At 42.5% G+C, this 221,997-nt stretch overlaps 2 protein-coding genes, 1 long non-coding RNA gene and 1 pseudogene across 5 annotated transcripts; 1 reads left to right on the top strand and 3 right to left on the bottom strand.

Annotated features, from left to right (window-relative positions):
• Positions 1-5,628: 5,628 nt before the first annotated feature.
• Positions 5,629-21,131, bottom strand: sugp1 (SURP and G patch domain containing 1). 3 transcript variants are annotated; one of them, XM_034183341.1, is made up of 14 exons: positions 20,986-21,131; positions 18,304-18,469; positions 17,998-18,104; positions 16,720-16,959; positions 16,439-16,562; positions 16,247-16,347; positions 14,444-14,567; positions 13,991-14,325; positions 10,748-10,854; positions 10,317-10,494; positions 10,066-10,172; positions 8,920-9,065; positions 6,000-6,129; positions 5,629-5,796 (listed from the first exon to the last, which is right to left on the bottom strand). In XM_034183341.1, the coding sequence occupies exons 1-14, from the start codon at positions 21,002-21,004 to the stop codon at positions 5,770-5,772; spliced, it is 1,911 nt and encodes a 636-aa protein (XP_034039232.1). In that variant the 5' UTR covers positions 21,005-21,131; the 3' UTR covers positions 5,629-5,769. The 3 variants fall into 3 exon arrangements, 2 of the variants coding, with proteins under 2 accessions (XP_034039232.1, XP_034039233.1); XR_004564108.1 differs by lacking the exons at positions 5,629-5,796; positions 10,066-10,172 and having other exon boundaries at positions 6,040-6,129; XM_034183342.1 differs by lacking the exons at positions 5,629-5,796; positions 6,000-6,129; positions 10,066-10,172 and having other exon boundaries at positions 8,916-9,065.
• LOC117521978 lies at positions 15,600-16,240 on the bottom strand. The gene is made up of 2 exons (XR_004564109.1): positions 15,812-16,240; positions 15,600-15,705 (listed from the first exon to the last, which is right to left on the bottom strand). It is a non-coding gene; the product is annotated as an uncharacterized LOC117521978 (long non-coding RNA).
• Positions 19,737-19,854, bottom strand: LOC117522705 (annotated as a pseudogene).
• Positions 21,132-33,034: 11,903 nt separating the features above from the next.
• LOC117521976 (potassium/sodium hyperpolarization-activated cyclic nucleotide-gated channel 2-like) lies at positions 33,035-163,805 on the top strand. The gene is made up of 8 exons (XM_034183339.1): positions 33,035-34,206; positions 41,034-41,457; positions 77,488-77,649; positions 114,732-114,950; positions 150,473-150,619; positions 150,942-151,182; positions 157,216-157,380; positions 161,778-163,805. The coding sequence occupies exons 1-8, from the start codon at positions 33,035-33,037 to the stop codon at positions 162,710-162,712; spliced, it is 3,465 nt and encodes a 1,154-aa protein (XP_034039230.1). The 3' UTR covers positions 162,713-163,805.
• Positions 163,806-221,997: the final 58,192 nt, after the last annotated feature.

Raw genomic sequence — 221,997 nt, 5'->3', positions numbered from 1 at the left:
TTAGTTTTGTGTCATGTCTGTGATCTGCTTTTTTTCATCCTCCGAGGCCGGTGATTCCATAATTATTGCCAGGGGTTGTACTTGTACTCCTGTCTACTCTCTTCAACTATCCCAACTTTTTCACCAATCTCTTTCTCCTTATGCTTTCCTGGAACTTCATTCCACCACCAAGTCTCATTGCCTTCCTTCCACTGTCCAGATGTCACACCCAGTACCTTCCTAGTCTCCCTCACCACAGCTACAGTACTTTTCCAGTTGATCAAAAGTGCTTCCCCTCCATCCAGTGCCTCTCACCTGCTCACTGAATTTCACACGTCTTCCATCAGCTTCCATCTGATCTTTTGTTGAGCTCTCACGCTCCTTCGTCTTTACCTCTGAAGTTATCCTACAAACCACCATCCTAAAAGGTGTCTAGCTACACTCTCTCCTACCACCACCTTACAGTCTCCAATTTCTTTTAGCTTGTATCTCCTATAAAGTGTGTAATCCACCTCTGTGCACCTTTCTCCACTCTTATAGTGTAGTTGCAGAAATCCCCAGCTTTGCCCAAATAAAGAATAGATAAGCCATAATTAGTAATTGACATAAAATATTTCACTGGCTAATTTTGGTGAACGTCTACAAATAAATTACAGCAATCAGAGAGTGATCTTGTTTTCTCTAGCCTTTAACATTGTACTTGAATATATATTTTTAATTTTTTTCTCCTCATATTACTAAAATTGTGGGGTGTTTTTTTTAACTTGGCGGAGGTATGTATTTTGTGTGCTGTAGTTTATTTATAGCCTAATTTGAGCATATAGATGTGCTGATTTGAATGGTGTTTATTGGTGTTATATTTTTTCTTCTTTATTTATTTGTGTGTATACACCCGGTAGTTTCAGCATGATAATTTTTTTCATAGGGGTCTTATGCACTTTGTAAATGCTGTAGTTTCTTGATCACCTAGAACCACAGCATTGATGCACTCATTCCGTTGATGTGCTAGCTTTAAAAATTTTCTGCACCCAGTAGTTCCCAATTTAAAAGCATTCCTGTTGTGAAAGTGTAGGAACACAGACCCACAACAGGGGGCGTAAAAGAACGGGCAATGGATAAGCCAAACAGTAACAATTTAATGTTGTAAATTGTGCACAACGGAATACAGACAACAACAAGTTTGGAACTACAGTCAATTACACGTTGGGTGACGTGTGGGCAGGCTTGAGGATAGGAGACGCCCGTCCAGAACCGAGCCGGACCCCACACGGCCCTCACCGCCAACGGATCTGAAGAACACCGGAGCCGCCAAGTCCTGAGTCCCCAGGTGGTCACCGTCTCCAGCTGTCAGACCTGGCACTGCTGGCAGAGAACAGAAACAGCACAGGTGAGTGTGAGTACGCACACTCAGTAATCCCACAGTCTGTGTTCTTTTGGGAGGGAGCACCTCCACCTCCAGTCACACATTCGTGCAGCTCCTGTCTAACCACTTATCTGGTTGGGGTGTGAAGCGAAGCCGTCGCTGATCACACCAAACGCCAATCCCACAGATAAGGCAACACCACAGGAAAACAGCTGCAAAGAAGTTCAGGCTATTAGTCAGCGTTAAATACAGCAGAGAAATTACCTCCAAGGTAGCTGATTTCTCGGCGGGGAGGTGGAGTTGCAGTCCGGCCTTTAAGGTGGTGGTGATGTGGATGAGTGACAGCTGGTGCTGATGACGAGTGACAGCTGTCACTCCCGGTTGCTATGACGCCCTCTTGTGCTTGAAGCCCGCACTTCAAGCATGTCGCCATCTGGTGGCGGTGGGCCAGCAGTACCTCCTCTTCAGCGGCCCACACAATTCCAGCCAACCAACACTTGCCTTTCATGCAGTGGCCTTTTACTGTGGCCAACCTAAGGCACACTTGTGCATTAATCATGATATCTAATCAGCATCTTGATATAATAATAATAATAATAATGACTTGGATTTCTATAGTGCCTTTCATGATACCTAAGGTCGCTTCACAAGAGTGGGAGGAAGGCAAGAGAGGTGTGTTTTGAGGTGCTTTTGGAACTGTGCCAGAGAAGTGGCAGAACGGATGGGAGGGGACAGGCGATTCCAGAGGGTAGGGGCAATTACACAGAAAGCCCTATCTCCAAAGGATCTCAGTCTGGTGCAGGGAATGGAGAGTAGGTCCTTGTTGGTGGCTTGATATGCCACACCTGTGAGGTGGGATGGATTATCTCGACGAAGGAGAAGTGCTCACTAACACAGATTTAGAAATTTGTGAATATTTGAGAGAAATAGGTCTTTTGTGTATGTGGAAAATGTATTAAATATTTGAGTTCAGCTCATGAAAAATGGGAGCAAAAACAAAGTGTTGAGTTCACACTTTTGTTCATGTATTTATATGTGTGGGTGTATCAACTGTGTTCTACTCTCTCTAAAGGAGATCTACAAGTCTAACTGCCTCAAGAAAACCAACAGTATTACGAAGGACACATCCCACCCTGCACAGCAGCTCATCCAACTGCTACCTCAGGCAGGTGCTATAGGCCAGGGCAACAAAAGCACACAGGTGGCAAAAAAGAAAGAAAAATTATTGGATATTGCCTACCCTCCCTATAAGGCTTATTGCAGTTCAAAGATTTTACTGCTCAAACTTTGGAGTCTTTTAATGTGTTTTTGAAGCTGCAGTTGCTTATTTCTCCTGCACGACTTGGCATCACTGATTTCTGCGGTAAACCAAGTCCCTCTGCCCCATGCCCCTCTCTCAGAGAGAGCAAGTGAGAGAGAGAGAGAACTGCAATCATGACAGACATGCTAGCTATCTTTTCAACTTATGTATTGGGAAATTATAATCATTACCAGGACATGCAAGAGATCCCAATCCCTTTTGTAATGCACACTTATAATAAGCCTTTATTTGTGCTGGTTACGCTATACCTCACCATTAAACTTCTTAATTTTAAGCATGTAACACAAGTTTAATGTGTATCATTTTTCTATAACTCAAGTTGGCTGTGACAGATGGTTTAGCCACCACCAGCTGGGTTTTCAGAGTTATATTTAACCCAAGTGAAGCCCGACAGAATAGCAAACTCAAGGTCTGATTTCACTGATCTGTCATCCTGCTTATGACTGGCTGCTTGAACCATCAGTTCTACAATTTCATGAATATTAAAACAATGCAGATCGGTATCAGCTGCTACAAAATAGATGTGATTGTCAACGTGAATGTACGAACAATTGAAATACATTAAACTGAAAATTTCTTGATCATTTAAAGCACAAAAGAAAAGCTTTGTTTGAACAAAAACCATGTATGATCATTCAGCTAGTTCATTCACTCATTCATCTACTACCGCTTTGTCCAATTAGGGGTCGCGGGGGGGCTGGAGCCTATCCCAGCAGGGCGTGAGGCAGGGTACACCCAGGACAGGACGCCAGTTTGTCGCAGGGCCACAAATAGACAAACAAACACAGACACACCCACACGCACACCTAAGGACAATTTAAAGATCCCAATCCACCTAACCCGTATGTCTTTGGACGTGGGAGGAAACCGGAGCACCCGGAGGAAACCCACGCAAACACGGGGAGAACATGCAAACTCCACACAGAAAGACCATGGGAACTGAACCCACGACCTTCTCGCTGTGAGGCAACAGTGCTAACCACTAAGCCACCGTGCTGCCCCATTCAGCTAGTTGTTTTTTTTAAATTAAAAATATCAGCGCATATAATGAAAGGATGGATCACAGCACAAAACATTAAAGGATCTATCAATGATTCAGTGCCACTAGATGCCCCACTAGGGCACTTTAGTGCAAGAAGTTAGCATAACAAGACCATCCCCCATTCAAGAGCACTAGCGCCCCGTTCTCCAGATACAGCTGCAGCTGAGTCACAAAAAACATCAGGCATAAAATATGTGCCAAATCAATAACGGTGCCAAGCAAAAACAAGAGTGGCCAAAACAAATTAATTACGATGTCACACTAGCCCCCCCCCCCCCCCCCCAAAAAAAAAAATCAAGGAGATGAATATTAGCTCTGAGTCGACCTGGAGCCATACAGCAGCACAAAGATCTCCAGTGAGGGAAAGCCAGACCTATGCCAATTCTACTCTGACCATGATTGAGGGGAGAACAGTTTCTGTAAAGTTGATAGTTGCCTTCTTGTATGCCACTACCTTCAGTCACCTTCTTGAGACTACATCTTTCCGCCTGTAGATGTTATCAGGTGGCATCCAACCTTCATTGGAATTTCAACCCTGAACCACAACGTCCTCAACTCCTCAGTTCAACTCTTCCAGCTCGTTTCAGAGCCAGCAAGAATCTCTCTCTGCTGCCTCCCCAACCTACGAGCTGTAGACTTCCTCTCCCCCCTATTCCCACAACTGTAAGAGTCTTCCACACTGACTGGGCTGGAAAACCCCTGCAACCAAAGTCCACAGGGAATAGCCAGGCCTGCCACCCTTCATCCTTAGACTAGGTTAAGGTACTTTAGTTTCTTCATCTCTGAGGCCTCTTCACATGCATCTTCCCAGGGGGGGAGTGTCAGTTCAGTCAGGGTGATGTTTTCCTCTTCAGATCATATGACTATATCAGGCATCAGGGAAGTTTGGACACCCTGGAGGAAGTGGCACTTTCTTCCCAGGTCCAACCTTATCTCCTATGATCTAGCTGCCTGCAGGAGGCTCATCCTGGTCTTTCTTTTTCTCCCTGATTAACTGAATAGATGGTACTGGTTTTCCTTGGGTCTGGCATCTTTTCCATCACTCCTGCTCCAAGATGTCAGCCAGTGCTCTGAAGGCCTTATCATGACACCATTTGTATCTCCCCTGGCTAAGTGCAACCTCGCACCAAGCCAGTATGTGTGCCATTGTGTCTCTCTTGCCAGATAATTTGCACAAGGTCAACCCTCAATCACCATCTGTACAAATCTGTTGGGTGTTGGAAGAGTGTCATGCACTGATTGGAGCAAGAAATGCGGAAGGGCTCTAGCTTCCACAGATCTGCCCACGAACTTGCGCTTTGGCAGATCCCTCTTCCGTCTTGTGATCCTCTTTCCATGGCTCTGAACTTTCACTCTTCTTCCTCCAGTTGCCCAACCTCAAATTGGATCAGGTGTCTCCTCTGCCTTTGGGTCTGCTTTTCCTCACTGCACCAAGTGAGTGTTTCAAAGTCCTTGTCTCCCTGCGTAGGGGTTCCTCATGATGTCCTTTAACATCAATATACTTTCTGCTTGTGTCACTGCTTGATGCACCACCCACTTCTATCCTGATCTTTTTATGACACTTGCTCATCTTCACTACTATCTCTTTGTAAACTGTGGGAAGGAACAATGGTTTCACACGTTGAGACTCGCATGCACTAAACACGCACACATGGCCAGTCCTGACACGAAAACAAGAGATGGAAAAACTGATTACAAGCAGAGGCTGTGTTTCTTCATTGTCTGGGCAGGATGTCACAGAAAATAGTTTAGGACTTGTATATTAATGTGTAAAGTGTCATTTATAGGACCTTTAAAGCAATAATTATGAACAAGCACTAGCATTTAATCAATATATTTTTCCCCATTGGTAATGCCAAGACTGACAGCGAGCTTAAACAAAACAATCTGTAGAGTGAAATCATAAGGGAGATCAGGGGCTGGAGGTTTCTAAGCCACTTTGTCCACTTTATTTAAAATTCAAAGGAGAATGTAAGGAAGTTTTTGCCACAATATTGTTCCACACACATGTATTTGATATTTTAACCAGTCTTCTGTGCAACACTTTCCATTTTCATTTTCACATCAGTAATATGGCCTCCGGGGATTATTCTGTGAAAAGAAGAGAGGAACATTAAATTATAATTTAAAAAATACAATTGCACTTTATGGCTTCGTTAGAGTTAAATACAGACTTCTTTTAAAAACTATCAAGTTAGTCCTTATTTCTACACACAATCACAAATTGTCACAGAACATTACATAAACATGACACATTTACTGTGCTTTGTTCCATGTTATAAAAGTGACATTACCAGTGGGTTTGGCCTGAATCGGTAAGCAAGCATCATCCTCTTTCGAAAAGCATCATATTCATCATCACTTTTTGCGAGCTCAGCTGGACGGTCAACCCCCAACCCTGCTCCATCCACAGCTGTAGTTCCCCTAAAGTCCAACAAAAACAGTTTTTGTTTTTCATGTCTTGGTATTTGAAATGGAATAAAATACAGTGCTGTGTAAAAGTTTATGGCACATACCCAAAACCTTTAAAGATATATAATGTTCTTATCTGACAAAAGTACATGATTTATTTTAAGTGGCCTCCTACATAGTATTGTACATGAAATTTGCTGTATTCAATCCAATTTTTGGGGCAGGTTATATGAAGCAAACCTACCTAATGGATTAGCAAATTTTGTGAATGCCATAATTCGGCAAAATAACATTTATACAGCCTAGTTTATTCTTCTCTTGCATTGGGGTGGTAATGTAGTCTTGCATAAATTTGATCTTGACCTAAGATGATGGAGACTTGTGGCTGTAAAAACTTTCAGAAAGAACGATAGAACAGCATCGTCTACGGTACCATTGTGCTGAGGAGGTAATTTTGTAGTGTGCTCATGAGTGACATTTGACCTTGACCCAAAGAAGACTTAGTCTCGTGGCCATGAATAAGAGCGAAAATCTAACAAATACAATTTGATTTGTGCAATTTCTTGAACATCGCATAAGGTACCAGGAGTAACAGCAGTACAAAATACTGCATAAACATCTGACAGCAGAGCATAATTTCCATGTTGCTGCCCTGCACAATGTAGCGCCTTTTTAAAATCATTTAAGTGACCCCCAGAAAGTGACTTTATGCTATCATATACTGGGTAGTCTTTGTTTGTACATGAAATGACTGAGACATACCATCCAGACATAACCATCGGTGGAAATAAACACTCAAACACTTTGTTTAAAAGGTGCAATAAACAATTTAAGGCCACTGTATGCCACATTAGCACCAACATGTCAGATCAAAGGCTACTTTGACAACCACTGCCAAATAGGTTGCAACCCCAAATAGAGGCACAGGAAGCCAGTTGACATCCTTTTTCAGCTCGAAGCCCTGCCTATCTGGAAAAAGCAGAGACTTAATCGGGGTTTAATTTAGGGTTTAGTCCCTTTATTTTGGTAAAAAAAAAATTGGAGTGCCCTTGTCACTTGAGAGAGTCTCCATTCAATAAATGAATTTTGATGTTCAAATGCACTGTACAATTGAACGAACCTTTCCTACATGTATGCACAGATCATTATTAAATTATATTACATTAATTTATTTTTGTTGCATTTTTTCCCCTATAGAGGTACGACTTTAAAATCAAACGCTGCACACAGGTTGTTACAGACAGCATGCCCCTGTCAGTCTGAGAGACACTGTTATCATGAATCATGCATATTTCATGGAACTTGCATCGATTCTTTAGTACTTATAATAGATCTTGATGTGACAGCCACTGGCATAAGGGATATTATGGACCAGTGCTTTTTAATTCAGGCTCCCCTGCCACTCCATAAAAACAGAGGTGCCCAAATTCTTACTTTGGGCTAAAAATTAATCTGAATGGATGGCCATAGGCCTGAAATATTTATCTCGTGTGAATTACATAAAAATTCAACTAAATGCACTGTATTTTATAGAACATGTACATTGTGAATCTGAAATGAAGTTTCAACATAACAAAATTGATTTACCAGAACTAAATTACTCAAAATACCAACACCAAGACAAAATGTAATTTATTTCCACTGTGAGTACAAATTACAACAAATTCCTCTTGCTAAATGTTACCAAGAGGAATATTCATTTCCCCCAGTGACAGAACGCAGTGGGGAAAACTGTTTACCTGTGGGTGCTGCAGCACACACAAAACACACACAGCATTGATCTGTGGACCCTCTCTCTTTCTCTCTCTCTGATCAAGCCACCACAAATTGTCAGGTAGGGGTGTAGATTGGACTTAAAGAGGGCAGTACATATTTTAGCAGACTGAGTGATAAGATGAATGACTCTTGGCCAAGTAAGACTTGGTTCACTTTGTTCCTACGGAAGAGCTGTTCAAAAGAATTGGATCCTTCACAAACCACACAGCACTGGACTTGCACAGCTAGAGAAAGAAATAAGGAAGTCGCTCTGCAGCTGTGTGTCCTTGTTTTATGTGTGTTTTACAGCTTAACTGCTGTGAAATTACCATAAAATGTTTTGTTATGTCTGATTCAAAGTTTTGTTGAACTTGAGGATGGTACCATTTTGTTTGCTGGGAGACTCGGCGCACACTCGCTCTGTTCAACAGCAAGCAAGAAAATAAAATGAAGCTGAACCAAGAAGCTCAGTGCAGTGCTTCAGTGACAACAAAGTCTGCACCAAAACAGAATCCATATCGGTGGATTTTACTTACTTTTCATTGCACACAGACTACTTTGCAGAACTCTGATAACCTGCAGTCCCACACATACGTAGGAAGAAATTCTGCATCTCCAAGAAGCTAAGTGTATGTGAAACCTGCATCCTTTTCATATTTGTTGCTTTTTTTTTTTTTTTTTTTAATGGAGAGACATAGTTAAATCGAGCCCTGCTTAGTTGATTATAGCCCAACCACGTTCTTGGTCAGAGAACCTTTTATTCTCTGAACGAGGTTTCTTAAGGGGCTTTGATTACATTTTACTGAGCTAATTCTGCCTCTCAATTTTTCTTTTATCCCGTAAATTTCGTTAACAGAGAAATTTGTCCACAGCCGTTTGTATCAGGTGGCAGAGGTAATAGTAGTTGGTCATTTTTACCCTGGCGGAAATATGAATTTGATGTGAAAAACCATTTGGTTTTTACTTTTTCCTTCACAAAATGTTTAAACTGTGCCATGGAGATTAAAAAAAGAAAAGCGAACTAATATAATCAAGACAAATGCTCACTTATTGACAGGAGCCTTGATGCCTTGACCTTCACTGCCAAGGCCTTCACCTTCCTTCCAGCCCATCTTCATAAGCATTTGGAAGCCAAGATTTTCCACTGTCAATTTAAATTCTTTGTACTCTGAATAGTCTGGATCCCGGCCTTCCTGCAAATCAAAGAGACTGAAGTTACACATGTAGTACAATAGACTGCCATTATACTTTTCTTTCATGCCCAGCTTTTTCATCTTCTTGAAGTCTTTGCTTTACTACACAGTGTTGTTTTTGATCTAATAGAAATGGTTTTTGGTGTATAAATACACACACCCATACAAAAAGGAAGTACAATGACATATCTGGTACTTCAAGGAAGCCTTTGAGTCAGTTGTAAATTTTAATCAAACTTTTGTGCGAATAGATCAAGTAACAGTCTCTGTGAACTAAAATAACATTTTGTACTCACTGACCCCTGTGACTGTATTTATAAGCAAACCAGGTCACTGTTGCTATGGCGATCATTCCCATTACTGGGACTCTCCATGTGCCAAGTGTCATTAGTTTGTATTCAAGGGCCTTGGGGATACAGCGGCAAATTTTTGAATGGATTGCTGTTTTGATTATATGCCCACTGACACTTCTTCAGGTGCTTCAAACTAAGAATCTCTTTCTAGAGAATGATAAACTGTCTGATATTTTATACTGCTAAGAACTTGTTAGTGTATTCTGCCTGTGCAGGGCATGTCTCCAAAAGCTAGGTTTTAAAAGCTCCATGAACTTGTGTCCTTTGATTATTCACATCATGTAGTGTTCTATTTGTTTTATTCATCTTCACTTAATGTCAGAAGTGATATATTGGATAAAGGGGAGGTGACGGTCTAGTGGTTAAAGCGTTGGGCTTGAGACCAGAAGATCCTCGGAATCACTAAGGGCGCTTGGGCAAGGTCTTTAATCCCCTATTGCTCCCGGTGTGTAGTGAGCACCTTGTATGGCAGCACCCTCACATTGGGGTGTATGTCAGGCATTATTTGTAAAGTGCTTTGAGCGTCAGATGCAGACGGATAAGCGCTATATAACTACAGTCCATTTGAAGGAAGTCCCAGCAGCTGTTTTATAGAAAACCCCCTTCTTATAAAGTGAATACACAAGAGAATTAAGAAGAAAACTGACCTTGAGTGCTTTAAATGTCTCCATGAATTTTTCCAACTCCTCTGGAGGGAGGAAGTCCCCAATAAAATGTTTCCCTTTACCCATTTCAGTCAGAGATTCTGCCCACTCTGCAAAAGTAGAATGAAGCCAATTTACAGAAAAGGCCATGCTCCTCACCACATAGAGTAGTCACCAAGTATCGAGCACTGACAGCAAGTGTTTCAAAAACAAATCAAATGAGAACCATTTGCATTATCGATGGCCTGTCATACCCCGTGTCTTTTCCATTTCCATCTTTCGAAGGCGATGCTCCCAGGTGCCGGCCTGTTGGTCCACCTCTTCATCACTGTCATACTCGTGCTTATGATCTTTCATGGCCTTCTCCCACATCACCTGCATTTCTGCTATTGCACGCTTGTGCTTCATGATAATTTCATACATCTCCTGCATCTACAGTTGTAGTGTGTGTGTGTGTGGGGGGGGGGGAGAAACCACCTTAAGACATGGCAGGCAACTCCATGCAAAAACATTTAGTGATAAATGTACTCTTTTCTTATAAAAATCAACAATAAAATCAATTAATTAAAAAAATTAAAGTAACTCTCAGGGTATGAAATTAAATATAATTGTGGGTCAGGAGTGTTTACATGTAATTAAAGACACAATGGTGGAATTTCCATTTAAGAAACTTAGCAATATATACCTCTTGTTGTTCTTTCAGTTGTCTCTTCTGGTCCTCAGACAGCTCTGTGACTCCGACCAGTCCAACAGGTTTCCCTTTCTTATAGCCAAGACCTCTCAACTCCTGAGCTAAAGGAAATTACGATGATCTCACACAATACTAAGTTTTCTTCAGGAAAGTGAATTAAAAAACTATTTGCTGAATAAATAAAAAATTTGGCACGCTTGAATCAACGTGTAATAGCAATGTTATCTTTAAAATAAAAGACAACTATTCCGAATACAGTGTCCAAAAAAAAAAAAATCTTAGGCTTTTATCTTTTTAAACTGCATTATGAAAACTAGAGTTGCATTTGCCAAAAAGTGCACGGGGCATTACCAACAGCTTCATCTACCCCATTCTAACATAAAGCTGTAACTGGTGAAGCAAATGTTCTCTGCACTAAATCTCCAATCACGGCTGCCGAGGGTTCCAACACCTTCAGAGTTGTGTGGGTTTCCTCACTATTCTCTGTCTTGCATGGCTGCTCAGTTTATGTTCTAACCAGATTTCTTACACTGTACATTATACTTGCCATTTATTAGTATTTAACTGAAAACCAAGGGATATAAAGTGGGGAAAGTAAGTATTTGATACACTGTTGATTTTGCAAGTTTTCCAACCTACAAAGAATGGAGAGGTCTATTTTTTTTCATAGGTACACTTCAACTGTGAGAAACAGAATCTAAAAAAAAAAAAAAAAAAAAAAAAAAAAAGAAATCCAGAAAATCACATTGTATTATTTTTAAATAATTAATTTGCATTTTATTGCATGAAATAAGTATTTGATCACCAACCAACTAGCAAGAATTCTGGTTCTCACAGACCTGTTAGTTTTTCTTTAAGAGGCCCTCCTATTTTGCAGCTTTTACCTGTATTAATTGCACCTGTTTAATTACCTGAATAAAAGACACCTGTCCACACAGTCAATCACACTCCAACCTATCAACCATGGTCAAAACCAAAGCGCTGTGTCAGGACACCAGGGACAAAATTGTAGACCTGCACAAGGCTGGAACGGGCTACAGGACAACAGGCAAGCAGCTTGGTGAGAAGGCAACAACTGTTGGTTTAATTATTAGAAAATGGAAGAAACACAAAATGACTGTTAATCTTCCTCAGTCTGGGGCTCCATGCAAGATCTCACCTCATGGGATAAGGATGATTCTGAGAAAGCCCAGAAGTACACGGGAGGACCTGGTCAATGACCTGAAGAGAGCTGGGACCACACTCGCAAAGTTTACATTAGTAACACACTACGCCGTCATGGTTTAATATCCTGCAAAGTCCCCCTGCTCACGCCAGCACATGTCCAGGCCTGTTTGAAATTTGCCCTTGACCATCTGGATGATGCAAAGGAGGCATGGGAGGTCATGTGGTCAGATGAGACCAAAATAGAGCTTTCTGGTATCAACTCCACTTGTGTTTGGAGGAAGAAGGATGAGAACAACCGCAAGAACACTGTCCCAACCGTGACGCATGGGGGTGGAAACAACATACGCTGGGGGTATTTTTCTGCAAAGGGCCCAGGACGACTGTACCATATTGAAGGGAAGATGGGTGGGGTCATGTATTGCGAGATTTTGGGAAACAACCTCCTTCCCTCAGTAGGAGCATTGAAGATGAGTCGTGGCTGGGTCTTCTAGCATGACAATGACCCCAAACACACAGCCAGGGGAGCTAAGGAGGGGCTCCGTAAGAAGCATTCCAAGATCTTGGAGTGGCTTAGCCAGTCTCCAGACCTGAACTCAATAGAAAATCTTTGGATGGAGCTGAAACTCAGTGTTGCCCAGCAACAGTCCCAAAACCTGAAAGATCTGGAGAACATCTATATGGAGGAGTGGACTAAAATCCCTGCTGCAGTGTGTGGAAACTTGTTCAGAACTACAGGAAACATCTGACCTCTGTAATTGCAAACAAAGGTTTCTGTATCAAATATTAAGGATTGTTTTTCTATTGTATCAAATACTTATTTAATGTAATAAAATGCAAATTAATTATTTAAAAATCATACAATGTGATTTTCTGGATTTTTTAGATTCTGTCTCTCACAGTTGAAGTGTACCTACGATAAAAATGATAGACCTCTCCATTCTTTGTAGGTGGGAAAACTTGCAAAATTGACAAATACTTATTTTCCCCCATTTTGCATGTTTTTGCATTTATTTTTTGTTTAAAGCCATTTGGCTATAAAAGTGATTAGGTTCTGTTATATTCAACAGGTGAATAATTTATGTAATCCAAACAGATAGCGGGATGGCTACTGAACACAGGATACCGGGCTGACAGGCTACACACTGCAATATGTGTTTGAAACGGATGTTGGTGCGAGAACAGGCCCACTGACAGCATGAGGACTGCTGGAGGACCCCTGCCTGTGGGACAACCACCTGCACAGACTTCTCATCAAATACATATTCTTTTGTTATTATGTCATGTTGTTTTGAATTCCTGTTTTCTGTTTCTCACCTTCGTAAAAACTGTGTAACTGTTAGAATGGCCTAAGCAGTGGGTCTGGTCTGCTTGAGGTTTCTTCCTCAATATCATCAGAGGGAGTTTTTCCTTACCACCTGTGCGCTTGCTCTAGGGGTTGGTAAGGTTAGACTTTGCTTGTGTGAAGTGCCTTGAGGCAGCTCTGTTGTGATTTGGTGCTGTATAAATTAAAATGAAACTGAATAAATTATATTGTCTTATATATTTTTAATGAATTTTATGTTTGAGAGATTTGTTTTCAATGTAAGATTAAAGATCACAAATTTTATTTCTTCATAAAGAAGTAAGGCCCAAAGGCTCACTGGTGCTGGTGCTCATCTCTGGCTTCTGTAGCGTCAAGAGTCTACGACTTCCCCTAGACCAGAAGCCAGTCTGACGTTGGTTACTTCTTTCGCCAAGGCCTGTACCCATTTATGGCTGGGTGGACTGAGACAATGTAGATTAAATATCTTGTCCAAGGACACAGACAGATAGCATGAGCAGAATTCAAACCCAGGTCTGCTCATTCTCCACTCAGCTACCTGCTCTACTCTTAATAAAGAAGCCAGAATATGTTATGTCATAATAAAAACATTTAAAAGCCAAATGGAGTATTGTTTACAAGTACTGTACATTGTCGTAATTATACCAAAAATGGCTTCTGCAGGTGTAGGTGGGAAAATGTCCCCATTCCAAAACCTATTGCGTATATACAGTATAAATGTTGTGTATGTAAATCATATCTTCTTGTACCGGAGAGAGATGGTGTGTTGGGGTCTTCAACACTCAACTCCTCAGGAACAACAATGGGAGGAATGGGCAAATCGACTTTGTCATCTTCAGACCCCCATCTACTCTTTCTCTTCCTTTTGACAGGAGGGGTCTCAGTCTCCTGAATGTGGGGCACAGTAGCGTTTTTCATCTGTGGAGTTTGTGTCGGGATTCCCGGTGACGGCGGCGCAGCTTGTTGCCAACTCTCTGATTCAACTGCTGCTGATAAAGAGCTCTTGGAGGATGCAGCGGAGCGAAATTCTTCCAATTTCTCTTTGTAAAAGTAGTACGCTGGACTTTGTTGGTCATATAAGAAACTGAAGGAGGTACAATAAATGTTTGACATGACATGAATGACAAAGAGGGAAAAAAGACAGGCTTTTAGGGACATGCAAGCAAAGCATATTTGATTAGGAAACATAAACACTGACTGACCTGAAAGCAGGATTGTCTCTGTTGCGTTCAGCAGCAATGTTTTCCACCTCAGGGCCGCCCTCCGCCACAAACCTGGCCAGCTTCTCAGCCACTTGCTGGGTTTCTGCATCCACTGGGGGGGAGACTTAAAGCAGCCTATCAGTACTGGAGCTCAATTCACACTCAACTACTGTACCGTATTCAACTGGCCCTCACACACCACCAGTCTAGAACCAATATGGGATAAGAAGGGGAAGGAGGGAGGAGGAGCAAGGGGTATTAAGGGGTGTTGAATAGGGAACTGTATGGATGTTATGCTTTAATATAACAAATGTGGAACGTTTCATGCCAAATTGTGGCTGTATTACAAAAGTACAGTTTGTTAGCCATTTGTATTATGCTGCAGAGTGAACCTGTCTGATTAAACAACAACAAAAACATTAAACCATATTTAAAGGCGTAATCCCTTTGGATTTTCATGATTTAAGTAAAAAACAAAAACTAAAAAATTATTTCATTCAGCACCCCAATAATTTATTCCTAAGAATTTTAATAAATTATTCTCAATTGTATATCACACATATGCCCAAAATTCTCCTTGTCCAGGGGGGGGGGGGGGAATATATATATATATATATATATATATATATATATATATATATATATATATATATATATATAAATTTTGCACCAAATGGATAAAAACTGCAGTAACAATATCCCATGAGAAACTGAAATTCAATTTTACAGAATGCCATTCAAGACCCTTTAACTGCAGCTGAATTGCTGAAAAAAAATGTGATAAAATAAAAACAGAAAGCGGTGGGCACAGCAAATACAAACTGGAGTTCTCACTGGGAAGAATCCCAGATAAAATCTGGAGTTGTGCTGCACATTTGTTAGGTAAGACAAAACTGACTGGGGTCTGCCAGGTCAGTTGTCAACATCGTTAGTTACAGCTGCAACATTTTTCCCTGGTTTGCCAAAATGATTCAGTGGAGAGATGACCATGTTATCACAGTAATTAAAGTATTTTTCATACTTATATGTTAAAAATTCTGAGTTGCCAATTTCTGTTCAATGCAGCATGAGCTTTGAACCTTCCATATGCACTTTGTTCTTCATGGTGTCTGGAAAAAAATATCTCATAGCAAATTCACTATATTTGCCATGGAATTCCTCCAAAATAAATACACCACAGAAATAAAGTTAACTTAAAATAAGTAGATTTCAAAATGAAGTAAATTTTAGCAATTTTGCAAAAAAATTCAACGGGACTACACCTTTTGAAATGTTTGACAAGCAATTTTGCAAAAAAATTCAACGGGACTACACCTTTTGAAATGTTTGACAAGCACTTTTGCAAAAAAAAATTCAACGGGACTACACCTTTTGAAATGTTTGACAATAAGGTACAACTTGGCCTTGAGCCGTGTGGACACAATTGTGTTTTTCTTTTTACACATATCAATTGTGGCTTAGGTAATGGAGTGATTCTAAAGGTATGGCTGGTGGTTCAGTACATGGCTGCTCCATTCTGTGTTTAAAAATTCCATGAACAAGAAACTAAATCCAAAATTGTGGTTGATGTACTTTTACTCATAGCATTGCCTATTTAATTTAAAATCTAAATTTCACTCATTATACTGAATGATTATGTCCCTGTGTATAAATGCTGCAGAAATTTTAACTAGAAATGTAAATCATGGCACTGTATAGTCTAGAAATACATTTTACACCCTTTGCGCAACTAGTTCAGCCTTTGTTAAAAATAATGTGAAAAGGTAAAAGGACAAAGAAATGTATGGGAAGAGGTAAGCTTACCATTAATAGATGCATTCTCAGGTTTTAGCAAATCCCTTCTCAATTCTGCAACTTTCTTTCTGTAGTAGAGATGATCTTTGCTGTTCTTGTCGTACAAAAATCTGAAAGGAAATTGCAACAGCTGACAGAAGTCTGAAAATACAGTACAAATAAAATAAAAGGGGTATAAGCTGTTTTTCCGCTCAGACTTACGAGAAGACAGGGTTGTCTTTGTAGTCCTCTTTGGCCTGCCTCTCTAGCTCTGGTCCACCTTGTGCAACAAAATAGGCCATCTTGTCCACAATCATTCTGGTGTCTGAATCCTCTGGGGAAGAGACTTTAAGCAGGCTATGAGTACTTTTACTCAAATAGCATGTGTGACAAACTGCCAGTCAAAAAGAGGCTGTGCAACTGGAGTACACAGTAGAAGCAGTGATATGTCCAAGCCATGGAATTGTCCAGAAAGACACTTAAAAATACAGGTCTTGAATTACCTTTCATTTCCCAGACTCCGATGTCACCATCATCTTCCTCATCATCTTCATCTGGAGAACAAAACACACTTGGCCTGTGGCTGAGAACAGGGTTCTTCTTGGACTGAGAGTAGTTCTTGAACTGATTTAGCATACTACTGATTCCAAGGCCAGGCCGCTTGCCAACAAGAATGCTCTTTTTATTTGCCGTGCTTCCCCCTGGAGTTGAATTTGAAGGAGTTTTGTCATCACCGGTGGAACCTAGGAACAATATATAAACAGCACTTAATAATAACTTCTTTTAGCTTCTCCCTTTGTTCACTTGGGCTCACCACAGCAGATCTAACATGGATATGATTATTGATTTGGTACGAGTTTTACATCTGACAGCCTTCCTGATGCAACTCCACATTACGTGGAGAATAGGTAGGGCTGGTCTTGAACCTGGAACCTTGCCCTATGGAAACAAGCTTGCTAACCGCTTGGCCACCTGGCTGCCTTAAATAAAACTTAATGTCTGCTAATAACAAAGCAATGACACTTAACTGACTATTGTGGGTTATAATTAGGGCTGCACGATTTGATGAAGTCATATTACATTTAAGGTTCAAGGTTTTTTTTATTGTCATTCCAACCATGTGAAATATGAAATAATGGAATTGCATGCTCAGGTCTCAGTGGTCCTAATGATCATTAATAAAACAGAAAATACCTACAGGCAGAATACTAACATAAAGGAACAGCATAATGTCATGACCCTGAGCCTCCGCCAAGAACGTAATAAAATCATCAGCGTTTATTTATTTGTCTGTCTGCCTGTTAGCAGGATTACATCAAAACTACTGCACAAATTTTGACAAAATTTTCACCAAAGAAAGATATTAGGCCATAGAAGAACCCATTAAAATTTGGAGGTGATCCAGATCCGGATTTTTGTTCAAGTTTCACTTTATATAGGCTTTGAAGGATTACGTCAAAACTATTTCATGAATTCTCACCAAATTTGCACCACAGATAGATATTAGGCCATGTAAGACTCCACTGAATTCTGGAGGTGATCTGGATCTGCATCCAGATTCTGGATCAAAATTTCTCTTTGTATAGTCTTGGAAGAGTACTTCAAAACTACTTCCCAGATTCTCATCAAATTTGCACCACAGATAGACATTAGCGCAGATGCTGTGCTCACAGCCAGAGTGGCATAATTTTTGATCAACCTCTTTTACTGTCTGCCACTTACAGCTAGCATGAAGGGAGCATAAACGTTTCCTCCGAACTGTGGGTGAGTAAATTACTTACCAGAAACAGAGCTGGATTTCTCATTCTGCATCTTCATGAACTGCTGTAAGAAGCTTCCATCATTTGCAAACTTGTTTGATGAGGAGGCTCCATGGAGAACAGGTGAACTGTCAGGTTAAGAATAAATTAAGTGCTGCTTTAATAGTCATTTTGCTGACTGTGAAACAGCACACGTCTATCATGCTTATAAATGATGGCTGACAGTACCTCAAGAAGTTCATACATTTCCATTATCAGAATTAAAAGAGCAAAAAAAAAAAGTTTACATGTCTGGGTCATATTGACAGGGAAACAGTGTGTTATTACCTTGAAGTCAAGGGCTTGCTTGGAGTTTGCATGTTTTTTGCTTGCTCTGCCATTTTAGCCTCAATCTCTTTTTTCTTTTGAGCGATAAGCTTCTCTTGGCGGAGAATGTTCAAGTTCATTTTATTTTTCTGAGTCTGAACAGGCTTGGACCTCCACCCTCCTCGTCCTAGAGAGACAGACAGAAATAAGGATAAATGCATGCTTTAAACAGAAGAAACGAGGCAATATTGTAAGCAACAATCCCCACCATAGGATTGTTTTCCATAAATTAGGAATAACAGAGTGAATTAATTGAGATACTGTGCATCATTTTAATTCTATAATGTTTCAGATATATATTTTATGAAATTTATTGAGTTGTTTGTGCTGTATCCTGTCCTATTGCTGTTGGATTATGCCAAAGACCATGAGATTTATATTTTATAGATTCAATACAACTAAATTACTTTCCTATAAAACATATTATAGTGTGTTTACACATAATGACGACAAGTCACGAATGCCATGAAGTATTCTTGGCCACTGATCACGAATGTGATGATTTGAGGCAATGGCGTCAGGTGTCCTCACGAACTGCTGCAACCTGTTACCACGCGTTACGATTAATGGCACGTGTTGGTGGCAAATTATCAGGAACCATTACTCACAGTCAAGAATAATGTTCTGCACTGTTGCGTTCTGTCACGCTGTGAATGAAGCAAATTGTCTCCACACACACACACACACACACACACACACACACACACACACACACACACACACACACACACACACACACACACACACACACACACACACACACACCCATATTCATCCTACCATCAGCTGCTGAACAATTCAGATCGCTCTAGTTTGAGCCTCAAAATCTACATTAATCCACAGTGGATGAACTTTGTGACTGCATGCTTAGTTGGGCTCTGTGCAATGGAGTGGCGCAGAGAGGAGGCGGAGATGGAAAGAGCCAGATGTGTGGCTCCACGTGGCTCTCATCTTGCTCGTTTTCACAAACATCAGGCACATGCAGCAGCAGGTGGAACACCTGCAGGAGTGTGCTGATGAGCACTAGAAGGAGACGTTTAGCCGACTTGGTGTCATGTCCTTCTTCAGGATACTGCAGCAATTAAACTGAATGTGGTGCAGCAGGGTTTCATTGTGCGCACGTCAAAGAAGAACGCTGTCATGCTCGATTAAGGATCATCACTAATCAAGACAGATCAACATGCTCAGTTGTGACCTCCACGACATGAGACAAAATGAGGGTGGTGCGTGATATTCATGGAAGATTTTTTGACAGCCAAAAACATGCTCCATGAAAGTCACGCACTATTAAGAAATCTGTTCAGATGCGTTAAGTCATGTTAAGAATGTCAGGAATGTGCCAAGAATTATGCAAATATGACATCCGTAACATGTCCTGCCTATGTGTAAACACAGAATTACTGCACTGGAGTTCCAAAGAGGTCTCCCATCCAAGTACTAACCAGGCCCTGCACTGCTTAGCTTCTGAGATCTGACGGGATCAGGCTTACACAGAGCAGATTGGCTGTAGTATGTATGTATATACAATAAAGGCTAAATTATTATTGCTATTATTATTATAAATTAAAATAACCAAGCCAATAATCTATAACATTGCAATGTCAAATAAAATGGGAAGATAGTGTTCATTTTGCTATTTTATATCAGTAAATTTGATTTCTTTGTAATTTATATTGTAGGTCTGACAAAATATCTATAGAGATTGTATAACATTAAATGAGCATTTGTCATTGTCTAATTTTCTGGGCTAAATGATTACTCAAAAGAGTTTACACATTGACAAATAGAATTAGTACTCCCAGCATTAATTTCAATGTCTACACCAATGAATATTCCCTTGATGCTTGTAAATTTACACATATTTAAGAGTATACAGTGCCAATAAATCTAGACCCACACAGGCTCTCATCCATAACATTTACAGTTTGTGTGTGCCCTTGTATTTTAAATCTAGTTACATGCACAAAGACTGGGATTAAGCTAAGGGTCGGGAGTTAGGATAATTTAAGGGTAGCCCAATAATATTAGCAGCTTATGTTTTTCCATTACCCACATTGCAACGTGGTCTTCCCTATGGTGCAAGCCTGTACAATCATTGAAACCCAAAGGTGTTTGTGAGGGAGAGTGTGGGAAGGGGTCTGGGGGGGGGGGGGGGGTTGGAAAAATCTATAACTGCTTCGAAACCTGTTTTGAAAATTGCTCGAGTCACCACGTCTCGGAAATGTAGAAGGCTGTTTCATGTTAAAAACTATAGTCAGGGCGACATCAGTGATGCAATATCACACAGGATGCTTCTCAAACATAACACTTGTATGTATATGAAGTAATACCTATAAAGGAATTTAACTTGATTGAACTTAGCTAGAGAATGTAGCTAACAGGAAAGTCATCGTTTACGGTACAGCAGAAACTGACTGACTGACTATAAATTGTGGGAAAAGGAATTAATATCTGATCTGAAGAAAATCGGGCATGTGTTAACTTTTAAAAACACCCAAGTGGCCTTTCGTTACGACGGCGCTAAAGCTAGCTAAGATTGTTTGGCTAGCAAGCTAACATTAAGTGCGTAAGGTTTACTGCTCACTAAAACCAGCTGCAGTGTATTTCGTAGCTATGTAGACTACGTTCACATTAAACATTTACCTGTATCGTTAGGCTCCATATTCAAAGAGACAGATTAATTATTAATTATTTTAAGGAAACGACGTTTAGAAGCTGAGAATCGGCCCTCTGCTTGCTTTAGCATTAGCTAAATTTCCCGATGGTTTGAAGCTCCGAGACAAGTATCAAGAATCTGAACCAGTGTATCGAGCAAAGATACTAGACATTTGTTTTGACAACACAAGTCTCGATCTAGTCATTTGTGAAGACTTTTATCATTACTCAGCAGAAGGTCAGAAAATTTTGGCGCTTACACAGGAATGGTTTCCCGCACAACATGTTAATTTACCCACACGAGAATAAAATATTTTGGACTTTGTCCTGTCTTCAAATGAACCACCAGTTGATAGCAGAATAGTAAAAGAGCCGTTCAGTACAAATGACCACAATATAGTGACTTTTTACATTAACTGTGCAATTGTAAACAATTGGAAAAAGAAATATTTCGATCATTGTCATGGAAATTATGTGGCAATGATAGCATAACCTCAAGAGAAGGACTGGAGCCACAAATTTGAGAATAAATCCTCGAATGACTTGTGGCTTGTACTGTTGATTGTAATAGAGGAGATGACAGAGAAATGTATAAAATGTATTGAAAATAACCTCAGGAAACTTATCTGGTGGAACAAGGGCATAAATACACAGGAAAAACAAGGTAAAATATAATGGCGGGAATGGGGTAAAAACAACAAACAAACAAAAAAAACAAACTAGATAAATTAAAATGATTACAGAAGAAATAAAAAATGCACTGAACAGAAATACCAAGGTATTAATCAAGGCAAAAGAAGGCTGGAATTTAGGATAGCTGAAAACATAGAGAGAGATGTGTTGGAGGTGAAGTGAGGGTTGAAGCTGTCAACTGATCACCTTCTGGTGAACAGCAGGATAAGCCACTGAACCCACCTGGAAAACCTAAAGGAGTTGTGAGTGTTCTCTGGGAATATTTGGTGGAAGAACCTGTCCAGATGGCCTTCAGCTCACACTTTTGAAATAATTCTTCTTGCATTGCAAAGGAAGCTGGAATGGTCCATGTTCAAGGCCTCTATTGCTGAAGCAGTTGCCCTGAGTTGTAGGCAGATGGTTGTTGGTCACGGTGGCAACCCAATTCTGATGGACACCCGCGGTAAGAGAAGCTGTTAGGCTGAATAAGGAAGCCTTTTCAATATAGTTCAGACAGAGATAGTAGGAATCAGTAGACAGGTACCGACATGCCAGAAGGACTCTAACCTCAGTGGTTGCTGAGGCAAACGTTTGGGTGTGGAAGGAGATTGGAGAGGCCATGGGGAATGACTTTTGGTCTACCTCAAAGCGGTTCTGGCAATCTATGTGATGACTCAGGAAAGGGAGGTAGTCCTTAGCCAAGCTGTTTTCAGCAATAATAAGCTGGACTCAGGATATTGTCAAGCAGTGTAAGGAACACTTTGAGGATTACCTCAACCTACTGACATACCTTCCTCAGAGGGAGGAGGAAGGGATGGAAGGCTCAGGCGAATCTAGTGCTGTCTTCCTGAGCACTTTGTAGTGCCAAGTCACTGGGAGTGGAAAAAAATTGCTCTGAGATTCTGAAGTCTCTGGATGTCGTTGGGCTGTCATGGCTGACACACATATACACTGTTGCATGGAAGGGGACAGCTCCTCTGGATTGGCAAACTGGGGTGGTGGTCCCCATCTTTAAAAAAAAAGTGAACTGGAGAGTGTGTCCCAATTATAGAGGAATCACACTTGCTAAGACAGTCAAACCTCAGAGCAATGTGGGTTTCATCCTGGTTATGGAATGGTGCACCAGCTCTTTAACCTCACATGGATATCCAAGACTTGGGAGTATGCCCAGTCAGTCAATGTGTGTTTTGTGGACTTGGAAAAGGCCTGTAAACAGGTACCCTAAGGAGTCTTTTTGGGAGGTGCCTGAGAGTATGGGGTACCGGATTCACTTTGCGATCTCTGTGCAACCAAAGTAGGAGCTGTGTCCACATTTTCTGCATTTCATCAGACCTATTTCTGATGGGTGTTGGACTCTACTTGTTACCAATCCTGTTTGTGATTTTCATGGACAGGATTTCAAAGCACAATCACGGACTGATTGGTGACTTCAGAATTGCGTCTCTGTTTTTTAAATTTAGTTTGTAGATGATATGGTTCTGTTGGCTTCATTGGAAAGTGACCTCCACTGTGTATTGGGCAGGACTGAGGCTGAGTGGGAAGTGACTGGGATGAGGATCAGTTGATCCTAACTAAAATCAAATCACTCCGTCTCGTCCATAGACCTAATGCACTGTACTTTCCAAGTGTTATTGAAATCAGATGAGGTTTAGGTTTCTCACTTGTTCTATTCGTTTTTGTTTGTGGCTTCTGTTTTATAGAATGGCAGTAGCAGATGGCTTTCCCACTGAAACTGGTCTGTTTGAGGTTTCTTCCTGAAAATAACTAAATAAATTCATTAAAATAGTTTTTCATTGCCACTGTCAGTGTGCTTGCTCCTGGGACAGGTACTTTACTCCTTCATAGTGGTTTGAGATTACTTATATTGTGATTTGGTACTATTTAAATTAAGTGAAATTGAATCTACAAGAGGGCAGCATGGTGGCTTAATGGTTAGCACTGTTGCCTCACAACGAGAAAGGTCATGGGTTCGAGTCCCATCTGTGGCCTTTTTGTGTGGAGTTTGCATGTTCTCCCCATGTTTGTGTGGGTTCTCTCCGGGTGCTCCGGCTTCCTCCCACATCCAAAGACACGCAGGTTAGGTGGATTGGAAACTTTAAATTATCTGTAGGCGTGTGTGCGGGATGTGTTTGTCTATATGTGGCCCTGCGACAGACTGGCTTCCTGTCCAAGGTGTACTCGAGGCTGACATTTTTTCGGGAATCCCACGGGTCACGGGATTCCCGTGGGATTCAGTCAGTGCAGAGTGTGCGCACGCTGAGCACAGAGAGAAAATGAACACAAACTAAAATGTGGTGCTGCCTTTATGTCTTTATGGACTGTTCTGACGGTACATCCTGTTTACACCATGTGCGCGTGTCAGTGACAGTTATACTGAATTTATGAGATGAAATAAATGGTCAAAATTCCTTAAAAAATTAGAATATAGGAATGAACAGAATAAAAATCACACACACGTGTTTAAAAAACCCATGTGGAGAAACTCTGCAGTGATGTTCAGAAGCAGAAATCACAAAAAGCAGCTGAGAACTCTGAACTTTAACAGGCTGTTATTTTCCAAAGATATTTATTTTAGAGGACTTAATTCAGTTGTTTTATGTTCAAGCACAAAACATGACTGAGAAGGAGAAAAAAAAGAGGAAATGAACTCTTGTCATAACAAAAATACAAGCTGCTGAGTTTTATTTTTCAAAGTTATTAGGCTGCAGCTCTGTTTCATTTATTTCAAAGTGTTACCGCTTATTATTTTCAAAAATCATGAGTCAAATCAGTCTGCATTGTTCAGTTTTTCCAGCACGTTTGTGTATTTTTTCCTTCTTTAAAAGAGTTTGGTGTTTGCGTTTGTTCTACAAAGTTTGAAGAAAACAATAAAATGTTAACACTTTTCGTTATAACAGTTCTTTAATTTCAGAAATGCAACAGAAACAACCACAAATCAGAAAACGTTGGGACTGTATGTAAAATTAAGATAAAAATAAAAATGTTGCACTATTCCCAGTTTCTCCACTCACACCCACAGAAGCCAAAAGTTCTTCCAGAGTTGTGTCTTGGTGGCTTCCCTCACTTGTCTTCTTCCACCATGGACATTTAGTTTTTGAGAACTGCCTATCTGACACAGATTTACCATAAAGTACCACACTGTTTGTATTTCTGAATGATTGATATAATTGAAATCTAAGAAATATTCAGTGACTTGGAGATTTTCATGTATTCATCCTCTGACAATTCTCAAGAAAACTGGCTGTAAAAATGATTAATTAATTCTTACATTTAGAAAAAACTGCCCTGTTCCAACCTTTTTTTTTATTGGAAAATGATGCAGGTCTTAAATGTAAGGATGGATATATATTAACAAAAAATAAATAAAAATAAGGTTGACCACACAAAACATGAAACATGTTGGTTTCATACAGTCTGCAGTTACAGAAATAGAAGACAAAGTAAATGTCAGGATCATTACATGCCCACCACCACATTTTGAAAAACTGTAAGACCACAGGCCATGCATTATTTATGTTTTGTGTCTTTTGGTGAAGTTTTTTTTTTTTTTTTTTGGATTAAGGCAATAACTGCCTCCCTGTATTACCACAGATGAAGTATTCCTGTTGCCATTGATGCCTTTATGGCGTCAAATCTTGCGCATAATCACGTTCTCGCTGGGGAGGCCGAGATTTCCTTGTCAGTGTAAACAAACGTTTGAGGCAAACTTGTTTGCAACAAAATGATCGTTTCTCTATATTGATTACAGACCCTGCAGTGGATCTGTAATCAAGTGCTTCTGCAGAGCAGCTTTGCTTTGAACCTTGAACCAATGAAGCAGTGCTTCGATCTAAAATATGCTGCTTCGTTGGTTGTTTGTTTTATTTCACTTTGTCTTCATTTTTCCCGCTAAAACCCTAAAGAGCATATGTCTGTGAGTAATATTTACCTTTTTTATATTAAACCGACGTGTTATGGTCTTCTGAAACAGTTGATAGATGTATTTTATAATTCAAAAACGGGACCGATGCTAACGCGTTAGCATGTCTATGGCATTTTCAATGTTAAAGTTAGCATTAAGCTGAGCCATTATCAAGCAAAATGGTTAGAAGAGGGTGAACAAAATTCAAGATACTTCTTTAAATTAGAAAAGCAGAGACAAACTAAAAATAGTATAAATAAGCTTTCTATTAGTGGCAGTATTATAGATAATCCTAAAGACATATCCAGGTACTGTGAAAATTTTTATAAAACCCTTTATAAGTCCAACCTCTCACTAATACATAGGAATAATTTTTTTAATGGTGTAGCTAATGTAAAATCTATCGGTGAATCTAATAAAAAAATATGCGATTCACCAATTACACTTGTGGAGAATTCTGATGCTGTTAAAAAGCTTAAATTGAACAAATCTCCCGGCACAGATGGACTAACATCTGAGTTTTATAAAGCTTTCTCTTCTCAGCTTGCTCCCTTTTTGTTAAAGGTTTTTTCAGAAAGTATAAACAAGGAACAGCTTCCTCCTTCACTATGTCAAGGACTAATAACACTAATTCCGAAGCCCCACAAAGATGCTTTATTTTTAGATAATTGGCGTCCAATTACCCTCCTCAATAATGATTATAAAATCTTAGCTCTCTGTCTTGCAATAAAATTAAAAAAGGTCTTGCATGAAATTATTGAAGAGTCCCAGAATGGTTTTATGACTGGTAGATACATCATAGACAATATTAGACTTATTTTAGATCTAGTAGATTACTCAGATTTTATTTCAGATGATAGCTTTATTTTATTCTTAGACTTCCATAAAGCATTCGATTCAGTAGAGCATAACTTTTTGTTCAAAACTTTAGATCTTTTTGACTTTGGTGAATACTTTAAGAAATCTGTCCGAACTTTGTATGCCGTTGCTAACAGCTCAGTAAAGCTTCCACATGGTACCACACATAGATTTGAGGTGAATGAGGCATCCGACAAGGATGCCCGTTAAGTGCATTCTTATTCTTGTTACCTATGCAAATATTAGCAAATTTAATTCAAAATAGTGACCTAAAGGGCATTACTGTTGCTGGCCGAGAAATACGCTTGAGTCAGTTGGCCGATGACACGACTCTTTTTTTAAGAGATGCCTCTCAAATAGACTGTGTTATAAAATTGTTGGACAATTTTTCAATGGCTTCAGGCCTCAAGCTCAACCTTTCTAAGTGTGAATTATTTCCTATTAAATGCTGTGACAATTTGGAAATTTTAGGAATCCCTGTGAAGCAAAAAGTGAAATATTTAAGAGTCACTATTATGAAAATGAAGACCCAAGACAAGAAGAAAACTTTGAGCCTCTCATTCTGTTAATTAAAAAAAAATTCAATTTGTCGATTCAAAGAGACCTATCTATTTCGGGTAGAATATTACTGTCCAAAGCTGAAGGCATTTCAAGTTTAGTTTACGCAAGCTCTGCCCTTGAAGTTTCAAATAACATAAATACACAGGTTGATAAAATCTTATTTGATTTTATTTGGGAAAAAAAAGTCCCACCTCATTAAAAGAAATGTAATGATTAATAAAATATCCTCAGGGGGATTTAATGTACTAGACTTTAAAACTTTACATTCATCTTTCAAAATCAAGTGGATTCAAAGATATTTACAAAATCCAAACTCTTCATGGAACTTCATCTCTACTCATGTCTTTGAGGCATTAGGAGGTTTAAAATTTCTATTAAGATGTAATTACAAAATTGAGAGACTTCCAGTTAAACTCTCTAATTTTCACAAACAGCTATTATTATCTTGGTCCCTCGTTCATAAGCACAATTTTTCACCCCACAAATACTGTATTTGGAATAATCAAGATATATGCTTTAAGCACAAATCAGTTTACTTACAAAATTGGGTCAACCATGGTATGTATGGTATGGTATCATATGTACATCAGTTATTTAACAAAGATGGCCTTACTTACAACTATGATGAATTTCTACGTGTCTATAACTTCCCAATTTTGCCAAAAGAATTTGCTGTGGTCTTCGATGCAATTCCTTCTGGGGTTAAAATGTTAATTAAGCCTTGAGCCTTGTTGCAGTTTTTTTTTTTGTTTTTTTTTTGTATATTTTCAATAGATATTTTCCTAAAAAAACCCAAATGCTACTTTTCTGAAGGCGGAACTCAAGTGGTTATGGTATGACAAGACTAAAGCTATGAAGTGAAGCGAAAACAAACGATTTTGTTGAATACACATACACAAAACAAATGCTGACGCCTTCTCTATAAGGAACCTTTTTTTATTTTTACTTGTACATATCTTTTAATCTATAATGTTAATACTGTTTTTTTTCTCTCTCTCTCTCTTTTTTGTGGCCTTGTGCTTTGTTCACTTGTTTGTCATTGTATTTGCTAAAATAAAGTTCGGAAAAAAAAAATCAAGCCTCCCTCCCCAGCATGCAAAGGATTCTGGGATACTCTAAAACTGTCATTATCTTCTGAAATAAAACTGCAGAACACTAAAGCATAAAAACTAAAAGAAGGAAAAAATGGGAGCGGTACAGGAGCAGGAGTCATTCTGAATGGGAGCAGGATGGGAGTGGGAGTCATTTTACCAGGAATGGGATGAGACAGGAATTTTTTTTTTACTCTGGCCTGGTAATGGGATGGGACAGGGGTGAAAATCTACTCCCGTGTCACCCTCTAAGGTGTACCCCGCCTTGCGCTCTGTGACTGCTGAGATAGGCACCAGTCCCCCGTGACCCTTAATTGGACTAAGCAGTTGAAGATGTGTGTGTGTGTGTGTGTGTGTGTGTGTGTGTGTGTGTGTGTGTGTGTGTGTGTGTGTGTGTGTGTGTGTGTGTGTGTGTGTGTGTGTGTGTGTGTGTGTGTGTGTGAATCTACAAGAAAATCCTCTTCCATCTCACTTACCATCATCATTTTCATGAACTTGTAGCAGGTTTCTGACGAGCATAATGAGAAACACACTTTTATACTCTGGACACTGCTCCTGCCATGGTCAAAGCTTGTTCTTTGACACTGGGTGCATGATTCTAAAGCTAATTAATACTTCTCTGTGGTTAGCCTATGTTGCTTCATCTGTTAGACTCACTCTTAAAAAAGTTTAATTAATTACTAGTAAACTAAAAAAAAAAACAACAACAAAATAAAAACTTGAACTGATGATCCAAACAATTACAGGTCAATATAACCTTACAATCTTGCCAGTGAAAAGAAGGGAGCAGTCGATGGGACTTACTAGTGTCCGCACAACCTAGAGATACCTGGATTACATTTACTGTGTGTGTAAACATTTCAACCTGACTCTGAGTTGGACACAGAATGAAAAAAACATTGCTTAGAGTCACAAACAAACCCCCACTGGTCTTAAAGGCAGGTACTACAAGGATTCTCTTCATACTGGCTTGACTTCACTGCAACCTTTGATCAATATTATTATTAGTGATAATATGATGTTTATCATTGTAGTCGATGAAGACCTTGATGTTTGCCTTTATGAATCGGGGAGTCGGGGCAGATCCACAGGGGGCTCAATGGACCACAAAAAAAAAAAAAATTAAAATCCCTGCCGAATACTGTTTCTGAACCCTCTATTCAGCAACAAGTGACTCAGCTAGATACATTTATAGCAGACCATGACTCAGTAAAGTGTAGCAAAAGTGTTCACTTTTTTTTAGCCACAGACATTTTAAATGTTCTGTTACTTGTCATAGCATCACATTCAAGGTTGCATGATACAAGTTCAAATGAATAAAAAACTGATTATAAAGTTTCTTTTCTCTGTGGTGTATTTTCAGGTAAAATATGTGCCAAAATGCAGGAAATAGTACCTAAAAATTCATAAATCCCCCCACCCCTTAGTCATGTCTCATTCATTCATAAATTTTTACAAAATCTTGGATCTGCCTGTGGGAGTGGTTTATTAGTCCAGTCCTTGCACTGAAATGCCTCCCACAGACTGTGCACAACTACTTTATCTCATCATATGACAGGGCCCTTAATTATCTTGGCCTCTATCTCCAATATGCACAAAATGTTCAGGCTACACTGTAAAAAAAAAAAGAAAAGAAAGAAAATCAATTGTTTTTACGGAAAAATTCTGGCAGCTGTGGTTGCCAGGGGAATTCTGTAAAAATTACAGTGAATATGAAAATGTTTGGTTTTACATAATTTAATTTTTTACGTAATTTAATTTTAATGGCCCTTTCCTGTTGAATTTGCTTGGCCATGCTGTTATTTAAATAGTTTTTTTTTTCTGTAATATTTACACATATAGTAAGCCCCTTCAGCTGCTCCCTTGTTTTCATTCGGGGTTGCCACAGCAAATCCAGCTTAGGTCTGCATGTTTTTTTGGCACAAGTTTTACGCCAGATTCCCTTCCTGACACAACCCCACATTACATGGAGAAATGTGGCAGGGGTGGGGTTTGAATAGGGAACCTTCCACACTGAAACCAAGCGCACTAACCACTTGGCCTGAGAGAACATAATCAGTGTACTTCACAGAGATGAGATGAGAACGAGCGCCTCCAGTTTGAAATTCAAACACAAATGCTATTTTTTGTGTAACATCACAATTACATAACATAGATTAAATTTTATTATGGTCATGTTGAAACGTATGTTACCTACTAACAAATACACAGTGGTGGGCACAGTTCCGCTAATCCATGAACCGATATCGGATTACCTTTTCAGATGACTTTCAAAACCATCATCCAATCAATTTATCTTCCAATTAGATTGCTAAAATGTTTTGAAGGTGAAGTGAATAAATCTGAAACAATTAAAATCCTTTGTTAAATCTGATAATTAACACTTACCTGTTAAATGTTTTGTAGCAGATTAACAACTCTAGTCTCTGTAAACAGAGGAGAGCTGGTTTCACGAGAAACCACTCTAGCCTCTGTAGTCAGAAGAGAACTGATCACAAGGTAATTGTTCTTGACACCATCCTAACTCATTGGCAATATTACCCAAGTCATCCAGAGGCATACAGTTTTAACTTATGGTTAAAATTTTAACCAAATAAATTTCAGACATGTTATTTAAATTAACATCACTTCTGAAGTTTTATGAAGTGAAAACATTAGCTATATGTTTTAGTTTTAAAGTATTGCACTAATTTTGAAGGTTTTAGTGTGGACATGCTGTGTCCAGGTGCATTATGGGTAATCTCAGTACAGTCGCAACAGGAGAAATGCATTTGAGACGCTCTGATCAGGCTCCACAAGGACAGCAGCATTAAACTCTTTGTATATTGTGCCTAAAACTCTTGTGAATATATTCTCTGGGTTTATAGACGTTGTTATTGTGTTTGCTTTATGTAAAAATGTCAGAAGAAGCTCAGGTTGCTTCTCCATTATTTTCAATTGGAATCACTGTGAGTTGTAATCTATTCCTGTTTGCTTTATAACATCCTGCTTATTGTCCTACAACACTGTTTATCGTCTTTGTTCCAGAGTAATATATATATGTCTGAAATTCGGTTTGCATTTATTAAATTTCACGCAGATTAAACATAGCAGACATGGATTATTTGGAATATTTGTTTTGACAAGATTTCATAGTCTCTACTGCCATCTACTGGCCAGTAGTGTTCATGGCAGTATTCGCCCTAAGTATTGAGATATCCCATAATCCTTTGTGCGTCTGAGAGTTATTGCAGCCTCTTGCAGCAGATAAAGAAATATTAAATTAAATTAAATTAAATCAAATTAACAGAAAAACAGAATTTTAACAGTGTCATTTTGAAATTTTAAACTGTATTGTACAGTTTTTGGTATTATGGTTTGTCTGTGTTTAAACTACAGTCATTTATAAATTCTACAAAGGTATATGATTATTTTAACATATTTGTACTTTTAAATTCACAGTTCACTTTCACTCCACACTACAAATTATTGCTTTCAGTTAAACACTATTGTTTTTCTTTTTACAGTTTTTATGTCTCATTTTACAGGATTTCCTAATTAATTTCACAGAATTTTCTTTACAGTGTATATCCCCACATACTGTCTGCCCTTCCAACAAAGAAGTTGTGCACAGCAGCTCTTGCCTGCACTCCACATGCAAAACCAGTCCTTATTTTATGCTCATGCATAAACCAGAGCACTAAAAAGTCCATCAGTAATGCTGACCATGCATCCTCACACGGGAGTATCCTGATGCTTGTGTCAGTGCTCACATAACAATATGCTGCACTTGTTGATCTATGGTGATTTAAGTGAATTTGTACAGATTATAGCATAACTGACATGTGTCAGGCACCTAAGTGGCTCTATTCTACTCTTTTCTACTCTTCTATTTTACTCTTCCTTTTTAGATATTTAGATATACCTTAGTATACTAGCATAGTTCCACCTTAGTATTGGAATATAATATATAAGATATACCTTACTGAATTTTCATGCAATATTGCATCAGGATATAAAGGTCACATTCAGTTGATCACTCTTCCAGTACTTTGTTGTCACTCATGCTTTTGTAAATGTGTGTTGAGATTGCAAATGCAGCAAACTAGCCTATAAATATATATAAGCAAGTGTGTAAAATTTAGGGGTGTTTCTTGGTATAAATGGAAAATAGCAGTTACTGTAACCATCTGTTCACCCTTAATAGGAGGATATATTGTATCAGTATAATGCACCTGAGAGGGGACATGTTTACATTAAAAACTCAGTTTGGTTTGATGAGGACACGTTTCATAAAATATTTCGCACATTTTATGTGCGCCAACGATGTGGCCACTAGAGGACGCTGCATACCAGCTATGCTTGACATTTCTGAGCGGTTGTCATTGAAAACACCTTCTGAAACATGACATCATTTGAGATTTCATGAACGCGTAATAGTCTTACAACACACTATCTATCTATCTATCTATCTATCTATCTATCTATCTATCTATCTATCTATCTATCTATCTATCTATCTATCTATCTATCTATCTATCTATCTATCTATCTATCTATCTATCTATCTATCTATCTATCTATCTATCTATCTATCTATCTATCTATCTATCTATCTATCTATCTATCTATCTATCTATCTATCTATCTATCTATCTATCTATCTATCTATCTGACATGACGTTGTCTGATGAAGCTGTTTGAGGCAATCTGCATTACACAAATGAAAGGCCTCTGTTAGAATTTCACTCAAACTGATCAGGAGGATAAAATTACAGTCTGATTCTATTTTGCGTAAATCGTGGTGATATTGCGCATTTCTGACACTGTGATTTTAGTGAAAGTGTAGCGCAGTAGTTTGCAAAGAAGTCACGTCCACCTCTCCTGTTCCCTTGTCTCTCCGTCTCTTCTTGTCTCCATCTGTCCTCTGTTTCTGATTGGTTTCCTCCAAAGATAATTGGAGGCAAAATTTGACATGCTTAATGTCATGGACAGCAATGAGGTTTCACCGGGGTCTGCTGCCACCATGATAAAGAAGGCGGTGGGCGGCGATGGATGCGGTCACATCAACGCGTCCAAATGCACAACGAGCAACAGCAACAAGAACTGCCTGGACTCCGTCTCTGCTGGCGCACCGAGCACCAAACAACACGGCGTGAACAGCGACGTCGTGATGGATGAGACGGAGGACGGGGAAGAGGAGTCCAAGTTTCAGCATCCGCGGCTGCGCCGAGCCGGTGGAAGCGGCGGAGGTGGAGGAGGAGGAAGCGGCAGTATCAGGATGAAGAACTTTACGCCAGGAGGGGGAGCCGCCTCCACGGCTTCCAGGAGAAACTCCAACAAGGAGCCGTGCGTTACGCTCACAGAGGACGCCTCTGTCGCCCCACGGCCCACTGCTGCCTCCCGAGCTACCGAGACCCAGACACCCAGTCCGGGCGATGCTGTCCATCAGCGCGAGGACGCCGGCAGAGCATCCGGGGCGGAGGCGCCGGAGTCAGCGGTCGCGGTAGAGGTTTCGAACGCCACAGCGGGTGATGCTTGCAATAGCGTCGCCCCAATTTCCAGCATGAAATGCAACAAAAACGGAGAATGCAGGAGGGACTCGGGAGCCGGGAGCCTGCGCTCAATCATCACCAAGCAGGAGAAGCAAACAGGAGGGCCGGGGAGGGCCGAGGATGGAGGGAGCGCCAAGCGAGGAGCCTGTAACTCGACCTCCGCCAGCATGGACGGCTCCATCACACCAGGCGGTTCTCTGACCAGCGGGCATGTCGGAGAGAGCACCGGTACCCCGGTGTCGAGCGGGGTCCCCGACAAAAAGGACTCTAAGGTGTCCTTCTCCAACGCGCCAAGCCGGAAAGCCTCGTCTTCGCTGCACGGCCCGAGTCAGACTCAGCAACAGCAGCAGCAGCCTAGAAACTCTGTCACTTTCCAGAAGCAGGAGGATGGACCCCCGATTGTGCCGGCTGAAGATGCCGAACCTCGGGGCAGTCAAGCCAGCTTCATGCAGCGGCAGTTTAGTAGCATGCTGCAGCCTGGAGTTAATAAATTCTCCTTACGCATGTACGGTAGTCAGAAGGCAGTGGAGAGAGAGCAGGAGCGGGTTAAATCAGCTGGAAACTGGATTATCCACCCTTACAGCGATTTCAGGTAAGACCCGAAAGTCTAAAAGGGCCCGTTTGGATCTTCTTTATCAGCTAACTTGTTGGTGGTCGCATGGCACCAAGTTTGTAGCATATTTCCAACTAGATATTGTAACATTGATCAATGCTTGAAACACCCCCCCCCCCCCCCCCAGCACAATCACCACCTGTTGTCAGGCGAACTGACTTCACAAACATTTTTTTTCCCAAGCCTCGAAACAAATCATGAAGCTCGGCCTGCTAATTCTTCATTTCCTCGCAGTGCACCCAGAGGAGAGAGAGCCCACTGACGCTCATTGTGGATCAATTGTAGCGCTATTGTTTCAAGGATCTGGTTGTAGACTGCGACAAGAACCGTTCTGACACCATGTAGGCTGTGTGTGTTTGTGTATATGTGTGTGCGTGTGTGTGTGTGTGCACTCACTAATGGAATGTCACCTTGAGCCAAGTGTGCGAAATACCTCAAGGATGCTCACTGGAGACATGTGACTCCTTGGATCCTTCATGTTAATGCCGGATGCGCTCTGTTTATCACTGCTTGAACACTGATACCCCGGCAGGTATTTTGTCACGAGCCTAAAAAAAAAAAGAAAGAAAGAAAGAAAAAAAAAAAAAAAAAAAAGCACCTTTGATTCAGGATGCATCGTTGGTGATTTCAGCACTACATGTACTGGACAGCTCCAGTCTTTGGCCCAAAAGTCAGTTCATCAGACAGGTTTGCTAATTACTTTGTGCAAACTCCTGCAGCCACAAGACACTGAAGTCCTCCATCCGATCCCACACTTATTTTAATTGTTGTGCAGTTAAAGGCCGAAAGTTTAAAACGCCCCATGAAGCCTTGGAGTGGAGGAGTCGCAGCTTGTTGCATAAGTTGCAGTGTAATGACTCAGCGCTGCACCTGTCCTGCAGACACGCTTTAATAAAACCTCATGTGTCCTGTCAGTACACAGATGTCCTCTTATAATGTACACTGTAAAGTCGATTTACGTGACACCGAAAAAGTAAAACTTGGATCAGTTTTTAAAAAAATGACACTAATTTGTTACACTTAAATGTGTTACGTTTTTTCCCTCAAAATATGTTTATTATATGGTTGAAACTGTAAATTCTAAATATATTTCGAGAGAAACTAATGGATTTAAAGTGGAACAAGTTGGAGTTGACTCACGTTTAACTTTTTTCCTTGTTGAAACACGTTTGTTTTTCATTGTGTACTAAAAGTGTAATTTAGATCTGTTTTAAAGCACTCTTACATCTAAAATAAAAAATAAATAAATAAATAAAAAGGTCGTCTTAAACCAGCCTGCACTGAAAAAGATGTGCAGTGGAATTTACTTTAATTAAAATAAAATAATAATAATAAAAAAAGCTTGCGAGCAGTTTCTCTTTTTTTTTTTTTTGGCAGGGGTGGTGGCCAAGTGGGTAGTGCTCTTCTTGTCGCAGACTGAACGCCCCCCCCCCCCCCCCCCCCCAAAAAAAAATTGGTCCGCCTTCCCTTCACTGCATGCATATTTTTGGGGCCCAGCAGCTCGTCTCAGACAGTCTCTTCACCCAAAGCGATCAGATGGATTAATGGGATTATTAACCATTAAATGACAAGGTAAAACCTCTTAAGTAATTCTAAAGTCAGTTATAAGCAGAAACGAGGTGATACTACGTGACGCTTTGAAATAACCGGCAGTGAACGCATTGGTACTCTGATCACTTCTCCGTCTTTTACGATGAAATAATGCTGAATTTATGTTGAAATGATTGCTGTACAAAAGCTTCAGATATCTGTTGCTGAGATAGAGGATGACTGGAGTGCAGTTTTAGGCAGAAATGACATGATAATCCGTGAACCGTGCCTGATGATGCATGCGCAGTGAAGGCAGGGTGGACTGATTTTTAGGGGAGACCGTTTGGTCAGCGACACCGGTTCAAACCACACCCCCTGCCACAATTCTCCATGAAACGTGGAGTTGATTCAGGAAAGGGATCCTAGCTAGCAGCGACTACACGGGGTGCTAGCTGTTAAGTTCACTGAGCGTCCATCATTTCAAAGCGTAACGGAATATCACGTCGTTTCTGCTTAAAACAGCCTAATTTCTGCTTAAAACTGACTTTAGAATGATTTAAGAGGTTTACCTTGTCATTTGATGGTTAATAATCCCATTAATCCATTCGACTGCTTTCGGTGACGAGACTGTCTCAGACGTGTTGCCGTGGTCCGAAATGACGCATGCGCAGTGGAGGCAGGGCAGACCAATTTTTAGGGGGGACCATTCGGTCTGTGACACCGGTGTAAAACCTGTGCTAAATCAACATCCAGCTCTCCCTTGGATCTGCTGTGATGAAAACAAGGGAGTGGCTGAAGGGAATTAAGCTTTTGTTCGTGAATGTTACTTCTTTTTGATTAAACTCTGCTGCAAAATTGCTCCAATAATAATAAAATAAAAGAATGATGGGCATGATGCTTTACATTCACTCCCTTCACCTTCTTTTGACTGATGAAGGATATATGTGTGCACAAATGGGATGTGAACCACCAACTTTTCAGGTAATGATGTGGTTCTTTCATTTATGTCACATCGTTTGTTTACACCACAAAATTTGAATGTGGCAGTAACACTCCAGTTTTGTAAAGGGACATTTACACTTTTTCAAGTCCTTATTGCCTTTAGATGACTGGCTCAGCTGATACAGGCACTTACCCATTAACTGAAGGGTTGGTGATTTGGCTCCCACGTTTATGTTCAAATTGCTTTGAGCATGGGAAAAGAAGAAAATAAAACTCCTGAAATTAATTGGTATGAGGCATCACTGTACAATGCTGTGTGATTCTGTTGAAAAATGACATGCCAATATATAAATACTTCAAGTTATTAGATCTGACGCAGTTTTGAAGTACATCCCCAAATCAGAAAAAGTTGGGATGGTATGGAAAATGCAAATTTAAAAACAACCCAGCAGAGATTCTTAAGTTTACTTTGACTTCTATTTCATAGCAGACAGTATGAACCAAAGATATTTCATGTTTTATGTGGTCAATGTAATTTAATTTGTTAATTTAAATCCATTCCTGCATTTCAGGCCTGCAGTGCTTTTCAGAAAAGTTGTGATGGGGGCATATGACATTATCATTTACAACAGGGTGGCACAGTGGATTAGTGGTTAGCACTGTTGCCTCATAGCAAGAAGGTCATGAGATCCATTCCCAATTGTGGGCTTTCTGTATGGAGTGTGGCTGTTGACGTGGGTTCCCTCCAGCACTCCGGTGTCCTCTCACTTCCAAAGACATGCAGGTGAGGTGAATTGGTTAATTGATTAAACTAAGTGGGCATAAAAAAAATGAATGAATGAATGAAAGTTGGGGTGGCGGAATTTAGGGCTAGCAATGAAACTTAAAAAAATCCAAAGGGATTAGCATACAGTGGGCAAAATAAGTATTGAATGTGTCACCATTTTTCTCAGTAAATATATTTCTAAAGGTGCTAGTGATGTGAAATTTTCATCAGATGTCAGTAACAACCAAAGTAAAGAAGAAACCAAAACAAAGAAACCAAAACAAATAAGTACAGAAATTAAGTTATGTGTACTAAAATGGAGTAATACAGGGAAAAAGTATTGAACACGTTTACTGAAGTTGATTTAATGCTTTTCTGCAAAAGCCTTTGTTGGTAATGACAGCTTCAAGACGCCTCCTGTATGGAGAAACTAGTCGCATGCACTGCTCAGGTGTAATTTTGACTCATTCTTCCACACAGTCTGTAAATCTTCAGGGCTCCATGGACCTCTTCTGTAACATCTGATCTTTAATTATTTCAATAGATTTTCTATTGGATTCAAGTCAGGTAATTGACTGAGCCATTCTGGCAGCTTTATTTTCATTCCCTGAAACCAGTTGAGAGCTTCCTTGACTATGTGTTTGGGATCACTGTCTTGCTGAAATGATCACCCCAGTAGATTTTTATCAAGAATGATGTGCAGTGGCATTTATGTTGTATATTATGGCATCGAAAGAGTTCAATTTTGGTCTCATCTGACCAGACACTATCATTTCACATGATTACACATAACCTAATTTATGGACATCTATGGTTTGATTTCTTTGTATGTGTGGATTACTTGGGTTGTTACTGACATCTGGTGACAATTTCATGTTAATAGCCCCTTTAGAAATATATTTACTGAGAAAAAAATGGTGACATGTTAAATACTTATTTTACCCTATGTATTTCTTCCTCTACAGTGCATAAAATCATGAAACAATTCAAGGAGTCTGGAGGAATTTCAGTGCCTAAAGTGCAGGGGCACAAGGCTGAGCTGATCTCTGATCCTTCAGATGGCACTGCATCAAGATCTGTCATTCATCAGTAGCAGATATATCCACATGGGCAAGGGATTACTTTGGAAAACTTTTTATCAAGCACAACAATATGGAGTAACAGGCACAAGAAAACACAGACACTTAAAACGTTATGTTAACCTTGTCCAGAAGCAGCATCAACTTCTCTGGCCTCAGAAGCATTTGTGTTGAACCATCACACAGTGGAAATGTGTATTGTGGTCACAGGAATCAGTATTCCAGATATTTTTGGAAGAAATAGACACTGTGTGTTCCAGACCAAAGACAAAAACACCCATCCAGCCTGTTATCAGCAACAAGTGCAAAAGCCAGGGTCTGTCATAGTATGGGGTTGTGTCAAAGGTATTTTCCACTTCTGTGATGGCAGCATTAATACGGAAAAGCATGCTGAGGTTTTAGGGCAACACATGCTGCCTTAAAGATGACATCTTTTCCAGGGATGTCCAAGCATTTTTCATCAAGACAATACAAAACTACATTCTGCACTCCTTACAAAGGCGTGACTGTGGCAGAAGAGGGTACGATGCTGGAATGGCCTGTCCCCAACAGAAAATGTGTGGAGAATTTTTAAATGAAAAATGCAGCGACAATGACGTGTATTGTTAAGACATGTTCACTTGAAGGATCGGACAAAATAAACCTTACATGCTGCATAATTTGTATCCTCAATGTCAAAATGTGTTTTAAATGTTGTAAGAATGGCAACATTAAAAACTGATAAATGCTTCAGTGTCCCAACTTTTTTTTTTTGAATGTGCTTTATGTCTTAAATACAGGAATCGATGTACGTATAACAAATGAAATGAAGTTGACCACAGAAGATGTGAAATATCTTTGATTCATACTGTCTGCAGTGAAACAGGAGTCAAAGTAAATGTGAGAGTCACTGCGAATTAATTAATTAATTAATTAATTTTAAAACATTTTCCAGGCCTTCCTACTTTTTTATGATTTGGGGTTATGAGTAACATGTCCTGACAAAAACAAGAGAATACACCCAGTTATATTTACTTACAGTTTCTGAGGGGAAATTATTACCAAGCTATGTTTTTTAAATTACATTTCCAAATTTTTCAATCTGCCCTCAAAATACTTAAGTTTAAAATCTGTCAAACCCAGTCTATGGTAAAGAAAGATTGAATTGAGATGATTGTTACATTTCAGAAGTCAGAACAAGTCAACAATTGTAATATTTTATCAGATAAATGATTAATAATTTGTCAAACTATTATTTTTATACTGACTCATCAATCAAGAGATTGCTTAAACTTTTCTTCAATCTATGCCGGTGTCGCAGACTGAGCGGTCCCCCCTAAAAATTGGTCTGCCCTTCCTTCACTGCGCATGCGTAATTTGGGACCTCGGCAGCACGTCTGAGACTGAGTCTCTACACCCAAAGCGATCAAACCGAATAATGAGATTATTAACCATCAGATGACAAAGTAAAACCTCTCAAATCATTCTAAAGTCAGTTTTAAGCACAAACAAGGTGATAATCGGTGAGTCGCTACTGACGCTTCGAAATGATGGAGGCGCAGTGAACGTAGCAGCAGCAGCAGCTAGTCTTGCTGCTGCTCTCTGATCGCTTCCCCCGTCTTTTATTATGAAATAATGCTGAATTTATGTGGAAATGATTGTTGTACAAAGGCTTCAGATATCTGACTGGATATGCTTCTGATATGCTGACTGGAGTGCAGTTTGAAGCAGAAATGAGGTGATAATCAGTGAACCGCAGCTAATGCATAGAAATGATGCATACGCAGTGAAGGCAGGGTGGACCGATTTTTACGGGGGACCGTTTGGTCTGCAACGGTAGGAGGACATAACTGTTTGGAACATGTTTCATATAAAATGTATTTGAATCAGATAAAAATAAGGAAGACCAATTGTGATGATTTTAGTATTTTGATTTTCTTGTTTTCTGCACAGCTGCAGTTACAGCACACACACACACACACACACACACACACACACACACACACACACACACACACACACACACACACACACACACACACACACACACACACACTACGTTATTTGTTATTATTGCCTTATTGTATTTGCTATAAGCACATATTGACAGACTCTAGTAAGTAGATTTTGGAAAAAGTAAATTCAATAGAACTGCCTTCTATCATTATTATGCATGTTTTGTCAGGAAAAGTGGAGATCTTTCACTTTATTTGCATTGTTCCCATCACAAGTTAAGAAATCTCTTCTACCTATTGGTGTTCTAAAACAACTACCTTTTTTTCTCACTGTATTCTTGCCTTTTTCCCCTCCTCCCTCCTTGCCCTCCTGTACATGAAACACACACACACACACACACACACACACACACACACACACACACACACACACACACACACACACACACACACACACACACACACACACACACACACACACACACACACACACACACACACACACACACACACCACACACACACACACACACACACACACACACACCTCTGTTAGGTTCTACTGGGATTTCACAATGCTGCTGTTCATGGTGGGAAACCTGATCATCATCCCTGTGGGCATCACCTTCTTCAAGGAAGAGACCACGACACCCTGGATCATCTTCAATGTGGTTTCTGACACCTTTTTCCTCATGGACCTGGTGCTCAACTTTCGCACTGGAATCATCATTGAGGACAACTCAGATATCATTTTGGACCCTAAAACTATTAAGATGAAGTACTTAAAGACGTGGTTCATTGTGGACTTTATCTCCTCCATCCCAGTGGATTACATATTTCTCATTGTAGAGAAAGGGATTGACTCAGAGGTGTACAAGACGGCCCGAGCTCTGAGAATCGTCCGCTTTACCAAAATTTTAAGTCTTCTGAGGCTGTTGAGGCTCTCCAGATTAATACGTTATATTCACCAGTGGGAGGAGGTAAGTGTGCACAACACACATGTAAAGTGTGAGATTAGTAAATATACAGTCACAAAAATCTTATAAGACACACACTAAACAATCACTCTTACAACTTGTTGCCACAGCAGATGGAGTACAGATCTACGGTGGGATTTGGCACAGGTTTTACGCTGGATGCCCTTTCTGACACAACTCCATTTGTTACCTTGCATCCAAATTAACAGTCTGCCTCTGTGAGTGACTTGCAGTGGTGGGTAGAGTACTGAAAATCTGTACTCGTATAAAAGTACAATTACTACCATCATAACTGTCTCAGGCAAGATAACAAATCAAAAATCAAAAACAAAAAGGTTTGCACTTCAGTAGAGTGAAACATTTATGTGCACTTCACTGCAATGCATGCACACATGCATGATGGTTGCACTTGGCAGAACAATATGTTTCAAATTCAGTTTGTAGTCATGTCAAATTAATTAAAATGGGAATGTGAGTTGTGTTATTGGCCCAGCAACGTCATTGCGCTAATGATGTGCTGACAGAAAACACCACATGTGACACCTGTTCTCAGCTTGTGCACCCATTTTTCCCTTTTAATTGCAATTTTGGTTGAACGGGGCATGAACTAAAATTGTGTGCTACACCAACAAAATGAAAATAGCAGTGGGTACAGTTTTAAGTGATCGCAACCATAAAGGACACCTATGATACTTGGAAGATATGGTGCATCCAGAAAGTATTCACAGCGCTTCACTTTTTCCACATTTTGTTATGTTACAGCCTTATTCCAAAATTAAGTAAATTCATTTTTTACCTCAAAATTCTACGCACAACACCACATAATGACAATGTTAGAAAGTTTCTTTTTATTTTTTTGCAATTTTATTAAAAATAAAAAACTAAGAAATCACATCAACTCCATCAGGTTGGATGAGAAGCATCAGTGTACAGTCATTTTCAGACCTCTCCAGAGATGTTCAATAGTAAATGGACTGCATTTATATGGCACGTTTCCATCTGCATCACAATCGCAAAGCTCTTTACAATTATGCATCAAATCAAATCAAATCAAATCAAATCAATTTTATTTATATAGCGCCAAATCACAACAAACAGTTGCCCCAAGGTGCTTTATATTGTAAGGCAAAGCCATACAATAATTACGGAAAAACCCCAACGGTCAAAACGACCCCCTGTGAGCAAGCACTTGGCGACAGTGGGAAGGAAAAACTCCCTTTTAACAGGAAGAAACCTCCAGCAGAACCAGGCTCAGGGAGGGGCAGTCTTCTGCTGGGACTGGTTGGGGCTGAGGGAGAGAACCAGGAAAAAGACATGCTGTGGAGGGGAGCAGAGATCAATCACTAATGATTAAATGCAGAGTGGTGCATACAGAGCAAAAAGAGAAAGAAACACTCAGTGCATCATGGGAACCCCCCAGCAGTCTAAGTCTATATCAGCATAACTAAGGGATGGTTCAGGGTCACCTGATCCAGCCCTAACTATAAGCTTTAGCAAAAAGGAAGGTTTTAAGCCTAATCTTAAAGGTAGAGAGGGTGTCTGTCTCCCTGATCCGAACTGGGAGCTGGTTCCACAGGAGAGGAGCCTGAAAGCTGAAGGCTCTGCCTCCCATTCTACTCTTAAAAACCCTAGGAACTACAAGTAAGCCTGCAGTCTGAGAGTGAAGTGCTCTATTGGGGTGATATGGTACTATGAGGTCCCTAAGATAAGATGGGACCTGATTATTCAAAACCTTATAAGTAAGAAGAAGAATTTTAAATTCTATTCTAGAATTAACAGGAAGCCAATAAAGAGAGGCCAATATGGGTGAAATATGCTCTCTCCTTCTAGTCCCCGTCAGTACTCTAGCTGCAGCATTTTGAATTAACTGAAGGCTTTTCAGGGAACTTTTAGGACAACCTGATAATAATGAATTACAATACTAATTCATGCATTTATTTCCTCATAAATGCATGAATTAGTTTTTCAGCATCACTCTGAGACAAGACCTTTCTAATTTTAGAGATATTGTGCAAATGCAAAAAAGCAGTCCTACATATTTGCTTAATATGCGCATTGAAGGACATATCCTGATCAAAAATGACTCCAAGATTATTACTATGATGAATTCTAAAACCTGACTGAAACTCTTCAAATAGACCATTCCTCTGTTAGCTGTTTTACAACTACCCTTTCAAGAATTTTTGAGAGAAAAGGAAGGTTGGAGATTGGCCTATAATTAGCTAAGATAGCTGGGTCAAGTGATGGCTTTTTAAGTAATGGTTTAATTACTGCCACCTTAAAAGCCTGTGGTACATAGCCAACTAATAAAGATAGATTGATCATATTTAAGATTGAAGCATTAATTAATGGTAGGGCTTCCTTGAGCAGCCTGGTAGGAATGGGGTCTAATAGACATGTTGATGGTTTGGAGGAAGTAACTAATGAAAATAATTCAGACAGAACAATCGGAGAGAAAGAGTCTAACCAAATACCGGCATCACTGAAAGCAGCCAAAGAGAACGATATGTCTTTGGGATGGTTATGAGTAATTTTTTCTCTAATAGTTAAAATTTTATTAGCAAAGAAAGTCATGAAGTCATTACTAGTTAAAGTTAAAGGACTACTCGGCTCAACAGAGCTCTGACTCTTTGTCAGCCTGGCTACAGTGCTGAAAAGAAACCTGGGGTTGTTCTTATTTTCTTCAATTAGTGATGAGTAGTAAGATGTCCTAGCTTTACGGAGGGCTTTTTTATAGAGCAACAGACTCTTTTTCCAGGCTAAGTGAAGATCTTCTAAATTAGTGAGACGCCATTTCCTCTCCAACTTATGGGTTATCTTCTTTAAGCTGCGAGTTTGTGAGTTATACCACGGAGTCAGGCACTTCTGATTTAAGGCTCTCTTTTTCAGAGGAGCTACAGCATCCAAAGTTGTCCTCAATGAGGATATAAAACTATTGACGAGATAATCTATCTCACTCACAGAGATTAGGTAGCTACTCTGCCTTGTGTTGGTATATGGCATTGGAGAACATAAAGAAGGAATCATATCCTTAAACCTAGTTACAGCGCTTTCTGAAAGACTTCTACTGTAATGAAACTTATTCCCCACTGCTGGGTAGTCCATCAGAGTAAATGTAAATGTTATTAAGAAATGATCAGACAGAAGGGGGTTTTCAGGGAATATTGTTAATTCTTCAATTTCCATAGCATAAGTCAGAACAAGATCTAAGGTATGATTAAAGTGGTGGGTGGACTCATTTACATTTTGAGCAAAGCCAGTCGAGTCTAACAGTAGATTAAATGCAGTGTTGAGGCTGTCATTCTCAGCATCTGTGTGGATGTTAAAATCGCCCACTATAATGATCTTATCTGAGCTAAGCACTAAGTCAGACAAAAGGTCTGAAAATTCACAGAGAAACTCACAGTAACGACCAGGTGGACGATAGATAACAACAAATAAAACTGGTTTTTGGGACTTCCAATTTGGATGGACAAGACTAAGAGTCAAGCTTTCAAATGAATTAAAGCTCTGTCTGGGTTTTTGATTAATTAATAAGCTGGAGTGGAAGATTGCTGCTAATGCTCCGCCTCGGCCCGTGCTACGAGCGTTCTGGCAGTTAGTGTGACTCGGCGGTGTTGACTCATTTAAACTAACATATTCATCCTGCTGTAACCAGGTTTCTGTAAGGCAGAATAAATCAATATGTTGATAAATTATTATATCATTTACTAACAGGGACTTAGAAGAGAGAGATCTAATGTTTAATAGACCACATTTAACTGTTTTAGTCTGTGGTGCAGTTGAAGGTGCTATAGGTTTGGAGGATTTAAGAAAATTGGCCAGATTTCTAGAACTGAGAGCTGCTCCATCCAAAGTGGGATGGATGCCGTCTCTCCTAACAAGACCAGGTTTTCCCCAGAAGCTTTGCCAATTATCTATGAAGCCGACCTCATTTTTTGGACACCACTCAGACAGCCAGCAATTCAGGGAGAACATGCGGCTAAACATGTCACTCCCGGTCCGATTGGGGAGGGGCCCAGAGAAAACTACATCACTCATTCACACAGAAACACTCACACACCAATGTCAGGGTGCTGCCATGCAAGGTGCTCACTGCACACAGAGAGCAATTACGGGAAGACTTTGCCCAAGGGCCTTACTGATTTTTCGGTCTGGCTGGGTTTTGAACGGAGGATCCTCTGGTCTGAAGCCCAACGCTTAACCACTAGACCATCTCCTCCCATGTTCAGTCAGATTCAGGCCTGGGCTCTGGCTGGGCTACTCAAGGACATTCACAGAGTTCTCCTGAAGCCACTCCTTTGATATCTTGGCTGTGTGCTTAGGGTCATTGTCTTGCAGACAGATGAACTGTCGCCCCAGTCTGAGGTCAAGAGCGCACTGGAGCAGGTTTTCATCCAGGATGTCTCTGTACATTGCTCATGATTCCCTCAGTCGTGACTAGTGTCCCAGTTCCTACTGCTGAAAAACATCCCCACAGCAAGATGCTTCCACCATCATGCTTCACTGTAGGGATGGTGCCTGGTTTCATCCAAACATGACACCTAGCATTCACCCCAAAGAGTTCAATCTTTGTCTCATCAGACCAGAGAATTTTGTTTCTCATGGTCTGAGTGTCCTTCAGGTGTGTTTTGGCAAACTCCAGGAGGGCCGCCATGTATCTTTTACTAAGGAGTGGATTCTGTCTGGTCACTCTACCCTACAGGCCTGATTGGTGGATTGCTGCAGAGATGGTTGTCCTTCTAGAAGGTTCTCCTCTCTCCACAGAAGAATGCTGTAGCTCTGACAGAATGACCAGAAGGCCCTTCTCCCCTTTTAGATGGAAGGCCAGCTCTAGGAAGAGTCCTGGTGGATCCAAACCGCTTCCATTTACGGATGATGGAGGCCACTGTGCTCACTGGGACCTTCAAAGCAACAGAAATGTTTCTGTACCCTTCCCCAGATTTGTGCCTCCACACAATCCCGTCTCGGAGGTCTACAGACAGACCCTTTGACTTAATGCTTGGTTTGTCCTCTGACATGCACTGTTAACTGTGGGACCTTTTATGAATTTACCACAGGTGGACTCTGCTGTGGAAGCTGCGGAAACATCTCAGGGATACACCTGAACTAAATTTTGAGCTTCATGGCAAAAGCTGTGAATACTTATGTACATGTGATTTCTTAGTTTTTAAACATATATTTTTAATAAATTTGCAAAAATCTCAGAGTCATATTTTTCAGATTGTCATTATGGGTTATTGTATGTATTGAATTTGAAGGAAAAAAATCAATTTCATCCACTTTGGAATAAGTCTAACAACAAAATGTAGAAAAAGTGAAGTGCTGTGAATACTTTCTGGATTCTATTTGGACCTCATTTATAAAATCAAAAACAAGTGTACTTTCATCAACATGCTTGCTGATACTATGCACCGCTTCGTTGTGTGCATAGCGTTTTAAACTTTGGAACAAAAGCTGGACAGATGTGACCGGGGATTGTTTTCTCGTCACTCAATCCATTTCTTTTTCTGTGTCAATCATGGTTTTCGTGTGATAGGGTAGTCTCACATTGCTGATTTATTGGCCAAATTTCCTCCCAATTTCAAAATTGAGGAAATCAGACCCAATGTTTTTTTTGAAATAGTGGGCAAATTCATTTTACTTACTATTGTATATCCACTTAGTATACTTGAGTATGTCCAACTACTACTACAACTTTTTTTGCACATGCTCAATTTCAATTTATTTCAATTAATTTTATTTGCACAGCACCAAATCACAACAAAGCTGCCTCAAAATACTTCACACGAGTAAGGTATAACCTTACCAACCCTTAAAGCAAGCACACAGGTGACAGTGGTAAGGAAAAACTCCCTCTGACGATGTTAAGGAAGAAGCCTCAAGCAGACCAGACTCACAGGCATGACCCACTGCTTAGGCCGTTCTAACAGTTACAAGGTTTTTACAAAGTTTTTACCAAGCTGAAGAAACAGAAAAACCAGAATACCCTCAAAAACAAGGTGCATTACTGAGATGAGCACGCAATCACTGCTCACAGCCAGGGCATCATGAGATAACTCCAGTGCCCTGAGGTGCACAGCCAACGTCCATCCAACACGTCATCAGTGGACCACAGCACAAGTTGTCCTTATGGAAGAGTGCATTCCAAAAGCAGACTGCAGTGTCCTGCACCAGCTTTAGTCAGGGCATCTCATGGTCAGTCCAACCCCCTGTGGTGCACAGCTGTCAGCTTTGCGCAATGCCATCAGTGTCTCTGACAGAGAGAAAAAGAGCAGAATCAGTCAGCCAGAAATAACTGCACCTGAGGTATGTGTTCACCAGCAGTAAGTCAACGGGAAAGCAGAGAGAATACTAAGGTGATCGCCAGCAGCTAGCCCTGAGCTTCACTTGCAGACCCAGAATTTAGATGAAGTGTGGCCAAGACCTATTCCGTTGCTAATAAGATAAATTAAAGGTACAGGAAGCATAGTTCCATACTATGCCAGTATGGAGGGAGGGAGAATAGATGCGTCTTAAGTCTGGACTTGAATGTCTTTATGGAATCTGACTGTTTTATCTCTGCAGGGAGATCATTCCACAAAACAGGTGCATGATAAGGGCTCCTTCACACATAGTGTGAAGTTTGCACAAAGTGCACACTTAGTGCGCATGACGCAGGAATTGTGTGCAAACCATGTAATGTCGTCCCTGTCGCCAATGCCTCGTACACCTGTTGCTACAACTATTTGCGCACACAAGCACCTGAAAGACAGAGTGTTCACTGTGCGAACCCATCACACTCTCTCGCGGCAGGTGCTGGCCAAATTCCAGGTGACATGCACGAACACCTAACACCGCTCTCATGGCATTTATAAAATGTGTGGCCAGTCGCACTCTTGGCACAACAACACACTGCAGACAATCACTGTCATACTGCTGTGAAATTTGTCTAAGTTCCCCACGAGTGTGACTTTGCAAACACACACTGACACGTGGGTGTGTGTGCTCCACTCATGGGAGGCGTGGCTTCCGACAGAAGCAGCTGTGGTGATCTGTCCTTCTGGACATTCCAGCTATACAACACCTACTGCGTTTGGACAGTTATGGACTAACAACTGTCCACTGTGAGGTGCATGTGTCTGATAGCTGTATTTATGTGGACATAAATAAAAACCTATATCGCTGTGGTGGCGACAAGTTGCAGCAAGTGAGCGCACGCACGGAGCGGACACTGACAGCCCCCCAGGTTGAAACGGACCATCAGATCAGAACACGCAGCAGGCGATTTGACCGTTACGTCACCCACGTGAGCTCTGTTCCACATGACGCAGTGTCTGTGCTGTGGCGCATCATCCACAAGACACGCGTGTCAGGCAGAATGCGCGTGAACAGCTGACTGGGTGCACCTGACCAGTAGTGTGGACAAGATCAAAGTGTCAAGTTCGTGGATACCAAATGTTTGGAAATGATGTCAACAATATCAAATACTAAACAAATTTTAATGGAATCAAAGAAGTACAAATAAAGATAAAACACAGTTATAAAAAAATCACAATAAAGGAAAATAATTCTCAGCAATAAAACTAGAAAAACTAGTCTGTATTTGCCAAAGGGGACTAATAATAATCCCAACCAACAACTAAGTCACAAAAGTGTCCCGTCACTTAAAACACCAATTGCATTGTCCTTTTGGTAGAGGGGAGGAAAGGAGGAAATCTTCTTCCTTCACCACGGGTCCGACTTCCAGCACACTGAGAGGGAGGGGAAACAAAAGAGGGGGGCATTCAGTGTCCTGGCCCAACGTTAACCACACCCACACATGCACACAACGTCTCTTTTTTTAACTTAGCTTATGGAGCGTCAAATCCTCTCTCCACATTGAGTCTGGAGGCCATCCTTGCCTGCGCCGCTGACGAATCAGAGGGGGAAAAAACCCCCGCTCCGGTAGGATATCCAGGAAGCAGGGAGACGCCCGCTACAAAAGAACGAGACAGCTTTTAGCGGCCCAACTCAAACAGCGTTAGACCACACAACCTCATCTGTGCACTGCACAACAATGTCCCTTTTTACTTAGCTGATCAAGCGTGAGATTTCCCCTGTTACGCCGTCTCCTTGCATCTCCCTCTTCACACCTTCCTCCGTTACAGCAGCTCTTTTACCAGCCTCCAGCTTTGAAATCAACCAATCAAGTTCAGTGAGGGAGGAGCCATTCAATTAGTTCAGTTTCTCCCCACTCCAATCCAAATAAACACCTACCTCTAATAACAACCCAATAAAACACTACAAGCAAATACACACACAAAAAAAACCTGTTCAAACAAACAACACCCAAATAAAAAAAAAAACTCAAACAATTGAAGGACCATGAAGAAAAAACCCAACAACAATAAAAAGACCACTGTGACATTTTCCCCCAGTTTTAAAAATTGGTCGTCTTGGCCAATTACTCAGGATACCGGGCTGGGGGCACACCAATATTAGAGCGTTGCGAGCGACGCACAATAGGCACTTCGGGAACCAATGGTTCTTCTGAAGGGCCAGGGAGTTCAGCCTGACGCCCATTCTGTTCTTCAGGCACCATCTGGCAGGGGACAAGTCTGGGAAGCCACCAAGTAGGAGGAGGTAGCTTTTCCTGTTGTATCTGTACTTCTACTGTTTCCTCTCGCTCCTCCTGCACGCTGTCAATAGGGCACAAACGGAAGTTGTTACGATGGATAGTGCGTGTTGGAGCGTCCTTACCCTCGGGGCGAACAATATAAACGGGATGGTCTTCTCTCAGTCGACCCACCACCACAAACAGTCCTGGGCCCCACCTGGGGGCTAGTTTCCCTCTCACCCCCCTGCGAAAATTACGCACTAGGACGCGCTCGCCTGGGACTAACAAGGTCACTTTCGCCTTCCGATTGTATCTGGCCTGGTCCTGTTCCCTCCTGCATGTAGAGTGTCGCTGGGCTGCTTGATAAGCATGGCACAAAGCACTATGATGTTGTTTTACCCAGCCATCCAGGGTATAACTCTCAGCTGAAGGGTGGAGGCCTGTCACCCAATCCACTGGCAACCTTGCATGTCTCCCAAACACTAAGTAATGGGGCGTCATCCCGGTCGTTATGCACGGTATTATTATAAGCTTGAACCAGTGCAGGCAACTTATTAGGCCATTGACCTTGTTGTGTCTCTGACAAAGAACTTAGAAGTCTCAAAAGAGTCTGATTAAACCTTTCACATGCACCATTACCTTGTGGGTGGTACGCTGTTGTACGGCTCTTATGACACCCATAAAGTTGACACAGCTGATTCATAAGAGATGACTCAAAAGCAGCACCACGATCGGATAAAATGCATTCCGGACATCCAAATCTATGAATGAGGTTGCCATATATTCCCCGAACAGTGGTGTCAGCGGACTGGTCCTTCGTAGGCACTGCGACAGCGTACTTTGAGAACAGGTCAGTAATCACCAAAATATACTGATACCTGTCCTCTACTCGCCCCAAGGAAAGATAATCAATCCCCACGACCTCAAATGGATAAGAGGTAGAAATGGTCGCAGGGCTGCTCCAGTCCTCTCCCCACTTGGGTGGCCCAACCTCTCATGGTAGGCCTGCCATACTTCCCTTTTCTCTTGCTTTGGGACAATAACCTGAAACATTTCAGATTCAGTCCCAGGCTCTTCCCACACTCTTCCCAACACCCCATCCTGTAACCTGATCTTCTCCCACTCCCTCACAAGTCCTTTAAGATACGGGGAGGCCTCTCCACATACCCCAGGTCTTGGGATACCCTGCTCCTTCCACTGACGCAGCTGTACAAGGTCTGGATCTTTAGCCTGGCGTTCACCCCAAGATACCTCTCCAGCCACCACTGCATTTGCAACATACCCAGAAGACACCTCTAGCCCTCGCTCCGGAAGCCTAGAAAGTGCATCAGCATTTTTATTTTGGGTACCAGGGCGATATTTAATCGTGTACCTGAAATTTGCAAGTTGGGCCACCCACCGCTGTTCTACTGCTCCCAAACAGGCTGTATCGAGATGCACTAGTGGATTGTTATCTGTGAAAACAACAAACTCAGAGCCATAAACATAGTCTTTAAATTTTTCAGTCACTGCCCATTTCAAGGCCAACAGTTCCAACTTAAAGGAGCTGTAATTTTGGTCATTGCGCTCAGCAGGCTGGAGACTTCTACTAGCATAGGCAATGACTCGCTCTTTTCCACCTTGGACCTGAGCCAATACAGCACCAAGGCCTTCAAAACTGGCATCCGTGTATAATCTAAAAGGTAACGAAAACTCAGCATAAACCAAAATGGGAGCATTTACTAAAGCTGCCTTGAGAGTGTCAAAGGCTTTCTGGCACTCCTCAGACCAGTCCACTAATGTCGACTTATGTGCAGTATTCCGAGTCAAGGCATGGAGAGGTATAGCAATCCTTGAGAAACCAGGGATAAACCGTCTATAATAACCGGCAAAGCCAAGGAATGATTTCACCTGTTTTGATGTCTGAGGCACTGGCCATTCTTTTACTGCCGCAGTTTTAGCCGGGTCAGTCGCCACTCCCTTCTCACGAATCACATGGCCTAAATAAGTCACCTCCCATTGAAAAAGGCTACACTTCTTTGGTTGCAACTTAAGGCCATGTTGACTCCGCCTTTGAAACACTTCTTCCAGATGTTTCAGGTGGCTGTTGAAATCTGGAGAGAAGACCACAACATCATCAAGATATATCAACAGAGAGTCGTTAACCAAACTACCCAAACAGCACTGCATCAGCCTCTGAAATGTGGCAGGGGCATTACATAAGCCAAAGGGCATCCTCTCAAACTCATACAGCCCAAAAGGAGTTGTAAATGCTGTCTTCTCACGGTCAGCAGGGTCCATCTCGACCTGCCAGTAACCACTGGCCAGGTCCAGAGTGGAGTACCATTTGGCCGCTTTCAGCCCTGTCAGAGATTCCTCTATGCGAGGTAGGGGATAAGCATCTTTATGAGTCAATGCGTTGAGTTTCCTATAGTCCACGCAAAATCTCCAACCACCATCCTTCTTCCTTACAAGCACAATCGGGGCAGCCCATGGGCTAGCACTTTCCCTCACTACTCCACTATCAAGCATATTCTTTAATAGTGTCTGTACCTCTTGAGATAACGCAGGAGGGACTGGACGATACCGCTCTTGACTAGGGGGTGCTAAGCCTGTTGGTATTTGGTGTCTAACAACTCCAGTTCGGCCAAAATCTTCCTCGTGTTGTGAAAAACCTTCCTCCATCTATAGAGCAAGGCTGTCAACTCCTCCTGCTGTCCTGGAGTAAGGTCACCTCCTGGGAGGGGCAACACAGAATGTAAATGTTCAACTTCTCCATCCCCCACCCCCACACGTCTCACGGTCACCTCAACAACACCTGGGGCAACAGGGTTTAATACAAGCTCCTGCTCTCCTTGGATATCCACCACCATAACCTCCCTGACACTAGCCACTGGCTGTCACTGCGGGACTTCCACTGGGTATGGATTAGGGTTACACACTCTGCATGGAACACGCCCTTCTGTCACTGTGGCAAAGGTCCGCCCTATATGCCACTCTTTATCACCCTCTGGAAGAGGTTCAACCACAGCACAAGATGAATTACAAGAGGTGGGAGTTATCTGCATCCACAAAACCATCTCCGACTGAGGAGGGATGACTACTGGCAACTGGCGAGGCAACTTGGCAACCCTTTCATACAATGGTACCGGACCTTTGATAATGTCCCTTTGACAATCCACAAATGCTCTAGACCAGGCTTCACTCTCTGTAGATGGCATCACAGTTTTAAAAGCTAGCAACCCCGGATGACTCCCCTCTGTAAGGGCGGACCAAACTGGCCTTATAATGTTCATCCCCAGTATACCCTTATCAGGGCCCAAACAGCCATCCTCTACAATTATTACCCCTTTACCTGGAACATCAACGCCTCCCACCATACAATCAACAAGGGCATAGCCTATATAGGGTATCTTCAATCCATTAGCAGCCCGGAGAGTCAGCCAAGGAACAGCATCAGCACCAGTCACCCCAGTCCCTTCCAGGTGCCTCTTAAATAGACTTTGGCTCATCAGCGTGACCTGCGACCCGGTATCGAGTACAAAAGGAACAGCTCGATTATTCAACTTTATTAGAACATCAGGGCACTCACCGACAAGGGCAGACTTCGGCTCTGAGTCAATCACAGGCTTGGTTATATTTGATTTGGGCTCCTGCTCCAGATTTACTACCCCCGCAACTTGGCCCTCAGCTGCAGGGGAAGCTAAAAATCCTGTGGCTTAACTGACATCTGAGGGCACCGGCGCTGCACATGACCGGCTGCTCCACAAGCTCGACAAATAGGCCTTCCCTCTGAATCCCACTGATAAATGGCAGCAGTAGTACCCCCTGGCACCCCTTTGCGGGGAACTGATGGAGCCACAGGTGGTAAACTGTGGATGGAAAACTGGGCCTTTATCTCTGTAATGAGATCAGAAGAGAGAGCTTTTAATTGATCTTTAATCTCAGTCCTTATCTCACCAAACAATTCTTCCTTGAGCTCAGCCTTAATCTGTGCTTTTAATTGATCAGGGTTAACTGCTCCCTGGCTTTGTGGGGCATAGGAGACTCTATTCGAGATAGTGGCTTCTTCGCCCTCATCGAGCTCCTGTGCCAAAGCCTGGGCTTCTTTACAAGCATCCTTAAAGGACATAGTTCTTTGACGTCTCATTTGTCAGATCAATTCTTTCCTAATTGGCCCCTTCCTCAAGCCCACCATAAGCTGATCCAACAGTGCCTCATCTTCCCCACTGGCGCCATCTTCATCATTTTCTTGCCATCTATAAAATAACTCTTAACCGCAAAATAAAATCATTAACCGTTTCATCAATCTTCTGTTTACAATTAAAAAAATTAGCTCGTAGCTGTGCTTTACTAGTTGGCTGCGCATACAGGGTCTGTAATAAATCAAGAACTTTCTTACCCGTATCCTTCTCCCTTGGGCTAGCAAGCTGCAACTCTCGCTTAGCATTACCCTCTAATGCCCCCAGAACAAAATCTGCTTGTTGTTGCTGGCTTAGCTCTTGTGCCCTCAACATAGCTTCTACCTGTGCCCTCCATTGAGCAAATTTGATGGTTTCCCCATCAAATTTCTGTATAAAGGCTGCCCCCATAAACCACGGCATAACAAAGTGTGCGGTAATGGCCGAATCCGAACCTTTTGGGGCTGCATCCATTTCCAAACAATATTGGTATCCTGCCGACAACGCCAAAAATTTTTATAATGTCAAGTTCGTGGATACCAAATGTTTGGAAATGATGTCAACAATATCAAATACTAAACAAATTTTAATGGAATCAAAGAAGTACAAATAAAGATAAAACACAGTTATAAAAAAATCACAATAAAGGAAAATAATTCTCAGCAATAAAACTAGAAAAATTAGTCTGTATTTGCCAAAGGGGACTAATAATAATCCCAACCAACAACTAAGTCTCAAAAGTGTCCCGTCACTTAAAACACCAATTGCATTGTCCTTTTGGTAGAGGGGAGGAAAGGAGGAAATCTTCTTCCTTCACCACGGGTCAGACATCCAGCACACTGAGAGGGAGGGGAAACAAAAGAGGGGGGCATTCAGTGTCCTGGCCCAACGTTAACCACACCCACACACGCACACAATTGACTCTTGCAGGGCAGCGTCCCTTTTTTTACTTAGCTTATGGAGCGTCAAATCCTCTCTCCACGTCGAGTCTGGAGGCCATCCTTGCCTGCGCCGCCGACGAATCAGAGGGGGGAAAAAACCCCCTCCGGTAGGATATCCAGGAAGCCACGGAGACGCCTGCTACAAAAGAATGAGACAGCTTTTAGCGGCCCAACTCAAACGGCGTTAGACCACACAACCTCATCTGCGCACTGCACAACAACGTCCCTTTTTACTTAGCTGATCAAGCGTGAGATTTCCCCAGTTACACCGTCGCCTTGCATCTCCCTCTTCACACCTTCCTCCGTTACAGCAGCTCTTTTACCAGCCTCCAGCTTTGAAATCAGCCAATCAAGTTCATTGAGGGAGGAGTCATTCAATTAGTTCAGTTTCTCCCCACTCCAATCCAAATAAACACCTACCTCTAATAACAACCCAATAAAACACTACAAGCAAATACACACACAAAAAAACCTGTTCAAACAAACACAACACCCAAATAAAAAAAAAAAAACTCAAACAATTGAGGGACCATAAAGAAAAACCCCAACAAGAATAAAAAGACCACTGTGACAAAAGCACACTGCTTCTCATTCATGTCATTTCATGACTGTATGTCTGTGACCATAGGTCATCACCACAGGAACAGACGGATCATATTTGTATTGCTTGCTTGATAAATGCGGTGTTTTTATATGATGTGGGATTTTAATTTTTTTTGTAATACTTCCATGTCCTTCCTGATATGAGGCAGCTTCCCGCAGCTTTTAAAGAACAGCTCTGTAGCTCAGTGGTAAACTCTCTGACTGGGGATCAGAGGTTTTGAAAGGTGTGAGTTCGTGTCCCGGGTGGTGTGTTTTTTCTTCTTCTTTTTTTTAATCATTCCATATAAGGGGCGCAATGTGGTCCCACAGGTATCGGCTGGTTTTATTTTTTTTATTTATTCCACATACTGTAAGTGGCGCGATGTGGTTCCACACATACCAGCTGGTTTTTATTTCTTCCACATAAAGCAGCGCCATGTGCTGCACCTGGCACTGTTCCTGCATGACGGACACTGGTGTGTGCATGAACTCTCGCTTGCCCCTCGGCGTGATGTTTCATGCAATAATTGAACTGTTTCATGCTGTTTCGCCTTTTGCGTCCAAACACCGTCTAAACGTCGCACTATGTGTGAAGAGGCCATTAGAGAAGGCTCTTTGGTCTGCAGACTTTTTATTCACCCCAGGGACACAAAGTAGTCCTGCACCCTGAGAATGCAAGGGGTAATTGGGTAAGCTAAGCTGGGAGGTGGTAGTCCATGAACCCTAAATCTGATCTCACAGACACAGGAAGCCAGTGAAGAGATGCCAAAATCTGTGTAATGTGGTTGAACTTTATCCTTCTTGTCAGAACTCTGGTAGCAGCATTTTGAACCAATTGGAGACGCCTAAATGCTGTACTACGGTAAACCAGAGAAGAGAACATTGCAGTAGTCCAGTCTAGAAGAGACAAATGCATGTATCAGGGTCTCTGCATTAGCCATAGACAGGATGGGACAAATCTTCACTATGTTTTGAAGGTGGAAGAATGCAGTCCTCCTGATATCTCTACTGTGACGCATGAGATAATTGTTAGCTGGTCAAAGTGATGTCGATGTTGATGAAGGATCATCATTTCAGTCTTGTCTAAGTTTAGAAGTAAAAAATTGCTTGATATTCATCTTGTCGCTGAGGCAAGGCAATCTTCTAAAGACTATATATGTATGTGATTACCAGCAGTTATCAGCATGTATTACTGAGTGTCATCAGTGTAGCAATGAAAAGTAATACCATAATGACGCCATATTTGCCCAAGGGGTGCTATATAAAAGGAGAAAAGCAGGGGGCCTAAGACAGACCCCTGTGTAACCTCGTATTTCATGTCAACAAGGTTAGAGGTAATTTTGTTGTATAGGACACAGTGAGAGTGACTGGTTAGCTAGGATGGCAACCATGCAAGGACATTCCTAGTAATCCCAAAATGATTCTTCAGCCTATCAAGCAGATTATGATGATCCACTGTATCAAATAGGACACCCTGTATTTAACCTAATGTCATCTATTTTTGTTCTTGGAGTAATCTAAGAAATCTTGTGCTGTAAATGAAGAGTGACTTACAGGTGGTTGTCCTTGGATAAGTGTTGCCACCATGTTGAACAGGAACTTTGAATTGTGCTTGTTTTTGTTAATCAAATCAGAGTAGTAGGCCAGTTTTGTAGTCAATACTGCATGTTTATAGTCTGGAATAGCACTGTGGCATGCGAAGTGGAATACTTTTAGTTTTTAACTATACCATTTTTGCTCTAGACCTCTAGACCTATGCTTGAGGCCACGTAAATAATCAATGAACCAAGGCAAGTGTGTTTTGGAGAGCCGTGGTTTTAATATAGGTGGGGCAATTACGTCCAATGTGGTTGTGAGCACTGAATTTAAGCTGTCCACAGGACTATTTACTGAATGATCATGTTCTGAAAGTGGTGCTAAGATACTGGGCAGTCTGGCGCAACATTAAATTGTAGTTGTGGAGTTTATGTGTCATTATGATGATAAATGAGTGTCTCATTCCAGTGGACATGGCAAAGAGACTGTAAATTTAATAAGTGAGTATTCTGAAACCACTGAGGCAATGTCAATATTTGTGACAATGATACCACGAACGCCGACCAAACACAGAGTATTTCCCTAATGTGAGTCAAACCCTGTCCATGAATGATTTGCAGAGGGGGCAGAAGGCTTATTTATATGAATGTTGAAGTCACCAACAATCAGAATGTTATTGGCATGGGTTGCCAAATTACAGATAAACTCACCAAATTCATATAAGAATTCAGAATATGGGACTGGGGGCCTATATCAGGTGACAAGATAACATGGTTGATTTTCATTCTTCTGAACTTGGCTATACGTAGTATCCTGGCCAGAGCAAAAAGTTAAATGTTTAAATGAACTATATTTTAGACTCCCAAAGAGCCAGGAAGCTAAACCCAGATTCATAAATTAGAGCAACACCTCCACCTTGCTTTGTATCATGAGGGATGTGACTAAATGTGTATACATATTTAGTCACATTAAATGTGTATACATATTTAGTCACATCCCTCAGCCTGCCCATCACTACTTCATTTAAGGGGAGGACAGCGGTAGGTTTCGGCCAGGTTTGAGATAAGCCAAGCATATCTAGGTGGTGTTCCATAACAAACCAATTTCAAGCCATTTTGTGACAGCATCACAAAAATAAATTAATCTATTGTTCATGATACCGTCACCGTGGGATAATGGGGGTGTGTGACTCTGTGTGGATTCAGGGAAGGGAGAGGGTTAGGAGAAGGGTAGGGTTAGAAACAGTCAAAAATACAGCTTCACAAAAATTTGACTCATTTCGTGATGGGAGCATGAAAAAAAAGTGAGACTGGGCTGTCCATAATTAGATAATTTATCAACAGTGAATTTAAGGACAGAGACCTTATGTTAATGAGACCCAAACTAAGGAACTCATTAGTGTTGACATTTTGAGTGTTGGGATTTGGGGGTGGTTCCAGAGTAATATGTGTATAAGATGCCTAAAGTTAGGTTTGGGCTTATGAAGTTCCACACGAGTTGAAGGTAGTAGACACGGAATATTTGACATTGCAGAAACAACTAATGGGGCACCCTCAATTTTACTGTTATCCAGTGTAGTAATGGGAACTAAATTTGCAAAACATAGCCCTCTATGCTCTTTATGGGTACGTCTGCGGAAACAGGCCACAGTCTCGACTTGAAAAATTTCCCTTCCTGGCACATAGACTACACTGTCACCATAGTGGATTTCTTGCACTAAATTCCGCGCTAGTCTAATGGATTCCACATCCACATTAATAGTAGGCTCTGCAGGTTCTCTAATCACCAGGTCAGTGGCCTGCTGTAGAGTCCTAACATTATCCTCCTTGTAGAACTCTACATTTGCAGATAAGATGGAGGCACCTTTTCCAGTAAGGTGAAGGCCGTCCAGCACCAGCAAGTCAAGGTGACCCCAGAAAGTGGGCTATTTATAAAAAACTAAAGCTTTGCTGTCTACAAAACTGCACCAGCCACCTGTTCAGCAACATCAACCTGCTAAATGCCTCATCATTACTCTGAAAGCATGCTCTGGCAGAGGTGCAAAATGTTAATTCAGTGTGTTTTTCCCACACTTTGCCAGAAAGCTAAAATGTTTTATTAACATCTCAAAATTGTCTTTGGTTGAGATGCATGACATGCTTTTCATGGGTTTCGTGTTCTGTGCAAGGATCAGAAGGGGGCTTCTGGTCAGAGAACGGTGGATCCTGATTACTGCATATCTTACTTGACTATCACCTACTGTTACACAAGCCTACCCCTGGTCTGCACCAGTTAAATTTGATTATTCACATTTTGTGTGTCACCATTTAACCTGATGTCACATAGTTTTGAAATGTTTAAAAATTTCCCAAGTGCTTACAAAGTTCTACAAAGCTTTTTTTTATTCAGTTGCTTAGAGCAGGTGGCTCAGTGGATAAGGAGCTAATCTGCCAATATGTAGATTTGAATCCTGCTCATACACAGCAAACTCACCAGTGTTAAATTAACACTGGTAATTTTGCTGTGTACTGTCTGTGCCCTTGGACTTCAGCTACATTGTCTCAATCCACCCAGCTGTAAAAATGGGTACTGGCCTTAGTAAATATGAGGCATCATTGGAAAGCGTGTTGAGCATCTGCCAGATGGCAAAGTGCTGTTGAATTGAAGCTCCTCTTTTCCCACAGATTGCACCCATTTTCAGGACATGATCAAGTATCAGATTTTTTTTTTTTTTTTTTTAAATTGTAAATATAATTTTGTGCCAAAAATCTACACAATCATGTATCAAAAATTGGCAAGGAGAGACCGCCCACATTCCAAAAACAGATGATGCCTCATTCACACAATGTGCCTTGGCATATACAAATTCTCCTCATGCCCCCCCAACTCCAAACAAAAGCATTCTTGCAAATGTAGTCTTGCAAAAAGTAGATTACTGGGTCTAAATAAATAAAGAAAAATCACTTGAGCAAGGGTAGAAATCCAGGTTTAAAAAGTAACATGAAAAGTGCTCTTTACTCTAACCCCCCCCACAAAAAAACAAACAAACAACTGTTTTATTCATGTCTTCTACTTGTAAAGTGTTACTACCCACCTCTGCTCTCTTTAGTCTGTTGGCTGATTTTAATGTTACCTGATGCCTACTGAGAACTGCATCATTTCGGAAATATGCTCAACTTTTGACAGACTTGCTTTGTAAGCATTCTTGCTTTGTGTTATGCTGTGTGACCTGCAGTCCCACAGCCGGTGTCAGTCAGACTAATCAGCAGCTTATTACTGGGGCAAACATGATTAATCAATTAAGACACAGCGGGGGGGCAGGTGCAGGATACGTGGTCACGTGGCACAGAAGGTGGGTGGACACAAATGCAAACTCTCAGACGATACATAAGATGTAATAATAAACTTTATCTCACAAACAGTCCAGGGTCTCGTACACAGACAGGCAGGCAGTGTAGCAAAGGTACAGATTAGGGCAAGGCAAAAATACATGGTCAGGAACAGATGGAGGTCAAAGGCAGCACGGACAGATACAATATATCGGAGGCAAAGGTAGAAGACAAAATCCAGATAAAAAGAATAAGGTAAAAAAAAAAAAAAAAAAAAAAACACAAGATCAGGGCAGGAACGAAGATACAAAGATCAACAAGCTGGCACCACAGTGAGGGAAGTGAGAGCTTAAATAACAGGTGATGTAACAAGGTGCACATGTGATTGAGGGTTCTGGAAGGAGGTGTGGTCTGGTGAAACAGAGACGGGGTGAGAAGCAAGCGAGAGAGAGCGCGTGAGTGAAAACGAAGCAGAGCAAAAGCAAAAGGAGTCAGTGAATGAAAACCAATGGTGAAAATATAATGTGCCCATAGACCAACAAAAGGAACCGTGAACAAAATAAAGGGCAAACTAGGAAACAGAGTGTCAGACCTAAAAATAGCACAAGAATAATAAGAGTATAAACAACTTGAACCACATCTGAATATGACATCACAAACATGGGAAATAAGATAGAACCGATTATAACCCAGAGTAGAACAGAACATGGCTGAAGTATAACTAATAACCATCACAGAAAATAAAGAAAGAACAGAAACAAAACCAGAACCTATAGCAAAACAATGGAATAAGTCATTCCATCACAGGAAACAATACCAAAAACAAAAAGAATACAACAAGATAATGAAATGCCAAAGATACATAAACACAACCACAGAAAACATAATACAAAATGATCAAAAGGGCAACCAAGAGGATCAAATCAGGGGAGGCAGACGACAATAGGGTACAAAACTCACAACATCGCCCTGAGCCAGGACCCACCCTGACACCTGGTCAGTATTCAAGCAACCACATTCTGAACCATCTGAAGACTTCTAATGCTTTTTATTGAGATCCCAGAAAACAAAACATAACAGTAATCAATTCTAGATAATATGGATGCATGAATCAAAACCTCAGCATTAGCTTTCGATTGAACTGATCTAATGTTTGCAATATTTAGCAAATTTAAAAAAAAGCCATCCTTGTTATATCGTATTGATATGCACATCAAAGGAAAGCGACTGGGTAAAGGTCACACCGGGATTTTTAACAGTATCACTGTGTTGAATTACACAGTCACCCAGCAAATACAGTGAGATGATCATATAGGTGCATCAACCTACCAGGACCTATAACTATCATTTCACTCTCATTATCATTTAGCAGCAGGAAGCTAGATGACATCCAACACCTCACTGCTGCCAAACAGTCCTCCAACTTAACAGCTCCACCCCTATGCCCTGTCAGAACAGACACATACAACTGTAAGTCATCTGCATAGCAATGAAAATCGATGCCAAAGCTGCATATTAGCCTATCCATAGGTGCTAAATACAAAGAAAACAACAGCGGTCCAACAACTGACCTCGAACTCTATACCTCACAGCAGAGGATTAAGATGACATGTTATTAAAACAAACAGAATAAGACTGGCCCAACAAATATGACCTCAGCCACAGACATACTGAACCAGAAATACCAAAACAATTCCAATAAAATATTGTGATGCACTGTAGCAAAAGCAGCGCTAAGATCAACCAATAACAATACAGACACAGAATTGTCGATTTGAACAAATCATTCGTCACTTTTGTGAGTGCAGTTTCAGTGGAGTGATGCACCCTAAACACCGATTGCAATTGTTGTGAAAGTGTAGGAACACGGACCCACAACAGGGGGCGTAAATGAACAGGCAATGGATAAGCCAAAACAGTAACAATTTAATGTTATGACGTGCACAACGGAATACAGACAAAACAGGTTTGGAAAAACAGTCAATTATACGTTGAGTGACGTGTGGGCAGGCTGGAGGATAGGAGACGTCCGTCCAGAAAACGAGCCGGATCCCACACGGCTTCCACCACCAACGGATCTGAAGAATATTGGAGCCACCAAGTCCTGGGTCCCCAGGTGGCCACAGTCTCCAGCTGTCAGACCTGGTACTGCTGGCAGAGAGAACAGAAACAGTGCAGGTGAGTGTGAGTTCGCACACTCAGTAATTCTTCAGTCTGTGTTCCGTAAGGAGGGAGAAGCTCCACCTCCAATAACACACTCGTACAGCTCCTGTGAAACCACTTATCTGGTTTGGGTGAGGCGAAGCCGTCGCAGTCCACACCAAACGCCAATACAGCAGATAAGGACACGTCACAGGAAAACGGCTGTAAATGAGATCAGACTCTTGTTCGTTATAGATACAGCAGAGAAATTACCTTTAGGGTAGCTGATTTCTCGGCGGGGAGGTGGAGTTGCAGTCCAGCCTTTATGGTGATGGTGATGATTAGTGGATGAGTGACAGCTGGTACTGATGATAAGTGACAGCCGTCACTCCCGGTCGCTCCGACACCCTCTCGTACTTGAAGCCCGCACTTCAAGCAGGGCGCCATCTTGTGGTGGTCGGCCAGCAGTACCTCCTCTTCAGCGGCCCACACAACAGCAATGACTCAAAAAGCTCATTCTCAAACAAATATTTCAACAGCTGACTTAAAGCCACCTTCTCAAAAACTTTCAACAGGATCCACAGGAGGTTTAACAACAGGTGCCTTAAAACATGAAAGAAACACAGCAGTGGTGAGTGACATGTTCACAGCGCTAAGCACACTGGTCCCCAAAACTGTCCAAGAATCTCTCAGAAGCCATGACAACAAACGATCCAAAGAACAAATTGTACTCTTTGCATTCATTACCACCCCTAAAAGACTGAATGAATGAATTAATTAATTTATTCAGCACACAGGGCAGAACAGCAAAAAAATTGCAAAGAAAGAAAGAAAACAATCCCACAGTGCACCCATGCGTCTGAAAGGGTGTAGGCAGAAGCAAAAGCTTGTGAACATCTACCCCCTTTGTCAGGGTGTGAGGTTGCTCTGTTTTGCCTGGTTTTGTTTTTTCTGTTTGATTGTTCTTTTGTTTGTTTCTTCTTTTGTGTGGTCTTTTTTTGTGTCTCTCTTGGTGGGTGTGTCTCTGCCTTCTGGACCACGCCCTGTTCTGGGCTCCTCCCCGCGCACCTGCTGTCTATCTTCTGCTAATCACCTGGATGTATATATACTGCTCATTTTGCTCTGTTTCCTTGCCAGATTGATGCGCCCTGTGCCTTCTCTCCAGCCTTTGATTCCGTGTTCTGCCCGCCTCATAGTGTCCTCGACCTCCAGCCTGTTTATTCCGACCTCGTCTTAGCCTGATGTTTTTGGTTCTGTTGCTGTGTTTTTTGGACTGCCTCCACTAAAGACTACCAACCAGAGCTACCCGTGTGAGCCTTGCATTTGTGTCCAAGCCAATCATCCTGACACCTTTAACCTAAAATAAAAATTATACATATGTATATAAAATTATACATATACTCATCATAACTAATACAAATCCATGAGTTTGAAGCAAGCAGCAGTGCACCAAAAAAACCCAAAACAGAATCAGTAAACCTTATTTACCATGCTGTAGCAATTAATCAAATAGTTTTTACAGAGCCTTTTAAAAGCAACCAAACTACTGAGTAATTTTATGTTATGATTTGGCAAGGAAATGCACTCAAATCAGCAAAGACCCGTGTTGAGCGATAAACAGTATCCACTGAATCAACAGTAGGAATCAGTAATAATGACTTTGATTTATAGAGCACCTTTCAAGATACCCAAAGCACCTCACAAGTTGCATTATTCATTCACTCACACATTGGTGGTGGTAAGCCACTGGTGTAGCCACAGCTGCCCTGGGGCAAACTGACAGAAGCGTGGTTGACATTCTGCACCTACGGCCCCTCCGAACACCACCTGATTCATACACAGGCAATTAAGTGTCTTGCCCAAGGACACAAGGACACAATGGCAGTCGGCAGATTTTTGACTGGTTCGAAGCCTGGATTCAAACCGCTGACCCTTCAGTCATAGGACAACCTGCTCTACAACTGAGCTATTGCTGCCCAGTACGAATCAACTCATACGTGGAGGAATTCGATTATGAATATTGTCTACTGTGTTATTAAAAAAAGACAAATTCTTGTGCTGACAAATCTGTACAGCTAGAGACTGACATCCACTAGTCTTTCAGAAAGCACTGTAACTAGGTTTAAGGATATGATTCCTTCTTTATGTTCCCTAATGCCATATACCAACACAGTGCAGAGTAGCTACCTAAACTCTGTGAGTGAGATAGATTATCTCGTCAATAGTTTTACATCCTCATTGAAGACAACTTTGGATGCTGTAGCTCCTATGAAAAAGAGAGCCTTAAATCAGAAGTGCCTGACTCCGTGGTATAACTCACAAACTCGCAGCTTAAAGCAGATAACCCGTAAGTTGGAGAGGAAATGGCGTCTCACTAATTTAGAAGATCTTCACTTAGCCTGGAAAAAGAGTCTGTTGCTCTATAAAAAAAGCCCTCCGTAAAGCTCTGACATCTTACTACTCATCACTAATTGAAGAAAATAAGAACAACCCCAGGTTTCTTTTCAGCACTGTAGCCAGGCTGACAAAGAGTCAGAGCTCTATTGAGCTGAGTATTCCATTAACTTTAACTAGTAATGACTTCATGACTTTCTTTGCTAACAAAATTTTAACTATTAGAGAAAAAATTACTCATAACCATCCCAAAGACATTGTTCTCTTTGGCTGCTTTCAGTGATGCCGGTATTTGGTTAGACTCTTTCTCTTCGATTGTTTTGTCTGAGTTTTTTCATTAGTTACTTCCTCCAAACCATCAACATGTCTGTTAGACCCCATTCCTACCAGGCTGCTCAAGGAAGCCCTACCATTAATTAATGCTTTGATCTTAAATATGATCAATTTATCTTTAATAGTTGACTATGTACCACAGGCTTTTAAGGTGGCAGTAATTAAACCATTACTTAAAAAGCCATCACTTGACCCAGCTATCTTAGCTAATTATAGGCCAATCTCCAACCTTCCTTTTCTCTCAAAAATTCTTGAAAGGGTAGTTGTAAAACAGCTAACTGATCATCTGCAGAGGAATGGTCTATTTGAAGAGTTTCAGTCAGGTTTTAGAATTCATCATAGTACAGAAACAGCATTAGTGAAGGTTACAAATGATCTTCTTTTGGCCTCAGACAGTGGACTCATCTCTGTGCTTGTCCTGTTAGACCTCAGTGCTGCTTTTGATACTGTTGACCATAAAATTTTATTACAGAGATTAGAGCATGCCATAGCTATTAAAGGCATTGCGCTGCGGTGGTTTGAATCATATTTATCTAATAGATTACAATTTGTTCATGTAAATGGGGAATCTTCTTCACAAACTAAGGTTAATTATGGAGTTCCACAAGGTTCTGTGCTAGGACCAATTTTATTCACTTTATACATGCTTCCCTTAGGCAGCATTATTAGATAGCATTGCTTAAATTTTCATTGTTACACAGATGATACCCAGCTTTATCTATCCATGAAGCCAGAGGACACACACACCAATTAGCTAAACTGCAGGATTGTCTTACAGACATAAAGACATGGATGACCTCTAATTTCCTGCTTTTAAACTCAGATAAAACTGAAGTTATTGTACTTGGCCCCACAAATCTTAGAAACATGGTGTCTAACCAGATCTTTACTCTGGATGGCATTACCCTGACCTCTAGTAATACTGTGAGAAATCTTGGAGTCATTTTTGATCAGGATATGTCCTTCAATGCGCATATTAAGCAAATATGTAGGACTGCTTTTTTGCATTTGCACAATATCACTAAAATTAGAAAGGTCTTGTCTCAGAGTGATGCTGAAAAACTAATTCATGCATTTATTTCCTCTAGGCTGGACTATTGTAATTCATTATTATCAGGTTGTCCTAAAAGTTCCCTGAAAAGCCTTCAGTTAATTCAAAATGCTGCAGCTAGAGTACTGACAGGGACTAGAAGGAGAGAGCATATTTCACCCATATTGACCTCTCTTCATTGGCTTCCTGTTAATTCTAGAATAGAATTTAAAATTCTTCTTCTTACTTATAAGGTTTTGAATAATCAGGTCCCATCTTATCTTAGGGACCTCATAGTACCATATCACCCCAATAGAGTGCTTCGCTCTCAGACTGCAGGCTTACTTGTAGTTCCTAGGGTTTTTAAGAGTAGAATGGGAGGCAGAGCATTCAGCTTTCAGGCTCCTCTCCTGTGGAACCAGCTCCCAGTTCGGATCAGGGAGACAGACACCCTCTCTACCTTTAAGATTAGGCTTAAAACCTTCCTTTTTGCTAAAGCTTATAGTTAGGGCTGGATCAGGTGTCCCTGAACCATCCCTTAGTTATGCTGCTATAGACTTAGACTGCTGGGGGGTTCCCATGATGCACTGAGTGTTTCTTTCTCTTTTTGCTCTGTATGCACCACTCTGCATTTAATCATTAGTGATTGATCTCTGCTCCCCTCCACAGCATGTCTTTTTCCTGGTTCTCTCCCTCAGCCCCAACCAGTCCCAGCAGAAGACTGCCCCTCCCTGAGCCTGGTTCTGCTGGAGGTTTCTTCCTGTTAAAAGGGAGTTTTTCTTTCCCACTGTCACCAAGTGCTTGCTCACAGGGGGTCATTTTGACCGTTGGGGTTTTTCCGTAATTATTGTATGGCTTTGCCTTACAATATAAAGCACCTTGGGGCAACTGTTTGTTGTGATTTGGCGCTATATAAATAAAATTGATTTGATTTGATTTGATTTAGTAAGAGTCACAACAGTTTCAAATAAAAATTTTAAATTATACCTGTTGGCATTGATCAAATTAGAATAAAATGCTGTCTTGGCAGCTGTCCTTGCATGTTGATAGTCTTTCAAACAGTCATGTCATTCCTGATAAATGTCTTTGAGCTGTGAGAGTGCCATTTTCATATGCCTGTCCTAATCTAAGAGCAATTTGCTACTTAGTTTTTTGAACCTCTTCTTGGACTCTGTTGTTAAATCATAGCCACTAGCTCGGGAAGCAGCAGGACCAACAATGTCACAAGATCACTCGACTTTTCCTTTATGCCTGCATTAGTAACCTGATGTTGGCATTTTGCAGTGGTGAGCAGCACAGTGGGCCTCGGCTACTCACTTGACCTTTGGATAATTGCATTTTTGAAGATATGATGCGATGTGCATGCACGCACACGCTCCCCCCACCCACACACACACATGGACACATAATGATCCACAATGGGAAGTGATTACTTGGCATGCATGGAGAATGAAGGAATGCATGCTACTGTAGCCAGTAGGAGCCACGACCCTTCTAGATCGAGACAACACCAGCAAAAGTACAAAACAGTTAAAAAATAAACCCTACATCAAGTCAACAACAGGCAGCTGCATCAAAAAATGTCTTGCAAGTTGAAAAAAAATATATGCTTTCAACCACAGATAACAAAAAATAAAAACCTGCACTTCTTGCAACAGTTGAATCTGATTAAATGTGATTTGTCTGCTGCAAATTTACACAGTGCACCCAAACACAGAAAGGCTGTACACAGCTTCACATCACAACAGAAGTAGTAACAACACAAACAACACACAACAACACAACACAAACAGCAGTTTTTGCCTCAGGTTTTTAACTGTTCAGTTGTGCTACTCTTTACCAGGTTGGCAGAACTAAGTTTGCTTTATTGCTAATTTTACTCTTAACTAGTTATATTGTTAGGTTTTACTATTTTTATTTACAATGCAATGAAGTCATTTATAGTCCTCTGGGCAGAAACTGCTGTTTCTGTTTTTAGTACATTCATTAAGTTGTAAAACTTTGCAAAGCATCTCTGTGTTTGTGTGTTTTGTCTGAATTTGCAGCAGACACATTATCAATTTAAATTGTTACATGTGCTGTAGATTGTTTGTATTCTCAATGTTTGCAAGCTTTTTAAAATTTGCAAGATTTTTTTTTAATGCAACTACCTGTTATTGAATTGATGCAGGTGATTTTTTGTATTTATAAGCATTTTCTGCATTTAGTAGTGTGTTTTGTGGGTGCTGTCCAAGGTGCTGAACACCACCATCAGCCATCTCAATGTCACTGTGCTCCTGTGATTTGAATTCCGCCCTCAATAGAAATATTTTGCAAATTACTATAATTTGCTGATTACAGATTAATTCAAGATGACAGTGACAATTATGAAAAGGTTAAAGTGGCATTTGGAAAGATCAGCACATGTGATTCATGTCTAGTCTCGTTCCTCATCACTGCCATCACAAAATAATGCTTCCTCTGCAGCTGCACTGAGCAAGAAGTGACCCATTTCTCCTTCATTCATAGTCCTGAGAATCACAGCTGATCTATTTTTGAAGAATTCTGTAGATTAGAAGGCTATATAAATGAGAAGGGTCCTCAGTAGGGCACTGACCCATGTCTTTGAAGCATTTTAGTAGTTATCACACCAGCCTGTGATATTGGATGGATTTACAAAGCACAAAGGACATACACTCACCAGCTACTTCATTAGGTACACCTGTTCATCTGTTCATTAAAGCACAAAGTCGTAATTTTATGAGAATAAATTCATAATTTTACGAGAATAAAGTCATATTACGAGAATAAAGTCATAATATAATATTTTGATTATTTTCTTGTAATATTATGACTTTTTTCTCGTAAAATTACGACTTTATTCTCGATGTCCAAAAAAAAAAAAAAAGAAAAAAAAAAGAAAAGAAATTCAATGTGGCCCTAAAACTCTGTCGTAATTTCGTCACGGGAGCATGAAAAACAAACAAAAAAAACAAAAAAAAAAAAAAACGTGAGACTGGGCTGGGACTACAACAGAGGAAGACCACACCGGGTGCCACACAACAGCAAACTGGGGCTATAGTGAGTATGGGTTTACCAAAATTCAACAGTATAAGATTGCCTTGTTTCATTAGTCTTGATTTCTGCTGTGACATTCAAATGGCACAAATGTGCTCTGAAGCCAAACCAGCACTAGGAAGGTATAGCTAATAAAGTCTGTTGGAAGTCCCTGCTGATTGGTGGCACATCTGAGGCATCCATCCATCCATCCATCCATCCATCCATCCATCCATCCATCCATCCATCCATCCATCCATCCATCCATCCATCCATCCATCCATCCATCCATCCATCCATCCATCCATCCATCCATCCATCCATCCATCCATGGTCAATATGAGAGCTATTTGAGCTCTGAAGTGTGTCTATGGGTTAACAGAGCATCATGTGCTTGACAAAAACTGTGATAGGGTGAAACATGGGCTCACTAATTGTACACCATTTTACTTGGATTCCACTCTTCATATCTTGGTTGTCATTTGAGACATATATTTTTGGGATATATAGTTTTGTAGCTGCAATATTCTTTGTCTGCATGTCATGCCTGTTTGTGCCTTGTTGTGCTTTGTTGTGCTTTTCTTTTTAAATTCAGCACTCAAAAGCACATTGGACACAATCACTCCACCTACACTAAAACCACGCCCCCCCCCCCCCCCCAAAAAAAAAAAAACCCATACGCGCCTTGGTTCAATGATCATTTATGTGGCCTCAAGCTTAAGTCTAGAGGTCTAGCATGAAAATGGCGTATTTCAAAACTAGAAACATTCCACCTTGTGTGGTGCAATGCTGTTCTGGACTATAAGCACATCCTATTGATTGCAAAATGGCCCCATTACTCTGATTTGATAAACAAAAACAAGCATCATTCAAAGTTTCTGTTTGACACTGTGGCAACACTTGTTCAAGGACAACCACCTAGAAGTCAATCTCCATTTACCACTCAAGATTTCTCAGATTACTTTGAAAAGACAATAGATTACATTAGGTCAAATATATCACAGCATGTTTTAGTCCCACCACTGCACACTGTTACTGATGTGGGTGCCATCACTGATACATCACAGAGATTTACTGAATTTCATACTATGTCGCTGGGTGTGCTTATAACGTCTGCGAAATGCAAACCTGTATTTTTTTTTTTTTACTGCATACTGACAAAACTGTTTCAGGACCTGTGGCCTACACTTGGGCCTACTTACTGGAAATTATTAACCTGTCACTAAATGTGAAATCTCTTACTACAGTGCATCTGGAAACCGTTCACAGCGATTCACTTTTTTTAAATGTTGCAGTTTTATTCCAAAATGCATGAAATTCATTTTTGCCTCAAAATTCTACACACAATATCCCATAATGACAATGTGAAAAAAATTTTTTTTAGATTGTTGCAAATATATTAAAAATAAAACAATAAACTAAGAAATCACATGTACATAATTATTCACAGCCTTTCCCATGAAGCTCAAAATTGAGCTCAGGTTCATCCTGCTTCCACTGATCATCCTTGAGATATTTCTACAGTTTAACTGGAGTCCACCTGGGGTAAATTCAGTTGACTGGGCATGATTTGGAAAGACACACACCTGTCTTCATATAAGGTCTCGCAGTTGACAGTGCATGTCAGAGTACAAACCAAGCATGAAGTCAAAGGAATTGTCTGTAGACCTCCGAGACAGGTTTGTCTTGAGGCACAAATCTGGGGAAGGTACAGAAACATTTCTGCTGCTTTGAAGGTCCCAATGAGCACAGTGGCCTCCGTCATTCGAAAATGGAAGAAGTTTAGATCCACCAGGACTCTTCCACCTGTCTAAACTGAGCAATCGGGGGAGAAGGGTCTTTGTCAGGAACCCGATGGTCACTCTGTCAGAGCTCCAGCATTCTTGTCATGGTCTGCCCTGGTCCTTTACCCTTTTTAACCTTGTGTGTAGTTTGTCTGTTTTTTTCCCACAGGTGGCGCGCTGCAGAGCTGAGGAACACCTGTAACTCATCATCTCATTGCACCTGAAGCTTAACAGTGGCTCATCAGGAGCGGGATACTTAAATCCCGGTTTTACACTCAGTCTTTGCCAGATTCTTTGTTTTCTATGCCATGAAGCCAGTTCATTTTTCTTGAGGCCTGATTCTTCCAGGAGCTTCCCAGAGCTTCACTGAGATTTCATGACCATGACCTCATCTGTCCTGCCACTTCCATGCGCTCTGATCAGAGCTTTCCGCAGCTTGTTTCATGGTTACTTGGCCAACTCTAATTCCTGTATTAGAGCTCAGTGTTTACAGACACACTCCTGCACAGCTTCTATGTCACAAATGCTCATGGCTCCACGACTATCTGCACCACAGCTCTCAGCTATAGAGCACGTAGCTCTGCCATGCTTCAGTTAAGTTCCTTCAGGTTCTGCGAGATTCTTCTCTCACGCAGCTCCTGTCCATGACTGTGCATGACTAAGAACTGTCTCCAAGAACTATTCCAAGAACTAGTACCAAGAACTATTTCCAAGAACTGTCTCTAAGAGCTGTTCCAAGAACTAGCACCAAGAACTATTTCCAAGAACTGTTTTTCTAGAACTGTATGAACGCTGATATTGAACCACTAATAAGAACTTTCCAAGTCGTTTCTAAAGTCAAGTCCTGCTTAATTGGAACTGCATCACAAGATGCACCTGACCTCTGAAGATAACTCATGAACTGTGAACGATTCCTGAACAGCAAACCTTATTTCTTAGACTGTGAACATTATTTCCAGAACTGTGAACATTCCTGTTTTGAGCCTTCTGTGAACTGTCTGTTGTTGGGGGCTTCACTGTTGTGAGTGCAGTCACTCACCTCTCCTCTCCTCTGTTCTCCTAGTTCCTATATTCAGCTCTGTGCCTCCCACCTGGCGCTGGCTCCAGAACCTTACACTCCAGGATTCTTGCTTGCTCTCAGACTCCCAAGTCTGTCCATGTGTGCACTGCAGCTCCCACATGTTTCACCCCTACAAGTTCAGCAGACTGTCTAACCAGCACAGTATTGTTCACTTGTTTATCGTAAATAAATATCTTTTTGTTCACAACCAGTTCTGTTCCTTGCTCCCAGTGTTTAAGTCAATCACCTGTAATGGTCCGGTCCCATCCGGACCCCTAACCATAGCATTTATTCTGTGGAGAGAGGAAAAGCTTCCAGAAAGACTTCATCTCTGCAGCAATCCACCACTCAGGCCTGTATGGTAGAATGAAGCCACTCCTTAGTAAAAGGTACATGGCAGCCTACCTGGAGTTTTCCAAAAGGCACCTGAAGGACTCTCAGACCATGAGAAACAAAATTCTCTGGTCTGACAAGACAAAGATTGAATGCTTTGGTGTGAATGACAGGCATCATGTTTGGAGGAAAACAGGCACCATCCTTACAGTGAAGCATGGTGGTGGTAACATCATGCTGTGGGGATGTTTTTCAGCGGCAGGAACTGGGAGATTAGTCAGGAATGAGGGAAAGATGAATGCAGAAATGTACAGAGACATCCTGGATGAAAACCTGCTGCAGAACGCTTTTGACCCCAGACTGGGGTTACGGTTCATCTTACAGCAGGACAATGACCCTAAGCACACAGCCAAGATATCAAAGAAGTGGATTCAGGACAACTCTGTGAACGTCCTTTAGTAGCCCAGCCAGAGCCCAGACCTGAATCTAATTGAACGTCTCTGGAGAGATTTGAATATGGTTGTGCACCGATGCTTCCCATCCAACTTGATGGAGCTTGAGAGGTGCTAGAAAGAAAAATGCAAAACTGCCAAAAGATAGATGTGCCAAGCTTGTGGCATCATATTCATGAAGAGATGAGGCTGTATTTGCTGCCAAAAGTGCATCAGCAAAGTATTGAGCAAAGGGTGTGAATACTTATGTGATACTTATGTGATGATGCTAACCTGTCTATTATGACGTGTGCTCCTGCCTTTCTTGGCCAGGTCACCCTTGCAAAAGAGGTCTCAATCTCAATGAGAATTTATCTGGTTAAATAAAGGTTATTATTATTATGTACATGTGATTTATTAGTTTTTTATTTTTAATTTGACAAAATTTGAAAAACCTTGTTTCATTATGGGGTGTTGTGAGTAGAATTTTCAGGAAAAAAAATTAATTTACTCCATTTTGGAATAAGGCTGTAACATAACAAAATGTGGAAAAAAAATGAAGCGCTGTGGATACTTGGATGCACTGTAAATGTTTTATAGTGATTAAATCAATACTTAAGAAATCTAACCTTGACCCCAGTCTATCAAAAAAATATAGACTAATAGCAAACCTATTGTTTTGCTCTAAAAGTCTTGAAAAAGTGGTTTCACAAAAACTGGTGGATCACCTTACTGATAATAACCTTTTTGAGCTATTACAGTCTGCACTTTGAATGCACCCTTCCAGGGAGACAGCTCTTACCAAAGTGGTAAATGATCTTCTGCTTGCAGTGGAATCAGACACCATTACTCTTCTACTACTGTTAGATCTTAGTGCTATGTTCAATCATCGTATACTACTCAATAGGCTGGAGAATCACCTTGGGATTGCTGGGAATGCCCTTGTATGGTTGACATCCTACCTAACCAGTCACTCTCACTGTGTCCTGTACAATAATGTCACCTCAAACCTTGTTCCCATGAAATACGGGGTTCCACAGGGGTGCACCGTAGGCCCCCTGCTTTTCTCCCATTATATGGCACCCCTTGGGCATTATGGGATTACTTTTCACTGTTACACTGATGATACTCAGGTGGACATACTGATAACTGCTTGTAATCCCATACATATAAAGAGAGAGGATTGCCTTGCTTCAGTGAAAAGTTCAATGTCCAGCAATTTCTTATTTTTCAATTTGGAGGAGACTGAAATGATGGTCATTGGTCCAGTGAAACATAGACACCAGTTTGACCAGCTAACACTTAACCTAGACTTGTGCGTCATACATCACACTAACAAAGTGAGGCATTTTGGGATGATTTTTGATCCCACATTGTCCTTTGTCCTACACATTAGAGAAATCACTAAGACTACTTTCTTCCACTTTTGTAGCATTACGAGGATTCGTCCCATCCTGTCTGTGACTGATGCAGAGACTCTGAGTCATGCATTTGAGGTCTGATTTTAAGCTTCTGTTACTAATTTACAAAATTATTCATGGACTAATGCCTTCCTTATCTAGCTGACCTAATTACACCCTACATATCGGCCCATGCTCTGCATTCTTAGGACGCAGAACTGCTTTGTGTCTTGAAGGTTAAAAAAGTCAGCAGGCCACAGAGCCTTCATATGCCTGTCTTGTGGAATGATCTGCCTACAGACATAAAGTATTCAGTTTCCATAAAGACATTCAAGTCCAGACAAAATACACATCTTTATTGTATGACTAGCATAATGGTGTATATGGAATTATACTTCCTCTCCTTTTAATTCATATTATTAGTAATAGAATAGGTCCAGCGTCACTACATCTAAATTCTGGGGGTCGTACTTCCCTGTTGAATTACTGCTGGTGAAGTAATGCCTTAGGTGCAGTTATTTCCAGCTGACTGATTCTATTCTCTTTCTCTCTGTCTGAGGCACTGACAAGCACTTTATGCTGGCCCTGCACCCTAGAGTGCTGGACTGACCTCAGGATGCCCTACCTAGTCAAGACCTGGAGACAGAGACGAAGCACCAAGATGAACAGTTGATATCTCAATAATGGACTCTGTTTTTCTGTTTTTTTTTTCTGTAATGTAATGTAATGTAATGTAATTGTTAGAATGGCCCGAGCAGTGGGTCACCCCCCCCCCGCCCCCCGAGTGTGGTTTGCTTGAGGTTTCTTCCTCAAAAATTTCAGAGAGAGTTTTTTCCTTACCACTATCATCTGTGTGCTTGCTCAGAGGGGTTGGTAAGGTTTGATATTACCTGTGTGAAGTGCCTTGAGCAATGTTGTTGTGATTTGGTGCTATATAAATAAGGTGCTGGTTCCTCTCTGGGAACCATCCCCTTATCATGGTGGAGAGGTTTTTGTGCCCCTGTGAAACTGAGAGCTCTGTTGTCTGGAGCCTTCGTGCTGCTGGTAGGGTTTCCCATGGCAAACTGGTCTCAGGCATGGGACTAGACTAAGAATGCTTCACAATGACCCCATGAATAAACAAGGAAGAGGAAATGTGACCCGGCCAGGAGGAAGCCGGGGCCCCCATCTGGAACCACGCCTAGACGGAAGGCCTGTCTGCGAGCACCTGGTGTCCAGGTTTGTCATGGAGCCCGGTCGGGCACAGCCTAAAAAGGCAACATGGACTTCCATCTCCACCCTGTGGGGTCAACACCTGCAGGGGGTACCGCTGGGGTCAGTTGCATTGTCCCTTGGGTGGCAGTGAAAGCCAATTTCCTCAATGGACCAAACCTGTGCAGCAGAGGCTAGCTCTGGGGGTGTGGAACGTCACCTCGCTGTGGGGGAAGGAGCCAGAGCTTGGGCGGGAGGTGGAGCACTACCAGTTAGTCTGGTGGGCATCAGGGTTTCATCACTTCCATTTGCAGATGATGTGGTCCTGTTGGGCTCATTGACCTTTGACCTCCAACACTCACTGATTCGGTTCGCAGCCAAGGAAACTGATGAATTGTCTACTCCGGGGAGGGAATGAGGTCTCGTCCTAAGTGAAGGAGTACAAGTGTCTCAGGGTCTTGTTCATGAGTGAGGGGACAATGGAGTGTGAGGTTGGCCGGAGAATCGGCGCAACAGGGATAGTGTTGCATTCGCTCTATCGTACTGTTGTGACAAAAATGGAGCTGAGCCAAAAGGCGAAGCTCTCAACCTTTTGGCCAATTTTCATTCCTGCTCTCACCTATGGTCATGAGGTTTGGGTCCTGACCAAAAGAACTAGATCACGTGTTCCTGAGGAAATGGGTTTCCTTAGGAGGGTGGCTGGTGTCTCCCTTAGAGATAAGGTGAGAAGCTCAGCCATTCGTGATGGGCTCAAAGTAGAGCCACTGCTCCTTTGCATTGAAAGGAGCCAGCTGAGGTGGCTTGGCCATCTGGTAAGGATGCCAGAACCAGGGAGGTTTTCCTGGCATGTCTAGCTGGGAGGAGACCCCGGGGGATGACCCAGGATTAGGTGGAGGGATTATTTCCCCTCACTGGCCTGGGAACACCTCGGTATCACCCAGTCAGAGGTAGTTAATGTGGCCCAAGAAAGGGAAATTTGTGCTCCTCTGCTGGAGCTGTTGCCCCCGTGACCGGATAGGTGGTTGAAGATGAGTGAGTGAGAGTAAATAAAATAATTTAATTGAGTTTTTTTTATGACCAAAGCAGATGGTCACCCCACTAAATCTGGTCTGCTTGAGGTTTCTTCCTGGAATAAAAAAAATGCCTAAGGGAATAGGTTTCCTTCTAACTGTTGTCAGTGTGTTTGCTCACGGGGTGGGTAAAGTGGGTGAGCACCTTGGGATGAGTCTTGTTGTGACTTGGTGCTGTGTAAATACACTAAATGGAATGGAAGTGATGAGTGAATGTACATGCTGGCATCCTGTCATCCTTACCCATGTTGGGCAGAGGTAATCACTGAGATATTTAAGCAGCTACAAGGAGTGGCTTGTTGAAGAAATTTGTTTGAGAATGATTGATGTGTGAGACAACAGGGACTATCACTTGTTCAAGATCATAACGGTCCCTGTCCATCACCCTGTGGATTTGAGTCTGTGTATTATGTGTAATGTAAGTGCATGTTTGCACGTCTGTGTCATTAGTGCACTGGTGTGCCTGCCGGCTTGCGTGTGTTCTATGCGTGTGTTAAAGCTGATTGATGTCATGTACCAACTGCCTTCTCTGCTCCTGCTGCGTTCGATTTTAGACTGATGGGAATCTGTCATTAATAAAACTTGTTCAAGTGCTCAAAAGATTCCAGAGTGCATGTTCGGGATCATATGACAAAGTTATGAAAACCACATAAAAGACGTTGACCTCTGTTATTGTTCTTTATCACAGCTGCTCTCAGCACAATTTAAACTTGTTTTTCTTCAGATCTTTCATATGACCTATGACCTGGCCAGTGCAGTGATGCGGATCATCAATCTGATTGGCATGATGCTGCTGCTTTGCCACTGGGATGGCTGCCTCCAGTTCCTGGTTCCCATGCTGCAGGACTTCCCCTCAGACTGTTGGGTGTCCCTCAACAAGATGGAGGTAGGTGTCAGGAAATCGTGATCACACTGTGTTGTTGCAGAGGTTCCCAAAAATGAAGAGAGCACTGAGACATTATGGTGTTACATCGACACAAAAGAACACGTGGTGTACAAGATGGATAGTGTTTGACAGGGATGTAAAGAAAATCAGATAATGATCATCAAACAAAAATGTCAATCAAAAGTTAAATTCAAGTTCAAGTTTATTATAGCCATTTCAACAATATAATAAAATACAGTTGATGGGAATGTGCTTTGATATGCTCACCTGTCTCACACCACAACAGCAACACAACATACAAGAAGCCAGAAAGGTACATAAATAACAAGTAGTACAACACTAATACACATAGGAAAATGCATGGTTACAAAGAATAGCAAGCAGCAGTACGTTCAGTACTGCAAAAAGTGCAAAGAGAAATAGACCATGGTTATGAGGTAAACAATAAAGTGCTTAGTGCATGTTCAGGTGGCAAATAGCTTGTGGATAGGTACTATCTCTAAAGCGTGATGTTTTACATGTAATGCTTCTGTACCTCTTCTCTGATGGTAAGAGGGTGACTAGATAGTGTGCTGGATGAGAGGGGTCAGAGGTGATGTTACTAGCTTTCCTAGAAATCCTGGTGTTATAGTGTGAGGCTATGGTAGGTAGACTACAACCAATGATTTTAGAGGCCCTGTTTACTATCCTCTCAAACTGTTGTTTGTCCTGGCTGGTAGCACTCCCATACCAGACCAGGATGGAGAAGGTAAGCACACTTTCAATGGTAGCACGATTGAAGGGGGTCATGCCTGCTTGACTGACCCCAAATTTCCTCAGCTGGCGGAGGAAGTGTAGTCTTTGATGGGTTTTAGAAATAATGAGGCTGGTATTCAGATTCCATGATAAAGACTGTTGGATGGTGGTGCCTAAGAAACGAGGGAACCGAGGTAAACGAGGGAAAGGAGGGAACCCACTCCACCACTTGACCATTAAAGGAGATGGGAACATACTGGCCTGGCTTTTTACTATAGTCAACTATGAGTTCTTTGGTCTTTGGCCTGCAGAAACTAGGAACCTAAAAGCCAACACGTACTGAACCACGTTTGTGTTTAGGCAGTAGATATTCTCCCGTGACTGGTGGAGGACTTACTTTGGCTGTTTGTCCAGAACACGCTGTAATTGGTCAAACACAATGACATCATCATGTGACCCACTTTAGCGGGTAACTTGGTTTTTAATATTTTCGTGATGCGATATTTTTTATTTTGCTATTTCTAACCCTCTCCCTTCACCTAACCAGAACTTCTCCAGACCACCCGCATACCCGCCCAACCCGTGTCACTCTCTTGAGCTCCCATCACAGCGTGTTTGTTCCTGCGCTCACCTGTGGTCATGAAAGTTAGGTCATGACCGAAAGAACTAGATTGTGGGTACAAGCGGCTGATATAGGTTTCCTCAGAGGGATGGCTGGTGTCTCCCTTAGAGATAAGGTGAGAAGCTCGGCTATCCATGAGGAGCTCGGAGTAGAGCCGCTGCTCCTTCACGTTGAAAGGAGCCAGCTGAGATGGTTCACGCATCTGGTAAGGATGCCTCCTGGGTGCCTCCCTATGGAGGTGTTCCAGGCATGTCCAGCTGGAAGAAGACTCTGGGGAAGACCCAGGATGAGGTGGTGGGATTATATCTCCACAGTGGCCTGGGAATGCCTCGGGTCCCCCCCCAGTCAGAGTTGGTTAATGTGGCCCGGGAAAGGGAAGTTTAGAATCCCCTGCTGGAGCTGTTGCCCCCGTGACCCGGTTCCAGATAAGCAGTTGAAGATGAGTGAGTATCCGCTTACTTCTAGCCACCTTTATCAAATGTTGCTGAAATGAATTATATATTTTTTATATATTTTCAGGGAATTATTGCAGGAAAATGTGTTAGTAGGGCACAATAGGCTGTGTGAAATGGTGATCCCCAAAATGTTGTGACACTCTTAGCAGCATTGTTTTAGAATAATAATTGTGATTTTTTTGTGGCTGCAATATGTGTACACCAAGAAAGTGACACTTGAACCAGTATAAATAAATAAATAAATAAAACAAAACAAAAGTAATAACAAAATAAGTAAAAAAACAAGAAACAGTAATTAGGTTGATCTATCTATCTTGTCCAAACGTTTTTATCACTATGAACACAATCAGTCCTACATCCCGAGTCCCACATCACAACATAAAAATAATATATATATGAGGTCTGTTAGAAAAGTATCAGACCTGATGGATTTGAATCAAGCCTGCTTGCGTGAGCCAACCTTGAACCTTCGTGCGCATGTGTGAATTTTTTCATGCCTGTCGATTGCGTCATTTGCTGGCAAGCAGCATTTGTGTGAGGTCGTGTGTAGTGCGCTCAGCGGATTTTCATTGCAAGGAAAATGACGGAACGACTGGAGCAGCGCCGCATCAAATTTTGCCAGAAACTGAGCTACAGCCAGGTGGAAACCATTCAGAAGAGTCAGACAGCTTTCAGTGACCATGCTCTGGGCGTCACACAGATGTAGGCATGGTACAACCAGTTTAAAGATGGCCGCACAACGGTGGAGAGCGAGCCGCACTCCGGGCGACCATCAACATGCCGAAATGACCAGCTCATTGCCAAAGTGAGCGCTGTGGTGATGCGGGACCGTCGTGTGACTATCCGAAAAATTGCAGAAGAGGTAGACATCAGCACTTTTTCAGCACATTCCATTGTGAAGATTTGGCCATGAAAAGAGTTGCAGCGAAATTCGTGCCGCTGCTGACGGAGCAAAAGCACCTTCATGTTGAAGTCTCACAGGACATGCTGGACTCCGAAAAATGATGTCCACGTCTTCCGCAATTTCTCAGATAGTCACACGACTGAACAGCCACTGAAAGTCGTCTGAATCTTCCAAATGGTTTCCACCTGGCTGTCGCTCAGTTTCTGAAAAAATTTGATGCGGGACTGCTCCACTTGTTCCGTCATTTTCCTTGCAATGAAAATCCGACGAGCGCACTACACACGTCCTCACACAAACGCTGCTTGTCAGCAAACGATGCAACCGACAGGCGTGAAAAAATTCACGCATGTGCATGAAGGTTCAAGGTTGGCTCACGCAAGCAGGCTTGATTCAAAACCATCAGGGTTTTGAAAAAAAAATAAGGTCCAATACTTTTCTAACAGACATCGTACTAAAGATGTCATTTAAGAAAAGGTCATTTGCACTCTGAAAACAAGTACACGTAAAAACTTATTTTTTTCCCCTATGTTGAACAGGCTCTTTAATTTAATTTGTACCATGAAACATTTTTACAGTGCACAATAACAAAAATGATGCTGGTTGTCCTCTGGGTTAGCAGTGATGGTCACATACTGTAATTTGGATCACAGTTGTGCTTTTTAAAAATGGAGTGTTGCACTATTCTGAGACCCGTTATTAGCTTAGGCGATGATTGTCGCAATTATGCTGGATGAAAAGTCATCAAAACAGTCAACAAAATTGCTCATATCTCTGTTCTATGTGTTAACAGTCAGCCTGTGTGCCAAACAAAGAAAATAACATCAGTATAGCTGCAGCAGGAAAGAGAAAGCAGAGACAGTTAAACACACCTTAGTGCCTCCTTTTCCTCTTCACCGTGGTGGGGTGATGACAGGAAAGATAAAAGAGGGAAAACAGAGGGATGGTGCAGAATATGGCTGGGCAGCTGGGCTTTTTGTTGCCAGGCCTCTCAGGGAGATAAAAGCGGGTTGTTTATAGGTCTGTCTGTCAGTCGGGCTCTTTTCTGAGCTAAGGGGAGACCAGGACACAAGGCACGGGTCCAAATAGATTTTTAAACAGACTGGGTCCCGCTCCAAGACATTGTAAAGGCCTGCCGTGGCTGCTTGTAAATTTTATATCTCAGCCATTTCCTGGAGGTTATTTGACAGCAATTACTCCTTTTGGTATATTGCTCTACATATTTAATTGTAGATAAAATGTTTAATGTTTTAATGATGATGGTAAATGTTTTTCATTCATGTTGATAAAAGAAAAGCCATTCTCTATTTCAACGATATCAGACTGTACAATAAGCAGGCTGTGCAAAATTCAGATATCTATATTATAATAGCCAAGTGGCCTCTGTGTGCATGCGTGTGTATGGCTTCGATCACACAATTACTTTGGAGAGCTGACCATTGCTGTTTGGTATGCTTATGTATTTTGGGTCAAGGATGAATGATGCGAAAACGGAAAGCTGAGAGTTGATTTTTTGAGAATTTCACGATTTTAGCTAACCAGTAAACAATGGGTCTTGTGCTACAATGCATCATGGGAGTTTGGGGTTTTGAGGTTTTAAATGTTGTTATTTTTGCTCATGTTAGTTTAACAGTGTTGTTAGTATTATTGATTTATTGTGTTTTTGTAGTTAAGTTGGCTTAGTCAGTTTAGTTAAATGTTATGTTGCTGTTATCATGAGTGACTTAAGTGTCATGTTGGTACCATGAGTGAAATGTGTAGTACTTTTATTTACATTCTGGAGTCAAACGGCAATCCAGCAGGGGGTGGTAAATCATCTATATATCAAAAGCATGAGTGCATGAGTGCGTGCATGCGTGATTTTATTTAGTAAGTTCAATGTAAGTACATAATATAATTTTAAATTAGGTGTGGGCAAACATAAAAAATCTTAATTGCATTAACTCAGTGACTTTCTGTGATTAATCATGATTAATCGCATGGTATATGTGAAACCCAAAAATGAATTCAAAAGCCGCTTAAAAGCACAGTTTTATTTGAAAATGTAAATGAACATTGCATAAATTTGAAAATGTAAATTTCAACTGAAACACACTAATGAAATCAAACATAAAACCACTGGCAGGTCATTTGTTATCCTGTTTCATATCAAAATAACAATATTCATGTCCATGACTAAATGTACTAAAAGAAATACGTCACAATTGTACACATACCACAATTTGATATGTGTACAACTGTGATGTATTTGTTTTAGTATATATATATTTTGTTGTGATTTGGCACTTTATAAGCCGATTAAATTGAATTGAAATTGAACATTTTATTGAGTCTTAAAGTAAATAAATATGAATTCGGTCACTGGATCCTTAAACTTTGTACATAACGAACTCTACATGGTGAAAATCTGGTGAAATCTGTAGTTTTTATCAAAAGCATTTCCTTTCAGACATTGGCATGAATGTGTTTCCATATATCTGAGCTGAGCTTACAGCTGCTGTGCTTCACTTCAGGATGTAATTTGAAAAGAAAATACAGCACGTTTCATTTTGGGAGGAAAAAAAACATTTTAGTCGATTGTAGTTTCTTGTCTGTATTACATTTGGAAAGAGGTGTCATTTTATTTAAAGCGGCGATTCATTTTGAAGTTATTAATTCCGACCGGACTCTGTCTCAGCCGCGCAGCGTTTCGAGCTGTGTGAACAGAACGGAGGATGATTCTCGTTTCTTGACAGCAACAAGACAAGAGTCCCAGTTAGTGACTTTAATCCACACAAAAGTGACTGACGATATTTTAATGGCTTTGTGAGGGGTTAAGAAGCGGCTTGCCGTTTCTGAAGAGCAGTGAATCAAAGAACCAACGAGCTACTGGATCGAAGCATTGCTTCAATGGTTCATGGTTTCAAAGTGGAGCCGCACTGCAGAAATGGTTTATTAAAGACCAAACCCTGAATATCCGACTTTATTTGTACGTCCGTATGACTCTGAAACTCGGACAAATCCGTATAATTTACGGACTATAGGTTGACATGAAAACCACCGAAAAGCTGTGTTCACCGCGGGGACATGTTCCCCGGAACCACATGGCGCAAAGCAACGCTGTGATGAAGCCTCACAGGACATGTTGGGGCATGTCCAGCTCATGCTCAATTTCTCGGATATTCACACGACTGAAAAGCAACCGGAAGCCGTCTGAAAGCCACCTGAAAGCCGTCCTGAGAGACCAACACGGAGGTGGTTTTGTCCAGCGCCATAAGCGGCACTGTGGCGCATTCATCCGCTTCATTTTCCATGAAAAAATCTCCTGTAACAGTGGAATGTGCCGAAAAAGTGCTGATGTCCACGCCTTCTGCCTTTTTGTGAAAGTCAGACGACGTCCCGGATCAACAAAGCCTTCATGTTGAAAATGATCTGGTTGTTTCAGCGGGGTGTCAGCCTGTCGATCGGCGCTCGGAGCGCGCCGCGCTCTCAGACGCTGTGGGCGGTCTTTAAACCGGCTGGAGCACTCGTTAATCTGTGTAATCCCCATAAAATCGTCCCTGAAAGCCATATTAATTTTCCGAATGGTGTCCACCTGGAGGTCTCTCACAGTTTCAGGAAAAAATTGATGCAGCAAAGCTCCAAATCATTCCGCCATTTCCTTAACGACGAGAGGGGTGGACCAGTGCTCACTCAAAGCCTGCTCACAGGTGAATGACGCAACTGACAGGCGTGAAAAAACTCACGCATGCACACAAAGGTTCAAGCTTGGCTGATGCAATCACACGTGATTCAAATCCATATGGTTTTTGAAAAAATAAAAAGGTCTGATACTTTTCTAACAGACCTCGTATGAGAGACATTCTTAGTTCAATTCTGAATTTTGTCCAGCCTCAATAGTGAGTACTTAAGCTTTTGTATCAGTATGTATCAGTACATTGTGTGTTTTTTTTTTTTGTACATTACAGTGGGGTAAAAAAGTATTTAGTCAGTCCCTGATTGTGCAAGTTCTCCTACTTAGAAAGATGAGAGAGGTCTGTAATTTTCATCATAGGTACACTTCAACTATGAGAGACAAAATGAGAAAAAAAAATCCAGGAAATCACATTGTAGGATTTTTAAAGAATTTATTTGTAAATTATGTTGGAAAATAAGTAATTGATCAATAACAAAAGTTCAACTCAATACTTTGTAACATAATCTTTGTTGGCAATGACAGAGGTCAAATGTTTCCTGTAAGTCTTCACCAGGTTTGCACACTCTGTAGCTGGTATTTTGGCCCATTCCTCCATGCAGATCTCCTCTAGAGCAGTGATGTTTTTGGGCTGTCACTGGGCAACACAGACTTTCAACTCTCTCAACAAATTTTCTATGGGGTTGAGATCTGGAGACTGGCTAGGCCACTCCAGGACCTTGAAATGCTTTTTACGGAGCCACTCCTTCGTTGCATGAGTGGTGTATTTGGGATCATTGTCATGTTGGAAGACCCAGCCACGTTGCATCTTCAATGCTCTCACTGATGGAAGGAGGTTTTGGCTTAAAATCTCACGATACATGGCCACGTCCATTCTTTCCTTAACACGGATCAGTCGTCCTGTTCCCTTTGCAGAAAAACACCCCCAAAACATGATGTTTCCACCCCCATGCTTCACAGTAGGTATGGTGTTCTTGGAATGCAACTCAGCATTCTTCTTCCTCCAAACACGACGAGTTGAGTTTTTACCAAAATGTTCTATTTTGGTTTCATCTGACCACATGATATTTTCCCAATCCTCTTCTGGATCATCCATATGTTCTCTGGCAAACATCAGACAGGCCTGGACATGTACTGGCTTAAGCAGGGGGACACACCTGACACTGCAGGATTTGAGTACCTCTCTGTGTAGTGTGTAGCCTTTGTTAGTTTGGTCCCAGCTCTTTGCAGGTCATTTATCAGGTCCCTCTGTGTAGTTCTGGGATTTTTGCTCACCATTCTCTTGATCATTTTGACCCCACGAGATGAGATCTTGCATGGAGCCCCAGATGGAGGGAGATTATCAATGGACTTGTATGTCTTCCATTTTCTTACAATTGCTCCCACAGTTGATTTACTCACACCAACCTGCTTGCCTTGTTGTGAAAGTGTAGGTACACGGACCCACAACAGGGGGCGCAATGAACGGACAATGGAGAAAAGTGAATAACAAGTTTTACTGTTGTGAAAAGAGCACAACCAATACAACAATTAATACTTTGGAGTTGTAAGCCGAAATCTGCTGGTGTCGTGTGGGCAGGCTCGAAGGTAGGAGACGTCCGTCCCAGTCGAGCCGGAACCACCCAGCTTTCCTCTGCCACCGAAAACCAGGAGTACTGGAACCGCCAAGTCCCGAATTCCCAGGTGGCCACTGCCTTCGCTCGTCGGATCCGGTACTGCTGGCGGGAAAGAGCACAAACACACAGGTATGGATGCGACCGCACCCAGTAGACGGAGAGGGGAGAAGCCGCCTCCACCTCTTGTAACAATGAAGCAGGAAGGTGAGTACTTATCCAAGCAAGTCGCTTTCTGTAATCAGCTGTCCTGAAAAGGTTTTAGCAAGGTTTATCAGAGTCCTCAATATATATACTTGCAGAGAAGGTTACCTTAATCTCAAGGCGATATCTCGGCACTGAGGTGGAGACGCTGTCCTACTGATATACCTCCGTGCTGAGTGGAACAGCTGTGTCCAGTGATGGGTGACAGCTGTCACCCAGGCTGCTCCCATAAGGTGGCAGCGCCCTCTGGTGCCTGGAGCCCGCACTCCAGGCAGGGCGCCCTCTGGTGGTGGTGGGCCAGCAGTACCTCCTCTTCAGCGGCCCACACAACAGGACCCCCCCCTCAACAGGCGCCTCCTGGCGCACGACCGGGCTTGTCCGGATGGCGACGATAGAAGTCGGCCAGGAGGGCCGGGTCCAGGATGAAGCCCTTCTTCACCCAGGAGCGCTCCTCGGGACCGTACCCCTCCCAGTCCACCAGGTACTGAAAACCCCGGCCCATCCGACGGACGTCGAGGAGCCGGCGCACAGTCCAAGCCGGTTCCCCGTCGATGATCCGGGCAGGAGGTGGTGCCGGACCCGGGGTGCAGAGGGGTGAGGTGTGACAAGGTTTTATCCGGGAAACATGGAATACTGGATGGATCCGCAGCGAGGCCGGAAGCTGGAGCCTCACTGCGGCGGGGTTGATGACTTTGAGGATCTTGAAAGGTCCGATGTACCGTTCCTGGAGTTTTGGGGAGGCCACCTGCAGAGAAATGTCCTTGGTGGACAACCATACCTCCTGCCCAGGATGATACTTGGAGGCCGGGGCCCGCCGCCGGTCTGCATGTGTCTTCGCCCTCGTCCGGGCCTTCAATAAAGCAGAGCGGGCGGCACGCCACACCCGACGGCACTTCCGTAGGTGGGCCTGGACCGAGGGCACACCGACCTCTCCCTCAACCACCGGAAACAGGGGGGGCTGATACCCCAGGCACACCTCAAAGGGGGAGAGGCCGGTGGCTGATGACACTTGGCTGTTGTGGGCGTACTCGATCCAGGCCAGGTGGGTACTCCAGGCCGTCGGGTGCGCGGCTGTCACACAGCGTAGTGTCTGCTCCAGTTCCTGATTTGCCCGCTCTGCCTGCCCGTTGGTCTGGGGGTGGTATCCGGACGAGAGGCTGACCGTGGCCCCCAGTTCCCGGCAGAAGCTCCTCCAGACGTGCGAGGTGAACTGGGGACCGCGATCGGAGACGATGTCTGATGGTATCCCATGCAGATGGACGACGTGGTGGACCAAGAGGTCCGCGGTCTCCTGGGCCGTTGGTAGCTTCGGGAGGGCCACGAAGTGGGCCGCCTTGGAGAAACGGTCCACTACCGTGAAGACGACGGTGTTTCCCTGGGACGGCGGGAGGCCCGTGACAAAGTCCAGGCCGATGTGGGACCAGGGGCGATGTGGGACGGGCAGCGGCTGTAGCAACCCTGAGGTCTTTTGGTGGTTGGCCTTGCCCCTGGCGCAGGTGGTACAGGCCTGGACGTAGTCCCGGACGTCGGCCTCCAAGGACGCCCACCAGAAGCGCTGCCGGACGACTGCCACGGTCCTTTGCACCCCAGGGTGACAGGAGAGCTTAGAACCGTGACAGAAGTCCAGTACTGCAGCTCTGGCTTCTGGTGGGACGTAGAGTCTGTTCTTTGGTCCGGTTCCGGGGTCCGGGTCACGGGTCAGGGCCTCCCGGACGGTCTTCTCCACGTCCCAGGTGAGGGCGGCCACGATAGCGGACTCCGGGATGATGGGATCCGGGGGATCCGACGGTTCCGTTCTGACTTCGTCTTCGTGTACCCGGGACAATGCATCCGATCTTTGATTCTTGGTCCCGGGACGGTAGGTAATCCGGAAGTCAAAACGGCCAAAGAACAGTGACCAGCGGGCTTGCCTGGGGTTCAGCCGCTTGGCGGTCCTGATGTACTCCAGGTTCCGATGGTCAGTGAAAACCGTGAATGGCACGGCTGTTCCCTCCAACAGATGTCTCCACTCTTCGAGGGCCTCTTTCACAGCAAGGAGTTCTCGATTGCCGACGTCATAGTTCCGTTCAGCGGGGGTCAACCTGCGGGAAAAATAGGCACACGGGTGAAGGACCTTATCGGTCTTCCCGCTCTGGGAGAGCACCGCTCCTATCCCTGAGTCCGAGGCATCCACTTCAACCACTAACTGGCGGCTAGGATCGGGCTGCACCAGAACTGGTGCAGACGAAAAGCGCCGTTTCAACTCCTTGAACGCGGCTTCGCACCGATCCGACCAGGTGAAGGGGACTTTTGGTGAGGTCAGGGCTGTCAGGGGGCTAACTACCTGACTGTAGCCCTTAATGAACCTCCTGTAGAAATTAGCAAAGCCGAGGAACTGTTGCAGCTTCCTACGGCTTGTGGGTTGGGGCCAATCTCTCACCGCCGCAACCTTGGCCGGATCAGGGGCGACGGAGTTAGAGGAGATGATAAACCCCAAGAAGGACAAAGAAGTGCGGTGGAATTCACACTTCTCGCCCTTCACAAACAGGCGGTTCTCCAACAACCGCTGTAGGACCTGACGGACATGCCGGACATGAGTCTCAGGATCCGGGGAAAAGATGAGTATATTGTCTAGATACACGAAGACGAACTGGTGCAGGAAGTCCCGCAAGACATCGTTTACCAACGCTTGGAAAGTCGCGGGAGCATTAGTGAGACCGAACGGCATGACCAGGTACTCAAAATGACCTAACGGGGTGTTAAATGCCGTCTTCCATTCGTCTCCCTTCCGGATCCGAACCAAATGATACGCATTCCTAAGATCAAGCTTGGTGAAGATTTTAGCTCCATGCAAGGGGGTGAACACTGAATCCAACAAGGGCAACGGGTATCGGTTGCGAACCGTGATCTCGTTCAACCCCCTGTAATCAATGCATGGACGAAGCCCGCCATCCTTTTTACCCACAAAAAAGAAACCTGCTCCCATCGGAGAGGTGGAATTCCGGATCAACCCGGCAGCTAATGAGTCCCGGATGTAGGTCTCCATTGATTCGCGCTCAGGTCGTGAGAGGTTGTACAGCCTACTGGACGGGAACTCACTACCTGGAACCAAATCAATGGCACAATCATACGGGCGGTGGGGAGGAAGCGTGAGAGCCAGATCCTTGCTGAACACGTCAGCGAGGTCGTGGTACTCCGCCGGCACCGCCTTCAGATTGGGCGGGACTCGGACCTCCTCCTTAGCTTGGGAGCCGGGAGGAACCGAGGAACCTAGACACTCCCGATGGCAGGTTTCGCTCCACTGAACCACTACCCCGGACGGCCAATCGATCTGGGGATTGTGCTTTAGCATCCAGGGAAAACCCAAAACCACACGGGAGGTGGCCTGAGTCACAAAGAACTCGATCACCTCCCGGTGGTTACCTGACACCACCAGAGTTACTGGAGGTGTCTTATGCGTGATTGGTGGGAGTAGGGAGCCATCTAGTGCCCGAACCTGTACAGGTGAGGTAAGAGCCACCAGAGGGAGCCCTATCTCCCTGGCCCATCTGCTGTCTAACAGATTCCCCTCAGAGCCCGTGTCCACCAGTGCTGGGGCCTTCAGGGTTGAATCCTCATACAGGATCGTGACTGGGAGTCGTGTGGCAATGTGGGTGTGTCCCACGTGAATGTTTCGGCCCACCCCTGGCCCAGTCTCTAGGGGCGGGCGTTGGAGTTTAACCGCTCGGGGCAGTCGTTTGCAAGATGCTCATTCGAGCCACAAACATAACAAGCTCCGTAGGCCCGCCTACTTTGTGCTCCAGGTGCCCTAAATGTTGCCCTGCTCGTGTCCATAGCTTCGTCAGCAGGGGGAGCCGTAGGCGCACGGAGCGCAGGAACAGAGGAGCGTGGGGAGGGCGGAGCTCGGTCGGAACCGGAAGGGAGAGGGACGACGCGTGCCTGGCCACGCCCTTCGCCTCGCTCCCGACGGCGTTCTTCTAGCCGGTTGTCGAGTCGTATGACTAGATCGATGAGCCCATCTAAGTCCCGCGGTTCGTCCTTCGCCACCAGGTGCTCTTTTAGGACCAGTGACAGTCCGTTTACAAAGGCGGCGCGGAGGGCAGTGCTATTCCAGCCGGATCTCGCCGCCGCGATGCGGAAGGCGACTGCATAGGCAGCTGCGCTCCGACGCCCCTGTCTCATTGACAGTAGCGCGGTTGAAGCGGTCTCTCCTCTGTTGGGATGATCGAACACCGTTCTGAGCTCCCGCACAAACCCATCGTATGTATGAAGGAGCCGTGAGTTCTGCTCCCAGAGCGCTGTAGCCCAAGCGCGTGCCTCCCCGCGAAGCAGGTTTATTACATAAGCTACTTTGCTAGCGTCAGTCGCGTACATCACGGGACGCTGTGCGAAGACGAGCGAACACTGCATCAAAAAATCCGCGCATGTCTCCACACAGCCTCCGTACGGTTCTGGGGGGCTTATGTAAGCTTCTGGGGACGGAGGAAGGGACCGTTGAACGACCAGTGGAACGTCACTTTCACACGCAGGGTCCTCGGGAGGGAGAGCCGCAGCGGCGCCCAGAGGGCGCGCTTCCACTTGTGCGGCGAGAGCCTCCACCCTGCGGTTTAGGAGAACGTGCTGCTCGGTCATTAAATCGATCCGAGTGGTGAAAGCGGTGAGGATCCGCTGCAACTCACCGATTACCCCTCCCGAAGCCGCCAACGCGCCCTGTTCTTCCATTGGCCGTTCAACAGCCGGTTGACGCCCCTCGGGATCCATGACGCTGGCCGAGATATCCTGTTGTGAAAGTGTAGGTACACGGACCCACAACAGGGGGCGCAATGAACGGACAATGGAGAAAAGTGAATAACAAGTTTTACTGTTGTGAAAAGAGCACAACCAATACAACAATTAATACTTTGGAGTTGTAAGCCGAAATCTGCTGGTGTCGTGTGGGCAGGCTCGAAGGTAGGAGACGTCCGTCCCAGTCGAGCCGGAACCACCCAGCTTTCCTCTGCCACCGAAAACCAGGAGTACTGGAACCGCCAAGTCCCGAATTCCCAGGTGGCCACTGCCTTCGCTCGTCGGATCCGGTACTGCTGGCGGGAAAGAGCACAAACACACAGGTATGGATGCGACCGCACCCAGTAGACGGAGAGGGGAGAAGCCGCCTCCACCTCTTGTAACAATGAAGCAGGAAGGTGAGTACTTATCCAAGCAAGTCGCTTTCTGTAATCAGCTGTCCTGAAAAGGTTTTAGCAAGGTTTATCAGAGTCCTCAATATATATACTTGCAGAGAAGGTTACCTTAATCTCAAGGCAATATCTCGGCACTGAGGTGGAGACGCTGTCCTACTGATATACCTCCGTGCTGAGTGGAACAGCTGTGTCCAGTGATGGGTGACAGCTGTCACCCAGGCTGCTCCCATAAGGTGGCAGCGCCCTCTGGTGCCTGGAGCCCGCACTCCAGGCAGGGCGCCCTCTGGTGGTGGTGGGCCAGCAGTACCTCCTCTTCAGCGGCCCACACAACATGCCTATTGTAGATTCACTCTTCCCAGCCTGGTGCAGGTCAACAATGTTCTTCCTGGTGTCCTTCAACAGCTCTTTGGTCTTGGCCATGGTTGAGTTTGGGGTCTGACTGTTTGAGGCTGTGAACAGGTGTCTTTTATGCAGATAAGAAGTTCAAACAGGTGCCAGAAGTTACAGGTCTGAGAGCCAGAAATCTTGCTTGTTTGTGGGTGACCAAATACTTATTTTCCACCATAATTTACAAATAAATTCTTTAGAAATCCTACAATTTGATTTCCTGGATTTTTTTTCTCATTTTATCTCTCATAGTTGAAGTGTACCTATGATGAAAATTACAGACCTCTCTCATCTTTCTAAGTTGGAGAACTTGTACAGTCAGTGGCTGACTAAATACTTTTTTGCCCCCAATGTAACTTGAAGTGTTATCTTTGGACTTCATAATGGTAGTGTGGTAGTATACTCCTTTACCTCTGCAGGAAGATCATTCACCAGACAGGCACACTATAAAAGAAAGCTCTGTGGCCTGCTGACTTTTTTTTTAACCTTTGAGACACAAAGCAGTCCTGCATCCTAAGAACACAGTATGTAGGGTGTAATTAGGTCAGCTAGGTAGGGAGGTGCTAGTCCATGAATAATTTTGTAAGTTAGTAACAGAACATTAAAATCAGACCTGACAGAGACAGGAAGCCAATGAAGGGAGGCCAAAATTGGTGTCATGTCGTCAAACTTCCTGCATCTTGACAAAACTCTGGCAGCAGCATTTTGAACCAATTGGAGACCCCTAATGCTGGCCTGCGGTAAACCAGAGAATAGGACATCACAATATTCCAGCCCAGAGGAGACAAATTCATGAATCAGAGTCTCTGCATCAGCCACAGACAGGATGGGATGAATCCTCACTATGTTATGAAGGTGGAAGAAAGCAGTCCTCACAATATCTCTAATGTGGAGGTCAAAGGACAATGTGGAATCAAAAATCACCCCAAGGTGCCTCACTTTGTCAGTGTGATGTATGACACATGAACCTAGGCTAAGCTTTAGCTTGTCAAACTGGTGTCTGTGTCTCGCTGGAACAAGGATCATCATTTCACTCTTCTCCAAATTTAGAAATAAGAAATTGCTAGGCATTCACCTTTTCACTGAAGCAAGGCAATCCTCTAACACCTTTATGTGTGTGAGATTACCAGCAGTGATTGGTATGTACAAGTTGTACAACTGAGTATTTTCAAAGTACCAGTAAAAAATAATCTCATAGCGTCGCAGTATGTGCCCAAGGGGTGCAATATAAAGCAAGAAAAGTGGGGGACCTAAGATGCACCCTTGTGGAACAACGTATTTCATGGGAACAAGGTTTGAGGTGACAGTATGTAAAGGACACAGTGAGAGTGAATGGTTAGGTAGGATGTCAACCACGCAAGGGCATTCCCAGCAATCCTAAAGCTTCCAGAGTGGACCAAAGTAGTGGATGGAGAAAGTCATTATCGGCTCACCTTTGGCGAGCTGATAGAGTATCGGTGTCCATGTAAAGTAATGATCAGCTCCAGGTATTATCCTAGTAAATTATAATTATGTATGTTATTACACAAATATTGCAAACTGTGGTCATCTTGGATTTTATTTAAAAGAATACAACTTTGGATAGTGTGCAGTGGAGAGTTTGAAGACTATGATAAAATTCAGGGATGACCAGCCATTGAAACCTCCATTGCCCTTTTGTTGTGTATATTCAAAAACAGTGTCTGGAGAACTGTCACTCAGAAACTAACGGGCTGACGTGGTATGGTCCACCCTGCCTACAGCTACCTGAGGCCAACCCTCCTATTGAGCAGTTGACAACTTGTAACATAAGCCATTGCGTTGCAGCCAGGCCATCCATCACACTGAGAACCCTGCAGTGACTCTTGTGGTGTGGAGCCTGCAGGCAGGACCCATGGAGGGCACCGAGAACACTCTGTAACTCTTGGTCAGCATCCACCAGCTGGTAATTGGATTTGGTAGAACTTATAATGCCTCAGGGAATAGAGGTTATCGTTGCAGCACACCACGACTTGTACCCACTAAATTAATTCTGTTTTCATTTACAACCAGTTTGACTGCCTCATCAGCCATAAAGATAACTTCTACGGTGATGTGCAAGACTTGCTACATCAGTCAGTTACAAAGGTGACAGTAATAATTAGGGATGCACCGATGCCGATACCAGTACCGGAAATCGGCCCGATCCCGTATGTACAGTAGTGTTCAGAATAATAGTAGTGCTATGTCCAGGTTTTGAGTATATTTCTTATTGTTACATGGGAAACAAGGCACCAGTAGATTCAGTAGATTCTCACAAATCCAACAAGACCAAGCATTCATGATATGCACACTCTTAAGGCTATGAAATTGGGCTATTAGTAAAAAAAGTAGAAAAGGGGGTGTTCACAATAATAGTAGTGTGGCATTCAGTCAGTGAGTTCGTCAATTTTGTGGAACAAACAGGTGTGAATCAGGTGTCCCTTATGTAAGGATGAAGCCAGCACCTGTTGAACATGCTTTTCTCTTTGAAAGCTTGAGGAAAATGGGACGTTCAAGACATTGTTCAGAAGAACAGCGTAGTTTGATTAAAATGTTGATTGGAGAGGGGAAAACTTATACGCAGGTGCAAAAAATTATAGGCTGTTCATCTACAATGATCTCCAATGCTTTAAAATGGACAAAAGAAAAGCAGAGACGCGTGGAAGAAAACGGAAAACAACCATCAAAATGGATAGAAGAATAACCAGAATGGCAAAGGCTCACCCATTGATCAGCTCCAGGATGATCAAAGACAGTCTGGAGTTACCTGTAAGTGCTGTGACAGTTAGAAGACGCCTGTGTGAAGCTAATTTATTTGCAAGAATCCCCTGCAAAGTCCCTCTGTTAAATAAAAGACATGTGCAGAAGAGGTTACAATTTGCCAAAGAACACATCAACTGGCCTAAAGAGAAATGTAGGAATATTTTGTGGACTGATGAGAGTAAAATTGTTCTTTTTGGGTCCAAGGGCTGCAGACAGTTTGTGAGACGACCCCCAAACTCTGAATTCAAGCCACAGTTCACAGTGAAGACAGTGAAGCATGGTGGTCCAAGCATCATGATATGGGCATGTTTTCCTACTATGTTGTTGGGCCTATATATCGCATACCAGGTATCATGGATCAGTTTGGATATGTCAAAATACTTGAAGAGGTCATGTTGCCTTATGGTGAAGAGGACATGCCTTTGAAATGGGTGTTTCAACAAGACAATGACCCCAAGCACACTAGTAAACGAGCAAAATCTTGGTTCCAAACCAACAAAATTAATGCCTCGCAGATGTGAAGAAATCATGAAAAACTGTGGTTATACAACTAAATACTACTTTAGTGATTCACAGGAATGCTAAAAAAGCAGTTTGAACATAATAGTTTTGAGTTTGTAGCGTCAACAGCAGATGCTACTATTATTGTGAACACCCCCTTTTCTACTTTTTTTTTTTTACTAATAGCCCAATTTCATAGCCTTAAGAATGTGCATATCATGAATGCTTGGTCTTTGTTGTGTGTGCCGCTGAAGAGGAGGTACTGCTGGCCCACCACCACCAGATGGCGCCCTGCTTGGAGTGCGGGCTTCAAGCACGAGAGGGCGCCGGAGCCACTGGGAGTGACAGCTGTCACTCTTCATCAGCACCAGCTGTCACTCAGCCAACTCATCACCATCTCCATAAAGGCCGGACTGCGACTCCACCTCCTCGCCGAGAAATCAACTACCTATCAGGTAATTTTCTCTGCTGAACAAAAACCTTGTGTAATAGTCTGAACTTCTGTTGCAGCCGTTTTCCTGTGGTGATTGCCTTATCTGTGGGATTGGCGTTTGGTGTGATCAGCGACGGCTTCGCTTCACACTCCAACCAGATAAGTGGTTAGACAGGAGCTGCACGAGTGTGTGATTGGAGGTGGAGGTTCTCCCTCCTTTACTGAATACAGACTGTGGGATTACTGAGTGTGCGACCTCACACTCATCTGGACTGTCTCTCTTCTCTGCCAGCAGTACCGGGTCTGACTGCTGAAGACAGCGGCCACCTGGGGCGCAGGGCTTGGCGGCTCCGGTGTTCTTCAGCTCCGTTGGCGGTGGAAGCTGTGTGGATCCGGCTTTTCTCTCGCCAGGCGTCTTCTATTGTCGAGCCTGCCCACACGTCACCTGGTGTATGATTGACAGTCACTGTATTGTTATTGTCTGTACATCGTTGTGTGATTCACAACATTAAATTGTTACTTTTTGGCTTATCCATTGTCCGTTCATTAACGCCCCCTGTTGTGGGTCCGTGTCACGACACTTTCACAACAGTCTTGTTGGATTTGTGAGAATCTACTGCATCTACTGGTACCTCGTTTCCCATGTAACAATAAGAAATATACTCAAAACCTGGATTAATCTTTTTAGTTACATAGCACTACTATTATTCTGAACACTACTGTATGTACTCGTAATCATAAAACTGCTCCGATTAGACACCCGATACCCCTTTACAGCAGGGTGATGTCAACCTCTCACTGCATTGTGTTTGCATTGTGGGTCGATCGTGGCAGCCCGTGGGTAGGCAGAGGTCGCGGTTTGACGGAACTGCCCACTTCTCCCACGAAGTGTTTGATTCTGCGAGCTTTTCATCTGTTTTCTGCAGCGCAGCTCAGAGTTAGTTGTTCTCTCTCAAAGCGTGGTGACGGCAGCACACCTGCACTGAGCTTTACAAAGACATTTTTACGTTTTACCCAAATGCACCTAAAGTCTCTTTCTGAGGATGACATGACGTATCTGGTTGTGTTTTTTTCCATAAATACACATTGTCAATTCTTCCTGCTCAGACAGCCATCCAGAGGCGAATCCAGGCGTAAGGGGGGGGGGGGGCTTGCTTCCCCCTCCACACCCCTAGATTAAAGGTCCACTTTTGAAGACAATTTTTCATACTACTACTACTACTAATAATAATAATATATTAATAACAATAATAATAATTTTAACAATTAAGATGTGGAGACAGAATTTAAATGTTAGAAAAATGTTAGAAAGAATTTAATAGTTACATTTATAAACAAAGTAGATTATAAATGGTAAGTTTTACTGTTACAGTGCTGTCAACATTTAAATATGAGGTCAAGAAAGATGTATTTTTTTTTTTTTTTTTTATAAAACAAGTATTTACTGTATGTTCATTGATGTCAAGAAAGGGTGACTATAAAGTGAGTATTTGCAAAATGGGTTATCATGTTCATGTTGAGCTGACAGTGGGGTGTTGTCTGAAAGTAACTAATAAAGTAACTAGTAATCTAATTGAGTTACTTTTAAAATTAAGTAATCAGTAACGTAATTATTCAGTAAAGTAAGTTACTTTTTCCAAGTAACTGTGGCAACACTGGTGCTCACAGACATAAGTAAAGTTATTGATGAATAGTTTCATTTCAGTTATTGTTGTTGTATATTTTGGAGTGCTAAAGTCCACAGGTTACATTTAAGTGAGATGTCTGGCAGTGTCATGTTTGTTAAGAAATATGCGGTTAATGTTAAAACACAATTTGTTGTCGTCAAAAAGTGAAGATACATGATTTAAGTCAAATGTTTGTAAATCAAAACAAAGCTAATGATATTGGTAGCAGTTACAGTCAAAAAGTAAGGAACAACTGATGAATAAAACATTTTCAAAGTCATCATAAAACTGTAATGGTATCATAAAGTATTCGTATCGGTACTCAGTATCAATGAGTACGCAAATGTAAGTACTCGTACTTGTACTCAGTCTGGGAAAAAGTGGTATTGGTGCATCCCCAGTAATAATCCCAGTAATAATATTGGAAGTGATATTAACAGTGAAGAGTGTAGTCTCAACCCTACAATTACAAATATGTACACTCATCCCTTACTGTGTGCAATTCTCTCCTATTTTACCCCCAACACTGTTAGCAAGAGGGAGATTTGCAGAACAGTGACATCTTGCAAACAAGTACTCGTTGTGTATGGCGTTAAATCTTTTTGTTCACTCATGGCACGTTAGCTGACCAAACAGTATCAGAGAACTACTGCTGAACTTTAAAAAAATGTGATTTGAACTGCTCACAAAACCTATTACAGAATATAAACATGATAAGTGAAAGATGATGATGTGCAGCTTCTGTAAATGGACTACAAAGAATGTGTTTGTTTCCTCGGGCGGGAGGGATGGGTGGAAAAGGAAGACTATTATTTTGATCCCAGAGGGAGCTTACATTTTTTGATTTGAAAGGGCTGTCTAAGCAGAAGACAAGCAATATCCAGCTCCAATTGAGGTACAGTTTGTTTCACTGCTTTAAAAATGACTTAGGGTAGCAGTTATTATGTGAAAGGGCAACCAGACTCTCAACCAGATCAGCATGACTGAATAATTACAGTGCAAGTTAGAAATGCTCTTTGTAGTGATGTTTTTTTTAGTGCAAAACTTTGTATTGTCAAGTTTACAGGCACAAAGTGACTGGACACAATTGCAGGACTCATGGACACAAGCGTTGGAGTTATAAAACGACTTTATCTTTAAGGTAGGCAGAGGTGCAGTACACAGAATAACAGTCAGCGAGGTGGAAGTTACAGGCAGTCGTGAGGCAGAGGTCTGGTTCAAAATCCAAGCAGAGGTCAAAACACAGAGAGACAAGGTTCAAAGGCAGAGACAAAGGCATAATTCGAAAATACAAAGCAAGGTCAAAAACATGGCTTGGCAAACAGGACTGTATCAAAGGCTGGAATGAAGACACGAAAATCAACAAACTGGCAGTGAGGAACAAAACATACGAGGCTGAAATGACAGAGGTGATAATCTCATAAAATCAGACACCACTGAGGGGAACATTCAGGAAGGGGCGTGGAAGAAAGAGATGAAGATGAGTGAAGGCAGGTGCAAGAGAGTGCAGTGAGACAAAAACAAAGCAAATGGTGAATGACATAAAATACCAAAAGAAAGATAAGACCAAAGGCTTAACAAATAATAGCATGAACAGCACAAGGACGCAAACTAGGAAATAAAGTAAAACAGCTAAAAAGAGAATAACAAGAAAACAAAATATTAAGACTGAACTAGAATGAAACTCACAATGGCTGAAGTATGATAAACAGAAAATAAATAATCAGAACAAACTAAGACAAGACTTAAGTGACTAAAGAACAATCATATGAAAATCAAACAGTTGAACAATCAGAGGGGACATGGACATAAACAAGGGACAAACCCAGAAACAAACCCCGGACCTGGCAGAACCTGACAGCTATCACACGGGGTGACAAGTAATCCTCATCCTGACACATATCATCCAAACTGTGACAAACTGCAGAACCCTAATCTGCTTTATAATTAATATCCAAAAGCAGTAGCTGACAATATCACTGGTCTACAGTCGAAATGCTTCTGAAATAAATGTAGTCAGACCTTACTAATTTTGGGCCACTGACAATGAAAATGATGTTTGAAATGGTTGATTGGCTCTAGTTTTAAGATATGTTACTACTATGCTACTAAGGGTTACCTTTTGATGATGTTTAAAGTGTTACAAAAAACAGGTGAAATATTATTATATGAACAGTCAGAGAAACACGAAAAGACCTATGTGTACGATTTATCATGAAACCTCTACTATCAATGCAGTATAATTATGTACGTAGACTTAAAATGTAAAAACTTAAATATCTTAGAAACACTAGCCAACCAGTCATTTTCATTGTCATATTTGAATTTAGCATGCCGATATTCATCGTAAATAGCTTATTATATTTCTGAAGCAGACAACTTCTTAAAATTTGTAGACCAGTGTATCAGATCACCTAGATATACTCAAATTTGAGGGTGATCAAAACGGGCATAACGCCACCAAAACAACCTATATGTTTTTAGAGCAGGCTATTGATAGAGCTTTGTGACATCATAAAGTAGAATGTTAATGAAAAAGGTAAAAGGTAATATTTTAAGACAGACCCAGAACTTCATCAAAATTGTGTCATATCATCCCCAAACCAAGTCCCACCTGGCCACACAATGCCATAGAAATATGCAAATTACTTTTTAATATACTGTTATCTCCTTCACAATCAAACAGACAGACTTGTGCACATAACATACACCCTCCTCTACCTGAGATTAATGATTTAAAGGATTCAAAGGATTCAAAGGAATTTTATTGTCATATCAATCAATCAATCAATCAACTTTTTTCTTATATACTCATATGCACAGAAGAACATGTTCCCTGCACAATGAAATATGTCTACTGCATTTAACCCATCCTAATTGCCAGTAGGAGCAGAAGTCGCCATTAGGCGCCCGCATTTACTTTTACCTGTAAGCATTTATTGATCACACTTGCAATTTCAAGTATATACAGTATAAACTACTGAAAAACATTAACTCAAATTTAACTTAATATTGAAGAAAATATCACAAATAAAATATGTTATTAGGTGTGAACCAAAACCTATCTTTCATTCTGTCTGTCTGGGTCCAGTACAAGTGTTTTTCATCATCATCAGTGTCATCATGCACCTAATTTACCTGCATATTTCAATATTACTTACACTTATGGTGCAGGCACATTTGGGCCTTATACGTGTCACAATATGGGAGGAACATTACTAGCCTGATCTGTGATATTGCATTATATGTGAAAAAAGCTACAAAGGAAGGTTGCGACAAAATAAAGTCCGAGACATTTTAAGACAGAAGATACAGCGAAGGTCCTGTGTTATCAGGTAACATCAAACGGAATATCTGTAGCTAATGGATGTGGTGATTATCAACAAAGCATTGGATAGTTCTCAAGCTGAAATCTCTTGGGAGGTCTATTGAGACTGATGACAATGTAGAGTGTCTCTCCTTCTCTTTACTGTGCTATTTCAGAATCAAAGTGCTCATTGTTCATCTATTATTCAATCTGTTTCAATCCACTGTTTCTCTTTTCACAGATACCATTTAGCTCAAGCCCACATGGTGCAGCCATATTTATTTTTGGTGTTTTCATTTTCATCTGCCACCACTATGGCCCAGTGATGTTGCTTGGGTAGGTCGTGCTATGCCTCCTAGCTCAAGTCAGGTCTGGAAGCATATGCCGGTACTTCATCCACCACACTATAGAACTCTCTTGGGTTCTGGACCAAAGATAGTTCTGCATCCAGACAGGCAACCATTCCATCCCTGCCTCTCCAAAGTAGTCATCTTTCATTCCCCGACAATGCAAGTGATATTCCTTATCCGAGTCTTCCTAAAGTAACCACTTTTGTTTGGCCCAAAGTTCTTCCAGTGTTACCCAAAGATCCTCCAAAAAGACTTAGTGCTAAAGACATCCAATCATCGCTTTAGGTCACTGGTTAATGTCCAAATCTCACAACCATACAGTAAGACAGGAAACACCAGGATTTGGACCTTCTTTCTCTTGCAAAGTACCTGTACGCATTTGCCTTATAACTTCTGTATTACAACATTCACCATTTTGCCATTCATCCATTCATTTTCTAAACTTGCCTATTCCATGTAGGGGTCACGGGGGGCTGGAGGCTATCCCACCAGTCATTGCACAAGAGTTGGATTACACCCTGGACAGGCCTCCAGTCTATTGCCGGGCAGACACATACAAACAAAGACATTCACACTCCAACTTACACCTCCTTTTGGGGAGGTAATAGTGTAGTGATTAAGCAGTGGGCTTGATACCAGAGGATCCTCAGTTTAAACCCCCGTCTGGCTGGAAAATCACTATGGGCCCTTGGGCAAGGTCCTTATCTATATCCATAAAGGTTCAGACAGAGGAAGTGTAGGAATGCGGGCCTTAGCAACGACTTTATCACTAAGGAAGTTACCCTCAGCCCAGGTGTCCATCGGTGCTGGAAACTAGACTGACGAGGTCCTGAACAGGATCGTCACCAGGAGTTGGGTGCAACCAGATAACCCACCCGTAAATTTAGCTTGACTCACCCGTACCCCGGCATCTACGGGTGAGCCTTCCCTTTTGGTCGAACTGGGCAGTGAATGCGGACATGTCCCTTAGTACCGCAGTGGAGACACTCTCCGGCTGCCAGTCTCCGAGCTTGCTGATTAGGGGTCTATTTCACCCTGCCAAGCACCATAGGCTCATCAGCAGGGGGAGCTGGTGAAAGGGAGTGGGGAGACTCAGCAGAGCATGGGGCAGATGGCACTGGATGAGTACAGGGTGGAGTCAATCAATCAATCAATTTTATTTATATAGCGCCAAATCACAACAAACAGTTGCCCCAAGGCGCTTTATATTGTAAGGCAAGGCCATACAATAATTACGTAAAAACCCCAACGGTCAAATCGACCCCCTGTGAGCAAGCACTTGGCGACAGTGGGAAGGAAAAACTCCCTTTTAACAGGAGTCCAAGTGGAACTGGACCTATCTGACCCACAACTTTTTTCTCATTGTCTCTCTCTCTCTCAACTGGGTATCGAAAGGAAATTAATTTGTTGAGATCCTCAGGATCATTTCGGACGGCTAATTCATCCTTGAGAGGATCTGAGAGCCCCCTAACAAAAATACTCCAAAGAGCAGCCGAGTCCCAGCCCACCTCACTGCGGAGGTGGGATGGGACTCAGTTGCAAACTCAGTTGCACTCTGGCATTCCTGATAAAGAGATAACAGATGCTGAGCCATGGTGTAAGCTTTGATGGAATGGTTGAATACAAGATGGAGCTCACGAGAGAAATCAGAGAAATTCTCAAAAACTGGAGATTTGCTGCTCCACAGAGCAGTGGCCCAAGCACGAACATCGCTGCGCAGCAGATTAATCATGTAAGCGATTTGGTTGCTGTCAGATACTTAGTCCAAGGGTCGCTTGAAAACACTAGCGAACATTGCATCATAAAGGTGGCACAGGTTTCAACACAGCCAGCGAATGGTTCCGGATGACAAATGAATGGCTCGGACGTCAAAGCTACGCTTGCGGATGAAGGAACTATTTACAGCATGGAGGAATCTACTGAAGCTGTGTTGGCAGAACAATCTGTGAGATGTGCTGTGTGAGCTGAGTAATGCGTGTGTCCACCTGTGTGACCTGAGCAGCAAGCTGAGAAATCAGGGTGTCAGAGTGCGTGACCTGAGCTGAGAGAGTCTGGACTTGGCTTCCCATGGCATCCATAGTTTGCTGGATTTTTCCCAGGAATTGTCCTTGGTAATTGAATGCCTACTGGACGGGGTGTCCCACTGGGTCCATCTTGTTGGCCAAACACTTCTGTTATGGTTAGTGGTCCGGACGGAATCGGACTGTTTCAGGCAATGGAGACCCACTGCGCTGGGGTGCCTGCAGTATGGAGAGATGGCCCACCTCCTGGCGGTGAAAATAGGGAGCTGCAGTATCCTGAGCCAGTCTTGAAGGAGAATGTTTATTAAGGTTCAACGACCAGGAACAGGTTGAATGCTTGACAGGAACAACACAGACAGGAATGAGTATGAACGGGATCCCACTAAGACGAGGAGGAACTTAACTGGCGTGTAGCAGAGTTGCGCTCTGAGCAGGGAGCTGAGGAGTTCCAAAGTGATGTAGCTGTGCAGGTAGCCAGGAACCAGGAGCCAGGGCAGCATGGGAGCTGCGCAGGAATCGTTTGGAACACCAGGAAAGACAGTTCACTCTAATACAGGAATTAGAGGGGAGGCCAGGTTACCTGAAGTTTAGCTGCGGGAAGCTCTGGTGTCTTAAGCATGAGTCTGGCAAAGTCTGGCAATGCTCACAAGTATCTGGCAACTACTGAACAGAAAGTCAGGGTTTAAATAGTCTATCAATAATCGATCACTCATCCAATCCAGGTGTGAAAAATACAACCCAGTGTCACGGCATGTCGTGATTCAGCAGCACGAAATATACATTAATCTGTTGGTTTGTGACAGTCACGAGAAGCGCCTCACGTTTGTCACGGCAGCACAAATTCATTCTAATACATTCCGTGATGGCCGCACAAAATTAACAGTGAAGTGGGGTGGGGGTCGAGGTGGTTATAATTAGGGTTGAGAATTAGTAATAGTGAGTTACAAAAAACCCTGTCACGAAAATTTGAAACATTTCATGACGGGAGCACCAAAAAAAATGTGAGACTGGGCTGGAAAAATAACTGAGGGCGCCATCTGGTGGAGAAACTAACACATGACACTGATTAGAAGACAGAGTTAAAACCAGGATCCGGGGGAAATCCTGACACTTCTCACCTAATCTCTAAGGGAGACACCAGCCACTGTTACGGTTCAGGCTGGAGTGGAACAGCGAACCCAAAAGCTGGGAGCAGAAATGGAAATGGAGTGGATCAGAACACTGGTTTATTTACAAATGGAATGTATGAATGGATGAAGAGGCAGGCTTACAAGGTGGAGACAAGGCCCACTCAGCAGTGGAACCAGGGAACTGCAGTCCAGGTGGCGTCGAATGCAGGTGATGTAATCCAGAAGCCAGGTGGCCACCTGCAAGCTGTCGACGTGGAGTCTGGAGAAGATACACAGGTGAGTGGATTACTGATTACATGAACCGAGTCAGTTCCAGAAGTTGATCAACTCTAATTCACAGTCAAATTAAGTAACAGTTTATCTTAGCTGAGTCCAAAGTGTTGAAATGAGCTGAAGCAGTTGAAACAAGCAAGAAATGCTGAGCTTGAGAACTCAGACAGGCTGCAGGAAAAAAAAGGTGCAGCGCGCAATCAAAAGACCATGGGAGCTCAGGATTATCACCGCGTAGGAATGCAGTGATAATCCTGATGATGACGGGATCATCAGGATTATCCTGAGAGATGAGGAGCAGGTGTGTTGATCAGCTTGAGGTGTGCCACCTGTGCAGAAGAGAAAACAGCAGCAGCAGAAACAGGCAGCCCACAATAGTACCTTGTACCCCCCCTCAATGGGAGCCCCCAGGCAACCTACCAGGACGATCAGGATGGTCCTGGTAGAAGTCCTGGATGAGGGAAGGGTCCAGGATGCGGCCCCAGTTGACCCAGGAGTGTTCTTCAGGGTCGTAACCCTCCCAGTCCACCAGATACCGGAAATCCCGGCCCCGACGATGAACTTCCAGGATCTTCCAAACGGGCCAAGCTGGATGACTGTCCACTGTCCGGGCAGGAGGCAGCGGAGGAGCTGGAGGACACAGAGGACTGGAGTGCACAGGCTTCAACCGGGATACATGGAAGACCGGGTGGATCTGCAGCTTTGGCCGTGGGCCACCAAAAGTGGCAACAAAGGAGTTCCAAAGTTCGATGAACCCCAGGGTGGCAGGCCAAATTGGAAGAGTGACAGAATTGTAAGACCTGGGATCTGGTCTCAGGTGGCACGAAAAGCCGACCGGGCGGCCCTCCCCTGGGATCAGGATGGCGGATAAGGGCTTCCTGGATGGCTTGCTCAACATCACATGTCAGCTCCCCCGCAATCATGGATTGTGGAATGATGGTCTCAGGAGGAGTCTGTGGTTCCCTTGGTGGAGAAAAGTGTCAAGAGAGGGCGTCCAATTTGATGTTCTTGCTGCCTGGTCAGTATGAAATGGTGAAGTTGAATCTACCAAAAAATAGCAACCACCTGGCTTGCCGGGTGTTCAAACGCTTGGCAGACTGAATGTATTCCAGGTTGCGCTGGTCTGTCCAAACAATGAATAGAACTGCGGCCCCCTCCAGCCAATGTCTCCACTCTGCAAGTGCCTCCCTGACTACCAGGAGTTTCCGGTTATCCACATTGTAGTTCCTCTCAGTGGGGGAAAGGCGCCACAAGAAATACGTGCACGGATGGATATGGTTGTCACTCTCTGACCTCTGGGACAGGACCACACCCAGCCCAGAGTCAGAGGCGTCCACTTCCACTGTGAGCTGACAATCCGGGTCCGGCTGAGTGAGGATGGGGGCAGTAGCGAACCGGTTCTTAAGCTAGGTGAGTGCGTAGTCAGCCTGAGGAGTCCACTGAAAAGTGGTTTTGGAGGAAGTGAGTGCGGTGAGGGGAGCTGCCACCTGACTGAACCCGTGGATGACACGACAGTAAAAGTTGGTGAACCTAAGAAACTGCTGTAATTGTTTAACTGAAGATGGAATTGGCCAGTCTGTGATGGCTTTGACCTTAGCAGGGTCACGTTTGACCTGATTATGAGATATAATGAAGCCCAAGAAGGAGACAGTGTCGAGGTGGAACCCACATTTCTCAGCTTTAACAAACAGACAGTTCTCTAACAACCGTTGGAGTACGAATCGGACATGTTTGGTATGGGTCTGGGGATCCGGAGAGAAAATCAGTATGTCATCTAGATAGATGAACACAAACCAGTTGAGGAAGTCGCGCAGCACATCGTTTACTAATGCCTGGAAAGTTGCGGGCGCATTGCTCAAGCCGAAGGGCATGACCAGGTACTCAAAGTTCCCCAACAGAGTATTAAAGGCCGTCTGCCACTCATCCCCTTCCCGGACACGCACCAGGTGGTAGGCATTTCGGAGGTCCAATTTGGTGAATATGGTCACCCCATGCAAAGAGCTAAATGCCAAATCTAAGAGGGGTAGTGGGTACTGATTGCAGACTGTAATGGCGTTTAGCCCATGAAAATCAATGCAAGGGCGAAGGGTACCATACTTCTTACCAACAAAAAAGAACCCTGCCCCAAGGGGAGACGAAAAAGGTCAGATCAACCCAGCAGCCAAGGATTCCTGGACATAGGTCTCCATTGACTCGTGTTCCAGGCAGGAGAGATTGTACAATCTACCTGAAGGTAGCGGAGCACCTGGAAGAAAATCAGTGGCGCAGTCATAAGGATGGTGAGGAGGCAGTGAGAGTGTACGATCCTTGTTGAAAACCTCACCAAGGTCGTGATTCTCAGGAGGAACTAAAGATAAATCGGGAGGTGAATGGACCTTCTCCTTGACAATCACGCTGGGAGGAACCGAGGAACTGAGACACCCCTTAAGACAGGCTCCATTCCACTGAGTGATCAATACTGGGACTGTGTTTGGAAACCCAAGGGTGGCATAAGACCAAGGGAGATGATGAAGGAATAACAAAAAACTGTATGGTTTCTTTGTGATTTCCTGACACTACTAACGTCAAAGGTTTAGTATGGTGAGTAATGGCCGGAAGGGCTGTACCATCCATCTAATGCATGCACTGACAGTGGGAAAGGAAGTGGCTCCAGAGGTATATTAGCCTTGGAAGCTAATGCTGAATCAATGAGATTTCCTTCGGCTCCCGTATCAATTAGAGCCGGGGCCAAAAGCCTCTCATTGCAAAAAAAGATAGTTGCCGGGATTTGAGTGTGACTAGATCCCACACCCGTGAATTTAGCTTGGCTCACTGGGGCAGGTGCTGAGGATATGTTCCTTAGCACTACAATATAGACATTCTTTGGCTGCCAGTCTCCATTGACGTTTCTCTGGGGACAGTTTGGCCCTGCCAAGCTGCATAGGCTCACCAGCAGGGGGAGCTGGCGTATCAGAGGTAGATTCAGTGGAGCTTGGTAGGGACAGCCCCAGTGAGTGCCGCAGGGTGGGGCAAGCGGAAATGACCCGGTCAGCCCGACGGCCTTTGTCCCGACATCGCTCCCTCAACCAATTGTCAAGACGAATAACGAGGGAGATGAGAGGATCCAGATCAGCTGGTTCGTCCTAGACTGCCAGCTCATCCTTAAGTGCATCGTTCAACCCGTTAATGTAAACGCTTCGCAGCGCCGCGGTATTCCAGTCAGCCTCCGCGGCAAGAATGCAGAAGTTGACTGAAAACACAGCTGTGCTGCTCCTGTTTTAGAGTTAAAAGATGCTGTGAGATGGAATCTTTCCATGTAGGATGGTCGACTATTAAACAGAATTCTTTTGAAAATGAGGAGAACGAGTGGAGGAACGGAGAATCATTGCTCCAGAGAGTGGTAGCCCAGGACCAAGCCTCCCCCCGAGCAAATTGACCATGTACGCAATTTTGCTTTCATCAGAGTCGTAATGAGAGGGATGCTGGCTGAAAACAAAGGAACACTGCATTAAGAATGAGTTGCAAGTGTCTACCCAACCAGAGAACGGTTCTGGATGGCATATGAATGGTTCGGGCACCGCTGCAGCGGTTGCAATGGGAAACGAAGCTGTGACAAGCTGAGCCGGAGCAGCGGGAGGCGGTGTTGGTGTGTGTATGAATGACAGCTGAGTGAGTTGTGTGGAGAGATCTGTGAGCCGAGTGTCGGAATGTTTAACCTGATCGGTTAGCAAGTTCACATGATCCGCGATGGAATCCACAGCTTGCTGAAGCTTCCTGAGGTATTTCCCCTGAATTATAAGCGCCTGCTGCATCTGGTCTGCCCCCGCTGGGTCCATGACGTGGCTAGAAACTCCTGTTACAGTTCAGGCTGGAGTGGAACGGCGAACCCAAAACCTGGGAGAAGAAATGGAAATGGAGTGGATCAGAACACTGGTTTATTTACAGATGGAATATATGAAGAGGCAGCCTTGCAAGGTGGAGACAGTGGCCTGCTCAGCGGTGGAACCAGGGAACCACAGTCCAGGTGGCGTTGAACCCAGGTGATGTAATCCAGAAGCCAGGTGGCTGTTGATGTGGAGTCTGGAGAAGATACACAGGTGAGTGGATTACTGAATACATGAACCGAGTCAGTTCCAGAAGTTGATCAACTCTAATTCACAGTCAAATTAAGTAACAGCTTATCTTAGCTGAGTCCAGAGTGTTGAAATGAGCTGAAGCAGTTGAAACAAGCTGAAGCTAGAAAAACGACCACAAGAAATGCTGAGCTTGAGAACTCAAACAGGCTGCAGGAAAAAAAAGGTGCAGCGCGCAATCAAAAGAGCGTGGGAGCTCAGGATTATCACTGCATAGGAATGCACAACGAGAGGCCAGTTACCGTGAAAGATACGCTGAGTTTCTGGCAATGATGGAGTGAAGAGCCCGGGTTTATATCCAGGGACTGATGAGATTAGGAGCAGGTGTGTCGATCAGCTTGAGGCGCGCCACCTGTGCAGAAGTGAAAACAGCAGCAGCAGGAACAGGCAGCCCACAAAAGCCACCCTCCTAAGGAAGTCCATTTCGTCCGCTTGTACCCGCAATCTAGTTCTTTCGGTCATGACCTAACCCTCAGGTGCGAGTAGGAAGGAAGACTGACCGGTAGGTCGAGAGCTTCACCTTTTGCCTCAGCTCCCTTTTCATCACAACAGTACGGTAGAGTGAATGCAATACCGCCCCTGCTGCGCAGATTCGCCGGCCAATCTCATGCTCCATTGTCCCCTCACTCGTGAACAAGACCCCGAGATACTTGAACTCCTTAATTTGGGGCAAGACCTCATTCCCTACCCGGAGCAGTCCTTTTTCTCTCCAGTCAGTTTAAAGTCACCAGTAGACTTCATCATGGTTAGGGTTGTAGCAGGTTGTACACACGCCTCAATGTTTAGGTGCCTGGATGTACAACAGGCTGCCCGGGTAATTGGGTTATTTTTAAAATGTCCAAATTTACTGTAGAAATAAACATGTTGACATCCTGGTGAAAAAAAATGGTATTGGTATTGGTAATGGCATTCTATAGTAAATTATGTGTGTGTGTGTGTGGGGGGGGGTGGGGGCGGGTGTTATATTATAACTCATCAGTCTAAGCTATTTTAAGCCACAGATGTATGAATAATTAGGTATTTTGGTCACTTTGAGTGACACATTGAGGTACAGCGAGGTACAGTGAGTCGATTCAGGGCCCCACTAACTGACTCGACTGTGTTTGTCGTTTCTGAGCATCTTATTACAAATATTTGTGCTCATACAGTATATCTTGCTGTGCAGTAATCTTTATGAATAAACTGTTTAAGAAATTTGTCCATCAGTATTCCTGTTGAGTGAAATTTTAGTATGATAGAATTTGCATGTTAGTGCTGTTTGTACTAATTCACAGACAGCTCGGTGACGTTAACTCGGTAAAATAGTTTTTAATACCCATCAAAAAAAAAAAAAAACATCTCCCAGTCCACTTCATTATGTGTTGATCAAACACCTGACCTGAATCAAAGTTAGCCTGTTTAGGCTGAGCATCTCTTGTTTGGGTCACTTCCAAATGGGGTGGGTTTGGTCTTCATTTGTCCCACCCATGTCATACTGGCCTTGCACCTCTTTACCCATTTACTGTATGGGTTGGGAGTGTGGAGCAGTTAAGCACTGTCAAGATGGTAACATTTGGAGCCACCTCATTTGAACTTCAAAACCACTCACACAGGGTTTGTCCAATATATACAGTCTATGATTTTAAACGAGTGTCTCGTGTCATCCACCCATGAAATTGATTTTAAACTGACTGAACAAGACAACAGAGTTGTTGTATTCATGGTCATGTTTACAGAACAGAAGTGGCAGTAGTTGCGTCTGTGTGAAGTGTGACGTATTTTTTCTGTTAGCGCTGGCACTGTGTTGCATTTTCATTATAAATGGATGTGTGCATCACCAAGGGATGCAAACACACACTCATCTTCAACCCCTTATCCAAGATTGGGTTGCAGGGGGCTGGAGCCTATCCCTGCAGTCATAGGGCATGAGGCAGGGTACACTCTGGACAGGATGCCAGTGTGTCGCGGCCACATGTACACAAACAAAAACATTCATACCCCCGCACACACCTACGGACAATTTGAAGTTTCCAGTTCACCTAACAAGTATGTCTGTGGATGTGGGAAGAAGCCAGAGCACCCGGAGAGAACCCACAGAAACACAGGGCGAATATGCAAGTGCCACACTGAAAGACCGTAGGTGGGAATCAAACCCATGACCTTCTCGCTGTGAGGCAGCAGCGCTAACCACTAAGCCACTGTGCTGCCTCCAAGGGATGCAGCTGGTTGAAAAAAGACAGGGTAATGTATTAGTCTATACAACATGCACTGCTAGATTGCTAATATATTTTTAGAGGTTATACCTTATCAAAGAGGATATTGTTTAACATCTTCGGGCCCGAGTGCTGGCTGTCACCTTTGTGTACTCCCACATATTTATAGTCCAAGTTTGTTTCTGTCAGCTCGGCATGATGGGAAATTTTGTTTTTTTATGTGCTCTGGCAAACGGGCTCTCTGACGTCTTTGTGGTGCAGTGTTTAACGTCATCACTTCCAGGAACAGATGCTCTGCTCCCTCCGTCATACAGCTTCACTACACAGGACACAACTTTCTCTTGTAGACAAATTAAAACACAAGACAACTGAAAGGCATCAAAGGGCTGATGCATACTCTGCATGCTCTGCACACTGAGACAAAAAGTATTTCAGTTCAATTCAGACACACAGCAAAGCAGAAATCAGTTATTAAATTAAAAATAAATGTTAAGAAATAATATACACATGGAAAATTATTTTAGCATGGTTGAGAGACTTGCATGCTAACCAATGACCCAAGGCTACCTGGATGGGTCTGAAGAGACCTACTTCCAAAGACATCCAGGTAGCCTTTGCCTTAGCACACAGGTGCTTGAGTGATGAGGACCTTTTCTTACTTAAGGTCTGCTCCTTTCTCTGCCCTTGACCAAGGCAGCATCTCTACTTCTGGAGCTGTTCCCCGGGGCACCGGACTGTGGCTGTCCACTGATAAATTGTGTGTTTGCATGAATGGGTGAAAGTGTGTCATCATTGTAAAGCACTTTGAGCATGTGCTTCAGAAGGAAAAGTGCTATAAAAATGCAGTCTATATATTTACTCTGTTTTTTTTTTTTTTTTGCCAGCTTGCACTCGGCCGAGACGGACACATTTTTCTCTTCTCCCTCCCTCCTTATCTTTCCTGCTTCTGTGGCGTGTTGTCTGTGAGGCTGCAGCTTTGCTCTTCTGGAAAATGACAAAAATGGATCTGTTAAAGTGGTCTCTGAACGCAATTGACACTATTTTTTCCACAAGACATTCGGGGGCGGAGGACCCGACCTGTCCTGCCGGGACGCATGTGATGGGTTACGTGATGGACTCGTGGAGGAGATGGCAGGTCATGTGCCTTTACACACTTTCTGTGGAGTACGTTGAAGATGTGTATATATTTGGCTTGGTGGTGACCGGCTTTCTGCTGTGTGGAGCGGGCATGGCGCTGGTTTACCGGAAAATTATGAAGGTAGAAGCAGCGATAATTGGGCCATCCAGGCTGCCCCACATGATTGATTCAATTGGGAAGGCAGTGGCTGCGCAGTCGGCGGGTGTTAACCGCACACTGGAAAACATCTCGGGCAGGATTGCAGCTCTGGAAATCCGCTTTGACCGTCAGTAAAGACCACATCCTACTTTCAGATGTATTGAGAGCCACTCTGTTCTCAGAACTGTGGAATCTTTCAGGTGTCTGCTAATCTGGATATTCATTTGGCTTCCCCAAACACAGCTGCACTTCAAGGCCGCTGCGATAACAAACCTCCTCAAGAAGATCAACACTTAAGCCTCGCTCCCTGGTCATCCCCCTCCCCTCAGCTTCTCCAGCTCTGACGTTGACTTTGGACAGTGGACTGCTCAGGGTTGATCCCCTCCCCCTTCCAGGATTGTCGGACAAGGCCGTTGATGGCGCCTAATAGGCTGCCTCCGGAGTGTTCTGATAAACTGGACTTTCAAATCTAGGTTGTCGTCCTGCGTCTTTGTTTGTCTGTGTGATTATTGTTTTTCTGTGCTGATGGGTTTTTTTTTCCTCATTGCTGCTGTGTAACGCAGCGGCTATGAGGGTTTTTTCTCTTCCTTACCTCGTGTCTGCTTTTTATATGTGTTTATGTACTGGGCCGGCTTATGTTGTGTGTTATGTGTGTGTCGTTTGTTATGGGTCGGTCTTGGTTTGCTCAGCCCTGCTGTTGACCAAGGCAGGGATGTACATCTGGAGCTGGTCCCCGGGCGCCTAATGGCGACTTCTGCTCCTAACTGGCAATTAGGATGGGTTAAATGCAGTAGACACATTTCATTGTGCAGGGAACATGTTCCTTTGTGCATATGACAATAAAATTCTTTTGAATCCTTTGAATCCTGAATCCTTGACCTCCTGCTGTCTCCTTGATCAGCTGAACCAGCCCTTGACTGGTTCCGCTCATACCTGACTGATTGCTTGTTCACTGCCAGATTGGGAGACTCCATGTCGTCCTGTGCCCCTTTTAACTGTGGAGTCCCACAGGGTTCTATTCTTGGGCCTGTGCTTTTTACCCTATACCTTCTTCCTCTTGGTCAGGTGCTTAAAAGACATGGCATTTCTTATCTTTTTTATCCAGATGACACTCAAATTTATTTGCCAATAAAGAAGAACAGTAGCAGCCCCCTGACACCCTTGCTTGAGCGCCTTAATGAGGCGGTTAAGGTTTGGTTGGCACAAAATTTTCTTAATTTGAATGAAACCAAAACTGAGGTGATTGTGTTTGGGCCCAGTGTCAATTCTACAGCTCCCTTAGACCTGGGCCCTCTGAACCAACACACTAAACCCACAGCCACCAACCTTGGCGTCATTATGGACTCTGATTTTAAACTTGATAAGCAGGTCAACATGGTTGTTAAATCTAGTTTTATCATCTTTGTCTTTTAGCTAAAATTAAATAAATTTTATCGTTCTCAGATTTTGAGCGCGCCATGCATGCTTTTATCTCGTCATGTCTGGCTACTGCAATTCACTCTATCTAGGAATAAATTAAAATACCCTTAACCGATTGCATATAGTCCAGAATGCTGCTGCGCGCCTTTGAACAGGGAGCACAAAACATGTTCATATCACACCTATTCTTGCATCTTTGCATTGGCTCCATGTTAATCATAGAATCAATTTTAAGATTTTATTATTTATTTATAAAGCCTTAAATGGACTGGCCCCACAGTACATCGTGGACCTCTGAGGTCTGAGGGCCAGTTCCAGCTTGTGGCACCAAAGACCAGACTTAAAACCAGGGGGGACAGAGCCTTCTCTGTGGCAGGTCCCAGACTTTGGAACGCTCTGTCCCTCCACATCCGAACTGCCCCCACAGTGGAGTGTTTTAAGTCTCGCCGAAAGGCCCACTTTTATTCTTCAGCTTTTAGCTCCGTGTGAGTTGTATGGTCCTCTTGTTGTCTTTTAGTGTTTCAACTTGTACTTTTATGATATTTTATTATGGATTCTATTTATGTTTTGATTTTGTACTTTTCTAATGATATAGTCATTTATTTATTCATGATTTTAATGTATTTTTACTATTTTTATGGTAGGAACACTGGTTTACGCAAATTTTGTGCAGCACTTTGGTAACATTCTGCTTGTAAATGTGCTATAGAAATAAAGTAGATTGGATTGGATTGATGTGATGCTTCTTAGCTTTGTGCCATGTGTTGATTTTGCTTGCTGAATTAGCCTATAAACTATACACAGGGGCAAACACTTATGATTTTTGGGTTTGCTAACATTTTCGATTTTTAAATTTTACTCAAAAATGTTAGGTTAGCGGAAATAAATTAATTGGAAGCTAACTGGTCCCCTTATAGGTTTCAGAGTTAGCTTTTAAGCTAATACTCTCATGAAAAAGTTAGCATCGCTAATTGACTGTTAGCTGATTATCTAAACGGTGCTCACCAATGGCTGGGAGCTAAATTTGATGTCTTATTAATGACTTCATTGTGATTTATTTGTACTAACCAATGGCAAACTGTTTGCTAATCAATAGAAGCTTTAGGTTACCTCTCAAGCTATACTGGTTGCAGAGATGTTGCGTTTTACTATAGACTTCATATTACTCCATATTATGACTTTGTGACTTCATGAATTCACTGATCTATATAAGCTTTTGCTTAAATATCTAGCCCACTGGTAGCGGAGATGTTAAGGTAAATGTGTGTTTTTGGGCTGGGCCTTCTCTTTTGATGGTGAGTTGTAGACAGGCACAGCGCTTCCAAACGGAAGAGTTTTTTTTTCAGATATCAGATCAGCTGAACTCCCTCTGATCAATCCTTTGTTTAGTTTCAGAGATTTTACACAAAACTACAGGTATGACCTATGATGCCAAAGTACCAAAGTTTCTTAAAATGGTCTTCGAAGTTGACTGAAGTGTCTTGATGTTTTTGTAAGATATATTAAGAGGTTCAGGTCTCGGCACCAGCATCCTGATCACCGGTGCCCAGCTTTTACTTCCTGTTGTAGCTTCCAGTTCATTCAGCTTCGGCTTTTAAAGGGCATATTTTATGACCTCTCATTTTAATTCCTCTATGGGGAATTAATTTTCCAACCATCACTTCTTTCTGATTAGGCCTCCGACGAGTCCCTCTGTGACTTTTCCATTTCCTCTGCCGTGCTTTGTTATGTAACACCGTCCCTCGAGTTCTCATTTGTGTAAGTGTTATTCCATGAACCTGTCGCTCCCCACAGTTTTGATAACAAATCCTTTATTTACAGCTGTCGTCTTTTTACGGAATATCTGATGGCTTTAACTGTTTACTTATCTGCATTTCTCTGTTTCTCCACAGAATGACACATGGTCAGAGTTGTACTCCTTTGCTGTATTCAAGGCTATGAGCCACATGCTGTGCATCGGCTATGGCCGACAGGCCCCGGAAAGTCTGTCTGATATCTGGCTCACCATGCTGAGTATGATTGTAGGAGCGACTTGCTATGCTGTATTTATTGGCCATGCAACAGCTCTCATCCAGTCCCTGGACTCCTCCAGACGGCAGTATCAGGAAAAGGTGAGGAGCTTTTAAAATAACTCTCAGATCTGTTTGGGACTGTTTTTTTTTAAAATCCATTCCCTTCTGTTCCTTCTTTAACATTCTTTTCAAGGTTTTCTCACAGTACAACAAATCTCCAATCCAGTTTGTTCAACTTTTCTACATATGTATATTTTTTCTTTAGCTTTTTGAAAAAAATATGTCCCGTTTGTAGTTGCAGGAAGTAACTTGAGGTTATAATCATCGATTTTTGGTTGTACTGGAAAATTGATTCAAATGAAATGAAAGGCATCAGATATACAAGTAATGGTGTTTATTTATTTATTTATTTTTGACTATGTATAATATCTGTGTCACTTCATTATGGAGTCATTCATGCCAGTCACAAATATTTTGCTAATCAATATATGCTTTAGATAATCCATCACGGCTTCTTGGCTGTTGAAATACACATACAAAAAAGTGTTTTTCAGACCATGTTTTCTTTGACCGTTTCCTTGATCTTTGACCAAACTACTCCAAAATGTAATCACTTCTAGTTATCTAGCTAAGTAATATTCCCACCAACGTTGATCCATTTAGGCTTCTTGGTTGTTGGGATACACGGTAAGGGTGTTTTCTGGACCATAGTTTCCTTAAACTTTGACCAAACTACTCCAGAATCTAATCACTTCTAGATATCTAGCCAAGCCGTTTATATGCTATCTTGTACAAACAAACACACACACACACACACACACACACACACACACACACACACACACACACACACACACACACACACACACACACACACACACACACACACACACACACACACACACACACACACACACACACACACACCACTGAAAACATTAACCTGCTATAAACGCTTCGCCAACATGCAGGGAAAAATAAATACAAATAAATGTTGGATTGCGAGTGTGCAGTCATAATTGTATTTATGTAAATATCAATAGTAAGTCCCTTTGGCTGTTCCCTTGATTATTTCACGCGGGGTCGCCACAAGACATCCAGTGAGGCTCTACAAGTTTTACGCCGGATGCCCTTCCTGACACAACTCCACATTACATGGAGAAATGTGGCAGGTGTGTGAGGTTTTTGAACAAGGAACTTTCCGCACTGAAACCAAACACAATAACCACTTAATTGGCCACCACCCCTACATTTATGTAAATATCAATTGTGAATATTTTCTACCATCAAAAGTGCATCATACTCCTTCAGATGTTTTTCTACAAGCTCCCAAGTGTTTTTTCTCCCACAAGCGACTTCAAATTCAGTTTTCATGTTCATCAAAATTTAATACAAACAAAAATATCAACATCCGAGTTCAGATTTTTGTTCTAGAAGTTCTCACATCAAGTATACAAGCTCTCACATTTTGCAACATATTTACCTTCATAGTTTCCTCTCCCCGTGTTCCTCAGTGGCTAGACCTTTTATGTAATTACAGCAATTCCTGCTGATTAAATGGCCAACACGCGTCCTCTTCTGTTCATTTTAAGGCTAAAAACGGATTTGAAATCCATTAATATGAATTAATCAAAATGTCTTTTCTATGTCATTCAAAACTATACAACCTGAGATGATGGATTAAGGCAAACATTTTGAGGAAACTGATGATCTAAAACAACTGAAGCTGGACCTATTAATTAAACCTGTTTGGTAATTTTTAGTAAACCAGAAAACTGCCTACCTCACTGAACAAAATGAGGTTATGGGGCCCTATCTTCCACTCTGCACAAAGATGCAAAGATAAAAAAAAATTTAATGTTGCAAGTAACTGCAATTGTTTTGATAAACTGTATCATAATCAGCTTGTATGGGTTGTTTTATGTCCTAACAAGAGCAATCAGAGATTTCTGATGTCTGCCAATCCGGATCTAGATCACCTCCAAAATTCAGTGGAGTCTTCCATGCCCTAATATCTATCTGTGGTGCAAATGTGGTGATAATCTGTGAAGTAGTTTTGAAGAAATCCTTCAACGCCTATATAAAGTGAAATCTTGATGCAGAATCCAGATCGGGTGTCGCAGACCGAATGTTCCATCCCTAAAAATTGATCCACCTTTTGCATCTGAGCATGCGTCATTTCGGACCACAGCAGCACATCTGAGATGGAGTCTCTTCACCCAAAGTAATCAAATGGATTAATGGGATTATTAACCATCAGATGATCAAATCAAATCAAATCAGTTTTATTTATATAGCGCCAAATCACAACAAACAGTTGCCCCAAGGTGCTTTATATTGTAAGGCAAAGCCCATACAATAATTACGGAAAAACCCCAACAGTCAAAACGACCCCCTGTGAGCAAGCACTTGGCGACAGTGGGAAGGAAAAACTCCCTTTTAACAGGAAGAAACCTCCAGCAGAACCAGGCTCAGGGAGGGGCAGTCTTCTGCTGGGACTGGTTGGGTGCTGAGGGAGAGAACCAGGAAAAAGACATGCTGTGGAGGGGAGCAGAGATCAATCACTAATGATTAAATGCAGAGTGGTGCATACAGAGCAAAAAGAGAAAGAAACACTCAGTGCATCATGGGAACCCCCCAGCAGTCTAAGTCTATAGCAGCATAACTAAGGGATGGTTCAGGGTCACCTGATCCAGCCCTAACTATAAGCTTTAGCAAAAAGGAAAGTTTTAAGCTTAATCTTAAAAGTATAGAGGGTGTCTGTCTCCCTGATCTGAAATGGGAGCTGGTTCCACAGGAGAGGAGCCTGAAAGCTGAAGGCTCTGCCTCCCATTCTACTCTTAAAAACCCTAGGAACTACAAGTAAGCATGCAGTCTGAGAGCGAAGCGCTCTATTGGGGTGATATGGTACTATGAGGTCCCTAAGATAAGATGGGACCTGATTATTCAAAACCTTATAAGTAAGAAGAAGAATTTTAAATTCTATTCTAGAATTAACAGGAAGCCAATGAAGAGAGGCCAATATGGGTGAAATATGCTCTCTCCTTCTAGTCCCTGTCAGTAATCTAGCTGCAGCATTTTGAATTAACTGAAGGCTTTTCAGGGAACTTTTAGGACAACCTGATAATAATGAATTACAATAGTCCAGCCTAGAGGAAATAAATGCATGAATTAGTTTTTTAGCATCACTCTGAGACAAGACCTTTATAATTTTAAAGATATTGCACAAATGCAAAAAAGCAGTCCTACATATTTGCTTAATATGCGCATTGAAGGACATATCCTGATCAAAAATGACTCCAAGATTTCTCACAGTATTACTAGAGGTCAGGGTAATGCCATCCAGAGTAAGGATCTGGTTAAACACCATGTTTCATGTTTCATGTCTTTATGTCTGTAAGACATTCCTGGAGTTTAACTAATTGGTGTGTGTCCTCTGGCTTCATGGATCGATAAAGCTGGGTATCATCTGCGTAACAATGAAAATTTAAGCAATGCTGTCTAATAATACTGCCTAAGGGAAGCATGTATAAAGTGAATAAAATTGGTCCTAGCACAGAACCTTGTCCAACTCCATAATTAACCTTAGTCTGTGAAGAAGACTCCCCATTTACATGAACACATTGTAATCTATTAGATAAATATGATTCAAACCACCGCAGCAGAGTGCCTTTAATACCTATGGCATGCTCTAATCTCTGTAATAACATTTTATGGTCAACAGTATCAAAAGCAGCACTGAGGTCTAACAGGACAAGCACAGAGATGAGTCCACTGTCTGAGGCCATAAGAAGATCATTTGTAACCTTCACTAATGCTGTTTCTGTACTATGATGAATTCTAAAACCTGACTGAAACTCTTCAAATAGACCATTCCTCTGCAGATGATCAGTTAGCTGTTTTACAACTACCCTTTCAAGAATTTTTGAGAGAAAAGGAAGGTTGGAGATTGGCCTATAATTAGCTAAGATAGCTGGGTCAAGTGATGGCTTTTTAAGTAATGCTTTAATTACTGCCACCTTAAAAGCCTGTGGTACATAGCCAACTAATAAAGATAGATTGATCATATTTAAGATCGAAGCATTAATTGATGGTAGGGCTTCCTTGAGCAGCCTGGTAGGAATGGGGTCTAATAGACATGTTGATGGTTTGGAGGAAATAACTAATGAAAATAACTCAGACAGAACAATCGGAGAGAAAGAGTCTAACCAAATACCGGCATCACTGAAAGCAGCCAAAGAGAACGATATGTCTTTGGGATGGTTATGAGTATTTTTTTCTCTAATAGTTAAAATTTTATTAGCAAAGAAAGTCATGAAGTCATTACTAGTTAAAGTTAAAGGAATACTCGGCTCAATAAAGCTCTGACTCTTTGTCAGCCTGGCTACAGTGCTGAAAAGAAACCTGGGGTTGTTCTTATTTTCTTCAATTAGTGATGAGTAGTAAGATGTCCTAGCTTTATGGAGGGCTTTTTCATAGAACAACAGACTCTTTTTCCAGGCTAAGTGAAGATCTTCTAAATTAGTGAGATGCCATTTCCTCTCCAACTTACGGGTTATCTGCTTTAAGCTGCGAGTTTGTGAGTTATACCACGGAGTCAGGCACTTCTGATTTAAGACTGTCTTTTTCAGAGGAGCTACAGCATCCAAAGTTGTCCTCAATGAGGATATAAAACTATTGATGAGATAATCTATCTCACTCACAGAGTTTAGGTAGCTACTCTGCCCTGTGTTGGTATATGGCATTGGAGAACATAAAGAAGGAATCATATCCTTAAACCTAGTTACAGCGCTTTCTGAAAGACTTCTACTGTAATGAAACTTATTCCCCACTGCTGGGTAGTCCATCAGAGTAAATGTAAATGTTATTAAGAAATGATCAGACAGAAGGGGGTTTTCAGGGAATACTGTTAAGTCTTCAATTTCCATACCATAAGTCAGAACAAGATCTAAGGTATGATTAAAGTGGTGGGTGGACTCATTTACATTTTGAGCAAAGCCAATCTAGTCTAACAATAGATTAAATGCAGTGTTGAGGCTGTCATTCTCAGCATCTGTGTGGATGTTAAAATCGCCCACTATAATTATCTTATCTGAGCTAAGCACTAAGTCAGACAAAAGGTCCGAAGATTCACAGAGAAACTCACAGTAACGACCAGGTGGACGATAGATAACAACAAATAAAACTGGTTTTTGGGACTTCCAATTTGGATGGATAAGACTAAGAGTCAAGCTTTCAAATGAATTAAAGCTCTGTCTGGGTTTTGATTAATTAATAAGCTGGAATGGAAGATTGCTGCTAATCCTCCACCTCGGCCCGTACTACGAGCGTTCTGGCAGTTAGTGTGACTCGGGGGTGTTGACTCATTTAAACTAACATATTCATCCTGCTGTAACCAGGTTTCTGTAAGGCAGAATAAATCAATATGTTGATCAATTATTATATCATTTACTAACAGGGACTTAGAAGAGAGAGATCTAATGTTTAATAGACTACATTTAACTGTTTTAGTCTGTGGTGCAGTTGAAGGTGCTATATTATTTTTTCTTTTGAATTTTTATGCTTAAATAGATTTTTGCTGGTTATTGGTGGTCTGGGAGCAGGCACCGTCTCTACGGGGATGGGGTAATGAGGGGATGGCAGGGGGAGAGAAGCTGCAGAGAGGTGTGTAAGACTACAACTCTGCTTCCTGGTCCCAACCCTGGATAGTCACGGTTTGGAGGATTTAAGAAAATTGGCCAGATTTCTAGAAATGAGAGCTGCTCCATCCAAAGTGGGATGGATGCCGTCTCTCCTAACAAGACCAGGTTTTCCCCAGAAGCTTTGCCAATTATCTTTGAAGCCCACCTCATTTTTTGGACACCACTCAGACAGCCAGCAATTCAGGGAGAACATGCAGGTAAACATGTCACTCCCGGTCCGATTGGGGAGGGGCCCAGAGAAAACTACAGAGTCCGACATTGTTTTGCAAAGTTACACACCTATTCAATATTAATTTTAGTGACCTCCGATTGGCGTAACCGGATGTCATTACTGCCGACGTGAATTACAGTCTTACCAAAATTACGATTAGCCTTAGCCAGCAGTTTCAAATTTCCTTCAGTGTCGCCTGCTCTGGCCCCCGGAAGACAATTGACTATGGTTGCTGGTGTCGCTAACTTCACATTTCTCAAAACAGAGTCGCCAATAACCAGAGTTTGTTCCTCAGCGGGTGTGTCGCCGAGTGGGGAAAAACGGTTAGAGATGTGAACGGGTTGGCGGTGTACACGGGGCTTCTGTTTAGGACTACGCTTCCTCCTCACAGTCACCCAGTCGGCCTGCTTTCCCGGCTGCTCGGGATCTGCTGGAGGGGAACTAACGACGGCTAAGCTACCTTGGTCCGCACCGACTACAGGGGCCTGGCTAGCTGTAGGATTTTCCATGGTGCGGAGCCGAGTCTCCAATTCGCCCAGCCTGGCCTCCAAAGCTACGAATAAGCTACACTTATTACAAGTACCATTACTGCTAAAGGAGGCCGAGGAATAAGTAAACATTTCACACCCAGAGCAGAAAAGTGCGGGAGAGACAGGAGAAGCCGCCATGCTAAACCGGCTAAGAGCTAGTAGCTGCGCTAAGCTAGCGGATTCCTAAAAACACACAAAGTGAATAATGTGTAAATAATTTAGAGGTGATTCAGCAGAGGGAGTGCTTTAGTTAAGGCACGTGAAGATTACACTGTGAAACAAATCGTTATCTAGTTAACTAGATCAATCTAACTGCGCAGATTAAACAGCTAACAGATACAGCAAAACACCGCTGTGCTCCGGAACAGGAAGTGATACAATACCGCAGTGAGAGCCAACCACCAGTAGAGGCAGTAGAGGGCAAGATGATAAAAGTATTACTTCTTAAATCATTCTAAAGTCAGTTTTAAGCAGAAACAAGGTTCTTTTAAGAAGAAACGAGGCAAAATTCGGTGATACTTTGAAATGTCTGACACGCAGTGAACGCATCAGCTAGCAGCTTGTTTAGCTGCAGCGCTGTGATCGCTTCCACCGCCTTTTATGATGAAATAATGCTGAATTTATGTGGAAATGGTTGTTGTACAAAAGCTTTAGATATCTGTCGCTGAGACAGATGATGACTGGAGTGCAGTTTGAAGCAGAAACGATGTGATAATCTGTGAACCGTGTCACCGGGGGGACCAACATTTAGGGGGATGGTTCGGTCTGCTACACCTGATCACCTTCAACATTCAGTGGAGTCTTCCATGGTCTAATATCTATCTGTGGTGCAAATTTGGTGAGAATCAGTGAAGTAGTTTTGACGTAATCCTTCAAAGCGTATTTAAAGTGAAATCTTGATCCAAAATTCAAATTCGGATCCAGATCAGTCTTTCATGGCCAAGCATGTATCTGTGTTGAAAATTTCATCAATATCCGTGCAGTAATTTTGACATAATCCTGCTAACAGACAGACAGACGGACATACAAACAGACAAATAAATAAGCGTCGATGATTTTATTACGTCATTGTCACAGTAATCCTTCAAAGCCAAAATAAAGTGAAACCTACTCCAGAATCCAGATCCGGATCACCTCCAAAATGTAAAGGGTTCTTCCATGGCCTAATATCTATCTGTGGTGAAAATTTCCTCAAAATCCGTGAAGTAGTTTTGACGTAATCCTGCTAACAGACAGACAGACGGACAGACAGATGAACAGACAGATACAAATAAATAAATGAACGCAGATGATTTTATTACGTCATTGGTGGACACAATTACGCTATTTATTCATAAAGTTATGCACCTTTTTTCCATAGTGATCAGGCACGGCAAGGTCACACGTACATGCTGTGATTGCTTTTTTGACGAGACGTGTCAAATATGACTTGTAGGTGACGCGTGCTGCAGCAGAGGCCTGAGGTGGAAACAACGCAGCCTCTGTTTCCAAGCAGAGTCTTGCTGACTGGGGAGCAGGGGGTGGGGGGTGGGTGGGGGGTACATTGCTCCTTTTAAGCAGCCAATGAGAGGCTGCGGGTGTGTTCGGCCAGGTAGAGCCTCGCTGTAAGTTGGGCGATGATGTTGAGGACATAGAATAAAGGGTGTACTCATGGGTGTATGTGGTGTCCCCTCAGGCAGCAGTAGAATTGATGAGGCAGCAACCCCGCGTGTCCTGCCAATGTCATCCTCAAGGTGACGTAAGCATTCACGGCAGCCTTTCACTGTCCCTTTCTCTCTCTCATCCTGATCACTCACTCAACTCGCACTCTATTGCATCTGCCGCGTGATCTTACTCGCTCCTTATATCTTTGAAATCTCTCCTCCCTGATTTTTCCTCCATAGCTCACATTCACTTGCATTTTTCGCTGTCTATCCTCCCATTCTGTTCTGGATTTCTCTCTCTTCCTGTCTGGTGTTGGTGGTGTCTTTGAGGGGTGCAGTGGAGAGGAGACACCTGAGGAAACCGGAAGGGACTTGTTATCGGTGCGGCTCTTTGTGCAACACAACTTATTTTAACATGATCACAGGTGGTCGCAAGGTCTTGTCTGCTCTAAGGTTGCCAAAAGTGAACACAAGTTATCATAACCTACCTACAAGATAATCAGTAGCAGTTAAAAGATTGTTTTTCTTTCACTGAACCAGAGAGAAAAGGGTTGAAACTATAGCTAGTGTTAAATATGTGTAGAAGTAAATTTTTGCCTCAAACAACCAAGAAAAAATTGAAATGAATCAATTAGTTCTTTAGCAGTGTGTGTGTTGTGATTTTTTACTGACACGCAGAATTAAAGGGGAAGTGATGGTCTGGTTAATTGTTGGGCTTGAGACCAGAGGGTCCTTGGTTCAAATCCTAACCCAAAAATCTTTAAGGGCCCTTGGGCAAGGTCCTTAATCCCCTAGTTGCTCCCAGTGTGTAGTGAGTGTCTTGTATGGCAGCACCCTCACATCAAGGGTGAATGTGAGGCATTATTGTAAAGCGCTTTGAGCATCTGATGCAGATGGAGAAGCGCTATATAAATGCAGTCCATTTACCATTTATATAAAATAAAATAAAATAGATGTTGCCACATCCATATAATAAAAGACAAGTGGCCTCTGTGTGTTTGTGTATCCGGAGCATCACTTGAGATCCACAAAGAGCTGATTTTCGTCCTTTGGCATACTTACGTATTTTTTAAATGAGGATTCCAGTCGTGAAAACAGCAAGGTGATAGGACCACTATGCATTTCCACAATACAAGCCTGTATTTCAAAAATAAAAACCTGTAAGGTTGCTGCAGACCTGACAGAATTCATCAGTCTGTCCGTCCTCTAACATCCCAGACAGCAGATTAAAATCTGGACATTTTCTGTATGCATGTGACCCCAAACCCAGAATTAACATGCTCACACACTGGACAAACCAGCAGCATTGTGTCTCAGCAGTGTGTCACACAGGCCAAAGAAAAGAAGAAGAGAGAGAGAGACAGAGAGAGAGAGAGAGAGAGAGAGAGAGAGAGAGAGAGAGAGACAGAGAGAAAACAAAAATTTGATCTAATGTGAACACTGTGACAGTGCAAATATAAAACTTCAGTTATTCTTAATTTCTTTACATGGAATATTGTACTAGTTAAGCAACTTCAGAAATGCTTACTGACAACAAAAATTCATTTTAGAAAATTGAACACAACTGAAAACAGATTAAACGTTCAATAAAAACTTCCATAAAAGCCAAGAAGTTTTTCTGTCAGTACTTAAAAAATGTAGCATAACTGGAAACAGATTCGCAAAAGTCAGCTGTCCTCCATACGTATTACAAATAATCACATCTGGAACCTGTTTTTTGCCACAGGTCAGTGTCCTAGTCCTGTATGTGATGTCAGTCTCAAAAACGTTCATATGTCTGCCTGGTTTTGCTAATGTGTGACTGCCTCCTTTTGATTAGATTAGGTTAGATTAGGTAGAACTTTGGGAAGACTCCCTCAGGGAAAGTGAGGTTCCAGCAGCATTGTATAGTAGCATACAGGGTAAGAAGCACACAGACCATCAAAGTTTGCAAATATAAATAATATGCATATGTCGAGGACATGAATGAGTGAAGCTCGTCAGCATCTCATCATGTCATCTTAGTTCTTCAGACTTGCTTCAGGGGAGCATTAGCATGGTTAAGTGTTGGGCTTGAGACCGTCTGTCTCAAGCCCACGTTTTTAAGCTTTTTTCTTTATTGGCCTCTCACATACTTGTAAAAGCGCCTCGCCATCTAACCATGTCCTTTAGGTCCTTCAGACTTTTTTCAGTAAAATGCTTTCTTGGGAGTATGACCATGACTAAAACCTTTTAGATTCTGGGGGAGCTCCCCCCCCCCCCCCAGACCCTCCGCCTTTTTAAACATTTTCCTTATTTTAACTTTCAGCTTCTGGAGGAGCTCTGGCCCCCCATACTCCCCACCTTTTTAAGCATTTTTCTTTTTTTGCTTTTCAGCTGACCCCCCTCATTACAACCCTCTTAACCCCCTGCCACTTTAAGCATTTTTTTTATGTAGATATAAATTCAAATTCAAAGTTTTCAGCTAATTGACAGTAGGGCTGTACAATAAGGCCAAATTTTTGTATCTCAATATTGTCATATAATTGTATGTAAATGTCATTTATATACCTGCTGTCCTATTGTTGAACTGCTTAGGTGGGTAGGGAGAGTTTCCCATGGGATAAAAAGCTTTTCAACTTACCATCCCTGTTCTCAAGACCAGGCACCTAAGTGGCTCTACTCCCTCTCTCTCTCTCTCTCTCTTTTTTTTTAAAGATATTCGGTGTACCTTAGTAAACACTAGTAGAGTTCCACCTTAGATATCGAATGTATAATAGAAGATATACGAGTACCTTCCTGAATTTTCATATCAATATGATATATGATATGACTATGATTTGACACAAAGTGCAGCAACAGTGAAAATGAAACATTCTTAAACAAAACAGTAATAATACCACACTCATTTTGCACTCATCATAATGTTAGGATATTGTGCCCTCCAAAAGTATTGGAACACTTGGAATTTCACACATTTTAATTTGTTTATGCCATTTTAAATACAAGAAATACAATAAATAAATAAATAAATAAAGAATAAAAATTTCTAAAATGATCTTCCTCAAACTCAAACTGAAAGCAAATCTCTAAAACTTGATAAAACCTGTAAATAATAATCAGTTTTATTGCCAGTTTTCTTTAGACAAGTCAGGGGATGGAAACATAAACAATATGTCTTGGACTTTATTTATATCAATTATGAAGAAATACAAAAGTTTCTTTCACCAAAACATCAAATCTAGGCTTTCATCTGAAATGTGCTTTCTGTCAAATTGTAGCTGAACTTTAAGGTCTTCTTTTTAAGAAAATCCTCCTCTACACCACTTCATCAGGAAGCTGGATTTTATATTTTTAATTAATTTATATCAAGTTGTAGAGATTTGCTTTCAGTTTGAGTTAAGGAAGATAATTTTAGAAAAAAAAAATGTATTTGAAATGGAATAACCAGATTAAAATGTGTGAAATACCAAGTGTTCAAATACTTTTGAGGGCAATGAGAAACACTGAGGAGCAGCATCTTACGTTTTATATATAGTGCAGAAGATAAGAGAATATTTAGAGTGGAATCCTGCAAATGGTGATACAAGCATCAAATTTGGCACAAATAATCCATAGACATTTACTCTTTTATTGACAGTTGAGCTTCAGTTTTGAAATGCGTGTTTAAAACATGCATTTTTAAAACACGCATTTCAAAACTAAAGCCAGTGTTGCACACTGGTGCAACACTACAGGAGCAGACACTCGCTTCTATCACTCTCTGCATAACAACGCCAGAAACCATCTCAGTTTGCAGCACAAAGTGGGACATCTGGTCACCCTAGCCCCAAACCAAAGAAAACTATGCAATCATATGTGAAATAATAATCATAAATGACATTCATAACATTCTTTTTAGGCTGCTTTTACATCAGACACTAATGCTTGAGACACACTGGTTAAACAAGAGTTGCCTGTCTTTATATACAGTGTATATAATCTATATATTAAAAGCTAAGTGGCCTCTGTGTACATGTACTGTATGCGTACATGCATGTGTGCATGTGTATAACGTTGATCATGGACAAACTGGGGAGAGCTGACATTTGCCGTTTGGTATGCTTATGTATTGTGAGTCAGGCCACATCCATTTGCACTTAGTTTTTTCAGCAAATTAGCAAAATATCCAAAACTGACTTTTTGGTCACATCTCAGTTGAATTTGACAATGCCTCATTATGCAAATGACACTCCTCTTTTATGCTATTGTGTGCTGGCAAGACAGCATAAGGAAGAGGGATGCTGGTGATCCTGTACAGGATGGTGAGAGTCACAGGTGTTAGTCATGATATGCTGAAAAAGAATGGACATCTTGGTTGAAGTTTGTTCTCTTGACAGAAAACTTGGCATGATAGCACTGTCCAACATGTTAGTCTATGGGTCAGACCCACACCCCAACATTTGAAATGTTAGAGGTCGCATGGTCCTGGCAGGGGCTGGGGAGATGGTCCACATATGGAGCTTGGACCCTGTGTTTACCTGCTGGCAGGTCTAGTTATTGTTATTAATATTGCGCATTTCTCTAAATATATGGCAGTTCTCAGTTCTCATCAGTGACAGATATGTCAAATATGTTTTTCGCACAATGTTTTTGTTGACTTTGACTTGACCTTTGTCTGATCTTCTCCAAACGTTAATCATCTCGAGATGTCTGCCCAAGTATTATTTCCACCAACTTTGGTGAAAATCTGTCCAGTTGTTTTTTAGTTATCTTATTCACAGGACACACACCATAAGACCGATTACAACACCCTGCTTTGCCACTTTGCTGGCATGCAGAGTGACTAACAGATGCTCTTAAATCCTGGAGATCATTTGTGTATTCACTCACATTGTTGGGTCAGTTTCTAATGCATCCTCCCTATCCCGGATTATTTTTCTGCTGAGGGCAGCCATGTGCATTCCTCTGCACCCAGCCTCTGTCCAGTTGTCATAATCTTTTCTGCTGTGGACTTTTTCCCTCCCTGCAGCTCTGTGAGGATTAGTATTTGAGTGGAAGACGTATTTATTAAAAAGACACAGAGCAGAAAGTGCCAGTCGTGCCTTTTGGACTGATGGTGATGCAGCTGGCTGAATTTGCGGCGCCTGCAGATAGGACTGTGAGTGACGTCTGTGTCATTTGGTGTGCGTTAACAAAACAAGTCTGCCGGCAGTGCGTTACAACCCCATTGTGGTTCAAACTATCATTGTGTGGAGGTTTCCATTTCAAGATGACAGCAATCCCGGGCTCAGATGCACTTTTATTTCAAAGCAGGATAAATTTAGTGGGATTTGTCTTTGTGGCAAAGGTGCAGAGAACTATGGGTAATTTACAGAGTAACAGTGCACACTGGTGCAACACTACAGGAGCAGACACTTTCTTCTATCACTCTCTGCCAATACTTCACTGTTTAATTACTTCATTAAGAAGAAATGCCCATAATAATTTCAGGAATGTGTTGTTGGCAGTGTTGGAGTTTTAAAAGCAGATGTAAAAGCTATTTTGTACAACAATATATATATAAAAAAACCAACACCATGAATGTCTGCAGTTTAATGAAAGTCAGAGCTGACCAAAAACGTCATGATTTAATGAGCTTAATGCAGTAGATTTTTGAGTTTTCAAATATTTGTTCAAAATAACTCCTGCATAGAATTAATTATATTAATAGAGATGTTCTAATTTGATTGCAGTGATCAATATCAGGCCTGATCAAGGCATTTTTTTTTCACTACTTGGTATCAGATTAAGGAAAAACATGTCTTAAGGCCCCTTCACACATAATATGAATGTGGTTGAATTGCGCATGAAGCAGAGATTGTATGCAATACATGTGGAATTGTAGCTGCCTCTAACGCCTTGTACACTTGTTACAACTATTTTCGCACAACAGTGGCTGAAAGACAGAGTGTGCCCTGTGAGAGCCCTTCGATCCCCTCTCGTGGCAGGTGTCGGCCAAATTCCAGGTGACACACATGAGCATCTAACACCGCTCGTTTGGCACTTAGAAAATGTTTGGCCATTCATGCTATTAGCACAAAAACTGCCAGCAGATGATCACTTTTGAGCTGGCGGTGAAATTTGTCTAAGTGCCCCCACGACTGTGGAGTTGCCACGCACGCATGTGGCGTGCCAGAGTGTCGGCTCATCCCATAACATATGTGCATGTGTTTCGCGTGCTCTCCCCGCCCCCCTGTTCCCCCTGCTCCCCCCCAACACATGGCGTGCATGTGGTTCATGCCCCCCCCCCCGCAGGCGAGGCGCCTCTCATGTGATCACAGACTGTGCGCTGAATGGACAGGGGCATGGCTGGCTGCCAACAGCTGTTGAGACATGTCTGGTCCTGGATGTCACAGCTGCAGAACACGTACCGTGTTTTGACGGACACGTGCATGTGTGTGCTTGCTGTCCTCACGTAGAAATACATAAAAACATATATCGCTTTTGCAACGGGCTGGAGAAATGGACCGTCAGTTCATGTGTACATGCAGCAGGTGATCTGAATGTCACGTCTGTCTGACAGGACACATGTGTCCTGTGAGCGGCGCGTATTAGCAGAAATATGCCATAACAAACACCGTTTGGTCAGTTATCACAGTGCTTTTTTCTCTTTTTAAAAAAAAATACATTTATCTGCTTGTCGATTTTAGCCATTTCACGCTCCTGTTATAAGACAGTGATTGTAGTGCAGTGGTAAAGTTTCCGTCTGGTAATCAGAGCTTTTGTAAATTGCAGGTTTGAATCCCGTGAGTGGCATGTATCTTTGAGCTAACCAGGGTTATTTAACTCTGGGGTTCTGTATTCTGTCCTCTTTTATCTATTATTTATGTCAACCCAGTGATATTCACTAATTATACAGCTGGTTTTTATTTTATTGTTCCCCACAACAGCAGCACGATGTGGTGCACCACATCCTAGCTGCTCGCACTGTGTTCCTGCTCGCACAACACCATCGCGTGCATGAAACTGTCGCAGCGGGTTTGTTCACACCTGCCTGTCAGTTCGATGCTTTTGTGGTATGCTCATACGATCAATCTGTACTTTGTGGGAGTGTGTGTGTGTGTGGGGGGGGGGGGGGGGGGGGGGAGTAGCAGAGTAAGTGGGGGTCTACTGTCAGCTTGTCCAGGCTGTAGCCTGCCTCTTGCCCAGTGACGGCTGGGATACAGCCGTGACCCCGTTACATGACAAAGCAGGTTCAGAAAATGAATGAATGAACAATAATTTTACTAAGGATGAATGCATTTTGAACAACAGAAATACAGCCACCATTAATGTCATTCAGTCAGTATTGCTCTGTAGGTTCTCATCTTAGTACTACAATACTGCACGAAGAGAAATAATAAAAGCCATATATTCATAATGAAAATATTCAGTTTATTTACTTTATTGTGTAAAAATAAATAAATAACAACAACAAGGAGCATCTTGGATTCAAAGTTATATCTTTTTCACAGCTGTTTAATTGTTAAGTATATACATTGGATTGACTTTAATGTGCTTGGCAGTGTGAGCTGTGCTACTGTATTATCTTGGAAAATGCAAGTATCGGATCATGACTCAGTATCAGCAAACTCGGACTGGGATCTGGGCCAAAATAACTTGATCCGGACATCCGTACTATTTCGAAGGCAAGCGTCAGATTCTCAAAGATATGTTTTGATCCTAAACTGTACGGCAGCAGTAGTATTTTAACTGTTTTCTAGTCGATGCAAAGCCGCTGCTTTCTGTAGCAGCAACGTTTTGATGAGCTCAAGCAGCCTGACAGCTTGTTAATGTCGCCCTGTTCAGACTCCTTTACAAGACATGGAAACGTCTTGTCTGGACATGAATAACTTACTCCTTTAGACGCTTTTCTTGTTGTGGGAAATTGTTTTTGTAGTTTTAACAAGGCTGTTAAAATTTAAGTTAGAGCCCATCATGGCAGCAAGATGTCAGGCTTCATATTTGCTCCCCACTGAGTAGGATTCTATTTGACGGCAGGTCTTTCCTCCTTCACTTCAAAACCTGTTACGGCGGTGCTGTTTTTACTTAACTGATGTGAATTTTGACACATCGAGGTGTTGCTTGTCTTTCATTGAGGCTGTGCTAGTTTGGTAGTCAATTTTGACCTTGACGTCATCACTCCATAAATCTGGATGTCTTTGCACAGTCCAATCTGTCCTTCCAACTCTGACAGCCAATTAGTGGTTTGCATCCTGAGGTGTGGCGTCTATGTTTCTACTCTGAAATTGAATTTGACGTTTGCATCTTAATTTAGGCTGTAAACTGTTTCCAAATTCTATAGACTCTACAGCCAAACTTTATCAGACACTGAAGCGTTAACAGAGTAATGACCAAAAACAATAAATTTCACCCTCTGCTCTGACTACAGAACCTCTGAGACTACACACCACACCTTGGGCTTAATTTAGTAAGTAAGTAAGTAAGTAAGTAAGTAAGTAAGTAAGTAAATTTTATTTATATAGCACCTTTCACAGACAAGAGCCACAAGGTGCTTCACAACGTAAAAGCACAGTACACCACACAAAATATCAGACAATGGCCGAGACATAAAAAAAAAACCCAACATAAAACATAACATAGGATAGCAGAGCAGCCCAAAAGCTAAGCAAACGCTTGAGTAAAAAAGAAGGTCTTAAGTTGGCTTTTAAAAGTATCGACAGAGTCCAGTGAGCGCAGAGAGAGCGGCAGACCATTCCAAAGCCTGGGAGCAACAGCCTGGAAGGATCGCTCTCCTCTGGTTGCAAAACGGGTGCGAGGAACCATCAACAGATTTTGGTCCACAGACCTCAAGGCCCTGGCAGGGGCATAAGGCTGGATAAGGTCACAGATATAGGGAGGCGCCTGGCCATGTAGAGCTCTAAAAGTTAAAACCAAAATTTTAAAATTGATCCTGAAGGACACTGGCAGCCAATGAAGCTCCTTTAAAATTGGGGAAATATGAGTCCTCCTGTTAGCTTGTGTCAGAATTCTTGCTGCAGAGTTCTGTACCAACTGCAGTCGACACAACTCCTTCTTGTTTAGACATGAAAACAGTTACAATAGTCTAAACGTGTTGACACAAAAGCATGAATAATAAGCTCTAAATCATTTCGAGACACCATTTTCCTGAGCTTAGAGATGTTTCTTAATTGAAAGAAGCAATTCCTCGTCAGCTGTTTACAATGCTGTACCAACAACATGTCTTTGTCAAAAATGACACCCAGGTTTCGAAGACATGATTTAGCAGACTGGCCCAGGTCTGAATACCTGGAATATAGGCATCAGGGGCAATGACCAATGTCTGTGTTTTGTCTGTGTTAAGCTGAAGAAAGTTATTCGTTAGCCATTGTTTAATTTCCGCCAAACAATGGAGGAGGGAATCAAGCCTCTTAATCTCAGATGGCTTAAAGGAGCAGTAAAGCTGGATGTCATCTGCAAATAACTGATAAGAGACATCAGTAAATCTTTGAATGATCCTACCTAAAGGGATCAAGTACAATAAAAACAAAATGGGGCCCAATACAGAACCCTGAGGGACTCCACATAACAGGTCCGCAGACTCTGACCTTATCTGGTTAGCAAAAACGCTAAAGCTACGCCCAGACAGATATGAAAAACCACCGAAGAACTGACCCCGACAGTCCGACATGATCCCTCAATCTATTCAGCAGGACCTGGTGGTCAACAGTATCAAAGGCAGAGGACAAATCCAAAAGAACCAACACGGTGGATTTCCCAGCATCAGCAGACATCATAATGTCGCTGGACACTTTCAAAAGAACCGTTTCCGTAGAGTGTTGTCTACGAAAACCGGACTGAAACCTGTCATGAATGTTATTCTGATCCAGGAAGAGTGTCAGTTGGTCTGAAACCACCCTCTCGAGGATCTTAGACAGGAATGGGAGCTTAGAAATAGGTCTAAAACTACTTAGCTCCATTTGATTTAAACCTGTTTTTTTCAGTAGAGGCAACACTATGGCATGCTTAAAAGCACTGGGAAACACACCGGTGGACAAAGAAAGATTTACCATTCTAGTAACGCACGGACCAATTACCTCAAATACTTTAATAAAGAGCCTGTAGGGAAGGATGTCCAATGAGCAAGAGGAAGGTTTCATCTTGCTCACCAATGCCGAAATATCAGCAAGTGTCACAGCCCTAAATGAAGACCAAATGCTGGGAACAGGCTCAATAACAGTAGAAGTACCACACAGGGAGGGTGGAATTTTATCCTTAATCAACTTGATTTTGTCAGTGAAAAAACTCAAAAAAGCATTGCTGTCAGCTTCAGAAAACGCAGGAGTAACTGAAGCAGCAGGACATACAAGAGAGCTGATTCTGTCAAACAACACTCTAGGATTCTTCTTATTCACAGACACCAGCTGACGTATGTAGACAGAGCGGCCACACTCAGCCATTTTGTTATATGATGAAACCAGCTCCCTGAGATGAAGCCTGTGAACCTCAAGTTTAGAGGATTTCCACAGGCGTTCAGTCCTACGACACAGTCTCTTAAAACTTAAGAGCTCTTCATTTATCCAAGGGCACTCATTTTTCTGTAAAGACACGTTGTATTTAACAGGAGCCAACTGATCAAGAATAGTGTCACAGTGATGGTTAAAACACTGGATAAAATTGTCCACATCAAGAAAATCAGTGAACAAACAAGGATTAAACATAGAAGAAAATCTTTCTGCAGTATCAGCAGTGATGATACGCCTCCGAGACTTAGCTTCTAAGGGCTTCTGATCAGAGCTGAAATGCAGGTCAAACGAAACAAGACTATGGTCGTTCAAGTGGACATCTTTTATAGACATATTTAAAATGTCTAGGCCAAGTGTAAAAACTAAATCTAAAATGTGACCCTTTTGGTGAGTGGGCTCAGAAACATGTTGCACAAAATTAAAAGCTTCAGTCAACGATAAAAGCTCCATAGCAGAGCAAGATAACTTGTCATCAACATGAAGGTTAAAATCTCCAAGAATTAAAACAGATTCCAACGTTATAATAGAGGATAAAAAGTCACTAAAATCCTTAAGAAAGGCAGTAGCAGGGCCTGGGGGGCGATAAACCAACACACAGAAAAATAGGTTTGAGAAACCCACCTTGACCAACTGTGATTTACATTTACATGATCTACACAGGAACCACAACTGAAAATGACCTGAAACCCCCGTTTTGACCTTTGACTGAGATGAAATGGCCACTCACTGTGTCTCAGTATCCACTGATGGCCAATTTATTTATTTATTTGCTTCTATGGTGCTGCATTCCAGCTTTGCTCCCACTTGTATTTGGAGACAGTTGCTTCTTCTTGGCTTCCAATGGTCCATGCCAATTCAAGCAGTCTAACAGTAGACTAGGAGAAACACAGGATGCAAACAGTTTTCACTGTTTTAGCTGCTGCTTGTAGCACTAAGGAGGATAATATATCATAAAAGAAGGCAATCCGCTGCACTTTCTGTGTGCTGAAAGTAGTCTGTGTTTAATATAAACACCAAGCTCCTCGTTATACTCCATTTATTATGAATCAGAAGCTGAAAGCGCTTTATAGTCATGCCTCACATTCACTTATTCACGCAAACACACACACACACACACACACACACACACACACACACACACACACACACACACACACACACACACACACACACACACACACACACACACACACACACACACACACACACACACACACACACCGATGTCAGGGTGCTGCCATGCAAGGCATTCACTACATACCGGGAGCAACTTGGGGATTAAGGACCTTCCCCAAGGGCCCTTAGTGATTTTCCGGTCAGGCTGGGGTTTGAACCAATGTAGCAGATTTTTGTGAAATAGTTGTCTAACTCTAACCATAACCATTAATATAACTGCAACTGACACTCATCTCCAAAACCCTCCCATGGGTGATCCATTATTTTGTGATAGTACCATCATGAAATTATTTTGTAACACCATGATAAAAATCTGCTGCATTTCATGACAGTATCACAAGCTAATTGGATTAAATCACTTTTCATGATGCAGCACGGACTGGTGTGAGCCCAAGTTGAATGGCCTCATTACAAAGTGGTAAATGCTTTAGTGTCACAACTTTTTTTGGAATGTGTTGCAGGTCTTAAATGCAGGAATGGATGCATATTAACAAATGAAATGAAGCGGACCACATAAAACATGAAATATCTTGGGTTTGTATTGTCTCCAGTGAAACAAAAGTCAATGTAAATGGTAAATGGACTGCATTTATATAACGCTTTTCCATCTGCATTAGACACTCAAAGCGCTTTACAAATAACGCCTCACATTCACCCCAATGTCAGGGTGCTGCCATACAAAGTACTCACTACACACTGGGAGCAACTAGGGGATTAAGGATTTTAGTAATTTTCCTGTCAGGCTGGGATTTGAACCGAGGATCCTCTAGTCTCAAGCCCAACACTTGTCAGAATCTCCCTTTTGTCCTGTATTTTCCATATTGTCCCAGTTTTTTCTGATTTTGGGTTGTAAAATCCAAGTTAAGTGAATAAAGTTTTAAATGTTTGGTTGAAGTAAGAGGATTAATTAATGGAATAGTTTTGACTGTGTTGAATGCTTTGTCTGCAAAGTAAAGGTCAAACAATGTCGATATCCATTGGCGTTTATGACGTGACATATGCTACCCTGTAACATGATAAGTAAGCATGACACATGGTGCAAACTATTCCTTTTTAAAACCCTATTAACTCAACCAATAATTTGCATCATGTTTTACAATATTTGAAGCAACTTTAACTTCTGACCCCTGTACAAACTAAAGCTGACTACCATTCTTGCTGTTTTTACCCCATAACTCCATAACATTCAGTCATATATAGCCCAAACTATACCTTTTTGCAATCTTTATGATCAGACAAATAATGTGGTATAGTTTTCAATATGATTGGAACCTTTTTAAAATTTTGACCCCTGTGTAATTCTTCAATTAACCCCTATCTGTCTGCCTATTGAAATTTCAAGTGGATACTCAGTTTTTTCAAAGGAGTAATGTTTAAGCAGTATTCGTGCCAGCTTTGTTGCTTGTTTCACCATTTGAAGGATTCCTCTGTAAATATTCTATCTGCTGCACTATAACTTAATAGTCTTCCTAAAGATGGCCATGAATTCCCGTTTTGTCCTTTGACATCAATGAAATGACCCCTCGCTGTATTTCAACAGCAGGTCAGCATATGAGAAAACCTTAGCAGAAGGTGAAGAATCACCTACGTTGGGATTTGTAGTGACTCAGCAGTAACACTTGCAAGCATGAAGACGCTATGGTAGATATGGAGGCCATTTAATTTAACCTTTATTTAGCCAGGTTAGACCCATTGAGATTGAAATCTCTTTTGCAAGGGAGGCCTGGACAGTTATAAAGTTTCCAGTTCACCTCACCTGCATGTCTTTACACATGGGAGGAAACCGGAGCACCTGGAGGAAACCCACGCAAACACATGGAGAACATGCAAATTCCACACAGAAAGGTCACAGGTGGGAATCAAACCCATTGCTTTCTTGCTGTGAGGCAACAGTGCTAACCACTAACTCGCCATGCTGCCCAATCAATCAAACAAACATGGTGAACTATGCCTGGATAGGGCGTCGTCCGACCTGGGTATAGGGGCAAAAGAGTAATCGAACCATCTAGTAGCTGGTTCCCTGCGAAGTTTCCCGCATCAATCAAACGTATAAATATGTACATATGGGAATCTCATTTTGAATATACTTTCCTAGTAAACAACATAATTAATTTCCTGGTGGAAATGTTTCCACCAGGAAATCTTGACCATAACGTGAATTGAATTGACCATAGCGTTGCGAGTGTGAATGAGTTTGTCTGTCTATATGCGAACCTGAGACCAGACTAGCGTCCTGCCCAGGATGTACCCTGCCTCTTGCCCAGTGACTGCTGGGATAGGCTCCAGGCAATATCTCCACCCCCCGATTGGAGTGAGTGGGTATAGAAAATGAATGAATGAATTCCTAAAAGCCCATTAGAGTTTTTGAATTGGCTCCATGGGTTCTGAGGGTAATCTCCAGCAGAGCACAGACTGTAGGCTACGTTCCCTGGCATGATGTGCTCCTGGACAGAATACAACAATGTCTTTGAGCTTCTCTCCAGTCTCCTCTCCTTCTTCGACAATAATGCCTCCATCACTAACAGTGATCTGTATTGTCTCAAGCAGACAGCTTGTTACTGATCTCTCCACACACTCTGAGCAAATAGTGACCACATTCTTACACGATACCTCCAACAAAAACACTTTCTCTTTTGTTGTGCCAAATATTTTATAGCACAGCTGCTCTCCTTTTGTCGTCACTCTCTTTGACTGAATTATAAGATTTTCAATGTGCCTTTAGAAGCTTTCTTGCTTTCATTTAACGAGACTTTGTTCTGTGTGAGACCTCATGGTGTGATATTCTCATCCTCTGTATACATCTCTGAATTCAATACAGACAAGACCAGGTCTGATTGGTTGCTATCTGATTTTATTCTCTTTGGTGAATGTTCTTCTTAGTATAATGAGGCGATTTAGCAGGGAATTGAAGTGAATGAATTATACAACCCCTGGCAAAAATTATGGAATCACCGGCCTCGGAGGATGTTCATTCAGTTGTTTAATTTTGTAGAAAAAAAGCAGATCACAGACATGACACAAAACTAAAGTCATTTCAAATGGCAACTTTCTGGCTTTAAGAAATACTATAAGAAATCAAGAAAAAAGATTGTGGCAGTCAGTAACGGTTACTTTTTTAGACCAAGCAGAGGAAAAAAATATGGAATCACTCAATTCTGAGGAAAAAATTATGGAATCACCCTGTAAATTTTCATCCCCAAAACTAACACCTGCATCATATCAGATCTGCTCGTTAGTCTGCATCTAAAAAGGAGTGAACACACCTTGGAGAGCTGTTGCACCAAGTGGACTGACATGAATCATGGCTCCAACACGAGAGATGTCAATTGAAACAAAGGAGAGGATTATCAAACTCTTAAAAGAGAGTAAATTATCATTCAATGCTGCAAAAGATGTTGGTTGTTCACAGTCAGCTGTGTCTAAACTCTGGACCAAATACAAACAACATGGGAAGGTTGTTAAAGGCAAACATACTGGTAGACCAAGGAAGACATCAAAGCGTCAAGACAGAAAACTTAAAGCAATATGTCTCAAAAATCAAAAAATGCACAACAAAACAAATGAGGAACGAATGGGAGGAAACTGGAGTCAATGTCTGTGACCGAACTGTAAGAAACCGCCTAATGGAAATGGGATTTACATACAGAAAAGCTAAACGAAAGCCATCATTAACACCTAAACAGAAAAAAAACAAGGTTACAATGGGCTAAGGAAAAGCAATCGTGGACTGTGGATGACTGGATGAAAGTCATATTCAGTGATGAATCTCGAATCTGCATTGGGCAAGGTGATGATGCTGGAACTTTTGTTTGGTGCCGTTCCAATGAGATTTATAAAGATGACTGCCTGAAGAGAACATGTAAATTTCCACAGTCATTGATGATATGGGGCAGCATGTCAGGTAAAGGCACTGGGGAGATGGCTGTCATTACATCATCAATAAATGCACAAGTTTACGTTGATATTTGGACAATTGAAAGAATGTTTGGGGATGATGAAATCATTTTTCAAGATGATAATGCATCTTGCCATAGAACAAAAACTGCGAAAACATTCCTTGCAAGAAGACACATAGGGTCAATGTCATGGCACAGGGTCAATGTCAATGAGCAGATCTGATTTGATGCAGGTGTTAGTTTTGAGGATGAAAATTTACAGGGTGATTCCATAATTTTTTCTCAGAATTGAGTGATTCCATATTTTTTTTCCTCTGCTTGGTCTAAAAAAGTAACCGTTACTGACTGCCACAATCTTTTTTTCTTGATTTCTTATAGTGTTTCTTAAAGCCAGAAAGTTGCCATTTGAAATGACTTTAGTTTTGTGTCATGTCTGTGATCTGCTTTTTTTCTACAAAATTAAACAACTAAATGAACATCCTCCGAGACCGGTGATTCCATAATTTTTGCCAGGGGTTGTATATCTGTGGGGTGATTTCAGTTGAAACCAAATTAGAATTTCCAATAGATAGAGGCTGGAGGATGAATGAGCCAGAGGAAAGGAAACAAGAAGGTCAAATATACTGTCCTGGTCAGCAGGTATAGAAGCTGTTAAAATTGTGATTCAAGGTTAAAACACAAACTGTGTTTTGAATGGGTCAGCACAGTGGCTTAGTGGTTAGCACTGTTCATTTCCCGCCTGCTGTGGCCTTTCTGTGTGAAGTTTGCATGTTCTCCCCCTGTTTGCGTGGGTTTCCTCCGGGTGCTCCGGTTTCCTCCCACATCCAAAGACATGCGGGTTAGGTGGGTTGGAAACTTTAAATTGTCCATAGGTGTGCGTGTGTGTGTGAGACTGTGTTTGTTTGTCTGTTTGTGGCCCTGCAACAGACTGACGTCCTGTCCTGGGTGTACCCTGCCTCACGCTCTATGGCTGCTGGGATAGGCTCCAGCTCCCCGCGACCCTTGATTTGACTAAGTGGTTGAAGATGTGTGTGTGTTTTGAATGATAAATAAGAAATGGCTGCAAATCCCCAAGACATCTGTTTAGCTAAAATGTCAATGTGAGTGTTAATGGCCGATTAAAACCCAGATTGGACCCAAAAAGCTGGGAGCTGAGTGAAGGAAAACAACGTAACAATTTATTGATATGTTAATACAGAGAAATTTGAAATGTGCTGGTGACACTGGAGACAGGAGGCATAGGCTGGACCAGTACAGCGTGGTGACATGTAACCGAAACCAAGTGGGCACTCACGGAGCTGACAGGTGGATGGTGATGCTGGAGGCAAAGTACACAAAAATGGAGTCAAAAACACGAGGAGAATAATACAGAGATAACTCTTAGTTAGGCAAGGAGGCTAGGTACCACTACATGGCCTTTCTGTCTGTTTCTGCTTTATCCTCCCATTGTCTGTGGATGAGTGTGAGAGAGTATGTGTGTGATATGTGAGTGCAATGAAGGCCACTCTGCCTCTCCACTCCTGTATCCTGCGTGTGGGAGTGTGTCGTGTGCATGTGCTGATCCTCCATGTGCTCCAACTTCCGTTGTCCCTGGGTTTGTGAGAGAGAATTCGTGTGTGTCATGGTGTGTCTGCGAGAGTGTGGTGAGACCCCATCCTTCTCGCCTCCTTTCCCCCCCATTGCATGTGGCTGCCATGGTTGCCGGTCAGTCCGGCACAGCACCTGTCTGTACCCCTGGGTCTCGAGGGGCTCGCCCCTCACGAACCGGCTTATGTTCGCCCTCGTTCTTGTTTTTATTTATGTTCTTCCAAGGTTTCGGCATGTTTCACATTCCTTTTTATGTTGCTTCCGGTCTCTTCATGCTCGGTTGTCAAAGAGATGCCTGACAGCTGAGCGCTGTGTTTTGACATCTGTCTTGCGAGGGCGTCACCCCTAGTGCACGTAGTGTAGTCTTCATGTTGCTTTTGGTCTTTTATTTTCTCTCAGTGTTTATTGTGTGTCTGTGATTCTTCACTGGGTCATTTTGGTTGGTTCCAGCTTCACCTTAGGTTCTCCATTTTTAAGTGTTTTTCCTCACTGTCGTTTTTTGGACAGTTGTTTTTTGTTACCCACTGTTTGTTAGTCACCTTGTCTCTTGCTGTGTTTTTTTTTTTTTTTTTGGTTTTGCTCACCTTGCATTGTCTTTTCAATCAATCAATCAATTTTTTTATATAGCGCCAAATCACAACAAACAGTTGCCCCAAGGCGCTTTATATTGTAAGGCAAGGCCATACAATAATTATGACTTTTGGAGTCACATTGCATTTTCACTATTCACCTATGGATTAATCACCTTTGTTTGCACCTTAACCTCCTGTTGTTTGGCTACCTACACCCTGGGGTCCAACCCTCATCTCCCTGTGGTTTCCAATTGTAACATTAGAGAAGATTACAGGAATAAGCTCTGTTTTAAGATGTTGGGGGCATCTTTTCATGTGGGATAAAAATTCATTTAATCTGCGCTTTATTTTTTTTTAGAATGAAAACACCGCTGCAGCAAGCAGAAGCTAGCCTGCTAATTAAAACTATTGTATTGGCAAAATAAATCAAGAGTAAATGCTTTTTGTCGCCACTAAACCAGCCAAACGTTAGTAGTGTCCATTTGCATGGGCTGCATTAATGTGGAGCTAAAAGTGAGCACTTTTACCTCACCAAATGTTAAAAAAAGTGTTTAAAATGACCAATTGTCTAGTTAGCTTCTTACCTTAGCATCTTAGCCTGTGGGTGACTCGACTCTCTAAAGGTGCCTTGACACTTGCATGAATTTGATCCCCGCACTGGCATGTAATTTAGCGTGCCAATGACTAAATTCATCGCAAACTGTTGTAAACTTTTGAAATGTTCAAAATTTCTGGCATGCATAAATTTTGTGCCTCTTGCATGAACTAGCTGTGAACTTTGCGCAACTTATTCACAAACACTGCGTGTCAATGCGTGCGTAGTTTATGATGATACAACGAATTGTGCAACAATGCGGAGCCAAAATTCGTGCAATTGTCAAGCTGCCTAAATAAGTGATTACAAGTTGAGTGACAAAGTTCTTCATCCAGATGACTAAAATTTGGCTCCTTCTTAGTTACACTAGAGTGATTTTATGTTGGTCAGCTGATGACTAGTACTAGAACAGACTCTGGTGCGGTCTTTAAACTGTAGCTATTAAATATTCATAAAGTTCAATCAACAATCTTTTGACATCTTATTCATGATTTTGATGCCAAAACACTGTTGCTCTGTTGCTCGTTAGGCGATGCAAAGTTCATAATTGGGGCAGGCACATCAGCTCTTTCTTCACAATCAGCACATCTAAGCTGCGAACGGTGCACCAGCTGCTGCTACTATAGCTTTGACATGCCAGGTAAAGCATTGTGACACAGAATCAGTGCTTCAGGCTGCGCTCCATATGCACATGTCAGGAAGCAGAATCACTCATGCGGGTGAGACTTTGTGTAGCATGGAGCTGGGCAGCTGCCTCCAATCCAAAATTCTACATGAAGAATAGATCAAATGTTGTTTATTTCCGTCTGATTGGCTAATAAAAGCTTCTCCAGTTGTAGAAATGCACTTTTCAAACATCTGCCAACAGTGTTGGGAAGGTTACTTTAGAAATCTAAAATACTTCAAAATAGTTACTGTTAAATGTAATAACTAATTGCACTTTTTACATGACTTCATCAGAGTATTATAACATTATACTTTTGATTATTTTTATAACAAATGTTTTAAATTGGACAATAAAGCTGAACAGTTCGCCCACTGGACTTGAGGACATGAGGACTTTGCTTTGAGGATGCTTTTTTCTGTTTTCCATGTTTGACAGTTCTTTGTTGTATTTTGTTTACTTGATTTTGTTGTTGTTCATTTGGCCAAAGCAGTTGGTCACCCTCTCAGTCTGGTCTGCTTGAGGTTTCTTCCTCAAAAATGACCAAGGGAGTTTTTTCTTACCACTGTTGTCTACGTGCTTGCTCAGGGGAGTTGGGTAAGGTTGGACCTTACACCTGTGAAACACTTTGGGGTGAGATACTTTGTGATTTTACTCTATATAATTAAATTGAATGGAACTGACTTGGGAGTGGCACAGTGGCTTAGTGGTTAGCACGGTTGCCTCACAGCAAGATGGTTGTGGGATAACTTCCTACCTGGTTCTTTCTGTGTGGAATTTGCATGGTCTCCCTGTGTTTGTGTGGGTTCCCTTTGGGTGTTCTGGTTTCGTCTCACTTCCAATGACATGCAGATTGAACCGGACACTTCAAATTGACTGTAGGTGTGTGTGCGAATGTGGATGCTTGTGTGCTGATATGTGGCCCTGCGAAAGACTGGCATCCTGTCCAGGGTGTACTCCGACTGTTGCCCCTTGACTGCTGGGATAGACTGCAGCCCACCCATGACTCTTGATTGGAGTAAGTGGGTATAGAAAATCATTGAATGGACTTGAATTAAAAAATCTTAAATATAAATTTAAACCTGGCAGTGTGGGCCTCACAACAACAATTCCACAAAATTTTTTATTAAAAGCTTTCCCTTACAACTTGAATAAAGATTAAAGCTGCAGAGACCATCTGGCACTCCCCTACACCTCCCAGTGTCGCCTTGTTTGTGGCCTCCAAGCAACAACATTCTAAACAATCTTATTGTTACAAAACTGACTGGTTTGTGTGTAACAAAATATGACAGATTTGTCATTAGTCTGTAGGGTTTTTAATCACTAGGGTAGGGTAAAATTTTGCTAAATGGAGCAACAAAGTAACTAAATTGACAACGAGACTGAGGTTGCTTCAACAGACAGGATGTAGTGGTGAAAATTCAGAAATATGCCATACCTGCACAGCAAAGATATAAAGCAATATCGGCCTCATGAATATCTTACACATTAGATTTGTTATTATATTCGTTCATTCATTTTCTGCCACTTATCCAGGTCAGGGTTGCGGTGGCAGTAGACCAAGTAACTCATCCCATACTTCCTTATCCTTGGCCAAGTTCTCTAACACTTCCTGGGAGATTCAGTGGCATTCCCAAGCCAACTGGCAGATATAATCACTCCTGCATGTCCTGGATCTTCCCCTGGACCTCCTCCCAGTTGAACATGCCTGAAAGTCCTCCCTTCGGAGACAGCCAGGGCATACTCACCAGATGCCTGAATCACCTCAGCTAGCTCCATTTTATGATATCCTAATGTAATCGTGTCGGAATTACAGTAATTTCTTTGTGTGTGTGACTCTTCTATTTTAAGGGTCCAAAAATATTTGAACACCTGGCTGTTGAGTTGTTGTTTCATTCAGCTAAAATGTCACTAGTTGGAGCTCTGGAGCGCAAAAAAATGGGTCATATAATACACCTGAACAGCTATTACAGGTCACCAGGGGCCTCACGAACAAAGACCTGTGTGGCTTTCCTACTGAAACATGGTGTACTCCAAAACCCAGAAACTGGCGTAAGCACAAAGAAATTCAGATGTATCAAAGTGTGCGTACACATGGATCCAAGCACATTTCTTTTGCACATCCCACTGAACGCGGAATTGAGCGCACATGCTGAAGTGACAAACCCTTCCCTGTCCACTCCCCTATTTAAATATGCAAATGTTTTTAAATAGGCCCTGGAATTTAGGCCAGGAATTTAACCGAATGTGAGCTGCAGATGAAGTGGAGTAAATAAAGTAAATCAAGTGGAGATATGCAGGGATATTTTATTTGGTACCCTGTCAACTGGAATAAATGGATGGGATGGATGAGATTTATTGTCATTGTCATTACAAGTGCAACAACGAGATTACGTCCACACTCACATTTCCACGGACAAACAGAAATTTTTCCACAATTATTGCTTGTTTACTGTAATAATGGCACACATCAGAATTAAGACAGCACATATACATTTGACATTGTTTACGTGCACTAAACTAACTAAACTTGAAACAGTCCGTTATCCAAATTGAGGCGATGTGAGTGTGTGGTAGCCGCTGCAACTGGAGTTGCGCCACCGCCAGCTTGGGGGGAACGGGGACCTGCCACAGCTAAAACTGCGTAGCCCCCAGAGGGGAAGGGGTGGTGTGAGTGGGGGCCGGGATCGGGTGTATGATGGGGGACAGGAGGTGAGGTAAAAGGGAAAAACGGAGCATGCTTCAGTCTTTTGTCCATGTGTGAGTCTGTCTGTCCTTGTGTACTGGAGTAAGAAAGATAAGGAGGCAGCCAATCTTCCCAAGGCCATTGAAGTTCTTCTGGAGGATAACCAATGGGCATTTTATCCTTGACAGGCTGATAAGACTGCCGTGTTTGTGGTTGAGCAGTAAAAACACTTTTCTAGCTTCACATGAACAAACCAAAACCCAATTATGAAAAATTCCCCGGCCTCTGAAATCTTCTCCTGGAAGGCACGCATTTGCTCCGAGATGTTGCTCAATTTGCGTCTTAGTTCAAGGGTTAATGCAGTCTGAGAATGCATCGCCTTGCCCCATTCATTAATTCATGACGGACAATCAATCAATCAATCAATTTTTTTATATTGCGCCAAATCACAACAAACAGTTGCCCCAAGGCGCTTTATATTGTAAGGCAAGGCCATACAATAATTATGTAAAACCCCAATGGTCAAAACGACCCCCTGTGAGCAAGCACTTGGCTACAGTGGGAAGGAAAAACTCCCTTTTAACAGGAAGAAACCTCCAGCAGAACCAGGCTCAGGGAGGGGCAGTCTTCTGCTGGGACTGGTTAGTGCTGAGGGAGAGAACCAGGAAAAAGACATGCTGTGGAGGGGAGCAGAGATCGATCACTAATGATTAAATGCAGAGTGGTGCATCCAGAGCAAAAAGAGAAAGAAACAGTGCATCATGGGAACTCCCCAGCAGTCTACGTCTATAGCAGCATAACTAAGGGATGGTTCAGGGTCACCTGATCCAGCCCTAACTATAAGCTTTAGCAAAAAGGAAAGTTTTAAGCCTAATCTTAAAAGTAGAGAGGGTGTCTGTCTCCCTGATCTGAATTGGGAGCTGGTTCCACAGGAGAGGAGCCTGAAAGCTGAATGCTCTGCCTCCCATTCTACTCTTACAAACCCTAGGAACTACAAGTAAGCCTGCAGTCTGAGAGCGAAGCGCTCTGTTGGGGTGATATGGTACTATGAGGTCCCTAAGATAAGATGGGACCTGGTTATTCAAAACCTTATAAGTAAGAAGAAGAATTTTAAATTCTATTCTAGAATTAACAGGAAGCCAATGAAGAGAGGCCAATATGGGTGAGATATGCTCTCTCCTTCTAGTCCCCGTCAGTACTGTAACTGCAGCATTTTGAATTAACTGAAGGCTTTTTAGGGAACTTTTAGGACAACCTGATAATAATGAATTACAATAGTCCAGCCTAGAGGAAATAAATGCATGAATTAGTTTTTCAGCATCACTCTGAGACAAGACCTTTCTGATTTTAGAGATATTGCGTAAATGCAAAAAAGCAGGTCTACATATTGTTTAATATGCGCTTTGAATGACATATCCTGATCAAAAATGACTCCAAGATTTCTCACAGTATTACTAGAGGTCAGGGTAATGCCATCCAGAGTAAGGATCTGGTTAGACACCCTGTTCTAAGATTTGTGGGGCCAAGTACAATAACTCAGTTTTATCTGAGTTTAAAAAGCAGGAATTAGAGGTCATCCATGTCTTTATGTCTGTAAGAGCAATCCTGCAGTTTAGCTAATTGGTGTGTGTCCTCTGGCTTCATGGATAGATAAAGCTGGGTATCATCTGTGTAACAATGAAAATTTAAGCAATACCGTCTAATAATACTGCCTAAGGGAAGCATGTATAAAGTGAATAAAATTGGTCCTAGCACAGAACCTTGTGGAACTCCATAATTACTTTAGTCTGTGAAGAAGATTCCATTTACATGAACAAATTGTAATCTATTAGATAAATATGATTCAAACCACCGCAGCGCAATGCCTTTAATACCTATGGCATGCTCTAATCTCTGTAATAAAATTTTATGGTCAACAGTATCAAAAGCAGCACTGAGGTCTAACAGAACAAGCACAGAAATGAGTCCACTGTCCGAGGCCATAAGAAGATCATTTGTAACCTTCACTAATGCTGTTCTGTACTATGATGAATTCTAAAACCTGACTGAAACTCTTCAAATAGACCATTCCCTCTGCAGATGATCAGTTAGCTGTTTTACAACTACCCTTTCAAGAATTTTTGAGAGAAAGGAAGGTTGGAGATTGGCCTATAATTAGCTAAGATAGCTGGGTCAAGTGATGGCTTTTTAAGTAATGGTTTAATTACTGCCACCTTAAAAGCCTGTGGTACATAACCAACTAACAAAGATAGAATTGACATATTTAAGATCGAAGCATTAAATAATGGTAGGGCTTCCTTGAGCAGCCTGGTAGGAATGGGGTCTAATAAACATGTTGATGGTTTGGATGAAGTAACTAATGAAATAACTCAGAACAGAACAATCGGAGAGAAAGAGTCTAACCAAATACCGGCATCACTGCAAGCAGCCAAAGCTAACGATACGTCTTTGGGATGGTTATGAGTAATTTTTTCTCTAATAGTTTAAATTTTGTTAGCAAAGAAAAGTCATGAAGTCATTACTAGTTAAAGTTAATGGAATACTCAGCTCAATAGAGCTCTGACTCTTTGTCAGCCTGGCTACAGTGTTGAAAAGAAACCTGGGGTTGTTCTTATTTTCTTCAATTAGTGATGAGTAGAAAGATGTCCTAGCTTTACGGAGGGCTTTTTTATAGAGCAACAGACTCTTTTTCCAGGCTAAGGGGTCGTGGTTTTGGCGGCAGCCGTCTTGCCAATCTTCCGGTAGGTCAGGGCAGCACATAAGCCAATAAGTACCAGCCCTCCTACTATCAATCCAAATATGAATAAATCCTCCACGTCCTCCCCAGAGAAAGGCGGAAAGCATGCGACCTGCCAAGTCTCCCAAGCGTAGAGAACATAGCCCGCAGGGTAAGTTCCATCCGGGCACGCAGGGTCCCCCGGCCCTGATCTTCTTGTAAAAAAAATAAGGTGTCAATAGCGTTCAGAGACCAGCTGATCAGTTCCATGATTATTCCAATGTAGTTTGAAGAATTCACAGCCTGGTGAAGTAGGGACTTTGAAGGTTGGAGCAGAGATAGAAGAGAGAGGAGGAGATGCAACCGCCCTCGTCGGAGTCCCAAGCTGAAATCAATGTGAAATGGAACCTTCGCACACACTCAAAAAACTGATGCATTGGATGAACTCAATTCAGTTATGAGCGGGATTTCCATCTAATAAATATATGTAGCTCCAACTCAAATAAAGCACATCCATGCAAGATAATTTAATTTAATTTAGTTGGGACTATATATACTTATTATATGGAAATCCTGCCCATAATTGAATTGAGTTCATTCAATGAGTCAGCCCACTTGGCTGTCACAGCACCTCTCAAAAAATGTGCATCTCATATAGTTTTATTTTATTTTATTTTAGGTGTGCTCAAGTGCACACAAACTGAGTACAAGCAGAAATCTGTACAGACTTTAATCTCTGTTATTTTGCATCATCACTCCTCATCTGTATCTTAGTCACATTATGGTCACAGGTCAACAGTCAAACCTGATTGTCTTGTTGCTGTCTTGGATGGTGTGAGATGTATTGATGAAGCTGTACGACTGATGAAACAGTGTTCATTTCAAATGACACAGGGTATGCTCTTACCAACATGCAATAAAACAATTTGCTGCATGTTGTTAACTTGTTATATCCATCTGCTTAAATTTTTAGGTATATTTCCAAAAGATGGTTGAAACCACTATAACTACTTAACTGAACTCTTCTATATCTATGATATCTATAAACATATACTTGAGATTTACTTGAGAATTACTGGACATCATCAGCTTGCAAATACAATGTTTTTGAAGAAACGTTTGGTTGGAATGGAGGGAATGAAAAATTCTTCTTTTGGAAAAGGGTTCACTGTCCACTAGGTGTCGCTAATGCTGCGTTTACACATAATGACGACAAGTCATGATTGTCATGAAGTATACATTCTTGGCCACCGATCACAAATGTGATGATTTGAGGCAGAAGCATCAGGTGTCCTCAGGAACTGCTGCAACCTGTTACCACGCATTATGATTAATGGCACATGTTGCTGGAGAATTATCAGGAACCATTACGCACAGTCAAGAATAATGTTCTGCATTGTTGCGCGTTGTTGCACGCTGTTGTGCTATCGCACGTAACAGCACATCGTTAAGTTCTGTCACGTTGTGAATGAAGCGAATTGTCTCCGCACACACCCCCATATTCATCCAACCATCAGTTGCTGAACATTTTAGATCGCTCCAGTTTGCTCCTCAAAATCCACAGCAGAAGAACTTTGTGACTGCATGCTTAGTTGGGCTCTGTGCCATGAAGTGGCGCAGACAGGAGATGGAGAGAGTCAGATGTGTGGCTTCACGCGGTTCTCATCTCATGCGTTTTCCCAAACATCAGGCACATGCAGCAGGTGGAACACCTGCAGGAGCATGCTGAGGAGCACTGGAACAAGTCTTTTAGCCGACGTGGCTTCACTGTCCTTCTTCAGCATACTGCAGCAATGAAACTGAATGTGGTGCAGCAGGGTTTAATTGTGCACACGTCAGAGAAGAACGCTGTCACACTCTATTAAGGATCATCACTAATCGAATACAGACCAACACGCTCAGTTGTGATCTCCATGACATGAGGCGAAATGAGGGTGGTGTGTGACATTCATGGAAGATTTTTTGACAGCCCAAAACATGCTCCATGAAAATCGCAAATATCACACACCAACACGCACTATTAAGAAACCTATTCAGATGCATTAAGACACGTTAAGAATGTCATGAATGTGCCAAGAATGACGCAAATGTGACATTCGTAACGCATCTTGCCTATGTGTAAATGCAGCATTATGGCAGTGTTCCAATTCACTTCAATTTATTTATACATTAGCAAATCACAACATAAATAAGCCCAAGGTGCTACACACAAGCAAGGTTCAAACCATACCCACCCTATAAACAAGATGTTTTTGATCTAGGAAGAAACCTCAGCAGTAGACTATCCAAAACACAGGAACGTTCAATAACCAATGACCGGGAGATTCCATAGTACACAGTCTATGTTGCAGTTGTAAACAGGAATCTAGAATGACTGAAAGGCTCAATAATGTTGAATGCAAATACACTGCAAGTTCACAAAACATGCAGAAAGCGGAGAGGCCCAGAACAACAACAAGGTTGATAACACAGAGTCAGCAAAAGAGACTTGGAATGTGAGAAATCAGGGCAGGACCTAACTACCGCTCTGGCAACTACAAGACATTTTCAAGGAGCTTTGAAAAGACACAAATCAACCAAACCTGGTAGTGTGCGAGTCAAACTAAAGCAGGGAGCCTGTCAAAATAATAGCAATAAAAGTAATATGTGGAGAGAAGGCTGGCTAAGTGGTATACCTCAGAAAACACAGGACTGGAGTGAAAATGTGGACCATGACGGCGTATTGTGGTGGATATGAACCACTGAATGTTTCCAAGACCTGACCTGACCCTGTTCCAACCTAAATTTGTTAGGTTTTTTTTCCAAAAAACATTGTAATGTTGTTTAATTTGCGGAAAAAACTAATAAATTTAGGTGTGAACAATTATAGTAGTTTGTTTTTAAGTTTTAAGTTTAGTGTTTTGAAACAGTGATCTTTTTTTTGAGTAATTGACTCATTTAGTGCTTCAAGCATTTTGGAACAGTGAATTTTTTTCAAGGAATTGACTAATTTAGTCTAAAGTTATGAAAAGCCATGTTGACTATTTTAGGAGGGGTTTACAGTCGAAATCCATCCTGATAGCTACGGCTTTGTTGGTGGCAGTCCGTCACTGGGATAGTCTTTCATTTGTTGCCCGATAATGTGTTTCTGCTTCGTGTTTTTATATTTTCATATGTGACCTACATTAATGGAACATTATCTCTGTCTGATCCTTTTAGTACAAACAAGTGGAGCAATATATGTCCTTCCACAAACTCCCTGCTGACTTCCGACAGAAAATCCATGATTATTACGAGCACAGGTACCAGGGAAAGATGTTTGATGAGGAGAGCATTCTGGGAGAACTCAACGAACCTCTCAGAGAGGTAATGCCCGCACACCCGCTATTTCAACATGCATTTCAAAGTATTATGTTCCTACTATGATATTAATGGACAAGCCCATTCATTTCCTCTTTTGCATTTGCATAAAATTGTTGACTCTATTTGGTGTGGGCGCACATAATTTGTTCTGAAAAATCAAACAAGCAGATTCTTTTAAGTGTCATACAAAATTATTTTTGTTGATATTTTGATGTATGCAGTTTGCACCAGCATGCAAAATGCTAACATTAATCCTGCAATGCTTTCTCTCAAAAATGTCTCTTCTTCTTCCCTACTTTGGTACACATCAACCACCCACCTTTAGGAAATTGTCAACTTCAACTGCCGCAAGCTAGTGGCATCTATGCCGCTATTTGCCAATGCAGAGCCCAACTTTGTTACAGCCATGTTGACAAAGCTACGGTTTGAGGTATTCCAACCACATGATTACATCATAAGAGAAGGCACAATTGGGAAGAAAATGTACTTCATTCAGCATGGAGTCTGTAGCGTCATCACTAAGGGCACTCTTGCCATGAAGCTGTCCGATGGCTCATATTTTGGAGGTAGGTTGCAAATTGTTTTTCTGGAGTTTGTTTCACGGCACTAAAATTATGTGTTCCTGTGGTGCAGAAGCTCAGATGATGAAAATCTGCAAAGGAAGTTGATCAAATCAGTGCATTCTTGGAAAAATGCTAAAAAAAAATCCAATTTTGAAAATTTGTTCCAATTATGCATGCTCATTTTAAAACTTTCTGCTATACTGAATCAATTCATTTTGACGAGCAAGTTCACTTTGATGAATGAAAATATAGTTAGCAGTCAAGCCTCTGGGTGCCGTACTTACATTTGTATTTTGTGTCATATGAGTGAACTCTGATTTTCAACATAGAAGTGGGTGAAAAAGAATAAACAGGCATCTGGAGGACCCCAGCAGCAGAGCTGAACCTTAAAACTGTATAGTTCCATTATTAAAGTGATGTGCATTTTATAATTCCTTAGAAAACATTCATTCATTCTAGGGCTGCAACTATCGATTATTTTAGTAATCAAGTATTCTATCGATTATTCTGGTGATTAATCGAGTAATCGGATAAAAAGTACTTTTGCGTTTTTAAACAACATCAATACTCGTAGTCCAGGGCTCTCCCTAAGCAAGGGCACAATGTCACTGCGCCAAAGTGTTGGCAATTTGCTGAAATGGCGATGGGATGTGGCTTTCTGTTTTGTTTTCTCTGACTTGTAAAATTTAACCATTTTTAAGTTTTGGGGTTTTGTTGTTGTTTTATAAAGGTTGATGGACTGGGTCCCTGCGTGATTTTTGTATCCCTCTTTCTCTGTAGTTCAGCAGATGCATTTCAGCTAGAGGTTGAACATGTAAGCCTTGCAGTCAGTTTTTTATTACTATTTTATTTACGTTACCGTGTTTGTGAAGTGTTGTGTGTTGCCCAAAAAAGCAAAAATTAATAAGTCAGTCAGTGTGAGTCTGAGGGAAAACTCAGAAGACAGAGTGGACTTCAGCTGTTTGTCAATGTAGCCAGGGACAGAGCTGTGACTCGCCCGGTCTGAGAGCCCCTCACACTGGGCAGTTGAGGTGGGCGGATCGATCCTAATATCGATACCAACACTGGTATTGATATTGAACGATCCTCGTGTAAAAAGATCGATACTCAAGCTTTTTTTCTCTCCCACGCGCAGATTCATCAAAGTCTACTCTCTGTCTGTAAGAGCAGCGCTGCACTGTCACACAACACGGAGCAGCGCACCCTTGTATTGTGGTTTGTCAACCCTCTACCTCAGGAGATTTTGTTTTTAGTTGTGTTGAGTGATATATTTTTAAACAAAAATGTTGATTGTGATAAAGTATTTTGTTGTCATGTACAATGTTTGGCGAAATTCTATCCTAGGTCTTTTGGATCCTTTGGATCTATGAAGCTTAAATATGAAAAAGTATCAGTATCTGTATCAATATTGGCGATACTGGGCCTGTATTTACTTGGTATCGAATCAATACCAAAATTCCCGGTATCGCCCACCTCTACTGAGCAGAGGAGACAGCAGCCAGCCACCGGGTCAATAGTCCCTCCCCACGTAGAGCAGACGTGTGCTTTTTAAAAATACACAAGCACACTGCTTTGCTTTAAATGCACAGTAAGTCTATTTCAGATGATCAGTGTTCTCGCTTTATTTTACTCTATGTGTCACGTTGGAAAGCGACAGCTATCGTCGCTAATTTGATTAGCTGTTATGCTCCAGTCTTCTACTGTTTTTTTTTTTCTGCGGATGTTGCAGCACCACACACAGGCATGGCGTATGTACTATAATGTTAAACGAAGCTTCGAGGCACAGAATTTGCCTCGAACATTTTTTGTAATCGAATTATTCGAGTTACTCGACTAATCGTTTCAGCCCTAATTCATTCATTCATTTTCTACCGCTTAGTCCAATTAAGGGTCGTGGAGGGCTGGAGCCTATCCCAACAGCCATAGAGCACAAGGCGGGGTACACCCAGGACAAGACGCCAGTCTGTTGCAGGGCCACAAACAGACAAACAAACACAGACACACCCACACACACCTATGGACAACTTTTTAACGATTCCAATTCACCTAACCCGCATGTCTTTGGATGTGGGTGGAAACCGGAGCACGCGGAGGAAACCCACGCAAACACGGGGCCAACATGCAAACTCCACACAGAAAGGGAATTGAACCCACGACCTTCTCGCTGTGAGGCAACAGTGCTAACCACTAAGCCACTGTGTGTCAGGATACTGTAGCTGGGATCACTGGAGACAAATGCGAGACTGGACACAGAAGGTCTGGTTCAATAAGACGTTTACTGACGTTAACAATGGGGTCCGGTACACAAAGAGGCAGTCCAAGAATAGCAAACAGATCAAAATCATCAGGCGAGTAGCGTGGTCGAGAAAAACAGGCAGAGGGTCTGGCATGACCACACAGTACATAACAGTACCCCCCACCTAACGGCTGGCACACGATAGCCCAGGGGACTCAGGATGCCGAGCGTGAAAGTCTGAAATCAGGTCCGGGTCCAGGATGAAGTGGGCGGGGACCCAGGAATGCTCCTCCAGCCTGTACCCGTCCCAGTCCACCAGACACTGCACCCCCCCTCCCACGCCGCCGAGACCCCAAGAGGCGCCTCACAGAAAAGACAGGCCCACCATCCACAAACTGGGCGGGCGGCGGGGGAACGGCTGGAGAGAACAGAGGACTGGCACGGGCAGGCTTCACCTGGCTGATGTGAAAGGTGGGGTGTATCCTCATGGACCTGGGCAGCCGAAGGCGAACAGAAACCGGGTTAATAACTTTAGCAATGGGAAATGGACCCACGAACCTGGGAGCAAGCTTCCGTGGTAGACCCCGGAGGGCCAGATGGCGGGTGGAGAGCCACACCCGTTGTCCAGGTGAGTAAGCAGGCTCCTGTGACCTCTTCCTGTCCGCGGTGGCCTTGTAGGCCGCTGTGGAACGTAGTAAGGTCCGACGGGCCCGCTCCCAGGTCCGTCGGCAGCGGAGGATGAGTGAAAGGGCTGAGGGTACACGAGAAGTCAGGTCTGTGGAGGAGAACAGAGTAGGCTGAAATCCATGCGACACATGAAATGGGGAGTAGCCAGTGGATGCAGACAGCAGACTGTTGTGGGCGAGTTCTACCCATACTAATTGTGTAGACCAGGATGATGGGTGCTGTGATGCGAGAATGCGAAGACCTTTTTCCATTTCCTGATTGATCCTCTCAGTTTGTCCATTAGCCTGCGGGTGGTACCCAGAGGTGAGACTGGAGGAAACTCCCAGCAGTCGGCAGAATTCACCCCAAAACCGTGAGACGAATTGCGGACCCCGATCCGAAACAATGTCCTAGGGAAAACCATGTAGGCTAAAAACGTGGTTCAATAGTGTTTCAGCGGTCTTTTTAGCGGTAGGTAAATTGGGTAGAGGTACAAAGTGCACCATCTTAGATAGGCGGTCCACAACAGTCAGTAATACAGTAATACCCTTGGATGGCGGTAGGCATGTTACGAAGTCCACTGAGATGTGCGACCATGGTCATGTAGGAACAGGTAGTGGAAGGAGCTTGCCAGTAGGTGGTTGGGTAGAGGACTTGCACATTGCACAGGTAGGACAAGCCCCAACGTATTCCGTGATGTCAGAAAGTAATCCCGGCCACCAAAACCTTTCTCGGATGAGAGTTACCGTGTTATTGATACCCAGATGACAGGCGATGACAGGCGAAACGACTGTTGTGTGCCCAACATATGACCTCCCCTCGTAATGTATCCGGAACGAACAGCCTACCCGGAGGACAACCCTGAGGGATGGGAATGTCTCGTGCGGCGGTCCGGATCTTGGTCTCAATGTCCCAAGTGAGCGCAGAGAGGAAACAGGATGTGGGTAGGATAGTGTCAGGGTCTGACGTCTCTTCCGACGGGTCCTCCCATCGGGAGAGAACATCTGGCTTGCCGTTCTTGGATCCCGGCCTGAATGATAGCATGAAATTGAACCAACTGAAAAAATTGACCACGGAGCTTGTCTGGAATTAAGTCTCTTAGCAGAGCGCAGGTATTTGAGGTTCTTATAATCGGTCCATACTAAAAATGGTACTTGTGCCCCTTCCAACCAGTGGCGCCACTCCTTCAAGGCCACTTTGACCGCCAACGGTTCGCGATCAACAATATGGTAATTGCGTTCAGCCGGACTTAATTTTCTTGATTAAAAGGCAAGATCGATCCTTTTATCTACAGGATCGATCTGGGACAAAACGGCCCCGATACCAACATAGGAAGCGTCAACTTCGACTTCGGCCATTGTGAACCGTTCTTTTGGGACCAGAAAAGCTTTGTCACACTCTAGCAACCATTGAATGGTTTGGAGAGACGAGGTTAACTTGTGTAAAGGAGCTGCCACTGAACTAAAATTACAAATGAACTTTCTGTAAAAATTAGCAAAGCCCAGAAACCTTTGGACCTCCTTACGGTCCTTTGGAATTACCCACTCACGCACTGTGGCTACTTTTTCTGAGTCCATCTGAATCTTTCCTGGGGAAATTACGAATCCTAAAAATGATATTGTTGATTTATGAAACTCACATTTCTCGGCTTTGACAAACAACTGGTTGTGTAATAAAGTTTCAAGGACTAAACGCACATGTTGAAAGTGAGCATCAACATCGGGAGAGTAGATCAGAATGTCGTCTAAATATACAAACACAAACTTATTCAGGAAATCCTGTAAAACATTATTGACCAGATTTTGAAACACAGCAGGAGCATTGGTTAAGCCGAAGGGCATCACTAAATACTCCCGGTGGGAGTGTTGAACGCAGTCTTCCATTCATCACCTTGTTTAATCCGCACTAAATGGTACGCATTGCGGAGATCGAGTTTAGTGAAGATTTTGGCGCCCTCTAGTAGCTCAAATGCGGTTGCGATTAGTGGTAGGGGATAACGGTTCTTAACTGTAACGTCATTAAGTCCCCTATAGTCAATACAGGGCCGGAGTGACTTGTCTTTCTTTTTGACAAAAAAGAACCCCGCCCCGGCGGCAGAGGACGATGGACGAATCAAGCCAGCCTCTAAAGACTCGCGGATGTAAACATTCATGGCGATGCATTCAGGTGCAGTCAGAGAAAACAACTTCCCTCGAAGAGGGCTGGCCCCGGGAAGCAGCTCAATAGCGCAGTCATAAGCTCTGTGTGGAGGAAACGATTTAGCCCTTGCTTTGCAAAACACTTTTGATAGGTCGTGATAATTCGGAGGAACTCCAATAAGATCGGGATTAGGAGAACAGGTGATCCTTGCGGACGTGACTATACATCGCCCTGAACAAGCGGGACCCCAAGAACTGATTCATTCCGTAGACCAGTCTATCTGTGGACAGTGTTTTTTTAGCCAGGGATGCCCCAAAATGGTGGAGTGAGTCATTCTATCAAATACGTGAAAGCTTATGGCTTCGGAATGTGTACCGGCTATGATCAACTGAAGAGACTGGGTGCGGTGAGTGATTTGACCGAGTTCATGGCCATCTACGGCAGACATAACCAGTGGATGTGAGAGACGGTACAGCTTAAGGTGTAGAGACCTGGCAAGAGAGGATTGCAGTAAATTAACATCGGAACCAGAATCAGTAAATACCGGTACAGAACATGACGAATGATCGGAAACAAAGTTCGCCATGACAACATTTTGGGGAGATGTCAAAGATGTCAAAACATCTTTTAATGGTAGATGTGATTTTGTGTTTGGATTAAGACTTACAGAGCTACGCAATATTGTTCCAGTTGGTTTTATGATATATATATATATATATATATATATATATATATATATATATATATATTATAAATTAAGTTCTCAAAAAACCCTCATATAACTTCCTAAACAATTTTTTTCTAAAAGCATTTCTCGCCAACAAAGCAGATGTCAAAAGTGAGAACAGCACCAATTCCAGGGTTGTAAAAAAGTGAACTTTTCCTTTAAGACCATTTGTCATTTCTGTATTTGCAATTTCCTATGGAAACTAGACTTCTATTGTTAAACTTTTTGCTAAAGATTTTGTTTAAAGCAGTTGCTCTATCTCTTTCAGAGATCTGTTTGTTGACTAGGGGTCGGCGTACAGCCAGTGTGCGTGCAGAGACATACTGCCGATTGTACTCCCTCTCTGTTGACCACTTCAATGAGGTGCTGGAAGAATATCCAATGATGAGACGAGCATTTGAGACTGTTGCCATCGACCGTCTGGACCGAATAGGTAATACTCAGGGCTGGACTGGGGAAATTTTTCAGGCCGGGCATTTTTAACCAAGACCAGGCCACCACCAGGTATCGAAGGGGAAAAAAAATTAAGCCTGCTGTGACAGTGTGTTTTTTTTTTTTGGTCCCTTAACCGATCAATGTGCACCAGGAGACATACATTTTAACACTATAAGAAGCATTATGAAAAGTTCTCCCGAAATACAGTTATCATAGGCTTATCAAAGTATGATCTATTGACAGTAGGTCTTTTTAGACATAATAAGCCGTCATTTCATTCAGCCTTGTTACTTAAATTTAGAAATAGAAATGATATAAAAACATTTGTTATAGAAATACTGTAGGCTATACTATAAATAATATATCATTACTTGTGTGATACAATTCATCATATAAAGCAAGAAATGATTGGATGACTGGACCAATGACTGGATACAAAGGTTGAACTTTTGAAACTGCAATACACAAAAAGGCCACAAGGTGGAGCCAGTTGTCTATCTCACTACAAGCTACAAGTAACATCAAGGATTTCTTTTATTACCAATTTGTGTTGCTAATCAACTTAGAGAATGACTCTCAATTTAAAGTAAAATCTTAGGTATGTGAAATTATGCCAGGACTTGGGAAAATACATTTTAGACAGGAACGCCGTTATACCACGCCACCGCACCGCAGACTGTGCAAAACAGCATACTTCGTATGGCTGACGCACGACCATCACACAAATAGAATAAAGAATAAAGAAACAACCTGGCAGCGACAGCATGGTAGCTAGCCATGCACACCATTTGCACAGGTTACATTGCTAGGCTAGGTTATGTGACTGGCAGAGTTAGCACGAACGGAAATAATATCCAACCTTAATTCATGTCTGAGTGACCCAGTTAGACAGCACTTTACTTCGGACCAGAAGATCAGAATGTCTCTCTCACACACAGATGTCTGATTTATGAACAAGTTAGGTTGCTGTTCATCAATTAATAGCTGAAGTTAACCTTCACTTACCGTCATGGCCGTAGTGGTCCCCGCCTCACTTTATAGTCACCCTTTCTTGACTTCAGTGAAAATATATACTTGTTTTATGAAAAGTAAAATAAAGACCTCTTTCTTGACCTCATATTTAACTGTTGACAGCACTGTAACAGTAAAACTTGTAATTTGTAACCTACATTGTTAATAAATGTAACTATTAAATTCTTTCTAACATTTTTCTAACATTTAAATTTTCTCTAAACATTTTACTTGTCGAAATTATTATTATTTTAAGTAGTATTAGTAGTTGTAGTAAAAAAGGCTTCAAAACTGGACCTTTAATCTAGGGGTGTTGTGAGGGGGGGACATCCCTGCCTCACGCCCCCATTCTATCTGGATTCGCCCCTGCTTTGGCGTTTGAGCACAAAGAATGGATAACATTTATTTATGCAGAAAACATGACCAGATTTACAGGTCAGAAAGTTTTATTGCGTTTTCACATCATGTGGTCCTCAGAAAGAGAGTTTAGGTGCATTTGAGTGGAAAATAGTGTTAGTTGTTGACGCGTCGCGGAGGATCAGCTGTTTTAACGTGCATATATGGAGCGGCTCAGCTCAGCTCTAAATAAAGGAGGAAAAAAGCATAAAAATGTCTTTGTAAAGCTCAGTGCAGGTGTGCTGTTATCACCGCGGTTTAAGAGGTGACGACGAGTCGTAGCTGCTACAAAAAAAAAACGCGGATGAAAAGCTCACAGCTCGCTTTACTTAGTAAAAAAAAAAAAATCTATAGGCCAGTAGGCCATCAGGCCAGCGGGCAAATGCCCGGTGTGCAATACTATCAGTCCAGCAGTGGTAATACTCATTATAAAATGGAAAACAATCGAAGCCTAGGGTAAACAATAATAATCCTAACAACTGTAACAACAACAATAAACAATATACTGCCTGGTACATGATAACAAATGCAGTTTTGATGAGTATTCAATTTAAATGATTGTCAAATCCTTTTTCATTCATTCATTCATTCATTTTCTGCTGCTTACCCGGCTCACTGCTGGCTCACGATGGCAGTAGATGAAGCAGCTCATTCACACTTCCCTATCCTCGGCCAAGTCCTATAACATTTTCTGGGGGATCCTGATGTGTTCTCAAGTCACCCGGGAAATATAATCGCTCCAGCATGTCCTGACTTCCCCCGGCGCCTCATCCTAGTTCAACATGCCTGGAGAGGGTATTCTCACCAGATGCCCGAGCCACCTCAGATGCCTCCTTTTTATTAAATCCTAATGTATTTCCCTTGTAATCACCAATATTTTAACTTGTAAATGTCGTCTACTCTGAGTCCCTTTGGGATATTTGAGCTGCTCACCCTATCCCTTAGTGTAATCCCAGATGCCCAAGACAGGAATCACATTTCTGCCCCTTGCATCCTCAACTTTTTTATTTCAAATATTACCCACAGTTCATGACCTATGGTCAAAGTTTTTCATCCCAGACAATTGAAAAGTCTAGGTAGGGTTGTCCTTTAAAATACAGTGAATCACTGATCAATGATATGGCATCGATACATCCTCGTCCATTTGTAAATATGATAACTTGAAAACAGTAAATACTATCATCTTATAAATGACCATATTAACAGGTCATATAATGAGAATAAACTGATTAAACACTGCATAATGTTGATGCAGTACATTAATTCAAAACATAATTTTGTTTTGTGTACTGCACCATGTACCTGTGTGCCACCTGCTGGACATGTCTGGGAATGTTTGAGGGAATAATCCTGTCACTGCAAACATGATGGAAATCAGGAGGAGGTGTATCTGAAGTATATGTACTTATGTCTCCATATACCTTTCTACACGCTTTACTTTTTCTTGTTCCCCCCTTTTTAATATTATTATATTTAAGTAAATATTGGAGGAGTGGGGTATAATTAGTTATACCTAACAGCTAACGTTAGCATATCTAGCCGGCCTTAGCAACGTTCATCGTAGCTTACAAAATAGTTGGTTCTTTGTGTTTGATAACCCACATTAATTCATACTTTTGCCCACATTTATTTTATATGTATTTGTTAATACCGTTACTGTAGGTTTAACTATGCTATTATACTTTATACACAAATTACCGTTTTTGTTTATCGTGTTAGCTTGCTGGGTACGGTTGGCTTATTAACAGCTAATTTAGCTCTTCTACTATAACTAGCTTATTTTTGCCATTTACAATTTTATTTTACATGGTGTAGATTTTTAATGATTCATCAGTTTATGTGTTCCTTTAAAGATATCAACATATAGTACCTAAGTTCTTAGGTTTCCATTTGATAGTATAATGATTATACTTTTTATTTTCCTATAGTATGCTAACAGAGTTACTTTAGATAGATACCAGTACACTCACACAATCATAGCTTCTGCTTCTATAATGAAATACCAGATTTATAGCTTTGCCTACTAACTATATTTGACTTTACTACAAGTCTACATAAATTACCTATACTACAATCTTCTCCTGTGATGTCTTATCCTTCTTATGTCTTATTATTTATTATATATACCTTTTTCTTGAGCTGCTTGGGTTTGTAGGGAGAGTTCCCATGGGATAAAAAAGCTTTTTAACCTACCATCCCTGGTTCTCAAGACCAGGCACCTAAGTGGCTCTACTCTACTCTTTTCTACTCTCCTATTTTACTCTTCCATTTCCAAAGCATACCAGTGGACACCAAAACCACTACTGTTTGCTTTAATCAGGTTGTCCTCATGACCAACTGGGCTCTTGAGGATCCGTTTCATTCCCAAAGGCTTTTGGCAAAGTTTAGAATTTTTTTTATAGCTTGCAGGAGACAACAATAAAGGAATTGTGTCATTTTGTCACTGAAAAGCAATGGTGTATATTTAAAGATGAAAAATAGACAAACATTTTAGTTATTTATATTATTGATATTATTTATAAATTTCACATTATCAGCATTTCTTTATTTAAGTGCATGTGGTCAAAATATCAAACTGATGACATCAGTCACATAAATAACATTTTGAATTGTGGTGAACAGTTTTCACTGCAACGTCGGTTTCTGTATGGAAAGCAAAAAATGCACATCATGTTCAGTAAAATGTTTCTGAATATGACTTCTGAAGTCTGCAGTAAAATGAGCTGTGCTGTTCCCTCAGAACGTCATGGGACACTGTAATAGTAGATGACAGTACAGGGTGACATGTCCATTTGCCTCATGGTTTGTTCTGTGAGAGGATGTACCTGGTTTGAAGGACATGTTGTATCTCATATTTTTTCTTTCTTTCTGAATCATCCTGCTACCACAAATGTATGCTTTGTTCCTTGTGTCCTCCCTGTCCTCCCTTTCACGTCCCTGTTTTGGCCACTTGGCTTCACCTATGTCTCTTTTTAATTTCATCCACAGGGAAAAAGAACTCCATCCTGATGCACAAGGTTCAACATGATCTTAACTCCGGGGTCTTCAATAACCAAGAGAATGAGATGATCCAGGAGATTGTCAAATACGATCGCGAAATGGTGAAACGAGTGGATCTACAGCGACCCAGAGCCATGTCAATGACCCCATCCATTGGCGGTATCTTTGCTCCTCCTGGACAGCCTCCAACAGGCTCTGCTATTGCCACCCTTCAGCAGGCTGTGGCCATGAGCTTCTGCCCCCAGATGGTTGGACCAGGGACTCTTCAGTCTCCTCACATGGTGCGACGGTTCCAGGTCCTGCAGAACCTGTCCAGTCCAGTTTCCATGTCTCCTCTTCAGTCTCAACCCCCTCAGAACCTTGGCGGTGCATTTGGTTCTGCAATCTCTAGCCCACCTGTCCAAAGTCCACTAGCAGCTTCAGGGCGGCCCTTCCAATACATGGGGAGCGCAGGACCCTCTGGTTCCCAGTTGTCCCTCGTGCAGCATCATATACCGAGCCCCCCACAGACCCACCAGAGGCCTGCCTCACATAAGAGCACCCACTCCCTTCATACAGGCAGCTTGAGTCAGGATACTCGTGCCCTTTCTGCCTCCCAGCCTTCACTCCCGCAGGAAGGAACCTTGCAGGCTGCCTCTGTGGCCCCCAGCCCTCCACCATCCACCGGTACATCCAACACCTCCATTGGCCCACCTCAACTCTCTCACCCCAACCTGCCAGGGCCCTCAGGGGTAGGGAGACCAGTGGGTGCAGCACAGAGGGTGGCCTTTGCATCCACACCACCTCCTGCTGGACCTGCTGGAATGGGGGCAGCAGCAGCTGCTACGTCAAGACCTCCAGAATCTGGAGTTCCCAAGAAAGATTCAATTGTCAGCCTTCCAGAGCTAGACTCTGCCAGATCTCGGCTGTCTTCCAACTTGTGACCCTGGTAGAGTTCAGGAATGAGGCCTTTTTTGTAGGAGTACCTGTTTGTTTTTGGTCAGTCTGGCTGCAGTGTCAGCCTCCTTGGGCCAAATCACCTACCACCCAGGCCATCAGTCATTCGACCCGGATGCACTGTGCGCTGGTGTCAGCAGACGGAAACAAGCAACTCAAAGTCCTGTGACACTATGGCTAGGAGTAGTCTATACAATTAAACCTATAACCTAAGGTGTTGCTGGCCTAGACTACTGTGCCGACACCTTTAGTCTTAGTATCACCCCTTACACTCTGCTTCCAAACACCTACTCTGTATCGCTGTCTTTACTGTAAAGATACAATGAAAAGTATGATTAATGTAACTGTTGCATACTGTGTAGAATCCATGCAATGCAATCTAGCAGGAGCTGGACTTAAAAATGAAAATCAGGGACTTGAGGACAAATAACAATGACATTTTAAGTGTTTAAAAACATGTTCTGAGTGTAATTTTTCCATATAAGCTGTCGTAGCAAACAGACACATTGCTCTTCATATTGTTTAAAATCGTAGTGAACATAGTGTTTTAGACCGCTGGTCGATCTTACATCTTTGTGTAAATAGTTGATGAAAAATGTGTGGAAGGATATTATATTCAGTGTATCTACCCAAACCAAAGTTGAGCTTGAACACAAAGTCTGGTTGTGTCTGTATCAACTAAAAGAAACATTGAAGAAAATGCCATTTATTTAACTGCCTTGATTCAATGTTAGAAGCCATATATTTGGTTCGTTCGTATACATGGATGTAAGTTTGTGTGTGTGGGTTTGTATGTTACAGTTCTATTTTTAGAGAATGGACTCACGCACTACACTGCATTGTCAAGTGCAACTGGTTCAACGCGCTGTCGTCCGACACTGACCCGTCTGGAGAAACATCTCCGCGGTCAACTGGTTGGTCAGCACTCTTGATTGTAACCCTGAAGGCAAAGGTGGTGAAATAATCTGAGCTTTACTGAAAAGAAACATTGGTGGAAAAAACCCATATTGTATACTTGCTTGTTTTTTGTCTAGGTTTATTGATTAACACATGCAATATAATTCTGCAATACTCTACCCCGCCTATATATAAATATATATGAGTATAAATATCTATACATATGCTGTACAGGAAAGTGAATTTCTTTCTTTTTCTTGAGTTTGTCTTTTTAATGTGAAATCTTAACAAATCCAGCAGCTAATGTGGCTTCACTTTGAGGTAATGTAATTCAGTGACTATGTTGTAAACCTTAACCAAAAACATTCAAGGGAATAAGATGGCTTAATTGTCATTTATGTGAAACGATGGGCCGAACTGCGTAAAACTGGTTCATAGTCATGAGAAGAGTTTTGTGGCTCATATCCTCAAAAACGTCAGAAAATATAAGTTGAATAGGATGTTCATGGTGAGATAGGGCAATATGAGACACAGTGTTTTATGAATGTCTGAACATTTGGATCCTATTTAAGAATCTCCATCAAATTTTGGAAGCGGGCTCACGCTTCGGTTATAAACATTCTGATGGTGGTGACCTTAAAAGCCTTCTCTTGCTGAATGTATGCCATACGAGAAGGAAGAAAGCTAATCAGATATAAACTGCCATGTACATAAAGGGACAGGGAATCAAAGAAGCTTTTATGATGCAAAGGTGTGTGGGCATTTCTGTATGTGTAGTTGAGTTGTCCGATCTTTTTTGATCATGCTTTCTGGGAGCAAACGCTGCCGTGTTTATCCTGTATGCTAACCCGCCACCACAATATGTTATCATTTTTCTTATTGCTTTTGTGCAAGAGCAGGTAGCTCAGTGGATGAAGAGTTGGGCTATCAATATGTAATAAGCACGGTGACTTAGTGGTTAGCACTGTTGCCTCGCAGCGAGAAGGTCATGGGTTTGATTCCCACCTGTGGCCTTTCTTTGTGGAGTTTGCATGTTCTCCCCGTGTTTGCGTGGGTTTCCTCCCACATTTAAAGACATGCAGGTTAGGTGAATTGAAAACTTTATAATTGTCCAGGTCTCCCTTGCTAAAGAGGTCTCAATCTTAAAGGGACTAACCTGGTTAAATAAAGATTAAATTAAAAATTCATGCTCATGCCACTTGGACAAGACACTTAATCTCATTGTCTCGGTTCACCCAGCTCAAAAGTGGGCACCACCCTTGGCTGGAGAAGTAACCTGAGTTGGACGCTATGGCATCTGGAGATGCGCACTGTCACCAATGGGTCTCAGGGCCTATCTAGGTAGGACTTACTTCTTCTCTTGTGCAAGAACGTGAGCTGCAACCATGTGTGTACATTTGGTAAAGAACACTGTGTTGCACTATGAGCTTCAAATGGAAAATTCATGCTCACTTAAAGCAGTTGCAGGACCACTGGTTAACGGGAGATTCAGTACAAATTAACTTTGCACTACATCCAAACTTTTCAGTTTTGAAAATCAATCCAAATTGTAAAACGGACATAATGCATGTTTCACTCAGGTTTGCTACCTTTTCAGACAGACGTATTTATTTCTAATACTGTTCTATCCTCCCATGATCAATATGATGGGAGGCCAGATAAGACGGTTCCTCTCAAATTCTGACTGGCCCGGAAAAACAACGTAACTCATGGAGTCTTAACTCGCATAACATGCTTGATTCTGCCCATTTGGTTTGCTGACTTTTCCTGAATGCTGTTCAAATCTTGAAACAAGGTATAGGTGATTGTTTTTATCCAAGGGCTTCATTGTAAAGTGTGTAATCTGGCTCATTTTTACTGTCGAGCAGCGACATTTTTACTTTGTTTGACAGGAGATGTGCACAAAACTCTATTCTTTGCTGTACGTGTCACAATGCTGTGACTCCTTTCATCATCAACACAGTAACTTTCTATTGCTTTTTTTCCTATGGGAAAGGTACATGCCAAAATGCCAATACGATTATGAATGAATTGAGTTTGTTTGATTCAATGGCTGTTGTGTGCTTCAGTACTGTTTCAGTGCAATCAGTTGATCCTCTTCCCTATTCCTTTGTGCTAATACCAGAGTTAGCCCTATTAAGCTGCTATCAGGACTGTGCTGATATTATTTGAATGAGTCCACAGTCAGTGAGAGCAGGATGGAAGGAGAGTGAAAGAGCTCATTTTTCAGGCAATATCAGTGTTTCATTCATCCAGTATGATACTGACGTGTGTAATTCACTCCCACCCAATGGACGACATCATGGACCCGCTGATCAGTACTACTCTGTTTGAACCCTCAGCTGTGAGGCTCATCTGCATAATCTAGTGCCGTATTTACAGCAAAAAGTCTCCACATCCCTGGGTTTAAAAAAATTTTTTAACTATGATTTTTTTTTTCTTTTTAAGGATTATATTGGTAATTCAGAATTGGAATGTTTGGGTTGGCGATTGTCCTGGATCAAGACTGAGATCCAGGCTTTCAATGACTTAGCCATCAGAAGTGTAAGAGCAAAAGTGTGGAATTTGTAGAAACATTCATTTATCTCAAAAGTGGCATTGATGTCTCTGGGTCTTCTGTCTTTGTGATCAAGAGAATCCTGGGAAGAACTAATGGAGCCATAAGGTTGCTGGATGACAGTATTGTTCCTTGAAAACGAACTACGCAAATGATAGGGAACCATCAAGACAGAAAGCAAAACGGAACACGGACAAATTGAGGTTGTCGTTGGGATTCGTTCACATTTGACAGTTTAAAAATTCAGACGAAGTGCCACCTGGAGGAACGAAGCTGGACGACGGTTACACGATGACAATGTAAGTCCAGATTTCTTGTTTTTTTGGGGGGGATTCGGTATCCATCGTTAGTGCTGTGTGACCGGGGCTTTAGATGCTAACCAGTGACTGAAGGCAACAACTCAATGTCTTCAGTGCTAGGTCACTTTGGACGATCCTTGGTTTCTGCTGGAATGACTTTGTGCCAACCGAGCAGTAACTTGTGAGACTTAGATGACTTGCATTGCGAGGAAACATCAGCTATGAAATTCTTGGCCATGTGGCACATTTTTCTGTGCATGATCCAGCATACAGGTGCCTCAGTGTTGAGGACACCAGCAGCTGGAAGAGGACAAGAGAACGCCCACATTTCACCTGGAGGATGGACCAATTGTGTGCCCAGGTGGTCACCATCTAGGACCCAAGGGGGTTCTGTGGAGTGATAGATTCAGTGACATGTGGCACCAAAGCATTTGCTGTTGAATCTCATGGTTAAACCAACTCTCTTTAATATGAGCTAAATAAAAGTCAAAATAATGGATAACATAAGTATGCACCCTGTTTAATTATAGCAGAAGTACATTGTCTGGGTTACAGCCAGATTTCCAAAAACAAGCCAAGTGATGTTCCCTAGGTGGGTTTCCATTACCTTCCAAACTGCACAAATTGAAGTCTTGAATTGAAAATTAATTTAATGGAAACACATATATTTGGAAAGAAAATTCTCACATATCACAAAAAAGTTTTTACACTTGCATGAGGTGGTTTTTCAGATTGTCTGAAAAACTCTTTTTTCACCTTTACAGGGTTACATGACATACAGAAAGCGTCACATGACAGTCTACAATAAGCGACACTGTACATCTAGATGGAGTAAGGTGTAGAGAGCTTGCTCAGCGTTATAAGAGATGATGTTCCGACAATATTGGATAATACAAAACAATGAAATGGCAATATTTAGCGGGATGTACCGTTCTGTTGCTGTTAGATTTACAATTCTTGCAAGAGCCTCGCTAGAATGACAGTCCTCATAAAAGCACAGAACCCAGCAGCCACATTCCATCAGTTAAAGGAAATACTGACATTTCTCAGTTCTGCTTTGTTCACATTCTGAAAATATTGCTAATCTTTTGTGCAAGTCTGTAACGAATACCCAGCTACTCTTCAGCCAATGAACCCTAAAACCTCCTTCAGTGTTGTCATGGGGATCTAGGTGGCTTCCCTCACCTGTATCCTTATACACTATCACCGTGTTTTTGATGGCTTTCTGCTCAAGACAGATTTACCATATAGTACTATACTGGGTTTCTTCTTTGTAATGATTGGTTTATATGCGCTCGAACACATATTCAGTGATTTGAAAATGTTCCTGTGACCATTCTCTGGCTGTAAAAGTGATCATTTAATTCTGCAATTATATTGAAAGGTGTGTATACATGTTTAATTTTTTTTTTTTTTAATTTAAATCATGTATTCCAAAAAATTATAGAATGAAGGCTTTTTTGTAATAATAATATATATAATAATAATTATTGTAATAATATAAAATAAAATAATAATTAATATATATATTTAAAATCCCAAGGGTGTGAAGACTTTCTATGTCTGCTGTACCTCATGCCAGATGGTTCAAAGTGTGATTGTTTAATGGTTCTTCATTTGGATCTTGTTGTAATGTGGGATTGAAGTCCCTCCTGCTTGTTTTGACACTGACTGACAATTATTAAGAGTAGACTTATTTTTCTTTGTTGGTTCAGAGGACTGAATGTGTCGGTCTTGATAACGTTAGCAAATCAGGGTTTTGTTTTTGTTTGTAAAAGGGTTTAGATTTTGTCTGTACATTTCTTTGTTGGTTTTCTAATGTGCCCCACGCACATGGACTGTATATACCTTGTGCCTAGTTTGTCTAGTTTACACATAGTTTATTTTTGTGGTATGTTTGTGCCTGTAAAAAATGCAAACTTGTGGTATTATTTCCAACTTGCAATATATGTATGTTAAAAAAAGTAAAAAAACAAAACAAAAAACAAACAAACATTAGATGAAGGCAAAGTATTGCTGAATTTAAATGACAATGTCAGTATGTATAATTTTCCCGGATTTGGGGAAACACAAAATTGCACATTTTCGTTGGTTTGAGCCTTCCAACACCATGCGCGCTGTACTCTATACCTTCATGTCCTGTACATATGGTATACAAAGAGATGTGGGGCACATTGTTGTGTTTTTACCACAACCTGCTGTACAAGAAACATTTTTTTTACAATAAGTGGGTGAGCTCTGAGAGGCTTCAGGTGGATACTGGCAGTCTAGACATTGGCTTAGATGGCCTGCTTGCTGCACAGTGCCAAAACCTGTGGGGGGGGGTGCGGGTTCGGGGGTTGATGAGGGGGGGACAGTGGCAATGCCCGCATAATATCAATATTGATCAACAGTCAGATGTGCCCATGTGAGAAAGTCTTTCTTAAATTGTATGTTGCAGACTTTTCTCTCATGCCGCTTGCAGTAAAAAAAAAAAAAAAAAAAAATGACTGAATTTGGCTCAGAGGTTATAACTCCCAACCTGAGTCACTTTGACAGATAAAAACAAAGATCATGCCTGTATTTTTCTTATCTAAGCCGAAGTCTGCATACAATTCTTAGTGGGACCTTCAAATGTAGATTTTGTGTATCAATTACTGTGCAATGATTTCATTTAGTCTAACGGTTATATCTTTGTGTCGTAGTTACTGCAGCCTGTTTCGCTTACCTAAGCCTTCTCTCTCTGCTTCAGGACTCTGTGTATTGTGTGCTTGAGTTTGTGTGTGCGTGTGTGTGTTCCTGTGCCTTTCCTAAACGTTGGTCCCACTGGAGAATTTGATGCCATTAGGGGTATAAAACCCATAGGATGGTGAAAAAGACACCGGCACAAGCTGGAGACATGGCTATTTTTATTTTAAAAAAATAAAATAAAACAAGGAAAAACCCACTGTAATGCTCGTAGAAGTGACTCCAGCACATCTTTAGACTTAGTAGCATTCCATGGCCTGCACGAGCAGTACAGTGTGAGCATCCAGACACTTATCCAGCATCAGGTGGACAGGTAGACAGCAGAGATATGGAATACAGCAAGTGTTCTCTTTGTCTGGAGGCCGGTCTGCAACCAGGCTGCCCTCAACTTCTTCTGCAAAATGCTTGAGATTTTTCAGAACTCCACCTCTGCCTAAGGTGATGTCTACAACCCAAGTACAAATCAGCACCTGGCCTGAGCTGCAGCTACTTCAACTGGATCTCAAACAGTCAGGGTGATATTTGGCAGTGGGTGGTATGTTCACCATCTAGTCTGCTGGGGGGCATGGTGTAATTTGAACTTGCGTCCAAAAGGCTGTCTTGTTCACCACCTCTGCCGGCCGAGAACACAGAGCCACACCCCGGTCTCTCTCAATAAGCTGGTCTGTCAGTCAGTGACAATGTTGTTTAGGCATGCAGAAAAGATGATACATTGTTGTGCAATAAAAAGATGAGTGCATTGGCAAACCAATCTGTCTGTGGACTTTTATTTATTGGTTCTGTAATTTGTGACATGTTTGAAAGTGTCAAATGGTGAAACCTTGTCAGAGTTCAGTGTCCCTTTGATAATGGCGTCTTAACATAGGGAAGGGGCTGAAAAATAAAAAGTAACTAGATTTGCAAGCAAATATTAAGGGCCCAAGCACACACCCCCTCCCCACACTACCGCGGATATAGGCCTGCCCCATGCAGGGACCACGGAGAAGCCTCGGGCAATATCTACATGAATTTTAGAGCATGTTATTGCTCTGAAATTCATAATATCCTTTGCAGCGCCATCTAGTGGAGCAGTTCAACCAAATTTGGTACTATGGTTATTACAGAGGCCAACCATACACCTGCCAAATTTCATGCCATTTGAGTAAAAACTCAACATAAATAAAATAGCTGTGCACATGGTCAAAGTTGAAGCTACCCCCCCAAACAGAAGAAAAATTAGAAAGTTTCGGGTCCAGTTGTTCAGAGTCATGAAGAAGAGAACATTTTGACACCAATCTGGCCTTTCTGTGTAAAAAATCCAGAGACTAGTTCACGTTGGCCTATTTTGCATATTTCAAAATTTTGCAAAAACGTATCAAGGCACAAATGGGCGTGGCCTAAGATTATTTCACTGATCGCAACAATATAAAAATTTCCTATGTGTGACTGAAATTTCACAATTTATTAGAAGTTATTTTTGTCAAAACATATTTATTATTTGTAGCTCCACCTAGCAGCTTTACCTGACATTTTCTGGATATGGCTGGGTTGTTCTGTGCCCTACCAAACATTTCATCCCACATTTCATACCATTTGGTAATCCCACTAATGAGAAAACCCATCATTAATTAAATATGATCAGTTATGGTCAAACTTAGTCAAGAAACTTGTAAACAAGGTTTCGGTCCACTTTGTGCTGACCTATTTTACATATGTTGCAAATTATGAAAAACCTATCTCAGCACAAACAGGTAGGCCTATACCACCGGAAAGAGCTTAATCCACTGATTCCAGCAGTATAAAGTTTTCCGATGTGCAACTGAGGGATCAGAAGTTATTAGAAGTTGGTTTTTTTTCAAAGTGGTTTTATTATTTATAGCATCACCTTTACTAGCCATTTTTTATATATACTGACAGTTTGGACTGTGTGCATGATACACTTGGCAGCATTTGGCTCATCCATTAATGAGAGTGCATTTTGAGTTGTTTCGGCTATTCGGCTATTTTGGGGATTTCATGCCGTTCTGTGATTTCATTCCTGAGAAAATGCATCATGAAGTAAAGCATCCCAGCTGCTTCACACTCGGCTGCGAACTGACCCAGTGAGTGTCGGAGGTCACAGGCCGACGAAGCCAACAGGACCACATCATCTGCAAAAAGCCGTGATGAGACCCTGAGCCCACCAAACTGAAGATCCTCCTTTCCCCGACTGCGCCTCAATATCTTGTCCATGAATATCACAAACAGGATTGGTGATAAGGCACAGCCCTGGCAAAGACCAACCCCCACCGGAAACGAGTTGGACTTCCTGCCGAGAACCCAAACACAGCTCTCGCTTTGTGGGTACAGTACTTATGGTACCAGCAAATAACACAACCAAACTATTTCAATAAATTTGCATATATAAATCGGGGTGTGAAAAGGCAGGAGCTTGGTGCGTGTGCATATGTGCTCAATAAAACATTGATTGGTATGTACAAAGAGGGCGTGCTTGGATACATGCCTGCGCACACTTTGGTACATCTGCATATTTTTGTGCTTACGCCAGTTTCTGGGTTTTGGCATATGCCATGTTTCAGCAGGAAATCCATGCAAGTCTTTGTATATGAGGCTCCAGGTGTCTCTGTCACTGCCCATGTCTGTGTTGAAGTCCCCCAGCAGAACAATGGAGTCCTCCACTGGAGACAACATTCAGGGACTCCAAGAAGGCCGAATACGTCGAACTGCTGTTTGGTACATATGCACAAACAACAGTCAGAGTTTTCCCTCCGCCACCTGAAGGCGCAGGGAGGCCACCCTCTCATCTATCAGGATAAACTTCAACGTAACTGCGCTCAGCCAGGAATTCATGATTCCCCCTCAGCACCTCACACCCTGGGCAATTCCAGAGAAGAATAAGGTCCAACCCCTGTCGATAAGAGTGGTTCCAGAGCTGAGGCTGTGCATGGAGGCAAAGCCCAACAGAGCTAACTGGTAGCACTCCACCTCCTGCACAAGGTATGGCTCCTTCCCCCAAAGTGAGGTGATGTTCCACACCCCCCAGAGCTAACCTCTGCCGCTCGGGTCTGGTCCTTCGAGGCCCTCAACTTCACTGCCACCCATGGGACATTACACCCAACCCCAGCATTTCCCCCCCCGCGGGTGGTGAGCACCCAGGGTGGAGAAGGCTAGTTCTCCAACCCAACCGGGCTCCATGGCAAGCCTGGCCACCAGGTGCTTACTGACAGGCCCTCAGTCCAGGCCTGGCTCCAGATGGGGGCCCAAGGCTTCCTCTGGGCTGAGTCATGTTTCCTCTTCTTCGAAGGTGATGGTTCCCAGAGAGGAACCATCACCTTCATAGTTTCCCTTAACTTTAATGCAGTTGATCTACCAATGTTCAGGCGTTGCTATCCCTTTGAAGAAGAAGGTTGTATCTTGTATGCCCGTTGTTTCCAGGTGAGGCCAAGAACTTTCTGAAGTCCTCTCATATGAAGTTTTTCCATAGCTGTAGGCTTTTTACAGATGGTGAGAGAACAATCAGCAATTGTGATCAAAGTTCAGAGACTGTGATCTAAGATCTGTGATTTGGGACCAAAAGTCAGTGATCACTATCAAATGTCAGGATTTAAATCAAAGCTCAGCATTTCAAATCAATGTTCAGTCATTAGGATCAAAGGACACTGATCAGAACCAAAGGATATTTGACAGAATCAAACATCACCAATAAAGGATAAAAGTTAGGAATGTAATCAAACTTTAGTGATCAGGGGCAAAGTTCAGTAATTAGGACTGAAGAACAGCTATGAGGTTCCAAGGTCGCTGAACAGGATCAAAGCTCATGATCAAAGATAATATTAAACAGTCATTGACGTGGTCAAACATTAATGATCAGGGTCAAAGTTTAGCAATCTGGATGAAATATAAACAGGATAATGTTGATATTATTACATGTAATTTGTGTGTGGTTTTGAAACTAAAACTGCCTCAAAGCTGTTGTGAAAATAGGGAGGAATGGTTAAGGTTAGGGTTAAATAACAGGTTTATTCTCAAATGAAAATATTAATATATGGAGTTGATGACTGAGGCGGTGAAGGAGACCCCTGGAGGACTGGAAGGCAGCGAGTGAAACCAGGTGGGCCAGTGGAGCTGATGGTGGCTGCAGATCTGCAAGGAGACAAAAACAAGGTATCAAACAAGAGGGGTCAAGGAATGAAAATAGCTAAACACAAAGAACACAAAACAAGAGACTAACGGGGAGGTGATGGTCTTATGGTTAAGCGTTGGGCTTGAGACCAGAGGATCCTTGGTTCAAAGCCCAGCCTGACCGGAAAATCACTAAGGACCCTCGGGCAAGGTCCTTAATCCCCTAGTTGCTCCCGGTGTGTAGTGAGCGCCTTGCATGGCAGCACCCTGACAATGGTGTGTGAGTGTGTTTATGTGAATGGGTGAATGTGAGGCATCATTGTAAAGCGCTTTGAGTGTCTGATGCAGATGGAAACTGAGAGTGGAACTGTACCACACTGAGAATTAAGCAGTATCCTCCTGCTCAGCCAGGCCTTGAGGAGATGCCACTACTGACAGGTGTGCTACAGCTGCAGCTGCAGGTGTGTCACATAATCAGCAACACTGGAGGGAAAAACACTAGCTAAAAGAACACTGCCCGGAACCCCAAACCACAACAAAACTATTAAAATATACAATCAATTACTGATAAACGTATGGTGACAGCAGACTAACTGCACATGACTCTTACCACATGTTTGGAACACTGGTAAATTTTGTTTATACAAAAAATTAATAAATAAATAACCCTCAAAATATGGAAAATTAGTGAATGCTAGGAGTTCTCTTAAAATATTCATGTTATTTAAGAATGAATCTGTTCTCATGAGCAGTTCTTGCTTCAGTTTGTACAGGGATCAAAATTAAAAAATGTTCCAATTATATTGAAAGTGATACCACATTATGTGTCTGATGATAATGATTCCAAAAAGGTATAGTTTGAACTATCTGTGATTGAATGTTCTGGAGTTATGGGGTAAAAACAGCAAGAATGGTGACAAAGGTCAGTTTCAGTTTGTACAGGGGTCAAAAGTTAAAGTTGCTCCAGTTTTGGTAAAACATGGTGCAAATTATTAGTTGAACTAATGGGATTAACAAATGGAATAGTTGTGACTATGTTGAATGTTTGTTCTCCAAAGTAAAGGTGAAACAATGTCGACGTCCATTGGATTGTATGACATGTGACATATGTTACCCTGTAACATGATAACTAAGCATGACACATGGTGCAAACTATTCCTTTTTAAAATCCTACTAACTCAACCAATAATTTGCATCATGTTTTACCATAATTGGAGCAACATTAACTTTTGACCCCTGTACAAACTGAGAGTGACCTTTGTCACCATTCTTGCTGTTTTTACCCCATAACTCCATAACATTCAGTCACAGATAGTCCAAACTATACCTTTTTGGAATCTTTGTGATCAGACACATAATGTGGTATAGCTTTCAATATGATTGAAACTTTTTTTTTTTTACCTCTATGCAGTTCTTCAATTGACCCCTACTTGGCCCCCTATTGAAAATTCAAATGGCTAACGTTATAACAAAAGGTATACACAGTCAAACTTTGGTGCTTGTAACCGGATTTGAAGGATTCCTCTGCAAATATTCTGTTATCTGCTGCACTATGGAGGAGGCTGGTCCAGCAATAAGGTGAGGGAGGTGTGGCTGCATGGCTCATAGATGTTTCTTACTCGCTAAGCTCTGCCCCCTTTCCAAAATTCCCAACTTTATGCTCACACAAAGACTTGTGCAGAAATCCAATTTCACTTGGAAACAATGACATCAAGAAAGCTGAAAATGTTCAACCTGCAGTTACTCCACCTGCAACTAGTCTTTTGGCACATACACACACAAATACATGTGTGCACAAATGCGCACATAACTCAACACTGAACATCAGCCAACAACCCCTCTAACCTTCTTTCTGCCCCACCTGAGAGCACATCTCCCTCACTCTGCAGACAGGGGCTCTGCTGCATCCGTGATGAGATGTCCGAGCTCATTCTAAAACCCTCCTGTATGTGCGTCTGCATGTACCTGTGTACGTGCATTAACAGTCGGGGCAGCACTTTTATTTATTCCTGTACCGAAGCATGTTGTGCATGTGTGAGGCCTAGATTTAGATTTGTTTGATGGTGAGAGAGACAGAGAGTGAGTAAATGAACCAGTGGCAACTGTATGTGTGTGTGTGTGTGTGTGTGTATATGTGTGTGTGCATGCATCAGAGAAGAGGACAGTCCAAGGACACACTCCTGTGGAGTCTGAGAGCAGTACCCACCCGTCCCTCCATCATCTATTTCCTATCTGCACACACACACACACACACACACACACACACACACACACACACACACACACACACACACACACACACACACACACACACACACACACACACACACACACACACACACACACTGCTCTCTGGTTCCCCAGTAACAATACACGGATATAAATATTAAAATATTACATGCAAAGTGAGGTCTCAACACGAAGCCTACATCATCCGTGTTCACAACTAAACACCATTAGAACAAATGTGGGCGAGGCCGTCCACAGTGCATGTGGATCTGCAGCACCTTGGCGCGACGCTCCACTATAAATCAATGACGAAGGTGTGCATGTGGCTGAAAGAAGGCACACTAAGGTGTGAAGCTACACTGACTACATAGTTTGATCTTGACTATGAGAGCAGCTTGTCCTCTGCCTTATTTCCTCTGCAGTGCTGGTCCTCTGCTGCATCCCTGGCTGTCCTACTTCAATTAATCATATCAGTATCTCCTGCAGTATCAGTATCTCCTCCCTTTTCTGGCTGTTTACCTCCAGAGGGCAATTTGCTTATTTAGCTACTTACTGGTGTCCTACTCCATTCCCATCTATCTTCCTGCAGTTTACCATGAGGGGAAAAAAAAGGCTCCTATTTTCTGTATTTTGAGAGACTAAAACATTTGCACCCCTCAGGGCTTTTGGGGAAGCTAAATATGCATTTCTAGCCATTGCTATTCATAAGAACATGTGCAGTCTGCAATTAACATTTGTATATTTTTGCTGGGGCAGGAAGAGGAAGAAGCCACTTCATCCATGTCCCTGTGCGCTGTGGACCGTGCAGAGGACCCGGCTCTAATGTGAATGCCAGGATTAGCATTTGGTCCAAGCTCAGTCCATGAATGAGTCAGTGAGCAAGATAGCAACAGAGACAGAAGGGGGGTGGGGGGTGGGGTGTACAGTAAATCATCTTACAGCCGCAGCCAGCAACAGTAACATCATCATGCTGGACAGTGGGCAGGAGTGAAGGTGAGAAGTGCGTCAAGCAGAAATGATCAAGATAAAAACAAACAGGAAGAGACAGAAGAGCCTATCACTCTTACAGCAACCTATTTTAAAACAATATTAGCTTTCTTCATCTTCTTATCTTCATCTTCTTGTCCTTATCTGAAATGTTTGTTTGACTCAGCTTCATCTTGGATCCTGGATGGTAACTACGTATATATATATATATATATATATATATATATATATATATATATATATATATATATATATATATATATATATATATATATATATATATATGGTCAGTGGGGCCCTTAGGTTGAAAGTGTTATAAATCATTGGTTGGTTGGAGAAATTTCAGTTAAATATATCATATAGCAAACAAACACAGTGATATTTGAGAAGTGAAATGAAGTTTATAGGATTTACAGAAAGTGTGCAGTAATTCCTGAAACAAAATTAGGCAGGTGCATAAATTTGGGCAACCCAACAGAAAAAATACATCAATATTTAGTAGATCCTCCTTTTGCAGAAATAACAGCCTCTGAACGCTTCCTATAGCTTCCAATGAGAGTCTGAATTCTGGTTGAAGGTATTTTAAACCATTGGTCTTTACAAAACATCTCAGCTGGTAGGGCCATGTTATGCATGCTGATTTGGCCATCAACACCATCACGAGTATGGCTATGACTGGTCGAAGAGAATGAGGAAGACTCAAGAAGACCTGGTCTGAGTGTGTCAAGGCCAACATGAAAGTCTGCAACCTGGCCAGCACTGACCCGCTCAACCAATTTGCTTGGAGGGCCTCTGTATGAGGAGCTAATCACCTGCTGCCTACCCCGACCCCAGGAACTTGCTCTCCTCCAACAACCAGTTGGGGGCGGGCATCCACAGCAGTAAATAATCCCAGCATATGATGATGATGATGATGATGATGATGATGATGCCTGTGGTCTTCCATTTCCTCACTGTGTTCCTCACGGTGGAAACTGACAGCTGAAATCTCTGAGATAGCTTTTTGTATCCTTCCCCTAAACCATGATGTTGAACAATCTTTGTTTTCAGGTCATTTGAGAGTTGTTTAGAGGCTCCCATGTTGCCACTCATTAGAAGAGATGGAAAGAGGGGAACATTTGATATGGCCACCTTAAATACCCTTTCTCAATATTGGATTCACCTGTGCAAAGGTCAGTGAGCTTACCAAACCAATTTTGTGTTCCAATAATTAGTGCTAAATGTATTCAAATTAATAAAATGACAAGGGTGCCCAAATTTATGCACCTGCCCAGTTTTGTTTAAATAATTATTGCACACTTTCTGTAAATACTAAAAACCTCATTTCACTTCTCAAATATCAGTGTGTTCATCTGCTATATGAGGTCTATTAGAAAAGTATCGGACCTTTTTGTTTTTTTCAAAAACCTGATGGATTTGAATCACGTGTGCTTGCATGAGCAAACCTTGAACCTTCCTGCGCATGCGTGAACTTTTCCACGCCTGTCGATTGCATCATTTTCTGAGGTGGGCTTCATAGATAATTGGCAAAGCTTCTGGGGAAAACCTGGTCTTGTTAGGAGAGACGGCATCCATCCCACTTTGGATGGAGCAGCTCTCATTTCTAGAAATCTGGCCAATTTTCTTAAATCCTCCAAACCGTGACTATCCAGGGTTGGGACCAGGAAGCAGAGTTGTAGTCTTACACACCTCTCTGCAGCTTCTCTCCCCCTGCCATCCCCTCATTACCCCATCCCCGTAGAGACGGTGCCTGCTCCCAGACTACCAATAACCAGCAAAAATCTATTTAAGCATAAAAATTCAAAAAGAAAAAATAATATAGCACCTTCAACTGCACCACAGACTAAAACAGTTAAATGTGGTCTATTAAACATTAGGTCTCTCTCTTCTAAGTCCCTGTTGGTAAATGATATAATAATTGATCAACATATTGATTTATTCTGCCTTACAGAAACCTGGTTACAGCAGGATGAATATGTTAGTTTAAATGAGTCAACACCCCCGAGTCACACTAACTGTCAGAATGCTCGTAGCACGGGCCGAGGCGGAGGATTAGCAGCAATCTTCCATTCCAGCTTATTAATTAATCAAAAACCCAGACAGAGCTTTAATTCATTTGAAAGCTTGACTCTTAGTCTTGTCCATCCAAATTGGAAGTCCCAAAAAACAGTTTTATTTGTTATTATCTATCGTCCACCTGGTCGTTACTGTGAGTTTCTCTGTGAATTTTCAGACCTTTTGTCTGACTTAGTGCTTAGCTCAGATAAGATAATTATAGTGGGCGATTTTAACATCCACACAGATGCTGAGAATGACAGCCTCAACACTGCATTTAATCTATTATTAGACTCTATTGGCTTTGCTCAAAAAGTAAATGAGTCCACCCACCACTTTAATCATATCTTAGATCTGGTTCTGACTTATGGTATGGAAATAGAAGACTTAACAGTATTCCCTGAAAACTCCCTTCTGTCTGATCATTTCTTAATAACATTTACATTTACTCTGATGGACTACCCAGCAGTGGGGAATAAGTTTCATTACACTAGAAGTCTTTCAGAAAGCGCTGTAACTAGGTTTAAGGATATGATTCCTTCTTTATGTTTTTGACCGTTGGGGTTTTTCATAATTATTGTATGGCCTTGCCTTACAGTGTAAAGCGCCTTGGGGCAACTGTTTGTTGTGATTTGGCGCTATATAAAAAAAAAAGTTGATTGATTGATTGATATACCAACACAGTGCAGAGTAGCTACCTAAACTCTGTAAGTGAGATAGAGTATCTCGTCAATAGTTTTACATCCTCATTGAAGACAACTTTGGATGCTGTAGCTCCTCTAAAAAAGAGAGCTTTAAATCAGAAGTGCCTGACTCCGTGGTATAACTCACAAACTCGTAGCTTAAAGCAGATAACCCGTAAGTTGGAGAGGAAATGGCGTCTCACTAATTTAGAAGATCTTCACTTAGCCTGGAAAAAGAGTCTGTTGCTCTATAAAAAAGCCCTCCGTAAAGCTAGGACATCTTTCTACTCATCACTAATTGAAGAAAATAAGAACAACCCCAGGTTTCTTTTCAGCACTGTAGCCAGGCTGACAAAGAGTCAGAGCTCTATTGAGCTGAGTATTCCATTAACTTTAACTAGTAATGACTTCATGACTTTCTTTGCTAACAAAATTTTAACTATTAGAGAAAAAATTACTCATAACCATCCCAAAGACGTATCGTTATCTTTGGCTGCTTTCAGTGATGCCAGTATTTGGTTAGACTCTTTCTCTCCGATTGTTCTGTCTGAGTTATTTTCATTAGTTACTTCATCCAAACCATTAACATGTTTATTAGACCCCATTCCTACCAGGCTGCTCAAGGAAGCCCTATCATTATTTAATGCTTCGATCTTAAATATGATCAATCTATCTTTGTTAGTTGGCTATGTACCACAGGCTTTTAAGGTGGCAGTAATTAAACCATTACTTAAAAAGCCATCACTTGACCCAGCTATCTTAGCTAATTATAGGCCAATCTCCAACCTTCCTTTTCTCTCAAAAATTCTTGAAAGGGTAGTTGTAAAACAGCTAACTGATCATTTGCAGAGGAATGGTCTATTTGAAGAGTTTCAGTCAGGTTTTAGAATTCATCATAGTACAGAAACAGCATTAGTGAAGGTTACAAATGATCTTCTTATGGCCTCGGACAGTGGACTCATCTCTGTGCTTGTTCTGTAAGACCTCAGTGCTGCTTTTGATACTGTTGACCATAAAATTTTATTACAGAGATTAGAGCATGCCATAGGTATTGAAGGCACTGCGCTGCGGTGGTTTGAATCATATTTGTCTAATAGATTACAATTTGTTCATGTAAATGGGGAATCTTCTTCACAGACTAAAGTTAATTATGAAATTCCACAAGGTTCTGTGCTAGGACCAATTTTATTCACTTTATACATGCTTCCCTTAGGCAGTATTATTAGACGGTATTGCTTAAATTTTCATTGTTACGCAGATGATACCCAGCTTTATCTATCCATGAAGCCAGAGGACACACACCAATTAGCTAAACTGCAGGATTGTCTTACAGACATAAAGACATGGATGACCTCTAATTTCCTGCTTTTAAACTCAGATAAAACTGAAGTTATTGTACTTGGCTCCACAAACCTTAGAAACATGGTGTCTAACCAGATCCTTACTCTGGATGGCATTACCCTGACCTCTAGTAATACTGTGAGAAATCTTGGAGTCATTTTTGATCAGGATATGTCATTCAAAGCGCATATTAAACAAATATGTAGGACTGCTTTTTTGCATTTACGCAATATCTCTAAAATCAGAAAGGTCTTGTCTCAGAGTGATGCTGAAAAACTAATTCATGCATTTATTTCCTCTAGGCTGGACTATTGTAATTCATTATTATCAGGTTGTCCTAAAAGTTCCCTAAAAAGCCTTCAGTTAATTCAAAATGCTGCAGCTAGAGTACTGACGGGGACTAGAAGGAGAGAGCATATCTCACCCATATTGGCCTCTCTTCATTGGCTTCCTGTTAATTCTAGAATAGAATTTAAAATTCTTCTTCTTACTTATAAGGTTTTGAATAATCAGGTCCCATCTTATCTTAGGGACCTCGTAGTACCATATCACCCCAATAGAGCGCTTCGCTCTCAGACTGCAGGCTTACTTGTAGTTCCTAGGGTTTGTAAGAGTAGAATGGGAGGCAGAGCCTTCAGCTTTCAGGCTCCTCTCCTGTGGAACCAGCTCCCAATTCAGATCAGGGAGACAGACACCCTTTAAGATTAGGCTTAAAACTTTCCTTTTTGCTAAAGTTTATAGTTAGGGCTGGATCAGGTGACCCTGAACCATCCCTTAGTTATGCTGCTATAGACGTAGACTGCTGGGGGGTTCCCATGATGCACTGTTTCTTTCTATTTTTGCTCTGTATGCACCACTCTGCATTTAATCATTAGTGATCGATCTCTGCTCCCCTCCACAGCATGTCTTTTTCCTGGTTCTCTCCCTCAGCCCCAACCAGTCCCAGCAGAAGACTGCCCCTCCCTGAGCCTGGTTCTGCTGGAGGTTTCTTCCTGTTAAAAGGGAGTTTTTCCTTCCCACTGTAGCCAAGTGCTTGCTCACAGGGGGTCGTTTTGACCGTTGGGGTTTTACATAATTATTGTATGGCCTTGCCTTACAATATAAAGCGCCTTGGGGCAACTGTTTGTTGTGATTTGGCGCTATATAAAAAAATTGATTGATTGATTGATTGATTGATCATTTTCTGATAAGCAGCCTTTGTGTGGGACGTGTGTTGTGCGCTCGGCGTTTTTTCATTCCAAGGAAAAAGATGGAACGACTGGAGCAGCGCCGCATCAAATTTTGCCAGAAACTGGGCGACAGCCAGGTGGAAACCATTCGGATGATTCAGACGGCTTTCTGTGACTTTAAAGTCGTGTGACTATCCGAGACATTGTGGAAGAGGTGGGCATGTCACAACATGTCCTGTGAGACTTCAACACGGAGGTGCTTCTGCTCCGCCGTCAGGAAAGAGTTTCGCCACCACTCTTTTCATGGCAAAATCTTCTTTCACAGTGGAATGTACCGAAAAAGTGCTGATGTCCACCTCTTCCGCAATTTTCGGATTTAGCCATGTCGTTGTATATTTCATGTCACTTTAGTTCAGGTGTAGTAAGTTACATTGTGTGTATGTTGTCACCATTAATATTCATACAGCAATTTGTGACATTCATGAGACTCAAGTGAATGATGAGAAAAGGTGATAGCATGTCATATCACTGCAATGCTGTGGGATATATCATGTTCTTAGTGTCTCTGCAAATGTTTCCCCATCTCTATTACTTTTCATCCATTTAGCACTTTGGGTTTTACAACCTAATGGCCCTTGCTTCTTGGGAGGCATATTGACAGTCTGCATGCCGTTAACAGCAGGTACATTTTAAGTCAAGAAATGCACACCTTAACTCACATGCAATGTGCACTGGCCTGTTCAGATTCTAAATAAAGTCCACCCTCACCAGCCGCTACAACGTAGTAAGTAAAGTGTGATGCTTGCTACCTGACCTGACTACCATGTGAACTGTGAAAATAAGGGCTCCAGTGAGCGGGTCATGATCTAATATATAAGGCTGACCATGTGCGTATGTGTGTTTGCGCACGTGCACTTTCAACCTAAGGACCCCAGTGACCTCCCGCTTGGTGGCCCCAGTCAGCATACCAAGTTTGGTGTCATTTCTGTTGCTTAATTACTGTGGCTGTGCATAGACATAAGGCTGACCACGTGTGTGTGTGTCTGTGTGTGTATATGTGTGTTCGAGCACATGCATTTTGAACCTAAGGCCTCCAGTGAGCCCCCCCTTGGTGCGCCCAGTCACCATGCCAAGCTTGATGTCTATTGCTTAATCACTGTGGCTGTGCATAGCAAACACAAACAGTGCCACATACATACATAGATTGCGTGTGTGTTTGTGTGTATGTGTTCGTGCACATACGCTTTCAACCTAAGGGCCCCAGTGACCTCCCCCTTGGTGCCCCCAGTCATCATACCAAGTTTGGTGTTCTGAGTTACCCAGGTCCAATCTGGATCACCTCCAAAATTCAGTGGAGTCTTCCATGCCCTAATATCTACCTGTGGTGCAAATTTGGTGAGAATCTGTGAAGTCATTTTGAAGTAATCTTCAAAACCTATACAAAGTCAAATCTTGATCCACAATCCGGATTGGGATTTGGATCACCGCCATAGTTTCAGTGGAGTCTTCCATCCCCTAATACAGGGGTGGGCAGTCATGTGCCATGAAGGGCCGAGACACTGCAGGTTTTCCTCTCGGCTCTCGCTGCCCATCCCCTGCCCTATCTATCTGTTGTGCAAATTTGGTGAGAATCCGTGAAGTAGTTTTGACGTAATCCTTCAAAGTGTATATAAAGTGAAATCTTGATCCAGAATCCGGATTTGGATCCAGATCACCTAAAAAAATTCTGGAGAGTCTTGTCCTTGGCTGACCTCAGTCATTCTATCCAGATGGGACCAAACTGCATCAATACTCTGAGTTATTTTGATCAGACAGACAGCAGGACAGACAGACAGACAGGACCAAAACAGTCTCCCAGCATGCACTGATGCTGCACATAGGTGAAACAAACATCAGTAACTCATCTGTTTCCTCAGCTTGCAAAGTGAAATAACAGAATTGCTTCCTGCAAACCACAAGATAATTTAATTTACAACAGCTGAGAGGAGAGTGTGAACAGAAAAAGAACAACGAGCTAAACCATTTGTTGCCATGACCCTTTAAATGAGGTATTTAATTTAGGATGTGAGGGCTTTTTGGGCTTGTAAAGCAATAGCCGAGGCAGGCTGTTCTGCTCCGTCACTCTGTTTGTCTGTGTGACCATAATCACTAATGTATTGCTGCGGTGTCGAATCCAGCACTCTGTGCACAAACATAATCTCTGTCGTGATTTTAAGTAGCTTGAGGAATGATTGATGACTATGTGCTCAGGCATTGCAAGCAAGCTGTCATTTCTGTGGGTGAGGCGCGACTGTCTAATCGACAGGAGGATAGAGAAGCCCCAAGGGATTCATCACCCTCACCCAGAGCACCCCTGGGTCATAAAAGCACCTTGTCTCTCCTACACACCTGGAAATAAACAATATGAAACAAATGGAATAAAGGATCTCAGATTTCTGTCAGGCCTGTGGAGTCAGTTTGTTGATATGTAAAATCATCTTTACAGGCTTATTTACATCCACCGGGTACATTATAAAATCACCGGCATTTATTTATTTATTTATTTGTCTGGCTGTCTGTTAGCAGGATTACCTCAAAACTACTGCACAGATTTTGGCGAAAGTTTCACAACAGATAGATATTAGGCCATGGAAGATTCCATTAAATTTTGGACATGATCCAGATCCAGATTCTGGATCAAGATTTCACTTTATATGTGCTTTGAAGGATTACGTAAAAACTACTTCACGGATTCTCACAAAATTTGCACCACAAATAGCTATTATGCCATTAAATACTCCATTAAATTTTGAGGTGATCTGAATCTGGATCCGGACTCTGAGCCAGTTTCACTTTATAGGCTTTTAAGGATTATGTCAAAACTGCTTCACGGATTCTCACAAAATTTGCACCACAAATAGATATTACACCATTAAATACTTCATTACATTTTGGAGGTGATCTGGATCTGGATTCTGGATCAAGTTTCATTTTATAGGCTTTCAAGGATTATGTCAAAAGTACTTAATGGATTCTCACAAAATTTGCACCACAAATAGATATTACACCATTAAATACTGCATTAAATTTTGGGGGTGATCTGGATCTGGATTCTGAATCAAGTTTTACTTTATAGGCTTTTAAGTATTATGTCAAAACTACTTCACAGATTCTCACCAAATATGGACCACAGATAGATATTGGGGCATGGAAGACTCCACTGAATTTTGGAGGTGATCTGGATCCGGATTGGCGGACGTCAGAAATCTCTGATTGCTACGAGACGTATTGATTTTCTTGGATGTAGTCTGTGACAGTCTCTAATGACATGCATCGTAGGATGTACCTTGCATGAAGAGATCAACTGATCACTGCCCAGTGTACATACAGAGTGCTTGACACCTGAAATACAGTGGCTTTCACTGAAAATAATGAAAGCCTCTACAGCTCTTTTTCCAGGGGTATCTGTGCAAGTTGCAGGAGACAACAATTACATAAACAAGGAAACTTTGGATGGGAAAAGCATCACTTTTGCTACCACAGTGGTGCTTTACCAAACAGGCCAGTTTGGTGCAGCTCCACAATGCACAGCACATGCAGAGGGTAAGATCTCTGGAGTTTGTTCAGAGCTGCCAGAACATGCGAGAACTTAGTGCGTATGGGAAATGACCAGCGGTCAAGAGCTACGGTATGTTGGCAAAATCAGGGAGGATTAGGTCACTTACACTGGCCCATTACATTCCTCAATGTCTGAGTTGGATCTTTGCATGGTACTAGGTGAGACTGTGCCCAACAAAGCTATTTGAAGTGGACCTTGTACCAGTTTGAGCTGAGGAACAGCTTGTACATGATGCTAAGATGATCTCATCATTTCATTTTGTTCTTAGCCATAGAACGTGGGATGTGGGGTGGGAAGAGAGCCTTAAATCAGAAGTGCCTGACTCCGTGGTATAACTTACAAACTCCACAAGGTTCTGTGCTAGGATCAATTTTATTCACTTTATACATGCTTCCCTTAGGCAGTATTATTAGAAAGCATTGCTTAAATTTTCATTGTTACGCAGATGATACCCAGCTTTATCGATCCATGAAGCCAGAGGGGACACACCAATTAGTTAAACTGCAGGATTGTCTTACAGACATAAAGACATGGATGCCCTCTAATTTCCTGCTTTTAAATTCAGATAAAACTGAAGTTATTGTACTTGGCCCCACAAATCTTAGAAACATGGTGTTTAACCAGATCCTTACTCTGGATGGCATTACCCTGACCTCTAGTAATACTGTGAGAAATCTTGGAGTCATTTTGATCAGGATATGTCATTCAATGCGCATATTAAGCAAATATGTAGGACTGCTTTTTTGCATTTGCGCAATATCTCTAAAAATTAGAAAGGTTTTGTCTCAGAGTGATGCTGAAAAACTAATTCATGCATTTATTTCCTCTAGGCTGGACTATTGTAATTCATTATTATCAGGTTGTCCTAAAAGTTCCCTGAAAAGCCTTCAGTTAATTCAAAATGCTGCAGCTAGAGTACTGACGGGGACTAGAAGAAGAGAGCATATTTCACCCATATTGGCCTCTCTTCACTGGCTTCCTGTTAATTCTAGAATAGAATTTAAAATTCTTCTTCTTACTTATAAGGTTTTGAATAATCAGGTCCCATCTTATCTTAGGGACCTCATAGTACCATATCACCGCAATGGAGCGCTTTGCTCTCAGACTGCATGCTTACTTGTAGTTCCTAGGGTTTTTAAGAGTAGAATGGGAGGCAGAGCCTTCAGCTTTCAGGCTCCTCTCCTGTGAAACCAGCTCCCAATTCGGATCAGGGAGACAGACACCCTTTAAGATTAGGCTTAAAACTTTCCTTTTTGCTAAAGCTTATAGTTAGGGCTGGATCAGGTGACCCTGAACCATCCCTTAGTTATGCTGCTATAGACCTAGACTGCTGGGGGGTTCCCATGATGCACTGAGTGTTTATTTCTCTGCTCTGTATGCACCACTCTGCATTTAATCATTAGTGATTGATCTCTGCTCCCCTCCACAGCATGTCTTTTTCCTGATTCTCTCCCCTCAGCCCCAAACAGTCCCAGCAGAAGACTGCCCCTCCCTGAGCCTGGTTCTGCTGGAGGTTTCTTCCTGTTAAAAGGGAGTTTTTCCTTCCCACTGTCGCCAAGTGCTTGCTCACAGGGGGTCGTTTTGACCGTTGGGGTTTTTCTGTAATTATTGTATGGCTTTTGCCTTACAATATAAAGCACCTTGGGGCAACTGTTTGTTGTGATTTGGCGCTATATAAATAAAATTGATTTGATTTGATGTGTGGATACCCAGAATATAACTGATTTACGTACATATCCCACATTTCAGACAATGTATTATCATGTTTGCTTCTTATATATGCCTTTATTTTTGACAGCTATCATGCCATTCCCCTTCTCCACAAAAACAGTCTGTAGAAAACAAACAAAAAACAAAACCTATGCCACAATTTAATTCTACTTACAAAGGCCAGAGATGTTCCAGAGGTCCAACCTACCACCCTGTGCAGTCAAACCTTACATGCAGTGGTCTTTCAGTGAAACCATTTCTTCCAGGTCCTTGCTCCTGGACTATATGTTGGCACCAGCACCCCTGTGACTCCTAATGAAATAAGGGGTTGTGGATGGATGGACAGACGGATGGATGAATAGAATAGAATAGAGCCTTTATTGTCATTGCACATATATACAATGAAATTTGTCCTCTGCATTTAACCCATCCTAATTACAGTTAGTCACAATCCAACCACTAGGGGCAGTGGGCAGCCACAGTCCAGTGCCCGGGGACCAACTCCAGATGTAGACGAGGCAGAGAAAGGAGCAGACCCTAAATAAGCATGTTTTTGGTTGTGGGAGGAAACCAAAGTGGCCGGAGGAAACCCACACAGACACGGGAAGAACACGCAAACTCCACACAGAAAGGCCGTGAATCGATCCCATGACCTTCTTGCTGTGAGGCACCATTGCTAACCACTAATCCACCATGCCGCTTTTTTCTGGATGGATGGATGGATGGACAGAAAGACAGACAGATAAATAATTATACAAATGGTTATAAATGGAGGGAGGCTGTGGATGGAGTTGGTCATGGGAGGTAGTTTGCTTCTGGATTCTTTGGTCTTGGAGTCCAGACAACCTTGTCACACAGATGATCTGGAGATAAACATTAAAGTCATGGATGAGGAGGATTATGAAAAGCAAAGCCCATGTGACTGTGTTTTGTGCTAAATGTTTATCACCACTGAGTCACTCCTGAGCTCCAGCCAGTATCATAACTCTATTTTGGTTTGATATGTTTGAATCAAATCATTAACAGTGTTTATGTAGTTAGATATGTCAGAAATTGCTCCTTTTGAGATCACTCAAAGAATCTGTGCAATATTGGGGATTCTGGATGGTACAGACGCGTCTTTCTCTACAACTTACAAATTCCTCTTCCCACTTTTGCACCATTTATAAAGAAAGGGTTATGTCCTCTCAATGTACCAACCATGTGAGCATAAATGTCTTCTGTGGGTACTTGATACCACAGTCTGATTTTAATTTTTTTGTGACAAATAAGTGGTAGTGCACTTGCTTTAAAACAGAAGGTTCCTGGTTCAAGACCTTCCATGGCCATGTTAAGTAGAAGTACATCAGGAAGAGCATCCTTTGTAAAACCTGTTCCAAATCAACCTGCAGATCCATATAGGATCTGCTATGGCCAACCTGAGCAAAAACGGAGAAGCCGAAAGAACTACGCCTTCTTTAACATCACACAAAATATTTTCTCATACGTGGGTTGAAATTAATAAATAAATACATAATCAGTTATTAAAAGAGTTTGAATAAATCCTTAACAATCTTTATTGATCTCATTCAGAGTCAACGTACAAACACCTCAGCCGACGCTGCATTTGTGTCACGTGTTTTTCTGCACACCAATACAAATACACTCACAGTTTCCCATCATGCTCATTGACTCTCTTCTCAATCTAATAGAGTAATTTTGAAGCCAATTTCCTTTCTTTGTCCTCTGTTAGTCCAGTGCAGGACCAAATCTTTGTGGAGTTCAGTGCACGTGCTGGTGCACCTCCATCCATATGGATATGTCGATGACTCTTGTCTGGTCTTGTTCCATATCTCCTCCCTCCGTTTCCAACAACAATCACAATTTTTTTTCTTCTGTGTAGCTAGACCTGTTGAAGGTCTCAGACCATGTAATGTTTTGGTGGTTGAAATTCTATGGCCTAACTATGCACAACAGGCCATCTAAGACTCTACTGGCATTAATTGTCAACCTCACCACGTTGGAGTATCAGTGTTATCTCGAATGCACTGAATACCCAGGACCTCTCCCTTCTCCTGATGTCCCAGTACGGTCTATTTCTGTCCTTGCATCTCTTTCCGCTTTCAGCAAACCGCCTCTGACATCTCTGTCTGCAGTAAACAGATGAAGGCTGTCAGTGATTTTCATCACGAGATCCCAATGCAAACCAACAGAATTTAAATTAATTATTCTTTCATTGCTTCACCTGATTACGTTCCAAACTCATTGCTTTTTGAGTAAAATCAAAAGACAATGGGTGTGAGGGTGACTTTAGAAATCAGCTTTCATCAGAATAATGAAATGTTATTTTTATGTGCCAAAGCAATTAACTGATGACACATAAACGATGATTGCTGTGGTAGAGAGGGAGGTGATGAATAAGGGTAAAAGAGGTAAAGGGGACTTGGTGAGAAGGGAGCAACAATGAAAAATAATTTTACAAATTTACCAGTTTCACAGCAAATAACATTTAAAAAAGAATAATTAATTAAAAGCTTTTAAAAATTTAAATGAAAGAAAATTACCCATACTGTATATCATGATCACTGACATCCAAAGAAAACAAACCAAAGTGCAGCTGATCTGCAATTATAACCTGTAGAACTTCAGTCTGCACCCATGATTAGATATATTAATTTATACAAATAAAGATAGTCTGAAAGCAACCTGTGGTTTATGAAATGTGCTCAAAAAAAGCCTGAAAGTAAATGCAAGTGATTTATAATGCAGCAGACCAGAAAACAAACAGATGCAGAGGTGTAATGCATGACTTATTAACAAACAGGTGAGGTTAAAAGAGCAGCAAACACATCAAGACATCACACTGATCATCACATTTCCTCCTTGTTGAAAACAAACAAATAAGCAATATTGCTGCTAGAACAGGATTAATGATTTCCTAGCTGCACTAAGAAGAGTGAAACTTTCTTGCCAAGTGAGATCATAACCATGTGATCTAGTGGCATCAGATACTACATGGTGTCTATAGTCCCTCATGAAACACTGTCTGCAACTGAAGCATTACTGTGGTATTCAACTGGTCCAAGAACATGTGCCGGTGCTGCATGTAGCCGCATCCATCACACAACAAAACTGGAACTAGGGTCCTGGATGGCAATCTCCAAGGCAGACATCTGGTCCTCCCAAAAGTGACCATCTATTTTTCTGCAGCCAGATGATATGTGGGCATTTCCTGGCCCTTTTCCAGATATTGGGGTCCTCAACAATTAAGCATCTGTGTGTCACATGGGCAAAATGGTACATGGGCTACATTATATAGCGCTTTTCCATCTGCATCAGATGCTCAAAGAGCTTTACAATAATGTTTCACATTCACCCTGATGTCAGGGTTCTGCCATGCAAGGTACTCACTACACACCGGGAACAACTAGGGCATTAAGGACCTTACCCAAGGGCCCTTCATGATTTTCTGGTCAGGCTGGGATTTGAACCAAGGATCTTCTGGTCTAAAGTCCAATGCTTAACCACTAAACCATCACCTCCCCTATCCCCTAAAATATCAAAAATGACCTTACCTCTGCAAGTGTTGGTTTTGCACATAAACCAAAAATTCATCCATTGCTCAGCTTGCAGCAATCATTGAGATTGAAATCAGATTTGGGGCTTAATTTACTCAGGGATCCCTAGTTTATAGGGATCCCAGCCATTCATTTTCAAAACTTATTTATATGCACGGGAGTGAGGGGGAGCAGACAGATAAACACATTTACGGACCCATTTGGAAGCGAACCCGGGGCCTTCTCTCTATAAGGCAACAGTGCAAACCACTAGACCTTACTTGTGTGAAGCGCCTTGAAGCAGCTTTGTTGTGATATGCCACTATATAAATTAAATAAATTGAAATTGAATAAACTGAAATTTTAATAAATTCAAATTGAAGCTTAAAAGACTAAAGTACCATAAATTTGTCCTGTCTGTCTGGGGTGTAGCCCACCCATTGACTACTGGGATACACTCGAGCTCCCCATGAACCTTAACTGGAATACGTGGGTATAGAAAATGAATGAATGAATGAATGAATGAATGAATGAACAAGCCTCAAGTAAGTTAAACCTCTTCCACAGGAGTCAGACACAACAGATTGGTGACACTGGTGGCCATCACTGCAGAAATGGTGACAAAACCTATAAAAAGTTGCGATAGTCTCAATTAATCAACCCCCAAATTATTGTTCTCCTCCAAAGTTACCCTATTTGTGCGAGAGCACTTCACGATGAGGTCACAGGCACCCTCAGCCAATCAGTGCCAAATGGTCAGATTTAGGCCAAGATGATGGCTTCACCACTTCACAATCAACACACAGGCGTGGCTCCAGAACCACCTTCCAGTGGGTAGAGTTAAAAAGCAGGCCTGGGAGATAAGGACTACAAAATAAGCAGAAATTCCAGCTTTGCCCTTTTAACCTTCATGTTTTCAATAACAAGTCAGCAAAATTGTTCCATTGAAAAGATAAATAATAACATAAAGATACTTGAAGATACTTATCTGTGATGTTATTGTGACATAATAGTTTTGCCCGATTTGTCTCTAAAATCCTGACCTAAGCTTGAGCAGGGCAACTGACAACATAACGAGTTGTGCGCTGTTGGAAAGATTCTTGTGGCTATTTGCTGAAGGTGCTGAGTCACTGAAAGAGTAAAGCAGAAGCTCTCATTTTCCTTCTGTCTCTTCCTCACCCACAAGCCTCGCAAAAAAAAAAAAGACTCACACTTTTCCCCTCCCCGCCGCTGTCGTCACCGCCGCACACTCACCAGAACACTCACACATAACCCAGGAGAGCGTTAGCGAAGCGAATGAGGCAGTCTGTTAGCGCACAGCGACCCTGCAGTGACGTTACTTGCAGTGCCTTCGTCAAACGGATCATTTAAAACAAAAAAACAGCAGACTCCAGGAAGTGGTGGGGAAAAAAAACCCTGTTTATTTTAAATGACAGCAACAGATCTGCGGCCTAGCAGTCATATGACGTCAATATGTGCAGGTGTTGGACATCAGATTTCACTATGAGTGGACACGTCATCACAAATGGGGTTCACATTGTTGGAATGGTCATTAAATTATTCACCAGGAAAAAGCTGTTTGAAAATTTAATGTTTTTTTTTAAATAGTCACAACCCCTGGTCATAGATGGCATTTTGTCAGTTCAGCTATGATGTCCGTGCAAGCATCTGCAGTGTGTTCAAGATGCTGTGAAATTTCTCCTGATTTATCTTACCATAGGCTATGCTATGTTTTTCAATGCTGACTCAGAGAAAAGTCAGCATTCATACCCTTTTAAAAACAGTGCAGGTCTCGGTCTCAACTTTATCTAAAGTCTGGGTCTGTTAGTGAAGCTTAGGGCTAGTAGCCGGCGATCACCTTAGTGTTTCTTCTGCTTTCCTCTTGCTTAATGCTGATGAATTATACAACTCCAGTTCCAATGAAGTTGGGACGTTGTGTCAAATGTACATAAAAACAGAATACAATGATTAGCAAATCTTCTTCAGCCTATATTCAATTGAATACACCACAAAGACAAGATATTTAATGTTCAAACAGATAAATGTTATTGTTTTTGTGCAAATATGTGCCCATTTTGAAATGGATGCCTGCAACACATTTCAAAAAAGTTGGGATGGGGCAACAAAAGACTGGAAAAGTTGATGAATGCTCAAAGAACTTTTGCATCCCCAAAAGGCTCAGCCGATCACAAGCAAAGATGGGGCAAGGATCACCACTTTGTGAACAACTGTGTGAAAAAATAGTCCAACCGTTTAAGAACAATATTTCTCAATGTTCAATTGCAAGGAATTTAGGGATTCCATCATCTACAGTCCATAATATAATCAGAAGATTCAGAGAATCTGGAGAACTTTCTACACATAAGCGGCAAGGCTGAAAACCAACATTGAATGCCCGTGACCTTCGATCCCTCAGGCGGCACTGCATTAAAAACCAACATCATTGTGTAAAGGATCTTACGGCGTGGGCTCAGGAACACTGCAGAAAACCACTGACAGTTTGTCGCTACATCTACAAGTGCAAGTTAAAACTCTACCATGCAAAGTGAAAGCCATACATCAACAACATCCAGAAATGGCGTCGCCTTCTCTGAGCCCAAGCTCATTTGAAATGGACAGACACAAAGTGGAAAAGTGTGCTGTGGTCTGATGAGTCCACATTTCAAATTGTTTTTGGAAATCATGGACGTTGTGTCCTCTGGACAAAAGAGGAACAAGACCATCCAGACTGTTACCAGCGCAAAGTTCAAAAGCCAGCATCTGTGATGGTATGGGGTGTGTTAGTGTCCATAGCATGGGCAACTTACATATCTGTGATGGCACCATCAATGCTGAAAGGTACATCCAGGTTTTTGAGCAACACATGCTGCCATCCAAGCAACGTCTTTTTCAGGGACGTCCCTCATTATTTAGCAAAAGAGTGCGGGTACTAGACTGGCCTGCCTGCAGTCCAGACCTGTCGCCAACTGAAAATGTGTGGTACATTATGAAGCACAAAATACAACGGAGACCCCGGACTGTTGAACAACTGAAGTCGTACATCAAGCGAGAATGGGAAAGAATTCCACCTACAATTAGTGTCCTCAGTACCCAAATGCTTATTGAGTGTTGTTAGAAAGAAAGGTGATGTAACGCAGTGGTAAACATACCACTGTCCCAGTTTTTTTTAAATGTGTTGCAGGCATCCATTTCAAAATGAGCAAATATTTGCACAAAAACAATAAAGTTTATCAGTTTGAATATTAAATATCTTGTCTTTGTGGTGTATTCAATTGAATATAGGTTGACGAGGATTTGCAAATCATTGCATTCTGTTTTTATTTACAGTTTACACAATGTCCCAACTTCACTGGAATTGGGGTTGTACCTTAAGTGTAGTTTTTCTGTCTGAGTGATTGTTTTCTTTTCTCTCTGTCAGAGGTGCAGCTGGATCCATGTGCTGGATTAGGTGATTTCTGTTGTAGAACCCCCCGATGGTGGACTGGATGCCTGCATGGATTCTCATCAGTTGTTGTGTCATGTTATGTATTGTAAAACATTTTGAGTCTGGTCTGCTTGAGGTTTCTTCCTCAGTATCATCAGAGGGAGCTTTTCCTTACCACTGTTGCCTGTGTGCTTGATGTAGGGGTTGGTAAGGTTAGACTTTAGGCAGCTTTGTTGTGATTTGACGCTTTATAACTGTAATAAATGAACTTTAAAAAAGTCAAATAGTCTACGAGTACTTAGTTTAAATAACAAACCTAGCATGTGCTAATGCTTGATAATACTGTCTATTACAGTGCTCAGTGAGGATTTATTTGATTGGTCATGGTTATGTTTAAATTAATTTTTTATTTTTACCACCGTCGACAAAGTTGGAGGGGGTTATGTTATCACTCTGTTTGTTTGTCTGTTTGTGAACAGTCTGGAGCTCACACTTTTACATATATCGTTATGAAATTTTTAGATTCATATCCTGATAGGCAAGAACTGACTCAATTTTCAAGGTCATAGGTCAAAGGGCGAAGTCAGGAAAATTTGGAAAAATCCCTATCTTTGACTTTGAAAATTTAAAAATTTCACAACTCTTTTTTCATATTTTAGACCATTTTATAGGATGGCATCCTTTATCAGCTGACAAAGTTTGAGCTGGATCTGATCCAGATTACAAATTTTGTGGCCATTTAAATTTAACATTGAAAACCCCATTTAATGATCTTTTACATTATATCTTAATCAAACATGCCTCAATTACTCACATATTTGAAAGTGAGGTGCAGACTGGCACTCATTATCACCTGACAAAGTTTGATCCAGATCTGAGCTGGATTGTGGATTTTGTGGACGTTTGGATTTAATATTGAAAAGCCCATTTGGTCTTTTATATAAACTTTGCACAATTTATTACCACCCTTGAAAAATGTCAGCTATCTATTTTATAAACACTAATCAATCAAGAGCCTGTAGATCCCCACAGGTAGTGCACTAGTAGTGCATTTATCTGTTACATCACCAGTTGATCAGCTTCATGGTGGAGTGGCACAGTGAAAGATTTTCCTACAAAGACGACATGAAACTTCATCTACAGTTTGACAGAATGCACATGGGAGACTTGAGCCTAAATTTGATCTGTTGCTTTTCCATGAAAATCCTTTTTTGTTGCACTCAACCATGAAGTTGTGATGAATCAGGCAACAGACACAAGTTGCACTATGCACAGTATATAACTCCTACAGAGCTGCCATGCTTATCTTGGTGGCTTCCCTCACTTGCCTCCTTCTTGCATGGTCATTCAGTTTCTGAGACCTGCCTACTCCAGACAGGTTTACCATACAGTACCATGCTGTTTGAATTTCATTATAATTGATGTTAACGAAGGAATAACATTTTGCTAGTCATTGGCCAGGTCAAATCTTTGTTGCCTTCCAAGATCAAATGACATCAGCAGCACTTATTTGTAGCAGGGATGGTCATTCATAGATTTATGGGACTTTGAGAACATGAAATCCCAGGATACTGATTTGCACTTCTGACCCCCGAAGTGACTCGGCTGCTACATGTGATAGTGACAGAATAGAAGTGATCCAAATACATAGGAAGGGCAGCGTCACAGTTCTGTTTCGGAATCACTGATCGACAGAGCAGCACCCTCTGCTGTCTGTTTATCAGTGACAGTAAAAACACTCACACGCTGTGAGAAGTGCTGAAATGACTAAAAATACTTTGTCACAAACGCCAACAGAGGATGTGAAGAGAGGAGTCCGATGTGACACGTGTGACTAAGGGCTATGGAGTCAGAGTGGGTTTCTACAGAGATTAAAGAACTGAAGAATAAGGAAGAGCGAGAGAGCGAGTGTGTCATCAGATAGTGTGTCTGCTCAGAGACCAGGAGGACTCTAAGCAGGATGCTGGAAGGACATCAGAGACAAAGAATTAAGTACTGTGTTACCTATCAAAATTGCAACATCAGTGCAGCAGCACGTCTGGAAGGTGAGGTGACACACATTCAACACTGCCTATGGTTATGATACACAGATTCATTCTCTATAAGAAGCATTCAGGCTGGTCCACATGTCTTCAGCAAAATGCTAAACCCATTCCTGCCTATGGGTCGTCATGGGCTACATCTGAACACTCATACTAGAGTACTATAGGCAAAAGCACTGCGTCACAATCCGTAGAGCGGCTGAATACTTAAGACAAGGGATGGGTACTGATAAGATTTTACCGATATTGATGCCATTATCGATTCTGCTTATCGATCAGATTCCTTATCGATTCCCTTATCGATACCTCTTGTGAATTTTGTACTAAAAGTAGGCTTTACAGGATTCTATGTATTTCATTGAGTCTTAAAGTACACTCAACAAAAATATAAATGCAACACTTTTGGTTTTGCTCCCATTTTGTATGGGATGAACTCAAAGATCTAAAACTTTTTCCACATACACAATATCACCATTTCCCTCAAATATTGTTCACAAGCCAGTCTAAATCTGTGATAGTGAGCACTTCTCCTTTGCTGAGATAATCCATCCCACCTCACAGGTGTGCCATATCAAGATGCTGATTAGACACCATGATTAGTGCACAGGTGTGCCTTAGACTGCCCACAATAAAAGGCCACTCTGAAAGGTGCAGTTTTGTTTTATTGGGGGGGATACCAGTCAGTATCTGGTGTGACCACCATTTGCTTCATGCAGTGCAACACATCTCCTTTGCATAGAGTTGATCAGGTTGTCAATTGTGGCCTGTGGAATGTTGGTCCACTCCTCTTCAATGGCTGTGCGAAGTTGCTGGATATTGGCAGGAACTGGTACACGCTGTCGTATACGCCGGTCCAGAGCATCCCAAACATGCTCAATGGGTGACATGTCCGGTGAGTATGCCGGCCATGCAAGAACTGGGACATTTTCAGCTTCCAAGAATTGTGTACAGATCCTTGCAACATGGGGCCGTGCATTATCCCGCTGCAACATGAGGTGATGTTCTTGGATGGCACAACAATGGGCCTCAGGATCTCGTCACGGTATCTCTGTGCATTCAAAATGCCATCAATAGAATGCACCTGTGTTGTTCGTCCATAACAGACACCTGCCCATACCATAACCCCACCACCACCATGGGTCACTCGATCCACAACACTGACATCAGAAAACCGCTCACCCACACGACGCCACACACGCTGTCTGCCATCTGCCCTGAACAGTGTGAACCGGGATTCATCCATGAAGAGAACACCTCTCCAACGTGCCAAACGCCAGCGAATGTGAGCATTTGCCGAGTCAGGTCGAGACCCCGATGAGGACGACGAGCATGCAGATGAGCTTCCCTGAGACGGTTTCTGACAGTTTGTGCAGAAATTCTTTGGTTATGCAAACCGATTGTTTCAGCAGCTGTCCGAGTGGTTGGTCTCTGACGATCTTGGAGGTGAACATGCTGGATGTGGAGGTCCTGGGCTGGTGTGGTTACACGTGGTCTGCGGTTGTGAGGCTGGTTGGATGTACTGCCAAATTCTCTGAAACGACTTTGGAGACGGCTTATGGTAGAGAAATGAACATTCAATACACGAGCAACAGCTCTGGTTGACATTCCTGCTGTCAGCATGCCAACTGCACGCTTCCTCAAATCTTGCGACATCTGTGGCATTGTGCTGTGTGATAAAACTGCACCTTTCAGAGTGGCCTTTTATTGTGGGCAGTCTAAGGCACACCTGTGCACTAATCATGGTGTCTAATCAGCATCTTGATATGGCACACCTGTGAGGTGGGATGGATTATCTCAGCAAAGGAGAAGTGCTCACTATCACAGATTTAGACTGGCTTGTGAACAATATTTGAGGGAAATGGTGATATTGTGTATGTGGAAAAAGTTTTAGATCTTTGAGTTCATCTCATACAAAATGGGAGCAAAACCAAAAGTGTTGCGTTTATATTTTTGTTGAGTGTAAATAAATATGAAATTGGTCACTGTATCCTTGATCTCTGGACATAAATAAAAATAAACAAAACGGTGTTTCACTTTGAAGTTATTAATTCCGACTGGATTCTATCATTCTAACTAGACTCGGCAGAGAGCCGCTCAGCGTTTGGAGCTGTGTGAACAGAACGGAGGACGATTCTCGTTTCTTTCTCGCAACAAGACAGAAGTCCCAGTTAGTGACTTTAATCCACACAAAAGTGACTCACGATTTCACATATTCAGGGATGAAAGTGGTGAAAAACAAAAAAAAGCTGAAACCCAAAATTACCCCCCAACACCACGTGCACGAAAATGTTTGGATTCTAGAAGATTCTCTGAAATGCAATGTGGGACTATTCCAGACGATAAACTGGAGTGAGTGCAGCATCCATTTAGTGAGGAAAAAAAAACAACTTTCCTTATTCAGATTCATTCCAGTAGTATTCTGCTCTTACTGGGATGCAGCAGTTAGTTCTGGAAGAAATCACTGAAGAAATTAACAAAGTGAAAATATGGTTTGACTGAAACAAACTGTCAAACTTAAATAAGACAGGGATGAAGTGGAGGTGTAAGAGTCGTTCACAGGAAACACTTATTTCTTTCTGCATGTATGTATGTATTTATTTATTTATTTATTTATGTATGTTCATTGTTAGTTGGTTTTATATTTTTTGTTGTTGTTTTTATTCAGGTTCTTTTTGTCTCTTTCTCTAAAAGTGTATATAATCATTAGATTAGTTATTATTACTATTATTGTTGTGCTTGCTATTATTATTAATACATAAACAAAAATAAATTTAAAAAAATTACAATTTGTAATACATTTGACTCTTTTACAACAAACGCTTGACAGCTGCAACTGCTTAATACTAATTTTAACATTGAAAATGCCATAGACATGCTAATGTGTTAGCATCGGTCCTGTGTTTGTTATAAAACACATCTATCAACTGTTTCAGAAGACCATAACAGGTCGGTTTAACATAACAAAGGTAAATAATACTCAGCCATATGCTCTTTAAGGTTTTAGCCGGGGAAAGCGAAAGAAAAAAAAAAATCAGCAAAGCAATGATCGAAGCACTGCTTCGATCTGCGAATCACTGCTTCGATTGGTTCAAGGTTCAAAGCAAAGCCGCTGCAGAAAAGTTGATTACAGACCCGCTGCAGGGTCTGTAATCAATGTAGAAAAATTATAATTTTCCTGACAAACACCCCCCAAAACAATGGCCACTCTGAAGGACCGATAAGGGAATCGTTAAGTAAAAAGGTTATTGATGTCGGTGGATCAAATCATTTCTTAACGATACCCAAAAGGAACCGGTTCTCGATACCCATCCCTACTTACTACTAGGCATTAAGTAGTAGTCCGATCTACCCACACTCAAAAAATGGCTCGTTGGATGAACTCAATTCAATTATGTGCAGGATTTCCATCTAATAAATATATGTAGCCTTAACTCAAATAAAACACATCCATGCAAGATAAAGTAAGTAAGTCCCTTCGGCTGCTCCCTTGTTTGCACTCTGGGTCACCACAGCAAATCCAAGGTGGATCTGCATGTTGAATTGGCACAGGTTTTACGCCGGATGCCCTTCCTGACGCAACTCCACATTGCATGGAGAAATGTGGCAGGGGGAGTTGGGACTACATATATTTAGTAGATGGAATCCAATCCAATGAGTTACTTTTTTGAGTGTATCACACAAACAAACAAATGACTCATTGGATGAACTCAATTCAATTATGGGTAGGATTTCCATCTAATAAATATATGTAGTCCCAACTAAATTAAATTAAATTATCTTGAATTGATGTGCTTTATTTGAGTTGGAGCTACATATATTTATTAGATGGAAATCCTGCACATAATTGAACTGAGTTCATCCAATGCATCAGTTTTTTGAGTGCAGATGATCTTCTACCTCCATAGTGTGCAAACGGACTATACTACGCTATCCCATAATGCGCGTGGAGCTGAAGAAAAAAAAGCATAGTCTCAGGAAAAGTCAAAGAAAATAGCAGACATACACAAAAAGGGTAGTGACGCCCAACGGGTCATGAAATTGAAACCATTTCAAGAAGTTTGCTGATGCAACTTCAAACTTTTTACAGCCTGTGTAGGTACGCACATATGTGTGATCTATAAACATCCAGGTAAAAGAACGGGCAAAATGGTGATGGCATAGTACATCTGAATTGTGTCACTACTAGCTCACTTATTTCAAGTATGCACTGTAATCACAGCTGGGTAGAAGTTTTGTAACCAACCTAAGTACATACTAATTATTCAGATGGAGGCATAGACTCTAATTTGCTTGACTGGACACACACACACACACACACACACACACACACACACACACACACACACACACACACACACACACACACACACACACACACACACACACACACACACACACACACAATCCTTCATATACATACTGATACATACACTTCCCTGGTTCAGTAATGTTAATTAAGAAGCAAATAAATGAAGGTAAATGAAATGAACCTCTTTCTTTGGGTCAATTAGCTGTGACAGTAAGACCTACACAATCCTAATCCTAATTAATGAAGAGATTTACTTATTATCACTGCAAATGGAAATTATTACAGTGACTTATTCATTGTTATTGCTAGATTGTGGGCAGGACATGTTCATGCTCATTCTGAGCTCCGGTGATAGGTAGGTATGTATGTACATAGTTAGATAGGTAGGCAGGTATATAGGTAGGTAGGAAGGCAAACATGGAAGGTAGACAGGTAGCCTATGTAGGTAGGTAGGCAGTCAGTCAGGCAGGTATGTAGGTAGATAGGCAGGCAAACAGACAGGTAGGTATGGTAGCCTATGTAGGTAGGTAGGTAGCCGAGCGAGCTAGGAGGTAGGTAGGTATGTAGGTAGGCAGACAGGTAGGTAGGTAGGTAGGTACATAGGTGAGTGGATAGGCATGTGGCAGGTAGGCAGGTAGGTAGGTGGCGGAATGGGTGGGTAGGTAGGTAGATAGGAAGGTACCGGGGGTATATGCGGATAAGTTGTTAAATAGGTGAGTGGGTGGAGGTATGTAGACAGGCAGGCAGGTATGGTCATCTTGAGCTCCTGTGATAGGTAGGTATGTAGGTAGGTCTGTAGGTAGGCAGGCAGGTAGCTAGGTAGGTAGGTAGCCTGGCAGGTAAGTAGGTCATTGGGTGGTTGGGGAGGTATGTAGACAGATACGCAGGCAGGTAGGTAGGTAGTATGTAGGTAGATAGATAAGAGGGAGGTATGCAGGTAGGTGAGTGGGTAGACATGTAGGCAGGTAGGTAGGTAGGCAGGCAGGGCGGCAGGTAGCTGAATGGCTGGGTAGGTAGGTATGTGGGGGAATAAGTAGGTGCATAGGTAAATAGGTAGGCAGGCAAGCAGTGAAGTCCCCAGGAAGAGTCCAAGCTCAAGGCTGTCAAAGTCTCCTTGAGCGAGTTATGATTCTCCACAAATCTGTTGCACATTTACCTGAAAGAGTTATAGAAAATCCTACGGGACACTCAAACTCCCAACCTCAAGATCCAACACTTCATCATCATCATCATCGTCATCATTGTCGTCATCGTCATCATCGCCGGCATATGCAAGAAAATGAAGTATGATGCACATGGAATCCAGACTCTCTCTCTCTTTCTCTATCTCACTCTCTCTTCCTTTCTCTCTCTGGCATAAGTGGCCTTGTGAGATTTGTATTCGACAGAAAACATCACCATGGCCTCCCTAAAGCCAAAGTCAGATGTGGACCTCGATGAACCTCCTCCGTCACTGTGATGAGAACATCTCTCTTCTACATCTTTCTCCGCATACATTTCCCAGGAGACATGTGACCAAATATACGAAAAACAAGAACAGAGTTGTAAAAGTCCTTGCACTGGAGTAGGACTTTGCCTGTCTCTCACATCCTTGCAATTTCCCGACAACCTACATGAAGAGAATCTGCCGAGGTAGATCTCAGGAACTTTCGTGTCTGGTTTTTATTTGGCTCACAAAGTTTTGTGAAGTGTGTCAGCTTTTCTGTCCTCTGTGAGGGAGCGCGAGCTGTGAACCCGGCAAACACAGAATCTAATTAATCTAATTAACTCAAATAGTGGCACCGAAAAACCTGCATAATACTGAAGAAGTGTGAGCAGAAAGTAGTGAATTCACAGAACAAAGGGCAAGACTATTACCCTCGTGATGGAAAAATAATTCATTTTAATAAAGATGTTGAAAGATTCTTCTAGGGAATGGCTGCAGGCTCGGTTTGTACTTGATTTTGCCCTAAAAACTCAGTGACCTCCACTGATTTACTGCAGAGCAGCTCTGGACTGAACGCTACAAAAAAAAAAAAAAAAAAAAAAGCAGCCGACCCTCTCCTCCCCGTATCTCCAACATCCAGGCCTTTTCTGTTGCTGTGACAACAACAAGGACAAGAGGAGGCAACTTTGGATGTCAGACAGCTTTGTGTTGATACAACGCTGGCGTTCTCACGCAGGCTGGCGGCTTTGCTGCACAACACCACTGACTCACACCTCGCAGCAGTTTCTTCTCCAGGGAACTGCTCTGAAATATTTGTGCTCAGAGTGTTTGAACTCAGTCTGACAGCAGTAGCTGCTAATGGCGGGCAGCTATCAGCGGATAAGTTCACTGTGTGGGCATCATTACCTAATTAATATATCGAGGCACATTTGAAAGTGAGCAGTTACTGAAACGCCACAAAGGCGGTTGGACAATGTGTAGCTGAATGAAAGGCGGCACTGGAATGTTGAGCTGCTTGGTACAGTCAGTGACTGGCACACTTCAGCTAATTAGCGAAGCTAACTTTTTAAGTACTGGATTAGCATGAAAACCATTAGCAGACCAATTAGCTTCTGCGAAATTTAGTTTTGCTATATATAAGTCAGGTAACATTTTTGTGAATAAAACTGAATGGTCAAAAATGTTTGTAAACCCTAAAGTCATACGTTTGTTCCTGTTATAGCCACATGGTTGGAGCTTATACACTAATCCAATAAGCCAAATTGACACATCACGTGAAGGCAATAAGCATTACGTTGAGGATGGCAGGAGGTCAAACCAGAGTAAATATATTTACTGGATTATTAAAATTATTTTCCATGTGTATTTTTTAATTTCCTAATTGTTCTTATTTGTATAATAATTTTTGTACTGTGAATAAACTGCAGGCTAAATATGAAAGAATGCTGTTTTTTGTTTTCGTCCGACTTTCCCGCACGTGCACACAGACTGGTAGGCAGAAAACACCTGACTCCAAGCAGGTGCAGTGAAGATGACTTCAGACTACTTGTCAACTCTTGATCCCGAAGACTGAACGCGACATTCTGAGAAAGTAAAGCTTGGAGATGACGACAGCGTGACATTGCCAGACCCACTTGAATGGCTGGCTGGAAGACCCTGGCAAATGGCTGATTATGGTTATATTTAAAACTCCTTATGATGGTGAGGCCATGAAGGCTTTCAAGTCTTTGGAGGAGTACAATTATTTTATCAGTGGTCATGTAAAGGAATGCCGTTATCAGCCTGTTGCTGCAGATGTTGATGTTTGTCTGTGCTCTTTCTACTGTCTGGTTCCGTCTTTGTGGGCTGAGTGCAGAGCAGCAGCTAATAACTTCAGCCACAGCTTATCACCTAAATGTGGAGTTGCACAGAGGAAACCAAAGGAAAAAAGAACAAAAAAGGGGAGTGGATTTGTTTTTAATGTGGTGAGTTTAAGCACAGGGTGAGCTTGTGTGAGCCCATCTTCCACCTGTACTGGACACTTCTGAGCCAAACAACATCTGATCCTCGAGACTAAATACTTTCAAAGTGAAAACTGTCATCCATCTGGATGTGATGTGTTGATGGGTTTCACGCAGAGCGCTGAGCTGATCCGCCAGCATGTGATCACTGAGTGCACACTTTAAACGATGACATCTTCAAATATTACGCACAGTCAGTGGCAGAATAAGAGTTTTCCGCCTACCAATATGGCCCGCCGCACTGAATAACTTGTGACGTCATCGCAATGATTCGTCATATTGTCACGAAAAGTGCAAATTTTCATCATGGGAGCACAAATTCATTGTAATTCATTCCGTGATGGCTGCACGTAATTAAAAGTGCAACAACGGGGGGTGGTAATGGTTAGGGTTAGGGGAAGGAGTAGGGTTAGGTTATGGTTAAGGTTAGGATTGGGGGTAGGAGTAGGGTTAGTAATAATGAGTTTAAAAAAGCTCTGTCACAAAAATTTGAATCATTTTGTGATGGGAGGACGAAAAAAAAATGTGACAATGGGCTGATTTCATCATCATAACAAAGATATACTCACGATTACATGTTTTAAAGCAGTTCAGGTTATATGATCGGTTGATTTCACAGTCCATTCATGACTAGGAGGGTGGAGCGCATTTGTTTTTCATTTCTCCTCTCCTTTCCGTGACAACCAATCACAGCTTTTAGAGGACAGCCCGACAACCATTTCTGTCCCTTCCTTGCACAGACTTGCTCTCAGACACCTGCTGGCTCACTTTTAGGCTAAGATTCCTTTCCAGGAAATTTTAGGTTAAGTTAGGAGCTCTTTGAGAGGGCTTTGAGTTGCTTCGCAGATACAGGCCCAGGTATTTATACTTATTATTAAAGGTAGGTTTTACATTTTAATACCAATATTGTTGGTGGTATTCACCAAATTTTACCTTTTCTATTAACTATGTGTGCTTGTACTACTAATTTGTTTCAAATTTGTTAAAACATTGCTATAATTGTTAATTTATCTTGTATTGTTCTATGGTAGATTGTATGCTTTAGGTTTCTTGTCCTGTGTGTGGACCACAATGGAAATCAATGTTTTCACTTTATTGTGTTAGCCATGTATTGTTTGATGTGCATACTCTGGTATGGGTTGAACTGTACTAAATAAATTAGATTAAATTGAATTGTACTAAATAAATTAAATCAATCAATCAATCAATCAGTCACTTCCTGTATGTGAAGTCACTCTTAAAAATGGGAAGATTTCTGCTCCTTTTGTCACTGTGTGGAGACCAGTCAGCTGTGCCCACCACTGGTTTTAGACAAGCACTTTTAATGATGGAAAATAACAGCATAAATCCAAAAAAGCAGAAGAAATACTGTTTTTTTATTTCAAAATTTTTCTAAACTTTTTTCACTTTACTGTTTTGATATAAAATGTGTGGCAACCCAGTCTCACGGCAGTTTGTGATGGCATTACAAAAAGTCAATTAGCCTATGAGTTTGTGATGGGGTGGTTTTTATGATGGGGGCACGAAAATATTTTGTGTGACTGGGGCACATGTGTGTGTGTGTGTGTGTGTGTGTGGGTGGGTGGGGGGGTGGGGGGGGATGGTTAGGGTTAAGGGAAGGGAGAAAATTACTTTAAGGTTATGGTGAAAGTGAGGAGAAGTGGGAGGATTATAAACAGTAAAATAATAAAAATAATAAAAACACCTCACAAAAAGCACCCCATGTGAATTGACATAATACAGGTAAATGTTTTTTGTAGTGCATTACTGGGGCTCCTTGCTTTCTGATAAATCAATGAAATTGTATATCGACTGCTTTTCCTACCTTTGTATTGCAGGTGTGTCACATTTATACGTGTTGTTTGGCACACAATCAAACTGTGAGCTTTCACCCTGAACAAAACTGTCAGACAGATGCCCAGAGGTGCTGCATCATTCAGTGCCATCCTGTGAAGTTACTCAAACAGGCAGAGTTTGTTGTTAGTATGACATCTTGTGGTGAAAATGATGATTTCAACTTCAGCAGAATCCTGCACACAAAAAAAAAGATAGATGAAGTGCATGCTTGTCCCAAACTACCTGATTTTATGAGAAAATCACGTGGAAAGCCATTCCATTGAACTGCTTAAGATTGTACACAGGGAGAATCTAAACGAGTCAGCTCAGCCACACGGGTCGTGCATCCAGTACGCGCTGAGTGCCAGTCATATGCCCGGATAAATGAGTAGGGTTGTGTCAGAAAGGGCATCCAGCATAAAAAAAACCATACAAACATCATGCAGGTCACAAATTAAATGCTGGATCAGTCGAGGCCCGGGTTAACAATGACAGCCACCTGTGCTGTTGCCCAACAGGAATTGTAAGCAAATTGGTATGGGTCTTGAGTGGGTTTATGAATGACATGTTGTGACTTCTAACTAGTTTTTCAAAACATTTCATTACCATCGGTGTGAGCACAGCAGGCCAGTAGTCATTGAGGCTAGTTATGGGGGATTTCTTGGGTAGGGGGACTACGGTGGAGGTCTTCAGGCATGACGGGACAGCAGACTGTGTCAGGCACCGGTTGAAGATTTTGGTGAAAATCCCAGCAAGTTGGTCTGCACAGTCTTTCAGCACCCCTCTGGAGACGCCATCAGGGCCCGTTGACACCCCTCAGCATGCGCCTCACCACACCACCATGGAGTTACTGACGGCTGTTGGTAACGGCATGGCTGCTCCTAGTGTCACATTCTTAAAGCAAGCAAGGAAGAGAGTTAAGTCTTCTGCCAATGCGGCATCACCTTCAGCAGCTCTGATGCCGGGTTTGTAGTTGGTGAGGTGCTGGACCACCATACATGCCTGCCTGCTGTTGTTGTTGGCCAGGTGGTCATCAGTCCTCCTCCCGAAATCCTCCTTGGCATTCCTGATGCCTCTCTTCAGGTTGGCACGGGCTGTGCTGTAGAGAGCCCTATCACCAATTTGAAGGCGAAGTTTCTCTCCTTCAGCAGTGGCTTCAATTCCCTGGTCATCTAGGGTTTCTGATTGGGGTAGACCCAGATGCGTTTCTCCACTGTGACCATATCTGCACAGTTATTAATGCAATATAGTACAGTGTCTGAAAACGCATCCAGGTCCTCATCCTCAAAGATGTCTCAGTCAGTGCTGTTGAAGCAGTCCTGCTGAGAAGTACCATCTGGCCATGTTTTGACCATCATAATGGTGGTGGGGGTGGATTTCCAGAGGGACATCTGGATGCTGACAAACCTGGATTTATTGACCTGTTATCTTGGAAGGAGAGGCCATTCCTGCCTGGAACATCTCTGGTTATGACGTGTGATTGTTAAAATGTCCCATCATTCACGCTGAACTGAGTTTAAACACATTCTGGCTTTCAGAACCTTTGAAGTGGAATCATTTTGTTTACTCTTGTGAGATGTTGAGCGCATCGAACAAGACTCCACAGAAATTCCACAGGAAACCTCCCTGTGAAGCTGTAACTTCAGGTCGAATGATAACACAGTCCTTTCATTTTAAAACATCAGGCTTTTGGAAGGTTTGGGAAAGGAAGACATTAATGTAATTTTTATTTTTATTACACATGAAAGAGTGGTGACTGGAATAGACTTCAGTGGCCATGTTGATGAAGGGAACAGAGGTGATGAGGAAGTAAATGTAGATGTGGTATCAAGGAGAGGAATGTGGAAGGGCAGATGATAAATTTTGCAAAAAGGATGGAAATGGCTGTGGAGAATACTTACTGTAAGAAAAAGGAGAAAGCACGGTGCTGCACAAAACATTGCAGCCTCGTTTAGTTATGTCCACTTGCTATACCTTTCTTTAACATAAAGAACTCTTATGAGTTTTGGATGTTGAACTCAACTTTACAACTCAACTCAGCTTGTAAAGTTGAGTTCAACATGCAAAACTCATAAGAGTTCTTTATGTCAAACATAACTAAACGAGGCTGCAATGTTTTAGAGTGTGCTTGAAGGATTGTAAACCCCTTGAGCTTTTACATTTTTGAAAATTTTAAGATATCAAATAAATAAATATATAAATTCAGGCGTTTTATCTTTTTATCTGGCTTTTTACATTTTTTTAAATTATGCCCTTTAAACTCACAGTGAAAAGTAATCTCTACATCATAAATTAAAAGAAATAAAAATCTTAAAGCCGTGTCGCTGACACGAGAGTGACATGCCTAAATCAACAAAAGATTTTTTTTGTGTATGAAACTGAAAGAGTACAATCTGGGTTCCACAGCACTGTAAAGTGTGTCTGAAGATAATAATTATGAATAATGAGGGGCACTATAACATTACTAACGATAATGCCGCTAACAAAAATAAATGACTGAATTGGGCATTTTTGAAGGCATTTTTTTTTTTTTTTTGCAAAATCACAAAGAATAAAATTGTGTGCGCCTGGTTAAAGGCCCCTTCACACATAGTGCAAATATGTACAACTCCAAGCGACACCCGTCGGAGCAGCTGGTATGTGCGCACCACGAAACATCACGCTGACAGGCAGGCATGCACGATGCTGGTGCGACGGTTAGTGCACGCAGGAACACAGTGTCACCAGCTGCACGATGTGTAACAACATCGTGAAGAAAAAATAAATAACAAATAAACAAATACATGCTGCAATGGTTCCGTACATGCAGAACCACAACAGCTTTTCCCCAGCAAAAAGCTGAAAAAAATCTCATCCACAGGCTTCGAACCTGCGCCTTCCAAAAGCTCTGATTGCAGTCAGAAACTTTACCAAATAAACTACCATCACTGTCCTGTAAAATGTGCTGAACACTGCTTTATATCAGGAGCACATGTATGTGTTTAAAAAAAGAAAAATGACGCACCATATAAAAACATGACATTGTATTAAATCCCTCTCATCAAGCGGGCAATACAAATATGATCCGTCTGTTCCTCTGTAGATGACCCATGGTCACTGTTGTACAGTCATGAAATGACATGAATGAGAAGCAATTCGCTCGTCTCATTCATGTCCACATCTGCTGGCGTGTGTCCTGCTGGCCCGTGCACGTCTTGCCGACACGTGTGTCTTGTGGATGGCAAGGTAACAGGTAGGGTTCCCCATCTGTACAGATCTTCCCTAATTCTAACCGGTTCAAATATTTATACAGAGAAATTATGGTTTCTAGATATGTATCAGATGAATATGGTTGAGTTGTGTTATATGTAGATGCTGTTATACTGGAACCTTTGTTTTGTTTTGTTTTTTCTTTTTGGGAGCTCTCTGGAGAAATATTTTATCTGTAGCTATGTACTGCTCTTGTTCTGTTTGTGTTGGATATAAAAGTCTATGAACAGGCATATATGTCTGGTTTGAGTTGACTTTATACAGGGTTAGGCGTTGATAAGCGTTGCTTCTGCCTACACCTTTAGGCACCATGTGTTTTATTTATTTTCTTATATTTCTTTTCACCTTTGACTTTTCTGTTATGAGTTTGGTTGTTTGTATGCGAGTGAATTTCTGTTATGCATGGGTGTCTAATAAATTCAATTCTTGTGCATGGGTGTCTAATAAATTCAATTCTTGTATTGTCTACTCTTTATACCAGGAATGAAATATTTTACCAAACAAAATGCAATCCATTTGATATATCATTTCCAACATAGACCATCATGCCATCAGGCATCAATTACACATCATACAAATAATAAGAGGAACTTTATTAATCCTGAAGGAAGTTTTTTGCCAGTGCCAAAACAGTCACAGTAAATTGTTTTTTCTTTTATCTTTATTTTATTACAGTGAGAACAGAGTCATTACCAGATTGTCTTACATTTAAACAGTACATTAATTGTTCTTATAATGTTCTGTGTGCTCTCATTAATTTGTCCTTACACATTTTCATTGATTTATAAACATTTGCACATCTAAATCCTTCTGCTGGGTGTGCACGATGTGGTCTCACACCTCTAATGTGCTCGCACTGTGTTTGTGCGCATGCACAAGTGTGCACGAAACCATCCCAACTTCGTGTTATGTGTGAAGGGGCCATAATGCATGTTAATATTGGCTTAAGGTTAAGCTTGACTAATTTTCTCAGAGAAGGACCAGTTCTCATTCCAAGATATGTTATCTCCTTAGATGACCACTGAAAGGGAAAGCCACTAGGCTGGATACCACCTGTCATCGCACCAATAATCATGTCCTCTGTCTTTAGTAGAATGACCCTGAAGCCTGATAAATGTCCAAATTGTTGTAAATATTCAAGTACGCATGGTGTGGTGGTATCTTTGTCAACTAAGTATAGCAGGACATCGTCTGCATACAGAGAAATTTTATGCACTGTGCCTTTAACATTAAAGCCTCAAATCATTGAGGTAGATCATTGATGCAGATCAAATGAATTCTGCTACAGGTTCAATGGCTAGTGCAAACAGGAGGGATTCAATGGGTCCCCTTGGTGGGTAGCATGCTCCAGTGAGAACGGGTCTGAGCAGTAAGAGTTGGTCATCACCGTCGCTTTGGGGGAATAATACAGCAGCTTTACCCAATCAATAAAATCTGTGCCTACTTTAAATTTTTTTCCATTGTGTAAAACAGGAAAGGCCATTTGACCCTATCAAATGCTTTTAATGAATCCAGAGATACTACAAGTCCCTGTGCATCTTTATCATAATAAAGTTATTTTAAAAAGACAACATGACATACGTATATTGCTTTCCATTAAGCCACTTTGCATACATTTTTAAATGATGAACTATTTGAATTTTCTGATTAAATACACCTATACTGCTTGTGGCACACTTTTCTAGCCCTACAATTACTGCATTATTTGTTAATACCACTTGCACTATTATGGGCTGGCGTAGCTCACTGTATCTTTCTTGCATTGGATCCATGTTGTACTGCAAAACTGGATGGCCCAACCAGGTGAGTTAACTGGGTGAGTTTCTATGTTACACTGAATTCAAATCAGGTCAAGAAAGAAAGGAATTAAAGCATCTAGATTCATTTTTTACATATATGTGTTATGGTTCTGTGCTTGTGGTGAATTTGTTCTTCTTGGGAATAATTAAGTAATTTTAAAAAGATGACAGGACATATCATGTTAAATACTAAGCTGATTTCAAAACAAGCCAAGAAAAAGTATACGAGTGAGTATACATTTTTCTTTTTCTTTCTTTTTAAAAATTAAGTAATTGTAAAGAGACTGCGTGACATACATCACGTTATGTTGGGAAGGTGTAGTGACACGGACCCACAACAGGGGGCGTTAATGAACGGACAATGGATAAGCCAAAAAGTAACAATTTAATGTTGTGAATTGCACAACGGAATACAGACAAAAACAACTAGAGGAGTACAGTCAATCGTATACAAGGTGACGTGTGGGCAGGCTCGAGGATAGAAGACGTCTGTCCAAAGAAGAGCCGGATCCCACACGGCTTCCACCGCCAGCGGATCTGAAGAACACCGGAGCCGCCAAGTCCCGAGTCCCAGGTGGCCACTGTCTCCAGCTGTCAGACCAGGTACTGCTGGCAGAAACAGAAACAGTTAGTGGTGGGTGTGTGAAGACACACCCAGTAATCGTCCTCTGAGTAGTTCCTCCGGGAGGGAGAACCTCCACCTCCAGAAACAATGTCACCCGTGCAGCTCCCGTTGGTCTCTTTCCTGGATGGAGTGAGAGGCGAAGAACATCGTCCTCTCACTGTCCGCCAATCCAGCCTCCGATAGAGCCCGCAGGAACACAGCTGCACACAGACCAATATTTTTAGATAACGATAATCACAGCAGAGAAAATTACCTTGCTTGGTAGCTGATTTCTCTGCGGGGAGGTGGAGTTGCAGTCCGGCCTTTATGGTGATGGTGTTGAGTAGGGGATGAGTGACAGCTGGTACGGATGATGAGTGACAGTTGTCACTCCCGGTCGCTCCGACGCCCTCTCGTGCTTGAAGCCCGCACTTCAAGCAGGGCGCCATCTTGTGGTGGTGGGCCAGCAGTACCTCCTCTTCATCGGCGCACACAACAAGACCCCCCCCCAACGGGCGCCTCCCGGCGCCCGACCAGGCTTGTCCGGGTGACGGGTGTAGAAGTCGGCCAGGAGGGCCGGGTCCAGGATGAAGCTCCTCTTCACCCAGGAGCGCTCTTCGGGTCCATAACCCTCCTAGTCCACCAGATACTGGAACCCCCGGCCCTTTCGACGGACGTCCAGGAGCCGGCGTACTGTCCACGCGGGCTCCCCGTCGATGATCCGGGCAGGAGGCGGCGCCGGTCCAGGGGCACACAGTGGTGAGGTATGGCAGGGCTTGAGTCTTGACACATGAAAAACGGAGTGTATCCACAGTGAAGCTGGCAGCTTCAGCTTCACTGCGGCCAGACTGAGGACTTTGAGTATGGTAAATGGTCCTATGTACCTGCCCTTTAGCTTCTGGGATTCCACCTGCAGGGGGATGTCCTTTGTGGATAGCCAAACCTCCTGCCCGGGCTGGTATGCAGGGGCTGGGGAACGCCAGCGGTCTGCATGGGCCTTAGCCCTCGTCCGGGCTCTGAGCAGGGCAGAGCGGGCGGTACGCCACACCTGACGGCACTTCCTCATATGGGCCTGGACTGAGGGCACCCCGACCTCTCCCTCCACTAGCGGAAACAATGGGGGCTGGTACCCCAAACACACCTCAAACGGGGAGAGGCCGGTGGCAGATGAAACTTGGCTATTATGAGCGTACTCGATCCAGGCCCGATGGTCACTCCAGGCCGTCGGGTGCGCGGAGGTCACGCAGCGGAGGGCCTGCTCCAGTTCCTGGTTCGTCCGCTCTGCCTGCCTGTTCGTCTGGGGATGGTACCCAGATGAGAGACTTACGGTGGCCCCCAGTTCCCTGCAGAAACTCCTCCAGACCTGGGAGGATAACTGAGGACCACGATCTGAGTCAATGTCCAATGGAATCCCATGCAGACGCATGACATGGTGGACCAGGAGGTCTGCAGTCTCCTGGGCTGTCGGGAGCTTCGGGAGGGCCACGAAGTGGGCCGCCTTGGTGAACCGGTCCACTATCGTGAGGATGGCAGTCATGCCCTGGGAAGGCGGGAGGCCCGTGACAAAGTCCAGGCCCATGTGAGACCAGGGGCGATGAGGCACGGGCAGAGGCTGGAGTAGGCCTTGGGTCTTATGATGGTTGGCCTTGCCCCTGGCGCAGGTGGTGCAGGCCTGGACGTACTCACAAACGTCGGCTTCCAGAGACACCCACCAGAAGCACTGCCGGACCACTGCCATGGTTCTTCGCACCCCTGGGTGGCAGGAGAGTTTGGAACCGTGACAGAAGTCAAGGACTGCAGCCCGGGCCTCTGGTGGGATGTACATCTTGTTCTTGGGTCCAGTCCCCGGGTCCGGGTTCCGTGTCAGGGCCTCCCGGACGGTCTTCTCCATGTCCCAGGTAAGGGTGGCCACGACAGTGGACTCGGGGATGATGGTTTCCGTTGGGTCTGACAGCTCGGTCCTGACTTCCTCCTCGTGCACCCGGGACAGGGCATCAGACCGTTGGTTCTTCGTCCCGGGCGGTATGTGATCTGAAAGTCAAAACGCCCAAAGAACAGTGACCAGCGGGCTTGCCTGGGATTCAGACGCTTGGCGGTCCGGATGTACTCCAGGTTCTGATGGTCCGTGAAAACCGTGAATGGTACCGAAGCTCCCTCCAACAGATGTCTCCACTCCTCCAGAGCCTCCATCACCGCAAGAAGTTCCCGATTGCCGACGTCATAGTTCCTTTCAGCCGGGGTCAACCTGCGGGAAAAGTAGGCACATGGGTGGAGAACCTTGTCGGACTCCCTGCTCTGGGATAGCACGGCTCCTATCCCTGAGTCAGAGGCATCCACTTCGACTATAAACTGGCGTTTTGGATCGGGCTGCACCAGAACTGGCGACGTCGAAAACCCGTGTTTCAACTCCCTAAACGCGGCTTCGCACTGATCCGACCAGGTGAAGGGGACTTTCGTGGAGGTCAGGGCTGTCAGGGGGCTAACTACCTTTGATGAACCTCCGGTAAAAATTAGCAAAACCAAGGAACTGCTGTAGTTTCCTACGGTTTGTTGGTTGGGGCCAATCTCTCACCGCTGCAACCTTGGCCGGATCAGGGGCGACGGAGTTGGAGGAGATGATAAACCCCAGGAAGGACAAAGAAGTATGGTGGAACTCGCACTTCTCGCCCTTCACAAACAGCCGGTTCTCCAATAACCGCTGCAGGACCTGACGTACATGCTGGACATGGGTCTCAGGATCCGGGGAGAAGATGAGTATATCGTCTAGATATACGAAGACAAACCGATGCAGGAAGTCCCGCAAGACGTCATTTACCAAAGCTTGGAATGTCGCGGGCACATTCGTGAGGCCGAACGGCATGACCAGGTATTCAAAGTGACCTAACGGGGTGTTAAATCCTGTCTTCCACTCGTCTCCCTTCCGGATCCGGACCAGGTGGTACGCATTCCTAAGATCCAATTTCGTGAAAATTTGGGCTCCATGCAGGGGCGTGAACACAGAGGCAAAGGGTATCTATTGCGAACCGTGATCTCGTTCAGCCCTCTATAATCAATGCATGGACGGAGTCCGCCGTCTTTCTTGCCCACAAAAAAGAAACCTGCACCCATTGGGGAGGTGGAGTTCCGGATCAGTCCGGCAGCTAATGAGTCCCGGATGTAGGTCTCCATTGATTCGCGTTCCAGACGTGAGAGGTTGTACAGCCTGCTGGACGGGTACTCAGCGCCCAGTATCAAATCAATGGCACAATCGTACTGACGGTGCGGGGGCAGCATGAGTGCCAGATCTTTGCTGAAGACGTCAGCGAGATCGTGGTACTCCTTAGGCACCGCCGTCAGATTGGGGGGGACTTTGACCTCCTCCTTAGCTGTCACACCGGGTGGAACCGAGGATCCTAAACACTCCCGGTGGCAGGTTTCGCTCCACTGCATCACAACCCCAGATGGCCAATCAATCCGGGGATTGTGTTTTAACACCGATGGAAAACCCAAAATCACTCGGGAGGTAGAAGGTGTTACATAAAACACAATCTCCTCCTTGTGATTCCCAGACACAACCATTGTCACTGGCTGTGTCTGATGTGTGATTAGTGGAAGAAGGGTGCCATCTAGTGCCCGTACCTTCAAAGGTGAAGGTAGAGCCACTAGAGGGAGCCCGACTTAACTTGCCCATCTGCTATCCAGCAGATTCCCTTCCGACCCTGTGTCTACCAGTGCTGGGGCATGAAGGGTCAGATCCCCGCTCAGGATCATAACTGGGATGCATGCTGATTTACGGGGTTTCCCCGCGTGCATGTTATGGCCCACCCTTACCCCAGTTTCTAAGGGCGGGCGTTGTTGTTTAACCGCTTGGGGCAGTTCCTCTGTAAATGCTCACTCGAGCCACAGAAAAAACACTCCCCGCGGGCCAGCCTCCGTTGTCTGTTATTTGATTTAACTTTGGCCCTGTTCATGTCCATAGCTTCATCAGCAGGGGGAGCTGTTGCCACATGGGAGTAACGGGCTGTGGAGCATGGGGAAAGCGGCACCCTTTCGGACACGGAAGGAAGAGGGACGGCTCATGCCTGGCCACGCCCCCCGCCCTGCTCCCGACGGTGTTCCTCTAATCGGTTATCTAATCGTATAACCAGATCAACAAGCCCATCGAAATCCCGCGGTTCGTCCTTAGCCAGTAAATGCTCCTTCAGGACCAGAGAAAGTCCATTTACGAAGGCGGCGCGGAGCGCAACGTTGTTCCAGCCGGACCTCGCTGCCGCGATGCGGAAGTCGACTGCGTACTCAGCTGCACTCCGATGCCCCTGTCTGATTGACAGCAGCAAATTAGAAGCAGATTCGCCTCTATGGGGGTGATCAAAAACCTGTTTGAACTCCCTCACAAACCCAGTATACGTCGTTAGGAGCCGTGAATTCTGCTCCCAGAGCGCCGTAGCCCAGGCGCGTGCCTCTCCTCGAAGCAAATTTATTACGTAAGCCACCCGGCTGGCATCTGACTCGTACATGACGGGGCGCTGTGAAAAGACGAGCGAGCACTGCATTAAGAAGTCCACGCACGTCTCGACACAGCCCCCGTACGGCTCCGGAGGGCTTATGTAAGCTTCAGGGGATGGTGGGGGGGGGTCGTTGAACGACCAGCGGAATGTCTGATTCAGGCCTCCAGTCAGCAGGAGGAGGTGCTGCAGCAGCGCCCTGAGCCTGCGCTTCCACCTGGGCGGTGAGAGCCTCCATCCTCCGATTGAGAATAACATTCTGCTCAGTGACTAAGTCCAACCGAGCAGTGAAAGTGGTTAAGATTTGCTGCAGCTCACCTAACACGCCTCCTGCTGACGCCTGTTCACCTCGCTCTTCCATTGGCTGTTCAAGCGATGGTTGACGCCCCTCGGGATCCATGATGTTGGCCGAGAAATCCTGTTGGGAAGGTGTAGTGACACGGACCCACAACAGGGGGCGTTAATGAACAGACAATGGATAAGCCAAAAAGTAACAATTTAATGTTGTGAATTGCACAACGGAATACAGACAAAAACAACTAGAGGAGTACAGTCAATCGTATACAAGGTGACGTGTGGGCAGGCTCAAGGATAGAAGACGTCTGTCCAAAGAAGAGCCGGATCCCACACGGCTTCCACCGCCAGCGGATCTGAAGAACACCGGAGCCGCCAAGTCCCGAGTCCCAGGTGGCCACCGTCTCCAGCTGTCAGACCAGGTACTGCTGGCAGAAACAGAAACAGTTAGTGGTGGGTGTTGTCAGATCCCGCTTTTTTAGATACACGGCACACGCTCACCCTCCGATGAGTGTGTTTGTGTACAAAACCAGCTCTCCGTCTCTGGGGTCCGACCTTCGTGTCTCCACGGGTATTACCCAGCAGGGCTGCACAAAGGCTGTTCAAGCTGGTGGCGAGGAGATTCGTCTAGCTGCTCACTGCCTCCATCCGGACGTCCACCCCGCTGAAGCTGATCTCACACCCCGGTCGAATAGCCTTCTCTGGAACCAGGATACGAACCGGCCACGCCCGTTAACGGCAGCTCTCCTCTTATGGATCAGGGCTCTTGGAATGTTGCTAGATTTTGAATTTAGTGACTCGTACAGCGAGTCCCCAGGATGTGTTATTTTCATTTAAAAAAAACAGACTAACCTTTTAGAGCCTTTTTGATGTTGTACACCCAATAAACTTTAACTTTTACACCTTAAGAAGCATCAATAAGCCAATGTCCGAGCCTTAACACTTTAACTGCATGCTTGGAAATTTATTGCAGGTTTTGCAAGTGCCAATAACATAATTAACATAGATTATATGGTGATAATTTCACAACAGTAATTCAAGTATAATTAGAATAATGATTGGCAGAGATTTTTGTTTTTAATTCAATAATTCTAACTGATCTTACTTTGACTGGGACTGGATTGACTTTTTAACAATTTTTTCTAGGAGTGAGGGAAGGAGGTTTTTGAGGTTAGGGTCCCCAGCTCGATGAACTTGTTTTCCTCTTCATCAGCTGTTAATCGTTAGCTGACCACGATCCTTGTGTGATGTTGTAATCCTTCAGGAAGTTAATCCACATAAGAGTTTATTCCTTCTTCAATCAACCAAAAGTTGATCTAATCCATTCTGGTATGCTGTGATGTTCCTTGAGAGAGAAATCGTTGAACATTCCCCACTCAGACTTAAGGCCAGTGATTATTCTCCAATGTTCTGCTACTCCGTGACTGGACGGCCTGAGTGGGAGTTGAAAACTCTCTCAAACGATCTTTATGGCTCCAATCCTCTCACTCCACAATTCCAATTGATGCTCACAAGATGGTCAAGTCTTGTGATTTCCTCGTAGCAGGGGAGAAGTGGCAACAGCACCTCTCCCTGGAAGAATAACCCCGTTTCCTGGTGTTTCACAGTTTATATATGTGCTTGACTCTTGTTGTCTTCAGATGATCTTGGTTACCATGGGGACGCTGTTGACTCAAAACCTCCTCCCTTCTCCTTCCACTTACTGGAAATTTCTGCAGCTCTTACCAGTAACTTATTTCTCAAGTTCCTCTTTTCTGTTAACACTTCAGCTTTTCTGAGAATTCATTCTTTTAAATCATTTCTTTAGAATCACATCAATCATATTCAATCATTTCATTACAACTCTCTTTCATATAAAAACTATTCATATGATCATATACAAACATTTTCATTCCTTATTATTCATTTCATATTTTACTAACATCTTAATCATTTGATCAGTTGTTTAACATCAGCTTTTCTTGCCCTGCTTGCAACATCTTCTTCACTTCCTCTTTTTTCTCTGACTCTGCACTCTTTATGAAAAACAACTCATATAATCATTCATTTCACTTATTTGTAACGTACTTTTTCTAATACTTTTTCTAATCAACTCTTAATTTTAACACATTAATACTTCATTTGATCATACTTGTCATGTTAGAATCATTCTTAGACATATTCCCTCGTCTTCACCACCGAGTTCATTCCGTGGGCCTCCCCATTTGCAATGGAAAAGTCCGGTATGACCTCACTTACTCCTGTAAGGTACCAAACACTGTGCAGTTTAATCCAACAGCATGTATAGTAATCCCATGGCACGTATTATATTCCAAGATGAAAACAAGCTGAAAGCAAGCTTAAAGTCATCTTTCCTGACACCCCCTCCATGACTTGAAGCTCCGCCGATCTCGCTATACTTCCATAAAAACATCCTCGTCGTCGTCGACAGGATGAAGGGTGAGCACTTCTTTTTCATCCACCATCGGAGACAGAACAGGAGGAGCTGGAGTTGAACGACACTCATCCAGCACCACGTACTCCTCTTCGCCCACCTGTATATTGCCGTCGCCGTCAGGAGGCTGCTCGTCCAGTTGTGGTGATTGTGATGGTAATCCCAATGGAGACGGAGTTGCCTCATATTCCTGGGATGATACTCCGTCAGGGAACGATGGTGCACATGGTGAAGTGGGGGTGACGGGTGTATAACATGATGTAACTGGTGTAGATGGCCGCGGTGATGTACCCTTCGTTTTAGGTGAAGCTTCAGCGAGAATATCCTCAGGCTCGGGCTGTTGAATGTGTTCATCCAGGAACACCTGCGTGAGGGCCTCCAAACACCAGTTCATATCCTCGGTTTGCACCCCAACCTCCGCAGTGCGCTGTGGAGATGAACGTGGAACTGGTGGTAATGAAGGACCAATGGCCACAATCCGGCCATCGGCAAGATGAGCTGTGGAGAATCTTATTCCCGTAGGGTACATCCACATTTTGGTAAACACGGGGCAATACATATATCCCTCTGGAGACACTACAGTGTCAGCTCGTATTTGATCAACCAAAAGTGAATGCCAAATCACGTCTGCCTGACCTCAATTTTTAGGTATGCTTCTGTTGGTACCTGGTGCAGAAAAGAAGTATCCTTCCGTCGCACTATTCCCCGTGCCACTTGAACAGGGAAGTTGTTGCCGTAACACGTCGGGCACCACAGAGTCGGTGTTATCTCCCAGAAGTAGAGCGCTTGTTCCAGGGTGGCTTGACAATGAATACATCTTATATCCCCCTATAGTGTAAGAGGAAACATTAGTCTTTTAACTATTATATTGCAAGCAAGCAAAAGTGTTCGTCGGGATTATTCAGATGTACGCCAGAGACGCCTCATGATCACCGTAGGAGAGTGGGACTGTGGTGACGTTGATATTCCTGCTGTAGCTGAAGGAGCTGTACGCGGGAAGCAAGCATCATAGGTCATAAACCATAGCAGCAGGAGTAGTTGACTAACCATGGACAGCCAGTATAAAGCTGATAACATTCCCCATCCTAAGGCCCAAATTATAATAAGTCCAAGTTTGTAGAGCCAGGGTTTCCTGCGTTGTATGGCTCCAGTTAACGTAGCTATGTACGCCAATAGGGTCAAGGCCATCACAGCTTCGCACACAATGTCAGCTATCACTGCCGGGGCGTAAAAGATTGCTGTCATATCTATCACCATCCAAATTGTAATTGATGTGTACTGCCATATTCCCCAACAGTCAAACTGGAGAGTAAAGCGACCAAGGACGTGAGTGATGAATAAAGACAACCCTAAGTCACTCTGACCGTAGTGCAGATTGATAATTGCCAATCTGACACATCCATGTAGTAGCGTTACTATTCGCAGTGGTTGTCGTAAGTCCCAACGGCCGACACAGCAGTATAGCAGCCATATTAACAGTAGTGCAATAAACTCCACTCTACTCACTTTGAAGATGGTGTCATTTATGCCGCCAGTATTGTTGGACATTGTGCTCTCTTATTCTTTTTACTTATCTCCTTAAGTTTGTATGCTGTTATGTAGATGCTTCTTCTTCCTTCACTCCCCCAAGGCAGAATGAACAGGGCGTGTCTTGGCGTCGGGCTTTGTAGGCTTCATCGCTCCTCCCCTAATGGAGGAGGGGCTCCATATCACTGCGTTGTGTGCTCCTCCCACACAAGCGCAGGGCGGCTGCGAAACTTCCTTTTAACAAAACATATCCAATCACTGCAGCAATAATAAGTCCTATTATGATTAACAGATAGGGCCAAAGATATCCAAACAAATGTCCAATCCAACCAGTCACCACTTCGAGACCTTCTTTAATGACTTCTCCGGTCTCTGCAGCGAAAGTGGTGATGATTCCTCCAGCTACTATTTGCGTTCTTTCCCACCAAGAACATTCATGCTGACCTCTTGCTTTTCCACAGCTCAACCAATGTTCTGCAGGCGATTCACATGTACCATTATTGTAAATCCAATTGGGTCCCAACCATTCGTAACCGACAATTTCTCATCCTTCACATAGACTTTTCTTGAAGGCATATCCTTCCTCAAGCATTATCAAAGCATCACCAACAAATGGCACTATGTGGCCTAGGACCTGCTTCCTTTTCGACATTCCATGTCCCAGGACAGCCTTGGCACATCCAACGTTGGGTGGAAAAGCTCTTATCCATGCACCAGCTCTGTCCTTCTCCCAAACTGTTTGATGGCCGTAAGTGTCATACTCGCCGTCATAGTAAGCGTCACAATATTCTTCCCAGCCAGGAACATTTCTACAATTTTGGCGGGCAAGGCTTATCGTGCATGGTATTAAGTCTATTACAAATCATTTTCCAGGTCCGTGGCGTAACATAAGGGTTTGGTCTCCAGAGTACACTGGACCAAGTAGCTCTGTCTCTGGAGTAGACTGTGGCAATGTATTGATATTTAACCCAATAATTATTACTTTGATCCAAACAGGGGAATACCCAATCTTCAACTTCATATTTTTCCATTCCCCACCAGGTGACGTCCTTACTACGTCTAACTCCTTCCTGCCATGCTTGAAGGGTCCCCTTAATGCTTGGAATCTGTAACAACTGTGTACAGTTATATACCCATCTTAGCCAATTCCCTGTCTTAATTTGGTCTATGGGACATCGGGGGGATTTACCAGAACCTTCAGCCAAATTATTATGGTATTCTGTCTCATGTAAGCTTTCATAGATTCTATTCACCACGCATTGATCAATTTTGCTAAAATCTTCCTGAGGTGCTGACCTTAGCTCATCAGGCTTTGGTAGTTTTTGCACATAAAATTTTGCTTTATGTGGACCCCGCAAACTATACCCAGTCCACGTGTATCCCCTTGGAAAATTCCCCTCAAAATGTATCAGTGGAATGCTCCAGACCCACGGAAAAGTGTCGTTAAGCCATTCATCATATTTTGCCTCCTGTTTTTGTTTCCAGGTAATCCTATTTATCAAATCGATAACTGGTGTAAGCACCATGTAATTTTGAGATTTACATCCAATAGGTCGATTCCAATAACTATCTAATTTTGCTACTTTTTCTTTTACACAATAATCATGAACCTTCTTCCATTTATTTTTAGCCGTGTTATTAATACTTTTAACTTTTGGTTCTAATACTTGCTGGGTATCTTGTGTTGGCGATGTAGGGAGTGGTTTAGTTTTTCCCTGTGTTGGTGATATCTTTGTGGATCCTACCAATGCTGCTGGTGAGATGGCGGTTGGTTTGGAATATGGTATCCCTGCTCCCATGCCAGTAGCGTTGTTCAACGGAGGGACTATTGTAGATGTAGTATCCACTTTCGGCACTCTGCTGCGGGTGTTGTCACAGGTGAGGTTATAATTTCCCCAATGTTTCCAGGTAGGCATTATCATTCTGCAAACATCATGTCTTGGTAATGCTGGAAA

This window comes from Thalassophryne amazonica, chromosome 12, assembly GCF_902500255.1.
Source record: "Thalassophryne amazonica chromosome 12, fThaAma1.1, whole genome shotgun sequence".
Lineage (NCBI taxonomy): Eukaryota > Metazoa > Chordata > Actinopteri > Batrachoidiformes > Batrachoididae > Thalassophryne > Thalassophryne amazonica.
This window is presented reverse-complemented; position numbering and strand designations above follow the sequence as displayed.

Bases quoted from the DNA above. Each gene is read 5' to 3' on its own strand.
- sugp1 (XM_034183341.1), bottom strand. The intron at 16,960-17,997 runs GTAAGTAATTTA...TATTGTTCCTAG, and splicing joins GAAATCCAGCTCTGTTTCTG to GTTCCACCGGTGATGACAAA. The intron at 5,797-5,999 runs GTAATGTCACTT...TTCTTTTCACAG, and splicing joins GATTCAGGCCAAACCCACTG to AATAATCCCCGGAGGCCATA.
- LOC117521976 (XM_034183339.1), top strand. From the start codon at position 33,035: ATGCTTAATGTCATGGACAGCAATGAGGTTTCACCGGGGTCTGCTGCC. The intron at 41,458-77,487 runs GTAAGTGTGCAC...GTTTTTCTTCAG, and splicing joins ATATTCACCAGTGGGAGGAG to ATCTTTCATATGACCTATGA. The intron at 157,381-161,777 runs GTAATACTCAGG...TTTCATCCACAG, and splicing joins CGACCGTCTGGACCGAATAG to GGAAAAAGAACTCCATCCTG.